At 44.5% G+C, this 288,358-nt stretch overlaps 2 protein-coding genes across 6 annotated transcripts; both read right to left on the reverse strand.

The window, feature by feature from the left end:
* Nucleotides 1-25,743: 25,743 nt before the first annotated feature.
* On the reverse strand, nt 25,744-156,179 carry Slc1a2 (solute carrier family 1 member 2). 5 transcript variants are annotated; one of them, XM_085696671.2, is made up of 11 exons: nt 156,079-156,179; nt 80,407-80,546; nt 78,715-78,867; nt 76,411-76,661; nt 72,458-72,623; nt 68,059-68,185; nt 61,751-61,984; nt 56,005-56,199; nt 50,244-50,378; nt 39,022-39,253; nt 25,744-34,996 (listed from the first exon to the last, which is right to left on the reverse strand). In XM_085696671.2, the coding sequence occupies exons 2-11, from the start codon at nt 80,534-80,536 to the stop codon at nt 34,925-34,927; spliced, it is 1,695 nt and encodes a 564-aa protein (XP_085552797.2). In that variant the 5' UTR covers nt 80,537-80,546; nt 156,079-156,179; the 3' UTR covers nt 25,744-34,924. The 5 variants fall into 5 exon arrangements, with proteins under 5 accessions (XP_085552797.2, XP_048299577.2, XP_085552798.2 ...); XM_048443620.3 differs by lacking the exon at nt 156,079-156,179 and adding an exon at nt 155,093-155,621; XM_085696672.2 differs by lacking the exon at nt 156,079-156,179 and adding an exon at nt 139,109-139,127.
* A 15,613-nt stretch (nt 156,180-171,792) lies between these two features.
* Nucleotides 171,793-265,153, reverse strand: Pamr1 (peptidase domain containing associated with muscle regeneration 1). Its single transcript, XM_048443617.3, has 11 exons — nt 264,909-265,153; nt 234,551-234,727; nt 227,416-227,544; nt 209,819-209,933; nt 207,958-208,175; nt 204,278-204,385; nt 184,605-184,817; nt 182,841-182,907; nt 176,301-176,533; nt 174,638-174,930; nt 171,793-172,857 (listed from the first exon to the last, which is right to left on the reverse strand). The coding sequence occupies exons 1-11, from the start codon at nt 264,982-264,984 to the stop codon at nt 172,321-172,323; spliced, it is 2,166 nt and encodes a 721-aa protein (XP_048299574.2). The 5' UTR covers nt 264,985-265,153; the 3' UTR covers nt 171,793-172,320.
* Between the last annotated feature and the right edge of the window lie 23,205 nt (nt 265,154-288,358).

The raw sequence follows: 288,358 nt of genomic DNA on the forward strand, positions 1-288,358 counted from the left end.
AGAGGCACTGAGGCTGTAGCTCAGTTGAGAGAGTACTTGCCTGACATACACATGGGCCTGGGTTCCATTCCCAGCAGTACTTATAGAGATGTAGTGGTATATGTCTGTAATCCTAGTGTTTGGAAGGTAGAGGCAGTGACATCAAAAGTTCAGGGCAATTCTTAGATACATAGCAAATGTTGGGCCAGATAGGACAGTATGGAGCTGAAGAACTGTTCTCAAGAGGAGTTTGGAAGAGGAAATGACACTAGCAATACTTAGAAACTGAAAAATGGTAATTAATTGGTAACTGGTTGAATAATTTGGGAGTGTTTAACCCTAAATTAATTCTGAAGAAGCTGAGAAATAACCAAGCTGTGGGCTGAGTGCCACAGAGGCTCAGAACTTGGCATTGGTAGCTATCCTGCAAATGATGAGGAAGGAGATGGGTTCAGAGTTCTTGTAAGAAGCTGTGGGAACCTCAGTCCCCTCCCCTCCCCTATGCAGTCTAGATTACTGTCCTTTCACAATGCCCACAGAGAAGCAGAATTATATTCTCCAGAGAGGGTAAAATAGCCAAGGGCAACAAGGGAGACGCAGTTGACAATATAAATCGCATGTGCTTGCATGTGTGCACGCGCATGCGTGCACACACACACACAGAAGCTCTACTGCGCATAGAAGTGCTTAAATTTCCTGTTCTTCTTCCTCTCCTTGGCTCCCAGAACACTGACAGAGTCTTGCTCCCTTCAAGAAGTTCCACCTTTCTAGGGAATTTTATAAGCCTGGAAAAAAGTCTAAAGATACTTATATGTTAGTGCCCTAGGGAAACAGGCAGGAGCTGTTGAGGAATCAAGTCTGTTAAGAATCAAGTCTCAGACTCTATCAGGCACCCAGCTTTCTATGCCTGGCTCAGCAAACTGAGAGCAGAGGTTCTAAGTCCTTGCAGAAAACACCTAGCATCAACACAAGGACCAAAGCAAATAAGATCAAGCCACTTGGAAGAGATAGAAACAGGTCATGGAGAAAAAATAAAGTAAACAAACAAACACCATCATTAGGAGCCTCAGTAAGAGAGGAGGCAAAGTATGAAAGGGGACAGAATGCTGGGTATGAAAGGACGCTCGCGTGCACCTCAGAATGGAGCTTTCAAAAAATTCAGTGTGAAAGAACACCATTTTAAAATAAGCCCAAGAAAAGGTTTGTAAGATAAAAGAAGAGAAACAGGATTCAAAGGCAATGACAAAGCAATGGAAATAGAGGGATACACATTTCAATAACTGAGCTCTGATAGGAAACCTAGTGGGCCAATCAGGAAAGACATCAAAAGGGAAAACAACAGCAGTGGAGAGGAGGAGAGATCACGCAAAAAAATAAAACAAGAAAATGTCTGAGAATTTATGAATACAAATATCTGATTAAGGACCAGAAGAATATTTAATAAAATAGAAAAAAAAACCAAAACTCCATCAAGTCATTGTCATAAAAAATCTCAACATTTTTGGGAAAGAAATGTTCCTGTATTTTCTAGGGAAAAGAAGTAGGCCTTATATATAGAACCAAGACTCAAACTAGGGCATGGGCAAGACACTGTAGAGTTGGCTAAGATATGTACAACCAGAAGTTTGAGTCCAAAGTAAATGAGAAGATCATAAGTCTGATAGGTCAACCTGGGCTCCATAGAAAGACCCTGGCTCTAAAATCAAACAAACAAACACAAGAGTCAGGGTAGAATTAGACTTCTCACTCGCCATTTTGGAAGAAAGAGAGACATGAGACATGGTGGAACCATAGCTTACTGCCCAGGGGAAGCCTCCCGGATGGGATGTGCCCCCAAAAGACCTTCCCAGAGACTTGGATATTTACAAAATAATCTGACCCTCAGACCACACTGAGCCTGGGTGAATAGGAAATATCTGTGTATCTGCAATACACCTGGATTTGTAAAAGTAATTGGAGGCCTTCAAGAATACAAAATTGGAAGTTTTCTCTTGAACTAAATGCACCTCAGGAAGGTGTTTTATTTAGCCTGGGCTAAATTAAACTCATTTAACTATACTTAAAGAAAATGTTGAGGGAATTGTTTCCAGGCTAGACGTGTGACTAAGCTGCATACAAATTAAAGGTAAGAACAGAATGGAGACATTTCAGCTATGCTCAGTATCCAAGCGCATTCACTCACTCTTAGGTGACTGCCAGGGATGCACTCTACCGAAAAAAACCGTAACCAAGAAAGGGAAATACATGAGGTTGGGAAAATATAGAGAATTCTTAAAATGGTGGCGGGAGATCCCAAGGGAATATGGTCCATCCAATCTAGAGGGAAATCAGACCAAATTAGGAACAGACTAAAAATGGAAATGCGTGTTTTGCCTCTGCTGACTCCTAATTAAAAAAGAATTCACATTTTGGTTGTATTGGCTAGCTGTTGATGCAGTAAAGACAAGCTCCAAAATTAGATGCTTAAAATAAATGCTTGCTTATTCTTCCCAAGTCTGCGAGTTGGTTCAGTGTGTCTGCCGATCGGGGCTGGCTCAGTTGACTCATTCATGTTTATGTTGTTGATAAAGTGCTCAGAGAAAAGCTGCCTGATCTAGTACAGCATCACCCTGGATGCCAAGAGTTTGTTTCCATATGCCTCCCACATGCTACCCGCTGGCTTGTGTAGGCCTGGCAGGGACCTCGGAAGAAAACGGATGCTTGCACAGCTCCTGGTGGCCAAAGCCTAGAGCTAGCTTTCGATGTTTCCACCATATTGTATTTGCCAAAGCCAAACCCAAGAGTAGCTCAGATTTAAAGAAAAAAAATGGATTCTATCTCCCAGTGGGAAGAGGAACAGAGACACCTTCCAAAGGAAGCTAGGAGACCAATTGCAAGTACTTTTAGTGTCGTCAGCCTACAGTAGGTATGTTGAAAGATTTCTATGGCTCAAAGGTATCTCTCATGTTTATGTTTAAGAAACGTTGGGCCGTGTTGGCAATAGCATGAGCATGGGAAACCATGAGTAATGTCATAAACGCCATGCCGTTGGATAGGAAGGAGCAGGCATGTGTGTTTGGGAGGATGCCCAGAGCGTTTAAAAGAACATGAGCCTTGGCATCGGTAATAAGTGTTGGGTTTTAATATTGATTCTCTCACCCACTTAATACAATCCTGCTCACATATCTTAAATAACTGGAGACTTAGTTTAACATTTGCAACGAAGGGGTGGACAGGAAAACTGTCAGAAGGTTACTCTTCTTAGACAAGGGACTTCAGTATTGCCGGCTCTGTTATAGGTCCTCCCCAGGGCTGGGGAGATGGCTGAGTCAGTAAAGCACTTGCTGCATAGGCCTGAGGACCCAATTCCTCATCTCCAGCATCCACATAGACAGTCAAGTGCGGTGGTGGCGCTAGCTCTGTAACCCCAGCACTGGCAGATCTCTGGAGCTCATTGGTCAGCCAATCTAGCTTAATAGACCAGTCCCAGATGCAGTGAAGGAGCCCGTCTCAAAATCAAAGATAACTAGGGATGTTAAGAACTTTTGACATCAATGGCTGGTCTGCACACAGAGGTACACACATTCATACATACATACACACACACACACACACACACACACACACACACACACACAAATTCCTATCTACCATGTCCACATATACATAGGTATTTAGTCTCTCCCTTTTCCATCTCCTCCAAGTTCCTGAACTCTGATCCCAACTGTGTGGTTATTAACTTGGGGTGATTGTATCCAGATGATTTCAGAATCCAAGGCACCCTGGGAGGGGAGCTCATTGATTTTCACAGAAGAGCTTTTGTTTTCAAAGCAAGACCCAAGAGCAAGGAGTCACCAAAGCAAACAGCTGGCATCCTTGATGTAATATTGGCTACCCAACATGTGGCTACACATTAACCAAAATTGGGTACCCACCCATGGCTTTGATGTCATCCTCAGGAAGTTGTCTCACCCCACCTCTTCTCAGAATGAGCACATTCGCCCTCCCTAGATGCACCTTGCCCTTGCCCACATGTTGCTGGTATAGTTCAACTCTATCAGCTCCTCCAACGATCTCCTCTACTATGGCAGACCTCATGAGAATAGGCTCTGTGTTTTGTACCTCCAAGTGGTAACAACAGTCCCAGCTCAATTATTACTCAAAATTTACTATTTACTCAAAATAGTTACTCAAAAGTAACTATTACTCAAATAGTTTTTTATTTTTTTTATTACTCAAATAAAAAGTAACTCAAAAGTTACTATTTACTACTGACCACTTATGGATGTCTGTGTTTATGCATTCAACTAGTGAGGAAGGAATTCTTATCCCATTTTTAATGGATGAGTCAGCTAGGAACACAGAGAAACACATTGTAGTCTCCAAACCACCCAACTAGAAAGTGCTATACTTAGAATGGGGCCCTGATTCCCTATGTCTTATTGCCTATCATCAAAAATGTGCCAAGTTGAATTTGTTGACATTAAGAGATCATCTCCAAACCTCGTGAGTCAGAGCAGCCCTCCGCAGCTCTCTGTGCCTAATGGGGTCAAAAGAATCCTTCAGGAGCTACTGGGAAGGGTTGGGAGTAAGTGAAAAGATGCACCGTGTAGGCTTTATTGACAAAGGAGTTTATTTAGAAACCCATAAAGGACCTCACAGATGCTGTATTTTCTGGAAGGAGAAGGATCAGACCATGCAGAAGTGTAGGGAGCCGGGCCATGACGGCCCACGCAAAGGGTCATGGAAGATGGAAGTCTGATCCAGCGCCCTAGCCTCCAGCTCCATTCCTTGCCTGTGCTGACATCTGGTCTTCAACACCAGTAGTCCGTTTGCTTGTTAGGGCTCCCCATCTCCCGCCCCCTCCAGGCCCCACCCCCAGGCTTCCAGACTGCTGACTTCATCTTGCGGTGACTGACTGCTGTTTTCCAACGTTCTCATCCAAACCACTTCCTCGTCCTTGCTCCTGGGAGAAACGCAAAACCTCCAGGAAAGGCGGCTAATATCCAGTTTGAACACCATAGGCTTTAAAATCAGACTCTCAGTTCAAACCCAACTTGGTATTCTTTTGTTTCCTTATGTTTATCTTGATTTATTTAGCAACAGAAAGACGTCTGGGAAATTCAGTGAAATACGATGATGGAATTTGGTGAACGCACAAGGCTTTTCTGCTTCTCCTCCTCATTCCCGACAGCTTCAACACCATTCTTGTGTGATACACAGTAGGAAGCTGGATAGATCATGAGTCACTACTAGAAGGGAAGTCAAAGAACCTCTCGTCAGGCCTTCTAAGAATGGAACTGTGAAACCCCAGCTCTTGCCTGCTATTCCAATAGACATCAGAGAGGAAAGAGGGACCCCTCCTGTTTGGAAGTTTTAAAGTAGGCAGATCTGTTACTGTTGGAGGATGGAATGGTACCCCTTTCCAGGGTCCTGCCTCTGCAGAGTCTAGGCAGATAACTTGGACCTCAGCTGTCCAGAAATGGAAAATAGATTTTGAACAGTGGCAGGCTAGTCAGAATTCTAGATAAGTCAGGGGAGTTCTGGAAGAGTTTCGCTTTCTACTTTCTCCTCTTGTCACTTGAAATCTGCTCAAGGACCAACGAGAGAATTGCCTGGCAAAGCTGTCAGAGAGGTAAAAATGAAAGCATCAAAAGAAGAGGGGACTTTAACAGTTATTTAGAACAAGTAGCTAACAGCTGTTTACTGTCTCATCTGAGAACACAGTAGCTAAATAAATAAAAATAGCTACAAAGCAATCCCACGAGTCGGGTTTACAATATGAATTTCCAGGGCAGGGTGGATTAGCCTCTCTTGACTTCTCTTCTAAATCTTTGAAGCCTGTGTGTGGGGACCACTGAGCAGAAATACAAAGTTGCGTCTGAGCTGCAATGCCATTGGCGATGCTGGGGTCTCTCTTAGTGTAACACAGAGCTGGCATCTCACTGAATGAGCGAGGAATCCCTGACACCTGCGGTCATGTACTTGATAGAAACTTGACTTTTTCTTTGTGGTTTTCAGCCATCTTGTTGGCTATCTTTGACCTGTTGATAACGCGCCCCCTAGTGGGCATCTCAGAAAGTTCTTTTTTTGCTCTATATGGAAGTTGAATTCTGCTCCCTGACTTTAATCTTTGACTCCTCAAGGCAAATCCAGAAAGAAAAAAAGAGGAGGACCATGGGGGTCCTTTCAATAAAGGCTTGTGTGGAGGAGTGGTGTTGCTGGGCAGTCTGGGTGGGAAAAGGTCAAAAGTACAGCTAGCGATCCATGTGCTGACTTAATCAGCAACTTGTGAAAAAGATTCACAGATCATGGGGAAAAAGCACATTGCAATGTGACTATCATTTGCCCAGTATTTGCTGAATTCTGAGCATTGTGCTGTCTATTTACACACACCCATAGCTGAAGGGTACAAATAATTGTAGTTAAGAGTTTTCTGAGGGGAATATATAGCAAGATTTTATGACTAATGACTCTGGTTATCTTAGACACGGTGTATGTTAACCTGAGTTATTCAACTTCTCTGGAGACTGATAGATCCAGATAACAGAATGTGACTTACGGACTGAGCAAAACTAACACACTGCTCCCCCTGAGTTCTCAGAATATCGCCCAGCGCAGAGCTCTCCATTGGTGCATGCTAAAATAAGAAAGCTGAAGTGAGACGCGGAGCACCTTTGTGAGATAGAGCTGCATTTGCCATCAGTTCCACAGAGAGGAAAACCAAGGTACACCAGGCATGGTCACTCCACTAGTCAGGGGCAGAGCTGAGCTCTGCATGAACAGTCTGGGCCAGAATATATTCCCCGAATGCCTACACCAGTCTGTTTCTACTTATACATACCAAAACCTTCCAGGGGGGGCTTCAGGTGTGTGTGGGTTGAGGCCAACCTTAGGTGTTCTTCCTCAGGATGCTATATAACCTTAGGTGTTCTTCCTCAGGATGCCATATAACCTTAGGTGTTCTTCCTCAGGATGCTATATAACCTTAGGTGTTCTTCCTCAGGATGCTATATAACCTTAGGTGTTCTTCCTCAGGATGCTATCTGCTTTGCTATCATTTTTTGATTGTTCTCACTGGCTTGGAGCTCAATGATGCAGCTAGGCTGGCTAGCTAACACACCCCAGTGATACGCCATGCTCTGCTTTTGGAAATTTTTAGTGTGGATTCTGGGGAGCAAAGGCAGGTCCTCGGGCTTACGTAGCAGCAAGCACTTTGAACCAACTGAAACTTCTCCCCACCCTTCTGTCATACCAGCCCTTTCAATGGGAATATTTTCATTACAGTTTCTAAAGAGGACTGGTGTCAACTCTGATAAACCATTAAACGAATTTGAAAATTATCCAAACAGATTGAAATTACTCTAAAACAAGATTTGCTGATGAGACACGCAGGTTGATTATAAAAGGTTTTCTAGTTCTATTCCCGGTGTGGTGGTAAAGCACCCATGCCTAAAACAGCTTAGGGGAGAAGTGATTTAGTTTGATTTACAAATCCAGGTTTCAGCCTATCATTGTAGGAAAAGTCAAGGAAGAAACTTCAAGCATCTAGAGACATCACATCTACAGTCAAGACAGAAATAAGTGATAAGTAAACGCGTGTATGCTTGATTGCTTGATTTCTCTATTCTCGTACAGTTTAGAATCCTCTGCCTAGGGAATGGCACCACCCACAGTGGGCTGGGTCTTCCCACAACAGTTGATTTAATGAAGATAATCCTTCACACAAATTCCCATCGACCCACCCAATGTGAACAATCCTTCACCGAATCTCTCTTCCCAGCATTTCTAGGCTGTGTCACGATGACTGTCAAAACAGGCACTCACGGTAGTACAGATTCGTGTTGATTTGTGTTTGAGGAGCTGATCAACACTGTGCTGTTCTTTAGTTCCGTGTTTTCATTTAGAATTATTCTTTTGGTAAGACAAATTTGCTATAACAAAATCTAGAACTAGTCAATAAAGATGATACAGCTTATTATTTCGACTTTTGTTAGGTTTTTTTAAAAGTTAACATTAAAAAGGTAAAAAAGTATTGGTTGACTTCATCTTAAGTGAGAAATAAATAGCTGACATCTGTCTTCTGGAAAATGCTTTATGTTCATGCACAAATGAGCATTAACAGGAGGCAACAGGTAGCAGGGGAAGCGACATCTAACTCACCAGTTACTTTAGATTTCCCAGGGATCTGAATGCCATGTCTGGTGGCCTCTGGTGCACACCATAGGAGATTTAATCTGGGGTAGTTCCTCAGACTAGCTGCCCAGAAACTTGCAGGAAGTCACTACATCACTGAGGATCTAACTTAAAATATGCTCAATGTGTTTTCTCAGCCGCAAACACATTTTAAGTATATTAGCAAATGTAATAGAGGATTTTACTTTAAATGGCATCAGTGTGGCTGGATGGACTGAGATTCTCCCCTATCTGCAGAATCTAAAGAAATGTGTCTTAGATGTGATATTCCTTATAGTCTAGTAACAGTAAGGTGTCTGATAAATTACCACAGGGGCAAGGTAGAGATACATATTTTTCTTTTGCTGAGCAAGTCTGGGTATTAATTCTGCTAAGAAGAGTATCAAAATGAGATGGCGCAATCGCACTTGTCTGGTCAGAACAGGGGCTTTCTGGGAGAAATTAATGGTAGAGGTGGTAAGACTGGTTGGGTTTTCAGTAACCCAGGGGAAATCCAACCATGAGCCAGGGTGGAAGCTCTTTCCCACCAGTGCCCAGGGGCACGCTTCAACCTGGAAAACCCAGAGGATGAAGAGTCACATCCTACCCTTCTCCATGGGGCATGACCACCACCAAGGAGAGAAAAGCAGCCAACACTCAGGGATGGAGGGCTGGGAAGCTGAGAAGCTGACATGGTGGATGTTTCAGTATGGCCATGGGAAGGAGTTTGGGGAATAGGGACAAGGGAGGCTTGGGGATGGTTGCTGGAATTAAAGGAAGAGAGATGAGGGGAGGAGCTAAGAAGAGGTGAGGAACAGCTCTTGAGGAGATGCCCTTCACACTGCCCACTTCAGAAGGAGCACACACAGCAGCCGAGCTCAGACATATATACTGAAACACATGCATGACATGGACACATGTGAGTGCATGAATATACACACATAGGCTTCTGTGACTTTGGGGTAAAAAGCTTACCCTTCCTCCATTCCACCATAAGGCTTTCAATCAACCAAGAGCTTAGATTCCACTAGTAAGTCAGCACCACGTTCTGTGTTATCCTCCCCTTCCTGGAAATGCCTGGGGCGTTAATGCGTACTCACTTAGGTTGAACAAACGCACAAATGGATGCTAGCCAGAAACACCCCAGGTATCAGGAACAGAGAAATCAACTCACCGGTTGCGTTTTACAGCTCTTCCAGGCCATCTGAATCTGAGTCATAACTAGAACGAAACTGCTATAGCTTCTGCAGGTTGGCGAGTACAGTGTCACCAGCATGTCAAGGTGGAGCTAGCTAGTGGAGCAATGACATGCATGCACTTCTAGGGAAGGGGTAGCTCACCCCTGGGCTGGTGCTGCTAGTCACAAAGGAGAACGTGCTGTGAATCCCACTCGAGCGTGAGTGGATGATTCAGATGTGAGGATACTCTTCCCTCCTTTTTCCTCCCCTTCATTTCTTTCCCTCTCCTCTTCTTCTTTATTTTACTTGATTGAGCCAAGGGCTCATGTCTATGTAATGAAAGATAAGCTTGAGCCTCCGATCCCCTAGGCTCTACCTCCACAGTGCTGGAATTATAATATGTGCCACAAGGCCCAGCTTTAGTGTGGCTGGGGATGTACTGAACCCACGTTTGATGAATTCTAGGCAAGCACTCTACCAGCTAGACTGCCTTCCCAGCCCCTTGTCTTCGACTTTCGGTTAACCTACACTAATTGGATATAGTCGCGTACATATTTCCCTAAAGAAAGCTCCCATCATGGAAATGTCTCAAAAGAACATGGTCGCACAAAGACAAAGACACTGGGAGAAGGGACACGAGAAGAGGAAGATGTGAGCAGAATTTGGAAGGCAGGGAAGGCAGAGGATGTCTGCTGGAGTCAGTGTGGGAAGCTACAACCTAAGGTGTGGGCTGAGTGAGGGGCTGAATGGATGGCCCAGCAGTTGGAGCACTTACTGCTCTTCCAGAGGAACTGGGTTCAGTTCCCAGTACCTGCTTCAGATAACTCATGATCACCTGTAACTCCAGTTCCAGAGTATCCAACATCCTCTTCTCACCTCTGTGGGCACTGCATGTATGTGGTGCACACAGACTCATGCAGGTACATGAACGTACACATGAAGTAGAAGGTAACAAATCATCATTTTGGGGGGTTTGTTGTTTGGATTTTTTTTTTTTTTACTTTTAAAAAGGACTGTCATATGTCCCAATGCAACCTGGGCACTTCTGTCCCAGAGACACCAAGGAGGCAGAGATGATGGGTTGTGGAGTGGATGAGGGACATGATACATCCTCTTCTAGGGGCTTAGAATCTGGAGCAAAAGGCAAAGCGTAAGTAGTAGTCGCCAGGGTTGTAAGGTTGAGGCTAGGTCCAGTAGCAGAGCTGGTGTATAGAAGCCATAGTGACTGCACCCTGCACAGTTAATCTGCCTCCCAGACTCCAAATTTCTGAGGTAAAAGATCCCTGGTCATCATTGCAGACATTATACCTAAGACATCTTACTTAATGCATTTCTTTACTTGTCAAAAGAAGCTAGGAAGATTCCTAGGCATTGAGTGTTTAAAAAATAGATTAATGACATCTATTTGCCTATCTATCTATCTATCATCTGTGATTTATTTCTGTCTATCATGTCTATTATCCATTTCTATGTATCATCTTTTTATCTACCTATCATCTATTTCTGCCTATCATCTATTTTTATCTACCATATATTTCTATCACTTACACACACACACATATATATATACATATATATATATATCCTCTATGAATCTCTCTATCTACCTACATAACACCAATCATTCATGTATCTCTACATTTATGTTTACACATAGTAACCTATGTATTTCCCGAAGCAAGATCCCAGCTGGAGAAATAAAACTTATATCTTCAGAGAATTGCCGTCCTGAGGAACTGGAAATAAAAATCTATTATAAGTTTATGGAAATTACAGAAATCAACCAATTTGTCATTGCTTGTCATAACGTGGCTGATTTCTGTTTTCATTTTTTGCATTATGTATTTTTTATTTTATTGTTGAGATAATAATATAGTTACAACATCTCTCCCTTCACTTTCCTCCCTCCAAGTCCTCCTTTTTACTGCTTCCCACTCTTCTTAAAACCTGTGGACTCTTTTTTCACTAATTGTTATTGTATTCTAAATATAAACCGACAGTTCTTGTGAGGTTGCTTGTCCACATGCCTGCAGGGCTGACCATTTGGCACTGGACAATCAGTTGCTATGCTCGTCCCTAGGGAGGATCCCCTCTACTATTTCCAGCTTTCCTTTGCTGCCTGTAGTACTTTCTGTAGGGTTGAGCCTTGGGAACTTTGTCTATCTATTTGGGCATGGCCATTGGTGTTGTCCTTGTTCAACATTTGGGCAGCCACGGTGCTGAGACTTTATGAGTTACTTTCAGTAAATTTTGGAGTTTTACTTTTAGTAACTTTTGGAGTTACTAGGAGACACAGTCTCTCAGCAGACTCCCTCATTTTCTGACTCTTACAATCTTTCTGGCCTCTATTCTGCAATGTTCCCTGAGCCTTTGGTGTAGGAGGGTTCTGTTGATATATTGAGACAGAATCTCTTTATATAGCCAAGGATGATTTTGAATCTCTGATCCTCCTGACTCCACATTCCAGATGCTGAGATTTCAGATGTGCAGAAATCCAGGACTGACTCTGCTCTACCAATTGAGCTACATCCTCAGCCTCAGGTCCATTATTTATTCTTTTTTCTTCACTGTTAGTGAGGGATTTATTTTTTATTGTGTTTATTGAGCTATAATATATTTTCTCCACTCTCCCCCTGTTTTGTCTCCTCCTCTTCTCCCCTCTCACATGATCACCATGCTCCAAATTTACTCAGGAGATCTTGTCTTTTTCTACTTCCTACATAGATTAGATCCATGTAGGTCTTTCTTAGAGTCCTCTTTGTTGTCTAGGTTCACTGGGATTGTGAATTGTAAGTTGGTTTTTATTTGTTTTATGTCTAAAAACCACTTATGAGTGAGTATATATGGTAATTGTCTTTCTGAGTCTGGGTTACCTCACTCAATATGATGTTTTATTGATCCATCCATTTGCCTGCAAATTTCAAGATATCATTATTTTTTCCTGCTGTGTAGTACTCCACTATATATATGTACCACATTTTCCTTATCCATTCTTCAGTTGAGGGGCATTTAGGTTGTTTCCTGGTTCTAGATATGACAAACAATGCTGCTTTGCACATAGTTGAGAACATGTCCTTGTAGTATGATTGAGCATCCTTTGGGTATATACCCAAAAGTGTTATTGCTGGGTCTTGAGGAAGGTTGTTTCCTAATTTTCTGAGAACTCACCATACTTGGTGTGGGTCTGTACCCTGTCAATTGCATTTTAATAAAACACCGATTGGCCAGTAGCCAAGCAGGAAGTATAGGCAGGGCGAGAACAGGAGAATTCTGGGAAGAGGAAAGGGCCGGTCTGTGGTCTGTCTCAAGAGGAATCAAGATAGCAAGGGATGTGACTGTCTCGTCAAAGAAGGGTGTTGAGCCATGTGGCTAACACAAACAAGAGTTGTGAGCTGATTTAGGTTGTGGGAGTTGGTGGGAGTCCTGAGCTAATACGCCAATCAGTTTGTGATTGGTGTGGACCTCTGTGTGTTTGTTTGTGACTGGACTGCTGTGGGACCTGCTGGGACAGAAACCTCTGTCAACACATACTGAATATCCAAAGGGGTTGTGCCAGTTTGCATTCCCACCAGCAATGCAGAAGTGTTCCCTTTACTCCACAACCTCTCCAGTATAAGTTGTCATCAGTGTTTTTGATCTTAGCCATTCTTACAGGTATAAGATGGAATCTCAGAGTTGTTTCGATTTGCATTTCTCTGATGACTAAGGATGCTGAGCATTTCCTTAAGTGTCTTTCAGCCATTTTAGATTCCTCTGTTGAGAGTTCTCTGTTTAGGTCTGTATTCCATTTTTTTATTACATTATTTGTACTTTTGATGACAAATTTCTTGAGTTCTTTGTATATTTTGGAGATCAGACCTCTGTCTGATGTAAGGTAGGTGAAGATCTTTTCCCATTCTGTAGGCTGTCATTTTGTCTTGTTGACCATGTCCTTTGCTTTACAGAAGCTTCTCAGTTTCAGGAGTTCCCATTTATTAATTATTTCTCTCAGTGTCTGTGCTACTGGGATAATATTTAGGAAATGGTCTCCTGTGCCAATGCATTCAAATGTACTTCCCACTATCTCTTTTATGAGGTTCAGTGTGGTTGGTTTTATGTTGAGGACTTTGGTTCATTTGGATTTGAGTTTTGTGCATGGCAATTGATATGGATCTATTTTCATTCTTCTACATGTTGATATCCAGTTATGCCAGCACCATTTGTTAAATATGCTTTCTTTTTTCCATTTGATATTTTTTGTTTCTTTGTCAAAAATTCGGTGTTCGGTGTTCGTAGCTATGTGGGTCTTTGATTCAGTTCCATTGGTCCTCCTGTCTGTTCTTACGCCAATACCAGGCTGTTTTCTATACTGTACCTCTATAGTAGAGTTTTAAGTCAGGGATTGTGATGCTTGCAGAAGTTCCTTTATTGTACAGGATTGTTTTGGCTATCTGGGGTATTTTGCATTTCCATATAAAGTTGAGTACCATTCTTTGGAGGTCTGTGAAGAATTTTGCTGGGATTTTGATGGGTATTGCATTGAATCTGTAGATTGCTTTTGGTAAGATTGCCATTTTTATTGTGTTAATTCTACCTACCCAAGAACATGGGAGATATTTCCATTTTCTAGTGTCTTATTAAATTTCTTTCTTCAACGATTTAAATTTCTTGTCATTCAGGTCTTCCACTTGCTTGGTTAGAGTTATTCCAATGTATTTTATGCTGTTTGTGGCTATTGTGAAGGGTGATGTTTCTCTGATTTCTTTCTCAGCCCATTTGTCATCTGTGTAAAGGATAACTTGATATTTTTCAAGTTATCCTGCTACATTACTGAAGGTGTTTATGAGTTGCAAACACTTGGTAGGATGTTGTACGAGGAGCGGGCCTGCTTTTCGTCCTGCTGCTTACACTCAAAACAATCACACAGAAATTTTATTAATTAAATTACTACCTGGCCCATTAATTCTAGCTTCTTAATGGTTAACTCTCACATATTAGTTTAACCCATCTCCATTAATGTGTATGGCCACTTGACTGTGGCTTACTGGCATGAGTCTAACCAGCATTCATCTTGGGCAGGAGAACCATGGTATCTGCCTGTCTCTGCTTTCTTCCTCCCAGAATTCTGTTCTGTCTTCCCCACCTACCTGAGTTCTGCTCTATCCACTAGGTCAAGGCAGTTTCTTTAATTACCAATGAAAGCAACACAAATACAGAAGGACCTCCTACACCAGTAGAATATTTGGGGTCACTTGTGTAAACTACTATATCATCAGCAAATAGTGAGAATTTGGCTTCTCTTTTTACAATTTGTATCCCCTTGATCTCATTTTGTTGCCTTATTTCTCTAGCTAGAACCTCAAGAACTACATTGAATAGATATGGAGAATAGGACAACCTTGTCTTATTCCTGATTTCAGTGGAATCAGTTTGATTTTCTCTCCATTTAGTTTGATGTTGGCTGTTGGCCTACTGTATATTGCCTTTATTATGTTTAGGTGTGTTCCTTGTATCTCTGCTGTCTCCAAGACTCTTATCATAAAAGGATATTGTATTTTGTCAAAGATTTTTTTCAGCATTTAATGAGATGATCATGTGAGGTTTTTTTAAATTTGTTTATATAGTGGATTACTTTGACAGATTTTTGTATGTTGAACCAATCCTGCATCTCTAGGATGAATCCAACTTATCATGGTGGATGACTTTTCTGATGTGTTCTTGGATTTGATTTACCAGTATTTTATTGAGCATTTTTGCATCATGTTCATGAGTGAGATTAGTCTATAATTCTCTTTATTGGTAATGTCTTTGTGTGGTTTGGGTATCAGGGTAATTGTAGCCTCATAAATTGTGTGGAACAATTTGAGGAGTATTGGTATTAATTCTTCTTTGAAAATCTAGCAGAATTCCATACTAAAAGCATCTAGTCCTGGGCTTTTTTTGGTTGGGAGGCTTTTGATGACTGTTTCTATTTCTTTAGCAGTTGTAGGCTTATTTAGTTATCTTATCTGGTCTGGATTTAATTTTGGTATGTGATATTTATCCCGAAAATTGTCCAATTCCTTTAAGTTTTCCAATTTTGTGAAGTACAGGTTTTTGAAACATGACCTAATTATTCTCTTGATTTCCTCCATATCTGTTGTTATGTCCCCTTTTTTATTTTTGATTTTGTTAATTTGAATTTTTTTCTCTCTGCTTTTTGGTTAGTTTTGGATAAAGGTTTGTCTATTTTGTTGATTTTCTTGAAGAACCAACTCTTTGACTCATTGATTCTTTTATTGTTTTCTTTGTTTCTCTTTTGTTGATTTCAGCTCTCAATTTGATTATTGCCTGCCATCTAGTCCTCCTGGGTGAGTTTGCTTCTTTTCGTTCTAGACTTTTTAGGTGTTCTGTTAACTCACTAATGTACAATTCTTCCAGTCTCTTTATATAGGCATTTAGCAATATGTACTTTCCTCTTAACACTGCTTTCATTGTGTCCCATAAATTTGGGTATGTTGTGTGGTCATTTTCACTGATTTTTTTTTAGGATGTCTTTAATTTCTTCCTTTATTTCTTCCTTGACCCATTGGTGATTCAGGTGAGCATTGTTTAATTTCCACGTATTTGTGGGCTTTCTGGAGTTAGTGCTACTGTTGAATTCTAATTTTAAGCCATGGTGATCCAATAAGATACATGAAGTTAATCCAATTTTTTGTATCTGTTGGTATTTGCTTTGTTACATAGTATGTGGTCAATTTTTGAGAAGGTTCCATGAGGTGCTAAAAAGAAGACATATCCTTTTTTTGTTTGGATGTAATGTTCTATAGATGTCTGTTAAGTCCATTTGAGTCATAACAACTGTTAGTTCCCTTATTTCTTTGTTAATTTTCTGTCTGGCAGACCTGTCCAGTGATGAGAGTGGGGTGTTGAAGTCTCCCACTATTAGTGTGTGGGTTTTAATGTCTGATTTAAGCTTTAGTGGTGTTTCTTTTACATATGAGGGTGCCCTTGTGTTTGGAACATTGATATTCATTATTGAGATTTCCTCTTGATGGATTTTTCCTGTGACTAATATGAAATGCCCTTCTTTGTCTCTTTTGATTGATTTTAGTTTGAATTCTATTTTGTTAGATATTAGGATAGCTACACCAGCTTGTTTCTTAGGTCCATTTGATTGGAATTTTTTCCCAAACCTTTACTCTGAGGCAATGTCTGTTGTTGAGGTTGAGGTATGTTTCTTCTATGCAGCAGTATGGATTCTGTTTTCATATCCAGTCTGTTAGCCTGTGTCTTTTTATAGGTGAGTTGAGTTTTATAGGTGAGTTTATATTAAGGGATATTAATTACCAGTGATTACTAGTTCCTGTTATTTTAGCTTTGGGTGATGTTATAGTGTGTGTTTTCTCCTTTTTTGGGATTTGCTGAAGTGAGATTTATCCATTATCTGCGTTTTTGTGGATGTAGATGTCCCTGACTTGGGCCTCCTCCTATAGAGGTCTCTGGCTTAGGCCTGGTCCCACAGAAGTCTCTGACTCAGGTGGGCCTTCCTCCTTCGGTGGTCACTCCCCTTGTACCTGCTCCGGTGGAGGTCCCTGGCTCAGCTTTATTTTTATTTTATTTGCATTGGTGTTTTGCCTGCATGGTGTCTGCATGAGGGTGACATGGCTGATTTTTTAATTGCTTGATGTTTTGTTGCTTTCTGGAAGTGGTTGTTTAGTTTGTGAATTATGTTTGTTTGTTTATTTGTTGTTCCTTTGAGACATGATCTCACTGGGTAGCACTGTCTGGCTTTGGAACTAGTTATGTCAACCAGGCTAGCTTCAAACTGACAGAGGGCCACCTGCTTCTGCCTCCTGAGTGCTGGGATTTAAGGGCATAACACCACCATGCCCAGGTTAACATGAATGCTTTTTAAAAAATAATCTTACTTTTAATTTGAAATTGAACCAGAAAAAAAAACTGTGTGTGAGATTCAGAAGCTTTTGGTAAACACCTGCAGATCTAATTATCTTAGAAGGGACTGTCTCTCCTGCCTTTCCCTTGGCCTGCTGTGCAAGGAAGGCTTCATTACTATCAAACACATTAGTTTCTTAAACATTGTTTGTTGCCAGTGCATAAGAAGTCTCTTATTTTGTTTTCTAATGAGCTGATGGCAGAGACGAAATATCTAAGCTGAATTACAAAATGTTCTTCATACAATAAAATTTGATCATGTATTTCCCCTCTCTCAACTCCTCCCAACCTCTCTACCCACCCATCTTCATGTCCTCCCCCCTCTCACCTGTGTGTTCTCTCTCCTGCTCTCACTATCAAAAATAAGATAAAATAAACCCAAATCAAAACAAACAAAAATACCGATTTGATAAAAAAAAAATCCCCAACAAAAAACCCACAGGGGAAAAAAACCCACGAAATTCATTTTCTGTTGGTCAGCTCCTCCGGGGCAGGAACACTGCCATGTAGTGTGTTTGGTAAACTCAGGGATAAAAACAAAAGCAAAAGTAACAAATAAGGAAACAAAACCCCCCGATTTTCCATTTGCCAGCGGGCATTATTTGCAAATGTCTCCTCGGTTAGGAGTAGACCCCCATGCCTTCTTTTCCTTCTAAGTGCTGGGACCCCACCTGGCTTGGACCCATGCAGGCCTTATGTGTCACCACACTGCCTGTGTGTTCACGTGTGTGTCAATTCTGCTGCATCTGGAAGGCAGTTTTCCTGGAGTCCACCTCCCCCGGTCCATAATCTTCTGAGTTGATGATCCTTGAGGGGGAAGGTTTGGTGAAGACATCTCATTTGGGACTGATGCTCCTAAGTCTCTACCTCTCTGTACGCTGTCCAGTTGTGGGAAGAGACGTGTTTTCAAAAGCCTGTGACCGTAGCTGTTAGCATATGAGGCTCTTTCATCCGAATACAGTAATGGGGACTGAAGAAAAGGCACTGGGGTTAAGGATACGTGTTGCCTTTTCAGAGGACCAAGTTTCAGTCCTCCACACCCACATGGTAGCTCACAACCATCAAAGATCCAGACTCCAGGGGATCCCATGCCTCTCTGGCTTCCACATGCATTTCACATACATATATCCAGGCAAAGCAGTCATACGCATAAAATAAAAATAAATAACATCTTTAATACCAGAGAAGATGTTAAGATATATAATTCTGGGATCAAGAGATGACTCAGTCAACCTAGTGCCTGCTGTGCAAGCATGAAGCCCTAAGTTTGGTTCTCAGCACTACATAAACAGCTGGATTTGGTGTGTGCACTTGTAATTCAAGCACTTGGGAAGCAGAGACAGTTGGATCTCAATGGGCAGCCAGTGTAAGTGAACTAGTGAGCCCCAGGTCCCAGTAAGAGAGGTTGTCTCAAAAAATAAGGTGGACTATACCTGTTCACATACATATGCAGACATACATTTAGATCTGTACATACACACATGTATATCTGCACATACACATGTACATACACACACAGCTATGTGCATACAAAAACACACTTACATTCGTATGCATGCACGCACACAGTCACACTCTCACACACATCCTGCCTCCCCACTCCAAAAGAAGCAATGTAATGCCAAAGAAACTCTCCCATGCTCTGGGGACATGCCACACATTCACAGACTCGCATGTACGCATGAACAGAAAACAATAAAAACTTTTGAAAATAATGTATTCATAATACTTCACAATTCATAAATAGCAGACTAAGACATGGAGGGGTCTAGATATTGCTGAGAACCTGAGACGGACATAAGCAACCGATGACCAAGATGCTCTCAGAAGTTTCTTACAAGCTCTGCTTTTTGGAGCTACTAGGAGAGAAGTGTGAACATCGTCTGTGCATGAACAGGATGCAAAGGAGAAAAGAATGAGAGAAAGGAAGCTACTGGGAAAAGACCCAGTCAAAGGAATTCTGAATGGCTCTGCTGGGTTGGGCACATTCCACAGAAATGATTTTTCTCATGACATTTGTCTCTGTGAGGACATGAACACGATTAGCTGGGGACTCCCCAGGGGACTCTCCAGTAAAGAAAAGAATTGTTTCATTTCTCAAAATTCCATTCCCATCTGGAGGGTGAGAAGTTCAAGACCCCATCCCAGGGAGCAGCTTCTTTGGCCAGGCTTTTTCCTGAAGAAACCCCGTGCCTAATCTCCTTGCTGAGCATAGAAGTTTGGTATGTAATGAAGGGTATCGCGAGGATCAGACAATGTGAGCCCAGGACAGCCATGGAACTTCTCTAGAATTAAGATGCATTACGGCTGACTAGTTCAGCAGAGGCCAAAGTCAGCAAAACTCAGGATTGGGGAAAGGCAGCTAAATTGTAAATCACACAGTAATGTCTGTGTGATGTAGATGGGGAAAGGACATTTAAAGTGAGAGGGGGTGCGGTCTCTTGCAACGTAGCCACTAAGAAGTTGGGATTGATAGCACAAAGTGGTGGTGATGATGGTGTTGATGTGCAGAAGAAGAAGAAGAAGAAGAAGAAGAAGAAGAAGAAGAAGAAGAAGAAGAAGAAGAAGAAGAAGAAGAAGAAGAAGAAGAAGAAGAAGAAGAAGAAGAAAGCTATCTTTAATTGAAGCCTTGCTGCCCTCCAAGTACAGTGCTAATATTTTAAGGATATTCTCCTATCAACTCCTCTTCGGGGCTAGGGAAGGAGATGAGTTGATAGAGCGCTTTCCATATAAACATGAGGGTCTGGGTTCAATCCAATCACCTACATAAAAAGCTAGACATGGTGTTTATAATCCCAGAATTTGGAAGGCAAAGGCAGGATGATAGGCTCATTGACCAGTCACCTAAGGCTAATCGGCAAACTCTATCACTGCCTCAAGAATCAAGGTGGATAGCTCTTGAGGATAAACACCCAGAGCTGACCTCTGCCTTCCACATGTTTGTGAACATGTGTGGTACTCATGTACTGCCCCCTACACCACCATTAAGATCAAATACATTTATCAGGTCCGCTCGACAGAGGAATAAGGCAAGAATTAGTGAGCAATCAAAGGCTCCACAGAAGTAAAAAGAAACAGTATGTAACCTTGGCAAATCTCCCCATTACCACTAGCTCATATAAACAGGGTGTCCTCATTTGCAAAAGACATAGGCTAACCTGAAAATACTCCATCTCCCTCAAGGTCCTTTCTCATCTCACAGTGGGGTATGATCTTTGTCTTCCTCTCTAAGATGAGAAGGAAATCTGGGATCAGGTGGGGAAGGCAGCTTATGTGACCAAAACAGAAAACAAAAAAACCCAAAAGAAACAAAACATCTTTCTGTCCTGCTGAGGCCAATGAGAAACTCCATGACTCTTCTGTGAGCATAATGGCGCCAGTGCCCGGAAGACTTCTGAGGACTGCCAGAAACCAGGGAGAAGCTCAATAAAGCCAGGTTTTGCAACCAAGAAGGCAGCCACTCTATGTTTGCATTTTCCCTTAACTGGAAGCTACTAGATTGTTTCCAGAAATATTTGGGAAATCAAAATCTCATCACCTTAAACAACAGAGGAAGATTTTGAGGTTTTGCATATTCCTTCTGACTCAGGGAAGCAGGAGGGAAGAGCAGTGGAAAAACATTGTATTTGTGTGCTTTGTGGCATACACCACTCTGCTTATAAATGTGCATGCCTGGAAGCATGAGTGTCTCTGTCATTTTCATATCACTTGGACAAGCTTCACAGACCATGACTTGGACTTTTACTAGGACAGGGAATCTATGGCCCCTCACTGCCAAGTGAGGGGATGAAGTAACTAAATTTTAAAAATTACCAGGAAAAAGTTGTAAAGCTAGAAGCATTTTCATTTTTGCCAGGGACTCCCCAGACTTCTATTTTTATGTGACATGTGTCAGCTCTGTAGGCAGCACCATCTCCCGGCCTTCTTACTGGGCTGAGATGTTCGATGAGATCTGAGCTAGCTGATCACTGTCTTCTGTGGTTCTGTTTTTGAGCGTGCAAAGACCTCAGTTCCTTATTTTATCACCGTGCTTAGAAGGGGATCCCTACAGGTTCACGCTGCAGGGGCAGCCACACCAGAGTGCATCTTCTTCAAGGCCACTTTATGGCTTTCCAACCTCCAGCCTCGGGATGGCAATAAGAAAGCAATAAACCCAGAGGTTGTGTTTTTCTCAAATCCTAACGGCCACATTGATGGCATTAGCGGGTGGGGCCTCTGGAAAATGATTAGGTCTTGAAGATAGGATCCCCACAAATGAGGTTAGTAACCTTGGTAAACGGACACCGTAGATCTATCTTGCCCTCTGTCTTCTATATAAAGACACAAAAGAAGATAGCAGCATTAAAGCTGGATGGGGATCCTCCCTAGAACCTATGTTGTTCTATGGACTCAGAGATCCAATCACTAGAATGCTAAATAATTTTCTGTAGTCTAGAAATAAATACCTAGTTTATAGTACTTTGTTGGAGTGAAGTGAGGGAACTATTGGTGGCTCTTGGGCGGGTAGAAGGATCTTTTGTGACTTCCTTTGTCAAACGGCAATCCACATCACAGGGGACAGCCTGCTGCTAACGGGCAGAGTTCATGGGGCCTCACACATTATTGCTCAACGAAGATGTCAAGGAGCAGGAAGGGCCTGTCCGGCCCTTTAACACATCTCATGAGTGCTCCCACTCAGTCTGAGGAAGGAGGACCTCATCTTTTAAATTTAGCCATCCTCCTGCTGATGTCTTTGCATGACTCAGGGTCCCTGATGGAGAATCCGACTCCCTAAAAGAGGCAGCGGTATTTGGATCCCCAGGTGAGTGACCTACAGCGGGCCCATGAGGAAGTCACTGAAAGTCTGGGTAAGAGCTCGTCAGTTACACATACATGTGTATTATCACCATCACCATTATTAGCATGTCTCAGGAGTGCACACTCCAAAGACTCCTGGGTACACACACAGGAAATACAGATGGATGTTCACATCAGAAAGAATTGCCTATAAATCAGGCAAATGTTCACTGGCAGGAAATCGAGTAGCAAAATGCAGCATACTTCATATGCTACCATATTACCATTTTGAAGATACACAAGTGCCAGGTATCTGAAACCACACGGATGGACTGAAAAACGCTGTGCTAAGCAGAGAGAAGGACCATGCTAAGAGAAGTGTGTGTTTCTGTGGGATAATCCTTCTGTATGCTGTATATGTGCATTACTCTTCTTCGTTGATAATAAAGTCGATTTGGTCTATAGCAAGGCTGAATAAAGCTCGGTGGGAAAGTCACACTGAAAATGCAGAGAGAAAGAAGGGCAGAGAGAGGGAAAGATGCGAGCCAGCAGCCAGATGAACGAGATGGGCTAGAGGACAGGTAAAGTCACGAATCATGTGGCAAAATGTAGATTAATAAAAATGCGTTAAGTTGTAAGAGCTAGTTAGTAATGAGCCTGAGTGATAGGCTGAGCATTTTGTAATTAATATAAGCTTTTGTGTGATTATTTGGGACCAGGCAGTTGGGACAGAAAAGCTCAACTCTGTTTACAACATGTGACCTGGATTCCTTTCTATAAGGACCAGAAGCTAGTTTAGGTGTTTAGGGTTGGTCAACAGGGTATGTATGCTTTTAAAGGAGATTGGGGGAGAGCTTGGCTCTTCCTCTTCTCACCTCAGTCAGGAAATCCTAATCTCTAATCTCTCTCTCTCTCTCTCTCTCTCTCTCTCTCTCTCTCTCTCTCTCTCTCTCATATGTGTACATGGCCAGAAGTCAATATCATGTCCTTTTTTTGGTTCTCTGCCTTATTTCTTGAAGCAGAGTCTCTGGCTGAGCCTGGAGGTCACTAATTCAGTTAGATGGCCTTGTAAATGAACCCCAGGCCCTTCCTATCTCAACTTCCCCAAACCGGCATTGTAGGTATATGCGATGACTGGCTCTTTGTGTAGGTGCTGGGATCTAAGCTCAGGTGCTCATGCATGCATGCTAGTATTTTACCCGCTGAGCCATCTCCCCAGCCCCAACCTCTTCTTTAAGAAGCAGAGGAATGATCAGCATCAAGGAAAGAGAGAATGGGCCAGTGAGGATGTGGGTAAGGGGATCATGAAGGCTTGCATTCCAAGTAGCATTATGGCTCAGATTTAGGTAACATTTGTCCTGTTATAATAAGAAGTTCTACATGTGTGTGTACACGTGTGTGCATGTGTGTATATGTGCTGTGTGTGTACGTGTATAGTTATCTTAGCTAACTTAAATAAAAGCATTTAAATTTCAATATTAAAACTGGGAGATTTTTTTAAAATCTAAACATATTATTTCAAATGTTCCAAAGACTTGATTACCACTAAAATTTAGGCTTGGAATGCTCCCCTAAAGACTCGTGTATTCAAGGCTTGGGACTAACGGACACCAGCGGAAACTCTGAAGAGTGGGTGTGCTAAGAGCCTTGCAACCTCTGGAAGTAAACTCTTGAAGGTGAGTGAGGGTGGGAGCCTGCCTCTCTCTCTCTCTCTCTCTCTCTCTCTCTCTCTCTCTCTCTCTCTCTTTCTCTCTTATTAGGGTCATAAAGTGGGGAGCTGTGGGCCCCATCAAGAGCTTCTTGACAGGTTTGTTACACTGACTCAGGCCCCAAAGCAATAGAATCAACTCACCTTGGCCTGTAAAACTCAGCCAAAGAAACCTTTTCTCTTTGTAGTTGGAGCCCTCCTGGGCATTTCCTCCAGGAACAGAAAGTCAACAGTCGTGTTTGTAGAAGTCTTCAGTGTCCTAACTCCCAGGCTACAATTGCTTCTCATATACTCACCCCAAATTGGTTTTCTTCTCTCCTTGCTTCTTTGTTAGTGGCAAAGCAACACTTGGCTCACACAAATGGATGCATTCCCACTTTTGACCCACGAGTGATGGGTTCATGGTCCTACTCAAGTTTCTCCTAGTCTGTGTCATCCTTGGATGGCCTGACTGACCCTGGTTGAGTTGTATCTATTCTAAACACTGAAATATTCACTTTGACTCTGGTTTTGAATATTTGCCATCTTAAAGAAAAACGGTAACCAGGAATGTACTGTTCGACATGCTTTCTGTAATTGAGATTTTGGTGACGTTATGGATGTGAATGGGACACACACTGAGCTTCAAGGGAAGAAAGCATCAAATGTTCATTTTCACCAACAATTTAAGTAAATTACCATCATTTAGTGGCAAGAATTATGCTGTGTCACATCTATGAATTTTGATTGTTCACTCTCAGATATGAGCTTCTTTCCTCTCCCAAGAATGAAAGAGAATTCAGCCCATCTATCAGTGGGGTACAGTGTGAAACGTGAGCCTGTCACTATCTGGGTGGATGTTCATTGCACAAGCACCTCAACATGTCTATAGCGATCCTTCCTTTGGAGACCTTGTGTTTAATTTCTTGAACATGAACTTTTAATGCTTGCCATGCAATACCTCAGGGATAATTGTTCTAATTCCCTTACAAGACTGAATCTGATTGCTCTGTTAGGATACTAAGAAACTGTCTGACTATGTCCTTTATGGACCATTTAAGGACTTCAAGTAATTTCATGTCCATTTTCTTGCCACGTATTTGACGAAGTTGAACTTTCTTGCCCCTTGAAGGTAGACAGAGTTGTGCCACTTGCTTTGGCCACTGAATCATGAGCACTGAGGGTGAGTATGGGTTCTGTTGTCTTTCTTTTTACCTGAATTGGTAAATACGGAGATGGTCTCCCTCCTACTTCCTGTTGTGGTTTGTATGTAGAGCTCTCCTACCCAAGGTTCATGTGCGGGAAGCTTGGTCCTAAGTGTGAACATGTTAGGGGAGACGGGACCTTTACGGGGTGGGATGCAGTGAGAAACGATTAGGTCATTCGAGGGACCGTGCTCAGAGACTGCTGTCTGCTTGTAGGCAGTGGCTTAGGTACCACATGACTTGACTGGTTACCTTGAGGATGGGTGGTTATTGTGCAAGCGGGTATCACATTCCTTGTGTTTGTCCTCTTCTACACACCACACTGACCGCTCTTGCTTTCATTTCTCTCACGGAATGTCACCTGCTTTGGCATTATGTGGCTCTTGCTGACTATAGTCACCTGAACTTGGACATTTCAACTTCCCAGAAAATGACCCCAAACAAACGTCCGTTCCTCCCAAGGTATTAAGTCAGATGTCCCAGAGAAGCCCCCAGTAGACTCAACACTTGCTGGATGAGGACAGTGAGGAGCAGTGTTTCTAGTTGAGTAGGGTTGATAGACTGCATGAACAGGGGTTTTAGGAGCCTCTGAGGTTAGGGGCTAACCTGTCATGGCTGGTTCACTAAAGATACATCCTAACACCCAACTCCGCTAGCTTTACTTCATTAGACACGACTATTGTATACTGAGGTTACCCCCACCCCCAAAAAAATGTTTATTTGTAAAACTATAGATCTCGGTCCATAATTTAGTGATTCTTTTATCACAGAGATCACCGAAAATGTAACTAACAGTCTGTAACTGAAAGAATAAAGTAAGGAATGAAGAAAAGACAACCACCAAGAGAAATCGGAATCCACATTTATTGATGAGATATATGTACACACACACAGAAGTTAAAACACTTAGTGAAGGATTGGATTCCCAGGTTATTTCCAGCAGATGAAGAGCATCCAGTTATTTTACACAGGAAATGTTACAGCCATCAGTCCACATCACACACAAAAAAGCGGAAAACAAACATGGGAGACCTCAGCTACCCAAGATGTGCTTTGTCAGCAAGGTGTTTCCTAGTACCACATAGAAGAAACAGTCTCCAAATTAGGTGAGTTTCTCATCTTTTTGCATTCATTAGTCTTTAAATACCACGTGCTATGATAGATACACTATGCTACATGACATCAGACCAACAGGGACTGTGAACTTGAGGGAAACCATTAATCTTAACTTCCACTCGAAGATAATCCTGCCTACAGTCTACTTTCCCTTCAGTACAGTTCTCATCCAGAATCTGAAGGACCCAGACACCACATTCCCTCACTCCACATATCTGGAGCAGCCCCTGGAAGTGAATGTACTTCACATCTTCATCAGCTCTGAAAGAAGGAGGGGCTACGGGAACGACAGAGCTCACAGCACGGTAATCAGTGAGAATGAGGAGGGATGTGGTTTGGGCCATCAGCACCAAACTCATTCTTGCCCACTTCACACAAGCAAGCAGAGCATACTGGGTAGGGAGATCAGACTCTTGTTACATACTTGGGATCAGTGCATCAGAGGTTGGTCCTCTGCCCCTGGCCTTGCTGTGCTTCTAGTATTCTGTTGTTTTCTGGCAAATGTGCAATGCTGCCAGGACTGTGCTTTTGGGGTGGGGGGCAGGGGTCGGGGGTTTCACCTGCACAGCAGCTAATCAGTAAATGCATCCCCGTATTCTGACTCAAGACGTCAAGGGGAACACAGCTCTTCAGAATCTTAAGTCATGAACATCATGTCAAGATGAAGATCTGACAACCAGGAGGTTGACCCTTCCCCAAAGACATGATTTGAGCATGCCAAGGAGCAGATGGAGCCCCCCTTCTTTTGTATCTTTAAGACCAGCTCTCTGGTGAGAGAGGACAGAAGATGAGTGTCCTCATTCTAAACCTCCCTCGGCCTGACAACCACAAGTTCCCCCATGCACTGAATGGGAAGGATGCAGGCATAGGACGACCTTTCACTGTGTGGCAAGACACACATTCAACCCTATCCCTGCTCAGAGTTGTATTTACAAAGGTGCTGAACACATAGATTTGCAAACAATCATCAGTACGGAGGCTTCATAGGTAAGTTCTTTACTCAGATTACATTGAGAAAGAGAAATAACCCCTCGAAAATACCTAAGATGGCAAAAAAAGTTTTCTAAACAGCACTCAACATATCTATTACATTTAGATAAACAGCAAGAACAACATTTAAATTAAATTACATCTATACACCATTTCACTGAAATTACACACACAAATTCCTACATTATCGCTACACAAAGTGCATAGGCACTGTCTTCATGCGTGAACCAAGTGTCAGCGTGTACACACAAGGATGTCATGCTCTGAAAGCTAGCTGTGCTTGGGAACAGATACAGTCTTAGCCAGTGGAGGACACATCTAATCTGCTCTCTTAATGAGGAGCAGGTTCAAATACATGCTAGTATGTGTTCTATGGAACAGACTACCCTTTCAAACACGGTAAAATACTAGCCCTGCCACCTCAGAGAGTGTGTTTGGTGGAGGAAAGACACGGCGTGTTTTCCGTGGCTACTGGCTTACCTTGAGGGAAGGTTACATAGTTTGATGTCTACCTGAGGATAATCTATTTGGGTTTATTCTAAATAAACTCAGTGTGACTCTGAATCCCACCTCCAGTCCCCCAGTGACACAGTATGGATTCTGAGCGGGTACTAAAAATATGTTATCTTTAAATTTCCTTTAAAAATATATGTTCAATTCATGCAACAGTGTGAGGTTTTGCTCTCGTTTTGCTTGGCAAGGCTCAAAACTGCACCTAACCTGTCCCTAATTCTTGTCTTACCACGCATCCTCCGTCTTTGCTACTCAACATTTTCCTAGGCCAATTTTCACATCAGCGTTTAGGAATGTATAGAAGATTCTGATATAGAAAAGATCCCACTGTTAGCACCAGCCTTTATCTTATGGGAAAGGAAAATTAGAACGGACGATTGAGGAAACAAGGTCCAGTGCCGGGAGAAGAGAAGTCTGCCCCTTTCCTTGGCACTGGAGGGTTAGCTGTCCAGATGCGCATCCTGAGTTCCTAAGGGGGTTGAGCAACTCCTTGTGCCTAGTTAGGTCATGTTCCTCATTGCATCGTCAAGGACTGAGTTCCTAAATTTCTCAAGTGTGGCTGTATGCTCAAGGGACAGCTGATAACCCTAAACTGCTACAGAAACTTGTGCTCAAATTAGCTACACTTCTATCTATGTGGTTGTATAGAAAATATCATAAGAAAATATCTGTCTGAAAAATTACAGATACTAAATACATTATTTCGGCCTATTCTGAGTCTTTACGATTTTTGAAGAATAGATATAAACATGCGTACTATTATTAAAGGCTAAATTAGGGTTAAACTTGTAATATCCAGGACTATAAATATTTCTCTTTATAAATAATAGCAAAGAACTTTGGGGATTCGTGTAAGAAAGAATGTAAGATGGGGCCAAAACAGCTTTGTAGACTTAGGGTGCAATACTGATCAGGGGGCAATATGCTGTCCCTAGCAACACAGGTTCTTCCCAGGAAGCTAAAATATATCTGCTGGCATCAAGATAAATTCACTTCACAGTTTGCCAGCTCTCTCCTCAAGCTGTAGAAAACAAATAGAAAAAGAATATACAAAAATTCTCCCAAAAGTAGGTTTGTTTTCATATATACAAATCTCTAGATGACCAGATGATCTAGTCTGTGATGTGTAGCGATCACAGAGGAAGGAAGAAGGGAGGGAGGGAGGGAGGGAGAGAAGGAGGGAGGGAGGGAGGAAGGAAGGAAGGAAGGAAGGGAGAGAGGGAGGAAGGGAGGAAGGAAGGGAGAGAGGGAGAGAGGGAGGGAGGGAGAGAGGGAGAGATGGAGGGAGAGAGGGAGAAAGGGAGAGAGGGAGTGAGAGAGGGAGAGAAGGAGAAGAGAGGGAAGGAGTAAGGAAGGGAAGAAGGGAGAAAGGGAGGGAGGGAGAGAGGGAGAGAGGGAGGGACGGAGGGAGGGAGGGAGGGAGGGACGGAGGGAGGGAGGGAGGAAAAAAGGGGAAAGGTTGAGATGAGCTGTAGAAGAATCTGGGTACCAAAGACTCTTAAGTCAGGAAGGGAAATACGAAGGAGTAAGCCACCATGGAGAGTTTCGGATTGTGTATCAGAGAATTTGCCCCAGGGTGGAGGAAACTTAGGGATATGTGTGACCAACGTCCTTGCCTTGTGAGTACATCTGTCCCGTAGGAAAGGCAGCCGGCTGTTTCCAGGCAGAGTAAATAGTTGCCATGAGGAGAAACAGAGCCCAGAAGCAGCAAAGCTCTGACTGCATCATGCCCACGTCCCAGAGGATAGTAACAAGGATAACAGTCGTTGTCAGGTTCCAAAGCTCATCCAGGGATCGGGGGTGTCTCCAGAGGAACCCACTGTCTAGGTCACGTGCTGACTCTGCAGAGGACAGGCCTGTTCCAACAGTAGATTTTGTTCTCAGCACAGAAACCCCTCAAAATACAACCAGAAAGACTTCTAAAAATACCCAAATAGGTAACTGGCTCACAGGATAAATAATAAAACAAGACTGGGAGATGGCATAGGAAAAAAAAATGCTGATGGGAAATGATTCTGGGTGGTAGTGTGAACCTTATTCCCCAGGAACCTTATCTCTCACTTTTCAACAGTGACCCCAAGTGGGTCAGTTAAGAAACATTTTCTTTATTATCTTTCTTCTCTACTCCTGGTCTTCTGCCACCACAAGGCGGGGGTGTGCGGGTTAGGGGGATGGGGAGTGGGACACGACACGGTGGGGGAGCACAAGGATGGACATGGGACACCCAACCACCATCACTACCACCTGCAAAAAGTAACCCTTTTAGAACTGGTTTTCCATCTTGCGCTTCCAAATCTGAAGAGCTGAAATCTTTTCCAGCAAGAACGATGTCCACCGCACGGGACATATCAACTCCACTCTGGCATAAATTTGGTCAGAGGGTAAACATGCAAGCTATGGCCTATTACAACAGAACCGGAGAGGGTAAGCAGCCTTGCAACATCCTAACTAGAGACTCTGTGGGCACAGGAAAGGGCTCGAGCAAACTGGAAAACTCCCCTCTTATAAGTGACAGTGTCTGTTCCTACGATGTTCTGTCCGTTATGCAAGCAAACCAAGAGGAAAACTTTAGAATGAAATCAATCAAATCCGCCTGCACATCCCTCTGGAGGAAAGGCGCGGCTCACCGGCTCAGGAATGGATGTACATGCCTCCACACATGTGGAGGGAAAGGTACGTAGGGACGGTTGCTGTGGTTGTGTGACTCTCGCACCAAATGTCAGGAGTGTTCAAGCTTGTTTGCCAGAGCCTCCCAAGCTCCCACACAGGTTTGGCAATTAGGGCTGTTTGGGGAAAATGGTGTGGGCTGAGTATTGGGAGTGGGCTCTGTTGCCACAGCAGGCGTGATGCAAGAGCCCAAGAGCATCTGTGAGGTGCCTGGTCCCTCACGGTGACTCGGCAGAGCATTTCCCTGGGCAGAACCGCCGCTCCTGTGAGAACAGTGAGTTCAGATTAAAGGAACCTTTCCAGAAGAAATTACTGTGGGTTAAACTATGGGTTAAAATGGCCGCTCTCCAAGCTTGTTGTACAGCATGGGATGAAAAGAGGCTTGAGCTAGAGTCGCCTAAAGGGAATGGGGGAAGAAAACCATCTAAACCGATTATTCATTATTGTGGGTTTTTACAACTTAAAATGCAGATAAGCCATGTTTTAGACCAGGAAGCCTCTGAGGATGGAAGTAAAGCAGACATCAGAAAAATGCATACCCAGAGCTAGAGGGAGACTTGAGTCATTTGGTCCAATCCCTTCCCTTCTCATACGGAAGCAGAAGCAAGAGAAGCGCGGACAGTGGCCTGTGTAAGCCGCCCAGCTACAAGGGGGCAGTGTCTAAATCAAATGTTTCCTCTCCCAAACCACGTTGTTTTTAAGCAACCCTGTGCCGTTGGCTAATTATGGTTTAGGCAGTGAGACTAGATATTACTCAGTTAAGATCTGCTGTCTCCTCCCCGACCAACCCCCGCATAACTACATGGCCATTTCCCACCCTGACTGTTGAGCAATGGGATGGAAGGAAGAGAGCAGTGAACTGGGAAGAGAGTTTTAGGGAAATTCCTAAACTGACTGGTGTTTTTGAGCAGATTTTATATCACTCCACCCACGGAAAGATAGCTGTCACCTTTGCCGCCTGGCTTGGTTGGCATGCAGTGACCCTTCTTTTGGGTTTAGCCAGAAATTTCTACAGATGCCAAGACCATGGATATTCAGTGACAACTTGATTTAGGAAACCCTCACTTGAGACATTTTATCTTCTTACGGTCCTTGGGCTCTGGGGTCCCGCAAGTATCCCAATACTGGAAAATCCCATCTGACCTTCTTCTCGGCTTATAATGAGTTGGGCCGGAAAATAAGCAAAAGTGTGAAGCCGAAGACAGAGAGCAGAAGCTGGGCGAGCTGCCCCTGGGGTGTAACTGCTGCAGTCTCCGTCATCAAAGGTCAGAGTTGCTCAGACTTGTCTACCCGAGTCACAAGTGTGGGAACTCCTGTTTGGATTTATGGCTCTGCTGCAGGAGAGAAATAGCGCAAAGGCAAGAGCCTGGATCCTGACAAAACTGAAAAATTACAGTAATTTGCTTTGGAGGACAAACGAGAGATTATTTGCAAAAACAAGGCAGGATTTTTTTTTCCTGAGGACCCTGGCGATAAGTTTCCCAATCTCTCAGTGAGAGAGGGCCTCTAGATAATTCTACCTGCATGTGGCATGATTTTCCAGCCACCACAGGTAATTACTCGAGACCTAGTCAGCTGACCGCTGAGATTCCCAGCATCCCTCGCAGAAATTGTCCCCCGCACTGAATCCTTCCTTCCCACTTCTCTACTTTCTTAGTTTTCCTCCAGGGACATTTCGGTAGCCTTCACTCTGACTGTCCAAGCCGACCAGAGAGAGAAAAAAGGCCATTTGTCTTTTATGGAGAATGAAAACTTCTACAGGCAATGAGGCCACACAGGCTTTTTGCTATACTGAACAGGAAGTAAAAAAACAGAATCTGGTTGTGACCGTGTGGTCCTAAAATCACCTCCAGGCCTTTCCTGGGGTTTTGTGTGCTTATATTCTGATGACTGTATATGGAGAGGCCACCCTCAGAAATCTAAGGTTAAGCATCACCTTCAAAACAACCATCTTATTCACTGACTAGATTGACTTTGCTGGGTTTTACTCAATAGCTGAATAATAATTCTTCTTGCTTCTCAAAGGGAAAGGATGAGAAATGCAAGGCTGAATGTCTGCTTGGTTGGTTTGCTTCTGAAATAATTTTGTTTCCTAAGAAGTAACAACTGAATCCATTTAAGTAATAGGGCCACCAAAGCCCCAAAATACAAATCTCCCTGGAGTTAGTGTACACACAGTGTCACATTCAGTATGTGTATGTGTGTGTGTGTGTGTGTGTGTGTGTGTGTGTGTGTGTGTTTGAGAGAAAAAGAGTGAGAGAGAGAGAGAGAGAGAGAGAGAGAGAGAGAGAGAGAGAGAGAGAACTACATATAAGAGATTGGACATTCAGATCTACAATTCTTGTGAGACCAGGTATGTAATCTGAAACCAGTAAAACCCGACTAGGGAAGCAGTGTCCCTTGGCTCTCCTAAAAACACTGCCCTCTGACAGAGGTTAATGGGACAGCTAGAGACAAGCTGAAGACAAAACAAACTAGAAAGGTTTTCAGGCAGACTATGAAGCAACAGCACACATTGTCATCATGTGACTGCTTTCGAGAAAAGGTCAATGTATAAGTAACGAGATGGCCTTCCATCTGGGAAGAACCATTGTATGGAAAGACCTCCTCCAACACACATAGCAAAACCCAGGATGCTCCTGGATGCCTTCCCTAGATACATCTACACAGATAGGAAAGTGTTTCCTACGGGAGTAGTGGGTGCCACTTTCAAGCTATCTAGAATAGTTCCACAGCTACACCAAAGACTGTCAGCTTGGTCCCTCTTGTCTTCTATAAGGGATTCATTGCCTGTCATGGCTACCCTGCTAGCTGTCCTTCAAATGAAGGCGAAAACAAACAGCACTCAGGAACCATCTGCCAGCAGAGACGCTGGTGCCCATCTATAATCTCAGAACTGAGGCTGAGCAGGAAGACTGTGAGTTTGAAGCTAGCCTGGGCTACATAGCAAGACCTTGTTTCAAAAGCCAAAAAACAAACCAAAAAATTATAATAATTCAGTTAATACTGCTCCATGGTGGTCCCTGTTTGAAAACAATTAAGGTTTATGAGATTAAAACAAAATAAAACAAAACAAAACCCAGGAATCTCTTGTCTTTTGTATGTTTTCAAGCTGTCTGATTTGAAGGACAGAAGTCACAAGAGAGACTCAAAGGAGAGGCAATGTCACAGCACCCTTTATCAGAGACACTGTATCCTACTATATTATTTATGAAAGTCTCCCCAGCTCTACTTGCCTAGGAAGACACATGTTCTCTGATCTATGGACCAGGTTCCATCAGCTCTTTAGAGTCAAATGTATTCTGTTTCTCAGTTACTCAAGTTCCCAGCTAACCCCTAAACCCAGGAATCTTAGGAAAATACTGTGGGTTATTCATCAGAAGATAATAGTGGAGACATTCAGAATTTTAGCTTGCACAACCGATCATTAAGGATTCATTGGCTGCATATCACAGGCAAACCACCATGCTGCGCCAATTATATTATTTCTTCCTTCAGACTTTCACAGCCCTTGGAAAGGATTCTATCTGGGAGGTTGTGTGAGTCATTCTTTGTCCCTACTTGATGGTTTGAGACTGCCTGCACTCTGTCATGGGAATATCACCTATAGGATTTTATAGAGAGGTTGGCTTGCTGTCCCTTTCTCACTGAAGAGGAAGAATGCTTTTGTGTCTTGGGATGGTTTTCAGGCCCTTTATAAAATGGAACACTTTCGACATATTATATATCAAAATGATATGAAAAGAGGCATAGTCAACATGTGTCCCTCTGTGCGAGGAAGCTAAAATGCTCAGCAATGTAGATGGATGAGAATGTGATGGAAGCAATTTGGATTTTGAAAATCTTTTTGTTAGGAACTCAAATGAGAATTTTATGTGTGGAACAATAGAAACAGATCAGACAATCACACAATGTCACTCTACTATCTGAATGCAAGTCAAACCAGTGTGCTTGAATATTTAAGTCTGGTTAAAAGTTAGATTGTTGACTATGTTCTTTTACTTTTCTCAAGGTATACAGTAGTTATATGCAGATAATTCCTAGTTCATTTTCAAATTTTAAATTCCCCATTTTTCATTTTCACATACACACACACACACACACACGAAAGGCAGAGCAGCTGTGATGGGCTCCATGATCAATCACCTGCCTTCCAAGAGTATGGGCACCCACTGAAACTCTGAAATATTTAACTTAGACAGTAAACAAATTGTAAGTCGTCAGAGTTCCCTACAACAGATGCTTCCGATCAACGCAGGTGCTGACTCTACAGGTTGGAGAGGAGGAATTTCTAGAAGCTTCTAGCAGAATCTTTAGTGCAGAACAAGGTGAGCCATGAACACTTTAAGGAATACCATACTGGGTGTGCTCACTGTCTCCAGTCCCTGGCGTATACCACACTGCCTTCGTCCTGTCTCCCTGGGGAAACAGCATACACAGGTCTGCATCGAGACACAGGGAAGCTTGCGAGAACGTGTCTTCTGTTCAAAGTGGTTTCTCCAGCAGCAACCATCCAGACATAACACAAGTAAGAAAATTAGACAGTTAGGAAGCATTATTTGGCAAAGACACAGCACGGTGCCTGTCATCACGGTGCACAACAACTCCTCTAAGCCTCGGCTAACAGATTAAGTAAACATAGAAATATATGCATTTTTCCTTTTGCAAAGGAAACCTGTTTAGAGCATCTTTTACCATAAGATACGCTGGGGAGTTTATTCAAGAATTGGCTGAGAGTCAGGTCATTATTTTTCACGTTTCCAAGGCTCTTCTTCAACACTGCAGTCAGCTGACTTTCCATTGGCCGCCAGAGTTACCTGAAAACAATTACCATCAACATCCAACTTACAGGCCACGAACCACAAGAAACACTGCCCATGGGTCATGTGGAGAAGCACCAGATCCAAGCTTACAGTGTATGCTGAAACTGTAGTTTTAAATGGTATTCCTTTAAAATTAGTTTTGAAGCCATCCTGGTGTTCAACAGTGGATAGAGAATTAAATTATATTTGCCTGGAGGGTATTGAGGGATTACAGATACTCAGCATTGCAGGGACAGCTTCAACAATATTTTTAGGGTTGTGGGGAATCTCAGTGCCCAGAGACTCATTACATATGACTGTAATCCTTAAATTACAGTGAGTGCCACGTGCTACTCCATACAACCATACAGAAAGAAATCCAGAATTAGGCAGCTACTTCTACTCATGCATGTGAAAGGTTCAGCCACAGTGAGGCCAGGTGAATTTCATACATGTTTAGTCTTAATTACTGAAATGATAATGTTTTGTCTCTACCGAATACATTATCTTGACTTTAGAAATGAAAAGGGGGGAAAGGTTTAAAAGCTGGAGATCAGTAGCAATGTATTCCAAATCATTTCAATGCAGACACCTAGGGACCTATAATTAACAAATCATACACATTTTTTTTTCTGGCCCAGAGCAAACTGAACCTTTATGCAGGAGGGAAGTCTTCCCATCCACTTCTAAGCAGGTTTCCTAGCTTACCTTCTGTCTGTCTGTCCTCAACGTCATGTGCAAACTTAAACCCAGGACTGATATTCCACATAATGAAGAGACTGGATTTATGGAAGCATTAGAATATGGAGACATGACAAATGCAGCAAAGTTTGAAAGAAGTCTGACCTCCTTTTTACCCAAGTGGAAATGAAATGCATGCATCTAGAGCATGCAGCATGCTAGAAACAGAGAACCAAGTGACCTTCGTGAACCATGCAATGAGAATAAAAAACTACCCGTTTTTTCAATTCCCATTAACACCCCAACCCCTCATCCCCCCCCCCACCATTGCTTAAAAAGCCCATGCAGTTAGCAGGGATGCCTCACATGCTGTTAGTCCGATGAAATGAATAGACTATTACATAGCTCCAAACTACCATTAGGAGGTGGAGACTGGCATGACATACCAACGCTTGAAATGTTTTGACCAGAGCTGCAGCAAACTGGTTTCCCCTTCAACAAACTGTCAATAAAGACTGCCAGAGACAGACTGGAGAAGCCTGCCCATTCCTGGTGACCTTGGATGTGATTGTTTGGCTCTCAGTGATCAATCAGATCAACAGCAGTACACAGTTATCCATCACAATGTGGCATCCTGGGAGAACCATACAACATGTGAGATGTGTTCCCTTTTCGTGTGTAATACTGGAACCTTTACTTCAGAAATAGCAGGAACAGTGGCTTTTCTGGCACTTGTCCCCATGCCGAACCAAAGAGAGCTGAAAGTCCTCTCCCTAATCCACCTACACTTGTCTTGATCAACCAAGGGTCGGGCCTTGGCAACAAGCATTGACACTCTTCCTGCTGGGCTCTACAAACTGGACCTAAAAAGTGGTGAAACCGAGAGTTGACTGGAAAGAAGTCAAAAAAATGAATGAATGCAATCTGGATATTTGTGGGAAGGATGTGCACCTGTGCACATAGCTCTGGCTGCCTTCTACATCAGGGACAATCAGGTAACTGACAGAGGGAGAAGACTGAGGATCTGCTCCTCTCCAAAGAGCTAAAGTCAATCACCTCACTAAAACTGCAAGCATCTGAGATACTTATGGAACCAGTACAGCCAGATACATTATCCTCAGGGCCTGCTCAGATTGAATATTGACACCATCTAAATGCTAATTATCCAAGACAGATGCAGGTGGTTGATAGGGTAGTCAATTTTATGGAGAGATTGAGCAACTCGCTGTACGATACTGTGCAATAAAAAGGCTATCTAAACACAACATGGAATCAAGATGCTGGTGGGGTTTATTTAGCAAATATGTATTGAGTGCCTACAACAGCCCAGGCACTGTTGGGCACAATAATGCTGGATGGAGACCATGTGCCACTATGTATGGGCTTGTTTTATAGCGACAGGATCAACTTATTCCCTTTATTCAACTTTGCAGTTTTCTTTAAAACATGTAGTAAAAAAAATACTCTTGCAATATTTTGCTTTGTTTTGTTTTGATTTTTGTTTTTCAAGACAGGGTTTCTTAGTACAGCTCTGGTTGTCGTGGACTCAATCTGTACACCAAGCTGGCCTTGAACTCAGAGATTCGCCTACCTCTGTCTTCCAAGTGCTGGAATTAAAAGCATGCACCATCACTTCCCAGCTTTTTGCAATCTTTAAGAAGAGGAAAGTGAGTCTGAAAAAGAAAGACGTTTCCACTCTACTCCTTATTTTTCAAAACACTTTCAGTACTGCGAAGCCCTTTGAGAAGCCGCGCCAAAGAGTCCCCGCATTAATTGGGATTCTTCTTCACATAACAGCGAAACAAAAAATACATAAGGTTATTCCACTTTATCTCATCCTATGTTTCCTTGAGTGAAAATCATCTGAGTTCAAATCTTCTTTCTTGTGTTCTATTATATGTTCTTGTTTGCATAGCCGCAGGACATAATTATTGCCTTACAGGTACAGGCACTCAGTAAACACTTGGTCAATGACAAAACATGCAATGTCATGGAGGAGGGGGACACACACCACTAAATCATACAAGGCACACAATAAATATTTGATAAATATAAGATAAAAATCATTTCATGAGAATACTGACCCTTTTTGATCCAAACTAATGTGTGTGTGTGTGTGTGTGTGTGTGTGTGTGTGTGTGTGTGTGTAGAAACTTAACATGTTTACTTGGATGTGAAAAACACTAACAGTGCAAGAAAATGGATTATTGACCTGAGGATCTGACTGAGATTTAAAAAATAGACATCACTTTTGTCTTGTCAAATGATCAATGTGTGGTCTCACTCCTCAGTTTGTAGCAGAGCCTTGGCTCACCTGCACGTGTACTTGATGTAGAGGGAACAAGCAAGGCTCTCTGGTCTACAAGTACTATGGAACCATCATCCAGCCTGGTAAACGGAATTGCTCCTGTTAGCCTTAGCTCTCTGGCAGAAACCATGGAGTTATCTGGAATAACTCAGGATTTGCCACAGTGAGAAAGATTAAGCAGAATCTTCCAGCAGGAGTCAAAAAGGCAGAAGGGCTCCCTGTTGACTCAAACCGGCCTCAGCCACACACTCAACCATTTCAGCAAGCCAGCCCTCCTCTCACCACCAGGGTCTCCAGATTTGCTTCGCTCTGGTCACAACAGTATACCTTTAACAATGTCAGGTTAGCTACAGTGAAGGCCAGCAAGGGACCCATCAAGCTTAAAGACTTGGCACCCAACAGCTTGGAGGAGAACCCAGAACACCCACAGTGCAGGAGAACTGGAGTGTGTGATACCTAGCATTTTAAAAAGACTCTGGGTAACTGTTTGGAAAGATGGTTATTCTTGGAACTGCATCCCTATTTGGGATGCAAAAAAAAAAAAAAGAAAAGAAAAGAAAAGAAAAGAAAAAAAGCCAGGCTAAAACTTACCCTTCCACCCAAAAATAAAAAAACTAAAAGGAAGATAGCCAATCAACTTTTTAAAAAAAGCAATTTATAATACAGAATAAAGAGGAATACTCATGCTACATAACGTCAATGATATTTGATCAACATTTTTCTTGATCCTTCCTTTGAGGAAGAGAATATATGAAGGCCATCAAAGTTCTAACAATCGCAAATTCTTGGCCCAACAAGTGAAGAAAATTGGCCAAATTAGAGGAGTGAGGTGAATGAGGGAATCTGTTGAAACAAGCAACTGCTTGGTTCTTTTGGTGTTAGATTTACTGATTTCTCCACCATGCAGAGTGGGATGATCTGGGCCTCATCCTTGGGTTACATGATTCCTTACAACAGCACGGTAAGAACGGGTGCAGGGTTTTGTGTTTGTAAGAAGTCCAGCATGCACTATTTATATGCAGGTCTCGATATCCAGGAATGGAAAAGGTACCTTGCACTCATCTATTATGACAGAGTTGTGTGCAGCATAGACACACTGATTAGAGTTGCTTTCCCTGTGGTTCTTCGTGTCGTCGTAAATGGACTGCGTCTTGGTCATTTCAATGTCTTCATGCATTCGGTGTTGGGAGTCGATGGTATCCAGCTCAGACTTGGAGAGGTGATGGACGATCCCAGCCCCAAAAGAATCACCCACAACGTTGACTGAAGTTCTCATCCTGTCCCTAGGGATGAAGCAAAGAAGTTCAGTGAGGAATTGCTCTTTCTATGAACCTAAGAAGAATATTTCACAGTGTTTCTGCAACCAGCAAGTATCTAGAATATCTTTCCTTGTGTCCTATGCTGCAAGTTATGATTTTTTTTAAAAAAAAAGTGGTTGTTGATGATATAAAAACTCACCTCAGGGATTCAGCACCAAATAGGCTCACAGAGTTCTTAAGAGTAATTGTGCTCACTCATCAGAAAGTACAAGCCAGCCAGTGTGAAGGAACTTTTGACTACATTTCCTACACTTCCAAGTCCTGTCAATGAAGGTGCTGGAAAGCTACTAAAGAGCTAAATAAATAAAGGTGAAAAAGGAAAGAAAGGAGACGAAGTAACGCTGTCGCGAGCATAGTCCTAGTTGACGACACTCACTTGACCTTCAGATTCTATGAGTACGATTAAGGGACAGGGAGAGTGGAAATTTGAACTTTAAATTTAAACAATGACAGTAAATAAATCCTAATTGCTGGGATGCAGTCTATCTGTTGTCAGGAAGTAGGAAAAATGAAGCTACACTCGGAGGAGCCTGGCATGGCTCCCTTGCAAGTCCAGCTGTCCTGATTTCAACCAGGCAGATCTGCCCACGGTGCTGGGGGTGCCTGTCAAGTGGTCAGCGCTGAACTTGAGTTCTTAGATGTGTCCCTGTCTTTGAATGTGCTGGTCCCTCTTCTGCTCTTGAGAATCTGGCTTAAGGGTGCTGGAGTCTGTATCTGAATGAAGATTTAGGCTTGAAGACACCCATGGGCACCTGAAGCTTCTGGTAAAGAAACCCCAGCCTACGTGTCCAAGAGGGAACACGGAACAGGAGTTGACAGGGCACTAGAGACAGTCAGATGAGAGTAAGAAACCCCACTGTGCTCTTGCATAACAGCAGAAATGCCCTGTACATTTCAAAGGCAAAAGAAGGATGTGGGCAGTTTTAGCATCAAGAAATTATTTCTTTGAGAAGACATATATGATATATGATAAGACATATATATTTAATTTGACAAAGATACTACCCCATCTATACATGCATCAAGATATTATGTGGTGCCTTATTAATATAAGTGTGTTTTACATTTTAAAACATAAAATTATATATATAATTTTTGTATACAGCAGAGAAAATAAATTGCTGGGATGCAGTTCAGAGACAAAGGGCTTACCTAGCGTGTACAGGGCTTTGGGTTTTATCATAGCACCATAAGAAAAGTCATATATTCCAGAGGTAACCTGGATTGGAGTCAGATGTGGTCTTTGTCCCTTACCTACTGGCAGCTCTGAGCATCTTATTATGTGTGGGCCTTTTCAAAACTGAAATAACGAGAGATGGCCAGTGCACAGAGTTGTTAGGGAGATAAAACAATAGAACCAAAATCCTTATCACAATTTCAGACACTTGCTAAAAATTATAAAAAGTTATTTAACCTGATGATGACATACATGGAATATATCACAACAAGTTTTACTTAGTCAATTCAAATGTATCTTGGCAGTTTCTAGGCAGCACATCCAAATACGACTGGTTAAGCTGCCATCTCCTCCTGAAAATAGTTACCGTACCTTTACCCCAACTCCTATAATAGGCAGGGTGTGGCAGACAATGCCAACTACACCCTTGAGTTCACAAAAGGGAGACGTGACTCTAGGTTTTAGTAACAAGGAGACTGTAATTGATCCACGGAGAGCAATCTATACGGACAGGAACTGGCTTTTACAAGTTGAGAGGAGGGGTGGGGACATTCCGTGTGTACACGCACCTTCTCCAAAGGTGGAGAAAGTGAAAGGAATGGTTGGTGAGAGAGGCAGAGAACATGGGTTGTTTGTATTTAGAAGCAGAATACTTGAAGTTGCTTAAACATTAAATGAAGCCCACTGAGATGGCGAGACTAAAGGGAAGGAGAAAAGGTGATGCTCTCTGGTGATGGGTACTGGATAGATTTAAGAGGATGGGATCCAAAGTGGAGACGCCAATTGTACCTTTTGGTAGAGGGACTCAACTTTATACTATGGAAGAAAAGGGACATAGGGCAAGTTCATGAAGATGGGTTCCTCAGGAAGACGGAAGGAGGTAAAGGATGTATGTCAGACAGCAAGATGCCAATTTAGATTAAGCCCCATCTTGCCAACTTCCCAGGATACCCAGCCAGGAGATCAATCATGGCTATTCTGTTTATATGTTTTTTTAATTAATTAATTTTAAAACCACCCTATCTTTTCTCATTTTACATATCAATCCCAGTTCCTACTCCCTCTCCTCCTATTTGTATGTTTTTTTTTCTCCTCCAATACTGCAGAGTCAAGCAACTTCCAAACCACCAGGGAAATGTCTTACTGACTCTAGAGAACTGTAACTCTGGCCCAAAAAAGAATATGAGAATTTTTGGTTCATACATGGAAAGTTTTCTACAAGCAAATAACTTTCATTTTCTGTCATGGTCACCACTGACCTCTTGGTAAAGTCTGTCTTCCATGTTGACCCCAGAAGTAGAGAGAGAAAAGAGGGAGAAGGGGGAGGAGAAGAAGAGAGGAAGAGAAAGAAGAGAAAGAGGAGAGGAGGAGAAAGAAAAGAGGGCAAAAGAAGAAAGGATTAAAAAAATAAAAGGAATAGAATTATTTATGCTACCTCTGTGATTCTGTCTGCCAGGAGGGCAAGAAAACAAAAGAGATGAGAACAGAATTTTGCATCTAATGAATTCACTACAAATGGCACAACTCTCCTTTCTGGGCAGGCAGGAACCAGAAACAAGAGGGGTCTGAACAGCCCTTCACACCAATCACTGGACCTGGCTTATTCGAAGAGAAATAATTGCCAAGGTACTCTGGTTCTTTTTTGTCTTGGTCCAAGTCCTCTGGCAGGAAGATGTGAGAATGTCTAAAGGTCCAAGTTCTCACAGGGAGTGCTGGGTCATCCAGCTCCTCTGGGCCTTTGTAATGTGTTGAATCCTGAGAAATGATTGTTGCTGTAGATGTAAAAGAACCCAATGCTGGAATCTCATAGAACTTCATCAAGGAGAAACAAAGCACAGTGTGGGCTCTTGGAAGACAAGGTGTTGAGGGACTGTCTTGGCCGGGGGGTCTCTGTGTGGCAGCAATAGGTCACATAGAGTTTCTGGCCAGACTGGCATTGGAGGGCTAAAGTCACTGGGGATCAGGAAGAAAGGTCACTCACCCAACTGTTAGATGAGATTGGATTCCATCCTGCAGAGCCATTCTGCTCTAACAGGTTTTTCCCATGCAGCTTTCTCATTTGTCCCAGTCAGAACAGGTATACTCATCAATGGGGAAAATAATAAATGCCAACACGCCATCTGAAAGGCTCCCCACAAGATCTCAGAGCAGGTATACCCACCAGCGGGGAAGACAATAACGCTGACATGCCTTCTCAGAGGCTCGCCACAAAATCCTTTGCATATGAAAGGCTGATATGGCACAAAATAAGTGTCATTCCATTAGCTGCTCATGATATTGCTATTATTAGCCAAGTGATGAGTTTATTTCCTCTTTAATCCCCACAAGTTGCATACTCCTCATTCTGCACCTAGTCCACTGTTGGGATTTCTTGAGCACACCACATCTGGTGGCTGTTTTGAAACATCTTACCAGAGTGTAAGTTCTTTGAGCACGGAGACCATGTTTTATAGTTTCTATGGAGGAACTGGTTTCAAGACCTCCCACGGATACCCAAATCCATAGATGCTCAAGTCCCTTACACCAAATGTCCTAACAGTTGCTTATAACCAATAGGCGTCTCCCCACATACACTGAACCACCTCCAGATCACTCACAATGCCCAATACAGTAGCAATGCCAAATAAGCACCTGTGTCATGTTGTTTTTAGAAGACTCAGAAGACAAAAACATCTGCACATGATCAGTTCAGATGCAATTTAAAACAAATAGTTTCTAGCTACACTTGAAGTCTGAGAACATAGAAAGCAGCGTTGTGAGCATTCAGTGTGGTCTGGGGCAGGGTGGGAGAGTTGGAAAGTAGCTAGGATCAGGAGGAAGAACAGAATGGATTGTTCATTTGGATTAGAAGCAGATGAATTTAAGAGAAAGAAAGGATTGTTTGTTGTTTAGCAAAACATCTGGCAGGATTTGCACAGTGAAAAGGGGCGATGCACGCATCATTCAAGAGAAGGAAAGTCACAGAAATCCAAACTGAAAGGGGTTGTCAACAAGCTGGGAAAGAGACAAAGAGAAGAACAAGAGGATTCAGCAAGAGAAACGATGGAAAACGGTCATCAAGGCAGGGGCAATCATGAGAGGTGTGGGGTGCTGAAGAGTTGTTTTTCTTAAGGAAAGAGATTCTCAATATTAAAGTTTTCATTGCTGCCACAGGCTCAGTCAGCAGTTTTGAGCCAGAACGGCTCTTGCAAAGAACCTGAGTCTGATTCCCAGCACATATATGAGGTAGATCACAACTGCTTGTAATTCCAGCTCCAGAAGTCCTGAAACCCTCCTCCGTCCCAGGAAACCCCACCCACATGCATATACTTACACACAGACACATACAGTACGTAAAGAAAAACAAAGCAAATCTCTTTTAAAATTTAATTCCTAAGCTGATACGTCATAATTGATACATCATAGGGTTCAGAGAACACTGAGATTCAACTGCAGGTGAAAGAGACTTTCCATTTTCATTTTCTTATTCTCCTTAGCTTTTGTGAGCTATCAAAACTGGTATCACTGTGCGGAGTTTTACGTGCAATCAGCCCCTGGATCTGTGATCACCCTGCCTTGAGTTAGAGACCCCTGGTTGGAAGGGGAGGCCTTGGTGGACCGTGGATCACATTCTAGAGTGAGGCTGACACAGATTAGAAATAAGGTAAAGAAAAGAAATGAGGAGAAATCTGTGTGCATGAAGAATGGAAGCCACAGACTGACATAAACATGGGTTTCTAGAATCTCCAAAGAGATGGGGGATGTAGGAGTTAGTGTTCTTTTCCATCAGGATAGGAGAGGAAGTTAAGTATGTTTTGTATGTAATAGTAGTAGTAGTAGTGTGTGCTCACGCACATGCGCTCATATGAGTACACACTTAAAATTATGTATATGGCTTAAATAAGGATCATAGAATTCATCTTCTCAGGCCCAGGCTACCCAAGAAACATCCATGTTGTCTGTATTTGAATGACAGCTTAGTCACTTAACAGCCACCAAACAGGATAAATTACATCTCTCAGTTACCTCAACTACATGGGGCATATACTACTAGATTCCTTAAAAATTGCTGTAACTTTTAAGTAAGCAACTGCTAAGTGATCAGAACAGTGACTAATACTTAATACATTGACAGTTTAATTTCGTTGAATGGATGCATAAACTGTCCACAGTCATTCGATATAGCATGCTTAGATACCCACAGTCAGGAAGATCCTGGCTGATCACAAATTCCCTCCCTCCTCTAGTTTGTTCTCCCAGACGTGAGAGCCCTGGACCCCATCATCAGCACTGCCTGGGAACTCAGAAGGCGTGTTCTTGAGCTCCATCCCATATCTCCTGAATCCACATCATATTGGGTGCAGACTCGGGTTGAGGACCAAAGCTCTGCTCCCTCCAGAAAGGGGTGGAAACACATGGAGTGTCCCACAGGGTGGGGACCATTTTAGGTAGCATTTCTAAATATCATCTCAGTCACACTTACCCTTGCTTAGTAAATATGAGTGTCTTATGAGAAAAGACCTCCCGAACCGAGTGTCTTATGAGACGTGGAGCACACATACATGTTGATGTCACTATATGTGGCTTTCCCTTTATAGCTCTTGCCAGGCCCAGGAACTGATGTTTGGTATTGGCTCAGTTTTCCCTTCATCTTCCATCTTTACCATCCTCTGACAGTTTCTTATAAATATCTGAATATCTTATAAATTTCTGATAAAAACCTTTGGATACAAAGGGTTTCTGGGTCCCAGGAGATGGTTCAAGTATTAACCAGGCCTGATTTTTTTCATACTTCACTACCAAGGCGTTTGGAAATGCTCTAGAACCTTGGTTTTCGCCATGACATTTACAGAGCAGCTAAGCTTGCCCACAGACAAGCGCTGGGGCCTAGTCAGCTGTAAGGAGGCTGGATCAACTCCAGCAATTGGCAAACACTGTGACACATTAAATGTCTCCACAGGCTCTGTTTGGTTTTAAATTGAAAGACTGCTAGTGGGGAGGGGGGGGAACTTACAGATTTTGTCTAGAGAAGGAAACACTTACCACCACCTCTTTTTCTCTGCTCTTCCTCCATCGACTACTTTTCTAAGGACCAGACAACCTCCTCTTACAACCCTATCTCAACCCAGCCCCCTGCTCCACTTAAACACCAGTGAGAAACATTCAAAGGATGGAGCCTAGCAAGTTCGGGCGCTTGTTTCCAGGATGATCTCTGGTAGAAAAGAATGTGGCATCAGGACTGATTGAAAGCAGATGTGACCCGACTAAAAGGCCCATCTTCCCAAGATCCTCCACTCTTCTGTCTTCTTTCCTTCTTGACCACATGGCCTCAGCCCGTCTGAGATTAGAGCCTTAGAACCAGAAAAGAGCTTTCCATTGGTGCACTGGTGCACTGGTGCACTGGGACATTGGTGCTTTTCTTTCCTGTTCCAGCTCGGGAAGGTTTGTTTGTTTGTTTGTTTGCTGCATGATTTTCTCAAGGAAATTAATCCAGATGGATCATCATTTTTGTTAGTGTTCAATCAACATCCTTCCTGCTGGCACACTGCAGGCATACAGTTAGGACACCATACCCTCCCACACAAGTGTGAGGATGTGGGCATCTGCATGGGGTGAGCAGAGAGGATCCAGTCCTCCTATTCCATTTGCTAACATTTAGGTCAGACATAGGCAGGGTCTTTAATATGTCATGAAGTGACTCTCAGACAACAGGCCTGAGAGCAGAGACTGTCAAGAACTTTAGGGCTCATGGTGGCAGACTTGATGGGACTGGAGAACCTGAACTGTAAGAGTAGCTAAGGTCTTGATCCTACGTCACTGTCCTACTTCATTAGGTTACTGGTTACAGTTTAATCATAGGAAGAAAAAAAGAGAAAACAGGGCAAACAAAAGGTTCTTGGGTTTTAGTACATAGACTCAAGAATGTCTTTGTCCATTTGTAGTACCATAAGAAAATACTTGAGACTGGGCCATTTATGAAGAACAGAAGTTGATTTTTCTTAGAGCTATAGAGCCTGATAAATCTTAGATGAAGGCACCAGAATCTGGTGTGACTATGCTCCTGTGCCATCGAATGCTAGAAGGTAACAGGACAAATCAAGAGGAAGAAGGGACTGAACTCATCATTGTATGGTGGCACCAGTGCCACTCTTCCTGGAGCAAGCAGATCTTAAAGTCCCATCTCTTAATTCTGTTCAAATGAAAGTAAAATGTCAATGTGAGTTTTTAAAGGGAAAAACAATAAAACCTGTGGGGAAGACCATGTAGGAGGCCCATCTTCTCCAGCTTTTCCCACTCCGGGCCTCTCTGCTCCCCTCTCCACTGACGGACTTTTTGGTGACAACTAAGAAACAACAGACATAAAGCAAAGAAAAATCACCCTACAAGTCACAATCCTGGAGAACCTAGACTACAGAGAGGACCCAAAGAGAGAGAGAGAGAAGAAGAAGAAGAAGAAGAAGAAGAAGAAGAAGAAGAAGAAGAAGAAGAAGAAGAAGAAGAAGAAGAAGAAGAAGAGGAGGAGAAAGAGGAGGAGGAGGAGGAGACAACAGAGAGTCATCTGATGGTCATACTAGCTCTAATGTGCCTTAGCAAGACACTGACCCTTGCGATTAGCAGTGTCCTTGTCTAAGACATCCTCTATAGAGCCGAGGGAGAGATGCTGCTGTACCTGCCAAACATGTGTGTCTCTCCCTCATTCCTGGTGATGTGACTGCTTACTCGCCACTCTAAGACCCTGGCGTGACAGGGGGACTGCTCCACCAGCACAAATGTTTAAGAGTTGAAATTGTGTGTGCATTCGTGTGCACGTGTGCAAGCACAAGTGTGATGGTTCCTGTGTATGCAAGTATACACGTGTATGGGAGACACGCCAGAAACCAACCCCAGCTCTCAATCACTTTCCATCACAGATCACCGGCCTTGTTTGTGAGTCAGGCCCTCCGGCCACTCACCAGCCCAGAACTCACTGATTTGGCTAGGATGTCTGGCCACAAATCTGCCTGTCTCTGCCTCCCCAATGTGGGGATTACAATGCATGCATCACTATAACCAGTTTACAATTTTTTAGTGTGTGCGTGCCGCAACGATGCATGTGTAGAAAACAGAGGACCACTTTGTGAAGTTGGTTCTCCCCTTCCACTTTACATGGGTTCCAGGTATGTAGTGCGGGTTTCCAGCTTGCACCGCAAGTGTGTCTTGTCTCACTGAGTCACCCTTATGGCCCACGCCTACTATTTTTATATGGATTTTGGAGATTGAACTCGGGTCCTCAGGCTTGCAAGGCAATTACTATGTGAGCCATTCCCTAGCCCTGAAAGATGAATTTTAATTGCGGATTTCCAGCTTCAGAAAAAAAAAATACAAGAAGAGATGAGGCAATGGAGTTGCAGCAAACAAGAGACTCCATAGAAGAAAGCGAGGAGGCTCGAGAGGGGAAAACTAGAAGAGAATGAAAGCAACGAGTGACGGGGAAGGGGGGCAGAATTGGATATCTGCTTTTGTCACGTTTTGTGTGGTTAAGGTTAGCAGACTCCTACTATGCCCTCTGTCCCCAAACACTGACTATGTCTTCCTTGTTCCTTGGTCCTTTTCCTCACCCATATCTCACCTCACACCTTTGTCTCCTTCATCTGACTCCCTCTCACCCTGGGCCACCACCGACTCAGGGCTGCCTCACTTGCATAGACACCACAGCCAACCCAGGGCACAGAAAAAAGGAAGTTGTCAGAGAAGGGCTCTCCACCAGAATATGAGAGGCTGGCAGGGGCAGACATGAGGTCCTAGTCAAGCCATCTCTACAACATACCTCTGATATGAAAGTGACATGGCTTCCCAGCAGCCCCATGGGATTGAACAGATTGTGTCCACCGAGCCTCTTCTCGCCCCAAGCCAATCCCTACTGTTCACACAAACATCAGGCACAAGTGTGAAGAGACCAGAGTTCCTTCTAGCCTTCCCCCATGTCCTTCAGTCTTTGCATTTCTGGAAGAGTGTGACTATGGAGGATACACACACTTAAGTCTATAAAATGTGGCTTCTTCGTCCTGAAAACTGAAAAGGAAGTGCAGGCATTTTGGCTTCTCATCTCTGCCAGCACTTGTCACAGTACACCTCCCATGTTAAGGCCGGTGACACTGTCCAGCACTCTGTCACTTAACTGCAAAAGCAGATGTGATACATTGGTATGATGTTCAATAAACAGCAGTGTCCTTTAAGGCCTTAGAGAGACTCTATCCCAATCTCCCTGCTTAGAGATGATCTAGCCAGGCTCGTCCACATTTATAAGTGGGCTATGAATCTTCTACACTAGTAAAATGATCTTCATCGGGAAATGCAGCCTGCCTAAATGCACACAGTCAGATTCAACCTCCCTGCATGGGCTTCAAGCGTGTTCTCCACCTTACCTCACCTTCCATCATGTAAGTCTCCACATTGTTTGTAGCCCCCGTGCCTTTGCACAGATAGCTTTGATAGGGATGTCCCGTTTCTCCTCCACCCAAGGAGCTCTGGGCTTCTTATCAGTATGACTGTGCATAGCTAGCCCTGCTTTCTGAAACTTGAATCTGACCAGGAACAAAAGTATGAGAATTTCAGAAGCAGGCAGGCCTAGGGTTAAATCTCTGTTCATTCTTGACTCCACGCCTCAGAGCTCTGACCTACGGTATGGCGATGATAACAGCAAACTTTCAGGACAGGCATAGCCTGTTCCACTGCTGATAGTCTCTATTTTGCCCTTCCATCTTAGATTGACATAGATAACTCTTTTCAACATCATGCCTTTAACTGTATGTTGTCCTAAATTATGCTTTATTTGGTTGTAACTTATGTACATTAAAATGCACCGACTTTTTTAAAGCACACAGTTCAACCAGTTGTGACAAATACAAGCACCTGTGAATATTGGATATTTCTATCATTCCTCAAAGTTTCCTGATGCCAGGGAACCAATGATGCCTTTTCACAGCTCTGGCTTATAGTGTCTCCCCTGGGAGTTTCATGTCAATGCAGTTACACAGTGCACATTCTTTTGTATATGGCTCCACTCACTCAGTAGAACGCCTTAAGATTCTTTGCATGTATCATTAGTTGGATCATTACTGATACATTTTCTTTTTGATACAGGGTCTCCCATAGCCCAGGCTAGCCTCAAGCCCCCTATGTAACCAAGAATAATCTTGACTTCCTGATCATCCAGCTGTGTTTGCCCTGTGCTGGTATTACAGCTATGAACCATGTTGCCTGGTGTATGCAGTTCGAAGCTAGGCACACACTCTGCCAACTGAGCTGTAGCCCAAGATCCTCTCATTGTTATATTTTATTGCTGTACTTCACTTTTATATTATGATTCATCTGACCCCCTTACACTAGACTACAGGCCCTCAAATTACTTTTTAATTCTTTAGACCTCCTGTGTAGATGATGTGGGAAGTACTGTATATGTGTTGCTTTTATTGGTTAATGAATAAAGAAGTTGTATTGGACTGTGATAGGGCAGAGTAGAGCTGGGAGGGGAGAACTAAACTGAATGCTGGGAGAAAGAAGGTGGAGTCAGTGAGACACCATGTAGCCTCCACAGGAGACAGATGCGCTGGAACCTTGCCGGTAAACCCCAAGCCTCGTGGTAAAATATAAAATAATGGAAATGTAGACATAGTAACTTTCATAGGAGAGGGAAGGGGGGGACACACAGAATTACCAAGGGACATTGGCTAAAGTCTTATTACAATCTTGTCACCTGTCTACTCCTAGAAGGCAGCACTCACAGTCCCCAGAAGAACCCAGCCCACAGGCACTTACAAGAGCCAGTCCACCGCCACCAGCAGACTGATATCCTCCGTTGGCAGGCCCACGGCTGTTAGGATGAGGAGCATGGTGACCAAGCCGGCACTGGGAATACTGGCTGCACCGATGCTCGCCAGGGTAGCTGTGAGGCTGCAAGGACAGAGAGAGCCAGATCAGGGGAAGAAAATGAGATTTGGCAAACTTACCTTTGGCAATCTTGCAGATAAGAAAAAAAAATCTTCCAATTTTCCTATGGTCATTAAAAATCTCTTTCTTTCTCCAAGGAACAAAGAAATGTGAAATACTACTCTCCAGGAACTGAGCTCAATAATAACGAAAGCTCATAAATTCATGGATTGGAGTCGTGTCCCCTTTGTGATGCCCAATTAGCCTACGGTATCCAGTATGAAGGCGGTTGAAGTTCTAAAACAGGCATGGAAATATTAACGATGAAGAAATAAATCACCCTCAGCCCTTCTGCAGGAACAAAACTGGATTCATTTCTGTTTATGCCTCCATGTGTCTGTGAGTGCCACAGCTCTTTGGACTACGTGGCAAGAGTCTAAGGAGATCATTGCCAATATTAACATGAGAGCGGAGGTTAGAAAATATTCAGAACCGCCTGAGTGGACATCAGGGGAAGCCATCAACATATTCCAGGAGACATTCAGCTTCACTTGCCTGGACATGTCCCCCAAGGCTGGAAAAGACATTATTCAGAAAGAGGGTGCCACATAACGATAATGGAATAAAAGGAAATTCCTCATACACTTTCCATCAACGTTTCAAGCAACATCAGGAGCATACCTGGCACCATTATGAACTCTTCTCAGAGTTCAGAGGTTAATCTTGGGTTCAAGCGTCCTGTCTACATATAAGAGGGTTTTTGAGGCTCACTAACTGGCAGTGACTTTTCGATTTTTGTACATGTCATTTTATAGAATCAACCGCTTCCTTCTTAATTGCCTAGGCGTGTGGGGGTGTACCTACTCCTGCTACTGTATACACACAAAGGTCAAAAGACAATCTTGGATGTCATCTTCAAGGACGTCACCAAGGATACCACCGTTCCCTTTGAGGCAGGGCTTCTCATTGTCTTAGAGCTCACTGGCTAGCCACTGTGTCCCAGGTACCTGCCTGCCTTCCAAGCTCCAACATTAGGATGAAACACACTTGTCACCATGCCTGGTGTTTTTATGTGGGCTTGGGGATTGAACTCAGGTCCCTGTGTTTATCAGGCAAGTCATCTCCTGGGACTTGGAGCTGCCCCTGCTTAACAGAATGTTGTTTCTTAAAATAAGCCTCCCCAGTGCGATTTTATGACTGCTGAAGAAAACGGGGGCTGCTTGCTTCGGAGTTAAAACGTTAGAATGTTTCTAGAACAGGTACTCAGGCCCCAAACCCCAGGCTCTCAGAAGGCTTTGACCAAGTCAGACCATCAATGTGACCAGGCCCAGAACCCCAAGACCTGTAACTGAGAGGGACGTGAAGGAGAGGAAAGCCCTTGGAGCGCCGGTGGGCTGGCATATTTGTTCATGGTGTGATCTACAGAACATGGCTGCGCCCTTTCCTTGTCACACCAACATGGAGTTGGTGTTGGGTTTTAGAGAACTACATGGCTGAATTCATTTGAGACAGCAGATGGTGTTTAATAACTTTTTTCTTTTCTTTCTTTTTTTTTTTTTAAATCCTAGGTTCAAATCCTAGCTCTACCACTTGTCAACCACATGACTTTGGGCAACTGCATCTCCTTGTACTTTGACTTCCACATCTGTGCAAAGGAGTGAGGAGGGAATCTCATTCATGAGGTAGCCAGCAACTTTTAGGATCCGGTAAGTGCAAAGGCACTTAAGAGAGGTTGGGCACATCACAACCCCCTAGCCAACAAAATGCCATTCTTATCAAGAGTTATGGGAGTGAAACTTCCCTGAAGCCCCGACAGATGGGAATTCTCAGACCTTCCCCAGTCAGGACAGAACAGAAGGGAAGAGGGGATTCCTGGGTTCCAGTCATCCTTAGCCTTGGTTGTTTGATTTACAGCATCGGTTGCTTTGGTCATGAGTCACTCTTACAAGTACTGTGGCCATTTTGATCTAACTAGTTCTTGGTTCTGTGAAACAAAGTCTTATATGTACATAAATTCTTGTTGGGAGTCAAATGTTAACAGTAACTTTGCCCTCCTACAGATAGTGTTCTAGAAAATTCCCAACCTGTCCCTGGTCCCTCAGCCTGTTCTGCTTTGTCTGATATTCCCCTTCCCTAACTGGTTTCTCCAGAGGCAAGTTCCTGGAGGCTGTGCCAAGTTCTATGTACACAACATCAAAGCAGAACCTCACAATAACCATACAAGGTACATAAGCATGTTATTTCACCATAAGACAACCAGGGATTGGATGGATGCGGTCACTTAGGGTCACTAAGATCCAACGTGGTCTTCTGGGATTTGAACACTCCTCTGCTTGATACTGTTGTATGCTGACTCTTGATGACCCTGGGAGGTCTGTGACTTAATAAATATATAGAGTTCTTGGCCATTGCTCTCATACATGAGGGAGAAGAGAAAATGAAAGATTTACACAACAGCACAACATAAAGCTAGACTTGGCTACTTTTCTCCCCAGACACATTGCAGGCAGAGAACTGCACATACGCCATGTGGGAGCCTGTAGAGGCAGAGCTTCCGATGTCTACAATTAAGGAGGATTTGACTTAACTTGCCCAGAGGCCAAGATTTAAACATATATGGCCAACCTTATCCAATTGCTCAGTGAAATTTTCCAACAGTAGCATTGTTAATATAAAATAAATCCCAAATAGATTAAATTATGTAATGCTGATGAAATTCCACTTAGTCGTTGCTCTAATTTTAATCTCACAGTGTGCACTGGAGGGTAGGCCTGGTTGCCGTCAAGGCTAAGAATGAAAGAACATGAAGCCATCATTGCTTGGCCATAGACTTCATTAAGGCAAGAAGCCCTTTCACCTAAGAGTTTTTAAGCATGGGAAGTTGGAAGGCTCAGGTGATATCTATTAGGACAAGATCCATGCTTGATACTCTGATCTGAAGCAGGCTTCCCATTGTTGTTAATTTGTGGTACTCATTGTGCCATAGCCACATTTTCACTTACTATGATAGGGTTACTGTTTGACTTTATTGATTGTCATTGATAGGGTGAAATGTGCTATGTATGATGCTCTCAACCACCTCGATTCTGTGACTGCTGCCTTTGTGGGATAGATGAGGATGATGGACGTTCTACTCTAGCATAAGTGTCTGTAAGGTCAGATAAATCAGCACACAAAGGCAGCCCAACAGTATATATATCCAGTTATAGCAGAAGCAGTGTGACTCACTTTGAGGTGGCCTGGGTTCAAGTCCTACTTCACCACTTAGAAACATGATCTTGGGAACGTGTTCTTTTCTTACTTCATGCTTTATTTTCACCAGCTGAGATACACAGACCCCATTACCCATTTTTCTAAAGTCACCCCAAAGGCCACAAATTAATTTTTAGTAAGCAGAAAAATATATCCAAATTTGGGAACTTGAATTTTAGCCATCCTTTGAATGACTAGAGTCTTTGAGTCTCAGGTTTCTCATCTGCCAGATGAGATGGCTTCACAAGCCATTATTTGTATTTCCAAATCATATGTTAAGCTTAGTAAGGCTTCATTTTGTTCTTACTTAGTTGTTCAGTCAAGATTTGATGTGTATGGAATGTTCATTAAAATATTCTGAAATGACTATAAGGAAATGAAAGAAACTAGTAACCCAACAAAAATAGCTCTAAATTGGCTAAAAGACTCCCAGATAGATAAATGAGGCAGGGCCCTGTGGTGGCAACTCTCTGGGGTGTCTGGGGTGTCAGCCCCTAATACACTGAGAATCTCAATTTCCAGTGCCTGAGCCTGACCTTTCAATAAGCTCAACATGGGGAGAATCAGATACAAATGACTCCCCTTCCCCGACTATTACGATTGTCACCTAAAGTGATCCTAAGACCACCAAAGGCCTCCTACAGAATGAGCTGCAGGCCAGACACCAGCTGTCATTCTAAAGTAGAGAAGGCCTTATTGTCAAGGGTTTGAAGGGCAGAAAGTCCACTGCGTGAATCTGGACACAAAGGGTGTGGCTTCTTCTTCATGTGCAATGGAGGCAACACCAACAGAACCATTATTCTAATGGCTGCATTTGAGTTAGGGAAAGGGAAGGGGTAGGGAGTGCCAAGAGGTTGCCTAAGGGGTCAACAATGGGGACAAAAGCCATCCTTCCTTTGCAGATTGCTGGAATGTCTGAGGCGGGATATGAAGAAGGCCATGACAAGACTAGAGTTCTCATTATAGAAGCTGAAAGTTATTTCCATGTCAGTCTAATCTTTTCTCAAAATGAATCTGTGGGGCTGTGGTTGTTACAGTTCTCTGGATTTTCCTTTACCTGCAAGTACATTAATTATACAGAATGTGATCCACCTAGCCGTTGCATTTACCAATCTCACAGAATCTGAGAGAGAAAGGGAACGTAATTCACAACATCCCAAAGTAATAACTTTAAAAGTCTTAAAGGGACAGGCACTGGTGGTAGGTGACAAGGCCAGGTCTGGGTGGTGAGGGCCAGGGGTGACCAGTAAATGGAAAACACCTGGCTGAACAGACACTAACATTCTAATTATTTTACAGCACATCACAGAACAAACAGCTAGGCTCCCAGCTGGCTTCAGCCCACCAACTGCCAACTCAACAGTCCTCAACTCCGAAAGCCTTCCTCATTTGTAGATGGGAATTCAAGACACTCTAAGAGGGAGTGGGACTAAGTGGGACCAGGAGGAAGCTCACTGGCTTTTTGTTGTGTTTTCTATTTTAACTAAAGCCGAGAACTGTCTCCTAATTTAACCGAAGTTCCTAATTGAAGTATCAGTGACGATGCTAAAATGATTTCATAGTACAATGTCAGCACAACATTGGACAGTTGGAAGGCTGAAGCCACTCTACCTACAAATAAGATCTCTGTTTATGGAGAAGCAGGGCATTTTAGATGACCTCTCGGGACCACGTTCTCAGTGTCAAAACAATAGTAAATACAGGCAATAAAGAAATGCATCAGTGAAAGCACAATTGTGTGCTACTTATTTACACTAACATGTCCTATGCCATACTGAGGAATCTCAGTAGCTCAGCATGGGTACCATCATGCCTTGGAACGTTAAAAAGGGCATATTTAAAATATTAATCTTGCATGTTTATGTGTGCAAACAGCACATGTCTGGAGATCAGAAGATTTGGTTGTCTCTTTTCATTATGTTGGGCCTGAGCATTGAAATCTGGTGGCAAGTACCTTTATCCACTGAGCTAGCTAACCTAGCCAGAAGGGAACATGTTTTAATGACAGGATAATTGACCCAGAATTAGTAAATGTCACCCCAGCCACAGCCATGCCAGCTCAGACGAGCTGTATAGCCTGAGACAAGCCACTGTCCTTCCAAGCCTAATTCTCCTTGTGTGTTGAATGAGCATACAACTAACTGGTCACATCACATCTGGTTGAAGGAACTAACTGGTCACATCACATCTAGGCTGTGACGTAAGTGGGCATGTGTAACATACCACTAGCCCCTCCCCTTCCTGTCACAGTCTTTTCGCTTTTGAAGTTTGCCAGTAATCCCTTCACTGTGCCTCACTGGAGCTGAAACTGGAGCAGCTTCTGTCAAGTGGAGTTCGCATGGAGTGAGAGCAAGGAAGACGGATGTTTCTCCGCTCCTTCTGTAGGCGCTTGGCTCACCTTACGGTCACAATCTGCCCTCCGTCCAGGACGACACCGTTCATCTGGGCTATGAAGATGGCGGCCACGGCTTCGTAAAGGGCTGTACCATCCATGTTAATGGTTGCTCCAACCGGGAGGACAAACCTGGTCACACGCTTATCAATCCCTAGATTTTCTTCCAAGCAACGGAAGGTGACAGGCAAAGTCCCAGCACTGGGGGCAGTGGAGAGAGAGAGAGAGAGAGAGAGAGAGAGAGAGAGAGAGAGAGAGAGAGAGAGAGAGAGAAAGACTCTGCTTTAGAGACAGGACAAAGCCCAAACCCGAATGACACTGCAAATTTTTCCTCTGTTTTCTAACCAGTATGACATGCCAAAAATAGTAACTAGAAACATTTTTTTAAAGCGAGTTGGGAGTTTAAATTCAATCTTAGTAAGCTGCTGATAGGCTATGCAATATTTAGTTGGTTCTGGTCCTCAGAGCTACTCAGTGCCTGCCAAGTCCTCTATTCTTCTGTTCCTATTTCCATCTTAGGACAAATCTTCGAGCACATCTGATTGTGCACATGAACTGGGCTGCAAAAGAATTATGTCAGAAAGCAATCATCTGTCAACAGCAAAACAGAATGAGGAATTTCTGAATGACCCATAACTTCATGCCAGAAATGCTGTTCCAACAAAATGACTGCCTGGACAACACTGAGCCCCTGGGAACTGTCCTGAGTGGGGCTTACTCATCTGGAGAACGCTGGGCAAACATGATGTGTATCCTTCATCACAAACTCAAGCTTTGAACAATCCACTGGGGAACTCAACATACAGTCAAACTCCCAGAGACAGGGCCACCAGCCAGCCCTGAGTCTCTACAGGGACAGAGCAGGAAATCATGTGATCTGTAGCCAAAGGCCACGAAGAGTGACTTCACTTTCACTCCTCCCAGGCATGGGCTGGTGATCCAACTACAGGATCTGCCCTTAGAGCTGAGAAGATCTGGCATAGTCCTACATCTTCTAAAATAGAACACCTAAGAGAATAAGGCTTCCTTGAGGCCAGAATATTACATAGTTTCAGATGGTAGTGCGAAGGAGATTGGGTGGACTCGTTCAAAGTTTAAATAATGTTGAAATCAAGCAGAAGGGCCAGACAGCATGGGACTGTGCTGGGATCTGTCTTGCTTTGATTGCTTTTGTCCTGTGTAAGTGAATTGAAAATTCTCCATCGCAGGCAGCATTTGGAGGTACTTTCAAGCCTTAGTCAGAGTTAAACCCTCATGCTAGTTAACAACTGGGGCTTCAACAAGACTGGACAAGTTCACAAAGGCCTCAGTTTCTCAGTGGGAGAGAAGGTCAGCTTAGGGACGTGCTGGTTCCAGGACCTACTCTGGACCAATAAATCTGAAAACTATAAAATAAGAGACACTGAAGTCCACACCTCAAGCTGATCCAGGAGTCATCTTAGCAGTCAAAACAGACCAGGGCTCTGCTGTGCTTCCTGCTGGTCTTGGGGTAGGAGAAGTCAGTTAACTGGGCCACGGGGTGTATGTGTCTCCTTTACAAAAGCTTATAAGCCCAAGGAAAAAGTGAGCCTTTGTTCTCATTTGCATGCAGGAAATACCATGTTCCTGGCCTGCTGCCTCAGCTACTGGAATTAGAAGCTGGTGTCCTTGTATTCCTCTCCCCATCTCCCCATTTCCTGGGACTGTTTCAAAGGTTTCCTAGATACCGTAACTGATCTAAAATGGCTACTCCGTCATTTTTAGTGTCTGGGATTCTGGACAGAGAGCCTGGGACAATGGTTTGCGAAGCATGAAAACAGTTCCTATGCTTCTGCTAGGAACTGTTTCTATTAATGTTTTCTATTTATATCCTCCAAATCCACATAACCCCAACTAATCCAAACTAGGACTTGAGATCTTCAGTGACTTCCTGTGCTAACAGACTGGCACTCCAGCATCGATTGTTCTCTGGCTCCCATCGGAGAGGTCCTAGGATGTTGCTAATAGTAATGTCTAATACTTGAGATTCTTCCCATGATTAACGGCATTCACTGAAGCCAGAGAACTTCTCTGATATCAGCCTCTGTGTCCATCAAGAAGCGGCAGTCAGCCACCCTCAGTGTTGCTATGGTTCTTGTGGTGGCCCTGTTTGGGGCGGTTTGGAACCTTTGGGAAGGAAGGCTTAGGTGGATGTCGACCAGCTGGGTGGATCTTGAGGCTTTTAGCCTTGGCTCTGCTTCTGGCCCCACTTCTGCTTTCTGATTGACACAAGGAGAAGGCATCATCATGAGCTCCTGCTGTTGTGAACAGCCCTCCTCCAACTTCCACCTCTTCTGCCACACAGTGAACTGTGTCTCCTTAAACCTTGAGCCAGCATAAACCTTTCTTCCTCATGTTGTTTCTGCCAGTGTTTCATTACAGAGATGTGAAAAGTAACTAGCCAGAGTCTGCCTTCAATAGAGCAAGGCAGAGCAGTATTTAATGGGCTGTTTAATGGATATTTTCCCCCTTGTGCCCATTATGGAAAGACACCATGACTCAATTCTTGGAATGTACATCTTGCCTGTTGCCTTTTAAGAAAGGGAAACTCCACATCCAGGCAAAAGCCATGTTTTAAGTGAAGATGAAAGCCATATTTTTCTCCCTATAATACAGAGTAGAGGAGGGGAATGGGTCTAACATTTGAGGGTTTCTTTAGATAACTCAAGCATTTGAGTTTGATTTAAATGCCAGAATATACCATCCATATCTCTTTAGGATTTGTCTTGCCTCTGAAAGTTACTAGGATAATGGCCTGACTATTCAAAAGAATAATAATAATAATTTTTAAAACAATTTAATGACAAAATTCACAAGAGCACTAGAAAAATGTGAAGCATTATGCTATAATTCATATAGAAAAAAACATTTTAGCAAAATTGAATTTCTAAATAAAAAAAGAGTATTTACAGTTTTGGATGTATACATATAAAAAACTTCCAGTATCAAACATCATTATTTATTTTCAAGACAAATGTCTAGTGGGGAGGCTCCTTAGCTGTCATGTGTGATGTAAGAGTTAATAATCTGCATGCATAAAGCGAGTCTGAAAGCCATCCAGGAAAGGATGAATATCCACAAAGGAAAACAACAAGCTGGCTCACACATGACTCAAGAGGCGAGGAATGGGGAGGAAAAGGCAATAGGAAATAAAAAGATGTTTTCCCTCATCTGTAATCAAATCCATGCAAATTTGCTGAGTAGCTTTCCTATCAATAAGACTGGAATGCATCAAAGCAACACAGAAGCGGACTATCCAGCTCTGAGTGGGTGGGGAAAGACTCTCTCTCAAACGCAGTCGGAGGGTACATTAAATTCTGGACCTTCTTCAGTGTGGACTGGTGATGCATCCCTAAACTACCAGTGTGCACTCTTTGACTCAGCAAGGCCAGGTCTAGACTATGTCCTGAGGGGACCATCAGGGAGCCTGACAGAGGTGTCTGCCGAAGCCCTGTTTAATGGGTGTGCTTTAGACCTCTGCACACGGAGTGCACTAGAGAACGGTGTTTTGTTAGTATTTCATGTTATTTTACATGCTTGAGTGCTTTGTCCACATGCATGTATGTGCATGCCTGGTACCTAGGGAAGACAAAAAAGCGTGAGTTGGATCCCTTGGTGGCTGTGAGCTGCCATTTGGGTGCTGCGAACCAAACCCAGATCCGCCAAAGCAAAAAAGATGCAGACTATCCAGCTCTGAATGGGTGGGTGGGGAGAGACTCTCTCAAACATAATCGGTTTGAGCAGCAAGAACTTTTAACTGGTAGGTCATCTCTCCAGCCTTTTATATCCTGTATACTATAATAAAGTTCACATATTAGCAAAGATCTATTATATTAATAGATAAGATTTTCATGATCTCTTGGCCCATGGAAAAGAATAGAAGTTTCTAGGGCAGCATATATACATAGTAAAACAAACAAACAAACAAAAAAACAAGGTGATTGCATACTGTTATTATCTGGAGACCTACTTTGTCTGGTGAGGCTCAGTGCCTTCCTCAAAATTTTATTCTCTGTCTGAACTTTGTCACTAAGGAGATATACCATATTTATGATCAAATAACAAAAATAAAGGTAAATAAGGTTGGTTTCTATTTGGGGGTAAATGGTTGCTTTTTCTCTGAAGAGAAGTGTTTCCATGGATACAGACATTTATCTACAGAGAATTTAAAGCATAAGGAAGTAAAAGGGAAGTTTTGAAGTGTTTCCCTTCATCTAGGGAAACAGGATGCTGAGTCTGGTCCCCAGTACTGTTCACATTTTAGCCTTTTCTGAAAGCTCACATTCTGTTCTTCTTGAATTCCCGCTGGCTTGCAATATGCAAATATAGTTTGGCTTCCCATGGGGCTCTTGGGTCACTTGAGGCGACTTTGACTGCCTGATCCTCCAGCCATGCTATGCCACTGAGTGGGGACCTCACTAGCAGGACACAGGCTCAGCAGCTGGCCCTGGTGGCCATCTCCTGCAGATTTTGGCATTTGCTAGACTCTCAGTTGTGATCTTGGGCTCAGCTTTATGATGCAAAGACAGATATCAGAAGTAAAACATCTATTTCAGTCTGGAGACTTTTTCAATCTTTGAAATTCTACAATTCTATATTTTTAAATTAGTTTTTGTTGTGTTTTTTTGCTAACTGGTACAAAACTATATTCAAAAACTTACTTTTTGTTGCCCAAATTTGAGGTCCCTATTGATTTCCTAGGCACTAGAAATAGATACTGGAGCAGGAGCTGACTTTCTATCGAGGTCACATCATTTAAGCTGGATCTGAGTAGGGAAAGTGAGGGTTGAATTGTCCAGTAAGAGGTTTATGCTAAAGTCGGCCAGGCAGTGGTGGCCCATGCCTTTAAATCCAGCACTCGGGAGGCAGAGACAGGCAGATCTTTGTGAGTTTGAGGCCAGCCTGGTCTACAAGAGCTAGTTCCAGGACAGGCTCCAAAGCTACAGAGAAACCCTGTCTCGAAAAACAAAACAAAACAAAACAAAAAAAAGAGGTTTATGCTAAAGTCAAAAAATTAGCTGGTTTCTGCTTGTTAGAAAGTGACTGCACACACACCCTCACCAACCCCCCCCCCCTACATACACAGAGCTCTCCGTAGTGCCTGGTGCCCTCAGAGGCCAGCACAGAGAGTTTTAAGCAGTTGTGTGCTGTTTGATGTGGGTGCTGAGAACCCAGGGCCTCTGCACAACTGTGGAGCTGTCTCACCAGCATCAGAAGGACCAACTCTCACAGGGTAAATGGTGATTTTTTTTTATTATTATTCCTTTCTAACAAACCAACCTCATATTAATTTTGGGTGGTTGCACGGTGTGAACTGCCTAATGTGCTACCGGAAGCACTAATGTAGCATAGCCTTTAATCTTATTCAGAGGTCATAGCATGATGTCGTTCACTTAACACACCACCTGTAATTTGGAAAATGTTATTATTTTTTTTAAAAAACAGCTCTTGAGGTTTTCATCCATAGTTTTTCAAATCAAGTTGATTCTCCCACATTTTGCACACCATCCAACCTCCCAAACTTAATATGAGGTTCTCTTTCTAGTGCGGATGCAGACCAGCCACAAGGCTAACCAGCACAAGCCCAAAGTTCAAGGTGTTTACCTTCTAGAAAATATATTCATATGACAAGGAAGGGGTTCTCACTGAATTTAGGGACGAGCTGGGGAGACAGGAAGTGGCCAATAGAACAAAAGAACCAACATGGAGAAAGGTGGTTTCTCCCGCCCTCTACCTGGAAGCTGTTCCCAGGGCCGTGATCCAGGCTTGGAAAATACCAGCAAAAAAGGAGAACGGGTTTTTTCTGGTCACTACAAAGTAAATCAAGGGGAGGAAAATGCCCCCGTGGATGATGAGGCCCACGATCACTGTGATCATGTACATCCCCAGTTGCCTAGCAACCACTTCTAAGTCCTTGATGGCGATGATCTTCCCACAGATCAGGCAGGCAATACCCAGCGGGGAGTACCTGAAAAACACAAAAGGAAACAATAGCGGTGAAGAGGTCGTTAAGCTAGCGATTCAGGACCTAAATCCCACCTGGGAGCTGCACCTGCTGAAAACCCTCCCTCTTTTTATTTTTTTGTTTGTTTGTTTTTCTGCACACACACACACACACACACACACACACACACACACACACACACACACACTGCTTTGCTGAGAATGAGCACAAGATTCAGTACTTTGAACTGACCGGCTTAACTGTTTTATGGACTGTGTGACGCATGTTCTGACAATTTAAGCGCCAAGGCAAACTTTATTGCTACGGTGAGCTTCAGGATAAAGGAGGCATGCCTTGCGCCTTTTAGCTTATCTTTCTGCAAACACTAAGTTGAAGGCTGAGAGAGATGAAATGTGCCTCTGGAAACTTGTTTCTTCAATGCCTTCCTAGAATTTGGGGACTAACTTGTGGAACTTTCTGGAAATGTACAAACTGGGATTTGTAAATGTCCATCTTTTTTTTTAAAAAAAAAATTGGATGTTAGAAAATATGTTTAAAATAATGGAGTAACCAGGAAAAAGGGAAGGAAAAAGAGAGATGCCAAAATAAAAGCCCCTGAACCAAGGAGTGCATTTAGAGAAACGTAGTTTGGTGACTTTTAAGCCTGAAAGCCTTTCTCCCCATATAATAGCAATAATGCTGGCACTGTTCGTTGTGTTTCAGTCACTATAGCAGGGCCTGCACACTCAGAACCTCACTTAACCTGACCACAACCCTAAAAGCTGCCCTTCAGTATTACCACTTAGAAATTAAGGAAACAGTCCTTTGGAAAAAACAATCACTAGTCCAAGCCCACAAAGCCAGGAGGAGAACCATTCCCGCGTACAAAAGTCCAGACCGTGGGGTTTTTCTGACCAAGCCAAACAGCTTCCCTTTAGTGCACCGTCCCAGTTCCTTGTAGCTAAGCGTACAATTGCCATATACCAATTTATGCCATATTGACATTTGTATGCTGTCGTTATCTTATAGAGGGGCTTAGAAACTGTTCTGTTCCTCTTCGTGGGAAAACTCACTCACCTTGACTTGGTTTTTGCTATTCTTTATTATAATTAATTATAATAAAAATCAGCATTAGTATTATTTAATAGAGGCATTGCTGGACGTGAAGTTCACACTCTCATAGTGTCCGATGAAATAAGATATTTGTAGGAAGATTTATAACTCATTAACAATTAAATTTAAATCTTTAATTGTTAACTTTTGAGAATAACTAAGAAGAAAATAAAATCCCCAGATAGGGATTCCAATGGGGAAGGCAGAGGTGAGACTCTCTCTCTCTCCTTCCTTCCTTCCTTCCTTCCTTCCTTCCTTCCTTCCTTCCTTCCTTCCTCCCTCCCTCTCTCCCTCCCTCTCTCCCTCCCTCCCTCTCTCCCCTCCTCCTTCCCTCCCTTCTTCCCTCCCTCCCTCCACCTCTCCTTTCCTCCTTTCCTTCCCACAATCAGGCCTGGCTCCATTCCTTTCCTAAGTTTAAGAAAGGCTGTGGAGAGCAGATGCAAGTCCTTAAATACAGAAAACATGGACTTAGTCAAACCTTTCACCCACTAAAGAACTTCATTTGGGGACATATTCTCATTTTTCCACCGTGGGCATCAGGGTTAGGGGGCTGACTCCACCATCACCAAGTAGCTGTGAAGCTCACCCACACATGTGCATCTATGTACACACTGCCGAATTCCCTCCCCCATCCTTCTCAGTTTGATTCCTGACTCTTGGAAACTTTCACAACAGCTTCTGATAGCACAAACTTGGGCAACAAGGCCTCTCCTGGGCCTTGCCTTTTCATCCAAGTCTGAGCTAATGAGGCTTTCTAAAACCTCTCACAGGCTGCCCAAGGGCAGATGGTCTTCTGAGCAAGCCTTGTTCAGAAAGAGCCAGGTTATGTCTGACAGCAACGGAGTAGAGGGTTAGTGTAGCTCTGCTCTTCCGGGTGGAACTTCCAGCCTGATCCTCACTGGCTCTCCCCTGGGGTGCAGGCTGGTCATGGCTGGGCACAGCTTCCCTAGACGTTAATAGGAGTGTGAAACAAGCATTCCGTCATGTCATTTAACCCTCCTGTTTCTTTCCATTTGATATTCTTCTGGTGTGCCCATTGTCACAACATCTCATAAATCAGCAATGGAGCCCCAGGGGTCAGCACTTTGTCGCTGAGACTGTAAATAACTGGAGAGAACCCCGAAGGGTTTATCTTCATGAACCAAGAGGTCAGTTCTTTTCCAAACACCAGTCACCCTTTCAAGCTGTCCAGAGAAGCAAAGATATGAACTGTCTGGGATGCTAGTCAGTTTTCTCTCACCCCGCTCCTCTCCCCAGGTCAAGTAATCTGCAGAATGGAGGAAACACGCTTTGAAGGCACTTCGCCACGGAAGATCAGCTGCAAAATTCCCCAGGGGCAGTACGTTTGAGCCATGGGCAGATGGGCTAGAGAGAGGCAAGGCAGGAGCACCCAGCAGGTGGAGTTTGGGCAGAGGGGGTAAACACCAGCTCCCATTCTAGATAGAGAATACTAACCAAATACCACAAGGTGAAGCGTAAGGGTTTGAGAATACAGAAGACAGAATATGGAGTAGCCCTTGCTACTCCAAACACTTGCCCGCCCCTAATTGGATGAATATTAATGGGGGTGTAAACGAGCCTTTGCCCTTGGACTTAGGCCGTTACTTCCCTATGCCTGACTTGAGCTGTATTCCTGGGCCTCCGCTATTAATGAATGAGCTCACTGTAGATGAGAGTCCATGGGAAAGAAAGGGGGAAATGCCCAAAGTCCAACGCTACCACTCAAAAAACGCCTGAGCTGAAGCGATGAAGACCGTAATTAAGTGCAAATAGAGGCTTCAGGCTCCACCCAACAGTTCTGAAGCCAGTGACACCCAGTAATTACTGGGTCCGCTTCCAACTCAAGACACAGTCATTAGGACAGAAGTAGGGAATGATTCCATGTAACCCACAGGTGGGTTGTTTTCTCAGCTCTGTGTTCTGTTTACAAGGGCACTGTGCCCCCCAAGCTTCCTGGCACAAATCAATGAAATCCAAGCCATGAGTGGTCCCCGGAGCCCCAGAGGCTCTGACTCCTGTCTGCCTCACCCCCTTCATTCACCATCACTTCCCTCATTCACCATTTTAGCCATTCTCACTCCAGTGGCTCCACAGCTTGGTTCTGATGCTCAAATGTCTTCCCCTCCAGGCTCCCTCTCCTCAGAGTTCACCTCTCAATTCACTGTGCTGTCTGTCAGGTCTGGACCGTGTCTTCTTCCCACACATCCTGGTCACTCAGGCCTACTTCCTTCACTCTTGACCCTGCACCCTGCTTTTGCTGTCCATGTCCCTAACTGAATTCGTGTTTGTTTCCTTTAGTCTGGTTCCCTTCCCGCCTTTCACTAGAATCTGAGGCCCACGGAGGCCGGAATCCTCTGTGGTATTCACTGTTACACCACACCACACCATCATCAATTTAGAAAGGATTGAGTGAAAGAACAAATGACAAATGGACTGAAAACAATTCTTTGCTTTACCAAACTTTAGATCCCTCCCTCATTAGGCTCTATTTGTCTCCTTCCTTTAAAACACTGTTTCCACAGAGACCCCCACCAACTCATTTAGGAAGCATCCCATCCTCAGCGTGGGGCGCTCCATCTCTGACCAGGCTCCTCATGGTCCACCATCCCCTATGTGGTATCTGGCTAACCTGGCCTGACTTCAACATGAATCCTGCTAGGCCCTTAGCAGAATCCCCCTGACTCGATTATAAATTCTCAGCTTCACAGTACAGTTGGGTCTGAGCCTAGCCGCTCTCCATCACTGTGAAAGTACATTGCTGCGGTCTCTATCCCCTTTGGGGCAGCCCTGCAGAAAGCTACCCTCCCTGGCTCTTTAACGGTATGGACAGTGGAGGACCAGCGGTCAAGCGGTAGAAATAAAGAAAGGGCAGACCCCTCTTTCTCTAGTAGAGGAAGACTGAGAAGTTTTGCTTCCTGTTTAAGTTTTTCAGGGTTTGGGGAAAAAATTTTAAAAATTTAAAAAATTTAATTTAAACTTAATTTTCAAAAAGTTAAGTTGTAGAGCATTCAGTAAAACCAGGGGGTTTTCAGACTTCTTAAGGACTTACTACACAGAGAGATGCAGGAGATAAGGTTAGATTGATGGTGATAATGGTCACCACAGAATAACCGCAGGCCTATTCGCAGAAAGGCTGTGATCCTTTGGGGACAGAACAGTTTCAATGACTGGGGTCACCATTTTACCTAATTCTCGAAGCAACTTCGTGACATGGATTTTACAATTATTTTCATTTACTAATCAGAATATTAGAATTTAAATGGGTCTAACGTGCTTAAGGCCGCATGGCTTGTCGCCAGAAGCTCTTAGATTTCATCTACTTCGGACACGGGAAGACACTGAGTTAGAGACAGCTGGGTAGCACAGCTTTGCAACCTTTGTGCTTAGTGTTGGCATCTGGGAAACGGGCTACTGAAAGCATCTATTTTGTTAGGTACTACTAGGATGAAAAAGGGTGAATGTGGAAAGTTAACAGATTAATACCAAGCATATTGAAAACTACCAGAAAGTCTAGCTATAATTTAGTGACGATAATTTTTTAATAAATTAGTTAATTAATAATATAATAATTGAAGTTGAACACAAGACAAGATAAAAGTCATTCTGGCTTACATTTTAATGATCATAATTTTTAAGCCAGATATGGAGGTGCATGCCAATACTCAGAGGGCGGATCAAGTAATAATCTTCCTTGGCTATACAGCAAGTTTAGCTGGTTAATACTAATAATACAAATTATATTATCTTCACAATGAGTTTTACACAAAATAAATACATAAAAATTTAGCATCACCTGAGGAGCTGAAGAGCCAGCACCACTACCAAAGGGAACTCCATATTTTATCACCATCCCCTAACCCCTTCTCATTTTAAAAGTTCAATGAGGTGAACACGGCAGAACTAATATTTTGTTATCTTATTGAGCTGAAACCTCAAAGCCTCCAGTTGGCCTCCCATTCCTCAAGTTTTAATGAGACTCAACCACAGACACATCACTACATTTGACTGTGGGGAGATAATGTGAATTTCTCTTAATTCTCAGGTTACGGAATGTTATTATCCTACTGATTTTGCGTTCCGTCACTTAGTTTTATTTTCTTAGCCATTTTGATGAACTGAATATATTGCCTCCCCCTTTTTAAACGTTTAAATCCTAATACTGGACACGTAGAAGTGGACCTTTCAGAGGTGATTGGACGGCAATTCCAATGAATGAGTAAGACTGGGGTCTACTGATGTTCTGTCCCCCAGATTCCTGTGTGTTGAGTCATAACCTCAGAACGGTGGTTTAGGAGACAGGTCACCTGGAGGTGAGCCCTCCTCAGTGAGATTAGTGTTTAATAGAAGAGCCGTGGTGAAGCCCATTCATTTCTCTCACCATGTGACGGCACACATAAAGAATCAACTACAAGGACCAGCCCCTCACCAGATACCAAGTTTGCCAATGACTGATTATGTACTTGCCAGTCCTCCGATCTGTGGTTTTAAAAAATCCTTTGTTTGTAATTTCACCTAGCCAGTGGTATGCGGCTCCAGCAGCAGAAGCAGACTAGAGCCATGCTCTCTAGGGAAGAGACCTGGGATGCTCCCTCTATCTCCCCTGGGCTGTTTCTTTCCCAATTAAGATGAATGTGTTCGGAGCTGATCACACAGACAGACACCTTGATCAGACTTCCAGTTTTCTGAGCTGGGAGAAATATCTGGGGTGCACAAGTACCTTAGTGTTAGCATGTCGTTACAGCAGCCAGAGCTGGGATGAACATGGCAAACAATAAAGCCCGTTCTCAAAGGAAAAACACATCAGATTTGGCCCAGTGACCACCACTGTGGAACAAAAGGGAAGCAAGAGGGAGTGGAGGAGAATTTCCACCTTCTCGGTATCATGCTGGTCCACACCCACTCTTTTCATCCTGGGAGGACGCCACTGTCCTCTGCGGACCAGGCTCTGCCCGGCACCATCAAAATGTCAGACCAAGCAGACTTACCACATGATCATGATCACTAACTTCATCACGATCTCATTGAGGATGTTGAAGAACTCCACCATCAGTTTGGCCTGCTCGCCCATCTTCCCCATGGCAATGCCGAAAGCAATGAAGAACCCTATCAGACCTGTGGACAAACGACAGATGAGTCAGGACAAACGTCAAAGTCTGTGCTTTCTTTCTCTTGCACTTCAGCATGAATGAAAGGGAGTCAATTCTGCCTACCAGTCACTGCTGAACAAATTAGGAATTAGAAGGAAAAAGCATTATATTTCACACTGAAAGCCACCCCACCCCTGCATCATGTAACTGTAGCTTTTCTTGAGATTTTTCACATGGGCAGACCAAACTCTAAGCAGTTCAAGTGTGAATTCTGTGAAGAAAATGAATTCATTTTCATTCCAAAATGAAAGGTGCCATCTTCTCTTCCTCCTCACTTAACAAATCCTGTGGGAACAGCTCCCATCATCACCCAGACCAACCGAGAGCAGCCTGTTGGGACTCGGGGATTGCCATGCAAACTCTGGAGCCACTGTTGGAACAGCAGAGACCAAACAGTCCATAAAGTTCTTGTTGAAGAAACGTGGAGACCATTTTGGTGTTGTTCTGAGATAACTCATGGGAGGACACTTCACCCTGGGACTACCCTCCAGCTACACAGCAAGGCAGAAGGAAGATAGATAAAACAGGGGACAAGAAACCCAAACTTGTGGGGAAACCCCAACTAATTGCCCTTTTAAAATTCAACTTGCCACGCTTTCCTTTCTCAATCTGTTTTAGGATGATAAAGCCAGAATGTAGGGCTGATTGTCAGATCTTGCCAATACCTACCCTCTCGGCCATCTTCTCTTTTTACTTGACAGCCTAGTTCAATCACACATCAGCCTCCAGGGTCAATCCTAACCCGAGGCAGGATGGATCTGAGGAACTCGCTCCCTGCTGCTCTCTCTTGATAGAAGCCTCATTTCACCACATCCTGAAGCAAATTCAACACACAATCCCAGGCCTTTTGCGTCTTCACCTGTCTAAGGACCTGGTAACCTGCCCTTGTTCTTTAGATCCTCAAAGGCCAAGCCTGGAGTCTATTTCCAGAGATTCACTCCCACCCCCCACTGCACCCCCAGTATCTCACCTCACACACTGGAGACTGAGCCCACTATGTGGCTATCAGTAGACTCAGTACTACTTGGGGACTGTCCAGTTGCTCGGCTGCAATCAACATGTGCCCCTGGACCCGTGACCCATCCCTATTCTTGGTGACGTAGCTCTGACTGCATGCATGGAGTGCAAATCACAGTTATTCTCCCAGCGACAGAACGTTGCTTGTTCATTTGGCTTATTCTCTGATTCTGGGGTACTGGCCATCTCCTAGTTCCTCTCTTTCCATCCTCTTCTTGACCCTGCCATGCCTCAGTTTAGCAGGGCCTAATTTCAAGTCTTTCCTGAATTTTGGTTTATGTTGGATCAATCACAGCATTATAATTAAATTCTCCTAGACATAAACTCCTTCTTTCTGAACCTCTGGCTTTACCTTCCCCCCCCCCCCCTCATCCCCCAATGCCACCCTTCTTCTCTACACCAAACCTTCATCAGCCTCGTTAACTATACTTGCTAGGATCCCATCTCTCTTTAGTGAAAATAATGCAGCCCTTGTATTCAGATGGCTAACATTTGAAATTTAATATCTTCCCTTCTTAGCTGTTGACCAGAGGGAATGATTAGTGACTTCACAATTGAGTTATTGACCCAGGGAATACGAGGCTCAACGAAGACTGAATGCAGGATAGAATGAGCTAATTTTGCAATAATATGGAAAACTGGGTCCCAGTTCTTCCTCCACCCATGCAGGGCAGCTTGCTGGGTATGATGACAAAGAGGCCATCTGTGGAAACTCAGGCTGAGAAGGCCAATTATTACTGAGTTAATACTGTTGATAATGTAATATGCAAAGTCTTAAAGTCCCAAAGAAAAAGAATGAAGACACTCTTCAGAGACAGCAGACACTTTAGTATCTATGACTTTATAGAAAACAAAACAAAACAAAACAAAAGGTTTTTAAAGGAGCAGTTGACGCTGGTTTAAGCAACTGGAGTTAAGTTAGGGATTCAGAATAGTTTTGGGAGTTCATCTATTTAGCTGATTTTTGAGACTAGTATTGATTTGTAACTCAAGTTGGTCTTTGACTAATCATCCTACTGTCTCAGTCTTCTAAATGCTGGAATAACAGGTGTGCTATACCACACATTGTAGCTCTTAGGAGAAAAACTCGTCCTTGAAGAAGTGGAAGACAGAGCCTGGGTTTTATCTTCATGTATTGCAAGGCTCAGTCCTTGGGACTTTCCAAAAATCAAAGAGCAGAAATACAGAAAAACAAAACAAAAAACAGAGTCACTGACTCTGCCCTTGCAAGGCCACGGAAAGAACCTTATTTCAGTTGTGACTGGCAAATGGGAAGTTTCTCAACAATCTAACTTCCCTTGGCTTCACAGTGCCTTGCTGTGCACTTGGATGGAATGCCGCCATCCAGCCTGCCATTTCCCCGGGTAAACATTGCCTAATTGAAATTGCTCACTGGAACAGGGGTGTTTCATGTGAACAAAGCCCTCTTAGACTTGGTCGTTGGGGTTGAGTGAGTTGCCAGTGTTTTGAAACTCCCAGGCACAGCCAAAGGTCACGTGACTTTCTAGAATTCATCAAGACTCTGGAAAAGACAAGGGCTAAATGATTCACTCCAAAATATCAGCCTGTTAGACCTTCAACCTTCTGGAGAGGAGGGCTTCCTTTGTCAAGGAGGTGGTATTGAAAGTTACGACCCACCAGAAGGAGCGCAAAGAGCTGAGAAGGCCCCGAGAAGCAATGTGGATCTCTTTCCAGTGGGGAGAGAGGTTGCTGGCATACCTGCAAAGCCTCCACCTCACAGGGCCTCCCACACTTCCTCCTCCTCCCTCCCTGGCCTCTCCCTGATTCACCTGTGCTTGCTGATCGCTGGTTGCCTGGTAACCCACTTAGTGTATCTCCTCCCTCACTCTCACCTATCCAACCTGCTTTCTTCCAGGTCAAACACACAAACATCACTTCAGCCCAGCAGTCACAGAACTGCCTGCTGCTCTGCCACCCACTCTCTACACGGATGTCCATGGCAAAGGACCACCAAGCACAGAAAAATCAGTCAAGCAGAACTCCCAATCATGTTCCGAATTCCAGATACATATGAACGTTTTTTTTTCTTTGTTTTAGAATAGCCCAGGTACTTGGGACATGCTTACACTAAATTACTGTTATTGCCCTAAAATTTAAGTTTACCTGATAACAGTCCAAGGAGATAAGGGCACTGATCTCTGAGATGACAAAGGGACAGGATCTCCGTGCTCACCCATCTAAACAGTTCTCGCCTGAGTCCCTAGAAACCTTGTTTGCAAGATCTTGCTTACAAATTCCTATCTCTCCATCTTCTGGATAAATGTCCCATTTTCCTGACATCATAGTATTGGTGAGTGGTGGAATCTGAGGTGTGTGGGCCCAGCCTGGAGCCCTACGGTGGTTGAGTGGGTAGTAGAACTGGGCACAATTGGAGCCGATCCCATGAGGGAAGCCTCACCCCCGCACTTGGTGAGATGTTTTCTGGTTGAGCTCTTCCTCGGTTCTTCATCTACTTTTCATAATGACCGGAGCGTGTCTGAACAGAACTTGGGGCATGTGCTGGTGTGCTCATTTCACAGCTACAACGGCCGGTCTGCGAAACCCATGTTCATGCCATTATCAACTTTCCTGCAGAGGCTCAAGAGGAACAACTTGCCTAGGAGGTAGCAAGCTAAACCCTAAACCCCACATTTGTCCAGCTGAAGAGAACCTTTGGATGGTGGGGAGAAGGCACCAAGCTTGAGGAGGGAGGTTCCTGAGGTCCTAGAAAGTTAAACACAATGCTCTACAGTGCCCCTTTGTTCCCCAATCTAATGCTGGCCAATACTGGTAACTTTGCTTTTTTTTTTCATAGATAGGAAGCTGGGATGGGGCAACCACCAAGGTGTTATTGCATAGCAACATCTAAAAAAAAATTCTTAATAAACCAAAGATAAGGATATCTTATTTCATAAACTGGTTGGTGCCATAAGGGGAGTTGACAGCACCAGACAGAGTCAAGGAACGCGCCTGACAAGTGTCAGCCCCTTCCTCTGTTCCCATTCCTCATCTCCGACTGCCATGTCCCTTTGGGGTCTCCCTTCTGCCCATCCTTCTGTCCATCTTCCTTCACCACTCAGCTCAGTCTCAATGATTCTCATTTGCTTCCCCAGACAGAGCCTCCTGCGCCACCTAGAGGTCATCAGAGTTACTGCGTCCTCTGAGAAGAAAGCTTGGGAAAAAGCTGAGGGAAGAAGGCAACAACAACCAGTTTACCTACCCAAGACATTCATCCCGTCTTTGAACTCCAGGCCCTTCTTTATAATGATCTTAGTTTCTTCGGGGGCCTCGGTCATGGTTTCATTCAACATGGAGATGACCGCCTTGGTTGTATTGGCCTCCTCGGCCTGAGGTGTCACCAGGACTTTCTTTGTCACAGTCTGAATCTAATGGAGCAGGGAGGAAAAAGCATACAAGTGAGGTGTGGTCTAAAAGGTCCAACAACGACCCAGCCAACCACATATCTTAGGGTTCCCAGTATGCTAACTACAACTACGAAATGCCAGAATGAGGCTAATAGAAGTGGGAAACAATTTATGTTTATGCTCAACAGAGTGTTAGCTCATTGTATATGCAGTAGGGTGCAACTGTCCTACTGACAAGGCTCTTAAATGATTTATGAAATTCGTTTGCAGTTGCTGAAGATGGGGGATAGGTGTCCCTCTTTTCCTCCCATGATAACACCTTGCTTGGGGGATGACAACATGTGTTCAACTCTGATGCTCCTCCAATCTGTGAGAGCCAGTTAGATAGTCCTTCTGCTGTACAGCGTCACCAGAAGCCTGTCCTGGGCCTTCAGTCTTTCCCAAACCAGGCTCTGTTGGAATCTGGACATCGGGGTGACAGCTGCCAATAATCCAGGGTCATGTGATTCATATGTAAGGTGGGAAAACATCCTCTTCTTTCAGGCAGTGAAGTCAGCTAACCCTTGCCCAACAATCCCCAAGTATCTCTCAGGCTATTCCTCGACATCCGTGGAAGTGGTTCTAATTTTAAAGGTGTCAGGCATCCTGCGTGCAAAGATTCACATCTTAGCCTCAAAAAATACCACTTTCGAGGGCACTAAAATAGAAACCATTCAACATCCTAGAATGTGGGTGCTGGCACACAGAGGTGACAGATGGCTGAACTTTGAAGAGATACAGAAAGGGATGCTTGGAGAAGTCAGCTGACGTTCCAGACGTCACAGTTGTCAGCAGAGCTGACACGTGAACTCAGCCGGCCTGACCACCACTGAGTTCCACCCACCTCCTGCACCCTATGCTAAGTTATGTGGACTTGATCCTTCTGTGGCTGGGTTTGACCGTTGGCCATGCAGAACTGGGATGACAAGGGCAGGAGAGAAGGATGAACAGGCTTCTATAGGAGGTGCTAGGGGTCTTCCATGTTAACCTGGCCACATGTGTACGGGGTAAGAGGACCCAAGTGGCTACACAAAGAGATGGTGACCCAAGTTCTGAGAAATAGCAGCGTGAAGAGAAAACACAGAAGTGGCCAGAAGGGACACTTCTGGATGCAGCTGCCAGGCTCTGAGCCACGAAGGTGGTGACTCATCCTGTGAGTGGTGAGGAAGCCAAAGCGAGGTTAATCTGAAGTGATTATCAAGGACTAGGTAAATCGTGACCGTCAGGATCAGGTAGGAGGCCGGGAGTTAAAGGCTTAGCATCAAGTATGTCCTATAAGTAACCCAAGGCTTGATTTTCAGTTAGTCAGTGAAGCTAGATTCAGCATGAATCATGTTTGACTCCAAAATCTGCTTTCAAACAGCACAGGAAGGGGCTTCAGTTGGAGCCGAGGAGAGAGGGACACGGACTGGCTCACTGGTCAGGTCTTCTGCCTGAGGTCTCACAGAGCCTGCTGTGGTTGGGCCATCTGAATACCTAGGACCTGAGCACAACTTCCCAGCATCCCTTACCTAAAAACTTGACGCATGCCTCCTAATTCACCTCCACACCTTCCTTCCGCCAGCCTCTCACATTCAGCTACCTGTAGCTTTTTCTGTACCCACAGCTGTTGCTCTGGGTATTTTTCAGTAGAAAACCAGTCATTCCTTGACACAATCTTCCTAAGAATAAGAATGTGAATTTGTCCTGGGTCCACTAGCAACTGCTTGAGCTGAGTTCAGCCTTCCTCCATATGACAGGAAACATGTGGAAACTTAGGTCCTCTCAGGCAGCCCTGAACAACAGGCAGGGGCCGCCTTGCTTTTACATACACAGGGACTGACTCGAGCAAGTAAGGATGACCAAAAACTGCCTGCAGTCTAGGAACTGGTCTCCTTCCTCTCCACATCTGTTTCTAATCTGGTCAGGAATTCCCCTTCACTCAAGACAGGCAATTTTAAAATACTCCCTGCCAGGCCACAGGAACCCAGAAAGGACTAGTGACACCCCTTCTCCTCACCTCTGTCAATGTTACTCTGTAAGAATGGTCGCCTCTGGTCAAGGCCCTTGGAGCCACGGTGAGGATCTATACCCACTCTCCCCTCAAGGTAGAGTACTATTCTTCCCCACACTGCCCCAACTCAAAGCGACCTTGACCCAGGCCTTAGCTGGGGGAAGCAAAGCTCAGTGAGCATAGGAAGAAGCAGGATGGTGGCAGGATGATCCTGATAAGGTCTTCTATCCCCTAGAGTTCAAATAGTACCCTTTGCCGTGGGGTAGAGATCATCACCACCCAGGAACGAGCCCAAATGTGAATGCAGCCAACACCACAGAAGCTGAACCCTATAAGAACAGAGCAATAACTCTGCATTATAGGGCTTTCTGGTCTTGTTTTCCAGGCTGAAATGAAGGTATCTGGGATGTGACCAGGCACAGGCAAGAGATCAGCTCTGTCGGATCTCTCATACATCCCCACCTGCCCTTTCTTAGCTAATTTCCCAGGATTCACAAAGTACAAAACTCACATCTCAAAATGTTCAAAATAGACTTGGCTGTCACTTGTACCTACCACTCCAAAACAAGCAGCTTTATCCTCCTAGGTGAGGCTAGCAAGCAGATGAACAGGGGACCCTCAGTATGGTTCCTTCCTCAGCCTGTAGTCACTCTACAGTCTACTTGCCTTGTCTGGAACAGTGTTCTTTAACATAGGTCCACATTGACTTAACTGTACATATTCATGGTGTATAATGGAATATTTACATACAAGAATAGACAGTGATAATGATCCAATCAAGGTGAGGAGTACAACTCTCATTTTAAATATTCATGTCTTTATCAAATGCCATTTGGAAATCAGAAAAACCCATCCCAGCCTGCTATGATGTGGGTTCAGTGGGAGTTGGCACTGCATATGGACGGCTGGAAATCTAGATTTTTTTCCTAAGCTGCCTGTCTCATAACTTCATTCTTCAGGGGTTCCCTGAGAAGGGCTGAGGGAGACATATGGGGTCCAGTTTAGTATTTTCATGAGTTAAGGGGAGTGATGTGTGTGCCCACCTAAGCTGGCCCTGAGGAAAGAAAGCAGGGCAGTGAGTGTAGCCTTGGCTGGTGGCGCCATAGCTTCACTTAACAGAATTACCTGTTTTTAAAAGAAATAAAAGCATGTGTGTGTGTGTGTGTGTGTGTGTGTGTGTGTGTGTGTGTGTGCATGTGTGCACGCCCTGGTATGGGTATGAAAGTGCATGTGGAGGTCAATAATTGATATGAGCATCTACCTTGGTCTTTCTCCCTCTTCTGCCTTGAGACAGGGTCTCCCAGTGAACCAGGAACTTTCAAATTCAGCTACCCTAAGGATCCTCCTGTCTCAGCCGCTCCAGGGCTAGGATTATAGATGCATGCTGTTTTCACAATTAAAAAGTTATCCTCGGTCCTCTGTTCATCATGAGGATGGATTACAGATTCTCATTTTGTAGGCTATGGAGTGCATAGAGCTTTGAGGTAGTGTTGAGAACCAGAGGGCAGTTCAGAGGCTTGTGAGTAAGACCGATAAGAATGTGCTCATGTGCAACTCGAAGGCGGGAACAAGAAGGGAAAAGGGAGGGGTGAGTCGCGGAGTGACAGGATGCAGAGAACCATGGTTCTGGAGCCACTTGACTCCAATGCTAGGATCCCTCCCCAGAGCACTTGGGCATGGCAGGGGTAAATAAAAATTAAGACAACTGCTCTTCAGAGTTGAAACTGTCTCTACGCTACCACGCACTAGGTGGGACACTGGACAGGGATGGGTTACCTGTTGGAAACATGCTTGCACCAGGTTCTCTGGGAAGAGATTTCTAATGAGATCCAGGAAGGCGTCCAGGCTAGACACCTCGTCATTCTTCTTCCCAGGCCCCAGCTGCTTCTTGAGTTTGGGATTACCAGGGTGGATGGCCAATACCAGGATGACTCCCAGCACAGCGGCAATGATGGTCGTGGACATGTAATATACCATGGCTCTCGTACCTAGGCGGCCGCTGGCTTTAGCATCCAGGCCTGACAACCCTGGGTTTAAAAGAAATTCAGAAAGATCAGTTCTGTTCTTTTCTACCCATGACCTCATCCCTACACATCTGCAACCCCTGGTTTTCTGTCATTCAGTTACATGTGGTCAACTAATACTCTTCCAACTAAATATGTAACCAATTCTACACTTTACAGTTCTATTTTCTAGTGATATTTTTTAGATTCTTTTTTTTTTTCCAAGACAGGGTTTCTCTGTGTAGCCATGGCTGTCCTAGAACTCACTCTGTAGGTCAGTCTGGTTTTGAACTCACAGAAATCTGCCTGCTTCTGCCTCCCAAGCTCTAGGATTAAAGACATGTGCCACCATCGCTTGGCACTTTTTGAGATTCTTGAGAGCTGGGGAGAGTTGGTGACAATTGGCTCATAGTTTACAGATAGCTATATGATGTACACACCATCAGTCAGTATCACATATATGAAAATATTGTTGAATAGTTTTCCATTTTTAAATCCAAGGTACTATATTTTCCATTTTTGTGACCTTAAGCATCTTCTCTGGAGTGATGGTCTAGCCTAGGCTAGTGTTTCACTTGTGTTACCATTGCTATTTATTGTCCTTACTTAGGAGAATCAAAAGCTGGTACATCAAGGTCGTGTTCACATGTCTTTAAAATATATTACTAGAGTCTTAAATGGAGAGTCAGCATGGCCCTCCCATCTCCCTGTGCTGAAACATGGTGGCCTCATGTGTAACCTCATGTGGCTATCGGAGAACACGTGTAAGAAGCAGCTGCCAGCAGCGTGTGTGGCATCTGTCCAGAGTGAGGTGAGAGGAAACCCCAAGTTAAGTCACACAGACCTCAGCCCAGTGGGTTTTTTCTCCAGATGCTTTCTCAGTGTGCCCACTTCCTAGTTTCAGTTCCTGCCTCTGCTGAGCAGAGAGATTGAGCCCCTTTCTGGGGATAGGCCCTTTATCACATGGGGGAGGAAGTTGGTGTGAATTTCTCTGAATCAATCTGACCCATGTATGACCCACATCTCTCTACAACCCAAAATCTAATTCTGGGCAAAGGAAGTCAGGTCTCTCCTAGCTGCCCTGTATGAGATTTGCTGAACAGGTCAGGAGAAGATTTTCTCTGGTTCTGAGAGATTCACTCAACCCAGGGTTTAATGATTGCAAACTCACTGGGTCCCTAAACACTTGAACCTGAGACCCGGTGTTTCTGGTGTGAGGCTGTGGGGCAACTGGCCCAGCATCTGCATCAGCTGAAGTTATTGAACCCTGCTTCTACAAGGGGGCTCAGCTCTCAAGGTCACCTGGCTCACCAATTCCTAGCTACAAACCAGCTTGGCACCTCTCACTCTTTTTCTCTGTTTCTCTGTAGCTTTGGAGCCTGTCCTGGAACTAGCTCTTGTAGACCAGGCGGGCCTCGAACTCACAGAGATCCACCTGTCTCTGCCTCCTGAGTGCTGGGATTAAAGGCGTGAACCATTACTGCCTGGCTGGCACCTCTCACTCTTAATTCCAAAGTAGTCACTAAGCAATGCAGCATACCCTGTTTCAATAATATTGTCTGGTGAGAAGAAAATTATCAACATGAGTTCAAACATAGGAAAAGCTCAAATCAATTAGTTCTTTTAGCGCAAAAGTTAGAAAGTATGTTTTCACATATTCAGGATATAATCTTTGAAAACCCCTCAGCTTTTATGCCTAGCATTTAATCTCTTCTCAATTCATATCTTCCCATATGCCCAAGTAAATAATAAAGGCGGTGTACTTTTTCAGTCCCTCCACCAGTTCCTGAATAAAATATATTTTTGGAAATAATAAAAATGAAACAACAAGATACCACCACTATTAATACATAGTTGTTCTTTTATAGCTTTGTCTGTTAGAAGGAAAGGCAGAGTGAATGACGGATGGTAACTTTTTCTTTTTTAGGATCAAAGATTCATATCTTAGAAACAGAAGGAAGTTCAGAAATGCAATGCCCACAACTGCTGACTCAGCCCAACAGAAGCTCTGCTTCCAGCCCAAAGCCCGGGCAGGGCTATGCTGCCCTTTGGGCAGGCACCAGGAAGGAGCGCTCACCTGTGATTAGACTGGAGATGATGAGGGGGAGGATGAGCATCTTCAGCATCCTCATGAGGATGTCCCCCGGGAAGGCTATCAACATGACCACATCAGGGTGGATGGGAGACGCCAGGCGGAGCAGCCCGCCACATACCGCCCCCAGGATGACACCTGGTGAAGAGGGGAGAATGGAAAGCTGATCTCAGGTTTTGTCCTCGTCAGGTGAACAACTCCACAGACTCCTCTCCCTGGTTTTCCTTCCCATATGTCCACCTAACGGACTATGAACACCACAACATAAAGACCCGATACATGGGGAACCGATTTTAATAACTAGCGCGATGCCTCTCGGTACAGCTTCAACTGTTCTAACACTAGGGGAGTCCAGGGAACATTTTCAGTACCCCACGGGGAGAAGTAAAGACTTGACTCCGAAATCTTTTGAGATATTGATTGCATGTAGCATCACAAATTCTCACAAGAACCAACTCCCAGCAGGCAGTGTCCTTTCTTCTCTCAGTCGGATCTGGCAACATGATCTGGCATTTGATGTGTATCTTCCTTCTTTACTGGAGGTCAGAGACAGACAGGGCTCTAATGATCTATAATCTGGGAGGAGCCAAGTTGAACGAAGATGCTGGCAGAGATGCTGTTTGCTGCACGGACTCCTACATTCCACAGAAAAAAATCTTAGACCATTGAAAATAAGCCACAAAAGCAAAAAACGAGAATCCAGGCCACAGCCCCCTTGGTGATGGGGAAAGAGTTGCCAGTCACATGGGTCAAGGAGTTAATTCTGGGGATGTACAGAGAACAGTGCAGCCAAGGCCGGATCTCTTTTCCTGGATCTACAGGTTAAAAAAAGTCATACTGTCAATCTTCTTCGAGTCCTATGATGAATGCGACTTGATTACACAGTGTGTGGGTCTTAAAATAATGTCTGTGGTTCCCTGTTTCTAAAGAACTAAGGCAATCCCCAGCTCTGATTCCAGTCCACTGGCAGCTGAGATGGCACAGGGCAAGGGTGGACAGGTGGGTGTGAGAGACGGGGAGGAGGCGGGAGGATGAACTTTAGTTGCTTCTCTGTAGCCTAAGTGAGAGCCGAGGAACAAGGAGAGAATCGAGAACAGAAACTGCGGCCGTCATTACAAGAAACTGCCATTTGCTCTGTTTTCAATACATCTTGTAGAAAACCCCAAAACGAGATCGTATTGACACCTCAGACCAAAGGATCACCCCAGAACGAGGTCTCTTCCATGCTCCCCTCGCCGGCTTTATCAGTTAATCCAAGTCGGGATGTTTCTGGCAAAGCCTGATGGGGTTTTCTGGCCCAGTGGTCCTTATCGTGAGGCAACTATTTCTCTAAATGTTGTCTTCTTCCTGTCTGCTCCGAGATCACTCAGGTTTGCAGCATTGCCGATTTCTTGGCCTTGCTCCTAACCGCTCAAAACATAGTCTTCACGAGTGTGGCGGGGAACCTGCACGTTCACACTCACGGGGAACATACACACACGTTATTGGGAATAATAGCACAGATTCCGGAGGACAGCAGATGCCTCGTCGGGATAAATTTGCCCCTGAGGCAGCAGGCTTCCTTTCCTGGCGGAAGCACTCTCTGAGAGGCTAGCTCCCCCACAAACCAGGCGAGCTTGGGAGGAAGGGATGGGGTGAACTCAGGAGAAAGGGGAGGAGAGACCGCGGGGCACCTACCAAACACCGTCAGAGAGAGCAGGAGGTTCTTCCCCAGCTTGTCGCACATGCGCAGGCCCAGGTTTCGGTGCTTAGGCTCCTCGGAGCTGAGGTGGCTGTCGTGCATGCGCACTTCCACCTGTTTGGGCATATTGTTGGCACTGCAACCGAAAGCAAGCTCATGATTAGTGACTCCCTGGGCTGAGGTAATGGGGGTCTCCTGCAGGCAAAGTAGGGGAACAAATTAGGAGTGGTGAGGGCACAACAGGATTCCAGTTGACCTGTAGACCAGATAGATACTTCTACCACCCCCGCCCCCACCACCCTGTATCCCCATCGTAAGAAAAAGAAGCCCCGTGGAAAATAGCAGGGTTTCCCAAGAGTCACTCCCGTGCGACTCCGGGATGGGAGTGTCTATTCCATTCTGTTGGGATAGACTTTAAAATCCACAGGACATTCAGCTTCAAATCCAGACATGTCAAGTTTCAAAATTTGAGCTCTTTCATTCTCTTAACGACAGGGGAAGCGGTATTTTTTTTCCAGGAAAGTTGCAAACTTGAAATACACCAAAATTAGAAAGCCCCCAAGTTCAAATTTTCCACATCCTACACGGGTGAAAGTCACACCTGCTGGTAACCCAAGCCTTCCCTCTGTCCTGGAAAAACCACTGTATATAGCTAAAAGAAAGTTCAGTCAACTGTGGTTTTAATTTTATTTTCGAGACAGGGTTCTCTATATAACAGTCCCGACTGTCCTGAAACTAGTTCTTGTAGTCCAGGCTAGCCTCGAACTCATAGAGATCAGCCTGTCTCTGCTTCCCGAGTGCTAGAATTAAAGGCATGCACCACCACCACCCAGCCTGTAGTTTTAAAACGTTTTAAATCAGAACTCTGCTAAATTGCCCATGAGTCAACGCCACTAACAGTCAAAGCAGTATGGCAGCATTTTGGCCACTATCGTCTTCAGATGAACACAAGCTAAGTGAACACAAGCTGTCTTGGGGAGTCTGCTCCACAGAACCCCTGCTGGGGAAGTGAGAACCTTGCTCCCTCACCCCACCCCCGGCTACATCACTTCCTAGGCCAGTAAGATTTTTAGAATGAAGCGTGCGCATTTCCACTTTGATAACCTGAGGACACATTTGGTAGTTTACGAACACCATCATTTGACGAGTGAAAACAAAACAGACGGAAAGACTGCAACACCCAGAAGGACACGTCACTGTAGGTGACATGACAGTGCCTTCCAAAGAAGGGTGCTACCCTTGCTATGGTACTCTCAAAGGAATGTCTGCTGGCAAAGCACAGGCCTGGCAGCGTTTGTGGTGGTAAAGGGAAGAGGTGGACATCAGGAGTCTAGTCCTTTCCAGCACCTGCTAGCTGTGTGATCTAGTGTGTGTCATTCTTTTTAACTGGAGGCCAGAGGCCAGGGCTCTAAAGATCTACAATGTGAGACAAGTCAGATTATATTATAATCCCCAGATTATAATATGGGAAGGAAGGCTCTGATACTCCTTCATGAAAATTCAGTAAAAAGGGAACTAGAAAAATGGCTCAGTAAAATATTTGCCCTGCAAGCAGGGAGACTTGAGTATGGTCTTTGGAACTCACTTTAAAAATCTGATTGTGGTGACATGCATTTATAGTGTTATTACTTGGGAGGCACAGACAAATAGATCCCTAGGTCTTGTTGGCTAGACAGTCTAGCCTATTAGTGAGCTCCAGACTGAATGTAAGGCCTTGCTTCAGAAAAGAGAGGTTGATGGATGGCACCTGGAGAATGGCCTTTCACCTCCACATGCACATATAGACATGTGCACACACATCTGCACATGCATGTACACCCATCCACCGGAACAACAATCATACGCACATAAACAAAATGTTCAGCAGAATACATGAGTGTGGTGCCTGCCCTAGGCAGTTTCTTTCTCCAGAGGGCAGGAGGAAGACACAAGACTCATCAAGCTCCTGGCAAAGATGCCAATACATGGAAGGACCTATCCAGCTGCCCCAGCATCCAACAAGATATTGAGAATTTAGCTCAGAGCTAAAACTTTGGACCTAAACACTACGGCTATTTTTTCATGACAAGTTGTTTAATGTATTTGATATCAAAATGTCTTAAAAATCAAGAATAATACTTCATAGTCTAGCAGGATACTCACATGAGAATAAGTATCCAAAACCTAAAAGGTTCCTAGTGGTCCTATATTCTATTTACTAAATTGATATTGTAGGCAACCTCTGACTTCCTGTCACATGTGGGCACTTAGAACCACTCTGACCACTCTAAAAAGAAACAGTATGGCTGTCTCCCAGTGTTCATAAGGACCAAGTGATTGGGGCCATTTTCTTCACCGCCAAGTGAAACAGACAGTCAGGGCTTCATGCAGCCAGCAGGAGAAAATGCCCAGAATGATCTCTTTAACAGAGAGACCACATTTCTAGGTGTGCATTGAGCTCTTTTTCTATTTTTAAACAATTCTCCAGACAGGACTCTAAAGTAAAATGAAGCCCAAAACTTAGAAAATGGCCAGTGAGGAACAGAGGCGGTATGAGCTCTGAGAGAGTGAGCACGCTCCCTCAGTCAGGACCTCCCTAAACTCTGGCATTCCCCCCACCCGCCCCACCCCGGGATCATCAACCCCCTTGCCTTCTACTCCAATTGTACCCTGCTGCCATCGACATTAGAATCAGACCCACTCTCTCTATTAAAATGAGTCTAACAAGTATTGAAAGCAAACATTCTGGCAAGTTCCACATGGTCTCAAGAAAGCGTTAGGCATCAAAACAGCCACGGCAAAGTGGAAACACGCAGATAGTAGGCTCACATTTGCACCCGGGCGCCTGCTGCACACATTTCTTTGCTATACAAAACTGCTGGTGCTTGCTTAATCGTCTGCTTTTTCGTCTGTGACAAAAATGTCCCGGGAGTCCTAAATCAAAACAGCCACATCAAAGGGGCAGCAGCAAGATGTCAAGGACCCACAAGTGTTTACTTAGAATGTTTCTGACATGCTTTCTTAGGATTAAGCAGATTCTACAGGCATGTGGGGAAAAAGTTTTAACATATAACTTTAATAATTTATCATCATTATTATTATTATTATTACTATAGGGGCATCACAGCACTCATATGGAAGCCAGAGGACACCAGTTGGGGGTCAGTTCTCATCTCCCACCGTGGGTACTGGGGGCTAATTTTCAGGTCACTGGGCTTGAACAGCAAGCCTTTTTACTCAGTGAGCCAGTTTGCCAACACAGAAAATAAATTTTAAAGTCAATTGGAACCTCAGTTGCAGTCAGGGACACAGGAAGCTTCCCAAACTACCTGCAAAAATTCTGCAACCAACTGTTGCGTTTCTCAGACCACAAGGGCAAAGGGGAAGATTCTAGAATATTACTATGAAATATTAATAGCAAAGATGATTATATACCATTGCGTAGAGCTGCTGTGGAGCCTACATACCTTTAGAATCTATACATATGCTGGTTACTTAGCAAGCACCCAAGTAACAGGCACGGATTCATTGGCTATTCTTCATGCGTCTCACACTATACTCAGTAGTGAGCGTCTTTGCCTGGAGAAGGGGAGGAAGTGGGTGGACAGTAATTATCTGCTTACATCTGTGCTATGATAGAACCCTGCATGGGTTGCTACTGGGAATCACAAGAGCTACACTAATCCAGGCTGGGAAGGCATAAGGGGTATTCAGGAAAGGTCTCTCGGAGGGGCGGGTTCCTGACCTGGATCTTTTTCAATCCCTGCATCCTTTACCAGTCTCTGAGCTGTGAGCAAGCAAGCCTGTGACATTCCATGGGGCACCGGCCAAAACAATTTGGGGGCTGGAAAGATGGCCTGCTTTCTCCTAGGAATGAAACCTTTCTACAGAGGCTGGCAGCGTGTTTCAGCACGCTCTTTCTATTCTTGCCTTTAGTCCTCGAATTTCTTCTGGAAACAGAGTGTAGCCCCTACTCTGTAAGAGCCACTGAAAATGGGGCCGTGAATAAAATAAACCCAGACCGAAAGAAAGCTCTCTTGGTGCGGACATGTAGTGAGTGGGAGAAGGGACAGATGGTGACGGCACCGGGCAGAAGTAGAGACGGGAGGAATAGATGATTTTATGTCACGTGGTCATGGCAGGTCTCATGAGTAAGGGACATGTGAACATCAGCCTGGAAGAAATGAGGAGCCTTTTTGAATTATTTCTGAAAGTTTTTCATAGCTTAGCAAGTAAAATAAATACAATATGACCGCAAGTACAGCTACCCTACAACCTAAAACTCCCACCAGATGTAAATCGTTATGTCTAAATGTTAGATTTTAGCACGGGCACTGATTCAGATTGATGTCAAATAAGTAATGCTAGGGCCTATTACCAACGTGAAAGTGGCAGGGTTTTAATGACCGTCCCAGCTCCTACTGGGATTCATGTCTACTAGAAGAAGGGAAGATGGACAGACAGGAGGCCTCAGGTCTCAATAGTGTAAGGGTTTCCTTCCAGAGGAACAGACAAACAAGGCAAAACCTGACCTATGTACTTGCCCTGGATGAACGCAGTGGCTTCATACGTCTGCGCTCATCTTTTCACTGGTGTCCACACACTGTGCAAATAGAGCAGGGCGACGAAGAGTTCAATCACCAAGGCAGGGAATTGGGGTACACCGACTCCATAGCGTTCTTCGCCACTCCTACCCCAACCCCTGAGCTGCAGCCACAGACACTATTGGTCACCTCTGTTCTTACTTGGGGGCATCCTGGATGAAGGAGCTGGCAATAATTTCTGAACATTTGAAGCCGGCTCAGCCAGACCTCTCCCGTGGCCTCCATTGGCCAACCAAGGAAGGCCACGTGACAAGAAAGCTAGGGTGGAAGATAACTAAACCTCGATGGTGAGCTTACAGTTTCTCTCAGCCCTAGTTTCTCCACCGTGTTATTTAAACAGGCTGTTAATTTTGCAATCGCTGCCCAGCCCCATCTCACCCATATGCACGCAAACCCCGTTTCAATGGCAAATTCAGCTTCTCTTGCAAATTGTGCTCCGTGACTCAAAGGGAATGCCTAATGGAAGCATGTTAGGTTTTCTCTGTGCCTGCTTTTCATTAGCGTCTAATATAGCAACAGTCTGACTTCCTGCTGCACACTCTCCTTTCACCTCGTGTGGCACCAATTCATTTTCTCCTTCCTCACTCCCCCAATGAAATGGCAGGAGAATGCCCCCCCACTCCACCCCAGGCCTGGAAGCTGGAATCAGCTGGTGCATTTTTCCTGGAAGTTGTGAGGTCTGCAAAGCATTCAGTCATCTGCCTCTTCAATGTCCACTGCCAGGCTTGAGGGCCCGGGAAGACACGGTCAGGGCAGAGATGTCCCCACATCACTTTTGCCCCATGAGACTTGGCTAAGTGGCATAGTGGGAGATGTTCATTGACCAAGAAGTCTCTCTCTGACAGTCGCTGTGTCTTCACAGACCCTGCACATACCACCTAAAGGATTCCAGACTCCAAGGCTCCTCCAGTCCCTTTTCCTGGTCCTTTTTCAACCCCTGTGTTCATTCATTGAACCACAGATACACTTCCTGGAAAGGTCCTGCTGAGTGTGGATTACTCCAGACTCCTCCAGGGGAACACTTCCTCTAAGCGGCCTGAGTATCTGAGGGATGAGGGGCTGGCTAGAGCATATCTTAGGCTGTCCCAAGTCAGGAGGCTAAGACCTTCCGGGAGACAGCATTTGGGAAGGCAACAGCAGAGTATGTGACACATAGTCAACACTGAATTTGCTTTCTTTTCTTTCACTTAAACGTCTCCACTGGCTCAAGGAAACCATTCCAAAATTTAGTCACATTTGAGTTTTAGGAAGCCCACTTGACTAGAAAGGAAGTGGGGCCCAAGCAGTTCCCCTAGTCTTTGGCCCTGTTTAAAGTGGAATGACTGCACAACCTCCTGGGGAACATCAGGAGAAACCGAAATCATTGCCCTAGCTTTCTTTCGCAGTGAGAAATGGTGACCTAAAAGCAGCATGGGAAGGAAAGGGTTTATTTCATTTCCACTCCCAGGTCACAGTCACTGAGGGAAGTCAGAGCAGGGACCAGGAAGCAGGACCATGGGAGGATGCTGCTTATTGGCTTGCTCCCTCTGGTGTTCAACCTGCTTTCTTATTCCGTCCCTGACCACTTGCCCAGGGCAGCATCACCATAGTCATCTGGGCCTTTCACATTAACCATCAAAAACCAAACCAAAACAAAACAAAACACCCTGCCCTACAAACTTGCATACATGCCAATCCTCCCAATGCATTTTTCTCAGTTCAGAGCCCTTTTTCCCAAATGACCCTATCTTGTGTCAATCTGGCATAAAAAAACAAACAAACAAACAAACTCAGCACAATCATGAAACCTCTATACTTTTGGGAAATCCTCTCAGGGAGAGACACCTAAGGTTATCTTGACCTCACACATCTGCCACTTCCATGAAGGCTTACTCACCACGGCACAGTAAGGAGTGTTTGACCGTTCCAAATTGGAAATCACTTCTAAAAATAAAGATGATGCCATGGCCTGGAAGCACGCTGGTCAGCCCAGTCCCCAAGCTCACACTTCCAGAGTAATTGCTGCCCACCTCTGGCTCGTGGAGCATGAGAATATGTCTGAAAACTTCACTTGGCTCCCACAAAGTTGGGAGACCACAGGGCACGTCCTGAGCCACAGGGTAGTTGCCCCATTTCCAGGTGGCTTTCAGCAAACTGTCTCCTCTGGATGAAATACCCTTTGAATTGCTCCATCCAGCCCAGCCTTCTTAAGCCAGCATCCACTTCACCTTCACAATCCAGGCATGCTCTTATCCAGAGGCATTCACTGAGTCCCAGGATCGAGGTTTAAATCCCCTCTCTGCAGGTTGCTCTGCAGGTGCTTTTAAGGCCTCTTTCATACTTTGTGGCTTATTTTTCCCCATGAGAAGATAAATGCTGGAATAAGACTCTCATATATTAGCTCTCTCTCTCCACATGTAGCATGATTTCTGGAAAAAATGTATGTCTAATAATTATTTGTTGAACAGATAGACAGATGGACATATGGCTAAACAGTTCTGTGCGATACTCAGTTTTGAGAAATAGAGTGGTCCAGAAGTCTGAGAAAGGGAGAGGAATGAGAGAAGTGTAGTTTCTATCCAAGTCCTGGGTATCTATGGATGGATTCTGGGACTTTTGAGGATAGCAAAATTTGAGGATACCAGAGTCCCTTATATAAAATTGCCTAGTATTTAACATGAAAGCCTACACACGTCTTCTCCTGAATCATGTATAACACTGTGAATATGCTATGGGGTTAAGAAATAATGACAAGTAGAGGGGTGGGGTCTTTACACATTCACTATAGGCATAATTTTTTATTTAAAATATTTTTGCCCACAGCTGGTTGAATTCATGGATATGAGATCAGCATTAGGTGAGGTGTATGGCTGCAAAAATTTGAGGGAGCAATGATTTAAGGGTGATGAAGTGATCTTGGAGATACCTGTGTGAGGAAGCAAGGGTAGGAATGACCTTCCGAGGTCAAACATGGAGTAAGAGGTTCCTCTTATGGTAAGGCTTCAGAATGACACGTAAACAAAGCATGAGAAAAGATGTCTGAAATCCCTTAGCCTACAAGTACAACAGAAGTCTCAGCTGGCATCTTAGGATGTTGTCAAGGGCAACAAGGGCTTTTAAATGTAGTAGGAGGTCATAGCATCACTTTGCTCGCACATCCTAAAGTTACTCTAACAGATCCACACACCAACAGCCCTGAAGTGGTTTTAAAAAAACCCACTATAATAGATCATCAACATTTGACTTCTAAGCATCCTAGTAGAAAGGTTTTCATTCCAAGTGTCCTAGAACAAAGATTTTTCTCCTGCTCAATTTTTATAACCTTCTATCTGGGGTGTGGCAAGGTTTCTTCATGTGTCAATGGCTTACCTGGTTGGCCCTTAAGCTATGGCACCCAAGCTAAGATCACATCTGTCTTACTGAGTCCTCTATATTACAGCGTGCACAATGTCAGGCATCTATTATTGGGTGCTTTAAAACAGGAAGATTGAATTAAACATTAGGACAAAATACAATAGTGAAGTTAAATGAGGACTGCAGTATTTCTTGAGAGGAGACCTCTGGGCTCAAATACAGAGCAGTCTTTGAGTTAAGACAGAAATGTCAGTCTTTTTGTGCCTTGTGCATTTTTTTCCTTTTTCCCCCACCCACGCTCTCCCAGTGTTTCTGAGGCTACATTCAGTGCACACTGAGCCTTTTGTACCTTATTTGAGAACAGACCCCCAACTCTGCAGTCCATTAATGAGAGTCTGGTTTTTATGGGGAGAAAGGAAAGAGGTTTATATCATACACAACTCAGAAAACTTCCATGATAAGTTTTCATTTGGAGCACTTTGGTTCTTTCCTTAGGCCATTGTGCCATGTTGGATGCAGTCAAGGGTGCCATGTTGGCCCCTGCATTATCAGCACTAGCCTCGTAAGTAACCAGGCTAAAGGCCTTTCATTCTAAGTGTTCTGAAAGAAAGTTTTGCTCCTTCTCGACTTACAAACCTTCAAGTTGAAGCAAGGTTTTGCTTTGAGTCAATGGCTCATCTGGTTGGCCCAAGGCTATTGCTTTTATATTTGAATTAACAACATACAAACACAGGTTGGTTTCATTTAAAAAAATCCAGATTTTACCTCTCTTAAAATGTGGAAAATAGAACCATTCTGTGGCACGCCTCTGAGTGGTTATCAGTTAGAAATGAGAAGTGAATATACTTGAGTCCACTACCACAGTACCCACCCATCTCTAGTGCCTTCTTAATAAAAAATGCTAAGTGTCCATTAACATTTGCCAGCAATCACCCTGTGGTGCTTTCCTAACAGAAGATAAATTGCCTCCTGCCTGCTTCCTCTCAAGTTGGGGGCTCTTTCCCTATTGAGTTCTGTCATTGCATGGGCGAGACCATTCTCAGCATGCTTAAACAAAATTCCTGCACACAAAGTAAGTATGTATTCAACAGGAGACAAAAGTTGTAACAGTGAATCATCTTGATTTTACAAGGATGCCACATAATTTATAACTCTGAGTACCTTCTCCGGGGACAAATGTGAAAACAGAAATGATCTCACCTTCAGGGCAGTGCAGAAAGACCAACTTGTAACTGGCAAGTTATAGGGAATGGAGGGGCCTCCATCTTCTCTGCCGGTCCCCTCGTTATCAATGATCCAAAATTAGATCTCTCCAGAGTAATGACTCAGTGTGCTAAGACACCCAGCCATGACATCAGCCTTTTCTTTACAAGTCTACAGTGGGGGTAGGTGCTAAAGATTGGGGGCTGGACCCACGACGTATAAGGGCTGGCTTGGCAGCAGGAATTTGTAGCAGCTCTTAAGACAGTTGGTTTGTACACTGGGATGAATGACTGTTAGTCATTTCATTGAAGAGGGGGCAGGGCTGACTAACTTCCTTGTTGTCAAGGAGCTGAGAAAGGGTAGAACTGGAGACAGCTCCGCTTTGTCTCCATCTAAGCCCAATTCTCTTCACTGTAGTATGGAGGTTTCAAGAACCTAGAACTTTAAGGTGAGAATAGTATGCACAGGTATCGCTTTAGTTACTGGATCACAGACTTGACCTCAATTATCTGTGTGTGTGTGTATGTGTGTGTGCACATAAATGTATGTAAAGAAGAAGTGCTTTGTTTTATTTTACTGCTCTCAAGCAAATTCTCATTCTCTGGTCTTACTAAGACACCCACTCTCACTATCACAGCTGTTAATTCACCATAAACATCCACAAAACTTATGAAAAGCAGCTCACCTATTTCTCACGATGATAGCCACTTGGGTGGCTTCAGGGCCAAGACAAGTGCTTTAGACCTAAACACAGCAACTGTGTTTGCACAGCTAGTACAGTTAGATGAAGTCACCGGGACTGTACCAGAGGGTCCCGGGCTACTCTGACCTGTAATCACCCCTCACCTTTGACTCTGAGGTGATGCTGGATGGCTTGGATCAGAAGGGCATTATAGTCAGCTTAACCCTTGCTAGGAGCAAAGTTCAGAGGATGGGTTCGAAAGTGCTATTTGCCTCTGAATGATGGAGACATCATGTTTTGGAGAAAGGATGACAACTCACCCTAACTTAGTCCCAGCATTCATTCTACAGCCATGCAAAAAAAATCCCTTCAGCCCTCGCCAGGTGACACTGATGACTGACTTCTTGGTGCTCTCAACACAGATCTCCCTGAAGGAGACTCAGATATATCAACTCATTAACATGCAGCCTCTTATTTAAATTTATTTCTAACAAGATACATAAACGCCTAAAAATCACTCAAATGACCATGTGATAATTGAATATGTGGACATATCGTGAAATGTGCAGACTGAGTTCAACACACCGATGTTCTCAAATATTTGTCATTCCTCTTTGGGGAAAGCATTTAAAAATCTTTCTCATAGGTTCTGAAAACACGTTGTACATTATTGCTTTTCTCTCTCTCATGAATAGATGTTCTCACTCAGTGGGTTAAGAGGTCCTGATGATGCTACCAGCATCTAGGGAGTTTGGGCGACAGTGCCTGTTTTCTGCTTCATCCCCAATAACAACAGCTTGGCAGGCAGGAAGGGCCAGGGGTGTGTCTCACTATTATAATCATCACTTATAAGGAGGAAACTGGTAACGTTTAACTTGCCAAAATGACCTACCAAATAGCAGACCAAGGAGAAACCTGGTCTCTCCAAATCTCAACTCAAAAAAATATCTCCAACTCAAAAGCTCAGGTTTTGATACTATACTCAAGTAACCGGGCAGCTGACTAGACCACACCTCTCTCTTCTGATCCTATATGTAAACCTTCTCATTTCTCAGCAGGAGCTGCAAATCATGGCTCGACATGTGTCTGCTGCCCCCGGCTTAGAGGAATGGCAAATCAAATCCTCAACGCCACCTAGTCCTCTACAGCACTTGGGGACCAGAAGATGCTAAAGTTTGTTTTCTTGACTCATGACTCGGTCTTTGCACTGGAGTTTGTAAGTAGATGTGAATGATAGCAGTAGGTATCACCTGAGAGGGGGAAAATACGAGCACAGGATTCATCCAGAGCCTGCAATCACTGCAGAGCATCCATTTAATCAAAATCCAGGCAGTTTTCCAGAGAAATCGAGAATTTGATGAGCAAATCTTGGGGCACACAAAAGCTCCCACGGGTCGCTCTCTGGCCATGGGGGAGGAGGGGAATCCTTACACCAGCATGCAACCAACCTGAAGACTAGCAATTTAGGCGTTTTCTGCCCACTAAACCAATCAAACAGGAGCAAACCGGGGAGTCAGCAAGTCGGTGATCAAGCAGCCGTTCAGTTCTTTGTTTTCAAATGCATTGAGGAGTATCTCATAGCCTTTGTGGGAGACACACATCTGCGTCATGTTAGCAGCAAGGAGTTCCCCGGACTCACGAAACAACCACCAATCCTGAATCAGCTCTTCCCCCGAGCTTGAAGACCTGTCAAGACTCTTACTAACACTATCACATTTCCCAGCCTGGATCCAGACATCAAGGACTCTCCATCTGTGCACACTTGTATCCAGAAATTTACTATGCAAACCAGATGCCTGAAAGGTGGAGTCCTTCGAGCCTGCAAGAGGGCTCGAGGAAACAGACACATACCCCAAAGCCACCCCCGATTTGTTATGTGAACTTGTCCATGCGACGCTTTTTATCTGAGCCTTGGGTTCATCTATTATTAAGAGGCGAGGGGGTGCATGCTATATGTGCTCACGTTCAGGTCAGGGGAGGATGCTGAATATCTTGCTCCATCTCTCTTCACTCGATTCTCCTGAGGCAGGGTCTCTCACCGAACCTGAATCTCATCATTTTTGCTCAGCTAAGTTGGCTGGTTAGTGGTCTCCAGTGATCGTTCTGTCTCCCCTCATGCCTTGTGCTGTGCTTACAGACCCGTGGATATGGGGATCTGAACCTCAGCCCTCCTGTTCACACAGCAAACGTTCTTACCACAGGGAGCCATCTGCCCAGCTCTTAGGGCTCACTTACAAGTGCAGTGTTTGTGTAGCCTACCTGGGCACTGACTTCCAGTTCTGTATGTTGTTTGTGGAGAGGAAGCTCAAGCAGCAATAAAAAGCATCCTAGCACACATGACTGACATACGGCTCATGCTTCACATGTCTAGTTGTTCAGTTAGTGCTAGTGTAATTACCACTGAAGTTAGTTTGTTGTTATCCTTACGGCATGAATAATGCTGATAGCCAGCATCCATTGAATGCTCTTTACATGCAGATGTGATGTGCTGAGGTTTCTAGATTATACGGGAGAAAAAGATTCTATGCACTTCATGGACCAAGGATCAGTAAACTACAGTCATGGGAAAATCTCAGCCCAGTGACTGTCTCCATAAACAAATGTTTACTAAACTCAGTCAAGACCAGTGTTTACCTACTGACTAGGGATTTTTTTATTCCATGAGCATAACTATGTAATTAAAAAATATTAAAATAGGTGCTAACTGGCCCTTTATAGAAAAATACTTTGACTTTATATTACAAACCCATTCCTTTGACCTGTCTAGGGCCTGATGCTGCTCCTTTGTATCTAGCTTCTCGAGCCTCCTTCCTCAACTCCTGCTCTTGTGGCTTGGGAGAAGCTGAGACTATGCCCATCTTGGGCAGGGTAAATCAGAAAGTTCCAGTTAGGACCACAAAGATGCACAGGTAGTGCTTAGGTAGGGTTACTATGGCTGTGATGAAATACCATGGCCAAAATCAACTTCAGGAGGCTTATTCCCCTCATAGGTCCATATAACACTTCATCATCAACAGCAAAGAAGGCATAAACTCACTCAGGGCCAGAACCTGGAGGTCGGAGCTGATGCAGAGGCCACAGAGGGATGCTGCTTACTTGTCTGTTCCCCGTGGCTTGCTCAGCCTGCTTTCCTATATAACTCAGGACCACCAGCTCAGAAATGGCACCACCCACAACAAATTGAGCCATCCCCATTGAACACTAAGTAAGTAAATGCCTTAATTTTCTTATGGAGACATTTTCTCCTATCTGATGACCCTAGCTTGGGTCAAGCTAACATGAAACTAGCCAGTATAGGTCAGGGCTGAGATCAAGTTAATCCAGCAAGATTCAGTCCTAAAATACTTTTTAACATAAAAAGTGGGGATGAGAAGCTCTTGTTTGATGAGTTTTCTGAGCTGCTAGAATGTAAAAGCAGGTATTTCAGAACATCTAGAAGCCCATGTGAAAGTCACCCCCTTGTATTTGAAGACAGAGAGGCATAGCAGAGAAGGCTCTGATGATGAGATTTAGCCTCTGGACCTAACAGAGTCTGAAGTTACCTCTAGAATCTCCAGCTAACAACCTAAAGCAGCCTCCTTCATCTAAGTCCCATCAGGCTAGGCATCTGCCACAACTAAAGAAAACAATATCTTGAGAGAAATGGTCTTATATAATTATTTCCTCCACTAAGATTTAACTATTAAAAGTCAAAGCTAGTAAGGCACAGAGGCTAGAACCCACTACCAAAGGGGCCAGTGTCCAGAGCTCTCTGGAAGAGCTGGCTTGGATCAGGGACAGATCCAACCGGTTATTTTCATGACTTTGAAGAGGAAGCCTTGCAAAAACACAGAACTACCACACTCCAGCAATGTACTGGCTTCTCATGGGTCAATTTAGAGTAAGTTTTAATAAAGAGTGTGGTCGTGCCGCTTAACTGGGGAAAAAATTATGAGGACAAAGTTGACTGCCTTCTGGTGGAGTGCTTGGCTATCCAGCAGGTTGTCTTATGTAATCATATGGAGATCAGCGTTGTAAGTAGACACCCTTCTGTGGTAAGGAATGAGTTAGGGCGGACTTCCGGAAGCCCAGGTTCCATGGACTGGCACCCAGCTGGAACCATCCTTGCCAAAGGGTATCTTCTTATATGTTACACTGAAGAAACACGATCCAGGAGATGAACAGTGTAGTTTATGAAAACAAAGCCATCAGAGACATCTTTGGTGTACAGGTCGGTGTTACTCATTCCTAGCTGAAGGACTTTATAATGACGTCTGGGTCCCAGATGGGATGGGTATCCCAGAAGCTCACAAGGCCCTTGGGTAGGAGTGTGCTGGTCCTGGCATGACCCCCAACAAGAGATTAAGCTCAAGCATTTTTGCTTATTTTCAGACACAATGAATTAGTCTTAAGAAGAATTGATAGCTGGCTGCCTGAATGGATAGATGCAAAAGAAATAGACGATGGGTAAGTGTAAACATATTTATTGTGCATACAAAGATTAAAATCAGGATTAATCATAGCACAATTGATAGTGGTGCCTCCCGGGAAGAGCTCCAGGGGTGTGGCATGTGAAGAGAGGGTCTCACCCATCACGACTTACACTTTTACATGCGTCTGACATTTTACCATGCAAGATTACTACTTTGTAACGTCATGATTAAAAAGTCATGGGTGACACGAATATATTCAATGACACGCCCTCTTCGTGGGGATTAGCCATCCCTCAATGGTCTGGAATGTTGCATAACCTTAACACCATTGTCTCAGATTACCTGGGTAGGCTTTTTTTCCCTTTTAAGTTTGCTGTTGTAGGCAGTCACATTGGTGAGAATTCTCTGCCCGCGTGTTATTTCCCCAAGCAGAGAGAAGGAACCACGAGACCCAGCTCCTGCCAGGCACATGTTGCATGTGACCTGCTCTTTTGGAAACTACCCCAACTCAGTGCCAAGCCACAGCAAAGGAGGAAAGAAGGACATTAGGGAGTCCAAAAGTCCAGGCACAAAGACCCCCCTCCCAGTCCATCTGGGCACATCAGGGCCAGGACAGAGCATCCTTGGCACAGAGATCAAAGCACTGGCCACTGTATGGCCTTTGGTGCACCTGCAATCCTCAGAAAGGCCCAAGCTCCATGTTGCTATGCTGAAAAAAGTGGACAAGGTTTAGACTTCAAGAGTATGGGACATGAAACTTGCTAGCTATATGAACTTCAGCAAATCACTCAATCCACAAAGGGCATTTCCTCCTCTGTCCCAGCAGTGGGGGAGTCGGTTGAGCGGGTATGTTAGTAGATAAGTGTGTGCTGTACAGTAGCCATCAGCCCTGTCCTTCCTTCTCTTTTCCTCCCCCATGGGTAGCTCTGAATTAAGGGGAAATTCTATGAAAAGTCACTGATGAAAAGAGACAACATAAAACCCTGTTCAGAGGAATGCTCAGACTTCCTAGAAAACACCAGCAACTCCGAAGCGGCGCTCTGGACTCTTACAAAACAAGTGGCATAAAGGTCATCTCAGTGTCCATGTGCCTTCTTGAATTAAAGTGTGGCACCCATGGGCACACACAATCCTAGAACATTAGCAAACACGGACAAGAGCAGCTCAAGCAATTGGTGAGTTAGAAGGCGTCAGTGAATGGCTTAGAAGTTAGGAACCACTAAGCGAGATGCACGCTGGGTATCTGGTGGAGAGAGGGAAAACGGATTGTGGGAATAATTCCGAATTTAAATAACATCAGGTTGTCAAATTCTCTGGATGGAGGTGGGACTCAATCTAGAACACGGTCTGGCAGATCCTCTGAAGTGCCGTACATTAGCCCCAGACAGCTGACCAGGGGAGGTCTGCAAGCCCAGGCCACAGAAGTAGAGGACAGGGTAGAGATCCTGAGGCTTGAGACAGACAAGGAGGGGCAGAGGTGAGCCTTGGATGGGGGATGTCAGTGACAAGCTGACTATTAACTACCAACCGCAATAAATGAAAGTATGCTGGGACGACTATCCGCATGCCAGCCCCGGAGGAGAGGCCCTTCTGGAATAGTCCCTTTAATGTTTGAAATTACATTGAAAAATCCACCAGTACAGAGTAGCATGAACAACATGCAGAAACTTCCATCACATTAGAACTCAGGGCCAAGCAAGCTCAAGCCCCAGCCTTTACATATTCAATTGAGAGAACATTTTCAAAAGCTAATAACGGGAGGCAGGGAAACAGGGAAAATGGGAGGGAGTAAGAGTGGTTGATATGGAAGCTTGAGGATCTGAGTGTGAATCCCTGCCCCATGCCAAGATCTTGGTATGGCTGTGGTACCAGTAACTCCTACATTGATGGGGGCAGTAACAGACAGATCCAGAGAGATGGCCGACTATCCAACTTTAATTAACTCAAACAGTGAACTTCTACTTCCCCGAGAGACTCTGTCTCAAGGCAATAAGGTAGAGACAGATAGAGGGAGTAATGTCTGAATGGACCCATGTACTCACACAGTCATGTGCGTGCACCACACATGCACACCATGCACATACACACACACACACACTAAGAGAGAGAGAGAGAGAGAGAGAGAGAGAGAGAGAGAGAGAGAAGGGTGATAAGGTCAGGCCTGGGGAGATGTTTAGAAGACTAAGTGCTTGCCATACAAGATGAGGACTCAAATCTGGAGTCACAGGCTGGAAAGCTGAGCACAGTGGAATGCGTCTGTAACTCCCATACTGGTATGGGGAGAGTTAGGCAGATCAGTGAGGCTCATTGACCAGTCAGCCTGGCTGGACTGATGAGCCTCAATTTCAGTGAGAGATTCTGCCTCAAAAAAATAAAGGTGGAAGGAAATGGAGGAAATATATGTGGCCTACCTCTGGTCTTTATACACACGCACAAACATGTACATGCACATGTGCAACCTTATACTAACAAGTGCATGCAACACACAACCACACGAGTGCATACACAGATAAGAACATCTATGATGAGCAAAAATCTAGATGCTTAAAGTGGAAGTCCTAACAGGTACAGGGACTGGAAATCTTTTCAAGGTTTCTATCAAAACATCAAGTATGCATTTGTTACATAAAAATACTCTCCTTACAATTATAGAGAAACGTATGTGTTCATAAAGTGTCTATTCTTTGAAGAAATGTTTTCACGGTAAAAACTGGGGAATAAGCTGAAGTTGGACAGTGTGGATGGTTGAATACACTCTGAATATGTGAGTGAAGCAAAGACTAAGGCCCCTTAAAAAGATCAGTGAGCTGGTATGGAAAAGTACCCGAGATGCACTTTACATAGAGACTGAACCTGTGCGTGTATATGAACAATTGTATACATGGAAAGAAATTCTGGAAAGGAAAGTTTAAAAACAAAAAAACATTGGCAGGGTTGCCTCTGAGAGCAGAAGATGATTCTGGAAGAAGCTATGCGAAGAGAATTGTTGCACATTTTCTGGGGTTTTAAGTAGAATTGCATTGTGTTTTTCTTTGCTTAGTTTCGAGACAGGCTTTGTTAGGGAACACTGGGTGACCTGGGACTCACTGTGTGGACCTGGTTGGCTTCAGCCATCCTGCCTCTGTCTCCAGAGGGCTGGGATTTCAGGTGTTCACCACCACACCCATCTGGGCGTTTTCTTTGGAAACAACGTTGTTTCTGCATTGTGCGGCATAGTCAAGACTTCTGTCGAGAATTGTTAATTCTAGAAAGGAAGAGGACTTCCATTTTGAAAAAGAGAAGCCTGTATAGCTACCTGTACAAAGGCAGAGGCTGGCAAACCCTGGCTGATGGAGGCCCTCCTCCCTCCGGCTCACTAGGTCCAGATATTGACCAAAGATAACCTTCTGCCCCAACAATCCAGAGTTTGTGTGTTTGAGACTGAGAGCAAGCAATGTGTCTCAGGGAGACAGAGGGTATTTTGTGACATACCCTAGGCAGTGTGTGCAACCTCTTTATTCTCCACGTTCAGGAGGAAGTGTAGTATGCTCGGTTTTTTTTTCATTGACTCCTTTTATATTAGAGAAACTGAAAAATCGTTTTTTTTTTTTCCCAGCTCAATTCCACTGCTCCTTAGCCAGCAGAGCTAACAACACCTGCCCATATGGAAGCCCCAGCATCAAAGGATGCTTGCCCCAGGCTGGTTCTGTACACCCTTGTTCAACCACAGCACAATTTCTGAACAGGTAATAATGACTCTAGAGTGTGATGGAGTTCGCAGTGGGACTCCTATCCGTGTCCTGCTCTGCACTCATCATGCAGCCTCAGACAAGTCACCAAAACGGCCACGTTCATCGTGTCTGTGTATCGGTGATGGCAGCATCCGAGCTGCAAACTAAGACAACCTGTTGTCTTCAGGACCTAGCCTTTCATCTACACACACACACACACGCACACGCACACACACACACAGGCGGTGGCAGTGGGGAGAACTCTCCAAGTTACCTTGTGTATTAAGGACTGAAGAGATTCCCAAACACTGTGAAATCTCTCTTGAAGGCAGCTATGCACAGATGGCCAGGCGATCACTTCCTAGCAGTGAAAATGTTTGGGACAGCAGGAATATAACTGAGAAGTGGTCCTGAAAAGAATTCTGACCTTCTTTGTCAACCCATAGAAGAGTGTGAAACCCAGATATGATGAAAACTGCATTAACCAACATTATAATAATTTCTGCATTCATGGGCCCACTCAACAGATATCATGGGTGTCTGCTATGAGTCTGGCCCTGTTTGGCATGCCACAGAGAACACCAGAAAGGCATACATGTTAAGGACAGATGATAAGCCCCGAATGCCCCATGGGAGTAAATACCACAAAGAACACTAGATGAATGGTGAGTAAAGTCAATGGTTATGAGATTATGAGGAAGCTGGGATGAAATTTAAGGCACGACATGAAGTTACCGTGCAGCATCTAGGAGAAAAGTAACAGGAAGTGCAAAGACCCAACATGGGAGCAGACTTGGAAAGATCTGCAGCGGCCAGGGAGAGCGCAGGCCAATGGGACCACTTCTTTGCTACGTTTCTTAATCCACCCCTCATGAGGCAAAAGCAAAACAAAAGGAAAGGGCCAAACTCCTTCTGCAGACCAACTGGCAGGATTCCCTGAGAACACAAGATCCTTCCTGCTGTCTAGGCTAGAGGCTAACCCAGGGTAGTGAAGATTCCTGTCCTAGGCCAGCCCACTGTTCTCCTCTGTAACAGGAGAGGTGTCTGGAGAGCTGACCTCTGTGATAGCAGGGTCAGAATCCACTGCACTGAGATGCAAGTGACCCAGAGTCACTTGCTGCCTCTGGAAGGAAATGAGAGAATTGGACCATCTCGTTGGGCTTAGCGGCTCTGCTTAGAGCAAATAATTGACCTATAATTTTACTTCCTAAGTAGAGTGAATACTGCAAGAGTAAGGACGATGAGGAGGAGGAGGATGGGGATGAGGAGGAGGCTCATTCACCACGCTGTTCAGTGGGAGAGCTGGGATTTGTATGATAGCTACATTATGACGTTCATATTTGCATGAAGTATCATGCATTCACGACTTCAAACATCATGCTGAATCTAAACACCATCCGGTACACACTCCAGTGACATACAGCTGTTCCTCATGCCAGTGTCATGGACGGCTCCAGGTGCCTGGTGATAAGCCTATCCCACCTCATAACTCTCACTAAGTCCCAGGGTTCCAATAACAGCTTCCCTGTAAAATACCCGATAAACGGTGCTTGCCTTGCTGCTGTTCTCACGCACACAGCCACGCTTCCCTCTCTACCCCCTCTAAGCCAATCACAACATTATTTGGAAGGGTTGGTGCCCCCACTGGCTGGCAGGCGAGCATGAAGAGGCAGGGATGCAGCAGGAGACCATGAAGAGGCAGGGATGCAGCAGGCGACCATAAAGAGGCAGGGATGCAGCAGGCGACCATAAAGAGGCAGGGATGCAGCAGGAGACCATGAAGAGGCAGGGATGCTGAGGACTGGGAGTAAAGACCTCCTCCCTAAACTAAAGACATCTGAAATACCAACAATGGGCAAAGAAGGAAGCTGGTAGGGTCAAAAATGTACCGCTTTCCAACCAGACTCTGTCCCCACTTCAAAAACAGAAAATAATTGTTCATTATGTGGTCCTCAAGATCTACAGATCATGTGCATTTTTCCCTACAGAAAGCTGTACACGTGAAAGTGGAAATCACTCCTCAATCCCATTTGCCAGGAAAATTTAAGTCACAGTCAAAGTTTGTACCAATGAGTTACAATGTTCTGAACTCATTTAAATTCATTCATTCTTTTAAATCTCACAGCCAGTTTAGAGGCTGGGGTTGTTTTAAGACCCAATTTTCAGACAAGCATGCTAAGATACAGATTGTAACGTAAGGCTTCCAGCAACGGAGCTGAAGCATAAATCTAAACCATGTTCTTAATGCATCTTAGCTCCCTGCTTTCTGCTTGAGGCACCCACCCTCCACCCCATCTCCTGCTGCCAGAGGTCCAGCATTGCAAAGAGGACCTCCAGCCTCAAGGGAGCCTTTCTAAGAACAGTGTATTGTAGAATGAATGGTTGTCCAGACAGGAGGAAAAGCCACTTTCCAGTCAACTTCAGGGATATACACAGACCCGAGGGGATTGGATGGTGTGTAGGCAGCCCTGACCACAATGGGTCTGGCGTGGTGGCAGAGGAATGCACTTAAACAAGAGGACAACAGAAGCTGTGGTCAGAGTCTCGGCTCGATTGGGACCTGATTGTCTCATTGTCAGCAGGGGCTCATAAGATGCACTTCCTAACCACTGAGTGGCTATGGGAGAGAAAGAACCATGGGTGGTGGCACGCACTCCTTCTGAAAGGCATAAAGGAGATAGAATGGCTTTCTCAGTGAATGATAATGAGACTCGTGGGCTAGACTCATGTGATTAAACAAAGTGAAGAAAAGATAGTGACAGCATTACTCCAGTGGCCATTAACTGACACACCAGGCAGCTAGGACCCCAGCAGAGTAAGGCCATGTGTTTTAAGCAGGCTGAGGAGAGAGAGCTATGAAGGTAAGTAGGCACGAATGGTAGAAATTACCCATGGCCAGAAGGAGTTTTGACTTTGGAAACTCAGTTGCTGGTCTGGACTGGGGAGTCAGTGCCATTGGCCTCTAGTTAAAAAGCTGAAACAGCCTGGACAGGAAGCTATCAAAGCGAGCTTTTGAAAGTTGTGGTAAGGATGCTGAAATGTCGTTCTCCACAACTGATGGTTTCTGGTGGGGATGCGGGTGGGGAAGGACTCCGTTTTCTTTAAGAGAGGAGAGGAGAGGAGAGGAGAGGAGAGGAGAGGAGAGGAGAGGAGAGGAGAGGAGAGGAGAGGAGAGAAGAGAAGAGAAGAGAAGAGAAGAGAAGAGAAGAGAAGAGAAGAGAAGAGAAGAGAAGAGAAGAGAAGAGAAGTCTTGGGGCTCAGGAAACTTAGAGGCAAGCATATAAAAAGGTTGTTCCTGTCCATTTCATACTTATCTCTTCCAGCCAGTGTCAGAAGTCACACGTTGGAGTGGTTGCAAATATGAACTTCATAATGTAACTATCGCACAAACCCCAGCTCTCCCACTGAACAGAACTGTGAGTGAACTGTTCCGTATCTCTGACTCTGTTTTGCTCCCTGTGAAATGAGAGCACTGGATGGTGTCGCCTGCTCCAGGGGCTGAGTATTAAGCCTTGTGCCTCATAACCAGTGTCTGAGATAAATCAGGAAATTCTGGCAGCTCATGCCTGTTTTCACTAAGGCAGATTGATGGTCAGATCACCAGAGAACATGCCCAGGTCCTAGGGACTGAAGAGGCTCTGTGTTTAATTCTGACTTCAGTTTGTTTTTCACACACGAAGGGCCTAAGCGACTCTCCTGCCCTGCCTTGTTATCTTGTATGTGTGGGACACAGGCAGGCATCACCTTCATCAACTGTGTGCCCCAAAAGCAGCATGATGCCATGTGCTTCCAAGCCTTCTTTTAAGTCCTCACCCCAAGATATATAGGTTTACTCCAGGTTAACTGAGAGGATAGGGAGGCTGGCGTTGTGAAACTTGTTCAAGGTCAAATTGCAGAACTGGGTTGCAACCCTGGAATTCTTGGGCTGCCCCATGGTCTGTCCTGGCTTCTGATTTGAGCTAGACATGGGCCTCAGGCCTCAAGCACCTGGGGATCTTGGCAGAGATACACGCTGTGATAAGATTGCACAACTCAGAAAACTTGGCTTGGGCAACAAATCCTTTGATGATCGACTCCAATAGACCTGGATGACTGGCCAAGCCTGATTAGAAGATGCCTGGGCTGAGACTCGAACTTCCCTTGTGTCTGAACCTACCAGCCACTGAAGCCATCAACTCTTAACCAGAAAATGTTAAATAAGGAACTGAAGGTTCCACTATTTCAGCCACAGCAATCTTCACCCTCCCACCCTTCTGACCACAGACGTAAACCAGCTAACAGAGCTTTGCTTTTGTTTTTTAGGATTCAGAGAAAAAAAATCTCTATCAATGCCATTTAATTAATTCTTTAAAAATTTCATACAAGCACGCAATGCGTTTTAATTGCAGTTGCTCTCCCGTTCTTCCCTAACTTCTTCCAGATCTACCCACTGAGCCCCACACCCAATTTCATGTCTTTTTTTTTAAAAAAAAATAAAAATAAGCTACCAAGTCCAATAAATGCTGCCTATATATTCATAGATGTGGAGCCATTCCCTAGAGCATGGTGCACCTTCTCTTAAATAAAGCTGACTTTTTCCCTCCCTTGGAAGCCATAAACTACCAATAGTTCTTCTTCTTGGGATGGGAGCTCATGAACACCTTTCCCTCTGCTAGATAGAAGTTTACATCTAAGTGTGGATCTTGAACAAAGAACCGATCTGCCTACTGTCCTAATCCAGCTGAAAGCAATCTGCCAACTCAGTCTTCTGAGCGAGGAATAACAGCGTGTTAATGACAGCTACCACTTATGTGGATCTGGCATTACCTCCAAAAACTCAGCAAAATAATTCCTATCACCAGCGCCACTTTCCAGACAAGACCTCTGAGGCTCTGGAAATTGAGTGTGTTACTTGTGATCCGGTAATTAGTGAGGGGCAGAAACAGAACCCATTCCAGAGACCCTGGCTGCGAGTTGGTGCTCCACGGTCTCTGTGGTGCCATCCCTAGGAAGGTTGGGGGGATATTTCCATTCCTTCTCCATTTCCCAGGGTGATCAGAGTGCTTTTAGTTTCCCTGATGGGGCCTCAGTTTCTCCAGAGGTTGTGGAGTCTGTTTGAAGAACATGCCAAACCACAGAATTTTGATAACAATATAAACTTTTGTTCCCCCAGCCCTTTCAACCTACTCAGCCCTGGTTCCAACCAAATTTTAAGCTAAAAGTTGTTCTGATGTGCAAACAATATTTAGTGAACCCATGAGATGGAGTGCCTTGGGAAGGATGTTAAATGTGCATTTAAGAGACAAGATAGGAAGCTGTACATGTCCCATGAAAAGATGCTTCAAGGACTAGGAAAACCAGACAGGGGCAGACATTTGCAACCAGGGTGCACTGTGTACAGTTAACTTGGAATTTTAACTGTTTTTTCTTTGTTCGTTTTTACATTTAACGCTTCTAAAACTTTGGTTCGTATAGATTCAAACACCATAATCATCTACTGTGGTGATTATTCTTATTCCTCAAAAATAAATTCAATTTCAAGTACACCTTACACACAGGGCAGTGAAGCTGAAGAGCCTTCTGCCTGCCGGGCAGGTGAGGTGGCCCTGCTTGACTTTCTCCTTTCCTGTCACCTTGATGATGCAGGTAGCAAAGCTGCAGACATCCAAAGAAATCCTGGCAAGCAACGCACCACATTCTCCCTTCTCCACGAAGGCCCCTGCTTGTCCTTCTTCCCAGGGGTTCAGAACTGACTCCTCTTAGAAGCCCCCCTGACCTGACTGCAGGTGTAACTCCCCTGTCTCTGTGACTGATTCCTATTGTCCCCGCTAGACAACACTGCCTGTGAGGATAAACTTATATCTTCCCCATTACCACACAGAGCTATGGAACAAGCATTTGATTCCCACCTTAAATGAGCAGAAGTTTCTTTCAGTAGCCTCGCAAACATCAAATAAAAGGCCAAGGCACAAATCCATCATTAGGTGACAAAGATGTGTCCTTTGAGTGACCTCCTAGAATGGCTAGCAAGAGCCTAAGTCCAAGAGTATTTTATCAGTCATCTTTTCAGAAGTTTCTCTTCTGCCCTAAAACTGGCTCTCATCCAGGTGCAGTTTTATGAACTGACCCAGCTAGGGGAAGAGATGCTATGGTGTTTACTGGCCAGGAACACTGCTAATCATAGCTGCCTCGCAACTGAGACTATCAGTAGGGCCCGAGGGCAAATAGCGCCAAGCAAAGAGAGCCTACTGGGCAGAAATCGGGAGGCAGAAAACATAATGGGCCCTACAGAACTCCTCAGACTCTCCCCTCATCTCATCACTGACCCCCAATAATACATCTGTAACTCAGCACCATCTACTGAGGTACTTTGCCGTCTTCCATACGGACACAACTAGGTCCGTTGTAGACCAGACTGGTCTGGTATCACTGGAAACACCAGATATCTTCAGAGAATAGTTTTTGATTCTAAGATACATACTTTCCTCTCGGTTAAACATTTCTGAAAATGGAATGCATCTTATAATTTATGTGATTTTCCTGAAAAGAACTGCTGGTATGAGACTTATGGAAACTCTTATAAATAATTATACATTAGGATCCAAGAAACATGTTGCGGAAGACACACAGACATAGATATAAATACAAATCAGTGATGGAGTGTGGTGTAACATTTCCAAGAATCAAACAAACACAAGGCTTCAAAGAAAGTTCCCTCTCTGTTGGCTGCTTTGGCCAGTGTGAGTTCACATCCTCTACTCGGTTGGTAGAAGGGCTTAAAGGGCAGACGTTGCCTTCGGGATGAAAGAGACCTATGACCAGAGGACTGTGGGTGGCACTGACCATGGCAGGCTTACTGTCAGGACTGCAGTGCCATTGAGCCCTAATCTCGCTCCCCCTGTATTCCCACCCAGTCACCCCAACCCTCCTTTGTCTGTTTTCTCCCATAACTAGCACCAATCCAGGTGGTCAGCCCATGGGCAGAATGTGCGCCCCTGGAAGACATGCACCCGTGAGTTCTGTCTGCCTGTTGTTTCCTACAGTGCAAACAGCAGTGGTCCCGACTCGGTTTCAGAGTGCGGCTGGTAACAGGCACAGACTTGCACACCAGCTGATTTGTTTCCTTGGTCAAGTAGGTCACAACGGGAAGTCACTGTCTCATGTTATGTAGAAAGTGGGAACACTGACCATTCTGGGTTGTGTGTTTCTTTGCTTTTTAAGTAAAATATGGTATTTTTTTTACTAAAAATAGTAAGCATTGCTTAATTTCTTAGCAAGCTTGATAAACATTTATTTAAGCCAATCTAATTAACTTACTTTTAAGTCCCTAGTAAGACAACAAGTGGCTTAAACAATTCAAGAGTGTAGCTTCCTGCAAGCAGGCACATTTGAGACTGTGGGTAGCAAGTCTAACTGGACTTGCACTCTCTGGAAATTGGTAGAGAGTATTTTAAATTGCATCCGCGGGCCTAGGAACACAAGGCTTATTTTGCAAATACGGTACATGCATATACCAAAAATGGCATACAAACAAAGACAAGCGTTTTCAAGGCTAGCTATACGTCAAGAAGACTAGGGAACCACCCAGTTCAGTCACTGAGAAAAGGCGAAGCAGGTGACATGGGAAGAGTGAAGCACAAAGTCATAAGGACAGCATCTGTTATCCATGTTTCCATGTGGTGACTCTAGTGTGTTTAAAACTCCGAGCACGGAGCACATCTAGTACACTGTCTACCCGATTTAAGAGCAGTCATAAGAATAAGGCCCAAGGCTAGCATGGAGTTTAGGATAAGGCTATCTAGCAAAATGGTCTAAGTTCATTTTCATTAAAATAAAATGCGAGACAACCTTAAAAGCGGGCATGAGAGCAAAACTGGAGAACACAGCCCCAACTGTCTGCTTGCATATTAGGACTAGAAGAGAACACGGCTGGAGGTTTAGAATCGCATCGTCCCCAACCAAATCTACGATACAACCCTTGCTCAGAATCCGTGTGGTTCTTCCTGGTTTCCTGAGCCACTGCTGTCAGCGGTTTCTGTCTCATCGATGCCTTTTTTTTAAAAAACCACTTCCTTGGACTTCTGAAGCTATAAACCAACATGTTTTAAAAAAGGACAAGGTATTAAAATGTTGTCCTAATTACAGTGACCGCCCCCCAAAACTGTGCCAAGAACCTAGCAGAGATGTGTGGCAGAAGCGGGGAAGCCCAGCCATTTTCTTTGTGCATCTGGAAAAGGAGGGGTAACCTGAAAAGGAGCTGAGGGACTAAGGTGGGCTGCTGATTCTTGGAACATCCACACTGTGTTGTAGGCAGTTAAAGATGCACATTCTACAAGGTTCCAAAGATACCATCGGACAAGATACTTCATGGATTTGGCAACGCTAGGAAGATACCTTTTCACCACCAAAACCATACCTTTTTCCTGTTTGCCAGAACAGGGAGTCCCTCAAACTTGGCATCAATTTTCGGCCTGGAAGAAAGGTTAACTGACAGTAAAATCCAGCACCATCCCTTGCTTTACCCTATCCCTGCAGCAGAAATAGAGCTATCACGGGACAGACAGACAAGACGGCAGATACTGGATGCATATATCTTCATCGGACCCAGTTCTTCAGTAGTGACTGCTGAAGATGTTCACCTTCTAATCTCAACAAAGAATCCAGGGTTCAACTCAGCACCCATCACCACACCCCTGCATGCTGAAGTGTTAGATGAGAAAGCCACGGGGGGGGGGCGGTTTGGTCAAAGAGCCAGCTTTCCCAACTCACCACGGAGCATCTCATAGGCATGCGAGTTAGGAGTCTCCCTTAAAGAGGGAGAGCTCCAGGTGGAAAGATGAATCAGTAGACAAGATTCAGACCCAAAAGACAAACGTTATTGAGAAGTGTGCCGTGAGATGCCTGGCCCATCGTGGCGCACAAAGGTTTGGGGACTTCCATGTCTGACGCACCATCCAGAGACGTTTTGGAGGCACAGATTGTGCAGCCCCCTGCCATCCTTTCATTCACAGAGCCTCTCCATTAATAAGCAAGGTCTGCTTGGCTGTAGGAGGCAGATGTTGGCAAGGGCCAGCATTGGCTCTCACACATCTGTAATAGCACACCCTCCTTCCCATCCCTCTTCTTCCCCTTCCTTCTATCCACCCTCCCTTCCATCCTTCCTTCTTGTCGTGTCTCTTTCTTGGGTGTGCACTCCTTCTTCTCTTCTCATTCCCACTCACAGCCCACCCACCCACAGCCCACCCGTGCCACGCTCACCCCAGCTCTCTGACCTGACTACTTTCTCAGCTGCAGGAGTCCACTGGCTACCAAGTTCCAGGATGAACTCAGCTGTCCATCCCCAGGGTGAAAATGGGTATTTTAAAGCTTACCTAGCCAGTGCTTTGATGTCAAAGAAGTCACATGCTGTCCTATTGATGGCTATCGTTTGGCTCCAGCCCCCAAGGTTGCTAGGTGTTTGTTTGTATATTGCATAACATACAAGAATTGAAGTCCTCATGGGGACCAGTTGGGGCCTTTGATGTCCCTCTCTGCTCTGTGAGAAAGAGTCAAAACGATCTCCTTTGTAGATTCTGTGAGTTTCCATGGGCTAGCCCACAGTTCGGCAGCCAGCTTCTGAGTCCAGCAGAGTCACGTAAGCTCTAGCCTTGCCACCACATGCTTTATTTCTTCAACGTATTCCTTCTTAGTAGCATCATGAACTAGGCAAGGCCCCAAAGCTGTGCTCGCTTGACTTTTGCCCCTGACCTAGAATCTCCACATCAGTGCCGAGGACTACTCCAGCATCGGAACCTCCCTGTAGGCTTCCATTCTCAGTGGTCCAGGCTTTCATTTACTCAGTAGATTTTGCCCTCGTAAGCACCTTCCGTATCCTCCTCTGGTAAGAGCACCTTTCCCAGACTGTGTCCCTCTGAGTCCTACTAGCACCTTCAAGTGTCCCTTGGTCTAAAGAAGGGGCCTCTGAAAGGCTGGAAAGAGATGTGATAATGTGAAACTGGGAATCAAATGTTCTGGAAAGATCCACTGTGAAGAAACTCATCCAGGAGCTGGGGAGGAGGCCCAAGGGGTGTGTAGCGCTCACCACACAAGTGCAGGGATCTGAGACTAGCTCTCATGTATCCATACAGAGCTGGATGCGGTGGTGCCCATCTTAATCAGAGTGTTCCTATGGTGAGATGGGAGGTAAGTACAGTAGGGTCCCCAGAAGCTCTAGGGCTAGCTACCTGGTAAATGTATTGCCAAACAAGAGGCCCTGCCTCAAACAAGAAGGGTTTCCATATGGGTACTGTGGTATATTAGTGCACATATGCACACACACAAAAATATAAAAAGAAAGAGAGAGGGGGAAGGAGGAAAGGAATGGAGAGGGTGAGTGGGGGAGTGGAAGGGAGAAAGCAAGGGACAGAGACTCTTTCAGCTTCACCTCATTTGGCTCCCAAAGTCATGGAGACCTGGAGTCCACCTACTTTCTTTATGAAAGAACTGAACGTATCCTATGCATAATGGGCCGAGGAGCACACTCTCTAACATGGCACATGGCTGGCCTCCTGAGCCACAAAAGAACACCTCTTGGCATTGCTCCCATAATCTCTGGCAAGCATTCGAAACTGTACTGGGGCAATGTTTCAGGTTCAGAGAGAAGCCACTGCAATGAGCTACATAGTGGAATGTAGTCTTATCACCGAGAAGATGCTGGAAGGCTTTGTCAGAAGGGGGCAGGAGTCCACCTGCCACAGATGGCTCTGATGTGGCACAGAGAACAGAGCCTCTGTTTCTGTCTAGAGGTACCCAAGCTGGAGATATCTGCCCCAGGATGTAGACGGCGTGGATACTTCACAGATGAGCTGAGGTGGCTGTCCCCCATACCAGGCAAAGCCTCCAAAGGGTCCCCTGAGGTCCCCGTCTCACAGCTAGTCCTTGGATATGTGTGAGTGTTCCATGGTGTATGTCCGGCCTCCCCGTGGGCCATTTCAGTCCCAATCCAAAAATTCCACAGGCGATATTGTGTCTGAGAAAGAAAGGTGCTGAGCTTGTCTCCCAGTCACCACTATAAATAGACATGGCAGGATAATCTGAATTAGTGCACATGGTGACGTCTGTTGGTGTGCCTCCCAAGACTCATTCAGCTCTCCCTTTGACACTCGTGAGCTGCATGAGCTTGGGCAAACTGTCTTAAGAACACTGAATCTCAAGCGCCTCATTCACACAAGGAGTATTTCTGGTAATAATAATAACACATGGTACTGTGGTAGAAACATAATCAGAAATATATACAGATTATATATATGTATATATATTATATGCTATATGCTATATATATATATATATATATATATATATATATATATATATATATATATATAATCTGGAAGAGAACACGGGACACACTGTGACCACTACCACCACATCTAGTATGGATTTGATCATTTCATAGATATTTCTTGGACAAGTATATTCCCATTCTATTGTAAACCCTTAATTCCCATTGAGCATTTAGCTTCTGAGGATTGCTATTGGAAGCACAGCAGGGGCATGACAGACTGAACTTTCTGCTCCAGGCCTCTTGGAGGCTTGACTCCACCCACATCTAGCCACAGCCTCTCCATTCTCTTTAGCTGACATTCATCACTTTGGGCCATTGATGCTAGCTGACCGTCATGGAAGGCTTTCTATGTGCTAGACACACTGAAAATACTTTTCAGGTATCTGACTTCTTTAAGTCTTTTCACCCCTGTAAGTGGGGACTACGATATTCCCATTTACAGAAAAAAAGAAAAAGAAAAGGCCCGGAGAGGCTGAGTAACTCTGCAAGTTTGTAGTAGGCCAGTGGAGACTCTGATCCTGACTGTTTAGCTTGTGTTGAGCTGTCACAACCCTTCCCTTATTGGGAAGGTGTGCTGCCTCCTTAGACAAGGGTGCAGGTGTAGCATGAGTAAGAAGAAAACATGGACGGTGGAGGAGGCAAGAGTGGGAAGGCGAGGGAGGGAAAAGAAGTCGTCTCTGGGAATGTGCAGAGATGACAGCTGGTTGAGGGATTAGTCAGGCATCACCCAAACAGAACTGAGTAGCACTCAGATTCTGCCCTGGAGGACAGAGTCAGCCTGCTCCCACCATGCAGGTCTTAGCGGGAGGCGGTCAGCAATCTGACAATGAGAGAGACAGGGACAGGGAACACCTGGAACTTGGACAAGTTGCTAAGGGCAACCCACTCACAGCAAAAGAGACTGTAGTGTGCACAGTTCATCAGAGATACTCTTGAGACTGGGAGACAGGTTATGGACCCCTCCAAGTGATGGGCTTCTAGGATATGGGTTCCTTGGGGATTCTGCTAACTAATCTGGCCATCGAAAGTGGATGCTTTATAAGAATTGCTCACAATGCACAGAAAGAAAGGGACTTGCCCCAAACATACTTTGCTTGTAGGGTTTCAAGTCAGGGTTGGAGCTGAAGCAGGAAGAAAATCACGTACTTACTGAACAGACGTCTCCACCTGCCATTTGTTCTTCTCTTCCCATCCCAAGCTATGGAAGGAGCAGGGCTGCAAGGCTGCACAAGGCCAGCAAGTCCATGGGGCCTAGGAGCTGTGTTTCTCTTCCTTGAAAGAAGAGAGTCTCCAAGACTGAAGGTTAGCAAAGGATGGGTCAGGCAGGAGGGCATCCTTAACCAGGGGACCTTGTGTGGCTTGCCACTGCCATTTTGACAGTTGCTACACTGGATTTGATGCTAAACCCTTGGCATTCTTTTAGAGGTGAGTGGAACGCTGGGCATCACACAATCTAGGCACATGGAGACAGTGACTGAAGTCTGAGTGCCATTCACTAGCCCAGCATTTTGGCAAGTGGCTAGATTCACTCATGCCTCTGATTCTCCTATGTAAAACACCTCCTGTCCTCTTGAATTAGTACACTCAGATCCAAGGGCAGTGTCTGGAACACTATTATATGCCTTCCACAAAGGACCAGTTCCATGACTGTTATCTCTCTCTCTCTCTCTCTCTCTCTCTCTCTCTCTCTCTCTCTCTCTCTCTGTGTGTGTGTGTGTGTGTGTGTGTGTGTGTGTGTCTGTCTGTCTGTCTGTCTGTCTGTCTGTCTGTCTGTCTGTCTTCCTCTCTATGTCTCTGTCTGTTTCTCTTTCTCCTTACTTTCTTTGCTCCCTCTCTCCTTTTTTCTTCTCTTTCCCCCACCATTCCCTGAGTATGGCCAGTGTGGACCTAAAGGTATGTGGGCTTTGCAACCCTCAGTCCTTGAAAGAGCCCTTTGAGGAGGACATCACAGAGAGCTGTTGAGACCAAGCCCATCCCAAGACACTGCCAGGGTGGTATAGTCTCATCATGCAGGTACAATAAAACTGATGCCAGCACCTGATGTGGAAAGTCCTTCTGTATATGTGTTGCTCTTATTAGTTAACAAATGAAGAAACTACCTTAGCCTGTGATAGGGTAGAGTAGAGGTAGGTGGGGAAAACTAAACTGAATGCTTGCGAGAAAGAAGGCGGAGTCACAGAAGTCATGTAGCCAAAACCACAGACAGATCTGCCAGAACCTTGCCAGTAAGCCACAGCCTTGTGGTGATACACAGAATAACAGAGACGGTTAGGTCAGGATATAAGAGCTAGCTAGAAATACGCTTAAACTATTGGGCAAACAGTGTTGAAATTAATATAATTTCTGTGTGATTATTTCGGCTCTGAGTTGCTAGGGATGAACAAGCAACCTCCTACAAAAATTGGCATGCCAATGTGGCCAGCTACATCCACGTAAAACCTGAGAAAGCTTAAAAAGGAATTCTAGATACAAAAGAACAGAGTTAAGCATGACTTTGGTAGCAACATTTTCTTGGGTGGGCTCTGTTTGCTAGAAGCAAGCAGATAGATGCATGGTTTTTTAAAGAGACAGCTTCCCGACTCAGTAGTAGCAGCAAAAACCATGTGGCTCCTTTAAGAAGGTTTCCTGGTTCGCCAGCACAAATGTCTCTGACTCATTCAGGAGGGTCAGGTATGAAGCATTTAAATGGGTTTTGTGAGCAGAGTGCTATAACTTGCTTAATGGCAACATAGACCTGCTGTATGCCTAAAAATGGGGCAATGTACATGGCTCTCAGAGGCAGCAAACATGCCTCCACCATGTTGGATTGGGCAGAGCAAGCAGGCAAGGCCATGTTCGCCCTAGCCACACTCACATAGCATTAAAAAACAAAAGGTGCTTCTGGTCAGAAAATAATTACAGATACACAATAGAGACAGATTCAGATAAAGACCTCTAAATGGGTCATGGTGTTGGATAAATGTACACAGGCATGAGAGAGAGAGGAAAAAGAACATAAACAGTTATAAAAAGAAGTAAATAGTTTTAAGAAAGGATAAAGTCTTTCTAGAGACAGAGTACAGATAGTCATAGATTAAAGGAGTACAGAAAAATAAGCCAAATAAAGATGGAATATATACAGAGAGTTTGGATTATATATACTATTATGTTTTCTTTAAAATATTTAACTGTGAGAAATAAGAACAGAGAGACATTTCACTGTATAGGCTGCTAAGCTAAGCCAACATATATAGTTTAAAGGTATCTTCACTTCAATCTTTAGGTCTAAGGATTTGTTGCTTTGGAAAATGGGTTTTTCTTTTGTTCCTACAGAGGATGAGAACCTATGGAATTCTTTCAGACTAATGTGGTTTGATGGACCAAGACCCCCCATGAAAGGTCACCATGAACACCCCCAAAAATTACTTCACCTAACAAAAAGCAGGAAGCAGTTTTGAGAGAACTGCACTCAAATTCCCTAATATTGTTTATAAATGTTTGTTTACATTTAAAAGGGAATATACTATAGAAATGGATACTTTGCACTGGTATGGATCTTGATCTATTGATACAAATTTAAGGTCAATTTTGCTATACTATATACATGTATTCCTGCTCTTGATTAAGATATTGTGTTCATGCAGCTCATTTAAAAATGTAATGTATATTTAAGAAATCCAGGTTAATAGATAGTCATCTATAATAGTCAAGCTTGTAGTCATGTTAGGTTTTCTAGATATATAGAGAGATATTTCAGTTAGAACGAACAAGTGGCCTCCTATAACAAGCAGCAACAAGAAAAATTTATGATCTCTATTTCACAGGTGACATCACTGAGGCAGAGACCTGTGGAACCAGGGAGCATATCCTGTTCCCTTTGCACACTACAAACATTGGTGAGACAGAAAACAATACCCATAAGGGTCATTTTCCTTGATTCCCTTAGAAATCATGGGGCAAAGACACACTTGACCTCTTGGGCTGGGATCTGGCAGAACCTCTAACCCTAAGCACCTCCAAGCCCTTGACATTTCTCCTACTCTATTATTCGGAAGACAGCATAGCAAGGTTACAGACAGCCCTATAGTCAGAGAGTTTGTGTATAGGAAGGCTAAGGCAGCACAACCCACACCAGTTGCTGTAGTATCTCAAGTCTCCCACCACCAAGATTGCATTAAACTTCCCATAGATTTCTGGGCCTTGGTTGTTATAGAGAGAAGTATTCAGAAGTATCAGAGGCAAGGAATGCCACTAAGCATCATGCAAAGCATAGACAAGCCCCACCCCTAAGTCTACATGGCCACTCCCTCTGCCCTCTGAAGAGGTCTCAGCACTTAGCACCTCAGAGTTCATGCTATCTGAAGAAACTGCCTTTGGGTTCACATGTTTTCTCTATCTCTATGGAAGGATCATATGTCCCTAAGCACATGTTTTGCCAATGAAATGTCCACAGTCTCAAGCCTTCAGTGTTTCCGCCATATTGCACCAATGACCTCAGGTCAGCAGTCACCTGTTGGCATCTCTAACTGACTTCACCAAAGGCCCATCAGAAATGAGAAGGCCAGTTTTCCCGTGTTCGCACAACCTGATGCACTGCAGAATTGGCATCCCCCAAACAGCCTCAGCATTAACCAGCAAGCCTAGACTAGTCAACACAAAGCCCAGGGTGATCCAGAGCTCTGTGGCCCATCTGTCTCAGCTGCTGGTCCTTCTCTGGCTCACTCCCCACTTCATTACTGGAGTTTCCTGCAAATAAGTTAAGTGAGTTCAGATTCTTGTCCTAGAACCTTCTAGGAACTCAAATAAACACAGAAGTCACACCTGTCTACTGCCAAGCAGAAGCGTTAAGAGTCTTCCCATAGTTCTGTCTTCTCTCTTCGGTCCTCTATTATAAGAGGCACCCAGGCAGGAGCTACTTCTTGGTATGGATCCCATTACTAGAATGCACAGTTAAAACCTGAAGTTCACATTCCAATTGCTGGGAACCAATGAAATTGGGGGAAGTTTGTTCCCGCAGCATAGCCCAGTAGAAGCTGATTGATACAGGACCTCTTAGTCTTTCAGAACCTGTCTAGCTGGCTCTAGTAGACCCAGGCTGCTTATCTTCCAAGTGACACTCTTTACAGCGAGCATTGGAAAGCACAGCCCTGTTTGAAATGGGGCTTTGGAGACAGCCATCTCCCCTCTGTATTTGGGTACTCTTTCTGTAACTCATGGTGTCCCGTGCAATGGCGAGGCACTGGAGAACTGTCTGCAGGCTGGGCAATCTGACTTTGAGCCAGCACGTCTACTGTGACTCAGTTTATACTTCACAGCATGATAATGCGGTCCACTTACTACTATGGAAAGAGACTACAATGCTTGAGGCTAGGGTAGAAGGAGCAGAGGAAGCCACCCCAAGACTGTCCTCAGCACTGTCATCATGGGCAAGTCCCTACCTCCCCACAGTCCCGAGGCAGGCTCTGACCCCAGAGCCCATCCCAGCGGCATGACTCAGACTCTGTGGTTCAGTGAGGACAGAAATGAATGTCCACTTCTCGTGTCCCTGCTTGAGCCATCAGCTTTCAGAACAAGCTTGACTAACACAGTTTCAGGGGAACGGTTAGCTTGTCTCGTCCACAAATGGCTCACTTCTTTGAACAAACGAGAACTGAGAGTGACATTGTTGGCTCCCCATGACCTTGACATGAGCTGAGTGTGAACCACGAATTCTGCACCGACTGGGAGCCTCCAAAGGCCATCTTTCACACAAGGGCAGCCTTTCCAAACCTCGTGTCGTAGTTAGTGTCAGAGCCACCTTAGCTGCTACTTCCTCCAGCGGGGACGGCACAAACTGCGTTCGGAGGGACAGCTCTGTCATGAAAAGCCAGTACGTCCCGCCATGACTACAACACGAAAACAAAGATAACAGGAAATATTTGTGTTGAGACTGGCTACATATTCTTATTTGCTGGACATGCTAATAGCATGTTAGCAGGGTTTGATCTTTTCGTGATCAGAAAGATCAAGAGAAACAAAAGGCAAGCGCTCTCAGCATGCGATAGGACTTTGAAAGTTCCTCACAAGGGCACCTCAGCTTTCTTGTGTTCTGATATGAGCTGTCACTCACCGGGGCAGCTCTTTCACACTCAGGGCGGTGGCACTGTGTCCATAGATCCTTAAACAAGGATGACTGAGAAACCGACAGCACCAGCCTTACAGCCTGCCCCTTGCAGAACTCCATCCTGTTCTCCAACCTTCCACCTGTGTGACGTTGTCAAAGTCACTAAGCCTCTCTGAGCATTTTCCTCACCTGCAAAACAGGGATGACTATGGCACCCAGTTATCATGTGAAGGCCTTCAGAAAGTTCTTGGCCAACAGTCCTATTTAGTCAGTTATGGTTGTCATTACTATTTAGTACTATCAAGTGCTTTTGGTGTGTATGTGTTTCTATCCATGTATATGTGTGTGTGTGTGTGGTTGCATGTGCACACATGCAATGCATGCCTATGGAGGGCAGAATCAACATGTCTTCTATCACTCTGCACCTCATTTTTTGAGTCAGGATCTCTCATTGAACCTGCAGCTTATTGATTGGCTAGACTAGTCAGCTAGTGAGCCCCGGGAATCCTTTTGTCTCTGCCTGCTCAGCCCTGGGATTGCAAGGGCGAATGGCCTTACCAGGACTTCTACATGGGTGCTGGAAATCCAAAGTAATGTCCTCACACTTCTGCAGCAAGGACTTCCATCACCAATGAGCCATCTCATCAGCCCCATGCTGAGTATGACATCACCCAGTCTATAGCTGACCAATGAGAAAGTCAATTAAGCCATCTGTCCAAATAATGTCGTCTCACTTCTCCACTAGCCTACTCCACTAGGCTACTTCCTTAAGTGGCAGCAAAGGTTGCCACTGACATGTTAAGTTGGGTATTGTTATTCAGTCCTGCATCTTTCCTAACTCTTCGTGCCTACTTCCCTATGCCACACTACGGCACAAAGGATACTGGCGCATGGCTGCAGGCAAGCCATCTGGGTAGGTTCAGGCACAGTTGGGCTGTACGTGCTATGCCTTTGGTCCCATCGTGGGCAGGCTGTCCTGTAAACTGCAGACCTGTGGAGGAAGTGAGAGAGGGCAGTGGCCCCTGGACCACGTGGAGAAGGACCAGAGCCCTGCTGTGCATCTCACAGTAGAATGGATGCAAACAGAGCCGGTGCCTCATGCCTTTATTTTTAATGTTCCCACCTACGGCTGGCCAGCTGCAGCAAACACATTAAAAACCACAGTGTAGCATGCTACAGCTACTTGCTCACGCTCCTTTCAGCATTTCTCTTCCAAGGCAGGGCAGCAACTTTCTCACCTTACTCCGTGACTCTGCCATCTACAGTGTTCACAATTAAGAAGCAGGCAGTTGAGTTAGAACAAGAAAAAAATGGTTAAAAAAAATAAACAAACAAAAACTCATAATATTTTAAGTTCATTTGCTATGTCATACGGGGCTGCATCCATAGCTCTCCTGGGGTGCATGTGGCACACAGGCGACGGGAGGGACACACGGACGACAAGGTGTGCTCTGGACTGGAAGTTCTTGACCAGAAGTGTCAGTGAGGGCACTTAGCTGTGCTCAGTGGGAAGCCACAGGGTTGGCCCAAGACCTTTCGATGTCTACAGAAGATGCTGTTGGAGAAAAGCTGGGTCAGGGGCTGGGAAGATGGCTCAGCATGGGAAAGGGACTTGCTACACAGTATGAGGACATGAATTCAGAACCGCAGGACCCATGGAAAAGCTGGGAATGGCAGTGAGTGTCTATAACTTAAATACTTGGGGTCGGGGCAGAGATAAGTGGATTCTACAAGCAATCTGACATAACCTAAGTGAGCTTCCGGTTCTGAGAGATATCCTCTCTCTTCTCTCTCTCTCTCTCTCTCTCTCTCTCTCTCTCACACACACACACACACACACACACGCACACGCACACACACACACACACACACACACACACACACACACACACACACACACGTGCGCGCACGCATGCGCAGTGGAACACCACAAAGGGAGACATCCAACCTTGACCTCTTGGTACACATACAACCAGAATAGGAGAAAAATGGCAATTCTTTGGTATGTCTAAAATGAGCTCAAAATAAAATAATTAAGTGTTTAAAAACATAGATGCCAAAAGACAGCAAGAACCAAACCACTGCTGTTGTCAATTTAGGAACTTAGATGTTTATCTTTGAATTTATAAACAAATTCTATTTCTTCCACTTACATAAGTGTGCATCTTGATTTAACTTTAAGTCTGTTTTAATTTGCGAATGATATTCTTGGAAGCTGGCAGCACTTACGCTGAGCCAGTCGGATCTGCCTCAGCAGGACAGATCCTCTCACATGCTTCATGGTGCAGTTCCAGAAAACCCATGTAACTGCTAGAGGTAGATGGAGCTGTGAGGAAAGGCAGGAGAAAGGTCACTTATAGGCAGAGAGAGGCTTCGAGTATAAATACTGGAACAGGTGAATGGAGACACCAATATCCTAATGAGGCCAGGAAAGCTGAGATGCGGAAGGCCAAGGGAATAGAGGGGGCATCACTGTTTACACTCTAGTGTGACATGAGACATGGTGGAGGAGTTAGTTAGCCCATGAGTTCATTCATCACAGCCCCAGGAGAAAGGGGAATCTTCATCATTCTTACACCACATACCAGGCTGCACAACCAGTCAGCAACAGAGCCCAGGTACAGCACAGACACTGTAAATTTCTTCAACTTACTCTTTTGGTTTTTTTTACCAACATAATACTCAATACTTCTGTCATTCATCCTCTGAGATGTCTTCAAGGCTGAGAGTGGGTTGAGAGTGAAGCAGGCTAGGACCACAGAGCACACAGTAGGTGGCAGAAGGAGCACGCAGTAGGCGTCAGACAGAGGACACAGTGGGCTTCAGACAGAGCACACAGTGGGTGTCAGACAGATCACACAGTGGGTATCAGACAGAGCACAGAGTAGGCGTCAGACAGAGCACACAGTATGTGTCAGACAGAGCACACAGTAGGCGTCAGACAGAGCACACACTGGGTGTCAGACAGAGTACACAGTAGATGTCAGACAGAGCACACACTGGGTGTCAGACAGAGCACACAGTGGGTATAAGACAGAGCACACAGTAGGTGTCGGACAGAGCACACAGTGGGTGTCAGACAGAGCACACAGTAGGTGTCAGACAGAGCGCATAGTGGGTATAAGACAGAGCACACAGTAGGCGTCAGACAGAGCACACAGTGGGTATCAGACAGAGCACACAGTGGGTATCAGACAGAGCACACAGTGGGTGTCAGACAGAGCACACAGTAGGCGTCAGACAGAGCACACAGTGGGTGTCAGACAGAGCACACAGTGGGTACCAGACAGAGGACACAGTAGGCGTCAGACAGAGCACACAGTGGGTGTCAGACAGAGCACACAGTAGGCGTCAGACAGAGCACACAGTGGGTGTCAGACAGAGCACACAGTGGGTGTCAGACAGAGCATACAGGGGTGTCAGATGTTCAGCATGCACTGGGTCGTGACAAAGAGGAGGTGAAGAGATGAGCACGGAGTCCCTGAGGCTCAGAAGGGCCTCACCTGGAGCTACACTCACTGCTAAGTGGCCAGTGCTCGACACTGCCACTCTTCTGATGACACCATCTGTGTGTCTCCCTCAGAAGGTCAGAGCCACAAGCTGTAAAGACCATCACACAGGGACCAGGACCTGAACCAGGACCTGAACCTCCAACAGCCCCTGGGGAGGAACCCTCCACGCAGGCCTGTGGGCACACAGAGGTATGGATTGTCCACTGCCCAGGTCGTGCTGCCTGCCCAGTTTGTCATTCAGTTCAGACTGTAAACAAGCAGAAGGGCTTTCTTTACTTGACTCTCTTCTGGCCCTGAGTCACCCATCTGAGATACCTACATGTTCTAACTTTTCAGGTGCGGGGAGGGAGGGGCGCTGTAAACACCCATTTCTTTCTTTCTAGTGTGAGTTTTCTTTAAGAAGATCTCTGATCAGTTTCTGTAATCGGCCACTGCTAAATGTGGAACACATGTATGTGCACATGAAAGGCAAGCAGAACGAGCATTGTACCGAATGTGAATGCTCGTTTATACATTTTAGACAGAGTAAAGGCACACTAAACCAGACAGGTGCCCATTAGTTCAAATTCAAGCCTTCACCTGACTTTATATTTGAAGATATGATCAGTAACACCACAGCCTCCCATTCCAAAAGCCCATTCTCAGCTCAGAACTCCAAATTTTCAATAGTCACACAATGCACAACAGATGTAGGAAAAGGCAGAACCCCAGGTCCTGTGAGGCAGGCTCACGCCTGTGGCTGGATGCCTCCACAAGGCTTCCCCTTAGGGAGCCGTTACTCTGGAACGTTGTTTGGGTGACGGCTCCCAGAACAGCGGGGGACCTTGGCTCCTGGGATGTCTTTTACTCTGCTGCCCCACCAGAGACAGAAGAAAGCCCAAGAGAACGTGGCTGCAGGCCATTCCAACCAGAAGCAACTGGGCTTGAGGCTCTAAAACCCAGCCCTCCCAGAGAATTCACCCTTTGCCCTGACATCAGCAGTCCAAGTGTCTGAGAAACGCTGGGCATCTGGTGCCCCTCCTTTTCATGAAAACTGAGATCAACCAACACAAAATTAAACCATTTCTAATGCGCTGACGCAAGGGTCAGAAGACTAGCAATTCTATTCCTCTTTAACGTATAACAGAATCTCTCCAATGATTAAATCTCGGGCCTCACGCTTAGGTCTCCTCAAAGAACTAAGAACAAGAGAGGAGGTTGTCTCCAAACGCACAACCCATGGCTGTCTTCAATTAAACTCTATTAAAAGCCAAGTCTGGATGAGTGCATTGAAATGGGCACTCAGCCAACCGACCTGATTTTAGCTCGGAGAAGGAGAAGGCAAACAGAAAAGTGTGACTACGAAACCTACTGTCTGTGGGTTAAATGCGCTAAAATGAACACTGCACAGAGAAGCAACCAGGCATGCGGGAAGTGCTTTGTAAAGGCTAGTCCCTTCTATTGCTGTTGTTGTCACTGTTATGATGAGGTAAAAGCTAGACCCTTCTGTTGCTGCTGCTGTCACTGTTATGATGAGGTAAAGGCTAGACCCTTCTGTTGCTGTTGCTGTCCCTGTTATGATGAGGTAAAGGCTAGACCCTTCTGCTGCTGTCACTGTTCTAGACCCTTCTGTGGCTGTCCCTGTTATAATGAGGTAAAGGCTAGACCCTTCTGTTGCTGTTACTGTTATGATGAAGTAAAGGCTAGACCCTTCTTTTGCTGTTGCTATAACTTACAATGAGGTAAAGGCTAGACCCATCTCTTGCTGTCACTGTTATGATGAAGTAAAGGCTAGACCCTTCTGTTACTGTTGCTGTCACTGTTATGATGAAGTAAAGGCTAGACCCTTCTGTTACTGTTGCTGTCACTGTTATGATGCGGTTGTCCTAATTCACAAACTTTCTAAATTCTTTGCCACATTTAGGCAATGAAGATTAAATAGACAATACACTGCTGCTCTTTCTTTCTTTCTTTCTTTCTTTCTTTCTTTCTTTCTTTCTTTCTTTCTTTCTTTCTTTCTTATTTTCTTTCTTTCTTTCATAGTCATAAGCTCCTAAGAAAGAAACTCCCACCCACAAAGAGACACACACCCCTGCCTCTGCGCTACTCCCTGAGAGCGACCACCTAGCAATTTGGAAGTTCAGATGACTTCACTTGAGGCTTGAAAAGATGCCAAAGGCTCTCCATGAGAACAAGCCTAGGGAGACAGCCCGAGTTTTCCAATGAGAAGCATATGTCCAGGGTACACACATACTCTTCCCCTCACGTATGGAAGGACACAACACAAAGTACATCTTGTCCCAAGGACTGACTCATGCTTATCCTCTGAGACTTAGCTTTCTCATTTAAATCCCGGGGTCCTGCCATCAACAGGCCAGGGAAAAGACTGTTCTGGGAAAAACTTCTGGGCGATCTATTAATCAAGTGGCAATTACCAATGGAAGGCATGGAAGTTAGGTGAAGCCCAGGCATCCTCGGACTCGGTAAGAAGTCATTGCCTCTGTTTCTCCTGTCTCTGACCATCTCTCTAGCAACATCAAGTCAGTTCCATTCAATCAGCCAAAGCCATGACCTGCATGCTCTCACCAGGAGGGTTCATTATATTGTGATTCCAGACAGTCTAGGAAAGATCAGATCTATTATGAGTCACATATTTCCATAACCTAGCTGGTCATATCATGCAATCCCTTGGCTAGCTCTTGAAAACCCCAAGAGCTCACGGTCTTGATAAGACAACCCACAGCAAGCAGCCTCTCTGACTAGCTGTTTAGCACAGGATGCCAATACATGGACCTCTTCAGACACAGAAGAGAGGCACACGCTTGAGTTAGGAAGAGCCTGGCTCCTTGTGTGGTTCAATTCTACTGGGTTCTACAGAACGACTCTTGGATTTTTCTTGGTTTTGGAAGAATAACGCTGGGTCGTGGGCCTGGTTGGCATGCACACTAACCTTCTCTGAATGCTGTGGTCCTTGGGCCTCTTCATGAACACATGCAGGAGGGTTTGTCTAGGTGATTTCTTGGTAAGGAGTTTTAGTTTAAATCCCAGCTAATCTGTGCGGCTGCTCTGATCTCTTGACACATCTTTGTTCACGTCTACAGAGAGCAGCAAGTCAGGGCAAATGAATAGTTATCAGTTTCCCTCATTTCCTCTCTTCCACCAGCCGCCCCCTTGTCTCCTGTGTCAACGGAGTCCTAGCAGAATCCAAAACCCAACCCAGGGAGGAGGTGGATGAGCCTGTCGCTGTCCCTGCAGAGCCAGCGCCAAAGCGGCTTAGTGGCTGAGTGTCCGTCCCCAACGCCGGCACGCCCTGCTTGTTTTCAGTGCTCTGGGTATTTTTAGCATCTGTAGGGAAAAGCTAAGCCACACTAATGACACCCTGAGCTCCAAGTACCAGCAGTACCTGCAAGCGCTGAGGCTTCAGGTGTGAGAAAACAACACTTCATTGAAAAACCACACCCACGAGGAGGTGGAGGAGAAAAAGGAGCTGATAAATTCAGCTGGAATGAGCTCTGGTGAGAGTTACCTATGAGAATTTTCAAGATTGTAGTAGCCACACATATTTCTCCTCTTCCTCTCTTTTGTCCTTCCTTCCTTCCTTCCTTCCTTCCTTCCTTCCTTCCTTCCTTCTTCCTTCCTTCCTTCCTTCCTTTCTTCCTTCCTTTCTTTCTTTCTATTCCTTTCCCTTTCTTTCCCTTTTGACTTCTCCACACCTCTTTGCAGAACCACCTATCTCTATGTGCTTCACAAAAGTACATACAATAATTGACATCTAGCCAATCAGAGTGAGCTTTTCCTCACTGGCCACACCAGGAACACATGGAATTGGAGTTCTCCAATGAGACTCCTCCCTGGGGCCCCTTCTGGAAGCATCAGGAAAGGGGCAGTTTTTATTGCTGGGATTGACTGTGAAGGCGCCAGATGCCTTGAACTGTCAGGACCGATCACTGCCTGAAACACAGATGACTCAGAAGCAAGCCCAGCTAAGAGACTCAGTAACCCATATCAGCCCCCGGGACCTGCTGTATCTAATCCGGCAGAATCCCTGGACACCTCAGTTACATCAGGATAAGGTTTCCTCCTCTTTCCTTTAGGAGTGCCACCGAGAATACTTGAAGAAAACTGTGCAGGGCTGTCATTAAATGTCGACTTTTAAAAACTTTAGAGCAGAGAAACTATAAGTAACCCACAAACCTGATCACTGACACCCACTGTGTTGTGTCAGGGGACCCCAAATTTCTTTATCTCCCAGAGGAAGTAGGCGACTCTATAATCTCCTCCTTTGCACTTCCTCATAGCTGTCTTTCCAAGAGAAGCTAAGCATCCCTGCCGGCCTTTAGGTGCTGTGTACAGTGAATGAACACGGGACTCTTCACGGAGGAGAGATGCTGATGATGACGAGAATAACGGTATAACTGACGACAGGGGCCTGCACCCAGCAGCCCACAAACTCAAGTCCTCAAGGTTAAAAATGCTCACCACACTCTTATGAAGCATGCATCTCAATGGGCCCATTTCACAGATGGAGACACTGGAGCTCAGGACTGACCGACTTGGGCAAGATGACAGCAACTGAGATGTGAATCGAGCTTCAAATGCAGCCATTTGTACCACAAATCAGGTGTTCAGCCACAGCTCTGATCTTTCTACTGTGTCACCTGCCACTCGTGGGTCTTTCTTGCTGTCATTTCACATTGCCCGCCTGACCTGCGCAACCGTTAACGTCCTCACCACAACAGAGCATCAACTTCTCATGAAACGTGTACTTATTGTTTGTGAAAGTACAAAGCATGCACCTTAACATTTATCCTAACGCATGGGTGAGTGGTTAAGATCTGCCTCAAACACTTGAGATACTTGTTTCTGGTGATGCACCTTGAGGTCCGGTACAGGGGGTTGGACTCCACACACCCCAGGGCAAACACTTGCCCCTCCATTCAGCTATATTCCCCATCCTTCAATGTTCCCTCTGAGTCTTAGTCTTCGGTCTGACTCAACTTTTGCCACCAGGACACCATACAAGCTAAACATCTACAGCTAAGGAAACCATCAAACACATAGAGGAAAATTGTGTGCTAAGAGATTTATCACAGTGCTGCACATAATGATGAAGTCTTAAAAATAATATAAATGCCCAACAATAGGGGACTTATTAAGTCAATTGCATGTTGGAGATATAATTTAAAAATACATAAATTAATTGAGTTATTAATAGTGACACCAAGGAAGAATGCAATAAAAAAGATATCTGGTTATTCCTAAATAAAAATAGCACACTTCAAAGAGTACGCATAGATTTTTGTTGTTTTTTTTTTTTGGTTTAATTTGGTTTGGTTTGGTTTGGTTTGGTTTGGTTTGGTTTGGGGTGAGGTGATATTTTGACACCTCATTGGGAGGTTCAAGCATGTCTAGAACTTTCTAGTAATTGTGATGGTTAAGACTTTTTTGTTGTTGTTGTTTGTTTCTATAACATAAACTAGAGTCATCTGAAAAGGAGGAAGTGCAGTTGAGAAAATATTTCTATCAGACTGGCCTGTAGGCAAGTCTATGCAGCATTTTCTTGATCGACGGTCAGTGTGGGCGGGCCCAGCCCAGCCTCAGTAATGCACCCCTGGGCAGGTGGTCCTGAGTGGTATAAGAAAACAGACTGAGAAATCCATGGTAAACAAGCCAATAAACAGTAGCTCCTCCATGGTTCTGCTTCAGTTCCTGCTTCCAGGTTCCTGCTTTGAGGTCCTGTCTTGACTTCTCTTGGTGATGGACTTTGACCCAATGTGTAAGTGAAATAAGCCCTTTCCTCCCTACATTGCCTGTAGTGATATGTTGTTTGTGATCTAACAAATAAAGCTTGCCTGAAGATCAGAGTGCAGAGCCAAACCACTAGATAACCATAGAGGCCAGGCGGTGGTGGCACACACACCTTTAATCCCAGCACTTGGGAGGCAGAGGCAGATGGATCTCTGAGAGTTCAAGGCCACCTTGGGCTACACTAGATTGATCCAGTCTCAAAGAAAAACAGAGCCAGGAGGTGGTGGCTCACACCTTTAATCTCAGTACTTGGGAGTCACACGCTTTTAATCCCAAAACTAGGGAGGTGGAGACAGGAAGGGATATGGACGGGCAGAGAGAGAAATATAAGGCAGGAGGACACAGGAGACATAACATTTAGTCTAAGGACTTGTAGAGACAGGATACCCCATTCAGCCTGAGGATTTCGGAGAGGTAACAACTGGTGACTGGCTGCTCTGCTTTTCTGATCATTCAACTTTTACCCCCTACTATCTGACTCCAGGTTTTTAATTATTAAGAACAATTAGAATTGCTAAAGTTGCTTTTTGTCAGGGTTCTATCCTAGCAATGGAAAAGCAAATTGGGACAATAGTCAGGCCAGCCTCCAACTCTCAGTCACCCTCCCATCCACCCCAAGCACGGAGGTTACAGGGATGAGTTGGTGATCATGCAAACCAATGTATTTGATGTATTTTAAGCAATCCCTGACACAGAGTAAGCTCTGCTTAAGTCACAGTTACCATTCTGCTGCAAACTCCTCAAGATGAGCACAATCAATTACTTATCTCTGAATGCCCATTGCCTACTAACAGATTTGAGTCTCAGTAGGGGTCTAATCAGTGTGGTTTGGTGTCCAGTAGCCTGTTCAAGATAATGCTGAGGCTCTAAAGAACAGCGACCATGATACACCTCCTAGCAGGCACACTATATACCCCATCTCCTGACAGATCCTGTCTGTAGGCTCTCTAGAGCTGAAGGGACGTGTGTGGGGCCTTCACAGTCAATTGGATGGAAGGGGCCACTGACAAACAATTGTCACAGCACAGCAGACTTCAGCCAAGGCCTGTCCTTTCCTCGTCTGTTCTAGTCAACACTTCCGCAGTTGCCTGAAGAAGAAACACACACCCGCGTAAAGGAGAGTGTAGTGTCACTAAGCACAACTCTCTCATGGAATCTCATGGACATAAAACAAAACAGTAACAGAAGCTCTCTTGTCAAGTGTGATTTGCATCTGTGGTTAGGTTATAATCAACAGAGCCAGTTAGAGCTGAGAGTGATTTTTTAATGATACTATAATTTTATAGATATTTGAGCTGTACAAAAAACCATTCATGTGTCAAACTGTGATAAATTTAGATGTCACAGGGGACTCGGAAAATAACCATCCTCTTGGCTGATCTAAGTTCTGATCTCATCCTTGAGCCCCAAGATTCTCTGAGAAGGAATGTATAGATAATGAACGTGTGCCTCCACCCTCCCGAATAACACAGACCCACATCTGCACAACACATGGCCGTAAATCAAAACAGCAAGTGGACCCAGGAGCCTTAAAGGATCTCAGAGCGTCAGCTTTCTGGCCTGTGGATTAAGGATATCAGATCATCAAGTCATCGAAGATGCTTGTCAGCTGACTGGAGAGGCCTAGCCTCTTACCGAGGTGGTCACTTCAGCCCCATCCTCATTTCCAAGTCTCAAGAAAGGGAAGAAATACCATCATGGAAGTTTGGTCCCTTATTTATTTTTTCTACTGCACAGCTACACAGAGACTTTCAGCTACAGAACCGGAGAACTTAAGAGGATTTTAAAAATCCAAGTCTTACCCTCCCAAAGCCTAGAGGAGAAGAGGAGGTAGTTGTTGTTGGTGGTGGTGGTGATGATGGTGATGATGATGGTGGTGTTGGTGGTGACGGTGGTAATGATGGCAGTGGTGGTGGTGGTGGTGATGATGATGGTGATGGTGTCGGTGGTGATGGTGGTGGTGGTGATGGTGATGGTGGTGATGGTGGTGGTGATGGTGGTGATGGTGATGGTGGTGATGATGATGGTGATGGTGGTGGTGGTGGTGGTGAGAAAGTGAAAAAGAAATCTCTTTGTTCCTTTCTAAGTTGAAAATTAGAAAGGTCAATCTTCCAATCAAATTGGGAAAACTGACAGCTTTTCCAGAACATAGACCGGAAGTAACAGGTGTTACCAACCTCAGATTCCATAGCATGACAAATATATGTCACATAAGTTCCCATTTCATCCTCCAGACAACCCTGCAAGGAAACACGTATTGTTTACTCTTCCAGTTGGGCAAATGGAGGTTCAGAAAGGTTGAACGGGTGAACAATCTGCCCAAGGTTCAGCTCTTGTGCCTTCAGCTCTACATAGAGAGTTAAAGGCCAGCCTGAGAAACAGTGAGACCCTGTCTCAAACCCCTGCCTCAAAACATAGATGTATCATGAGAGATTTCAGGAGATCAACACTAGAGGAATGTTGAAGGATGGTTCAGAGATAAATCAACTTTGCAGCAATGATTGGAACACAGACGAGCTTATGGGAATTGATTGGTAAAGTTCTTAACCACTGAAATAAATTTTTAAATTTAAACCCATCTTACATATGTGAAAACTGAGGCTTGGAAAGCTTAAGTAAATTGTCTTACAATTCTCTCCAGGAAACTTACCCTTCGCTAAACTCCAATTCTTTGTATTGTTAAATAAAATGAGAAGCTGGAACTTATAACTCGATACATCACAACCCAGCTTCTTTCTTCTTCCATTGTCTATCAGAACTAATGTATGAACTTGTTTCTGGTCAGCTAATAACTGAAGATGACGGCCTTAATCTGTGGGAGAGGGTTATCTAAGCAGAGGTGAATCAAGTCCTTCCGAAGGACAGAGGAAAGTAGGGGGTAAGGGGAAGGGACTGTTTCAAACATCCTACTTCTGGAAACATGATTCAGGGCACCAACTTTTTATGCAACTCCCAAATGCCAGGGGAACAGAGTCCCTAACCAGCAGAAAGGACCCAAGGGCTATGCCTGGCCCCTGTTGATCTTTCCCCACCAGATGGAACAGCAAGAAATAATGGCCACTTTCCTGAGCAGTGGCTACGATTTACCTCGTCCGGAAAACACTGGCTGTGCTTATTAATTCCATACTAGACACAACTCATTAATAATTCACTTCAGAATGACTGACAGGAGAGTGCCTGGCTGCCATGGTAACAACAGCAAGGCTTGTTCGTTTGCTTGCTTGCTTTAAAGCACAGTTGTGTGGTATATCTGAGATGCTTTTCATGAATGTTGAATTCCTGGAGACACTGCGTGTGTCTGAATGAACGTGATTAAGTGCATAAGAGATGTCTCTAAAATGCAGTTTACGGGCCACTAAATGGCAGGACATTACAGCAGGGGAAGCAAAAATGTCTTTCTCGGCTGCATACTGCACCCTTCTGGGAGGAAAAGGAAATAACAGAAATGCATCCTATTACTGGATGCAATTAGCTGTTATTCTGAAACTTTAACCATATCAAAAATTCTATGGAAAGTATACTTAATCTTTTTCTTACATTACTTAATATTTACATATTTTTAATGATATAAATTGGGGGGGGGGGGGGCAAATGAGCATCGATGATGGAAGCCAGAGGCGTCAGATGCCCTGGAGTTGGAGTTACAGGCAGTTGTGAACCCCCTGAGAAGGATACTGGGAACCAAACTGAAAATATTCTAGCCACTTCTGATTTTATCTTTTATGGACCTACACAACGACATTAAAAGCTTGTCTTTGCCTCACTCTGAGTCCCTCTGACCTCCGTCTATAGAAACACAGATGCCGTCTTCAAGGTGAGCTGATAGCACATGGACCTGTGCCTCTCTGTCTGTGTGTCCCAGCAGCCCCATGCTTGACACTCAGCCCGTGTTTCCCAGTACATGACTCTCCAAAGATGCTCAGAAGTGTTCCTGGAAGGAGTACATGAGAGAATCTGGGCAAAGCAGTATCTCTTCAGTCTTGGCTCCCTCTGTTCAAACATTTCAGGTCTCAGGAGTTCATGAATCTAAGTCACCAGCTGACTCAGTTTCCCGTTGGGATGTCTAAAAGAGAATAAAATATACACGGAAGGGCTCTTCTCCTGGCCGGGAACGTGGGTTCCTCATCCTCCTAAAGTTTCTCCCTGGGGTTTGGGTCTTTCTTAGGCCATCAGCTGTCCAGGCTTCACTTTGTGTTCTGTCGAATGAGAATTTTCTTTTCAGACAGTGACATTCGCAGCTTGTGATGCTGATTTGTAATTTGAAATGGCCACCGCGACTTTCAGTAACTGGTTTGGCTAGTCGTACACATTCATTTGGTCAGTAGATGACTTTGGCCCTGCCCCAGCAGAGCCCAAGGGGGAAGATGAGAAGCAACTCGGGCAGACGTAAAATTCAGAAAACAAACAAAGGGACAGTTAACACTGAATTTCAAACTTTTGGCCACAGTTCACAGGAAGAATATTTGTGTTCACCTTTTCACTGTGGTCCAGACATATACATGCACGCACAGAAATGCACACTTGAGCGTGCACACATCGGCCTGCAGAAGCAACCCCTGGCCTTTCCACATATGGTGTACGCTTGGTATATACTGCCAGTTCAGATATGTGGTGGTCTTTATGTTCAAGCATATCACTGGCAAAATTTAATTTCCCAGTTACACACACCAAAATAACAAACGATAAAATAGAACAAACAGAACAACACATGTACTGTAATAAAATGGTCATCATCACCCCCAAACACACATCTGGGAACAACTGTACTCTAATCATTTCTATTCTCTGCCATTTTGTCTTTAGAGTTTGTTTCTGAGGTTTTTGTTTTGTTTTTTGTTTTTTGTTTTTATTTTTGTTGGTTTTTGTTTTTCAGGTCAAGCACACTGCGCAGCACAATTTTGGGGCCCGCACTTTGAGAAGCACTAGTCGGAGCCGTGCTCCCCCACTGCACCCATGTGATGAAATGAAACACGATAGAGGCTGAAAGCACACAGCAGATTTCGGAAATAATAGCAAGACTATGTAAGGGCCTGGGGAGCCGGCTTGGTGGGTGGGGCGATCGCTGTGCAAGCGTGAGGACCGGATTTTGGATCCCCAAGAATACACACAAACGTCAGGCAGGTGCGACAATCATCCTGTAGCCCAGCTCTGGGGACAGAGACAGGGAACCACCAAGCAGGAGCAGTCGGACTGACCAGACTATCCAAAGCCAGCTCCACGCTCAGGGAGAGGAAGGTGTGCACACCTGCACACATGTGTGCTGAAGCACAAACAAGCACTCACCCTCAAAAAGTAAAGCAAATGAAAAATGAAAATTAAAAGAGACTCATCGATGGTTCCTCATATCTGCTGCACAATGGAGCAACGGAAGTTTCCGTGCCCTGAGATAAACAAAATACTCTTTCATTACTAAGTTCCTCTCTTTCTTTATTACTGTGGTTCTGATAAAAATCAGCATTATATATGTGACTCTGTTTTATTTCTATTGGACAGAAATAATGTTTTAAATCTTTTGTATATTTTATGCACAGAGTCCTCGTTTACATATTTTTATGCACACACATATTTTATGTTGGGTATATTCCCCATAGGCCCTTCTGTCCCCCTTTTCATCCCCACCCCTCCTACTAGTTCCCTCTGTTCCCCTAGGTAGTTTTATTTCTACTTTTATGATGTCATATAGACAGGCATGATTTTATGGGTCTCTATAAAATCTAGAAGCCAACCACACTTGAGAGAACACACTAGATCTATCTTTCTGAGACGGATTTAATTTGCTTAGCATGATTATTTCCAGTTGCATCCACAGTATCATCTTACCATGACCCAATGGTCCGATATAGCCTGTCAACTGCTTATACAAATAAAGTTTTATTGAAACACATTCACAGTCATTTATCGGCATAGTGTCCATGGCTGTCATTCATACTGAAGTGGCAGAGTTGAATAGCAACAGCATGAATGGTACTGCCATGCACAGGCCCTAAAATATTCACTAGTTCTTTGAGGGAAAAAGTCAGCCCCTAAACAGAACGCTAGCTCTGCAGGGCACTGGCTCCCGGATCTCCCATGAATGCCACATCATTTGTAGAGCTAGTCACCTACCACCCACCTGAGCACCCAGAAGGAAAGGGAGACAGGATTGGGTGGCCCCAGGCATCTTTCAGGGAACTAAAGAGTTTAAATGGCATTTCCAGGTAAAAGTTCTTGCCTCTTCCCCCTCAGCATGCCAGCAAGCGCTGAGTTTCATGCCACACTTTCGACGGTCAGATTGGAAGCTGTCTACACCTGTCCACGCTCACATCAAGGGCTTTCCTTTTTCAGCCCTCAGATCTCAGGGCTTCAGTCTCAGCTATCTCAACTATCCAAAGTCACTTTGAAAACAGTGGGTGGAATAGGTTTCCTGGGCTGGTTTTGAGGGAAAATGCAAGCAATGTAACTGTTTGCAGAGTGAGACCTAATCTCAGTAATCAGGTAGCGATCACTCTTAACCATCCCCGGGTGTGCCTGCACACGCATGTATTGATCACAGTTGTCAGAGGGTGAATGGGAGTCTTTTTCCTTATATCTACTTTAAAATTTTCCTCTTGTGAAAAGTCAATTGCTTGTGCAGTTTTGTGCTCCTGGTTGAAAAGAGCACATTTGTCTGTGTGGGATTTTGAGCACAATGTTAGCCTCCTACTGACTCCTATAGGAAGGCGCACAACACGACCTCAGGCTAGTACAGGCTAGACCGAGGATAGTTTGAGGGTCAGATGGAGAGACTAGCCAGCCGACTTTGAACAAAATAGAGGCTGCAGCGCCCCCTTGTGTCAGGGCAGCGCAAGACCCAGGCAGAAAAAGAAGGCTGGCTTCTTGGCGTCTCTGGAGGGCAGGCCCTATGGGATAATCCTGTGAAGACTGGAATTTACAGAGTCAAGAAGCAGTTAAAGCCTTCTTGAGTTTGTTGTTCATATTTCCTTTACAGAGTCAAGAAGCAGTTAAAGCCTTCTTGAGTTTGTTGTTCATATTTTCTCTTGACAAGTCAGATATGTGAAGTGTCCAAGACCTGTTCTGTGACCGCTCAGAGAAGGGTCCAGCGTTCCCACACTCATTTTTCCCAAGGAATCTTAGGGTCTTGGGAAAGCCTACTGAAGGGGTTGTCCTGGTCCCTTCAGTGTCTGGTTGGCCATGGCATCCTCAAAACCTCCTTTTCTGGAAAATTCAGAATCAGTGAGGTGCACACATTTGCTTGGAGAGGATAATAAAAGTGTCACTGGCAGGTGTTGAAGGTATTGACTTTGGAGGGCCCAATTCTGTGTGTTTTGGGGAAATATAAGCATCATTGGGCTTAAGTGGTAAGAGGTGAAAAGCTAAATCAGCTACCTTTTCCAAGCACTTACATGCTCCAGCACAAGACGAAATGGCAAGAGACGGTTATTTCATCCTCCAAGGCAGCTGTGGTTATACCTAGTCTATAATAACTCTGGCTAAGGAGCCTGAATTTCCAGAAGACCGAATAGCATGTCCAGAAAATAGCCTGCACTGGATTCAAACATCTTGAGACTCCTCATTGGTGCCAAGTACCCTACACTGAGGTTCAGGCCAGAGTGTCAGGTCATGTAGCAGAAACCCAGGATTCCTTTTCTGAGCACACAGGTTGCTATGCTCTGTGTGGCTGGCAGGGGTTGAGTAGCTGACTGCAGTCCAGAAGGCCTTCCTAGCACCTAGCAGAGGCTGGTCGATCTACAAGCATCTGCTGAATGACTGGCAGATGCCACATTGTATTGCCACCTAAGGGATCCGTGTGTTACAGTTCAGAGGGGCTCTCTGTGTTTACAATTAAGGCATGGGTAGTTACTGATCTCCCTCCAGTGCTAACAGCGGGGTTCCTTCCCTTATCCCTTCAAAGACAGCTGGTTGAAAGTGGTCTCCGGCACACACAACCCATCGAAAAGACTCTGGTACCCCAGCACCTTCAGCCCTTTCTGCTGCCTTGTTGGTCCAGACAGTGACGACAAATCAACTCCAAAACCCAAGTCCATGATGCAGTCTTGAATTAAACTGGGATTTGTCAATAAGCAAGGGGCATCCAGACAATACATGAAAGGATTTAGAAATATGGGGGGGAGCCACCCACCACTTTCCCCTCCCAATTTGAAAACTCCCTTCTGGATTTTGTGATTCTCCAGAAACATAACCAAATGAAATTTATGAATAAAGTCAAAAAGATATTATAGGTGCTCCAGGACTTCTAGTGGGGTTATTGCCCAATTTACACTCAATAAATTAAAAAACCTGTCATTTGAACATTCACTTAATAGGTCTGACACCTGCACATCACAGCTAAAACAAACCTATTGTAAACGTGCTGGGAATAGTACACTGGCCTACAGTTGGACAAACTCATCCGAAATGGGGCCTATTCTAAGGTAGTGTTGACTGTCTTGCACAGTGCCCTGTCTGCTGTACTGACAGGGAAGAGCAGAATCCAAGTACGAGTGTGTTCTCACCATCATGATGTCAGGACATCTTAAATCAGGGACTACTGTCTACCTAAAAGGGAGCAAGCCCCCTCCCGTTCACTTGAGTGTGAACCTGCTGTGTTTAGCTGAGTGCTACCCCTTTAGTACCATCCCGTCTCTCTTTGCAGTTCCCCTTCTTGACCCTATTGAACACTTCCTTTCCAAGGTCAGAAAACTTTGCCAAAAAGGCAGAGTTTCTCACTCTGCCTGCTCAGGTAGTCCTGTTATCCTGGTTTTCCTGGGACATTGCAGCACACGTATTAGGTGGCTCCCTGTCCCTGATGTGGCGTCCTCTGCTCTAAGGCACCACACGGAGCAGGCTTCTGGATGTGCAGATAAGAAAACTGGAACTTGAACCTGCTGGAGTGGAAAGGTACCTTACACGTACATGAACGTTCAAATAGCTAATTGAATTATCCTGATTGAGAACAACAACAAAAGCTATCTTCAGTTCGAAGAGTGTGAACTTTGTCCTATTAACAATGTCTGGATGATCCAGCAATAACTGGCCAGAAGGGCAGACGCCGGCTCATCTCTGGAAAGAGCACTCTATTATCTCACTATTATCTCACCTTTCCTCATTTCCATAGACGCTGCGAGGTTGCCAGTCAACTGGCCACGGGCAAGTTGGAAACCCAAGTGAACTGAAAGCTGGAGACGGCATCATTTCTATTAGGAGTGACCAGAGCCATTTGTTCTCTCTGGGGATCGGAGAGGCCCCGTACTGCATGTCAGTTCTGTTACACAAGAAGCCGTTGGTAAAGGAGGGAAGGGCTTTGCACAAATGCATGGGTCCTCCTTACGATGTCGGAGTAACTCAGACGCAAGCTACATTGTCTGAGAGAGGTATTTCTCCGTTGAGGGCTTGGAGGCTACCCGGCTCCTGAGGATCACCCTCAGAACCTGGGCACCCTGTGGTAAGTGATGGTTTCAGACAGCCGGTAAAGAAAAGCTCCCACAGGAACCAGGGACAGCCCGAGCTGCTGGCTGGCTCCCTGAAAATGATTAGCCTTGGCTTCCCCGGCAGCCCAAACTAGACAAGCATAGGCCATTTCTGAGCAGTTAGGAAGCTGAGGAGCATGTCAGAGGTCACGGAAGCTCCTACTGGACAAACAAGAAGAGAGGGGCAGCCCTGTGAGGAGGACAGAGCTCAAGTCAGATGCACAGACTGAGTTATCTCTCTGGAGACTCCCATAGAATGTTTCCAAGGTTTAAAAAAAAAAAACACCGAAATCAGCTAGCTACTTTTATAATTGCCATTACTTTATTTCATTTGCCTTCAGTAGGATCTGTACATTGGCACCATCCTTATATGCCCGGGAAACAAAAGGTTAGGGAAGCAAAGTGAACTTGAACTTTCTCATCTCACTCCATCACTAAGACATTCCAAGGAGCAGGCACCTAGCCTAGAAAGAGGCCCCAGCCTCACACACACAGAAGGGGTGGCCTGAGGTGAAACAAGAACACAAATCAATCAGGAGATCTTCAAAAGCGTGTGTACTTGGCAGAAAGACGGAAGCCTCAGGGCTATCTGAAACACAGCTGGGAGTTCTGGGCACAATCGTGTGAGCTTGTGTGTATGACCCTCCAGAGTCTACCTGCTGAAATCCTAATTGCTAAAGAGGTAGGATCAGGTAGTGGGTCACTGAGAAGTGGGTAGCTCACAAGGATGATGCCCTCACAAATAGGATTAGCGCCCTAACAAAAGAAGCAGAGGGAGCTCATTCTCCCCTTTCTGTGGGCACAGGGGAGAAATGCCATCTATGAAAAAAGGTTAGGCCTCACCAGATACCTGCCTCCATCTTGGACTTGGACTTCCCAGCCTTCAGAAGCACAGAAAAGAAATGTCTATTATTTATGAGCCACTCGGTTTATGGAAATTTGTGAAAGCAACCAAAACAAATTAAGACATGAAGGGACCTCATTGTCTTCTTTTGCCCAGTCTCTAAAGTTCAGAAGGCATATTGTGGTATAGATTGGAACTCTTTCTGGTCCAGCAGCCAGTGAGCACCAGGATCAAAACACTAGCCTTTCCACTGTCTTTCATCATGAGTTTCAGGATAATGAAGAAGCAGGCCAAATGTTTGGAATATTCTGAGTCCATGTTGACCACCATTAGAAACACCGTACTATCTCCAAGAGTTCTATAAGTCAATTTGGCCTCTGCTTCCAGCTTTTACAGGCACGGAGCACTCACAATTTTGCAAAGGCTGAGACGAGATGGCACACCGGTCCAAGGACACACAGCCTAAACTCAGAGTGTCATCCACAGCAAGCATGCCCCTTCCGAAGGTTTACTGTTAAGTCGGCAGCAGCTTCTCATTCTGCTAACTGAAGGCTGCTTCAATAGGCCTGTCAGGGTCTCAAGTTTAACCTATACTGTGAGTAACCCCACTGTCTGACTGTATCTGGGAGGTGATGTGATGTGAATTGCCTGATCCCTCTGTGTGCACGAGTGTGTGTGTGTGTGTGTGTGTGTGTGTGTGTGTGTGTACGCCAGAGGACAATCTCAGCATCATTCCTCAAGCACTATCCACCTTATTTAGTAAGATGGGATCTTTCTCTCACTGTCCTGGAACTCATCAGATAGGCTAAGTTGGCAGGTCAGCGAACCCCAGGTCTGTCTGCATGTCTCTGCCTCTCTAACTCGGGGGATTACAAGTATACACAACCATTTCCAGTTTTTGACTAGAGTGCTGGGTCCTTGTGTAAGGCAGACACTTTGCTGATAAAATCATCTCCCCAGCTGTGCCTTATTTTAGGGGTGTTGGGGTGAGATGAAGTCTCCTCCCACACACACACAGCAGCAGGCTTAAGCCACTTAGTCAACTCCCAGCCCCATGAATGTAAGAAGAGGGTCTTTTAGAAGAGTCACCCAACAGCCTCCTGGGTGGGAGGGACACCTGCCTAGCCCTGAAGCATCTGCCGGCACCTGATCCACCTTGCTCTAGGAGACACACCGTTTAGCTGAGTGTATTTCCATCAGCCTAGAAGTTGCTTCCAAAATATAAATGGTTGGCTTGCAATCTGTTCCTCTAGTGTGGAAAGGGCAGGCCACCCACATTTGCCTTTAGCTCGTCCTTACGTTCCCTCTTCTCCTTCTCCTGCCCCTCATCCTGCCATCTGACCAGTTTCATCTCCCTTTATCCTTAAGAAAGCCAACAGCTGACGTTTAACAGACTCGGGTTTCCTACAAATACTTCCTAAGTCATAAGGGGAACTAAAGTAAGTACTTTTAATTATTCAGTCCAATTACTTTGCCTTTGATTTACCCAAACTACTGAACCACACTGCACTCTTTCCTCTCATTATTGGGAAGATTTAAGTCTTCACCTGACTTTGTTACATAAATGTTACTACCAAAGAGTCTCATACAAAATCTAGACGGCCGTCACAGGAGGCAGTGGGGTGTCTGTGGAGGGGTAGAGCCAGGTCATAAGACATGATGGCTGTGGTTGGGTGACTGTGGCTGTACCTTGGAAGGGACAGTTCCTTCTGACCACATGTTACCTCCAATAATGATGGATGGATGGATGGATGGATGGATGGATGGATGGATAGATGGATAGATGGATGGATGATGGATGGATGTGGAGTTGGGAACTCCTTGCTTGAAGAGACTCTGATATTACAGGAAGAGTATATAATAAAAAATAAATACTTGATTTTTGTCTTGGGTTCCAGGTACACAGTACTAAAATCTTTAAAATCCCATTGGAGTTCTAAGAGTGTTCCTACTTTGGATCTGCTGGGTATCTGTGTATGCTAAGGAGATAGCTGGTGGCTGAGGGGGCCCTAGATAGCTTCAGGTAGGGCTGCTCACCAGAAAGATCCAGGATTGGAACTTTCAGTACCATCCCAAGTTGCCCAGGGGAGACTGGAGGTTAGACAACAAGGGTCGATGATTCAGTCAGGGGTTTTATACTGGTGAACCCAATAAGTTGTGGACACTCTGAATCCTACTCCTGTATCCAGCCTATGCACCCTTGTGTGGCTGTTCAGAGTTGTATCCTTTACCACAAACCAATAATTTGAATTCTGTCCATTCTCTGACCTGTTCTAGTTATGAACCACACAGGAGAGCCTTGGGATCCACCTCGATTTACAGCATCTATGGTAGGGGTGGACCCTTATCTCTGATCAGGATGAAACTGTCTGTAGAATTCCCTTTAGGTGCTGAGAAAGATGCTGTGCATTTGGAATAAGGTGTGTAGCAAGTTAAACAAGTAAAAGGCTGAAAACATAGAGGAGGGGGGCTCTTCCAGCAGCCCACAAGCACCAGCATTCCACTCACACCATCAAAGACACCCGGGTTACTTTTCTAATCTTATCGTCAATGGCTTCATGGGAAAGACTTAGCAAACATACTTGTGGGTGCACATCACATGTTACCAAGTAGTCTGTAAAGTCAGAAGGCTGGTGAAAACCCACGCTGAGTGCAGCAGGCTGCAGGTAATCAGAGTTATAATTCCAGGAACAACGACAGTGACCATTACCGGGAGTCACCCATATCCTAGGCACTATGCCCAAATCGCTTCACACAGACCTTGTGTGCCAAACCCTGTTGAGTAAGTGGCATTGCCCCTTACTTGAAGAGGCTCTTTAACTTGCCTGAAGTCTGAAGGGAAAGAATGAAGAGACAAGAGGTTTGTCTTGGGTTTGATGAGAGATTCAAACTTCATAACCATGTAGCGTTGGCTCCTCGAAGCTATTTCATGCCAAGTATTTCATGGCCGCCTACTCTAGTTTATAGCAAAATAGCAAGTGTTCTCGAGGTCTTCTCTGGTCCCTTTCCTTGTTCACTGCCACCGGAAGGAGCCTTTCATGTAAGCTTGTTCCTGCATGACTCCCTGTTAGAGCTGGCCACATAATTTGCAGGGGACAGTGCAAACTAACAAGTTGAACTCACTTTTTTCTAAAACGTTCTGCCAAGCACTCTGCCATACGCCCGTGAAGCTGGCTGGCCTTGCTTCGCTGTGTATGTTTGCTCCCCAGGAATCTGAGGTGCTCTCGACGGAGAAATCGGACGTTCTTACAAGTAAGACTTCTCCAACGAGCTTCCCTCCAAAGACTCTCACTCGTTTATTCATTCAACAAACATCCTGTGAGCCGATGACAGAAGAACCCCAAAGCTTCACTTCAAACGCCCTCCGTGAAACATTAAAGCCATAGCTTCCCTGCTTTCTGAAGATGTGGGCAAGTTGCCCCCTCACTGACTTGCCTCTGTAGCGTAGCCACAGGCAAAGGGGAAGCCCTTTAGAGGACATATGGACCGGGGAACAGTCTGGGGTTCGTAAGGGAATGTATCCTTTAACTAAAAGAGTGTTTGCATGCCTCCTTTAATTTTGTTGCCAACTGGCTTGAAACACAAGCTAGTCCTTTGGGGTGCCTAGTTAGTCATTTTGAAAAGAATATCTGCTTTCAGGACTCCATTCTTGAGCTGTTGACTCTGGCGTTTCTCCAACCTTTCAAATGTTCTCAGGTACCTTTCCGTTCAGCCTTAGAGCACACGCCTGTTCTAATCGATACTTGCCCCTTCATCTTAAAGAAGTCTGTCAATAACCCAGACAGAAACAGTTTGCACATACCTGAATCCAGAAACAGGGATCTTTCTCAAACGTTGCTGAGGAGAATCCAGGAGGCTGAGAACAAGGTGATAAAGAGGATCCAGGGCCAGGGTAGGCAATGAAAACCAAGACTGCCAGCTTCCTTGCAGCCCCAAGGCGATCAGTTGGGTGTAGCCCCCAAAGAACTATCGATCTCTGACTAACTTGACAACTCGGGGTGACTTGAAATGTATAAAGTCAAAACATCAGGGCTTCCTTTCGTTAAAATCCAGGCAACAGCTGGTGCTGGCCTGGGAAAGGACGATTTGCCCTCTGGCTTGCTTCAGAGTGGCAGGAAGATGGCCATTGCCCAATCTGTGGCCATACAGCTCCATTGCGCCCCCTGCTGGGAGAAATGCTTGGGCCGCTTTGGTGAACAATGGTACATGCGTTGATACACTTTGATATCTGGAGCTGACTCAAAATGTGTTAAGAGTCTTCTGACAGAGGAAGACAGTGAATGGGGGAGTGCCTGGTTCTCAGAATTCACAATGACTTCTGTAGCAGAGAAAACTAGAAAATGCAGAATGTATGATTTGATTGTATTTTCACATCAAAATCTGCAACCTTGGATCTGAATCTAGCAGCATTCACCCCACCGATAAGAGAGGGTGGCTGCAGCTAAAGAGCTGGCTTATAACTGACTTCTTGTCCTGTCGAAGGTTCTAAGAATGGTTTTTGTCCTCTTATTCCAACAAAACGCAAATACCATCAAACACAGCGAAGAACCAGAAAACTGAAGCAAAGGAGTCCACTACAGGGCATGCTGGGGGATACATATGTATGCATGCATGCATGTATGTATGTGTAAACATTCTTGCTCAGGTTAGCAGCAAATGCACATACTACAGATGTCATTTCTCTCCCTGTAGGAAGTCACAGTAAGGGAACTCCGCTGGGAATGACTAAATGCTCCTTAGCAATCAAAGGCAACAATTTAACCACATCACCGGCAGCTTCTGGTAACTGTTCTTCTAAATCAGCTTTATAAGCAGTTAAGCTGTCAAGCCTCGAGTTTTATGCACTGACGGGATTTAAATACCAACTTTGACTCAGACCCCTTCTTTGCATCTGAATGTCTAATTCATTCTAGCTTCTTGTTTCCCTTTGCAAAGAACAAGCAAAGAGAATAGACAAGATTCTGAAGGGAGGCAGGCGATCTCAGGAAGCCAGAGACCTCAGAGATGCTCATCTGACCGGAACCCACTGTGTTCTGAAAGAGGTCCAGAGAAGGGAGTTTATAGTCTTTCCCAGGCAGCGGAGCAGGGACACAGTGGATCACGGTAAATCAGTTTTTGGCTTCAAGAGATGAGTTGCTGCCCAAATGACGGCATTTGTAATCTACTTGAACCCTGATAACTTTTAGCCATCAAAAGGCTGGTTATTGACTGTTGGGCAGGGAAATTTCACTGACCAATACCCTATAAAGATGGCCAACTCCCAAAGAACCAAAAGACATCTTTTCCTAACCCCAGCTCTATTGCTGGCTTAAGCCTATTTCTTCTCTCTTCTATATGCCCTTGTGAGTCTCTTTCCCAAAGCAGACAATTCAATTACACCAACACTCACTGGGATGAAGATAGTAAGTGGAGGTGAAAATAAATTAAGATAGTCCCGATCCTTGGAGAGGTCTGAAGGACAGGCAGACCGGGAAACGCTTGGTACAGTCTGATCTAATGATCTAATGAAGTGCTGAGAGAAGTCTGAGCAAGGCAGAGCGGGACAACCTCCCTGGAGGAAGCTCAACTCAAATGCCACCCCTTTAAAAACCTACTCTTATTTTCCCCAGACCGAGAGGGCCATCTATTTACTCACTGGATGCACTCACTATCTTAGGATCTAGGAAGATGCAAAACCAACTGGTCCTCAATATTCTAACAACCCATGAGAGCCAAACGAGGAAGAGGGTAAATAAGCAAGGCATCTGAAAGCTATGATTGCTGCAGCGAAGGAAGAAAACTGTGAGGCCTGAGATAGAGCTAAGAAAGAGAGAATTGTTCCTAATGGTGTAGGGAGCGGGGAGAAGGCCCTTCTAAGAAATGGCATTGAAGCTGATCACCAAAGAAGGCATAGCCAGCTTGGGATGATGGGAGAACAACGGAGAGAAGCGGTCTGGGAAGGAAAATGGGTGTGCAAGATGCAGGTAAGATTGCAGGAACAGGAAGATCTGGAAGGTTGGAAGCTATGCACCTCCTAGAAAGCACTGGCTGTTGCCCGGGCTAAAGTGATACCTGTGGCTGTGGAGAGAAAGGGTCAGACTTAAGGAACCTTCTGGAGAGAAGGACATCAGTAAGCCTGTGTAGCAGAACTGAGAGAAGAGAACAGGACAAGGACGAAGTGGGTATTAATGACTTCAGTGCCTAGATGTGTGGCCGCACGGCTGGCTGAGGTGGGGTGACTTGGAAGGGAGCAGGTGCGAATCTGCAGAGGAAATACCAACAGTTCCACTGTAGCACACTCATCCCCGTGCACCCATGCATTTGTGCAATGCATGGGTGCATGGGAACACCAAGTAGGCCATGTGATCTGACAGCCTTGGGGTAGGAAAGGACCTGAAATAGTACCGTTCTTCTGAAGGTATCAAAAGGACAGTAGTATGGAAATGTTCCAGAAAGGATCCAAAGAGAATGCAGAGCCCAAAACATGACTAAAATAATATTGAATCCAGGGCATATAGAGATAGCTCGGTGATTAAATTGTTCACTACACAAGCCTGAGGAACAGTGCTCAGAACCCCAACATCCACATAAACAGTCAAGTGTACCAGCATTTCTGTAATCCTTGCACTGAAATGAGCAGGGAGGGAGAGACAGAGGATCCTGGGACTTGTTAGACAGGCAGTCTAGTAAATTGATGAGCTTTGGGTTCAGCGAGAGACTCTGCCTCCAAAAATAAGGTGAGGACTGGCAGAGAAAGATGTCTGATACCAACTTCTGGCCTCTACACACACACAGGGATGCAAGCATTTATGTGTGCTACATCACACACACACACACACACACACACACACACACACACCACTGAGTCCAAGAAAGTCTACACAGACATTACATAATGACCTGGATTTAAGGGGAGAAAAAGAACAACTCCAGCAAAGAAGACATAAGAAGGCTTATAAAAGGTGGCTGTAGAGAAAAATGGTACCCACTGCCCAGCAAGGCCATCCTAGCCAGCTGCTAACAACAGTGCCACACAGGCAAGACAAACTGACTGCCCACACCCTCAGGTCATTATGAGTGATGATAGGAATTTGCCCATCTGGGCAGGGAGTGTTTTCCTTTTCTCTGCTGTGAGTCATCCTCCCTACGTGCGCTGGCTAAGTCTATGTCAACTTCACATGAACTAGAGTTATCTGGAGGGAAGGAACGTCAATTGAGAAGTCCGTTCGACCCAGCTGTAAGGCATTTTCTTAACTTGTGATTGACAGGGGAGGACCCAGGCCTTTGTAAGTGATACCACCTCTGGGCCAGTGGTCGTGGGTTCTATAAGAAAGCAGACTGATCAAGCCATGAGGAGCAAGCCAGTAGGCAGTACCCTTCCACGGGTTTTTTCCACCAGCTCCTGCCTTCAGGCTGCTACCCTGTTTGAGTTCCTGTCCTGATTTCCTTTCTGTACAGATATGGAAGTGCAAACTGAACAAGACCCCTCCTCTCCAACTTGCCTTTTGTTCATGATGTTTGGTCACGGCAACAGAAACCCTAACCAACACACTGTGTCGTTGGTTAAACATGGATCGGTTGAACACGCTGTAGGAAGCCTCAACCAAGAATTCCCAGAGACACCCTGCGCTCCCTGCAGGAAGCCAAAGCAAACAATAAGCTGACTCCAGCTCTGATTCTTGTCTTAGATACAATCTTGCAAGAAGATGAGTCTGAATGCCTTCACTGACCCAGGATTTCCCTCAGAATACACACACATGCTGCACTCACACACCCTCAAACTAAGACAGAGGACCCAAGGTTCACTCTGCTGCCCTGTGTATCAAATTCCCTATTCACCACTTCTTCTTGATTACCACTCAGAATTACAGTAACAACAATAATAATACTAATAACTTCAGGGTGGAGGGATGTCTCGGACAGTAAGAGTATTTGATGAACTTTCAGAGGATCCATATTCAGTTCCCAGCACCCATATCTGGCAGTTCACAACCACCTGTAACTTGAGCACGTACACACACACACACACACACACACACAAATAAAATTAAAACAAACCTTCACTTTCTCTCTACCTGTTTACAGCCTACACCAGCAGCACTACAGAGCCATCACTGCTGATTCTGGACTGGCAAAGGTGGCCTTGAAACTGATTCATTTAACGTCCGCTTTGCAGAACTTGGCATTCCAGGCATGTCTGTGACAGGCGACATTGTCAGCCACTCTGAGGCACCGGGTCCCTTCTGATCCCTCTCCTTACATCTCGGCATGGCACAGATTTAATTACACTCATCTCCAACCTTTACAGACATCACGGCTCACCAGGATCCTGTCTCAGCCCCATTTTTAATTCCTTTCATGATCAGCCGGGGTGAATTTACCTCTACCATTAGAGTAGCATTCCATAGAGACCCAGATTGTCACGTGAGAGTATCTACCTGGTGTCGCACACATGCAAAAATTTTAACCCAGCACGTGAGATAAATTCCTTATCTTCTTCTTCCTTTAAGGATTCATTCCTTCCCTAAATTTTTTCTCTGAACTCATCTGTCCCCTACTTGCTTAAACTAGAAATCTGAGAGCTGGCTTTACGCTCATCTTGCCTCCATGGGCACTTGGTCACTGAGCAGTCCTAACAGGGCCAGAGTCCACTCCACGCCCTAAGTCTTTCCTCTCTCTCCTTAACTTGTCCACCTCAGTTATCACTGTAATCTTCTCATTGGTCTCGATGACCATGTCTCATATGCTTACTCACCCACAGGCCACCAACGTTATTATAATAAAGGCTCGGCAATAGCCCACATGTCTAAAAGAGACTGGTTAAATGGATTTTTATATACCCATTCTGTGATCTATTATTAAGTATTGAAATACCTGTTTTATATATAGCATGTATCGCACGTAAGTACACCTATACCTACCACAAACTCATACAACCAAAAGTATTGGGTGAACAAACAACTAGCTACAACAGTGTGCACAGGATGTCCCAGTTTGCGTACTAAGATTAATATATTTATGTATGCATAGAAACTGTTACAATCATGACGATTTCAAGGGTACAGGATCAGAGTGGGAGACATGCTCTGCCTTCACACCCTCCTATAATATGTGAGGCGTATATGTTCGTTTTTAAGAATGCCTATAATTTGTCTTATGGGGGGAATGGTAAAATTTTTGTTGAAAACTGTTTTGACAATGACTTACTACCAAGTCCTTCAGACCTACATGTTATTTCAATACGTAAAATGAACTAAGTGTAGCTTGAATTTAATCCGTGACCTCTTTACTGAAATGCTGGAAATATGCACTGCATCTAACTTCCATGGCAAATAGTGGGTGCTATTTATTTAAGGAGATGTGGAAAAGGAAGGAAAGCAACCTGGAATGACACTGGCTGGCTTGCTTTAGTTTCTGCTGCCCTGCAGTTGTGCCCCCTTGAACCGAGTTGGACTGCTGAAAACACAAACATGGGGGCCACCAGTGTCACAGACTCAGAGCACAGCTGAGGGACCTAAGGAAATAAAGGGACACACAGACCGACCATCTCTAGGACTTGGATTGTACACAAAAGTGTTCTTCTAGCTCAGGAAACATCTTAACATTCAGGACTGGACAGAGTTGACAATGCACATGGCTCTGTAGATGCTGGAAAACGCCCGGCGTGGGTCCCTAGCACAGCGGAGCAGATATTCCAGAAGGGGCTCCCAGCTTAGTGTTCACTCTCCTCAGGATGAGGACTCCAGGATGCCACAGGTAGGTAGAGACAAGCAGCCGCGGTCAACCCCCTGCTTTTCCATAGCAGCTAGTTACACTCCGGTCTTACGGATTACGGTTGCTTCAGGCCCATCCCATTAAGTTCACTACTCAAGAGGGCAGTCAGACAAACGGAACCAGAACTGATTTCTCTCTCCGGGACATTTCAGATAGTGTCTTCCACTGGACCAGGCTTGGACCTGAGAGGATGACTGTGTGGGTCATAACTAAAACTAAGGAGGATGACAGCTTCTAATATTTTCTATTCCCTCCAGAAGGATTCACTTCCCCTCCCATTTCCCCACACAACACCCTGCTTTTAAGGTATGATTTGATGGACTGATTGAATTACTTTTAACTGTAATTAACAAACAGCTCTATGTACTTATTATGTATATATGTATATATTATTATATATGTATGTATTATTAAATGACTAACTCAAGTTACTTAGCACACTTATTACCTTGCATTTTTTAGTAGTAACAAGACTTAGACTATAGACCTAGCAATTTTTAAATAAACAGTACATTGTTATCAGCTGTGATCCCCTGTGCTGTGATCTGGGAACTTATGATAGGGAGATGGCTTAGCAAGTAAAGTGCTTACCACACACACATGGGGACATGAGTCTGGACCCCTAGCACACACGCTAATGCAGAGCAGGGCAGGTGTAGCAGCTCCTTGCAATCCCAGCACTTGGTGGACCTAGTCAGGGATCCTTGAAGTAAAGGATTCAGCCAAATTGGTGAGTTCTGGGTCCAAGTGGGAGATCCTGCTTCACTAGATAATGTGGACAGCAATTGAGAAAGACACCCAGCATCAACCTTGGGACAGCATACACATTTAAACATCCATAAACACATGTGCACACACACACACACACACACACACACACACACACACACCTTTGAACTTATTTATCCTATCTACCTGAAATTTTAGAATGTTTTTATTTGTTAACTGGCGTAGCATATCCTTTTGCTACAGATGATAGACAGCATGGCGGAGGCTGTCCTCCACTTCAGCGCACAGACTGAAGGCAACTGAAGTGGCTATGTTGTCATTTCCCAAACACTTAACACGAGAAGGGAAGCGGCTACCGCAGTGCACTGCCCAGACGCCCAGGCCTTTGACTTCAGGAAAGGGTTCACTGGCTTAGCTGTTAGGAGGGTTGGACTGACAACTCCTGGGTACGGCTCTTTCCAAACCCTTACATTTCACCCATATAGAGCTCTGCTCCTGCCCTATCTCAGTTACGCTAAATGACTGGTTAATTCAGGGTAGAAAACACGTATCTTTCTTCAATCAGGTCATCCCAGCGTTAGGATGAGGCCTTGGCTGAGTTTCCACCTCTCCACCTGCCCACCCTTGTTTCCTTTACTCCACCTAGGGAATTTTAGCCAACTGCACAGGCTTCCAATGAACTGCACACTTGTCAGCCTCCAGCTCAGACTCTGCCCCTGCACCAGGTCTTCAAATCCAACATGTCAAGGCTCATGGAAAAAAAAAAAAAAAAAAAAAAAGAAAGTCCAGATCTAAAAGGGTTAGCTTGGATAAACTCCCACAGTTATCAGTGTTTCATTTGAAATGTCAGCAATTAATCTAGATGACCATAGCACCTGATCTCATCTGAAATGCTTATGGCCATGGTCTTAAAACTGATAACTCAATGTTATGATTCCACGGTAGTTCCAAAATGTTGGCTAATGAATGACTTTGAATTCCAAGAAAACACTGGGAATTAGATCCGGACTATATAATTCCATTACTCTCAAATTCATTCTTAGAAGTTAGTCCAATTTTTATTCTTGACACTTCTTTTCTAGACCACATGTTGCATATAAATATAGACAACACCACCTGAGGTGTACAGTCAGCTGATACCCATCCATTTCAGCCTGAAGTAAGTGCATCATTCAGAACGGCTTCCCCCACTTTTCTATAAAATCTGGCCATCAAATCCCAACTGGCCATTTTAGTAAGACTGAGATAAAAACAAGCAAATAAAACATCATTACGGCTTGGGAGCTTGACTTCCCCTGGCATTAATAGGGGTGCTTTCCTTCCTCCCTGTGTCATGTTTCCTTATCTCCCCTCAGCACCGCTGCCCCTGTTTGCAATGCCTCTGGTTTGATGTCTACAAACCGCAATGCGACAATAGTTCGCCATGACCTAAACTTCCTCTTACGTCATTTTACAGTGCCATTTTCTCTGCAACATCCTTATCCAAAGATAAGCTAATTTCTTCCTTCTTGTGCATAACCTATGGCATGTCTCACGATCTCGTTTCTTCGGGGGAGGGTGCTTGCTTCCTCTTCTCAAAATGACTGGAGACACACACTCACAAAAATGGAATAAAAAGAAAGGGAAGGAAGGCTTACCAAAGTTGGAGGAAATGTGGGGTAATTGTGAAATGTTGAAAATGCTACATTAGATGACAAAGGGGGAGGGGACTAGGAACCCAGTGACGGCATTTAACCAGAGCTTCCCTAAGTTTCAGTGTCTCTCTATATCTAAAACGAGCATAATATTATGAACTATTCCAAAGATTAAATTAAGTCACAGACATGCAGTCACATGTAGTTGGAATAAAACTAAGTGAACGTTCCTACTTAAATCTGTCTAGGGTGACAGTTTCCACCACTTCAATATATGACAATTATCTCATTACTATCAGACTATGTGTGTGATAGGGAAACATTATTTAATCAAAAAGGAATGAGGTGCTGTGTTGTGCTGTGCTGTACTGTTGGACCTCAGATTTCCTAGGGGTGAAAGGGTTTCCAAAGGGAGTCACATTTCCACAGACGTTAACTGCTCTCACTGACCCCTGTTGGGTGATCAACAAACTCCGTTCTCTTTAAAAGGGGGGTTGGGGAGCAAGGAACTAGAAAGATGGCATAGTGGATAAGAGCGTTTGTTGTTCTTCCAGAGGACCAGAGTTCAGATTCTAGCACCCATGCTGGGCAGCTCACAACAGCTTAACTCCATCTCCAAGAAATCCAGTGCCCTCTTCTGACCTTCTCCAGCATGGGCACACATGTGGCAGATACCCGAACACACAGAGTTACAGATAAATAAAAGTAAATCTTGAAAACATGTCACACAGACACAGCCTCGGAGTTCTTGCCAATTCAGAAGGTGTCCTGAGGGTCATCACTATTTGCACCAGGCAAAATAAACGACATCAAGAAACCGAGTAATTTAAGTCACGGCCCTTTGTTGACTGCTCAGCTGCATCTGCCACCAAAAAGCACAGAACCTAGCCTAGCCATTGACCCACACAATCACAAAGGCACTGTATAGAGATGAGGCAATGCCATTAGCTTTGTAGAAATCAATAATTATGGAGGAACCCTGTTAAGAGCAACTCAGGGCAAAGTTAAAGGAAATAACAAGAAGTGGTTAGGGGAAGAAGTGGTTGTGGGTTAAAAAGAAAAAAGTTGGTGGTGAGGAGAGAGTGTAGAGGTTTCTCTTCTTGCAGTGAACCTGAGTTCTGCTCCCAGCACCTACATGGCCACTCATCCATCTCTATTTCCAGTTCCAGGCTATCCAATGACCTCTTCTGACTTTCGTAGGCACCAAGCACACCTCTCTCTCTCTCTCTCTCTCTCTCTCTCTCTCTCTCTCTCTCTCACACACACACACACACACACACACACACACACACACACTCACACAAACACACACACACACATACACACACAGGCAGGCATTATTACACATAAAATAAGAATAAACAAATCATTTAAAGTGTCTTGAATTGCGTGGCATTCTGACAAAGTCTTCCAAGGTCAAACTGTAGAAGAACTTAGGCATGGTGTGTGTATATATACCATATATATGTATATAGACAATCATATATGGTAATAGTGTGTGTTCCAAGTTGAACCCTCTGTTGCTGCCCAGAGAGGCAATGAATTGTGCATGGAAAATAAGTAGCATGGCCTCCCAACAATGGTACTCACCCTGAGTGACATGTGCTCTGTCTCAGGATTCTGTCACTCCTCAGCTTCAGTTAACCACTGCCACAGAGAGAAAGGAATGTGGCCCACTAGTTAAAGGCACGACTCCATGACCCAGGATCATTGAATTTAAGGTCTAAGAAATTTGGATCAAATTACTAAATGATTTTATGCTGCAGTTGCTATATCTGGAAAGGCAGGACTAATAACAATGCTTGCTATATCGTACATTGTAGAAGTTGAGTAAATGTGTAGACACAAAGTGCTTTAAGAATTCTTAAAGCTGTGTCACAGGCCTGTAGTCCCAGTTTCTAGAGAAGCTAAGGCGGGGCTATAAGTGAGTTCAAGGCTAGCCTGCACAACCTAGTGAAAATTTATCTAAAAATGGGGAAAAAATTTTAAAAAAAGGTGAATAGAGAATATAATATAGCTCAAAGGTAGAATGCTTGCCTATCAGGTGCAATCTCTAATGCCAAACACATGCTCATGCATGCAGCAATGTAAACATACATACACACACACACACACACACACACACACAAGATAGTAGCTTATAACCACACAACAAATGTGTCAAGGCAGAAACATGAGTTCTCTGTCAACAGATTTCTAATATTCCAAAGAGGCTAGAGTCAGGAATTTGGGACTGGAGAGACAGCTCAACAGTTAAAAGCTTTGGTTGCTCCTCCAGAGGTTCCAGGTTCGATTCCAAGCACCCACATAGCAACTCACAGCCAACCGTAACTGCAGTTCCAGGGCCTCTAACACACTCTTCCTGCTTCCATGAGCACCAGGCATGCACGAAGAACACATACATGCTGCAAGCAAAACACCCAAACACATAAAGGAAAAGGAAAGATTCGAAATTGGGAATTGTTTTTCAAGTAGGCAAATAACTCAAACATTTTCAAAATCCACTTAGAAACAAAACAAGACCACAGTTCTGGGTTACATGAGGCCTGCAGTGTCAAGCCCCTCAATTCAAAGTTGTGCAAAAAGCAAAACCAAGGCAAATAGAGGTTCTGACTCTGTCTCAAGTTCCATGATTCTGAGAGAGAGAGCAGAAGCTGGGGACCAGGAGTGGGAGCATATGATTCAAAGTTCCGTGCCAGATTAGGAACAGCAAAATGACAGATGGCCATCCTGACCAATGCAACAAAGCAAAGTCCCGCCTGCCATTTAAATGGCTCCTTTAATATACATGACACCCAGAGACAATACCGACGCCTTTGTCCCCAGGGACCTCATGCAAGGTCTTTGCCATCATCCATCCTAGAGGGGACTGGAGTTGACGCAGATCAAGTCCAGCTGCCCAAGTGGGGTTCATTCCCTTCATGCTCTTTTCAAAGGCCAGTCCTTGCTCAATGAGTCTATAATCCAAGGCAGCTGGCGACATCACCAGAAACTCCAGCTGACAGTGGAGCAGACAGTGACCATGTCTGCTTGTCTAAGTGAGACAGTTAAGTAAACAAATGAAAGAAAATAGCAGTGCCTTTGAGAAACAATCTTGAAAATGCAACAAAGCTATGCAAAAAATAAATAAATAAAATAAAGGTATATCCTTTGAAAGGTTAAGGCAGCTTTCGCTCGCTGTCAGTGTAGCTGGGGCCCAGGGTCTTCTCTGATGCTATTTGAAGCCAACCAGACAGGTACATAGTGAACAGCAGTGGCCCCTCTCTTCTGCTGACAAACATGCAGCCCATCTGCCTCCAGTCAATAACAGAGCACGTGGAGATGGAGCCATGAGATATTTTTAAACACTCCCCCTAATTAATTCATTCTAAGGACTTGACGCTGCAGGGTGAGGGGCGGGCAGAGGGAGGAGAAAGCAATCCCACAGCCCTGGCAAATAAAGAGATTTGCTGTAATCTGGATTCCAAACCCTTTCTACGAAGCATGCCTCCTGCCCCACACCACGCAGTGGGGAGGGGCGACTGTGGGCCAGCAGGCACTGACTGACATTTGTGAGGTATATTGTTCAAACTGTGAGGACACGTTTTCGAAATGCAAACCTAAATAAGTCTTTTTATCCTGAGATCTGTGCTTCTGCCTACTAATGCTAGGGGATTTTAAGTTATCTCTGCTTCATTAGATTAAAATAATGATAGCAGGCAACTGAAATGAAGATTCAGCTCATTCCAAGAGACAAGGCAACCCAGGGGGGCGAACAATTCAGTCTAGGAAACAATTTAGCTCGCCTTTAAAGGGAGGCAATTCAGACATCATTACAGCTGATACAGTCATGGGGGAAGGTGCACAGGGAATTGCCAAGAAATTAACCTGTGTTTGAGCTTCAAATTGTGAAGATGCCAGGCATATCTGGAATTGAAGGACCTCAGCACACTGACCCAGAGTGTTGTGTGAATATTGCTTGTTTGTGTGGTGAGAGTCTCATCTTTGAGGGACTCGGCCAGGCCTGACATATCCCTAAGTGCAGAAGCCAAAGGAGAGGATGCCTCACTGTACAACGAAAAGGGGAAACAGCATGACCCTTGGGTCTGAGGCTCAGCCCTGCCATGTGGTTTGTAATAAGCTGCCATTCCCACTTTGCAAGTCTCATTTGGATTTAGAAATTGTTTCTGGAGAATTAAGTTTTCAACTACTCACAAGAGACTGCCTCGGTAAACATGGGACGGCTTTATCATAGCTCCGTTCATACCCACTTCACCTCGTTTCCATATTCTTGAAAGTGAGGAATGAGTTCCAGTGCAGCCTGAGACATACATATGCAAGCCCTCATAGACCCCATCGCCCCGGCCCTCCACGCACCCCATAATAAGCAGGAGCTCATCCTCCTGCTCCCTTCCATTTCATTTTCAGAGGCGGGCGGTGGGGGGAGGGGAGGAGGATAAGGCAGTCGCTATGTTTAGCATCGTGGGTTGGGACTCATAAATTCAGGGGTCTCCCCTGGCGGGGCTTTTTTGCTGTCAGCAGTTTTCTGTTTCACTTGCTCTCTAAGACAGACTGAAACCCTAGCCCTCCTGATTGGTGCAACCCTGACCCCTTGGCTCCTGGGAGCTGATCAGAAGATAGATGGCCAGGAGTCTCTGATATATGTACAGACTCCATCCCTGGCCTTAGAAACATATTTCTAAAATGGTTGTCTCTTCAGCATCTGGCCACTCCACTTTGACCCAGTCAATAACAGACACTAGCCTGCCTGTCACCAGCGACTTATAATCTCTTTCCAATTTGGGTCAGGAACCTAAAAGCCATCTCAGTAATTCCAGCCTAGGACTAGGGAACAGCAGCAGCAGCAGCAGCAGCAGCAGCAGCAACAACAACAACAACAAAAGACATGCCACTGTTAAGTTGAACCTTGCTTTTGCAGGAAAACACTTATCAGACCCTGGAAACTACAAGAGCTACTGCTGAATTTTATTAAAAAACCACGCTGATATTCCCAGTACAACATAATCAGAAACTTCAGATTTTTATAACAACGTTTGTTATGGTCTATAAAAGGACAAGGATCAAACACATGAAGTATAAAAGTATTCTAAAAGACAACTTTCCACAAATGTATACAAAGATTTTAAGGAAATCCGCTGACAATAGGCACAAGCCATGCTTCACACGCTCGTTACTGACAAGTGACATTTCCAGATGCTACCCCAAAGCTCTGTCAAATCCCACAGTCTTCCTGGAAAGATGGCACTATGTTGTACCATCACAACGGTATATTTTTCTGAGCCTTCAAGTCTATTTTCATTAGATTGCCTACTGCGCAGAGCTATAAGAAAAGTGAATATAAATATATATAAATATGCTTTAAAGCAAGCGCTAAACAAATATATTTGCTGCCTCTAATAATTCTATAATGAGTAGCAATTTGCATATGCTCTCGAAGGCACCTTGATCACCAAATAAACACTCAGCAGATCGATGGGTTTAATATACCACTCCACTCCCCCAGCATTCATGAATAAAGTTGAACATGTATAAACTGAAAGCATGTAATTACAGTGCTATTTCAGCATCCTTCCAAGCAATGTATATTTCAGAAAAACAGCTTCAATATTGTCAGAAGACAAAGACTGACAAAGAGACTAGCAAGGGGACTCTTCCTGAATTTCCTTTTCAAGGTGCATTACCCAAAGATATCAGAAGGGGCAAATGAATCTCACCAGTGCATGAGAACAATCTGGAAATAAAAGCCCTCCCCCGAGAAAACCTTCTGAAAGTCATCTCCAAGGCGAGCTGTGTCTCTTTATCTCCACTAGAGAGCTAGCAGGTGCATTCTACCCAACAAAGATTCTGCAAAGGCTTCTGGGAGAAAAGAAGGGTTTTGAGAATGTCTCCTTCTGACCAATTACTGCTCTTAAATAATAACATATTTTTCTACATTTGTTTTCCAGTTTTTAGATTTTTTTTTCAGTTTTCATCTCTTAAATGCAAATTTCTTTGGCAATCATTCCCTAACCTTGCACAGTGCACAAGATGGCACGAATTGAACTAGAATTGGTTTTCAGTCTTGAAAATCACATCTGTTTTACCTTAAATGTCACACCATTTGGTAGCTCTCACTTAGGAGGAAGGAAAAAGCACATTTGAGGAGTTTTTGCTATCGTCTCTCCTGTCTCTCCTCTGACCATCAGAGTAGAGAGTAAGTTGGATGTAGTGTTTGAAAAACAATAATTTCCAAAGAGATTTTCCAACTAAGACTCTGAAGACTGAAGTAATTCTAGAAGATTCCTATAGGTAGCCAGAAATACCTTTATACCCGTTATAAGATGAAAGTCTTTTAAATCAAACACAGAGTAGCGCTGTGGAGTCTTAATATTTAACTCTAGAGATGTGTTTGAACACTAGAGACCACATGTACCAATCTGGAGTACCAATCTGGAGCATCTCTTTTGTTAAGTAATCATTTCAAAGGTCCACACTGGTAAATAGGGCAATGTGAGGAAATTTCATTCTAGACAAGATGTCAGACACCTCCGGCAGGACTCGTGGGAAGAGAGACATAGATAGATGGGTTCTTTCTCTTGGATACAGGTTTAGAATATTTTCCTTGTCTGAGTTTGGAATCGAGAAGTCTGACTTTGAACATCATCTCTCCACTCCTGCTTAGAGTCCTTCCACCCACCACCTCACGGAAAGCTGGCGATTTCTATTTAAAAAGCTCCAGAAAATACCAGAACCAAGGTCTCAGTGTAGAGTCCCGAGAAGCCCCCATACTTGCTTTGGACACCACATGTGGGTCCAGGGATCTCTTGCAAGCAGCTAGTGCCATTTTTTGTGAAATAACCGAAAAGCTGGGGTCCCCAAACGTTCTTTGGGTTCCCTTCTAGGCTCCGGAAAGTCTGAAAAGTTTTTGTAGGAGACAGAACCAGACTGCCTTGCAGTCTTCAAGGGACTCTCTTGCCCTTGCATTCCCCATGTCCCCCTTACTAAATACAGTTGTCCTTCTATTTCACAGAAGTGATCACCATGCCAATTGCAGCCTCAAGAGGGGAACCCAAGGCCACAGGCAAAATAAAGGAGCCAGTGATATTCCCAATAGAGTCTGGAAACTCCTGCCCTGCTCCAAGCTACAGGTTTTCTCCCCTTCTTTCGGGAAGCACCCAAATCTCTTCCACCCTTTTTTGCTGCTGGCTAGGGAGATTCCAACGCCTAAGAGCAAAGATCTCTTGGGTCGGGGTTAGCCCCCGCCTCCCACCCGCGCCCAAAGCTAGAGTTCAAGGCCGCGTGCTGCTCCTTGCCCCGCCCGGGCTCAGATCCTGGCTCATTCATTCCTCGAGGTCCCCACCTTGCAGCCCAGACAGTGTCTCCTGGCACCAGGGACAATCTTTTATTGTCTTTAAATCTCTGAAACGACCTCCAAAGGGTTTCTTTTTACACTTTTTCACATCCCATGGTACTTCGTCCCTTACATTAGAACCAAGACTCTGTCTCCCGCATCCTCAAAGGACAGCTAATCCATCACAGAAATTAGTCCCCTTCCCCACCACCTCCAGCTGTCGTCCTGTCGCGGTTTCAAAGGTCCAGAATCACAGTTCTCTGTTCCCTTCTGGGATAGGGCAGCATCACCCCGCGCGTGGCTCCCGCTTCCCGGCAGGTACCCAGAAAAGCCCTCTCACCCTTCCGTTGATGCCATGGCGTGGGGAACGCCCCCTCCTCCCGGGCACGGTCTGGCAACGGTGGCGGCGAGCTGGGTGAGCCTGGAGTGCGGCGGGGAGCGGTATTTAACGGGCAGCCTCTCCCCGCCCTCGCACCCCCCTCCTGGGTAAGCCCTTTAGCGCCTCGGCGCGCGCGAGAGGCTGCTGCGGGCGCTAATCCACGACGCGCGGTCCGCGTTCCCGTGAGCGGCTCGCGGCCAGTGCTCCGAGAGGCTCTGCGGGGATCCTACACTGGCTCCTACTGGAGCACCTCGGCTGCAGAGCTGCAGGAACGCGTTCCCTGCCTCCCGGCCGCCACCTGTGTGTGCTTCACCGCGGAGCAAACTGGTGCGGCGAGCGGCCGGCACCTGGGACACCCGGGAAGACCGGGAGTGCGGGGGAGTGTGTGCGTGCGTGCGCGTGTGCTGGTGTGTGCGCCCTGGGGGAGGCGGTGGAGGCCGCTGTGCCCTGGCTCGGCGCCGGCCCGGGAGGGATTGCAAGGTTTAGCCCCGCCGGAGCTGGGGATTTGCAGGCGATCCCTCTCTATTTTTGTCCAGAGCTGACATCACCCGCGCCGCAGCCTGGGGCGACTTCTTTAACCGTCGCCCCTGCCCCACATCTTCAGACGCTGTCCTGCTGTCCTTCCTCTGTTTTCCTCCCTCCCCCCATCAGCTTCCAGTCATAAATTAGCCAAAAAAAAAAAAAAAAAAAAAAAAAAAAAAAGGCCCTCCGGTAGTCCGGGAACGCTTTGGACAGCCGGTGGGTGGCAGGAGCCCAGGATCTAAGGAGTCTCTATTGTTTCCTCTCAAGTCTGAGTGGCCCCGGGTCACCCTTTGCTGGGCCAAGTGCTGAGACCCGGGATGCCCCTCCGTCCCCAATCCTTGGAGAAGCCTTGGCTCTCCCCATCACTCTCTCGACACCTGCTCCGGCTCACATCGTACAGGCGGGCACACCCACCCTCATCGTACCACTTTTGGGATCGGGATCACCACAGAATCCTAGCCGCAGTAACCCTCAGGTGGCAGGATGGAACCGCGACCCAGCTGCGGGTCCTCCTTCGTCAAGGCCCGAATAAATCTCGGGCATTCAATTATTTATCTAGATTAATATTAATGTGATTCCCCGGAGGCGGGCGGGGTGTGACGAGGCCGTAATTTCAGGGGGTTTGTTTTTTAATCCGAAAGAGATCTGCCTGGAGGGCTCGGGCTAGAAAGGCTCAGAGAAATTGTCAGGGCCAAGGTCTGGGGGCGCATCTCCACCCACACGACTCAGTTCACGAAGCCCTCTGAGTCTGGGGGGGCGGCGCGCAAAGACAGATGGGCTTCTGCACGGAAGAGTCCAAGCCTCCTGCCCAGCTTTGCATAATAATGACTAGTTCGCGCAGCTTTTATTATCTTGGCCACTGGGACACAGCAGACACCTACAGCTCCGCCACCTGCTGACCCTGTGGCTACCAGAAAGGCAAAGCCTTCCTTTCCTCAGCTGGACAATGGGACTCAAAACAACCCCTTTTGCAGGGCCGTGATGAGAATTAAACAGACTATTTTGAGAGGTTTGTGAAGTGTAAACAAGAGCCCATCACTTGGGGCTTGCCAGCGGAATCTAAGAACCCTAGTGTTCCTATTTCTTTTCTCCTCATGGTCCCCTCCAGGATCCCAGCCCCGAGGAGCCTTTCTCTTCCACCTGCGTTTCTTTCTATCAGAGGCAAACCGGTGGTACTACCTTAATCGCACCTTGCAAAGGTAAGTAATAGAATGAAAGACATTTTTTAAAAAAAAAAATGTTCTGCTAAACCAGGCATGGTGATGTATGCCTGTAATCCCAGCGCTCAGGCTGAGGTAGGAAGTTCTCAGGTTCAAGACCAACCTGAGCTACAGAGTAAGCCCCTGTCTCAGAAACAAACAAAACAAAATAAAACAAAGCAAAAGGTTCAGTTAATTTCAAGGAGCCTTAGAGGTTGTTTCCTGGGCAAAAGATTCAAAAACGACTAGGCAAATGAGAGAAATAAGGAGGAAAAGAACATTGGGAGAAGCTAACAGAAGTTAGCGCTTCTGTTTTTTTGCCTGCCAATTACCTTGACCAGATCTAAAGACTGACTCCGGCTTGAAGAGATAGCTCTTGCAGCAAGCCTAGGTTAGATTCCTAGCACCAGCAACATCTCATAACTGTCTGTAACTTCCGCTCCTGCCGCTCTGACGCCCTCTTCTGGCCTCCACTGGTTTCTACAAGCTCTCAGTGCACAGACACATTAATACATAAAAATTAAAAATGTTTTGATGAATAAAAATTATTTTAACCTGTACTTTCTTTAAGGAATAAATTCTTTGAATGTCCCGTCATACTTCATACAAAAAAAAAATTAAAGCATGTGCGCAAAACTGGTATCCGGAAACTCAGCAGTGCACTTGACCTTGCCTGCTCAGAAGCCCTGTAAACCGGGGCTTTGTGTCTGAGGCCATCACTTACTAGTTAGAGATTGTCCTTGCTTTTCTGCGGAGGTGGCAGCTGAAGAACAAAGCCACAAGAACCCCTCCCTGGCTGGATATTAAGAACCCCAGAAAACCTCTACTACCCAGAATCCCTTGTAACCAGAGACTAAATGACCTGCAGTATAATGGTCACCCCTCAGCATCCACATAGCCCCAGAGGGCTCAACTGCACCATTCTCTGGAACTCTGTTCCCAGCAGGCTCCTGATGCCCCCAAACACAGAACAAGTTAAAAGATGGGGAAAGGAAAGCAATGAAATTGTTTCTATTGAAAAAAATAATTTTACTGAAAATCATCCTTAATTACGTTTTCCATGGTGAGGACCTTAGAGGATTCAGGTGAGGGAGTCCTTAGGCACGCAGGATTAGATGGGTATAGTCATTCTGGCTTCCCACCTTCCCTGTAAATGGCCATACCTGTGTGCCCTGACATCACTTCCTGCGTTAAAGAGACATTTGCATTCAGCTGCCTAGGGAGTTAGATCTACTAATCATGTGGACTATACCACAGATGATTCGGGCTCAGGAGAAGTTGATTCTCTGTCAATACCCCCCAAGGACCCTGTGGACACTGGGGGTAAAATAAGATATGCTGGTAGAGATTTAATTTGGTTTGGTTTGGTTTGAACTAGTAATATTTAGACTGCTTTCTTGAGACTTTGGTACTGTCTATTTAAAACTGATTGGTATCCCCCTCACCACAGGTAAAAACTATTCACACATACAAGAGTAAATCGGGATCTCTATTTCTCGCCTCATTCAAACCCACTCAAAATGGACCAGAGACATTTAGTGCGAAACCTGAACGTGTGAAATTTGCCAGAGGAAAACACTTCAGATCTCAGCATATGCATGTGCTTCTGAAAAAAATCCTAACATCTCAGGAAGTAATAAAACCTGGAAAATAGGACTACATGAAATCAAAATGCTGTACAAAGTGAAGAAAAGCCTACAGATTGGAAGAAAATCTTTGCCAATAACACATCTGGCAGGGGAATATCTAGAATTGATAAAAAAAAAACTAAAAAAAAAATTAAACACCAAAAGGTCATTCAATGGGCAAGTGATTTGGATGATTTTCCAAAGAAGTGCAGATAGCCAATAAATCTGTGAAAATATTTTTGACATATTACCCATTAAGAAAACTCAAGAGTCGGGTGGTAGTGGTGGCGCACGCCTTTAATCCCAGCACTCGGGAGGCAGAGGCAGGTGGATATCTGTGAATTCGAGGCCAGCCTGGTCCACAAAAGCTAGTTCCAGGATAGGCTCCAAAGTTATAGAGAAACGCTATCTCAAAAAACAAAAACAAAGAAAACTCAAAACGCCATTGAAATTCTGTATGACCCTCACGTCAGAATGGCTATCATGAAGAACACACATGATAATCAATGCTGCTGGAGATGTGGGAAGAGAGAAACACACACAACTAAAGTGAATGCCAATCAGTGTAATCAGTATAGAGATCAGTATGGAAGTCCCTGAAAATAAGTAAAAATAGAAAAACCAAAGGATTCCACTGTATCAGTCTTGGATACACATACATACATACATGCACGCATGCACACATGCAATGAAATTGTAAACCAACATACCAAAGAGATAACACACATCTATGTGTATTGGTGCACTATTCAAAATAGCCAAGCTATGGAACCAACACAGATGTCAATCAACAGAGGAATGGATAAAGGAAAGGGTGGCATATATTCAAAATAGAATTTTATTCAGCCATAAAAAGAAAAAAATACATAGTTGTCAGGGAAATGATATAACCGGAGATCATCATGTAAAGCAAAATAAGCCAGACCCAGAAAGATAAATATTAGATGATTGCTTTCGTATACAGATCTAGAAGATATATCTGACTCATCATGGGTATAACCTTCTCAGTAATCCACTTTTCCAGCCAGGCTCTACCACGGGAATGCTCCAGTCTCCAAGGCAAGGGACTTCGTATGCATGGACATAAGCCCATGAGAAACATTGTAGATTCAAACCACAGCAGCAGCAATGGTCATCTCAGGGTGGTCATGAGGATTAGACAGGATAACACGTAGAATGAGCTCGGCCTCATACATCAAGAAGTCTCCCAGACACACGCACACAGGTAAACATACTGAGCTGCATTTACTAATTTTACCTCACCTGTGAAGCCAGTCTCTTCAATCCAAAATATAGCCTGTTGTCTCTTTTATCCCTCACGGCCATCCCTAAGTCCCCAGGAAGCAGCAGGTGGATGGAGCCTTGATTCTGAGAATGAGACAGGGCCACCCCGACAAGTATTGGGGACATGGTTTAGTGTTGCCTTGGTCTGTCTCCTCAGGGTTCCACACTGCGAACGAGATAGAATGTTCTGACATTTGCACATAGATTTGTCTTCTTAAGTCAAGCTTGTGTATTCTCCAATATCAACGTAGAAACTATTCTCAGAACTGAATAAGAAAAATCAAATGTATGCGCTCTCTGATAGGTGACTTGACAGACTATTTTTTAAGAAAGGGGATTTTTCTTTTCTTCTTGTTTTATTGATTTGTGACGTAAAACCTAACCCAAGTTGAAGGAAGTGACTTAGAGTTGCATTAAGGTAGTATTTGAGCACCCTTCTGCTAGTCCTAGCTTCACCATAACATTTACCGAGGGCTTACAATGCACGGAAGGCCCCGTATCCAAAGCTTTGTTTTCTTCTCGAGATAACCTTCTATGGAAGACATTAAAGCTGTCTCCAGTTCACAGAGAAAAAAAACGCGAGGCCAAGGAGATCAAGGGGGTTGCTTACGGTTACAAAACTGTTGGTTGTCTCGCTCTGGATCCTAGCTGGAGAATGCTGACACATTCAAATAAATAAGGTTGAGTTTGGTTAAGAGACCATGTTGAAGGGCACTTCAGACTAAGTGGGAAACTCTCCAGGCTAAGACAGATCCGTGCTAGTAACCGTATGGCACCATTATCCATTCAGAGCCTGAGAAAAGGTTACCTGTAGCTAGTTCTTGTTGGATTTTCTTGGACTGCCAGCCAGCCCACAAATAATGACCCAGAGGCTTTTTATTAATTATGGAAGCTTGGCCTGAGCTTGGGCTTTCCCCCCAACTAGCTCTTATCACTTAATTAACTCATATTTTTTTCATTTTTTATTTTATTGATTTTTATTGAGCTCTGTATTTTTCTCTGCTCCCCTCCCTGCCTCTCCCCTCCCCTTCAGCCCTCCCCCGAGGTCCCATGCTCCCAATTTATTCAGGAGAGCTTGTTTTTTTCTACTTCCCATGTAGATTAATCCATATCTTTAATCTACGCTCTGCCCCGTGACTTGGTTGACTCTTCTTAGCACAGCACATCTGATTTGCTCCAAATCTGCAGGTGAGATCCATGGCTCTAGATTCCTCCTCCTTGTCACTCTCTCTGCCTGGAAGTTTCACCTATTCTTTCCTGCCTAGCTATTGGCCATTAGCTCTTGAGTAAACCAATCAGAAAGCACCGTAGGCAGAGACATGTCTTTATAGTGTAAACAAATATTCCACAATAGTTATCTACTAGTTACTAGGACCCCAAAGAGCATCCAATGTAGACAGGGCCACCTGACAGAGGCCTTGGGGCTGTGGCAATCAAATGGAAGAGATCCGGGGCTGAACATTTCTAAGCCCCTTCTTTTCCATCCTTCAGTCCCCACAGGGCTCCTGAGTGACTAGAATTTGGAGGGTGAGGCCTGGCAACAAATCTTTGTATTTCCTCTTCCCAGAAAACAAGGGAGGAAGAGGCAAGTGCAGAGGAATCTCCATAGTAACAAAAGATGCTGGAGTTTGAGTGCCAGCTCTCTTCTTGAAGAACCTTGTTTTGCCCCTCTCTGACGTGATATTTATTGTGCCATCAGTGGAATGGGTAAGGGAGAAATGCCCTCCATCACTCCTTGCCATGTGTGGCAGGTGGGAGAGCTGGCCTCAGGGGCATGGGAGCAGGAAAGCTGGTCCTGCCCTCACCAGCTACAGCACTCAGGAGAGTGGGTCCTGCACCTCACCTGGGCAACACAGTAGATTTGGCCTGGAGGTGTGGGTGCAGGTGAGATGGCCCTGAGGGTGTGAAAGCTGAGCTGGCCCTGCCCTTTGCTGCCTGTAGCACTGGGTGAGCTAGCACGGGCAAGGCTGGACCACTCGCCCTGGTGGTGAAGATACAGAGAGCTGGCGGGCTGACCAACTCAGCTACCACCCAGATCCAGATCCAGGGCTATGAGTTGGCCCACGCCAACATACACCCCATCTATGAACTGATGGAGCATGTGAAGGGGCTGGTCCTGCAGATTCAAAGCTGCAGGATCTCCGGGACACAGGGCAGCAACAGGAGAAGTCCCAAAGAGGAGCCAGTATTGATAGTGTAGCAGAAGCCAGAGGCCTCCACAAGACCAACAACTCATTGCAATGAACATTTGTAAGAAATGGTATGTACAAAAGGGTGTACTGTGTGACTCACAGTGACACAGTACAGCTTCCACAACAAGAATTTTTTTTTCAATTTTATTTTATTTTGGGGAAGAGGTTGCAAGGGCAGAGAGCAGATATGAAGGTACAGGGAGATAGGTGAGATCAGAGTGAATGATGTGAAATCCACAATGAATCAATAAATAGTTTAAAAAAAACTGTGCTCAAAGCTGAGCAGGGTGGCACACTCATATAATCTCAACACTCAGGAGGCTGAGGCAGGAGGCTTGCCAGACTGAGTCATGTAGCGAGATCCTTGTCTCAAAGCAACCAAAAAGTTAAAAACTAAACTGCCAAGCCATCACTAAAGCTGTAAGTCTAGACATTTGAAAGTTTTTAAAAATTAATAAAACATAAGTTCCTTTCATAAATGAGTAGAAGTACAAAGATCAGTGTAGGGTTTCTATTTTTGAGTAAGAACATATTTAAACTCTTCTCTACATTAGCTCAGAAGCCAAGAGCGCTCAAGACAGGAGATGCCTGAAACTGAAAGGACTTAGAAAGCAAAGGGAGGCTGAAGTGATAAAAGGCAAGAGAGGGGTTTCCGCTGGTGGTACCTGCTCACTCCAAGAAAGAGCATGAGAAGTGGGTACGGAAGCTGGAGTACGATCTTCAGAATTCAAGCACCCGTCCTTGCCAAGCACGTTTGGAGCCCTGAGAGTTTCGAGTTGATTTCATCATCTTCTCTTTCCATTTTGAATGACTGTAAAGTCACTGACGTAACCCTCTGGCCATCCATGAGCGTAGTAATGAATAGGATCTGTCACCAAAAGCCCTTGGCACCGCTCCAGGCACACGGCAGTGACAATTATCACCTCTATGATGCCAGCTTCCCGGCTGTCACTAGTTTGTCACTCAGAAAATCAGCAGTAGAGCTTTGAATTGAGCCACACAGCACCACTAGCAACGCGCCAGCCTGCAGCTTTGTCTTCCCACTGTGGCTATTGAAAAGAAAGGCAGTTATCCTGTCATGGATGTGGGGGAACTTTGAGATACAATTTGAGTTCATTCACTTTTCCTCGTGAGCACACATTAGCAGACGACAAATGAAGACTTTCTATTCTTGTCTCACTCTCTAAGCTAATGAGAAAAGAGATGTTTCTTCATTGTAGCTTCAATTCAGACTGATAGTTGGGTCTAAATATAATCTCCATGGGCATAAACCCTCTCATTAAGTACCCAGAAGGTTGAAACATTCCGCAGCTACGCTTATTGCCTAATGAATTCTTGTAGAAAGAATGAATTCATTCTTGCTTAGTATAGATGGGGTTAGCGAGAAGACGAAGCAAAAAGGAATTGTGAGGTCTCTGCCTACCGTTCCCAAATCAATCTGTCTAGCACAAGATCTCTTGCGACTCAGTGTCAAGGTTAGCTCAGATTCGTTTGTGTGTGCCATAAAAACCACAGTGCTTTGAATCAGAGTGACTGTCTCCTTCTCGGTAGGCTGATATTCTACAAAGTGGGGAGACTTTGAGAGTGATTAGTGATATTGGAATATCTATACCCAGTTTCTCCCCAATCTTGGCAAAAGTGGCCTGTTTCTTCTGCTGGGACAGTGATCAATAGTGATGTCTTCCCACACAGCAAAGAGAAAAGAGAAATGCATTGTCTTCCATACGGTTGGTTTCTTTGCTTTGCACCAGTTCATTGCGGTTAAATGCTGTGTCAAGCAGGAAAAGGACTGGACCAAGGACCTAGGCCTGGTTCTGGTGCCTCCAAAAATCACAAAGATAGTCTGCTCTCTCTATTTACTTCTTAGAAAAACCCTTAATAATCATGAGAGAGGCTGTGTAGCAAACCCTAAAACATTTTCTCTTAAAAGATGGTCTGCATTAAAGAAAGAGCTAGTTCTTCAGTATGATTCTAGATTCACAGATAATATTTTTCCACTGGAGGCTAAAGACCAGCACTCCAGAGAGCTCCCTAGTTCACTTCAATATTCCATCATCCCCACCTGGAGACTGTCTTGGTTATGACACCATTTCCCCCGCAACTGCAAGTAAACTTCCTGAGTCCAATTAGTAGCATTCTTCTCTCTCCTGTGTTAAATTACATTTCTAGAAACCGTAAGTACAAGAACATAACCGGGTGTTTGTTTTCCTCAACGATTGCCATCTGGAATTTTAGTCCTCATATGAGAATACTGTTCTAGTTTTGTTTGCTTGGTTGACAAAGGTCTCTCTCCCAAGCCTAGAGCAAGCCTCTGGATAAACACTGAGTGAACTGGGTTACAAACGTGAAGTGAGCCCTTAAAAATGCAGCCATTGAGACTGTCTTCTTAAAATGCTGGGCCTCGACTGCACATCCGGGCAGAGCCCTGCCAGGGAAAGCTAGGGCCACTGCCAAGAAAAGCAGAGAGAGACCACAATTTGCCACCAAACCACTCCCAAATGTTCTCCTCTCTTCAACAGTGCAGAAAATATCAATTTCCCCAAGACCCAGGGATCCAAAGCATTTCAGTCGGAATTATACCAGGATCCAAAGACGGTGAATCCGGTGGGAGTGACAGCGCCGGCCTTGCCCTTTCACCTGTCCGAGCTGCCATTTTTCCCTTTGAACTCATCTCTCGTGTACGAGAATTCGGTCTCAGTACAGTGCAGGGCTGTGTCAGTGCTTAGTCTTAGGTTTTCGTTCACACCCAGGCTAAAAAACAGAAAAATCCCAAGTCACAGCCAAGAGATAGGCCTGCTTTAAGGCCTCTTGACTAACTAGAGCGCGTGATAGGAGTCCCTGGGTGCAGTGGGGCCCAGGAGTGCACTCTGACCTGACCCTCTGAGCTTCTGCCACCCCCTGTATCAAGTAACTTTGTTTCCAGCCTTATGTCTACCGCTCTGCTTGCCATACTTTCTTCTGCAGACTTGCTGGTTTTCTGTTCTACAAATATGCCAGGAGCCCACCTAGAGATTCTGCACGTCTTCCCCTCCTGACAGGTCTTCCTCGCCTCCCACCCTCATTCCCGCACTTTCATCAGCAACTCAGCTTCTAGAAGGCAAAACCATTTTCCCCAGCCCTTCTAGATTAAATAAGGACCCAACCCCAAACTAGACATCCTTAAAGCATGCTGCCTTTTCCTCCCTAGCGCTAACCATTCTCTCTCTCTCTTTCTCTCTCTCTCTCTCTCTTTCTCTCTCTCTCTCTCTCTCCCTCCCTCCCTCCCTCCCTCCCTCCCTCCCTCCCTCCCCTCTCTCTCACTTATTGACTTAATTTTTTTCATCCAATGTTTTTGGATCCTGTTCTTTCTCCTCTCCCAACTCCTAAGATCACCCTCACTTCCCTATCTAACCAACTTCGTGTCTTTTCTCTTTCAAAATAAAAAATCAAAACAAACAAACAAACAAAAAGATGAACAAAACCATCAAATCAAAAGAAACAAACAAAAAGTAAGCAAAATTAGGGTGTTCATTTTCTGTTGACCAAAAACGTACGGGCATTTGGCCTGCCCTGGAGTGTGGTTGATATACCCAGTGTCACTACACTGGAGAGAACTAATTTTCCTTCTCCCAACAGGCATTATTTTCAAATAGCTTCTTGGTTAGGGGTAGAACTTTATGCCACATTTCCTTCTCTGTGCCGGTGCTTCTGTCTGACTTGAACATGTGTAGGCCCTGTGTGTGATCCACAGTCTCTGGGAGTTCATATCTGACCATGCTTTGTATTTCTGCATGTATGTCTCAGTTGATAGGCCTGTTTTTCCACCATCAGTGTTGCCCAAGTCCATGCCATATAGGAACCATAAATAGATTTTTTGGTTGAGTAATGAATGAAAGATAGGTATAAAATAGATTGACTCATAATCTTTGGTGGAATTCAAGATGGAAGAAATTTTATAGAGTAATATCCTTATATAGACAGTGAATGCAGACAGTCCATTGAGTTTTTAGTAGATGATTTGACAATTCAAGACCCATTGTTATGACTGCAGAGGAAAGTGGGTATTGTACTGTAAAGAAGAGGGCTGGTGACAGCAAACTCCGACTGGGCAGCTGTGCCTAGTCCCCTTCAATAAGTCCAGCGTGTAGCACTCTCCCCACCCCCTTCTGCACAGAGAGAAACCCACTTTAAAAGTCCCTTCCAGCCCTGGCTCCTTGTCTCAGAAATGTGTCTAGATGACTCTTGCCTTCTAGGGTCTTTTGATGCTTGACCTCACAGGTTCCCACTCATCCTTTCTCACGGTTGACCCCACTCCACTTACTTCCACATGCGCAGACCCCAGCCACATCTAACACTTCCTGGTCTCTGCAGCCCCCACCACGCCTCTACATTTCTCATAAATTGCTTCTTGAACTCTAATCTTTTCCTCCTGGGGAACAGAAGTCAAACAGCCACTGCTCTAATAACAGAGAATCCTTTCAGAGTGCAATAGGCCAGGTACTGTTCACATCCTTAGCCTTTAGACGCATCATCTCCATGACTTAAAATAATCATTCGCATTTGTTGGGGAGATCCTGCTGCACTAGCTAAAGACTACACTCTGCTCAAGGTCACATCATGCCAATGACAGAGGCAGGACTGTCTCTGGCTGGGTGTTCTAACCTCAGTCTACTAACACCTTTTCAGAGCATTGCCTCTATCTGTCTGCTCTCCTGACAACTGCACACTAGGAATATGAAGCACATTATTGGAGGACATGGGTCATGAGTATAGTGCCTGCCTTGGAAGTAGAGTGACCCAAGTTCACCTCATCCCAGAGGCCCACCTCAAAAGCCGAGCAGCAGGTGGGGGCAGGAGAATACCTGGAGCTCACAGGCCAGCCAGTCTTTCTTCACTGTGAGTTCCAGATGAAGTCAGAAACCTTCATCAAAACACAAGGTGGAGAAGGTGAAAAGAGTGGCCCATGGCTTTAATCCCAGCACTCCAGAGACAGAGGGAGGTGGATCTCTATAAGTATGAGGCCAGCCTCTTCTATCTCCCCAAGATAGCCTCAGTTGAGAGCGACTTTCTCCGTTTCAGATCTGTTGAAGAAGAAGAGGAGAAGAAAGAGGAACAGGAAGGAGGAGAGGAGGAGGAGGGAAAGGAGGGGAAGAAGAGGAGGAGGAGAAGAGCTGACATGATAGAAGACACCCGGTGAAACATCTGCTATTACATGAGATGTGGAATGTTATTGCTTGTATCTTAATCCACCACAGTTGCAGAATGATCCTCATGTTAATGTCATTCTTCAATATGATTTGTCTTTAAGAGGATAACACCACAGCCTTGCCGGTAATGCCCAATCAACCCCTATAAGCAGAAACTCCGTCAAGAGGATATTGAATATTAGGGGTTACGAATGTATATGAGGACCAAAACCAAACCTGTGAGAGGGCTCAATACAGGAAGGCACTTGCTGCTAAGCCTGACAACTTGAATTCAGTTGCTGGACCCACAGGATGGAAGGAGATAACGGACTCCTGAAGGTTGTCCTCTGACCTTCACATGCATGTGACATGTGTGTAGCATGTGTGCATGCATGCACACATCCAATAATAAATAAAAATAAATGTTTTACAAGGCAAGTTAAAAAAAAAAACAGAAGCCACTACTGCAAAAGAAACGAGGACCACACCATTGTAGATAAACGGAGGTCATGTTGGCCTCTCCCCACGTTATCCCCAGGTGAGAGCCACTTTCTCAACAGCAGTGTTCCAGGATTTACACTGTGTCAACATCAGGAAAGTGGAACTATGCTGCAGAGCTCCTTGCCTTGTACAGGGTGGGGTTAGAGTGGGCCTAAGTAAAACATGAGCTTTGGAAAGAAGAAAGTGAGAGCTAACTTCACACTCTGATAGCTGATAGAGTCCATGAGACACTGTGGCAGTTCACAGTGGCAGATCACACCCGCTGCCTCTTTAAGTTCACCTTGCAGCCAACTGTGGGAAAGTACCCAGGCCCCAGATCCTCCGGAATCTATTGTAAACCTTCTTCTGGCTTCCGTGACTCCTGGACCATGGGAGAGGGACTGGATTCTTCAGTAGGCCACTCACCTTAGAGGCTAGGTCTCCATAAAACCCAGTATGTCTCTACTCTGCCAACTTCTCATCATTTTCCTTCCCAAGAGACATAGCTAGCCCCTCAAAGAGGACAATAGATAGTTTGTTCTTAAGTCAAACATGAGTGACTATGTCTGAGCACATGGATTAAGGTTACCCCCAAAGACATCTTCCTTTGTGAAAATTATTATGAGATATTTCAGTATTTATGGAACAGGAAAGTTATAAATATAAGGCACTTCCCAACTATGCAGATGGGTTCACCAAGAGGTGGGTCATAGCAAAGCAGAGAAACTCTGCTCTAAGTTTCAGGCGCCATCTAATGACATACTTAGTGTTGGGATTGGTGGGACACAGTTGTTTGCTAAAAATACATTGTAAAGGTTACTTTAGTCACAAGGATGTCAGGTCAAACACAGAGGTGAGAGTAAATGGCTTTTGAAGGGACTAAAAATAGCCCAAGATCATTGGCTTTGGCCTGTAACAGTTCAACTCTATGATTGGGTTTTTCACTCATCTGGCCTTGTAGAATATTTAATTCATATTTTTCCTCTTTTATTCTGGAAACTTCAGTTTACAATGTGAATGAGGACTTAAGCCTTTAGGAGCAGTGCCAGGTAGAGAGGTCTGTGGGTGGCCACTGCAGGAGACGCCTGCGGTCATGAAGCTAGGAATCAAGCACCTTGGAGTAGAGTTTTGTGACTTCCAGGAAGATATGAACAAGTGTCTGTTCACCTCAGACAGGGCACTGATAGCAAACAAAAGAAACTATTCCACACTGCGTTGCCTAGTAAAGCAGTGAGTTTGCTGAGCTACTTATCAGAGCATGGGTACGGGGTTACTAACATGAACATAGGTGAATCACAGGCAGCCACCTTAACAGACAGCCCACCCCAACACTGGTGCTGATTCTGGAACTCACAGAACAACTTATTGGAGGCTCTGTGGGTCACATATTTCCCCTTCCCAGCAATTGTTGCTGCTTTTCCAACCTGGGGTAGCATGAGAGAAGGATGTATTCCAGATCTTGTAAATTTCAGGAGCTTTCTGGGTCTTGTAAGCTTCACTTACTTCCTAAACCTTGCAAATGACACTATGGGTAAAGGGGATATAGAGAACATGAAGAAAATGGTAGTCTAGGTTGGTTGGGGGTTGGGGTCAGGTCAGGAATCAAAACAGACAGGTAATAGACATTTTGAAATGAGTAGTGTGAAATGCCCATCGAGGCAGACATGGAGACCTTGTGAAGCAGTGCCCAGAGGAGCTACTTCAGCACTGCCCAGTATAACGGGCACCAAATAATATGGCATCTATTCAGTCAGCTTTCCTGTGCCATGACAAAATTTCTGAGATGAATAACTTGGAGAAATTACTTATTTTAGCTCATGGTGCCAGAGGGTTCAATCCATGGTCATTTGGTCCTGTCACTTTGAGCCTAGAATGGTACAGTGTATCATGGAAGGAGCACACAGGGGGTGGGGGGGGCAAAAGTGGCTCCTCGTGATGGAAGCTGGAGGGGGGGAGATAGCAGAGTTCACATAGTTCCTTCAGGGTAAATCCTCCAATAATCTAAGTTGTACTGGACTATGAGCTAAAGGTTCTACAACCTGCCAATAGTGCCAGAGGTTAGCTAACAAGAGTTTAACACTTAGGCCAGAGGGAGAACATTTAATAACTGTGTATGATTTTGTCACCTTATGCATCGTGGTTGTCACAGACCACAAAGCTATCACGTGATCTTCTTATGACCACTTAGCACATGTCGAGCTGATGTAGAAAAGTTAAGTGACTTGCTTGGCACCGATCATAAGGAAATGAAAAACAAGACCTGAGTCCAGATCTCCCTGACCTAACTCACACCAAACTTTTTGTGGTCCTAGCTTTCTTAAAACACAGTTTTTGAATCACTTCATAACTATCTGAAGAATTAATCCTCCATGAGAATAAATGGGTCTGCTTTTAAATCACATGTTAGGTAGCCTGCAGTAATTAATTAATCCATTGCCCCTTGATTAAGCCATGAGGACAAGAAGGGCTGTGTGATGGGAGGAAATGACTCACGGAAAGCCCCAGGAATGTCTGATAAAAGAGAAAGTAGATGTCACTCTTCTGACTCAAAGAAATGTGTAAAGGACCGAAGGTGAGGAAGCAAGCTGGATTAAAAACACACCTTCACCTCCTGTCTCAGGGTTGAAGCCACCAAGGTTAAAGTTCTCTGACTCAAGTAGTGGAAGAAGAAAGTTCCTGTTTGGATGGATAGGAAGCTAAGGTCTTCCGGGATGGTCTGTAACAGGCATGGATTCTCCTTTCTTGTAAGGGACAGAAAAGACTTAGGAATCCCCACAAGCTTCCAAAGTAAAGAGAGAGTATGTAGCTGGGCAGTCTAGAGACGCTGTCACTGTGGACAGTATGTTGAGTGACCAAGACCAGGGTCAAATAATAATCAACACCAGATCCAAGAATGCCAGTCCCCACAAGAGCTGAGGAGAAACCTGGTCAACAGGAAGGGCCACATGGAAACCAGACAGACCTTACACTAAACATTAGGAAAACACCAAGGAATTGGAAAGACCCATCACACACACACCCAATAAACAACATGAACTCAGGAGTTCCCCCCTATTGTCTCAGTGCTCATAAGGCACTATCTTGTGGACAGGAAAACTCGTGATGAGAAAACAGGGGAGATATTAGAAGCATTTGTCAAACCCCAAGAGAGAAGGTACTGGAAAGATCATAGAATTTATCAGTCTGAATTTACTTTTTCTTCCATTCTAATGGGAAGTGAGAAGGGGCTTCCAAGGACACTCACACACATTGTGATAAACCACCAAGCAGATCAAATTTGATGTAAGCAAACATGTGATTCTTTTTCAACTGCTTTGGAAACATAGACCTGTGGAGGGGCAGACTGGTTCCATGGCTCCCTATGTAACCATATTTGCCACCATGCCTGATGATTTGAGTTTGAATCCTGGGCCCACATGGTGACAGGAGAGAACTAACCCTAAAATCTGTCCTCTGGCCTCCACACTTGCATGATGGCAAGCACTCAGTTCACACACACACACACACACACACACACGCACGCACGCACGCACGCACTCACACACTAAATGTTTAACTGTAATATTTTTAAAGAAGATTTGTGGGGGCTCAAGGCAGTTTTATACTGAGCCTAAAACATAGAATCAGGTAGAGACTTGGAATCGGTACTACACATTAAACTTTCTTGTTCTTGTGACCCAAAAGGAATAACTGAAGAAGAGAAAGATTCTGCTCATGGTCTCAGAGGGGTCACTTCATCATAATGGGAAGGGTATGGAGGAGGGAAATTGCATCACGGCAGTCAGCAGAGAGAAAATGCCTGCACTGGCTGGCTTTCTCCCTTTCCCCTTTGTTACACCTGAGCCCCCAGCTAACAGGATGGAATGTGGGAAGCTTCCCACATTCAGGGTAAGTCTTCTCTTCTGAACTAATCCTCCCTGGAAATAGCCTCACAGGCATCCAGACACACTTTACTAACCTAGGCAGCCCTCCATGCAACTGAGTGTGCAGTCAAGATCAACCAGCAACATCACTCATGCTGTCTTCTCGGTCTTATCAGACCTGCCTGTCCCATGTCCCTTCCTCCAGACTCCAATGACTGCTTAGCCTCTGACAGACACATTGGGAAATTATATCCCTTGGCTCTATGTTAAAAAAACCCTCACCAAACTCTTGGCTCAAATCCACGTAACTCAAAAACGAGAGCAGCACTTTCACTTTGTAGGTCAGAAGTCAACCCTCGTTTTATTGAAATGTGTACAGAAGATTGAAAAGAAACAGGATCAGAAAATCTTGTGACAGTGTACACCAACATCCAAACTCCTTTGCCAAGGGCTGTCATGCAGGCTGTTCTTTGGAACGTTGTCTGAAGCTTGGTACAGCCCAGAGTCTCCCCACCCCACCCCAGGTCAACCCTTTCAACCAGAACTGACTGTGCCATTCACATCACTGTGAGGTGGACAAGGTCTGGAAGATTTTCTTCTATTCATGTGGTTTTCTTTGATGAAATTCAGTTCTTGCAAGTCCTGATATCTTTTAGATGGTTTCCAAGCAGTCAGGAAGACAGTTCCCTGCCAGAAAGCAAAACACTACTCACCCTCTACTGAGGTATATCCATGAAATCAGAGACCTTTCTGAAGCCAAGGTCATGGGCAAAATCATAGTTCAGGTCCACACTGAGCCATATACCATCTATACAGATGCGTGCTAGGAAAGCTTCTCAGTGGCCTTGCGGCTGGTTCATTTCATGTTCCTCTCAATCCAGTCTTTGAACGGCAGCACCTTGGTGAAGGCTGTGGATAGGCCATTGCTACACGTCTTGTCATAGCTCCAGCTGACCAGCCCCACCAGATGCCAACGTGGCTCAGGGGATGCTCGGCCTGGGAAGGACAAAGCAGCAATGCCCCCTGTCTCCGCAGTGCAGATACTGGAAGGAGTGCCGGGGTCTTGGCTGGCACAGAACATGTGATCGGTGACACTAACTGGAATGCCATGGTCTTCGTGTTGTTCTTCACAGAGCAGTGAATCTACCACCCTGACCATTCCAGAATGCAGTGTGTCATTCTTAAAACCAGGGCTCCTCACATCTGCCAGGATGTTCCACCCAGCCACAGTGATGAGAGACTCCTGAAAGGAGGCGCTGAGGTCCCGAGTGGTAGCCAAGCAGATAGGCTGGACACGGGTGCTGATGCGGGCCTTGTCTAGGAGCTTCAGAATGGCGATGTCAGCGTCCAGCAGGATGGGGTCATAGTTGGGATGGAGAATGATAGCAGAAATCTACAAAAGCAAGGAAGAGAGAGAGAGCGGGGGTAAACAGCCTGCTCCCGTGTGGATAAGAAGAGGGCCAGTTAGGAGCCAAGTTATTGAAACTGTCTGAGTGGCAGCTACAAGATTTGAAGATACATTGCTCAATGAATCACAAAAAACAACTGTTGTATTTTCAGAGTTGTCAACTCAAATGCCTACTGGAGCCTGGAATGTGGTATTAAATAAGTAGAGTCTACAAGTAAGGCCATAGAAGTGGGTGTTCATGAACCATCTAATGTGGGCAGATGATGCTTTGTTACAGGTGATCTCTGCTGTACAAAGATGTGATAAGCGTTCTGATTTTTACCAAAGAATGGACTCCAAGTCTTTCTTTGGAACACCTCAGTCATTTAACGTTCAATGAGCTGATTAAGAGATTATATGTTAGCACTACCCATGTATAAGCCCTACATGTTAGCACTATCCTTCCATAAGCCCTACATGTTAGCACCATTCGTATATAAACCCTACATGTTAGCACTATCCTTGTATGAGCCCTACATGTTAATGCTTTACAACCTATTGCCTACTGTTAGCATTTCATGTACCTTCAAGCCAATAAAATAGAGCTATATTTCCTAACAGCAGTCCCTAAGACTTTTCCACAAGAATATTCCCAGAATACACTATAAAATTTTCCACAGGATAGTTGCTAAATATTTTATGCATTCCTAGTCAATCTTTTTGCAGGAGCTTCTAAAAACCCATATTCCTAGCTTTCAATTTTTAAATGTATAGTTCTATTACTTGGTCCTATTTCCTTGGTGACTTATCTTGCAAAATACTGTTCATTACATACTGATCTGTCCCTTCCCTCAAACTAGAGAAAATAGTCATTTTATTCCTCTCTCTATATTTTCCATGGATAATGTGTTGTAGGGGCTCAATGATAGAGAGATAGATAGATAGATAGATAGATAGATAGATAGATAGATGATAGACAGACAGACAGATAGATGATAGATAGATAGATAGATAGATAGATAGATAGATAGATAGATAGATAGATAGATAGACGAACGGACAGACAGACAGACAAATAGATAGATAGATAGATAGATAGATAGATAGATAGATAGATAGATAGATAGACAGATAAACTGAGGCACAGACAGATGGGCAGGTGAAAAGAAGTATAGGCTAGGATAGATGGACAGATGGATGAATGGAAGGAGGGAGGGTACAGGACAATTGAGAATTATGGCAGTTAGGAGTATCCTGGATAACACTGTGTCCTCAAAGCCTGCTTGTGATAATTCCCAAACCCAAATATGAGAGGCAATTAGTTCTCTTCTTTTTTATTCAAGAAACACCCATTAGTTTACCTTGATCTGGGCGGTCAGAGCACCGTAACAAGTCCCACCATCCCTGGAACAAGTCATTTCCAACAGAGATACCATGAAACAAACAGCTTCATCAATGCTTGAAGTACTATAATTTACAGCATGTGCTACTAGATAAAGTCCACGTATATCTTACCATAGTGTGCATGACTTTCAAGGACTGCAGTAATAGGGGATACCTGGCTCTACCTTGTTTTCAAAACAAGCAAATGTATGGAGGACAGCTGCATGGTTTGCTAACTTTCCTGTCCAGAGTCTGTCAGTCTGAAACCCTGAGCCCCGGCTGCATGCTAGGCTTTGGATTGGATACTGACATGCCGAAGTGAAGGGGCTGACACGGGCCCTGCTCCCCTGTGCTCACAGCTGGTTAGGTCAAAGCTCCAGTTTCCCAGAAAGCCCTCTCTCACCCGTAAGTTCTGGATGGTCTTTTCATCCCGCTCATCGTCCCTGAAGAATTTTCCCAAGACAACCTTGAGGTCTGCTGTCTTGATGGTGGTGACCTTCCCCAGGTCAGTCACGCAGTGGGCAGCCACAACCACCGTGCGCTCATTCACCAGGGCGCCGCTGCAGACCAAGAACCATGCGCCTTTGTGCAGCCCACCCTCGTGCACGCCGCTGGTCCTCCGGTAGATGGCTGCCTGCCACGGCCAGCGGCTCCCTTCGGTCTTTGACGAAGCAACACTCTCGATTTTTCCACAGACTGTAGAGAAAAGCATTAGTTTAATCAGATCAATCCAGACCATTCCATCTGACAGCAAACGGGTCACTCCACCATGACAGCACAAATCTGAAAGAAAGGGCCTGATGGAGCTGAGAAGCAATGAGTGAACCGACCTGGTTATGTCTTCCTTTTCATTTAATTCTATGTACTGATATACTCATACATATGTGTTTATGTATATATGTATGTGCTAGCACACAGACACACATGTGCATATATTGTGAAGATTAATAGTGAATGTCAGGTATTAAACCTTATTGATTTCTCTCCACATTACTCTTTGAGACAGGGTCTCTCCCTGAACCTGGACTTCAGCAATCTGGTCCAGCTGGATAGCCAGCAAACCCCAGGAATCTTTCTGTCTCTGCTGCTCAGAACTTGGGTCATAGGTGCATGCCACTGTGCCCAGACAAACTCATGTCCGTAAGGCTTGCACAGCAATTACTTGCCAGCCATGCTGTCGCTCTAGTCCCCTTCCCGTTGGTATTAACCAACTATCTGACATATAGTTGGCCATAAAGTCTAGAGTTAAAAGTGGAGAGTTTATAGTTCAATGAAACAATAGGACTTTGGACAAATTGTTAGACCCTTAGATCCATATATATACATATACATATACAAAAATATATATACATATATATATGTGTGTGTATATATATACATATATATATGTATATATATATATATATATATATATATATATATATAGAGAGAGAGAGAGAGAGAGAGAGAGAGAGAGAGAGAAAGAAATAACTATGACTTTAGGGGCTCTCTGAGAAGACCGAATTAGATGATAAGACAGACATGATGCTACTGTCTCCATAAGCATGACCACAACCAACTCAGCCATGCTACTCTTTTCACACAGAGGGGGACAGTGATAGCTAAGAATGTGCAGGGTCTACTCTGGAACTTCTGCATTTTATCTCACATTATCTACTATCAACTCGTCATTTCATTAATGGCAATTCCTGAAAATCATTGGATAATGAGTGTGAAGATGGAGTCTTAGCAAGGTAGTCCAGAAGACCAAGGCAGAGGTCCTCTCCCAGCTATTTCTATCCCCATTGATATTTAATTGTGACTCTTTCATTTTTCTAGATAGGATAGCATCTAAATAATATTTTCTCTACAAGAAAATATTCCTCTAAGAGTCAATGAGTCAATTTCTCCTGAATAGTAGTTTAAGGCCAAAGAAAGGCACTCTTCTTGTGGAATTCCAGAGGTCACCAAACTCGAGAAAGCAATGGAAGACCATCCCTTGCTCAGTTCAACTTTCCAAAAAAGTCTTTAGCAATATCAACAATTTTTCATAAAAGGCTCAAACTCAAAGATGAGCCTTGACTCACTTGGGATACAGGATGGGGCACGGCCACTCCACTTGCCAGTTCTCAGGCATGTCCTCCTGCTGCTTCCCAGGCGGCGGTAGAAGGGTGAAATACACTCATACTGGAGCTGGGTATGCAGATGCTGATACCCGGGCGGCAGCTCTCCAAACGGAAGGAATGGCTTCTTGGTAGAGGCGTCCTGCAGTTTCTGCTTGCTGAAGGCTGTGGAATAAAGCTGGTGTAATGGTGTCTCCCTGGATCAAGGCACACGGGATCAGAGAAAGAAGAAGAGCAAGACTTTAGCATCCACCTCCCATGCTGCTATTGGTTACCGAAGAAAACATCTCCCATTTCCCGTTTTCTGTCTTTGTCCTTTCCTTTGTCTACCCACTTCCTCTTCCTCTTCCCTCCTGCTTCTTCTTGCTCTCTTGCTCTCCCTCTCTCCTTTTCTCCCTTCTTCCATCCCTTCCTCGCTCTCTCTCCTTTTGCTATGGAACATATCCTCTTCTGTCACTCAATATTGTATTCCTTTGTTCTTGGAATTCTTCCAAGTACTTGGGGTTTCAATCAAACAGAGTAAAGTCTGACATAATATTGCTATCCAAAGGTATACTCTGTGTGTGTGTGTGTGTGTGTGTGTGTGTGTGTGTGTGTGTGTGTGTGAGAGAGAGAGAGAGAGAGAGAGAGAGAGAGAGAGACAGAGAGAGACAGAGAGACAGAGAGACAGAGAGAAAGGTGGGGCGGAGGGAAGGAGAGAACACACATTTAACTGCAAAATTAGATAGGAAAAAGAGTTAATTTCAATGAGAGAAAGGCAGGCACATTTTTTTTTCTCTAACCATTATCATAATGGGGCAATATTAGGAACTGACTTGAACTAAACTGTGTTGATACAGTAACTTGATTTGGCAATTAGTAAATGTAATTAGTTCACCTCAGAGACTTGAACTTTCTCTGAGGCAACACTGCTTGGGAGAAATACAAAAACTTGCATGTAAATGTGAAAAGGGACATTAAATGAGCCCTGAAGTTGAGGTCCCTAGAGACACTCTCCGGGAGAGACGCTCGTATCCTGCAGCTTGTGATGGCTTTACATTGGGGTAGAATGGCTGTCAGTCGGCAAGGGAGAATCCTTCGGGAACTGTTGTCTTCATTCTGTGTTCTTCATTCTGCTGTCTTCAGAGCTACGGCGGGGCTGGGGTGCTTTTGAGACTCGGTGAAGGAAGATGACACCCAAGACACCATTTAGCAGTCACCATTTTCTCCCTTGATACTTCCACCATATCAATCTGATATTGTTTAAAATGAAATCTATTTCTTGTGTCTCTATGGTGCTGGGCTCAGGAAACATTCAATCCACACTGACTTCATTCAACAAATATCCATTCTATGTTTATAGCCAGGTCTGGGAGCTTCTGAATGTGCAGGCTTTCCTTTTTGGTCACCAAAGCTACTATTTGCTTCAGGAGGCTGCAGAAAGGAAAAATACCCGCTACTTCAGTAGCTCGCCTCCCAGAGACATTTAACTAAATTTTACACTTGCTTTCTCAATTGCAGGAGTCGCCTAGCACCTTCTCCCCAATCTACTGTTAAAATTGCTGTAACAGTAGGAAGCCCTGTTGTCTCTTGTGCTCAGGATCCCTATACAGGCGTCATCACCGAAGCAAGGTGTCTTCATGGGAGCCAGTGATTGCACTCAGCAGAGTGCCGCCCCCGGAGAACCAGGGAAAGAACAGAAATGAGGCCTTCTACATTCTACTGCCTTTGTTCCCAAGGGAACGCCTTGCTTGGAGAAAGACAAACATGGATTGATAGCCTGACAGGGCGATCTGTGAATGACGACCTTCACCCAGGAAAACGCCAAGTGGTTCTGCTTTAAAGAGACATCTTGTTTGCACCTTTGAGTAAGTTACTTAACATCTCTAAACCTCAGTTTCCACACACGCAAGGAAACATTGGTAGGATACGATGCAAGTAATAATAAAAATGCCCAGCTTCACAGGTTACCGGGAGAACTACACAAATTAGCCTATGTAACGTGACAGGAGTAACAGCAGGCACACGGCAAGCATGATGTCAACGTCAGCTGTCAGTGTGTTTTTTTTTTTTTTTTTTTTTTTTTTTTTTTTTGCTTTTCTGGAATTCTTTGTTGTTATTTTTTTCTTTTTTTTTTAAAAAAAAAAATTTCTTTTGCTTCCCAACCACAATTCCTCTCCCTCCTCTCCCCTCCCATTTCCACCCCCATCTCTTTTCTAACCCCTCCCCATCCACACCTCAGAAAGGGAAAGGCCTCTCTTGGGAGTCAACAAAGCCTGGTATGTCAAGTTGAGGCAGAACCAAGTTCCTACCCTCAGCAACGAAGCTGAGCAAGGCATCCCACCATAGGAAATAGGTTCCAAAAGCCAGCTAAGGCACCAGGGGCAGATCCTGGACCCACTCCTAGGGGGTCCCACAAACATGCTAAACTATACAACTGCCACCCACATGCAGAATGTCTGGGTCGATCCCATGCAGGCTGCCGAGATGTTGGTCCAGAGTCCGTGAGCTTCCATGAGCACGGGTCAGCTGTCTCTGTGGGTTTCTCTGTCATGATCTTGATTACCCTCTCTTGCTCATATAATCCCTTCTCCCTCTCTTCGACTGGACTCCCGGAGCTCAGCCGAGTGCTTGGCGATGGGTCCCTGCATCTACATCCTGCTTCCATCAGTTACTGGATGAAGGTTCTATGACGATTAGTGTAGTCACCAATCTGGTTACAGGAGAAAGCCATTTTGGGCACCCTCTCTACTATTGCTAGGTCTTAGTTGGGGTCATCTTTGGAGACTTCTGTGATATTCCCTGGCATCAGATTTCCTAACACTATAAAAGCCCCCTCTATCAAGATATCTCTTTCATTGCTCTCCCTCTCTGTCCTTCCCCCAACTCAATAACCCCGCTCTCTTTTGTTCCCATTCCCCATCCCCTCCTACTCCCCCGCCCCGTCCAATTTACTCAAGAGATTTCATCTATTTCCCTTTCCCAGGTGATCCATGCGCCCCTCTTAGGGTCCTCCTTGTTACCTAGTTTTTCTGGGACTGTGGATTGTAACCTGGTTATCTTTTGCTTTATATCTGTGTTTGTCTTTCTAGGTCTGGGTTACCTCACTCAGAAAGATTTTTTTCTAGTTCCATTGATTTGCCTGCAAATTTCATGATGTCATTTTTTTAATCACTGAGTAATACTCCATTGTGTAAATGGACCACATTTTCTTTATCCATTCTTCAATTGAGGGGCATCTAGGTTGTTCCCAGGTTCTGATTATTACAAATAATACAGCTATAAACATAGTTAAGTAAGTGTCCTTGTGGTATGATTGATCATCCATTGGTTATATGCTCAGGAGTGATATTGCTGGGTCCTGAGGTAGCTTGATTCCCAATTTACTGAGAAACCACCATACCGATTTCCAAAGTTAGTGTACAAGTTTGTACTTCCACCAACAGTGGAGAAGTGTTTGATTCACATCCTTTGCTCCACATCCTCTTCAATGTGCGCTGTTATTAGTGTTTTTTGATCTTAGCTACTCTGACAGATATAAGATGGTATCTCAGAGTCATTTTGATTTGCATTTCCCTGATAGCTAAGAATGTTAAACAATTCTTTAATTGTTTTATTGGGCCATTTCAGATTCCCCTGTTGAGAGGTGCCCCATTTTTTAAATTAAATTATTTGGCATTTTGATCTCTAGCTTTATGAGTTCTTTATATATTTTGGAGATCGGTCCTCTGTCTGATGTAGGACTGGTGAAGATCTGGAATGGGAAACATTCTGTAGGCTGTCGTTTTGTCTTGTTGACCATGTCCTTTTCCTGACAGAAGCTTTTCAGTTTCAGGAGGTCCCATTTACTAATTGTCTGTGCTATTGGTGTTATATTCAGGAAACAGTCTTCTGTGCCAACTCATTGAAGGCTACTTCCCACTTTCATTTCTATCAGGTTCAGTCTAACTAGATTTATGTTGAAATCTTTGAACCACTTGGACTTGAGTTTTGTGCAGGGTTATAGATGTGGATCTATTTACATTCTACCTCTTGCCATCCAGTTATGCATCATTTGTTGAAGATGCTTTCTTTTTTTCATTGCATATTTTTGGCTTCTTTGTCAAAAAGCAGGTGTTCATAGGTGTGTGGATTAATGTCAGGATCGTTGATTCGATTCCATTGATCAACCTGTCTATTTTCATGCCAGTACCAGACTGTTTTTATTACTATAGCTCTATAGTAGAGTTTGAAGTCAGGGTCGGTGATGTCTCCAGAAGTTCCCTTATTGTACAGCACTGTTTTAACTATCCTGGTTTTTTTGTTGCTGTTGTTTTTGTTTCTGTTTTTCCATATGGAGCTAAATATTATTCTTTCAAGAACTGTGAAGAATTTTACTGGGATTTTGAATGAGAATTGCATTGACTCTGTAGATTTCTTTTGGTAAGACTTCCATTTTTACTATGTTAATCCTACTTATCCAAGAGCATGGGAGATATTTCCAATTTTCTGATGTCTTCTTCAGTTTCTTTCTTCAAAGACTTAAAGTTCCTGTCATATAGGTCTTTCATTTGTTTTGTTACAGCTACCCCAAGGTATTTTACATTATTTGTGGTTACTGTAAAGGGTGTTGTTTCTCTGATTTCTTCCTCAGCTTATCTATTATTTGTATATAGGAGGAATATTGATTTTTTTAGCTAATTTTGTATCCAACCATATTACTGAAGGTGTCTATCAGCTGTAGGAGTTCCATGGTAGAATTTTTGGAGTCACTTATGCATATTATCAAATCATCTGCAAATAGCAAAAGTTTGACATCTTCCTTTCGAATTCATATTCCCTTGATCTCCTTTTGTTGTCTTATTGCTCTAGCTAGAACATCAAGTATTATTGAATAGATATGGAGAGACTAGATAGCCTAGTCTTGCTCCTGATTTTAGTGGAATCATTTTTAGTTCCTCTCCATTTAATTTGATGTTGACTGTTGGCTTGCTGTATATTGCCTTTATTATGTTTAGGTATGTTCCTTGTATTCCAGATCTTTCCAACACCTTTATTGTGAATGAGGGTTGGATTTTGTCAGCATCTAATGAGATGATCATGTGGTTTTTTTTCTTTCAGATTGTTTAAATGGCGGATTACATTGACAGATTTTCATATGTTGAATCATCCCTGCATCTCTGGGATGAGATCACAGTGGAGGTTTTTTTTTAATGTGTTCTTGGATTCAGTTTGCCATTGTGGCTTTTATCCTTACAGCAATCCTCCGGGATTATTATTAATTACCTCTGGTTATTAAAAGAGAAAATGAAGGCCCAGTAACTTCAGGAAGTTGCTTAAACATAACTAAGATTAAAGAGAGGCAAGAGCATATTTGGAACCTGTGACTGTCAATCAAATTTATTCATTCAAGAGCTATGAACTAAATGACTTCTATGTGGCAGAGGTGTATCAAGCAAGAAAACTTGAGCATGAACAAAGCGAACAGTATTCCTTTACTTGTAAGTTGTATAGTTGAAGTGGAAGGAGGGAAGGGGGAAGGGAGGGAGGAAAGGAGAGAGAGCGAGAGAAGGAGAAGAAAGGGATTCTAAAATGAAATAAGAATCATGGCAAAGGACAGAGAATACAGGCGGCAATGGAAGCAGCCTGATGTGGCATCAGGACACACATGTTGCTGCTCGTTTCCTTGAGACGACAGCACAGGGCTGGGGATGTGGTAGTAAAGTATCTACCTAGCATGTATCAAGCTCTGGGTGCATTCCTCAATACCATAATATATTTTTAAAATAATCATAACAGGACAGTTAGAGATGATATCTCTCCTAGGTGAAAACAAGCAGAGAACTGAAAGATGTGTGTGGGGAGGGCTAAGCTTCTGTGATACCCGGTAGGAGCAGTTTCCAGACTGAACAAGCAACAAGTTTGATGTTTCTGATGCAGAATTGTGCTCGGACTGGTAGAAGAACACCAAAGATGTCTGTGCAACTTCAGCAAAGAGAATAACAAGAGGACAAAGCAAGAGAGTAGATCTTTCTGGCCACCTCCTCTACCTTCCCGAGAGAAGCATCGGGGATACACAGGAGTTCATATCTTTCATTTGGATTGGTCGTTTATCTTTAGCTCCTGGGCTCTATCAATTTGCCTCATCTGGTTGGTCATGATGAAGCTTGTGTCCCTAACCCCTAGCTGGCTGCAGTATTGGGCAGGATTGCCAGCTCCTAGAAGCTGCCATAATAAAGAAGCAGTGGTTTCGGGAAGACAAAAGTACTGAACTCCAACTCCTCAAAGATCATCAGGGAAGCGCGGCTCTGCCCATCAGCCTTCTGCTTTCCCACGATCCAGTAAAACTTGTACCTCTTCCAGTAGTAGCTACCTCTTGGCCAAAAGCAGCTGGCTAATGAGCCTCCATCTAACAAGCCCCATTCTTTCATGACCCGTTAGTACTAAATGTCCCTAAGAAATGCCAGGCTGCCTTTGGCCGAACACAAGTGGAGAAGGGAAGATAGTCATTAGCCCTGAAAGTAGAGTTCAGGGGCTTGGTCTCACCTTGACTGAACCTGCATCGAGAGGACTCTCCGTCTCACCAGGTCTGAGATCTTCGGTTCCCGGCAGGCTAGAAACAGATAAGCCATGCTGTGTGATTCTTTATCATCCTCACTGTTAACCACATGGCATCCAGAATAATACCCGACTCCCACCCTTCTAGACACCATGCATCCATTCCCCGGTCTCTGAGGCTGGATGCACTAGAAAAAATGTCAACAGTGCACTTAGCAAGATTTCAGCTGCTTTTCACCTAGGCTGACAGCTGCCTTTGAAGAATCCAGTAGTCCCTTCTGGAAAAAACAAAAAACAAAAAACTGTTCTGCCGAGGTGACTTGAGACAGCGGCACTTCATAGATTAGGGCCATCTGTTCATGGGAATGGTGTTAGCAAACTAGATCATAATGGGATCAAACTCAAAGTGAAGGCGCCAAAATACAGCCCACAGAGGGAATTAAGAAGTCCTTGTTTAAAACCAGACCACAGGGCCAATTATAAATAAGTCCCGAGTAACCAACCATTCCTTGTCCTGTCTCTGCAATGAAGGTCCCTCGCAGTCACCAGAGGACAACTCGGAGCCCAGTTTCAATTCACTGAAATCTTTCTCTTTTTTTTCTTCCAGGGCAAAGGAATCCTTCCCACCTCACTTTCCCAATCCAGCAGCCAACATTTGTCTAATTAGCAACTTAGAGTACTTTGGTTGTATTAATTTGTAAGAGAAAAGTTGACAAGAACCTCCAAGGACATATGCAACACCGTTCCCATACTTAATGAAATCAAACATCAGGCTCTGCGCCTGGAGGGGGAGTGTCGCTCCTGGCGAAAGTCTAAAGTGATTTATCCCTTTCATATTTATCCCTTTTTCTCTTTTATCCCTTTCCCCGTGATCCGGGTTGTTGACAAACACCCAGCAGAGAGAGTGGAGGGGGGGGCAATGGTTTTTGACAATCTAGGACATGAACCCAATTTTCTTCTCAGTTAAGGCAGCATCAGCCCAGAACAACTAATGGGTAAAGTCAGGGAGAAACTGCATCTCGACTATGATGGTGGGGGTGGGCGCCGGCATCCCTACACAACGGTCCAGGATTTTCTGTTCCCAGTCTATATTTTAAATGTTACTTCCTAGACTGGCTTGCTTTGAGCATGCCATAAGACAGACGCTTTCACTTCCATCTACGCCCACTTCTCCCGTCGTTCATCCAGAGTGCTATCCCAGCTCTTCTTAGTGTCCTTAAATCCCTCTTGACTGCTATGGATCCTACCGTGCCATCTCTCAATTTCAGGACTACTGATCTCTCTCTCTCTCTCTCTCTCTCTCTCTCTCTCTTCTGAACTCTTCATTTGTTCTTCTAACTGCCCGCTAGATGTTTCGAGGTTTGCTGTCTTTGTTTCTAGCCATCTACATCTGCAGCCTTCCCAGCAACACGTGCTTGTTGACTCTTTTATTAGAGACACAACAAAAGCAGCTAGGCAAAGGTTTACAAATTCCATCTTTGGATTTACGTATCTACAACTCGGCCTGGTCATCTTTCCCAACCCGTTCTTCTCCATTACCTTAGAAGAGATGAGAGCGGGGTCTTCTTGGAACCCAGAGAAAAAGAAGCAAAAGTTTGAAAGGATACTCTCCAAGATAAGAGTTGTAAATGATTTTCAGGGGAGCCTACAAGAAGATCTTATTCCAGGGACTTAAAAGCGGGCATAGGAGCTGTCAAAGAATTACATCATCTCTGTACACGTCTTCAGAATCCAGAAACATCCCTGAGTTACCTTTTATGCAAATGGGCTGCTTCCCCGACCACTCTCCATCCTGCTGGCAAGTTCTTTTCTCATTGCCACTGAGAACGTACGAGCCATTGCAAAAGAATGACACGACCGTGCCGATTTTCACGTGGTCCCCATCGAGGAGCCCAGGCCCTCCTGTGATCTTCTTGTACCCATTGGCGGGGCCTCTGAGGTCTGAGCAGTTCTTTTCTTCAAGGACTGGAAGAAGAAGAAGAAGGAGGAGAAGGAGGAGGCGAAAGAGGAGGAGAAGGAGGAGGAGGAGGAGGAGGAGGAGGAGGAGGAGGAGGAGGAGGAGGAAGAAGAAGAAGAAGAAGAAGAAGAAGAAGAAGAAGAAGAAGAAGAAGAAGAAGAAGAAGAAGAAGAAAGAACTGTTGAAAGTCTGAGTCATCCGGTTTTAGAATAGAGTCCTCACACATTTCATTGAATTAAAAATACAGTGGCAGAGCGCCTGCTAACAGCACTGCTTAGAAGGAACTCCGAGAGGAACGTCAGCCCAGAGAAGCATGTGGAAAGCGTGTCTTTGGCTTGTTTTATGGCTTATTCCTAAATCAAGAAATCATTCATTCTAAATATAAATCAGTTAGACACTAAATCTCGGCCTTACATGATATTGTTCCTTTTAGTCTCAAGCTGTGGAAGTTAGGAAAGCTGGACAATGTAAATATGTCACCTAGACTTTTCAATCAATATAGCATGGTCATTGTTTTTTGGGCGAATTGCCTTATATGTTTTACTTTCTAACACCTAGGCAACTAAACCAGACTCCACCAGTTTCCTACTTACTCCGTGTACTCAGAAAGTAAACTGACCTGAAACGAGAGTGCTTATCTAAAATGGATTTAGGCTTTAGTTTTCATCTCCAGGAAGAAAACAGTATGCTGAAACTTTTTGTTTTGTTTAAAAAAAAAAAAACAGGTTGTTGGGGGAGTACTGGAAAGATAGCTCAGCAACTGGGAGCACCAGTTGCTCTTCCAAAAGACCAGGGTCGATTCCCAGCATCCATAGAGTAGCTCACAACTGTCTATAACCCCAATTCCAGGAGGTCTGTCTTCCAGCCTTCAGGCATCAGGCATGTAAGTGGTTCACTGACACAGACGCAGGCAAAACACCCATACATACAAAATAACGCTATATAATATAATTGCAGATCCAGCAGACTTCCCTGATCTCCAAACGGAACTTTCCATCTGCACAGTGAGCATTCATTAGGAAGAAATCTCTCTTCTTTCATTCCTGTCGGACAGAGACTTAAAGTCAAAAATGACATCAGCAGCTATTCTGGGCCTTTCCAGCCATAGCCTGGACATGTTCTATTGGGTACAGAGCAGAACTGCCTGGAACAGACTAGGACATGGTAATGAATACGGAAAGACGGTGAGTCTCCTGAAGAATCCAACTTGCAATTACTGAATTTGGGATTAATGACTTTATCAGCTTCCCTTGTTTCTTTTTTCAATATTTATTGTATTTTATGTATATGAGTGTTTGCTTGCATATATATATATACACACATATATATGTGTGTGTGTGTATATATATATATATATATATGTATATATATTTGTGGGCTACATGTGTGCTGGGTGTGTGCAGAGATCAGAAGAGGAGATTCCTATGCCTTGATTGTTGTGACCCACCAGGTTCTGGGGATGTAATCTGGGTTCTCCACAAGAGCAACAAGTAAGCCCTCTCTCCAGTGCCATCTCTGACTTCTTTTCAGTCATTTCTTCCCAGGCACAGACTCATTCCCCTGGAACAGTCCCCAAGTAATGCGATTGCACCTTCTGCAGGCCTTTCTTCCTGTAACTCACTGCCCCAACTACCTTCCCAGGAATTAATTTACTTGCCCCCAGGCAGGAAAAGAATTTCCATTCAGACAATACCTCTAAAATACTCAAAAATTAAAAAGAAATAAATATTGTTCCTATGTACCACTTGGGAAAATTGCTAGAACCAGCCAAATGAGTAGCTTGTCTCTACTCGGAGACTGTCGAGGCCATATGGCAATAGATCAATCGTAATCTGTGTGCCTGGCGGTTATGTAATATAAGCAGCCCCTCTGGCGAGTGAATCCTAAGCTCCTGTTTTAAGTGTAAGAAAGGGGGCCTCATGGAGCAAGTGGCTCAGAAATCCTCAGATGGCATAACAAGGCACTCCACTTCAGATGGACTCAGAAAACCTCAGTGTTAATGTTTTCAGGAATGCCTCTCCTATGGGAGAAACAGGTAGAGGAAGTGCCCAGTGCTGCTCCCTTCATCCAGTACAGACACATTCAGTTCTGAACACACAGCCAAAAGACATCTGCTGGAACCTGGAGACTATAATAAAAAACACGGTGTGTCCCACCTGCATGTTAAAAACTGTGCAACTAGACACAGCACAGTCACGAGGAAGCTTTAAGTCAAGTTACTGGTCCTTCACGCGATTCAGGACTGAAATCCCTGGATTCGTTCTCCCATAAAATAACCATCAACTGGAGTTTGGAGTCGATAAGCAGCCCGTTGCCTACATGAGGCAGAGTTACTCACTTCGCCATGACCCACAACCAGATTGCCTAGCTCGGGCTTTTATTTAAATCTATGGCAAATTAGTTAGTCTAAGAGCTGAAGTTTGTATAATACAAGCGTTGTTCTTCCTCCACTTGGACCTTTGCTCATGGCCAGGAGAGGCTGGGTGGCATTTAAGGCCAGTCCTAAAACAGTGAAAACCGAAGAACTGAACTGTAGCCACAGCAGCTTCAGCAGACAATAAGAAATCCTTCCTGCTGATGTTTGGGACAGGGAAGCCTGAGAGCCAGCTTTCTCTTTCCTTGGAGGGTGTCACTTTCAGAATATGATAGACTCGATGATTTAGCATGGGCTAGACCCTCAGGAATCGTACATATGTTACATTTACTGTGGGTTTGAACACTGAGGAATTCTTGAACCTTCAAGTCATTCATTTCTCTCACTGGGAAAGCTTTAAAATAAGAATGAAAGAGATGCTAATTTAGAATACATTGCCATCTCTACCCAAGCTGTGAGGATATGACTCTTCACAATGTTTCAGTGTGTACACTTCACAACACGACATTTGTCAAATCAGGTCATATGTATACTTTTCATATAGTGCATCTTACTTCTGAGCTAAAAAAAAGCCTCAGCTAAATCAACAGAGAATTCTGAGAGCACTTACTGGTTTAGGTTATTGCATATATAATGTCACTAGGATAGATCCAAGCATACTGTTAAGTGAAGATCCAATGGACTATTCAGTGGAGTGAATACTCATGTCTCCCTCAAAATCCTTGTGTTGAAATCCTAACTACTCCCGATAAAGTGGCATTCACAGGTAAAGTGTTTAGGAAGAAATTAAACCATGAAGATAGAGCACTCGTGAATGGTATCATTGTCTTTATAAAATGGAATCCAGACAGTTCTCTCTCCTGCCTTCCTGACACCTACGAACTGGGAAGTAGGTCTTCACTAGACAAATCATCTTCTAGTGTCTTGAGGACTTCCTAGCCTCTGTAACTGTGGGAAATAAAATGTTAAATCACTTGATTGGTGCCATTCTGTTGTAGTAACCACAACTGACCTAGAAGGAAGACAAGAACACATTATTGAGTATCAAGAGCGACAGACCATAGGGGCTTCATTAAAGACCTAGAAAATGCAGTTTTATGATACCACTTTAAAAAGTAACTGTGCTGAATACAGTCAAGGAAATCAAAGACAAGATTGATAACTTTATCAGGAAACTTTAAGCCTTGAAATATAACCACAGGGAAAATCCAAAATGGAAAAGTACAATGACAAAATAAAAAATTCAGTGGATAATTTAATAGGAAATCTAATGGGGCTGAAGAGTATTAATAAGCTGAAAGAACACTTTCAAGAAATCATAACTCAGCCTAAATGGCCAAGAGATGAAAATGTATAGAAAAATAAATATGTATAGAAAAATGAATAAATATGTATGTAAATTGATGTTCATGGATGAGAGGCGAGGGAGGAACAGGAACAATGTGCTAAGAGAGAATAGCTAAAAACAAGGACCGATTCATAGTCTCAAATCATCCACAATATGAAGAAACTCACATGTAAATGTACATATATTTACAAAGCAGTGGGAGGGGGAATGAGGAAATAAATTTTAAACTAATCATTATCTATGGCTTATAACACGAAGAATAGCTTTTTCTTTTTTATATTTTGTTTTCAAAATTTGCAGTCCTAAAATATCAACAGACAAGTTTCTTGTTTATTACTGTTAATGGTATTTCTATTGTTAGGTCATGTAAGACAGCCTGGGCCCTCTCTGTTAAGTATCTAAAGTCAACATTTGCTGCTCTGTGCCTTTTGTCAAATGTCCCATAGGCTCTCCATCCCAAGAAAAGTCTCCTTAATATTATGCATGATCATTGACAAAGTTTTTCTTTGAAATCTCTTCAGCCACTAGGCACTGGTAGAAAACAGTGCCTTCTAGCATAAGAGTTCAAATAATCACAATTAACCTAAGAGGTAGATTTGATTCATTCATCCTTCTACTGAATGAACAATGATTGGGAATTAATGTCTCAAAATGTTATTTTTCTTGTGCATAAAGCAGGACTATAACATGTATGTGTTTAGAATGAAAACATAAAAAAAGTTTATTTTTCGGTATTTGCAATTGTTTACAAAGTAGTCAACTACTTTTAAAAGCCGTCTTTCCAAATTGAGAACGCATTACAAAACATCCCAATGAGGGGCCATTATTGGAACTATTAGAGCAGCGGTTCTCAACCTGTGGGTCGTAACTGCTTTGGCAAACCTCAATCTCCAAAATTATTTACATTGCTATTCATCACAGTAGCAAAATCACAGTTATTAAATAGGAAGAAAAATAATTTTCTGGCTGCGGGGTCACCTCAGCGTGAGGAATGGCATTAAAGGGTCACAGCATTAGGAAGGTTGAGAACCACCGCTCTAGAGCTTAATGTAGTATTCCTCTCCATTTTCTTAGCAATGACAATCTTCCAAATTCAAATTCAAGTCTGCCCACTCAGACTTCTGGGCACCAAGTGCAGTGTCTTACTTTCACATTTTAAATCCTACATACTAAAACCTTAAAGCCTTACTCCTACAGCAAACAGCCCCTGGACAGAACTGTCTCTTCTCTGCATTCTCTGGGTCTTCCCAAGCTGCACACCCGCTTACCATGCTCTTGAAGGGAAGTCTAAAACTTGGTCTACCCACCGTTGTCCCTCCTCGTTAGATAGCTCCCTGGGGGTATACAGACCGTCCACATCTCATCAGAGGTCCTTCTCACAGACTTCAAAGCAACCTCCAATCCTCCATGTGTTCTCTTTTTGGAAACCTTTGTATCTCAACATTGGACAGATTCATGATTCTTTTCTCTTTGATTTTTTTCAAGGTCTTTATGTCTCATTTCACCTCAGTGGAATGGATATTTCAGACACAGCCAATAGAGAATTTAAAATATCTCTATCTCTGGATTAAAGGAACTAGAGCCCCTACTTTTATCAGTAGAACATACCATGATGGATAATAAATAGCACATTGCCTTTTGATACTCAGTCTGGGTACACAAACACATCAAATTCAGCACGCCCTTATATACTAGTGCATGAACAAAATAGTCACCAGAAGGGCATTTTTCTAAAAGATTGTTTCAGATGAACAGTTAAAGGCCATCCATATCCTTAGTCCCTTCCTCCCTGAAGGGCACTATATGAGGTGGTTCGTTATGACTTTATTTTACAGGCACACATGGGATAACTTCAAACTGTTCTTGTCTTGGATTCTCCAGGATCCTCCACCAGGTTCCTGCTATCCCTATACCAACCCAAGAGAGCTGCCTTCTACTTCTCCAACTGTGTCTTGCTGCTGAGTGCTGGCACCTGCGTCCTACAGACTGTCTTTGGATATGGAAACTACCTTGCCCAACTTAAGAGAGTGGAAAATTGCCTTGATTTTGTTTCAACCTTTTTCCAACCAAGAGTTACCAATGGGATGGGCATGTTTTGTGAGCTGTAATTCACACTTTGCAGAAGCCTGTGGGATCCGACTGCATTTGGGAATTCAGCAGAAAACACTCTTGACTGATTTCCTCCCCTTTCTCATCTCCTCCAGCTCCTGTACTGTCTGATCCTAGGAGTACTTGCTTTAGCAAAAGCCTGGTGCTTGATCCAGGAGAAAGTAGCCTACGATAGCTCTGCTGTTTCTTAGCCTGAGGCACCAGAATCCTCACACCTTCCCTTCTTGACTCTGTAGACAGTGATGGGAACCTACTGAGGCAATTGTCCCAGAGCCATGAACATGACTGGGTAATGAATTCTTGAAGGAAGGTGAACAGGACGTTAGAGGATAAGCCCTTAGAGAAGGGCTTCCAGCTTCCATAAGTACTCTCATGCTCCAAGGCAGAGATGCATCCCAGCCAAGCTATTGTACCCGAACTGCTCAGGTAGTGTAGAAAACCGGATTTCCCAAGATGAAGAAAAAAGACTTGCCCAGGATTCTCCTTGGTGATTTAATGCTGTCTACATAACATGATTCTATACAGCCTGTGGCATGAAGAAGACCCCTGCGATGGCCAATACTGAATTCCCAATTATAGATCTGAGAGCTGGGTTTAAGTTGATTTAGAGCAAATAAAGTTATATTGTTTTTCTTCCCTCTGATTGGCACAGTAAGAACCACTAATGACAGCTGAGGTGACCAGAAAGCAGTGGACACGAAGATGGCAGCATTAGACAATACGTCAGGACCTTGTGACATTGTCTTCAAGAAGACTGGTCATTGGTTCACACCAATAACACCACTTCCTGCACTCAAATAAGTCACGCTGACTGTGACGGAAGGAAGTTCCTGCTGGAGTTGCCTCGCCCATTCCCTGATGGTTAGCAGGCCCTGGGGCAGAGCCCAGTCATGGAAAACCAACCTGCTCCCTCTTCCCTTCTTTCATTATCCATATAATATTCCTGTCCACAAAAGAAGTATATTTTATGAATGAATCTAGAATTTTAATGTGCTACACTAATCTTCTATAAATATTTATCTTTTTTTTTTCTTTTGCTTAGCTCTCCAGACTCGAAGTTCAGATTTGTAGACAAGAGTGGTGGTTACAAAGCTTTCTGGGAACAAAGAACCAACTTACTTTGTCTTTCTAAAATCTACTGGTCACTTGTTGGAGGACTAGAGAAATACTAATCAATCACTACATATTTAATAAGTGACCCTCACCCATGCCAAGAAGAAAAAGGCATGGACAGGTGCTTTTCTATATCTTTTAAAAACATTTTTATTGTTTAAGAAATACATACATAAATACAATGCATTTTGATGAAGTCTACTCCCTAGTCTCTCATCTCCAATTCCTTCCCTATCCCTCCCCACCACCACCTCCCCCCCACTCTCTCTCTCTCAAACCTGGTTTAGTGTTGCCTGCATGTGTACGGATATGGAACTATCTACTGGAACATGGGGACTTTCAGAGACTGCAACCCTGAAGAAAACTTATTTTCCTCTTCCCAGCAGCCATCAATTGCAGGAGCTTCTCAGCTAGGGGTGGGACTGCATGAGCCCTTCCCCCACCCATGCTGGAACTAGCTGGCTGGAAAGGCTCAAGCAGTTGCGAGAGTTCATGTTTGCAGACAGAGTGGTTTTTCCAAATCAAAACCAGAAACACAAGCAATGTTAGTTGTGACTTATCCTACTAAGGCTTGTGTGCAAACCCCTCCTCGGCCTCACGAACGCACTTACAAATGAAAAGGACCCATCAAGTTGTTTATTCTTTGGGTCTGATTTCTACCAAGCAAAATATTTCTCAATGAAGAAACCCCCTTAGCCAGGGGCGGTGGCACAGACCTGTTACCCCAGGGACTCAGGAAACGGAGGAGGGGATTGCTGCAAGTTCAATACCAGCCTGTGCTACAGCGTGGGCTCAGTATCAGCCCAACTCATCCGGGCCCTGTCTCAAAGTAAAATGTGGCAAGAGGCCTGAGGATATGACCCGATAGCAGGGCACTTCCCAAGCAAATGTGACATCCTACATGTCAGCCTCCACCCTACAAAACTAAAGAAAAAGAAGAATCTTCATAGTTTGAATTGCTAACGGTTGTCACTATAAAAAACTCAGTTTAGTTTCTTTAGGCCGACTGACTCAACTTCTTCTGATAGAGAAAAAGAAGACACCACAAGTAAAGGCATGGGAATAAATACACACACCTTTTCCTGTTAGCATCAGCTTGCCTGTGACTAATGCCTTCGTTCTAAGATCATGTCAAAACATAGCAGGCTAAGGAATAAGTAAGGCAGCCATGGAGGCTGTCAGTGATTTGTGCAGGGTGTGAGGACCTCAGCAAACACCAGCTGACAGCAGAAGTTGGCTCTAGTATGGATGGCAGCACCGATCCCGTGAGGCAAAGCTGCTGCAACTGCCCTAATACCACTTAGCCAGGGGTGTGGCCTGAGAGAAAGCTTCCTGATTTACAGGTAGGACGCCAAGTGAAATAGACCGAGATTCTAATTTAGATGTTCTGCCCAGGGTAACTACTGGAGACTTGGAATTAGAGTTCCCAGTTTTATCACATTTGTGCCATCTCTAAGCTACTAGACAGTGATTGCTACTTAGCCAGGGCACTTGTCGTAGTCAGTGGAGTGCGGCCGGCATATCAGGCCTGAGTCCATACGTTATAGCGGAGGAGACATTGAGAACAGACTCAGAAATGCCTCCTCGTGACAGGAGCAGCTGTGTGCCACACTGTCTGGAAATGCTAGGTAGCAGTTTGAATAAATCTTTAAGAAGGTCCCAAATCCCTTCAGAGACAGCATTGCCTCGCTCCATGAGTACTGCTGTGGCGTCTACTCATTTCCATGGCCTTACCCAGGGACTGAAGAAGAACATAAGAGTAAGCATGTCTGTCTATCTGTCCTTCTATCCATCCATCCATCCGTGTGTGTACATATGCACGTGTGCACTCACACCAAACATAAAGTCTCCAGTTTGACAGTTTATAAAGCAACAACATAGATGTTTCAGATTACGAGTACCCTTCAAAAAATCAAGTGCAAACAGATGGTGATCTAATTGCCTAGCCAGCACAAGCCCATCCCTTGCCAACTTGAGGCCTAAACACATGACTTTTAAAACATACCTTGCCCTCCTGCCCCTACAAGGTTCTTATCCATTTCACAACGCAAAACGAGTTCAATACATTCCTTAAATCTCAGTAATCTTCATTTTCTCACTACTGCTCAAAAACTCAAAGGATTTTTTGAGACTCAAGACAAACTCTGGGACATATGAGCCGCTGTGAAATTTAAAAAAAAAATCCATACTTCTAATATTGGCACAGAGTAAACATTCCCAAAGAAAAGAGAGATGAGAGCAAGCCAGCCCAAAATGCAGCACAAAGTCATACATGGTAGTTTCATGACCAGTATCTGGGGAAATGCTGTCCTTCATGAGCTCCAAGAAGCTTGGAAAGCCCTGGCCCTCTAGCCTTCTGTTTGCCCAGCTACATCAATGGCTCTCTGACCTTCAAACTTCATACCAGATTTTCTGGGTCTCCACTTTACAGAGAGCAGATGATGGGGTTTCTCAGTCTCATAGTCATATAGGCAGTGTGTATCTATGTGTATGCATGTATGGATTACACACACACACACACACACACACACACACACAAAGGATATAGAGAAGAAAGGAGTCTGGGTCAGAATAAAATAAATTTTTTCACCCCTAGATAACCTGTGGTGATCTTTGTCTAATCTCCTCAACACCTGCTATTTTTTATTATTCTTATTATGTTTCTTCTTATTTTTTAAATAATTAATTATTATTATTATTTATATCATTCTTGATTTCACAAATGGTCTATAATGAAGACAAAATGATGAATGAAGAAGTATATTTGCTTTTTGGCAAATTTTAGTCATGAAATACTCGTGAGAGCCGAGTTACCTACTGAGCAAAAGTTGGGGTTGGGATTCTCCCCCTATGAGAGTATCTGAGCCATGTAACAAAGGACATGGGTTTGACGTCAGTCCGAGTTGTCACCCTATGATCTAGCTGCTGTAGGAGTTGGAATGGAAGGTATTAGTTTCAATTCTTAGCATACTCTTTATATCCACCCAACCTCACCAAAATCAAGGAAAGAGCCTGTAACAGTTCGGTCTTTGTTTGGACAAAGCATTAGCCTCCTCTCTAAGGATATTCTAAAACCTGACTCAGCGCGAAGCCAGTGCTCAGAGACAAGCAGACTATGGCCTATTTCCTCTTCCACACTTTTCTTGTTGTTGGGTTCATGCTTGAATTTGGTACTTCGGGACTAAAACAAGTGTGTTTTACTCTCTTGAAGGTCCTCACTGAACAGAAATAATAACACTATTTGATGACACAACCTTCACCCAAATCTCTTTTTATCCCCTTCCAGCCAGTAGAATTCTGCTTCCCTGATGTTTTCCAGCCTTCTGTGGGTGTGAATGAGGTGTTACCATGTGAAGCTGGCTTGGATGACACACACTGCTATTTATTCATCCGGCAGCAATTTGGAGACTGGGCCTTAATTGGCTATTTGATCTTAATCAGTATTATCTTGGGCCTCTGGTACACTGTGTCTTTCAAATCCTACTTTCCGGTGCTTGGATGGCCTATTTAAAACTGCCCGTGTCCAAGAGACGGTCAACACTGACAAATTTTCAGAAAGCCTTAGCTGTTTAATTTTCTTTGTTGTTCAAATCAACCTGGAATATTACTGTGATAAAGTAAGTGGGTCACTTTTGTGATATGAGATGCTTGATAGATCTGCTTCTGGATCTGCTTGGATATAACAGTCTTCTTTGGCTTTTCCCAAAATTTCAGGAGCTTTTTTTGAGTCACTGTCAAGGTGGATACAGGACTGGAAAGCTCAGGAAGGAAAGTGTTTGCCACACAAACATGAGAACCTGAGTTCGAGGCCCAGAACCCACATGGAAAAAGTGTATGGAATGAGCTTGCAATTCCAGCATTGGAGAAGAAGAGACAGGAGGAACCCTGCGTCTTTCTAGCCAGGCAGGCTAGCTGAATGGGAAAACTCCAGGTCAGGGAGAGATGCTGTTGAATAGTCAGATAGATGGCCTCTGAGAAAGATGCCTAGCTGACTCTGGCTTCTACATGCACATCTGGAAATGTGTGTATATGCGCGCACACACACACACACACACACACACACACACACGAGGAGCTGGGCACAATGGCCATTGCTGGAATCTCAGGACTTGGAGATTAAGGCAGGAGGACTGCAACCTTGAGGTCAACCTGGGTGACAAGAGTAAGACCCTGCCTTAAGAAAAAACTTATTTTTTAGCACGTGGATGCCAACAAGAATGCCTTGGAATTTACAAAGAAGACATTTTCAACTTTTGAAGTTGGTAGAAACCAGGTAAAGAATGTTCCCCAAGGCAGGTCTTTAAGAAAGATGGAAGTTTCGTGGCCTATGCTTGGGGCTGGAGTTCCTGTGGGACTGTGGTCCCAGGAATGCTTGTTTCCATTTTACAGTATTTTTTTTTAATTTGGTTTCTCTGTATAACAGTCCTGGCTGCACTGGAACTTGCTTTGTAGAACAGGCTGGCCTTGAACTCACTGAGATGCGCCTGCTTCTGCCTCCAGAGTGCTGGGATTGAAGTTGTGTGCTACCTCCACCTGGCCCATTTCAGGTTAATTCTTTGGTCCCCCTACTCTCTGTGGGCACACCCCATTCCAGCTCTAATGAATTACCTCTTAACCCAAGACCTACATAAGATCTGCCTCCTGCATTAAGTACTGCCTCAGTGACTTCATCTGCCAAAACAAAAGCCAAGAGGACAGGGACAAGGAGCAGGCAGATGGACCCAGAGCCTGAGAAGCCCAACAGTAGGTGGCCCTTACCACGCAGTCGGCTCCATCCCATGTTTGTGGGAGCAGTTCAGCGAGTGAGTAATTTCTACATCTTTACCTGTTTCTCCTATTTGGGGGAGGGGGGCACTGTTTGCTGAGCTCTGACGAGGAAACCACTCCCCCCACCCATTACACACCCTACATGAAGCAAGAGACAGAGGGAGGAGGAAGAGGGCTGGAGGGCAGATGGCCATGATCAATGAGTGCTATAGGTATGGATAGAAATATCACATAAAACTCCATTAACTATACAGCAGGAGCGAGGAGTGGAGGGAGGAGAAAATGTGGTTGGGATGTATCGTATGAGAGAAGAATCTATTTTCAATAAAAGTTCAAATTTTTTTAGCTATGTAGGAAAGAAGAAAATGGATTTAAAAATTAGTTTATGAATGAAATTAGACTACTATAAAATTTAAAAAAGAAAGGTAAAATATATGGTCATTTTTTTCTTTCATGTACCATGTCTTAATGAGATTCTATCCTAATGTGTCATTTTCATTACTGTCATTAGTCATTATTATAAATAATATGGAATATTTTAGTGATTTATTCACTGGAACTTTATAATAAATTTTAAATGACATTTTATTTAAAAGAGGCATTTATAATAATAATTTTTAAATAATGGCTCCTAATGCTCAACTCGGTCTTGCATAGATCACTAAACTTCATCCACACAGATGCCATAGAAGCGACCTGGTATTATTTTTCTGAAATTTCTAATTTGGAATATGGAGGCTCATACACATTAAACTATTCATTCAAGGCTGGCAGGTGGGGAAACACAAACTCATAGTCAACCCAAAGTCATCCAGCCTTGAATTCCAAGGCCTCCATGCAGGCATGCACCACCTCCCTTTAGACAAAGATGTACCCATCTTCCACATGCTCAGGGTGAGAGGCCTTTGGAACTGAGAAAAAGGGTGGTGGGTCTGTGTGTGTGTGTGTGTGTGTGTGTGTGTGTGTGTGTGTGTGTGTGTGTGTGTGTGTGTGCCTCACCTGCCAGACCTCAAGACAGTTCAAATCAACCCCACGCCATTTGGTTAACCCATCTAAGATGAGACAAGGCTGCTGCCCACTAGGGTCTCCTACAGTCCCTTCGCATCAGCATTGGGGTTTCCACAGACCCTCCCAAAGTTCACAGTGGCTCGTTTGGATGAGAAACTCCGGCTGTTGCTTTGAAGCTGGAGAAGAAAGTGCATCTCTTATCCTGCTCTCTCTCCTTGGTCCTTGGGACAGACCAGTGGGAAACCTCCTGAGACTCCAAAAGCCCAGTGAGTCCAGATCCACCGTTTTACTTTAATTGGTGAGGACTGGTTTGCTTTGTTCCGAGGAGCGTCAGAGCCTGCAGTGTGAACATTGCGACTGAAGATTTAGCCCATTTCATCGGCCTTCATTAGGATGCAGAGGGAAAGCCCAGCTCTGTCAACTGGGCCAGAGGAACAAAGGCAACATGGAAATTGGAGCAGGCGATGAATCTCTCACTCTCCACTCTTTCAAAACAAGCTTCAGACCATTTACTAGAAGACTTGCTTTCTCCTTGTGCTCCACACAATGAAACAGGAACCCTCAGAGGAAAGAAAGGCCCCGTTTTCTCACATGGTGGCCCGGGGATCCTGGAGGTCGCTGAGGGTGTTGGCAGGAGATGAGCTGAGTCTGAGGGATAAGGAGGGGCCATTCCCCTTAGTTAGGTTTCCGAGGTCACTCAAGAGCAGGGGAAAGGTTTCCACCTTGGGAAAGGTCTCAGGGAAGGTGAGGCTGAGAGCTCACATCTATGGGCTGTTTTATCAGGGGCTTTGACATCCTCCTGGCCACAGGAATGAAGTCAAATTCCATACATCTAAACCAGGAATTTCCTCTTCGGACTGAGGGTTCCTTTGAGTAGAAGCTCGCTTCCAGATTGTTGAGAATAGCCCCTAGTTTCTGAAATACAGTTCTCATTTTGAAGAGCAGCAGTTATATTAAGCATCATCCTGTAGATTTGACACAATGGTGGTAAGGTCCATTAAGGGAAAATTGGTTCCTTTCTGGTCAAGAGAAAAATCAGACTCTGCCATTTTAAGCTACCCCAAGTATAAAGGAATTAGCCCAGACAGCCCACTCAATCATCTGGCCAAGGGACCATCCTCGGAAGGCAGGAGCACTGCTGGAGGCAGGCTCACTTCAGACCATGCTAAAAGACCCTTTTAAAGAGTGTCAATACCTTCCCTTCCCAGAATTCCTGCCCAGCATACTCTGTTGCAGAGCGAAGTCTATCCACTTTCCCAAATCACTCAGGAAAGTCTAACTTTTTCTTTTCTTCTATGCCATTCCCAGCGATGCTTTCCCCAACACGCAGGGCTTCGTCCTTCCTCTACAGCCCACTCCTCAACCATCTGTCTGCCTCCACACGGCTGCCCTCCATGCTGGCTCAATTCAAATGATATGGGCTCCCCCTACCCTTCCCTTCTCCATTATTGTCCTTCGCACAGCTGCTAAGATTTAGTGCTTCCCTGACGGGGATTTTTTTTTCTTTTAAACTCTAATAAACTTGTTCTTTTTGAATAAACATTGACTCTCCAGGTTTTCCTGCCTTTTTAATCCTTTTGTCAGCAGGGAAAAAAAAAAAAAGAACCCATCCCTGCAACCCTAGATAGTATCAGATTGGTTAAAAACAAATATTCTAGTGCCTCTTCAGCAATGGCTCTCAAAAATATAAGCATGTATGCCCTATGAACAAAGAGTCCTCTTCATAATAACAAAATATTTCAAACAATAACAAGTCCATCTCAAGGGCTTAGATTAGTGCACATTTTCACATTCACCATAGAATAGTCAGCAATCATTTTGTCCGATAAAAAGTCTATGCCACGAACATTGACAACACATTGAAAATTTCTAAGTGTGCTTTCATCTACTTTTGTTTAAAACAGAGTCTCCCAGCTTCTTCCTGCTGGCACCGGGGCTGAATTCCAGTCTCAGAGCCTGCCCTGTGTCTTGAAGGACGTTCAGCAGCATCCCTCAGCCCACAGGATGCATTTGCGCCCAATTTGCATCCAAATCATCTTTCAATATTGCCAAATGTCATCTTTGCATGGAGATGGAGGACAAAGTCACCCCAGTTGAGAATCCCTGATTTAAAGTATGATTTCAATAACTAACTTAACTTTGCATATCTTAGAAAAAATCTGAGAAACATAGACCTAGCGATCCTCAAAGTGGTTCCTCTGAGAATAAAGATGGGTCAGGAAAAATAATACTTCACTTTTATTTTATATACCTGATGCTGCTCGAGCTCTTAAAAATAATTGTGTGTGATGTACGTGTGTGTGTGTGTGTGTGTGTGTGTGTGTATGCATTTGTATATGTGAATGTTGGCATGCACAGGTCATGGCACATATATGGAAAACAGAGGACAACCTCCAGCATTGGTTCCTGTCTTCCACCTTTGAATCAGGGATTCTCCACCCCTGCCCACACACACTGCATACACTAGGACCATCACTAGGAATTCTTCTGCCTCTGCATTTCATTTTCCCATTGGAGCACAGAGATTGCTGATGTGCACAGTAACACATCTGGCTATATGTGAGCCCTGGGGGTTTAACCTCAGGTCCTCACACTGTGTAGCAAACATTTTACCCATGGAGTGACCTCTCAGATCCCTATTTGACTTTTTTTAAAATATATGCTTCTTCGGGAATGAAGTAGAAAAATCTATTCCTATTCTACTCCCATTCACAGGCATGAGAAATGAGAGCATCTAATGTCAGGACCATGTCTGGAATGGAGGAGCAGATGCACCTTACCTGGCAGAAAGGACTCTGGTAAGCAGAGGCCATCAGTCACCTGGACTCTTACCACACTAGGTAGTATCTGCATCTGAGCTATCACAAGCTGTGTGAGAAATGTGTGATTGTGACTCCCAACTCTGAATTTGCTGGGGACCAGGCTTAAAGGCACATCCATAAAGGGCTGGACTCTTGTCCGTCCTGGCTTTGTTATTCTTGAAGCTGCCTTTAAAAACAAGTGCCAGGTCCAATTAGGGTATTTTGGAGTTTGGAGATTCTCCAAATGTTTGCTTGCATTTCTTGCTAATTTTGAAAGAATTCCCTTTGGAAATATTGCTCCAGTCCATTGATATCCTCAGAAGGAAAACAGGAGTACACACACATACACACACACACCCCATACAACATACATACACACACACCATACACACATGCACACACACCACACACACATACACACACACCATACACACATGCACACACACCACATACATATACATACATGCACACATACCATACACACATACACACACACCACACACATATACACACACACCACACACCACACACACATACACACGCCACACACATATATACACTAACACACACACACACACACACACACAAACACCTGCTCTGTTTTACTCTCCTCATGGACAGACTGCCAGGAACAATGGCTAAGATCTCTTCTGAAATAGCAAGGTCAACTGCCTGTCTGAATTTTGGGGATGTTTTGCCAACTGATTGAGTTAGAATTTACCCCAAACTTCCAATCAGGAAAATTAGACCTGGACCTTACATAAAATAAGAAAATTTTAATTTCCCAGACTGCTGGTAGCAAGTGACAGGTCAGATGTCCACACTCAACCCCTCACCCAGCTGTAACTATAGTACTGGGGGTTACAGTTTCTGAACTGCATTTTGAAAACTAAAAATGGAGAATTAAATCCCTTGACCATCTCCCTAAGGGGTCGTGGTGGTTGTTTGTTTGCAGTTTTCATTTGTTGGTGACTTTTTGTTGTTTGCAGTGCTGGGAATCTATGGCCAGGCCTTGCACGTGCTATGCACGCACTCCATCACAAAGCTACATCCCAACCTCCTTGGTATTTAAAGGGATTTGAGACAATTTATGAATCAAGCTACCATCCACGTGCCTTATGCTACATTCTTTTTTCATGATGCTTGTTTTTCTTTTGATAGAATAACTTTACAGGAAAAACAAATCCACTTTTGACTTGCAAGCCACTTATGCATAGCTTAGTCATAGCATCTGGAGCAATTTGCTTTTCTCTCCTGATTTGAAACAGCTCTTAAACGTGTCTGGCTTATGTGGCCATGCTTGGCTTTTTTCTAGTGTTACCTCTGTCTATCAAAACTGTAGCTAGTCATTCAGAAATCAAACCTTCCTTCTCTTCATTTCCCTTCTGAGTCTCAGAGTTTGCACTGTCGAAACTCTAGACCATATATACAAATCCTTGAAATAAGGAGGAAACAACACTGCTCTCATTCACCTTACATATTACACTGAAGCCTCAACTAAGGGAGTGTCCATGAATCTCAGCATCATCTTCTAAGCCTCTTACACAGTGACACTCGGGTCAGCTGTGCCAAACCAGAGATTTTAGCAGAACACAGTGACGTCCTCAGAGACCCACTGTTGAAACAGCACTGCTTGTAAGAAATGCTAGAAAACATTCACCTGAAAAGCACAGCACTTTCCCAGAGGGCTCTCAGACAGCAGCAGAGCACAGAACATGTGTGCACTGGGTAGGAATGACTGGAGAAGACACAGTTGGTGCTCTGCCATTGAAGCCCTTTCTCCTGCTCCTGGGTTCTCCTTTCCCTCCCCCATTGAATCGTGTGGCCTATATGATCCTCTCTGGGTTCCTGGAACCACACGGAGCATCTGCTCAGGAAGCCAGGCATATGTTCTAGCTTCCTTTCTGTTGCTAAGATAAAACACTCGGACCCAAAATAACTTAGGGAGGAAAGGGTTTATCGCTTTTACACTTCCAGGTCACAGTGCACCATTGAGAAAAGTCAAGACAAGAACTCAAGTCAGGAGCCTGAAAGCCGGGCCCCTTGCATTACCTCCAAGCAGGGAACTTGCTACTGCCCAAGGAAGTGCAACAGAAACAATCCAAGAAGGCTGTTCTCTGTCTCATTTGTAGGCTCAGGCTTAGCAAGGTTTCTTCCAGAGCCCAGGAACACAAGCCCAGAGAATGGTGCCAAGCTGGGCCCTGCTACGATTGATTAACATAGAAGACATCCCCCCACAGGCAGGCCTGTGCCTGTCTGATCTGGACAAGCCCTGAGCTGAGACTCCCTTCTCAGGTGACTCTAGGTGGCATCAAGTTGACAGTGAAGCTAACTAAGACAGCATGCCTGAGTCCACATTTCCCCTCTCCCCTAGGGCAGTCTTGGCTAGTGACCAACTGCTCTGCGGATAGAAGAACCCAATACCGTGCCTCCACTTCCCTGGCATTCCATATTTCACTACTACCAAGCAAGCAGTGGGCCTGGGATTTTTCTTGAAATTGCGTTTTGCTTGACTTTGTTCCATCTCCAGTCAGTTCTCCCAAGCCGTAAGAGCTGGTCCTTCCGGCCTTACTGGCGCACGCCCCAGCTCTGGATCTATGTTGAGGAGCGCTGCTCAGGACATTCTCTTCCTCCACTTGTCCCCAAACCTTCACTCTTGCTCTGCACATCTCATTGAAGACTGATAGCTGTTGACAATGGCACTAAGTTTAGGTCTCAAATTTCCGTGAGGACACGCATTATACATAGGATCTTGGCTACCAGGCACCATAATAAATGATTTCTGGACGAGATAATGAAGTTTCTCTTTGCCAATGGCATGATCCTCGGTACCACATGGAGAGTTGGAAGTTGTGATGTCTTGATACACATACCCCTCAAGGCCAAAGGCTATGCCCTGTGATATGTATAATTAAATTCAATAAGCTAGAGTTTCTCCCTCTGACAAAAGCTCAAAACTACTATCAGAAAAGAATCGTTTCCTGCCTTTTCAGGGACATAATTTAAAAATTCCTGCTGCTTTGGCGTGAGTCATTTGTTTGAGTTGGTTTCTCCTGGTTTCCATTTTTTTTGAGGGCCCCAGGTTACTGAGGGCTGCTATCACTCTGCTTTCGACTGTCCATAAGAACCAAAGAGCTAGAGATTTAATGAGAGAGTTAATCCATGATACAAGGAATAAAGCCGTAGTTCAGAGGAAAGATGTGTGTTTAGCATGAATGAAATCCTGGGTTCGGTACCTAGCACCCAAACCAAGAAAGAGACATGAGGAAGGAAGGAAGGAAGGAAGGAAGGAAGGAAGGAAGGAAGGAAGGAAGGAAGGAGAAAGGGAGGGAGGGAGGGAGGGAAGGAAGAAGGAAAGAAGGAAGGAAGGAAGGGAGGGAGGGAGGGAGGGAGGAAGGAAGGAAGGAAGGAAGAAGGAAGGAGGAAGAAGAGAGGGAGGGACAGAGAGGGGATGGAGGGTGGGGGAAGGGAGGGAGGGAAGGAAGGAAAGCAGGAAGGAAGGAAGGAAGGAAGGAAGAGGATATGGTTTAGGACACTGGGGAGATGGCTCAGTGGGTAAACTGCTCGCTGTGAAGGCATGATGGCCTAAGGCTGGATTCCTAGGATCCATTTTCTTGAAAATCATTATAACAGGACACATCCACAGTCTCGATGCTGTGAGAAGCAAAGAGGAAGACGGCCTTGCTATCTGAACAGACTAGCCGATTAATGAGTTCCACATTCAGTAGAGAAAAATAAGAAGGAGAACAATAAAGGAAAATACCCAACATCAAACTCTAGCCTCCATAGGCACACACACATCAGGATGACAACGATGTCAACAACTATGACTCGGGTGCCCATATGATGTGCCATCTCAGACATACCACTGGAGACGACAAGAAACCCAAGTGCTGTGAGCCCCCAGATCCCTTTGCATGCCCCACTAACACCCAGACTCACACTTACAGTTTTCACAGCGCTGCCCAGTGTAGCCAGCCAGGCAGGCACACTTGTAAGACCCAGTTGTGTCAAGGAGGCACGTGCCATCGTGGAAACAAGGGGACGAGGAACAGGCTGAAAGAGAAAGGCATCCGTCAGCGTCACCTCCGATAGTGAGTACACCTCCCCAAACCTGTAATCTGAACCAATGTGTTTTCCCCAACTTCTTACAATGTTATTGTTCATCTTACTGAATTCATGACATTGTGATTTAAGAATGTAGAAAATACACAGATATTAAGTGCCAAATGATGCGGATGCTGTTTAATATGTATGAAACACTTAAAAGTGTGTCCAAGGTATCACATATTGCTTAATACTATTTTAAGGTGTGTTATATTTGTTTATGCTATGGAAAATTTACTTAATGATGCGAACATGTGTTGCATTCTTTTATGTTGCATTTGTTTAACTCTGTGAAGCTGTGTTACTTTGCCTGACTGAAAGACCTGATTGATCTAACAAAGAGCTGAACAGCCAATAGCAAGGCAGGAGAAAGGATAGGCACAGCTGGCAGGCAGACAGAATAAATAGAAGGAGAAAAAGAGAGAAATGAGGTTGAGGAGCAAGAGAACAAGAAGAGGAGGATGCCAGGGGCTAGCCACTCAGCCACACAGCCAGCTGTGATGTAATAGTGAAATAAGATATTCAGAGGTAAGAAGGGAAAAGACCAAAGGCAAAAGTAGATGGGATAATTTAAGTTAAGGAACACTGGCTAGAAATAAGCCAAGATAAGACTGGGCATTTATAAGTAAGAATAAGTCTTCATATGGATTTATTTGGGAGCTGGGTGGTAGCCCTCAAAGAGTCAAAGAGTAAAAACAACCAAAAACACCCACACACAGAATGCAAACCACAGAGCATTACACAGTGAAACAGCACCGTGCATGCATTCTCTCTCCCACAGGGACTGAGCAGGTTCTTCCTCCAGGTTTTACAACCAGAGAACAAACAAATGCTGGATAAAGAAGAATCTTCCCCGGTGTAGCTGTCTGCAACTGCACAGGCAACTCTGGTGATGCAGCCTTCGGGGACCGTCACCAAGCGGGGGTACGCTTCCTGAGTGAGTGGGTTCCTGAGCGGCTTCCTGGGTGGCACATTTCCTGTAAGGATCCCTCACCAAGTTCCTGCAAGAAACCCTAAAAAGTTCACTATTTCACTAAACCAGAACTGAATGGTTTTGGGATCTTGGGGTTTTATGGAAGCTTTTTTTGTTTTGTTTTGTTTGTCTGTTTTGGTTTTTGTTATTTTTTTTCCAAGACAGAGTTTCTCTGTGTACCTCTGGCTGTCCTGGAACTCACTCTGTAGACTAAGCTGACCTCAAACTCACAGAGATCCATCTGCCCTTGAATGGGTTTTTTTTTTTAGACTCCCCAAGAAGTGTTACTCAAGGTAATGGATCAGATCTCTTTACTGCAGTGGCCTAATGTGGTTGTGAAGTTTCAAGAACACACATAGTATCAGTCTTTTCAAATCTTACCACAGCTCAGAACCTGTGGCTTACTGAGCACCTAAGGGACTTTCTTTTCCTGCAAATGTCAATGAGAAACATTGATGTATGTGTTAGCCCTCATTTCTACACTCATGTATGCTGATGTAGGAGAACTGTGTCCCTTGGCTCAGATCAAGGAAACAGTAGTAAGAGCCCTGGAGAGCTACAGAGACACAGAGGACTTCCTGTTTACTGGATCAGGGCTGTGTAAAGGAGGGTGTACAATGCCTAGCATCTGAAGCACAATGCAGTTGGTTTATAGTGGACAAAAGAAGTGCTACAGGGTAGCCAACAAAAGAGCAAAGCCATAGTTCAATGGCAAAAGAGAAAGGGAGCAGAGAAGAGGGAATGTGGACAGGGCCCGCTGGACAGATTTCAAAGCACAAGTTTGGGACGGGTGACCTTAGCCAGAGGGAATAACTCAAGAGTAAGTCAACAGTTGGGAGTGCTTGAGGGACAAGAGGTGGTACTGCCTGCTGTCAGCCGGTGCTCCTCAGAGGGGGAAGAGGCTTCTTCATGCACAAGGACACAAATAACAAGCTACTGCTGTCACCCTGGCTACCTGGACAGCCAGCTCTGGCTACGTGTTCCAAACATCCACTGACGCTTCTCATGGTATCTCCTCAGTCTTTTCTGCAGGGTGCCATTATAGAATGAGGGCACAGCCAGAGACGGAGCACACGCCACTCCAGCAGCCAAGCAGCTTTCCCTGCATTGCACCATGGGACACAGCAGGAGAAGGAACCAGACACTTGGCCAATAAGGAACAACTGTGCAGAGCTACTGCGAGCACCATCTTCAAGGCAGGGAACGGTGGGCAGTCAGGATGCTGGTCTTGGCAGAGGGTACAGTTGAAGGGACCCTGATTCTGTGACCTCTTATCTCCTCCTTCCCGGAGACTCTCCCATTAGACCGTCCTCCCACAGCCTTCTGAGAGACAGCTGGTCACTGCACATTGGCTCTTTTCCTCATTCCTCTTACTTGGTAGCTTTAAAATTTGGCTTTAAAGCAGAATCTTCTCATGTCAACCATGGGAAATCCAGACTCACAATAAGGAGAGCTGAAGTGATTCCTTAGAATTCAGTATTTTGTCCAGATGGTCCATTCTTCCTCTAGATATGAGCAAATATGACCAGGTAGGGCCGGATTGAAGTGAACGTGGAAGTAGTCAAGTAAATAGCATTTAAGTTTGAGATTTTAAAAAATATATTTCTGGGCCTGAAGAAATGACTTGGAGGTTAAAAGCATTGAACCTGGGTCTTCCAGAGAACCCAGGTTCAAGTTCCAGCACCCACATGACAGTTCATAGCTGTCTGTAACTCCAGTCCCAGGTGGTCTGATGTCTTCTTCTGGTCCCTGTGGGCACCAGGCATGCACATTTTACACAGACTTACATGCAGACCAAACACCCATACACACAAACAAGTATTTTTTAATTCTAATTTTTAATGAATATTGTGCATTTTGATCATTTTTCTAACCTCTCTCAGCCTTTCCTGCCCCCTCCTAAATCCCTTCTTGCTTTCCTATCTCTCTTGGTTTTGCATGTTTATTTTTGTGACCCACCGAGTTTAATTGGGGGTTGCTGGTCTGGGAGTTATTACTGGAGCATGGGCTCCACCTAAGACTGGCCACGTTCATTTCCAGGCTCCTGGCTTAGGCGGTTCAGAGTGCTTGGACCGTGCAAGCTTCTTCTTCCAGAGTGTCTTTAAGGATCTTCCCACCTTTTCTTCCTTTTATTATTTCTTAGAAAACTGAGGCCCAGAGAGGCAGAAGAGATTTTCCAAAGTCACACAGCTTGGTCACAGGCTCTTCATCATGAGTAGCCGGCCTCTTCACATAGTTGCTGAAGTCAAAAGCTCTGATACAAATCCCAGACTCCACCCTCATACCTACATAACACTGCCCCTGCTATGTATGCCTTGTGTGACCTCCTCTGGATGTGGGAGGCATAATTTCTCATTCCACTTTTGGGTGAGCTTTGCCGAAGGGAGAAAAGAAAAGCCCTCATCCTTCCTCTTTTTTCTCATTACATACATAGGCTGCTTCTGAGAGCTGGGCATCCTAATTTTGGATAAAGATGAGCAAGGAGACCTAGAAAGGTGCTGTTAGGGAGCAAGGCATCCTTCGCTACAATTATCACTGGACTTTTTACCTGTGATCTCCTCAAAGACGGCATGGAATCCATCGAAGTTCTTGGAGCCATCTGAGCGGAAAAGGACGTGGAGGGAAGAGCCTGTGCTCCTAATGGGAGCTGGCCGCTCGTTGCCACAGAAACGCTTGATGATGGGGCTGTCACTGTTGTCCCCATCACGAATCTCAACATAGTCATACTGGCACATGTAGTCAAACTCCAGGCTCAGCATGCCAAACCTGCATGGGGAGAGGGTGACAGAAGGAGCAGGTGGGCCCAGGTCTGTCCTGAGATCCAGCGGGGGGGTGGGGGGGTAGGGGGGTGGATTCAAGGTCAGATGATGACGTCATGGAGACAAACTCTAATACAGAAAACAGATAATGAAGAATGAGACCTGGGACAGGTGCAGAATAAACCAATAAGATTAGAAATTAACTCAGATGGAGGAAAAAAGGTTACTATTAGGTAAGGCCTATCTGAAAGCCTAAGTCCAAGCAAGATTTAAGCAATGCAATGGAGTCAGACTTGTGAAGGTCTTGGGTAAGAGTCACGTAGGGAGGAGAATCTGTAAGTGCAGAAGCCCTAGTAGCCGCAATGAGTGTGGCATGTATGAGCACCTGGAAGAAAACCAAGGCCGCTGCAAAGCTGTGAGTGAAAGAGGAACAGAGAGCGAGGCTGGGAGTGGAGGAGGAACTGAGAGCTAAGGCCAAGCAGGAGAGCCAGAGTTTCTTCACCCTGCGTTCCCAGGGGTTCAGATTTCATTATACGTTCAGTAGGCAGCGGGTGACAGGTTTCAACAACGGGATGATGGTTGGATCATTCTGAGAGGAGGAAATGGTAGCATTGCTCACAGTGGAAGCAGGGAGGCGAGGAAGGATCCACGACCTGTCTCAGGGAGAACTGGTGACCCCTGCAGTAAAACTGTGACAGTGGGCGAAAGGGGATGCAGATGGCTTGGGGGTCATTTTCCAGGCAGGGAAACAGATTTGCACAGCAGCATGGATGTGGTAGGTGCCGTAAATGGAGCACTGGGATTGACCACTGAGCTTTGGAGAAATATTCTACATATGCCTCCCAACGTCCCCACCATTTCAGCTGTCCCTGGCCAGAAGGCCCGTAGTTAAGTAAGTGGCATAAATCCCCTGTTTCTGTGCTTCTCCGGGACTCTCAAATAGCTGACATGTTTCTTCCATTTTATTTTAGGAGAGGTTTATTTTTGTGCCCTGAGTCCTAGAGACACTTTCAGAGGTTCTGAAATAACCATTTGTCTTGGTGCCTGAACTCCTGAAATATTAACTTGTTATATTTAACATCTGATTTCTCATCCCCACAAACCCAGCCCAGAGTTCATTAAGCAGAAGACCAAGGCCCCTCACTGACTCCTTAGATCAGTTTTTGTCTAGAAAAACCAACCATCGAGTTTCATTCCCAAGTCTAGGTCCTCGGTGTGTGGGGACCAGATATCAAGTCCGGTTTGGCTAAGGAGGATTTAAGAAGCGGTCTAGATTGCTTCTCCTGGTCAGTTTTGATGCCATGTTGCTCCTTTCGAAGGGCAGGAAGCCATTTAAGAAGCCAGTGGCATGTGGCAATATTGGCGTGAATTGGTTCACTAAGGAAATACTTACCGAAGGTTCATAACTCAGAGAACCAGGGGTTTTAATCACCTGGGTCTCATCACTAGCTAGAGAAGAACAATATTCCCAGAAGTTATATGAGCGACGGGATCATTCCATCCCTTGAAAGGATGAGAACTACTTCCAGGAGGCAAAACTACCGGGAGAAGAATGGTGCCAATGTCTCACCCCTGGTCACCGAGACACAGGACCCCTCCATCCCACCCCAGTTTCTCATAGGCTCATCATTTCTGGATCCGGCACCTTACCTCAACTGAATGATAAACCCAGGTCGGGCATGAATGGTCCATTCACAGTGAGCATTTAAGGGGTAGCTCTCCAACAGAATCTGACCCTTCGAAGCTCGAAGAACCTGGCCACATCCTGAAAAGAGAAGAAAAGATCCAGACACGGACAATGAGGTCAACAGAAGAGATGCGGGAGAAATTCTGACAGGGACTTAGTGCTTTAGTTACATCCTCAAGAACACAATAAAAGCAGAAAAGGAAGAAGAATGCTAATATTTCTTAATCTTAAGAATTTGCATAACTTAATTCTTTTATTCCACTCAGTCATGTGGGACAGAGTGGTATCATCCCAGTTTTCCAGTATTGTCACTGAGAGACCAAGGCCATGCCTGATGTAAAGCCCATGACACCTGCCGTCTGCCTCTCTATGACTTCATTCTTCCTCCTGCTACCTCCTACAGAAGGCTCGGACTCTCCCGCATCGCTCCTCTCTCCTTCCCACCCCGTTAGACAATGTATGTAGTAATCTGTTCTGTGATCAGTTGTGGGATTTGTTCCATGACAAACTATATAATAAAGGCTTCCTCAATGTACAACACTAGAAAAGATGAATGATCTTCCCTGGGTGAGCTAGATTAATGGTTTTCACTTTTTCTCTTACCCCCAAGTCCCCTTGTTCAAGATCTCATTAGGTCTGTCAACCAAAAATGCAAACTTTGGGTAAAAGACAAGCAGAAGCAAGAGCCAGAAGCAAACCCTGCTTCCCTGATCCCATAAACGGTTTCCAAAGACAACCCTAAGACTTGGAAGTCCCTAAAGGGAAGTTCTTCAAATTGTGCATTTACTCACAGTAATGTACACCCCATTTTTGTTAAAGGGTTTGTAGTAAACATTTTCAGGTGATTTTATAGAAAAACAATTCATTTGAGTAATGTAAAAAAAAATGGCTTTCTTTACCTGATCTTGGCAAATTATGACCCAAAGAGCCAAACGAAGCCTATTCCTATTGCTATAAATGAGGTTTCACTGGTCTGGGTTTGGCGATGCGCCCAACACCCGGGAAGGCCGAGGCAGGGGGATTGTAATCCAGGTTACAGAACAAGACATTATTAAACAACAACAACAACAACCAAGTTTTCTTGCCCACAGCTGTGCCCACCCACCAGGATACTATCTGACTCTTCAGCACAGTAGCAGCAGAGTTGAGAAGTCATGGAGACAGTCGGGTCTCAGCAAATGCAAATATCTACTACCTAGAGCATCATAGGGGAAACTGATCTACTCTGGGTCTATGCAGAGGTCAAGATAGCATAAACTCTAGAGACATAGTTGTTCCATCCCAGAGCCAGCCCTCAGGAAAGCTAATCTCAAAGCTAAAAAGAAAATAGTAAAATCCGTAGGTGCTCGCCCATGGCAATATGGTAGTAGAGATGTGAATATGGTCTTAGGGAAAGAGCCTAAACCCTATTTTTGACAAGGGTGAAACCCAAGTCTTTTTATACTGACCAGGATGTTTAATTTGTCTCTTCACTGAGATGGGTGACAGCTGCCCTGCTCTGCCATGAGAAGTGTCACTTGCTGCCGTCCACTGTGGACCCCTGTGATGGCCCAGCCTCCTCCAAGCTACCTTGCATACATGGTTAGCACTCAGCATTCTATTCTCCACACAGATCCCAGACCTGTTCTGATTTACCTTAAATGAATAAATCAATCAGATAGTATCACTCTCGATTTAAGTTCACCAAAGGTCACCCCCTGTGTGATCCCCTTTCCATGTGTTGTATAGCTATTTCTTTCATATTGAAACATTCCTTCCAGAGAGAAGAGCAAGTTGGTAAGACTAATGAAGTAAAGGAAGCTTGCAAGATGCAAGAAGTTAATGAAGCCTACAAGACTGAGGATGCTCCAGAAACTTACAGGGCTCACGAGGCCCCTGCCCAATATGTTAAAAGTAGCAACAATTGCTGGGGAGAGGAGACTCTCTGGTGGGTGAAGCAGCCTGTAATTTGTGCTGTGCGTGGCCGTCTATTCTAGGAAATGTATTTATTTGCTTGACTATTGTGGTGCAACTGTCTTTGAGCCAGCCACGTTCCTATAAATAGCTCCGCACATGTACTCTTCACGTAAGTAATCCAGGTAAACTCAGCGATTCGCCAAGCTAGACATCAGTGTCCTGTCTAGAGGGCACAGACATTCGTTCACCTCTCCCCAGAGGAAGTCACACAACACAGTGACATTCACAGCCTTGCCTTATAGACCATGTCACATTGACTCTTAATCCCCTTCTGCCTGTGCACTCTGCTCCAGCCATACCAGCCTTCATGACACCAGGCCTTGAACTTGTGCCTACTTCAGCCTAGGAAGCTCATGGTCTTTTTCCCTCTGGTGACTAACCTCAGCTGCCCCTTTCTCAAAGACCCTTCCTTGAGCATCCTTGGAACTGCCTGCCCCCATTCTAGTTGAACTTCATCTTATTTTGTATTCTTTATAACACACACACACACACACACACACTCACACACACACTTACACAGAAACACACACACACACAGCTAAAATCATTTGACTTTTCTTCCTTCTTACTTCAATAGAGCTGGGACCTTAGCTAGCTTGTAGTTAGAATAGTATCAGGAATGTTTCTCAAATGAAGGAAGGAAAGCACTAAGTCAGACTCTGGCTTGAAGCTGTACCAGGCTTTTTTCGTGGAACTCTCATAATAAACCCAGGGGAAATAATGTTCCCTTTCTCACTGCCTGGATGCCGAACACTGGGAAGAAGAATGTGATGCTCCCAAGCTCAGATGGCCAACAGAAGACCCTGTTCATCTCTCCGAGCCTCGTTACGTTAGGACAGACTTCAAAGTCTGTCCTCTGAGGTTTGGCTTCAGGCTCACAGCTGTGCCACTTTGGATAAGTTACTTCACCTCTTTAAACCTCAAACCTCAATCAACCCGGTCAGATGTGAATGAAGCAGCCCCTAGGTCATTATGGTTTGTGAGGCTGCAAACAGATTAGGCATGGAAGTGGTAACAAAAATCAATGATCATCAGCTGTTGCTGCTGGGTGGCCAAGCGGGGATTTGCGTGTGTCTAGTTTGGGTAGTGGGTCTTGCTTGAATAATACACTGTACTGCCTTAAGGACATTCTGATCTAAGCCTCTCACTCTGCACTAGGAAGCCGCAAGAATTTTTCTCCTCTTTCAGCACACTACCCGCGAAGTGCCCCCTCCACCGGAAGCACACATTCTTTCTTCCTGCACACCTCACTCTTCTTCTCGCCCACATCTGCCCATCTGCTGCAAGGCTAAGGAAGTGCTACGTGCTGCACTGGGTGTGAGAGACAGAAAAAGCAGCCTCCCCGCACAGCCTCAGCCCTCCAGAGCCTGGCAGCTTCCCAGCCTGCAAGGTGTTAGATCCCCGCACCCCCTACAAATCTCCTGCTGGGAGCCCCAAGTTAGAAGCAGCTTGAAGGCTGCCAGCCTACTTCCGGTTTCTTCCCTCCTCTCCCTGTGGAAACTGGAATCAGACAGCCTGCCTCTGTGGTGAAGCTAGGACAGCTCCAGGCTTTCGTGCAGTCTCTGGACGGCTTGGAGCCCCCAGTCCCACCTAGGGGAGGCTGGACCGTTTATTCCTGCCTCAGAACTGTCCCCAGAGGAAGTCAGGCTTCCAAAGCAGATGCAGAGGCCGAACCCCTTCATCATGTTGTTCCCTCTCCCTCTGAAGGGGAGGGAATATTTGGCTCCAGGAGGAGGAACAACTTCCAGCCAACCAAAGACAAAGAGGCTACTTTCTGGAAACGTGCTTGGAGAGTGGACAATGGGCAGAAGGGAAGAGAAGGAACCCCACTCCCTCCCACATTAGGGGCTTCCTCAGCTCTCTTCCCTATTCTGCCTCTCCTCTGGAATTGGTTGGTCTGGGTGCAGAGACAAGCTAATACACCTCTCTGTCCAGAACAGAACAGTGAACATAGCCAGAGTCCCTGCCGAGGAAGTGCCACTGGCCAGCCAGGCAGGTGGTCCTGCGTTAAAGGACCAGAGCAGGCTCAGGGCCCAGAAGACATGCTCAAGTTCCCTAATTATGTCTTACTGTGCACAAGCATGCTCGTGTGTGTGTGTGTGTGTGTGTGTGTGTGTGTGTGTGTGTGTGTATGTGTGTGTATCCAGACCATCTCCAAGACTTCCAAACCCTGGACTCATCCCTGTTCTTGCTCACTACTACCGCTCAACATGGATGGGATAGGTAGACAGACCTGCTTCTAGTTCACATAATTGAAAAGAAGTCTTCCTTAATTTCCAAACTAGTAAGAGGACCGGAAGGTTCCCATAGCACACCCCAGCTTTCACCAAAGCTCACCATCTCCAGCACTGGGTGTGGGCAGTGAGTGGCAAGAGAGACACAGCACACCTCTGAGAAGTGATTTCATTTTGTTTTTAGTTAATCTTCTGTCTTAGGGCAGGTGAAGGACTTGGAGAAACTGCCCAGACAGTGAGACGCTGGCGTGTCTCTTCTCTTTCAAAGATAGCTCAAGAGGTGGGCCTCAGTCCATGAAAACAGCTTGGGTTTGAACCCTAGTTCAGTATTGTCTGAGCTGGTGTGTCCCATTTGGAGGTGAGATAATAGTAATGCCTGTCATTGTGGCTTTTCTTATTTTCTTGTTTGAGTAAATCTGATTCTTCCTTTCTTCCTTCCTTTCTTTCTTTTTCTTTTTTGAAATAGGGTCTTGTGTAACCCATGCTCATGTTGAATTTGCTCGCCGAGGTTGAAGCTGACCTTGAACTTCTGATTCTTCTCTCTCCACCTGTCACATGAGCATGTTCCACAGGTACATCTCAACACCTATTTCATGTGCTGCTGGGGATCAAACCTAGGTCCACTTGTGCTGGGCTGGTTTTCAACACGGTAACTGGTCCCTACAACTGCTCTGTAAATGGCAATCATTTTATTCTTTCTATTGAGTACTTTCTGGATCAGAGATGCCATCTTAGCATCAGATTCCCAGAGAGAGCCCAGGTTCTGCCCTGTAGTCTAGATCATGAGAGCCACGTGGTGACACTGGCTAGAACCCGGTGAACACACAGCTGGCAGAACTGAGGCCTAATGGTGGTATGTTAACCTGCCAGTGCACTAGGCCGGGGTCAGAAAAGAAGCCTGAACCTTGTGTGTGACTCCAGGTCTGCTACCATCACCTTTTAGGTCCTCAGACTCTCGGATCCATGACCTCTGCTGCCCCTGTTCTACAGGGATAGTTCGGGGGAGGAGATGGAGGACAGGCTCTGGTACCAAGTTTCTGGATTCATATCTTGGCCCAGACACTTACAGCTGTGATAACACCCCCACTACTCCATCCCATCCCTGACTTGGGAGCATTAGCATCCTTATCTATAAAATAGCTCTGATGAGGGTTGCCGTGAAGGCTAAATGAGTCTGTGCATGAAGGTGTTTAGAACAATGCCTAGTTCACAGGAAGTGCTGGGCGAAGGCTTTGCTTTGATGGGGACTCTTGTCTTCATCAGGATCACTAGGGGTCCAAGCTGTGATTTGGCCTAAAACCCCACTCAGCCTTTGTAAAGACTGCTGATTGAATTATATTTTTTGTACTTTATAGTACAATTGGGCGAGAGCAGGGACAATGTCTTTTTCACCTCTTTATGAGTATCAAGCTGGTGCCCAGTGAATTGTTAATCAAATGGGTGACCATACCAAATAATTCAATAGCTCCCTGCACAATCAAAGCATTTCAGAGTCCCTTCTTCCGCGACCACATGTGTCATGCCTTCCATTAAAATGACTGTTTAACATCAAAAATACGTACCACTCTGAGGCAGGAGACATTTCCTCCCCTAAGCCGCCTGAATCCTTTTACATTAAGTCAACTTTTCCAATCCAACCAAAAATATAGGAACTGGAGGAGGGTAGAAAAGAAAACCGGACTGGTTGTATCCAGCCCCCATTACCCTCCTCTGTGCCCCACCCAATTCCTCCCCCAATCCACTTCTTTTTGCATGTGTTAAAATATCACAATGAAGTCCAGGGTTTTATACAATTAATAGGCACTAATAAAAAAAATAACATTGAGGACTCTGTGTGTCTTGTCCTGACATCAGTTTGACTGATTTTTGTTGGCCTATCTTTAATTCTCTATCTTCCTTCTCCTTGGTCCCCTTCAACTAATGTTTTTGTTATTCTTTATTCAAATACTGTATTTATAATTCTTGAATGTTCCACTTTGTTCTTTTATTTTTCTGTCACCTGACATTTCTCATGTTAGTCCTTAAGAGACCTATTTTCCTATAGATCCTTCAATATAATTTATTTAAAAGTTACTCAAAGTTCTGGTCTGAAAGTTCCACTATTTATTTGATCATCTAGAAACTTTTTTTTGGCTAATTGTTCTCTTTACTGCAGTTCTTTCTTCCTTTCTTTCCAACAGGAAGCAGCTCATTGCTTCTTTTGACTAGAAATGTGCTCTCCTCTCTTAAGCCAGTGAGATAAAACCTGGTCAGTTTGGTTCAGTCAGATCAGGAGTAGCAACTGGAACATTCTAGCTAGAACTAGGACATTCTAAGGTTCTTAGAACCCTATCACAAATGACTTGAAACCCAAGCACCAGGAGCCCTCTGCAATCTTTCTTTGACTTTTCGAGTCCTCCTTCTTCTGACTTCTGCCACTTTCCATTCTACAAGACTAAGATACTGCACTGAACTGAGCTCCCAAGTTCAGTCTAAGAGTGGGAGGAGTGTGAATATGAGCAAAGAGGTCAAGACTATGATGGCACACCCACTGAAACAGTCTACCTGAGCTAATGGGAGCTCACCAACTCTAGCCGGACAGGAAAGAAACCAGCATAGGTCCAAACTAGTCCCTCTGAATGTGGGTGACAGTTGTATGGCTGGGGCAGACTGAGGGGCCACTAGCAGTGGCAGCAGAATTTATCCCTATTGCTTGTACTGGCTTTTTGGGAATCTATTCTCTTTGGATGGATACCTTGCTCAGCCTAGATATAGTAGGGAAGGCCTTGAACCTTCCCCAAAGAAATGTATGTGCCTTATCCTCTCTGAGGGGTGGATGGAGGACAGGGGTGGGGTATATGGAGGGGATGGGAGGAGGGGAGGGAGTGGGAACTGGGAACAGTATGTAAAATAAAAAAGATAGCTTGTTTTCTTTTTTTTTAAAAAAAGATAAAATGTAAAAAAAAAAAAACCCACTAAAACACTGTAGTTTTCTGAGGCTGTGAGGCCCGAGACCGCAGGTTTATGAATCTGTAATGACACCCCCTGTAATGATACCCCTGTAGAGATCTTCTGTCTAAACCTTACCCTGATGAATTAACAAAACTTCATTTTAGAAAATACTAGGTGGAGATTGTCTTCGCTTTAGGTTTCTGCACAACAAGCTGGCTCATAAGATCTCCAACAGCCTCGCTTCTTTTTCTCTGACAGACACAGTCTTCATGGGTACCCTGCCTTCTACCTGCTTCAGCAGCCAGCCCCCAGGAACCAAGCATCCTTGAACCTTGTTCATCTGGGAAAGAAACTGAAGCCCTGCTTCTGGAGGCTGAAGTCTTATAGGTTCTATATTCACAGATACCTAATGGTCTTAAAAAAAAAATTCTGATTGAATTCTGCTAACCTAGTTATTTGTTACTGTTGGAGAAGGGGTCTTTTGTGCCTTCTCCTCCTTCCCAGACACTGGGCTTCAGCTGACCAGTCATGGGCAGCTGTCTGCAGCCATCTAAACATTAACTACCTGGTGTCAAGAAACTTCTCAGACAGAAAACATGAAGTGCTATTTACCACAGAACACTTACCCTGGCAGAACTACTTCCTCCTTTCTTTTTCCCCTCTTAAATTTTTTTTTGCAGTATACTTCTTTTATATTAATTTCTGCCCAAACACACATACATACACACAGACATATATGTGTGTGCTCACAAACAAACAAAAATAAATAAATAGATAAATAAACAAACAAATCTAAGTTCATGATTCTGGGTTGGAGCAGGAGGTCCTTCTGTCTTTGTGTTGCTTTCATTGGTTAGTGAATAAAGAAACTGCTTGGCCTGATAGGGCAGAATTTAGGTAGGCAGAGAAGACAGAACTGAATTCTGGGAGGAAGAAAGCAGAGTTAGGGAGAGAAGTCACGGATCCTCCACCTGAGATGGATACCAGTTAGAATTTTACCAAGTAAGCCACTGCCACTTGACGATACACAGATTAATAGAAATGGGTTAAATTAAGATGTAAGAATTAGCCAATAAGAAATAAGAGCTAATGGATCAGGCAGTGTTTTAATGAATACAATTTCTATGTGATCATTTCAGGGCTAAGTTAGTTGAGTGGCAGGGACGAACAAGCAGGCCCTCCCCTTTCAACACTGGATTAGTAATAAGAATAGGATTGTTCTGGTTTCATTTTTATTACTATGATAAATCACCCCGTCGAAAAGCAACTTATGGGAGAATAGATTACATTCATCACATCAGGAAAGTCACAGTGGCAGAAATTTGGGGCAGCTATTCGCTTTCATAGACCAGAGTAGAGAAAAGGGATGCTTGCATGCACATTTGCTTACTTGCTGGCTCTCTCCTCTCTGATACCGTTCAAGACCCACTGTCTAGGGAATGGTGCCGTCCACAGTGGGCTGGGTTTCCTGTACCACTTGCCTGTATTCCCTACAGATGTGCCTATAGGCCAACCTTATCTAGATAAGTTCTTGTTAAGACTTGGTTCCTAAGTGATTCTAGGTTGTGTGAAGTTGACAGTAGAAACGCACCAGCACACACATTAATTATTTATTGAGTAGTTACTATTTCTCAGAATAAGGAACTTATAGGCAGCACTTGACTTAACTCTCACAAGAATTAATACATACATACATGCATACATATGCACATACATACATACAAACAAGCAAACACTCTCTAAAGACCAAGGACCACTGTTGTCTCTATTCATAAAAAAGAAACCATGATTAGTAAATTTCTCTTCCAGGTTCTGACTGCTAACCACTACATGGTACCATGGCACCCTCCTCATAGTAGACCCAATTGTTCATTGCTCTTTCCCTAGAAAAATCAGGACTTGCCACAGAAAGCTGTGACAAGGTGATCCAATTTTCAGTGAATGATCTCTGCTGTCCCCCAATCCCCACACCACCCTTTCATTCCTTTAATCTTTCCCCTCCCAAATTTTCTCTTATCCATTTCTGGATATAACCTTGCACAAATCATCTCACATTTCCTAGCCTTCAGGCGTTTGGGGGCATGACTCACATACCATTCCTCTGCTCCTCTGCCTCTGTCCAAAATATAAGAAGATAAACGAATTAGTGGGCCATAATCTCTCCCCGTAAATCCTCTCATCTTGGTTGGTTTCCTAACCTTCTTAGATCCCCAATATCCTTCAGAGGTTGAATTGTTGGGATCGCTGTAATATTGACCTCCAGTGTGACATCGTCAAGGCTTCCGGCCCTCTTGCTGTCCATATGTACAGGTGAACGAGAAAGCAGTCTGAGGGTCAAGTTAAATAAATACCATTCTAAGGTGAAACTAGATACCTATCTCTCATCCTGTAGAAAAATCAACTCCAAATGGATCTAAGATCTCAATATAAGACCTGAAACTCTGGACCTATTAAGGAAATTGGGGAAATTATTCGAGATAAGGAACAGTCAAAAGACTTCCCGAATAACAGCTATGTCACTCAGGAAATAATAACAACATCTGACAAAGAGGACCTTGTGAAATTAAAAACGTTCCTGCACAGAAAAAGAATTTGTTAATCAACTAGGGAAAAAGTCTACAAGAACTGCAGGAAAATCTTCACTAGCTGTATGTTCGAGAGAGGATTAATATCGAGAATATACAAAGGACTAGAAAACTAAACAATAAGAAATCAAACAACCCAATCAATAAATGGACTAATGAAACAGACAATTTTCAGAAGATAATTACAAATAGTCAATAAACACATGAAAAAGGTTCAAGTTTATCATTGTAAGAGAAATATAATTTGAAACTACGTTAGGATTCCATAGCACCCCAGTTAGAATGGTGGTCACTAAGAAAATAAATCACATGTACTGGTAAGGATGTGGACAAAGGAGAAGCCTTATGCACTGCTGAAGAGAAATGTCCAGTTACTATGAAGTTTTCTCAAAAAGACTAAAGCTAGAACCACATGATCCAGTTCTCACTCCTGGGCATCCACCTGAAGGACTCCAAGCCAACACAGCGCAACAGAGACACACGGACATTGACACTTATTGCAGCATTATTCGGTGTCTAAAATATGGAACCAACGTAGGTGTCCGACAGCACGGAAATGGATAAAGAAACATGGCCTATATATACATGGAATTTTTCAGCCTTAGAGAAGAACAAAGTTGTCATTCACAAAAAAAAAAATGGAGATGATCATATTAAGCAAATTATCCCAGTCTTAGAAAGATGAATATTATGTGCTGTCTCTAAAACGTGGTCCCTAAATTTTATATAAATATATGAAAATCGCATATGTGTACATGACATGAGAGTTGAAGAGAAAGGGGACTGACAGGAGGTGAGGGGTCAGGAAAGGGGGTGGGGCTATGGAGGGAACATGTGCAGTGTACAGTTCATATTGTGGAAGTTGCCCTTAGGTGACATGATGCCATATACAATGAATATATGCCATGAAAATTAAATTCAAAGAAAGAACAAAACATCCCATTTCCACATACACACAAATAAATAAATAATCCTAGCCCAGAAGCCAGTCCTGGAGGTCAGTAGGTGATTCTACCCAAGAAGTTGACTTTCCTGTCTAAGAAGTTTTGAAGACAGCCTTCCTCTTAGCTTAGATACAAGCACTTCAACCAGCTAGCACTTAGTGACAACCCTGAGTACCGCTCCCCTTGACAGGAACCCAGAGGCACAGAAGAATGACCATTTCAGGACCCAGAGGAGAAGTGCAAGAGAACCTGAAATGCTTATGAGGACTGAGAAGGGGAGGGGGTGCTCAGAACCAATGAGCAGAGACGGTGTAGAGGATCTTCGGTGGCCAGATTTGAGGCTCAGAAAGAAATGTTGGCTAGGCATCATGTCACTCCAGCTCTCGGAAGGACGACGCAGGAAGACAGACTTCCAGGCCATCCTGGGCTACATCCTGAGACCCTGTCCAAAAAGAAAGTGAAAGAAGAAAAGGTTGTGCTAGTGTTATAAGACACAAAACACTCAAGTTTGTAGTATAGAAAAAGAGAAGTCATGTCACACACTGAGAAATGATCATAGCTGAGTCTAGACAGACAATAGAAACACAGAGAGTTCTTTAAACTCCATAGACTTGAAATTATTCTAATTTAAAAGTCGAGAGAAAGAACAAAGAAGCATCTTTCCTTTAGTAATATAGCACCCTGGCTCCTAGCATGGATAGTTAGAGAACACCAAACTGTCTTTCTTGAGCAGGAAGGTGAAAATGAGTAAACTCTCTGGGCCCTGGAATCAAACATTCTCCTAGAAGCTAGAATCTGTCTGTAGCAATGGATGAAACAGTCACATACCAAGTTTAAGACAGAAGGCAGGTTAATATTATCATCCATATGGACTGTTAACAAGTTAAGGTACTGTTCCATCTCGCCAGTGACAAACACTCTAATGCTTTAATAGAACCCGGAGTTTTTCAAGTGTTTACTAGCCTTTCCCCTTTCCTGCTAAGTGGAAGTACATAATACTCACAGAGGGAAATTGCCGGAGCCCTCCAAATGGTACCCTGCAGGAAAGAAGCCGGGCTTCAAGACAGACCGAAAGGATTGTTTGGGCGCCATCTACTGGCAAAATTCTGGTACTGTCTTGTAGCTCCTGCACTGTGCCTCAGCCAGGACAGGGCCACTCAAGTATCCAGTCGCCTCTTCACAGAAGGCAGCTTAATTAATGTCCAGCTGCAGACAGGCATTCAGCACACAGACATAAGACTCATTTCCTCCCTTGGATTTGTTTAGAATTTATGCAGTGACAGAATGAAGTGTAGGTGATAAGAATCTAATAACACATAAAGGTGGTGTCTTCTTGGGGTTGATCTTTTCCTACAGATGGAATTTACCCTCCTTGGGGGCTCACTGTATTCTGTGACAGCCAGCCCAGGCTTCCATAATAAACACTGCATGTGTGCTTGCAACTGTGATGACATAGACTGTGTGTGGAACGAAGCTTTCAAAACAGGCAGAACGCAATCACGCCGTCCCATGTGTCCAAGACAGAATCAGACACAGAGAGAAATCTGGCCCTTAGTCTGCTTGTTTACTTCACAAGTAACTGTTTTCCTTGTTTGTTTTCTCTCTTTATTATTGTTTTTACCTCCCTTGGCTGATCTGCACCTCTACAACAGAAGAAACCATATCTGTTTGCTGGTCGTCCTGTGTCCAGCACCCGGCGTGCATTCTTTTGAATGAATCTACAAACTGAATAACACCACAAGCTTCCTACTTGACCTAGTGAGATCTCTGTCTACCCTGAGGCGGCTCTGTTGCCCTTCAGAGTGTCTGGCTCCTGAAGTGTTACCATCAGCAACCTAACCAACCGGACTCTGCAGCCAGCTCTCACATCAGCAACCCAACCAACCACTCACGCTGAGGCTCAACCCAAGACCCAACCGGCAGAGACTTTAGGAAAGGCCATGCGTGGGATATCTCTGGGTACCCCCTCTCCTGTAACTATGCCTTATCAATCTCCTAAATGCAAATATTCTTTCCCTCCACTCTACCCCATACATGAGTAATCGCATGAGGTAAGAGGAATGTGTGTCCCCTTGGCATCAAGAGCACGAGCCTACTGGCTGATTTGTAACAGCTGTGTGGCTTATTTTTTGCTGGCGGGATGTTAGTGAATCGCTGTGAGCAGAAGCCTCAAGTGTGTCTCTGTGCCCAAACGGAGTTCCAAATGACTTCCGCCTTCTGCTTGAGGCTGCACCCAGAGCTCTATCCAGGCCCACACTGAGGGTTTCATTGTCACCACCCCAAGAACATGCAGTTAGAAATCCTGTTCTCGGCCTGACACCTCTGCTGTCTATGATGCTCCATGGTTCAGCCTGACACCTCGGCCATCTACGATGCTCCATGGCTTTACTGCCATTAGACCAGATTTCTAGTCCAACAGTTCTCAACCTGTGGAGCATGACCCCTTTGGGGACCAAATGATTCTTTCACGGGGGTACCTAAGACCATTGGAAAACACAGATACTTACAATACGATTCGTAATGGTAGCAAGATTACAGTTATGAAGTAGTAACCAAGGGAGTCATCACAACATGAGGAACTGTATTAAAGGGTCACGGCATTAGAAAAGCTGAGAACCACTGTTACTGCTCATGAGTGTCCCCAGTCCCCCTTCTGCCTCCACCAGTCTCTTTCTACATCACACCCTTTCCAATCCGAGGCCGTTTCGGCTCCCATGCAGCAGGATAGGATCTCTCAGCATCCCTAACTGACCATGTCACCTTCGTAGCAGCTTCATCTGCCACTGCATCTCAGGATATTTGTGCATGCCTTCCGCATCGCTCGGGGTCCCTTTCCTGCTTCCGACGAGGCAGTTTTAAACATTTGAGGCTCTCAAGCCCCAGCCTGACTCCACTCTGCTCTCAGCAGAGGGCACACTCCCTACTTGCTCTGAAACAACAGACCTATTAGACAGATTAGACAGGAATTCTCTACTAGCAAGCAGGATACTAGTGTAATGTGTGTGTGTGAGCGAGAGACAGAGAGACAGAGAGAGACACAGAGTGAAACACAGAGAGGGAGAGAAAGAGAGAGAGAGAGAGAGAGAGAGAGAGAGAGAGAGAGAGAGAGAAGCAAAAGAATCTGTAGTTGGAGCCGCCAGAGCAATATAATACAGCAGGTCCCTATTGAAAGGTAGAGACCAGTTGTGCCTCAGTGCATGAGCACAGGTAAATGCTAACACCTGTATGGAATGGCTCACACATCTGGAGTACTTTGAGTTCCAGAAACCTATGACCCATACAGTCTCTTACTGATGCGCAAACTTCCCCTGACCTCAAGCTGAGCCCCAGCTCACCAATACTCCCTGCTGCAGCTGCTCGGAGTGGGAATTAAACTTGAGGCTCCTCACCTATCTACCAAAGTGCCAGTGAGTGGCATCTTGAACTTTAAACCCTTCCTTCTCACGACTTTTTCTTTCCTCCTCACCAAAGTCACTAAGTTAGAATTTCTAACTACGACCATTGCCCACGGTGCTAACTCTGCTCCAATGGGCCCTCAATATGCTGCTGGAATCACCTCTCAGATGTCACTTTTCTGGCTTTGTGGGTTAGTTTTTATCAGCTTGACACAATCAGAAGTCACTTGGGAAGAGGGAATGTCGGTTGAGGAACTGCCTCCCTCGAACTGGCCTGTGGGCCTATCAGTGGGGAAAATTCTTGATTTCTTACTGCTGTGGGAAAGCTCAGCCCACTGTGGGTGGTAGGTGGCCCTGGGATGTAGAGGAAGGCAGTTGAGTACCCGGGGGCAGCAAGCCAGTAGGCTGTGTTCTTCCACGGTCACGCTTTAGTTCCTGCCTTGGCTTCCCTCATGATGTGTCAAAGGGTTGTGATGTTTTTCACAGCAACAGAAAGGAGATTAATATACCTATCAGACCATCAATACACACCAAGGATCCTCCTCCAAACCATCAGAATCCGAGCTCCAGCTCACACAGGTCTCTAGAGCCTGGTCTCACCTACCTTTCCAGTCGCTCCCCGGTACCGTCACACTGACCCAGCCACACCTGGTCTCAGCCTACCTTTCCAGTTGCTCCCCAGTACCATCACACTGACCCAGCCACACCACACGCAGGTCTCTAGAGCCTGGTCTCACCTACCTTTCCAGTCGCTCCCCGGTACCGCCACACTGACCCAGCCACACCTGGCATCCCCTGCCTGAAGACACACTGCAGTTTATACCGTGATCCTTCCATTCCCTCTGCCCTTTGCAGCCCCTGAGTAAAGTCATCACACAACCATCACCCGTTAGAAAAGCTCCCTACCTCTGCAGCAGACAGGCGTCACTACACAGAGACACACCCAATCGGAATGCAGAATTGTCGAGCTTACTTCCAGCAGATAAATCGACAGAGCACTCCTACACCTAAAGCCCAGGAACACTATGGAAGAGGAGGCAAATGGCATCTCAGTGCATCTGAATGGCCTCTAAACTCCTCAGGGCCGCACAAGATTGTAAAAGCCAGAGAATCAGGGGGCTTGCTCCAAAACTATGTCTCCCAGCAATGTCAGATGATACATCCACCAAGTCTCACCAACATGACAGCTCAACCCTGAGCTAAACAAGGACAACACCAAGGAACACACTAAATGATAGAGAAAAGCCCATGAAGCCCCAACCATACACAAAGAGCTGTAGACAACCAAAGAAAGCTGGGCGTGGGAGAGGAGGGTTCCCTGGGAAAGAGTACACCAACTGATTGTCTAACGCCAAATGCTCAGCCCTGAAAACATACAAACAAGTAACATTATGTGGACTGAACAGGAAGAATATAGATGCAGAAACATATCTGTATGCAATAATAATTAGTTTTTAAAAAAGAAAAAGAAAAAAAAGAGGCCACAGATTTGAACAAGAGCAGGGAGGAGTGTATGAGAGGGTTTGGAGAGAAAAGGGGGAAAGGAGAAATATTGTAATCAGATCATAATTTCAAAAAGATTCCTATATGACTCTTTATATCTGTAATAATTGTTCACTTAACTGTGTTCTCAGAACACTTAGTTCAACCCGAGTTCGTATCTCATTGTGTTCATATCTCATCCTTGGCTTCCCAAGGCACCTGAATAGCGTCTAAACTCCACAGGCCCGCCGCATGTGATTGAATCTCTATTCAGTATGTCACCTCCACACAGTCCCAATATAACCTAAAGCAAGTGAAAACCCTAAAGTTATCTTATTTACAATACAGTCATACATTATAATGATGTTTCATTCTTTCTGTGGGTATCCACGTGGTGTGTGTGTGTGTGTGTATGTGTGTGTGGTGTGTTCATGCTCTGTATTTGCATATGTGTGGAGATCAGACGACCTTGGGTGTCATTTCTCAGATACTCTCCATGTCTTTTATCTTTGATTGGCCTAACACTCACTAGATTAAGTTTGGCCATCTGCAATATCCAAAGATTCACCTGTCTCTGCCTCCCCAATATCGCCATGCCTGGTTTTTCATACAAGTGCTAGAGATCAAACCCGAGTCCTAATGCTTACACGACAAGTACTTTCCTGACTGAGCTGCCTTTCCAGGATTTTTCTTAATTTGTTACTGAAAGTAGTTTAGTATTAGGACTTCTTGCTATCTTATTAAATAGAGGTATACAGAACATATTCAAAATATCACATGCGTATATGGCGTTGGGCTTTCACTATCTCTAAGCAAAGCACTAAATGCCCCATGTGTATTTAATTCATTTAATCAGCTTTATAAGGTAAGCAGCATTCTTCCCTATTTTAAAGAAAAGAAAGCAACTGTCATCGAGGCTAAATGACTTGCCCAAAGTCATATGGAGTTACAGGCAGTCATTGCTTTAGCCCAGGTCTGTGTCATAGCAGAGTTTGTATCCTGATCATTGTCCTCCCGCGCTGTCTCCTAGAACAGCTGCCAAGGTGAAGAGTGGGTTATACCCTATGGCTGACCTACCTGGAAAAAATCTACACATCCCAAAATTCAATTTCTTAGAACCCAATTAAAGTGGCATGGAAGCTTCAGTAGAGACCAGCACCTTAAAATGTACCCACCTTCTAGAACTGTTAGGTTCACGCTGGACTACAGACAAACCCGGCTCCTCCCCTGGCTATGCTGGAGTCTCCAACTACAACTGTTTGGTCTCACATTGGGACCAATGGTTGGGTCAACATCACTCCAAAACATCCTTGTAAACTGGGAATGTTGTTCATAGAACTGAAGCTGATGGTCCTAACTGCTTCTGATTCCGCTAAAAAGCAAACAAAGCAGCTGAAGTCACACCACTTGGGCATTGCTGTGGATGCAGGCTCTCAGAGGACCTCAAGGCCAGCCGTCCTGGGGCCAGCCAGGAGGCCTTTCCTCTTCTGAGAGGGGTGTTAGCTTTCTATTCTACTTTCTAAGATCTTTGAAGCTCAGAGAAGAATAACAAAGACTAATCCTCCCAGATCAAGTACTTTCCTGAAATTCCCTTCCTGGGTAAAGTGGCGTGCTGGCAGTTTGCTGTGGTTTCAAGAATTTAACCCAGGAGTTAAGCAATTTATCAAAGGAATTCCGATTTTAAATGCACTACAGACAGCAACAGTAGAGTCTATTTTGCTGACTCCTGACCAAAGCCACCTCTCAAGTTCTCCTGGCACGGACACTGGGCGCATAGTGTATGGAACAATTCGGCTTCACTTGAGCAAAAGGCGAACTTGATAAGGAAGCTTCTGGAAACAACAATCCCAAATGCATGTTCACTATCTACCCTCCATAGATGAAAGCACATCTTTGATTTGACAGTCTTACCTACAAGGCCCTCTGGCTACAAGCTTTCCAAACTCAGAGTCCACCAAGATAAACTTGGATTGTGTTGCAAGCTGGACCAAGCAAAGCTGGAATTGCTGAGTGTGTGTAGGGTGTCTACTTACGCATGCAGTCTCCTCCGTACCAGCCTGCTCTGCACTCTGCACAGTAGAACCCCTTCACATAGAAGTCATCCAGAGTTCCGCCCCATGAGCCATTCCGGCAGCTCTTGCAGTTTTCAAAGATGGTACAACCTGAAACATCCCATAATATTAGTCTATAGTCTACACGTTTGCAGATTCTGAGGGTTCTCGGGAAGCAAACTCTCTCTCTCTCTTTCTCTCTCTCTCTCTCTCTCTCTCTCTCTCTCTCTCTCTCTCACACACACACACACACACACACACACACACACACACACTCACACAGCCCCATCTCTGCCTGAGGCATCTGAACCTGGAAAGACGCCAAAGATCTTAGGTGAACCTGCTCCTCCCAAGGAACAGGAGAGTCACCAGGATTCAGGCAAGGAGTGTGGGAGGGAATTTGAGCATCTCCCTGATTAGCGGTTGTTGTTTTATAGAAAGTAATACAAAACAGCTTGTAGTACAGGATGGAATCAGCTAGTGTGGCACTAGTTTTTGCTCTTTGCAAATGTTTATCATATAATAGAAAATTCAGATGAACAAAAGAATTTATTGATGGAAAAGAAAGAAACACCCAAAACAGTATCATCTGGAAAGTTCTGCTAACTCTTTCTTATACCTAGTGGCTAGGAATATAATCCAGACCTAAATTCAATCCCAGAATCCAGGTTAAAAAATTAAAAAAACAAAAAACTGGGTATGATGGTGTGAAGTTGTAACCCCAGTTTTGTGAAGGCATAGACAAGCAGATACCTGGGGCTCACTGGTGAGCCCACCTAAACTATTTTGTAGTGATATCTTGTTTGTGCTCTAACAAATAAAGCTTACCTGGACAACAGAGCCAGCCACTAGCTAGCCATGGAGGCCAGGCATTGGTGGCACACACCTTTAATCGCAGTACTTGGGATTTCATGCCTTTGAGCCCAGTACTTGAGAGGCACACACCTTTAATCCCAGCACTAGGGACGAAGAAACAGGAAGTGCTATGACTGGGCAGAAAGAGGACTATGAGGCAGGTGGAGACAGGAGCTCGCTCGCCTTTCAGGCTGAAGAGTTGGTAAGGTTAGAAGGAGCTGGTGCTTGCTCCTTTGTCTCTCTGATCTTTCAGTATTTACCCCTCTATCTGACTCCGGGATTTTGTTGTTAAGACCAATTTGAATTCATGCTACACTATTTGGCAAGTTCCAGACCACTGAGAGACCATGTCTCAAAAACCAAGATGGGTCATATCTGAGGAATGACAGCCAATGTTGTCCTCTGGCCTTTGAACACATAAACGTATATATGCTTATAAATATACATATACTTGAATAGTTACACACACACAAAATTAGGCTTCTTCTATGTATTAAGCATTTTGTCTTAATAATTCATTTTTATTTACAAATGGTAAGTACCTTTCTATTAAATATTCATCTATGTAATGCACTTTTATAACAAAATTACAGTATGAAATCAGCCCCGATGACTAGCTACAGTCTTGCCCTAGAAAGGTCAGGCAGGCAGCCCCAACAGACAAAGCACATTAGAGGGAGCTGAGGGTTGTTCAGATGTGGTTTGCCTCTAAAGCAAGGTCTCTTGAAGGGTTGAGGGAGCGTGAGAAAAGGTAGAAATAATTTTTTCTATTTATCAAAACACAGACCTAAGTCCTGCCTTAATGCCCTCGCCTGTCAAAATGTGATTAAATGGTATCTACCTCTCAGAATTGTTTAAAAATACATTCCCATGTGTAAAGTGTTCGACACATAATAGTAAGTACACTGAGATTATGAACTCTTATTATTCTGCTTTCTTATAATTTCATCTGACTTATCCTTCTCATTGTACACTCCACACCTAATGTTACCTGCTTATTGCCATTCTCCTAGTGCAGACTCAAGTGAAGGGATAGAGCTTGATCTGCATTAAATCCCCAGAACCCAGTTTGGTGCTGAACAAAAATTATCCCAGAGAATGAATGACTAGTGAACTATTGGAGATGGCCAGTGTTGGCTTGGATTGACAACATGGTTTTTCACTTCGTGTGTGTGTGTGTGTGTGTGCGCATATGTGTGTATATGCGTATGTGTCTATGTTTATGTATGTGTGTGTGTGTGTGTGTGTGTGTGTATGGGTGTGGGTATGAGTGCTCTATATTCAGTGGGACTCAGAGTCCTCTCGCCATTTCCTCCTGACTTTTCTTTCTCTTTTACCAGAGAAGCCAAGTTGCTGATCTGATTAATGTGGTTGACGCATCCTCTGCCTCAAAGCTGAGACCCAGTGGGCTCCCTGAACCTTCCAAGCTCACTCATATGTCACTAGGAGGCAAATGCACTCAGAACCTGTACTCAACAGCCCCACTAGCTCTGTTCCTTAGTATAGCTACATATTAGGGTTTTTAGGTTCCAGCCACAAAACCCAGCCTGGAGATGGAGGTAAGCCAGGCTCTGCAAGAAACACACTAGGATGCTCATGGGTTGTCAAAGGAGCTATTGCAGAGCTGCACAGCCCAATGTCAACAAGCTATAGTAATTCACACAATGTAGTCTTATGCAACCGAAGAAATGAAAAGGATGGATCTTTCTGATGTGAGATATCTCCAGCACATATTGTTATGAAAAAATACTACAAGACAGTTTGCAATGTTTATGCTATGTTGTCTTTTGTGTGGAATCAGGGAAGAGAAATAAAAGCATGTGCCTATTCCCTTGTGTTTTCAGATACAGAAAACAAATAACCTATCTAGATATCAGATAGGTGGCATAACACCAAAAAGGAAGCCACATCTCTTGATTTTACAGTACAGCATTTCGATTATACACATCTACCGGCATGCACTCTAAAGTCAAGAGTAACCATAAAGAATCATAACTGTATGAAGTGGGGTTATGGGTGGTATAGATAATGCTATTGTTATTTTTCACATTTATAGTATGCTATAAGATGAGGCAAATAAGGAATTACTTTAATATTTATAGGAAATGACTTTTCATCATGGGAAAAAAAGTAAATAGTCTTGTACTGTTATGTATGGACTTGAGCATTTGCATGCTTCCTATTATTTCTTTGAAAAGAATAGGTATAGGATAGATAATAGAGGGATTAGAGATAGAGGATAGATAGATAGATAGATAGATAGATAGATAGATAGATAGATTGATTGATTTATAGTTTGATGGATGGTAGATATACAGACTGACCACATCTTTAATCCCAGTACTCAAGAGCTGAATTTTGTTTAAGAAGACCTGAGCTACATAGAGTGATCCTCTCTTAAAAGCATTGGGGTCTGGGCACGTAACACAATGGTAACATGCTGGGCACTCTGGGCATGATTCCCATCACTGCAAGCGTGTGTGTGTGTGTGTGTGTGTGTGTGTGTGTGTGTGTGCGCGCGCGCGCGCACGCTCTAACAAATATCACACAAAGAAAGAAGCTAGAAGCTGATTACCTATTGTCTTGGTTAGGGTTTCTATTGCTGTGAAGAGACACCATTACCACAGCAACTCTTATAGTGGAAAACATTTCATGAGGGCTGACTTTTAGTTTCAAAGGTTTAGTTCATTATCATCATGGCAGGAAGTATGGTGGTGAGCAGAGAGATTTGGTACTGGATAGTGGATACTGGAGAAGGACCCGCTACATCTTGATCCACAGGCCAACAGGAAGTAGACTGAGATACTGGGCATGACTTAAGCATCCTGAAAACCTGCCTCCACAGTGACACACCTCCTCCAACAAGGCCACACCTCCCAGTAGTGCCATTCCCTTTGAGTTTATGGGGCCCAATTACATTAAAACTACCACATTGATCAGCAATGACAATCCAAAATTCAGAAATACCCACAGTACCAAGACAGTGCTCTTGGGATAAGAATTTCTTGGAGAAACAACTGAATACAGATCTGGGTTGGAATAGATAGATAGATAGATAGACAGACAGACAGACAGACAGACAGACAGACAGACAGATAAATATAGATATAGATATATAAAATCTGAAAAACTTGTTCATGGTAGAAACCCAAGAAGCTTCTAACGCCAGGGCCCATGTCTGAAAGACAAGGAGTAAAGACTAAAGGAACTCAGTACCCTAAATATGGGGTCATATGTATGCTAAAGGAGGTAATGACTGAAGCTGATAGACTACGGATATAAACAAGCTGCAGTTCCCAACTGAGGCTTCTTGGACCCCAATGGTGGCTTCTCAGGGCTCGGAAAAGGAGTTTCAAAGCAGCCTTCTTCCTTTGCCTTGCCTACCCTTCAGGGTAGCAGAGTGATTTTTGTGGGACAATCCTCCACTCTCCAGAGCCAGTGGTCACTCCCAGGACCTCCGAAGGAGAGACTGCAGATTTTGCATGCTGCCTATAGGTTGTACCTTTCTTGCCTGTCACATGGCTGACTGACACCCATATCACCTTATAATAGCTGAGGCTACCCTGTGGTTACCCAAACTCAAACTACTGAAAATCGTGCAGACCGTGGCTAGTGTCCCATAATAGAGGAATCTTGAGGCATCACTCAGTCATTTCTCTACAGACCCATCTTGCCAGCCAGGAAGTTGGGGTGGTTAAGTTGTCTTTCTGAAATCAAAATTTCAGTGCCACCAAAGTTAGTTCTGCTTTGTTTTCAAAACTACCCCCTGTCTTTAAAAGAAGGGGGAAGACAAAAATGAAAGAAATTCCACCAGCACAATTTTGATCTTTCATTCCTTCGCCTTCAGAAAGATCACTGGACAGTCTCTGTGTCCCCTTCTTTCTGACCTGTCCCGGAGGTTCAAGGTAAGCCTCCTGGGTTGGGGGCGGAGTGGGAGTCAGAATATAAGGGAGTAATAGCCCCTTGTTTCCATGCTGGTAAATGTCCAGAGTCAGCCACAGTGGAAACACAGTGAGAGGCTCAGCCTCCATCGTCCTTGCTTTCTGCGCTTCCCGCCCAATTCCACTCCCGATGACTCTCAGCCCTTTACCTAACTCTATCCAGCAGCCTTCTGACCTTCACTGCAGCGCCCATTAATTCCCTCCTGCCCTTTGTTCTGCCCTCCTTCAGATCTTTCCCCCATCTATAGCTAAAGAGAAATTGCTTTTAACCTTTCGCCAAAAGATCTCCAGCAGCCTGGATCTCACGGCAGGGCTTTGGAAAAGGCTCTTTTTTATTCCGCTCCTGCTCCTCCTTTCAAATTGCTCTCCCTTAATATCTTCTTGCCTGTCTCCCTTTCCACACATCTCCCAGCACCAACTTGCTTTCCTTGACAGAGTGAGCTCCTTGGAATTCTCAAAAGCTCATGCTTCCTCCTGAGGCAGGTCCCTTGCACATTCTGGCAACAGTTGAACCCCTCTAGCTTCCTTCTGAGGCAGGTCCCTTGCACACTCTTGTCAACAGCTGAACCCCCCTCTAGTCCCCTAGATCCTCTTGAGACTGCCGCCTCCATCTTCAGTGTACACATCACTGATGCGGGAGAATTGTCTGTATTCTGTCAATCATATTTTAATAAAACGCTGATTGGCCAGGCAGGCAGTATAGGCAGGAAAACCAGACAGGGAGTAGAGGTGATGCAATGAGAACAGGAGAATTCTGGGAAGCAGAGCTTCTTCAGCCACTCCTGTACAGACCACCGAAGAGGCATCATGTAACTTGCCCAGCAGAGAAAGGTACGGAGCCATTATGGCTAACATAGATGAGAATAATGGGTTAATATAAGTTATAAGAACTAACAAGAAGCCTGACCTAATGGACCAATCAGTTTATAACCTTATAGAGATCTCTGTGTGATTGATTTTCTCTTTGGGGCATGTCGGCGTGGGGTACCGGGCGGGACAGATACCCCAACAAGCCAGCCCCCTCATGTTACATATGGCGCCCAACGTGGGGCTCGAACCCACGACCCTGAGATTAAGAGTCTCATGCTCTCAGATAACATTATTTCCCTTCTCAGATCTTTGATGGGATTGAAGATTATATAAATGTAGTTACTTTCCTTTCATGACTTGGCCAAGTTATTTGTTATACAAGACTTAAGCTAGTTAGAATAGGATATTTGTATTTATTGTATATAATTTCGTAGGTTTGTACTTATTGTATATAATTGCGTAGTAGGCTTAGAACTCTCTTACTTAAACAAAAGGGGGAGATGCTGTGGGAGTTCCTTCAGCCAATCGCCGCTGAGTTACCAGCCCATTGGGGCGTGGTCTCTCTCCCTTTAAAAAAAGCAGCGGCTGTCCTCCACTCTGTCTTTGTCTTCCGGCTCCGTTTCCGGCCCCTGGACTCCTTTCCTGTTCGCGTGGAGGGGCTGTTGTCTGGGACGGTAATCTGTAAGTTTTTTCCCCTTTGAATAAATAACCATTCTATTAATCATAATTCCAAACTGGTGTGGGATTGTCTGTGACTTACGCCTTCACATCACATCACCTTGCTTAATAAGTCTTCATTGATCTTTCCTCTGCCTCATCCCATTCTCATCCCTGTTACCATGGTACCCTGTGCATCTCTACCACAGTCCTTACATAGCAGCAATCATAGCTCCCTGTTCCCCACCTTCCCTATCAGGCTGTGAGCTCTGGCAATGTTGGGAATGTGTCTTTAAACAAAATGGCCAGATAGATGACTTAGTGTTTAAGAATGTATACTGCTTTTGCTAAGCTCAGTTCTGGCACCCATGTCAAAGCTGCCTGTAACTCTGACTCCAGTGGATATGACATCCTCTTCTGACCTCTAATGGGAATACGCACCCACGCGCGCGCGCACACACACACACACACACACACACACACACACACACACACACAGTTAAATAAAAATTTAAAATCTAAAAAAAAAAAAAAAAGCAAAACAACAAAATCATCTCAAATTGTCATCTCCCTAACTGCCTAAGAGCTACTCTTAGGTCTGCTTGCTAAGTGAACGGATGAGTGGACAAACTCTCAGATGTACAACTAGATGACGGAAAAGAATACCGATTGTATAGATAACAGATAGATTCTTTTCCCTGCAGTCAGACTTAGCTGAGCTGTGTCACCCTTTGTAACCATTGCATCACAGCCCTGGATGGCCGGCTGCCTGCTAGAATCCAGACGTCCGCTCTCTGCCGGTCCATGACCCAGATAATGTGACGATAACTTGTGGTGTCCCATTGCACACTCACCTGGGTGAATCAAGCAGGAGTCACATTCATTGTCCTCATTCCTGCAACACGGGATGGTGTAACCCACCACTTCCTTCTTCCCTGGACAGACGCACTCAATCTGGTCATATTCACAGCACTCCCTACACATGATGTTCCACTCAGCTCCAGGGCAGGCTTCATTAATGACTGTGTACTCTGCAATGGAAAACAAGCAGGTGAGGCTAGGGGCTAGCAGGCATGGGAAGACCCACAAACGTTCCACCGTTAGGAGCAGCCTTGCCCTACCAGGGTGTCACTTGTCTGAACAAGAGGCACTGGTGTAACCTCTTACCAGGTCAGTGTCTCCAAAGTGAGATGACTTACCCCACGGGTAGTCAAAGCCATTCCTTGGAATACTGTTTTTCATCTTATTTTAATCTTTAAAGAATCATGCTTCAGAGGCTGTAGATGCAACCCACTTAGTAGAGTGCCTGCCTATCTAGTATACATAAAGCCATGGTGTTGATCCCCAGCACCACAAAAATGGATGTGGTGGCTCATATCTGTAATCTCCAGTGTTTGAGATGTGGAGGCAGTAGGATTATGAATTCTGGGCCATCCTTGATCTACACAGTGAGTTCTAGGCTAGGCCAGCCTGAACTACAGGAGAACTTTTCTCAAATAAAATTTAAAAGTGTGCTTCAGCAAATACCAGTATACAAGCAGTAAAATGTCTTTATAATCAATACGCCAATACAAATTCCTTAGGTTTTGAATTTGTTTTAGCTGTGTTGAAAATTGAAACTAAAGCACTAATTGCCAAACTGCGGTTCCTCCTGAGTCCTCATTTCTGTTTTTCTTGAGATATATCTGGCTACTGCTTATAGACACATGTGTTGCTCACTGCACAACACGAAGAGAGATGACCATTCAACTGCACAGTTGCATAGGACAACCCGGCAATGGGGCCCATCAGAAAAACCCAGAGACCACTATCTAGATGGGGCCATTCAAATACAAGACTAGTGACCAAGTGGAAACTATGTCATTGCTTCCAGACTTGATTCTTCCATGATGCAGGATACCATAGCCATAGTATCTTCAAATATAAAACCAATAAAGACAACAAGTATCCTCATTAGAATGTTTGAGAGAATGTCAAGGCTGAATTCTTTAGCCTACCTTAGTACAACCAAGCATTCTTTCCCCGGACAAAAAGTATTTGTTTGTGGATGGGATATTTTTCCTTTCATTTTTTTTCATTTCTTTTTATATATGTAAAAATAAACCTTAAATAAAAAAGAAAACCATCTGGCAAAATCTATAAGAGGGATCAGTTGGAAGCTGTACAGAGCAACTCGGGCTAAAAAACAGACCTGCTAGCTCGTATTTAGTCTTCTTGTTTTTCTTTTTCTCCACTTTCCATTTCCAAAACTGTTACATAAAATAATTAAAGCAGAAGTGGGTCAGGTATTTGAGGAAGAAAGTATATCTGTCTGGGCAAGGTCCCATGGAGCTTTCCCTAGAAACTGCCTGCAGGGATCCCCAGCATGCACTCTCCCTAGCAGCTGCTCTGGCTTCCAGACCTTTGAATTTCATAGTTTAGCTCTGTCTTTTTTTCCTCCACATTTGAAAATTCTCGAGGTTATGTCTGGCTTAACCTTGTCTTGTACACGATGTCATAGTCTCTGCAAACTCATGTGCACTTGTCCTGTGGTATCTGTTCTTACAGTCTTTCCGACCCCTCTGACATGGATCCCAGTACATGGATCCCTGTGCACTGAGTGAGGGCCGTGAGAAAGACATCCCATTCAGGGCTGAGTACTCCAAATTCTCCCATTGTCTACACTTTGTCCAGTTATGGGTCTTTGTGTTTACCATCTACTGCAAGAAAAAGCTTCTCTGATGATGGTTGGAGAATGTACTGATCTATGTGTATAGCAATACATCATTAGGAGGGTTTTTGGTGTAAAACAATTATTATTTACATAATTTTATATACAGAATATAACCGCTTTTTTAGAACAGGAAAATTTACAGATGAAGGATATTGCTATTCTTTTGTCAATAACTTCTTCAAGTAAGAAGTTGGTCACTTGGGCTGGAGAGATGGCTCAGAGGTTAAGAGCACTGACTGCTCTTCCAGAGGTCCTGAGTTCAATTCCCAGCAACCACATGGTGGCTCACAGCCATCTATAATGAGATCTGGTGCACTCTTCTGGCATGTATGGAAGGAACATTGTATACATAATAAATAAATAAATTAAAAAAAAGAAGTTGGTCACTTTCATCATAATATGGTGGTAAACAGAGAATATTAATATTTATATCTGTGCCTTCATTGTTTATCAGCAATTAGACTTTTGAACCATGATTGGCCATTTGCTAAGATATAAGTGATCTGAATGGAAAAAAATCAAGAAAAAGAAAGACCTTTAATCACATCTTCTTAAAGATGCATAAAACAAATACCCTGTAACATATTTATATCATAGATCTTTCCACCTTCTAAGCTAAACACCCTGATTATGTTACTTTTTCCCAATATTTGTTTTGAAGCTATAATAGTAGGACAATTTGTTGACTAATTTGATTCTCTATATAATGAATGTCCTTGTGTTCTTTATACAATAAATTACATCTTGCCAAAAAAATATTTTATTACAGAATAACAAGAGACAGGGGTTAAAAATATAATACTATACAGGAATAAATTATAGTTTACTAAGTCACAGTAATCTAACCCAAGTAACATTAAGAATAAAAGTCTTCACAGAACATAAAATTTTTTAAATTTACAAAAATAGCGTTGAAATTGCAATATGAATTACTCCCATAGTTTTGCGACGTTACTCACATGAAATAAATGTACACTTTTGAGAATTTCCTTCTAATTTATAGATCTTCCTTCATTACAAAAATGTTAAACCATAAATTTGACTCTAAGCCACAGAGTGGGAAATGCACTCAGAGCAAGTTTCAGCGAATTAGCACCACTCTGAGACTCACTGAGTCCTATCCTCTTTTGCTTAGGAACATGAAAACTGGCCACCATTTTATCAATGTACAAACATAAAAATTACCTAAATATAAAAATATTTTTCTAGCTAAAATACATTCAAAATGGTGATAAGAGAGAAGTTCATAGCACTAAGCACTTACATTAGAGAGAGCTCATGAATATCTCTTGTCATTTTTAATTGTTTTTACTGAATTATATCTTTTTCTCTGCTCCCCTCCCTTCCTTTTCTCCCCCCTTCTGCCCTCTCCCATGTTCCCCTTGCTCCCAATTTACTCAGGAGATCTTGTCTTTTTCTACTCCCCATGTCCATTAAATCCATGTATATCTCTCTTAGGATCCTCTTTGTTGTCTAGGTTCTCTGGGGTTGTGATATATAGGCAGTTTTTCTCTGCTTTATGTCTAAAAGCCACTTATGAGTGAATACATGTGATAATTGTCTTTCTGGATCTGGGTTACCTCACTCAATATAATGTTTTCTAGATACATCCATTTGCCTGCAAATTTCAAGATGTTATTTTTTTCTGCTGTGTAGTACTCCATTGTGTAAATGTACCACATTTTCCTTATCCATTCTTCAGTCGAGAGACATTTAGGTTGTTTCCAGGGTCTGGCTATGGCAAACAATGCTGATATGAACATAGTTGAGCACATGTCCTTATGATACAATTGAGCATCCTTTGGGTATATACCCCAAAGTAGTATTCCTGGGTCTTGAGGTAGGTTGTTCCCTACTTTTCTAAGAAATCGCCATACCAATATCCAAAGCAGCTGTACCAGTTTGCACTCCCACCAGCAATGCAGGAGTGTTCCCTTTACCCCATAACCTCTCCAGCATAAGTTGTCATCAGTGTTTTTGATGTGGAAGATGCAATCTTAGAATTGTTTCTGATTTGCATTTCTCTGATGGCTAGGGATATTGAGCATTTCCTTAAATATCTTTCAGCCATTTTAGATTCCTTCATTGAGAGTTCTCTGTTTAGGTCTGTACCCCCATTTTTTAATTGGATTATGTGTTCTTTTGATGACCAGTTTCTTGAGTTCTTTGTATATTTTGGAGATCAGACCTCTGTCCAATGTGGAGTGGGTGATGATCTTTTTCCTTTCTGTAGGCTGACATTTTGTCTTGTTGATCGTGTCCTTCGTTTTACAGAAGCTTCTCAGTTTCAGGAGGTCCCATTTATTAATTGTTTCTCTCAGTGTCTGTGCTGCTGGGGTTATATTTAGGAAATGGTCTCCCGTGCCAATGCGTTCAAGGGTCACTAACATCCTAACAGCACACCTAAAATCTCTAGAAGAAAAACAAGGAAGCACACCCAAGAGGAGAAGACTGTAAAAAATAACCAAACTGAGGGCTGAAATCAATAAATAGAAACAAAGAGAATAATACAAAGAATCGATGAAACAAAGAGTTAGTTCTTTGAGAAAACCAACAAGATAGACAAACTCTTATCCAAACTAACTGGAAGGCACAGAGAGAATATCCAAATGAACAAAATCAGAAGTAAAAAGGGGAACATAATAACAGGCACTGAGGAAATCCAGAGACTCGTAAGGATTACTTTAAAAACCTGGACTCCACAAAGTTGGAAAATCTAAGAGATAAATAATTTTCTTGATATTTACCACTTACCAAAGTTAAATCGAGATCAGGTAAGCAATTTAAAATAGACCTATATAACTCCTAGTGAAGTAGAAGCAGTCATTAAAAATCTCCCAACCAGAGGGCAGTGGTGGTGCATGCCTGTAATGCCAGCACTCAGAGGCAGGCAGATCTCTGTGAATTCAAGGCCAGCCTGGTCCATAGCATGAGTTCCAGGACAAGCCAGAACTTCTTTACAGAGAAACCCTCTCTCAGAACCACCCCCAACAAAGAAAACTAGGGCCAGATAGTTTTAGCATAGAATTCTACAAAACTTTCAAAGAAGAGTTGCCACCAATACTCCTCAAATTATTCCACACAATAGAAACAAAAAGAATATTGTCAAATTCATTTTATGAGGCCACAATTACCCTGATATCCAAACCACATAAAGACCCAACAAAAAAATAGAATTACAGATCAATTTCTCTTATGAGCATAGATATAAAAATACTCTATAAAATACTTGCAAATTGAATACAAAAACACCATGACAAGTAGTCTTCAACCCAGAGATGGAGGGATGGTTCAATATATGAAAACCAGTAAATGTAATCCACCTTATAAACAAACAGAAAGAAAAATCCCACATGATCATCTCACTAGATGAAGAAAGGTCCTTTGACAAAATCAAATACCCATTCATGATAAAAGTCCTGAAGAGTTTAAGGATACAAGAGACACACTTAAACATATTAAAGGAAATTTATAGCAAGCCTATAGCCAATATCAAATTAAATGGAAAGAATCTCAAAGCAAGAGGCTGGAGAGATGGCTCAGCGGTTAAGAGCATTTCCTGCTCTTCCAAAAGTCCTGAGTTTCCCAGCAACCACATGGTGGCTCACAACCATCTGATATGAGATCTGATGCCCTCTTCTGGCCTGCAAGCAGACACACAGACAAGAATATTGTATACATAATAAATAAATAAATATTAAAAAAAAGAATCTCAAAGCAATTCTACTACAATCAGGAACAAAGCAAGGTTGACTATTCTCTCTATACCTACTCAATACAGTAGCTCTATAGCTACAGCATTAAGTCAACTGAAGGAGATCAAGGGTATACAAACTGGAAAGGAAGAAGTCAAAATATCTTTATTTTCACATGATAATATACATAAATGATCAAAAAATTTCACCAGGGAACTTCTACAGCTAACAAACCCTTTCAACAAAGAGGCTGGATATAACATTGACTTTAAAAAATCAATAGCCCTCCTAAACCTAAATACAACTGACAAATGGACTGAGAAAGAAATCAAGGAAACAACATCTTTTTTAATAGCCTCAAATATTATAAAATATCTTGGGGTAACTCTAACCAAGTGAAAGACTTGAATTATAAAAACTTCAAGTCTTTAAAGAAAGAAATTGAAGATGCCAGAAGATAGAGAGATTACCCATGCTCATGGAACAGTAGGATTAATGTAGTAAAAAAAATAAAAATAAAAGACATCCCACCTAAATCAATCTACAGATTCAATGCAATCTTCACCAAAATGTCAACACTGTTCTTTACAAATCTTAGAAGGACAATTTTCAACTTCATATGGAAAAACAAAGTTTCAGGACAACTAAAACAATCCTGAACAATAAAAGACCTGCTGGAGGCATCACCATCCCTGATTTCAGGTTGTACTGTAGAGCTATGGTAATAAAAACCACATGGTACTAGCATAAAAGCAGACATATTGAACAACAAACTCAAATTGAAGACCCAGACATTAATCGAAATACATTTTTGACAAAGAAGTGAGAAATACACCCTGAAAACAGACAGCATCTTCAACAATGGTCCTGGTCAAACTGGATATCTGCATGTCAAAGAATATATGACAATGCAAATAGATCCATATTTATCACCTTGCACAAAACTCATGTCCAAGTGGACCAAAGACCTCAAAATAAAACCAGATACACCGAGTTTAATAAACGAGAAAGTAGGGAATATCCTTGAATTCCCCGACATAAGAGACAACCTCTTGAGCAGAACACTGATAGCACAGGCACTGAGATCAACAACTCATAAATGGGACCTCATGAAACTGGAGAGTTTCAGTACAGCAAAGGACACCATCATTCAAACAAAGCAATAGCCTACAAAGTGGGAAGAGATTTCTACCAACTCCAAATCCAATAGAGGACTACAATCCAAAATGTATAAGGAACTCAAGAAACTAGATATTTTTAAAAAATCAAATAATCCAATTAAAAAATATTTTAATTTTTAATTAAAATTAATTTAAAAATATCCAATTTTTAATCCAATTAAAAATTAAAAATGGGATACAGATCTAAACAGAGAATTTTCAACAAGGAATCTCAAATGCCTGAGAAATACTTAAAGAAATGTTCAACATTCTTAGCCATTGGGGAAATTCAAATTAAAACTACTTTGAAATTTTATCTTACACCTGTTAGAATGGCTAAGATCGGTAACACAAGTGACAGCCGGTGCTGGCAAGGATGTGAAATAAGATAAACAACTCATCTGTAGCCAGTGGGAGTGCAAACTTGTACAACCACTATGGAAATCAATATGACAGCTCCTCAGAAAGTTGGGAATCGATCTACCTCAAGACTCAGCTGTACCACTCTCGGGCACATACCCAAAGGACATTTCATCTCACCACCAGGACACTTGTTCAGTCATTGCTCTTCCTTGCTGCTGTATTCACAATAGCAGAAACAAACGAAATGTTCCTCAACAAAAGAATGGACGAAGAAAGGTATATGGACACAACACAGTATCACTCAGATGCTTAGAAAATGACATTGTGAAATTTTCAGGCAAATGGATGGAACTAGGAAAAAAAAACAGCCCTGAGAGAGGCAACCCAGACCCAGAAATATGCTATTATTCACTTGTATGTGGGCATTAACCATTAAACAAATGATAATCAGCCTACCCTGGCCATAGACCTAGAGACATTATGTATAAAAAAAGGTACAGGGAGGGCACGTGGATCTCCTTGGGAGAGTGAAATAAAATAGATATTGAGGGTGAAGTGGGGGGAGGTGGGGATGAGAACAGGAAGATAAGGTGAGGACGGGGAGGGGAGTTAGGGTTGAGGGAAGGAATTCGGGGAGAGCCATTTGAGGGATGATACAGAAACCTAGTGCAGTGGAAACTGCCTAATATATATGAAGGCGATCCTAATGAGGTCTCCTAATAATGGAGGTTATGGAGTCACAGCTGGCCGTCTCATATCACCAAATAAGGCTTCTAGTATCATGACTGGGTGGCAGCTGGTTGAATTGTCAGCCAAGGGGATCCTATGGAAATCCCCCAAATAATCGAGGCTGTTGCTCAAACAATAGTTTCTTCAAAAAACTGCCAGCAGAGCCCCATTGCTGAGGACAAACACAATTCATAGAACATGGAGAAGTAAAACTGGTGCCTAAATGGAGCCTTCACCCCTACATTCTAATGTCTATGGTTCAGAAAGGCGCTCTACAGGCTACCAAGAGAGAAACATAAACACCGATCCAGCTACAAAACCTTTGACCTACAATCTATTCTGCCTGCAAAATAGGCTAGGACAGTGGTGGCACAGAACCTGTAGAGTAGTCCACCAGTGTCTGATTAGACGCGAGGCCCCTCCACAAGACTGAACCCATACCCAACACTGCTTGGGTGACCAAGAACGGGAGACGAGATAGCCCAGTGACCTAATGTAAAGTCAAATACTACTAATCTTTAAAAAAAAAGTATTAACTCCTAATGATAGTTTGCTGCACTCACAGATAGAGCCTTATCCAATCATCCTCAGAGTGGCTTCCTCCTACAGCAGAAGGGAGCAGATGCGGAGACCCACAGCCACGTATTACACAGAGAGAGCGAGTCCTTGAGACACGCAGCTCTCAACAGGGCGACTCCGTCAGATCGCTCTCCTCCACGCTCAGGGAACCCGAGGAGGCAGAAAGAGTGCAAGGCCAGAGGGGACGGAGGACTCCAGGAGAACAAGGGCTCTGTATTAACTATGAGAGGCTGCTATGAACTCACAGGGGATGAAGCAGCAAGCACAGGGCCCACATGGGTCTGCACCAGGTCCTCTGCGTATGTATCGCGGCTCTCAGCTCAGATCTTTATGGGACTTCTGAGTGTGAGAACGAGTGTGTCTCCGACTCTTCTGCCTGCTCTTGGGATTCTTTTCCTCCTGTTCTGTTGCCTTTTCCAGCTTTACTATGATGGTTTTGTTCAATCTTATACCACTTTATTTTAACCTGTCTGGTTGTTATCTCTTGGGCCTATTCTTTTAAAATGAGAAACAGAAAGGGAATGGATCTAGAAGGGAGGGAAAGTGAGAGGAACTGGAAGGAGTAGAGGGAGGGGAAACTGTAGTCAGGATATATTGTATGAGAAAAGAATCTATTTCAATCGTATGGTTTAAAAAAAGAGAAAAAAAAGGAAGGAAGGAAGGAAAAGAGAGAGAGAAAGAAAGGAAAAGAAAAAGGAAACACAAATAATGGTCAAGAAGACAACACAAAACTCTGCTGTGTCCACAGAGCTGTGAAGAGCCCGGTTCCTGGCCCCTCTCCTTGCCTTACCCTGCTGTCTGTCTGCGACCACTGTTTCTCATCTTTTCTCAGTTGCTCTGAACGCTCCTCCCCGAGCTCTTGCCCACCGCAGGACCTTCCTCTGGACTTTTCCCATGGCCTTTATCCAGCTCTGCATCGCCCCTGTTTGGGAGGCCTCTCTGGCCTTCTCCTCAGAAACACATGCCACACACATCCCACTACGGTGTCTCCACCACACACTGCATCGCTTCAGCACACAGCTCTGCTTTTATTCTTTCTGTTTCTACTACAGCCAGCCCTCCTCACCTACGGGCACGGCACCCCCACCGCCAGCCCTCCTCACCTACGGGCACGGCACCCCCACCGCCAGCCCTCCTCACCTATGGGCTTGGCACCCCCACCGCCAGCCCTCCTCACCTACGGGCACGGCACCCCCACAGCCAGCCTTCCTCACCTATGGGCTTGGCACCCCCAGATTCAAACAGCTTCTAGTCAAATTTTGTAAGAACAAATTTCCCTATATTAAACATGCGTAGAGACTTCTTGAAAATAAGTTTTGTTGTGTTCCATTGCCAGTGCCATTTTAACTTTTTTAAAATTCCTTTTTGATAAATGAACTCGAACTCCGAAACTCAGATCCGGAATGTTAGAGTTTGATGCAGCCAACAACAGCGGACAGGCTGCCTGGCAGGGTTAGTCTTTTGTCTTTTCAAGTGATTTTCCTATTAAAAACAAAGGGGGGGTGAATATCATACAAAGAATAAAATCATTATTTAAAGAATATGTCAGCTATTTCTACCGTGGTACTCTGTAACTCTGATAAGCTAGGAATGAATGCTTCTGAGCATACAGGAGAATGTGCCAGGTGTTACACAAAGACTGATTTTACCTGAGATACTTGAGCATACATGGACTTTGCATAACCACAGGGGAGCTGGAACCAAACTTCTTGGATACCATTGTGGGGTGACTCCCACAATGCAACTCCTTTGCATTATCTCCTGTTCCTTTTGCATGACCCAAATGCAACTAACTCAGTTACAGCTGCCAGGAAGGCTGTGCCAGAAAGTGCAGAGAAAGCGAGCATTGATCAGAGCTCATCAAACCCTAGAGCTAGCTTCCCGTTACCAGTTAAATCCATAGGATCCATCTTGGACCTCTGAGTCAGGAGTCAGCTTTGCCCATTGGATGATATCAAAACGGGAACTTGTTCTTCCCCTGGAGGGAGTGTCTAGAACAGCAAGCCCAGGTTTTCTCCACTATGGGTCTGTCTTCCTCCAATCCAGCCCCTGTCCCCATGTTTTCTGCCCTTTCTGAACAGTAAATAGCAAGGTGTGGGCTCGTCTTAACCCTCCCCATCCCTCCACCCTGGAGCACCATCGCCTCCCAGGTTTCCTAAAATTTCTAGATCCTGGAAACTTCTTGTGGCAGCTCACCGCACAGTTGAGACTTGTGATCTAGCTGCCCTCACTCCCCCTGACCGGCAAGGGAACTTCCTTGTGGTCTGTAATTGACAAGGATGTTTGTGTTCTTTCTGGCCAGTGGGTCTCCACAGAAGGAGTAAAGGTATAAAAGATTGCTGGGCAAATAAAACTTGTTGTTCTTCCACCTGAAAAGAAGCCTCCGTGTCTCAATCCCGGGACCCCACTCCCCCACACATCCCCACACCCCCACCCGCCGCCAGTCTTGGCCATCCAGGCTGCGCTGGCTGCAGCAGAGACTCATTTGCAAATTTTAGGAATTACCTCTAAGACTTCGTATTCTGACGTGGAAGGCCAAATGAGGTTTGTTCTGCTTGGCCACATCCTGTTCGCCAAGCAGCAGATTGGTTCACTTCCAGTCTGGGTGCCTCCATTTTATCCAAGAATTAATTCCCTGAAGTAATTTCACTAGCATGTCTCTACTTCAGTGAGCAAGCCCAGCTCTGCCCTGCTAGCCTATTCTATTAATAGAGCCGTTTCAGCCCCAGATAATGACCTCAGGGGAACCTGGTGGAAAGGATTTGGCAGATGCAACTGATTAAGGTGTCCTGGGATGAGAGAAGGGTGCTAGATAGCCCAGATGGGACCAGTGAAACCACAGGAGGGTGTAAGAAGGAAGTAAGAGGGTGAGAGTCAGAAAAGGAGGTGTGCAGGTACGAGTAGAGTTTGAGGAGAAAAGGACTTTGACAACAGAGGAGGAGGGGGTCAGGTGGGGAGTGAGAAGGAGTTCTGGAAACTAGAAAGGAGAAAGCGAAGGTTTGAACAGTTCGGTTTTGCCTGGATGATTCATTTCAGATTTAGCTGACTTCCAAAGTAGAAGGTGATCAGTGTGGGCTATTCAAAGTCATTAAGTCTGTAGTTATAGACTGGAAAATCAATAGGGGATTAACACACAGGGTCCACTCAGACAGGCTAAGCCACAGCAAGTCACATGGCCACTCTATGCCTCATTTCCCTCCTAGGCTGAGCACCAAGACCTTGGGTGAACTGATGAATTAGCTCTCTCATTCCACAAGCAACTATTGAGTATCAGGTATGTCTTAGGAAGGATGACTATTGAATAAACAGAGAGCAAGCATACCATTTCTGACCTCAAGGAAATCACAGTTTGGTAGAGGGATAGAGGATCAGATGAGCCCATGGGATCATAAACTGTGATAGGAGAGACTTATGAAAGTAATTAGTCAAGAAAAGATCTTTAAATAAAATGGGCTGGGGTCATTTAAATAAAGTCATAGAAAGAAACTGATCTATTTGTAAAGATGAGACCATTCCAGGAAGACAGGAAGAGGTCATTGTTTCAAAGGGTCATACAAAGCTCTTTTTCTCACGGTCTAAGTCCATGGTCCTTCTTATTCTGTCAGCTTGAAAGATTCAGCAATGTGGCCTCTGAAATGGACTTGTAGTAAGCAAACAGAGAGGTGTTGATGGGGTTTCCTGTCCCGCCTGGTTTCTGTCCTTCCACCAGGTACCACAGCCGTTTAACCCCAAAGAAAATCACACAGAGGTCTACATAAGTTATAAACTGATTGGCCCATTTGCTCAGGCTTCTTATTAACTCTTAAAACTTATATTTGCCCATTATTCTAGTATATGTTAGCTACATAGCTCATTACCTTTTTTGGCAGGGCAGGTCACATCTTCCTTCTTCCGTGTCTGGACAGGACTGCAGAGAGAACTTCCCTCTTCCCAGAATTCTCCTGTCCTCTTTGACCCGCCTCTACTTCTTTCCTGTCTGGTTGTCCTGCCTATACTTCCTTCTGCCTGGCTACTGGTCAATCAGCATTTATTTAAAACATACAGAATATAGACCATTGTCCTGCACCAGATAGAGACTGGAGATGTAGTCCATCAGTTAAGATCACCTGCTGCTCTTGCATAGAACATGAGTTAAATTCCCATCACCCACAATGAGGGACTCACAACCTCCTGTAACTCTAGCTTCAGGAGATGCAATACTTCTCCCAGCTTCTACACATGTGCACATGTCCCCATGCAGATGCACACACTCACACCTGAAAACAAAATACATTTTAAAAATAGACACATGAAATACCGTAGGATAGCTTGAGCTAACCTGCTAAGGAGATTTGAGGTGTCTATAATCAGCAGCCAAGAGCAGTGCCTTGGAAGTCTTCTCCATTTGTTGGAACTACGTTTGTGGGAAGAGCACACTGAGTGAGGACTTGACTTCAGCTATACAAATTCAAGGAGTTTCAGGATAGAACTGAGGTCCAGTTTCAGGGCCTAAGACTGACAGAAACAACAGCAGCAGTAGGCATTTCGTCTGTTTTCTCTATGTATGCTGAGTGTCTTAGGGTTTCTGTTCCTGTGAAGAGACACTATGACCAAGGCAACACTTATAAATAAAGCATTTAATTGGGATGGCTCGATTACAGTTTCAGAGATTCACTCTATTTTCATTGTGGCAGGAAGCATGGCGGTGTGCAGGCAGACTTGGTGCTGGAGAAGTAGCTGAGATTCAGTCCCACATCTTGCAGGCATCAGGAAGTCGAACTGAGACACTGGGCAGTTTCCTGAAACCTAGGAAACCTCAAATCCCACCCCCACAGTGACACACCTCCTCTAACAAGGCCACACCTCCTCTGACAAGGCCACACCTCCTAATAGTGCCACTCCCTGTGGGCTTATGGGGATCAATTACATTCAAACTACCACACTGAGGTGTATTAGCATTTCCCTCGCTTTGAAGGCACTTCTATATTCTTTATGTAGTCTTCTTCAAAGTGAGCCAGGGAGGGTCATAGTGTACTTTCTTTTAAGTCAGAACCATTTGCTCTAGCCTTCATTTTACCAGGGAGGATAGGCTATGGGGGGACCTTAGTTACCTTATTAATGGAAGCACAGAGAAGCATGTTGTGGTTTGAATAAGTAGGCAGCATCCCTCCATGGCATTTGTATCGGCTCCTGCCTCCAGGTTACTGTCCTGCTTGAGGTCCTGTCCTGACTTCCTTTGATAATGAGCAGCAATGTGGAAGTGTAAGCTGAATAAACCTTTCCTCCCCAACTTGCTTTTTGGTCGTGGTGTTTCTTTGCCGCAATAGAAACCCTAAGAGAAATTGGTACCAGGGACTGGGGTATGTTGTGATAGGCCATGTCTTTGCCTGGACTTTGGACACTTTAAGTGATGTTTAATGGGCCATACTAGTAGGATCAAGGAAGACAGTGGTACTGAGGGTGACTTTAATTGTGGGAACCTGGCTCAAGAGATTTCAGAGGAGAAGACTATTAATATGTGGTGTAGAGACCATTCTTGTGATATTTTGGCAAAGAATGTAGTTATTTTTTGCCCTTGTCTGAAGTGTCTGTCTGAGGCTAAATTGAATAGTTTTGGATTAATTGCTTTGGCAGAGGAAATCTCAAAACAACGTAATAATGACTCTAGCATGTAGTTATTACTGTTCACGTTTATGCAGCTATATAACAAAAATCAGTAACTGAACAAGGAAAACTACGCGGCTTGAGGGACAGGGGCAACAAGGAAGTGGAACTGAGCTAAGTCTTGTCTTCAAAGAGATAAACAGATTTTTAAAAAGCTTGCTGTTAAATGGAATAAAGGCAGTGGTGAGCTCAAGGCAAGATCCCACCCAACTAAGCTTTCAACTTGTAAAAAAAAAAAAAAATTAAAGAAAAGCTAAGGGCCAGGTATAGTGGTACATGTGTGCCTTTAATTCCAGCACTCAGAGGGCAGAGGTGGGTAGATTTGGGAGTTCAAGGCCAGCCTGGTCTACAGAGCAAGTTCCAGGACAGTCAAGCTTAGTTAGTGGAGGAAACCGTGAAAACAGAAAGCTGGTGAAAATGTATTTGAACGAGGGGGTATTGTGGGAGTAACTTCCGCTGCCTCAACCAATAGTCGCTGAAATACGAGCCCACAGTGCAGCGGGGAGCGACTTCCGCTCCGTCAGCCAATAGCTGCTGAAATACCAGCCCACTGGGGCGTGGTATATTTCTCTTTTAAAAAGAGAAGCAGATCCGGATCAGGCCCTCTTGGTTCCGGCTCTTGGTTCCGGTGCTTGCTCCTGGCTCCTGCTCCCGGCTCCTGCGACTTGGCTCACTTCCTGACGGTTTATGGTGTATGTAAGTTTTACCTCCCAAAATAAATAACCCCTTAAAACATAACTGGTGTGGGATTGATTCGCTGATAAGGGGGTCATGTTCTAGTCTCAAGACTGATGAGACTTGGCAGCATTGGCCACGTGATTCTGTCTTTAGAGTCAAGAACAGAAGAAAGGGGTTATGGATTCTCCCTCTGCAGGTACAAGAAGTCACTGAGACCAGGTATATGTCAGGGATGTCCCTGCATGGAGGCCTATAGGGGCCATTGAGTAAAGCTGTGAAGGTGAAGCCTGGATTGAGTTGGAAATTCAAAGATGCTGGAAATGCCAGAGTCGTGGGATATTTACGAATAGGGAATGGAACCAGACCAAGACAAAGAAGTGTACTACAGTGAATAACGCTGAAAGGAGTTGGAGAAGGGAGGAGCATTTTGATACCAGATACGGAGATGCAGGGTCCGGAGTTTGCCAAGCTGGCTTTGGTCTTGCTTTGCCCAGTATTTCCTCATTAAGTTCCCTTGCCTCTCTTTTGGAACAGTAATGTGTATCCTGTGCCATTATGTTGAAAGGGTGTTATCTGCTTTTTCATTTTGACTTTGCAGGGATTGCAGTTAAGAGATGGCCATGACTCTCAGAAGAGACTCTGGATTTTTAAACAAGTTTGAAACTGTTATAGACTATGGGACTTTTGAAACTGAACCAAATGCATCTTGCATTTATGATATGGCTATAAGCCTATGGGGGCAGGGAACAGGATGTGATGGTTTGAATAAAAAAGGTTCCCATAGAAAGTGGCACTATTAGGAGGTGTGGCACTGTTGGAGTAGGTGTGACCTTGTTGGAGGAAGTGTGTCACTAGAGGGCTGGCTTTCAGGTCTCAGAAGCTTAAGCTCGGCTTGTCTGTTTGTCTGTCTCTTCCTGCTCTCTGCGGATCAAGATGTAGAACTCTCAGCTCCTTCTCCAGCACCATGTCTGACGGCACACACCACACTCTGGCCATGATGATAATGAACTAAATTCTAGAAATTGTAATCCAGTCCCAATTAAATGTTTTCATGTATAAGAGTTGCAGAGAGAGAGAGAGAGAGAGAGAGAGAGAGAGAGAGAGAGAGAGAGAGAGAGAGAGAAAGAGAGAGAGAGAGAGGAGAGAGCATTGCCATGGTCATGGTGTGTCTTCACAGCAATGGAAACCCTAACTAAGACACACCCAAGCATCTTTTCTAAGAAATTCATTCTAAAAAGAAAGGAAATTCCAGGGTTAGAAGAAAGTGAACAAGTTTGCTACTTAGTGGAAACAAGCTCCTAGGATGGGACCAACTTTATTTTCTCTGTGTTTCATGGCTAAAACTAATCTTCTCAAACCTCAGGTGTATTTATGTAAGAGAAAGGTATGCATGTGTGGTGCCTAACATAACTGTGTGGGTGTGACGATCCATGGGCCCTCACAGGGAAGTCGGAGGAAAAAGACAAGTATCTTGATCTATCTCTGACTACCTTATTGCCTTGAGAAAGGAGCTGCCACGAAACCAGAAGTTCAGCGTTTTGTATGGGCTAACTGGCCAGAAAACTCTGGAGGGGACCATTGTCTCTGCCCTCCTCAGTGTTGGGGTTACAGGCATGCATAGCCTTGCTTGACTTTACATGTGTATTCAGCTTGCCAAACAAGCACTCCACAGTGCATCATCTCCCCAGCTCCTGAGCTCTCTGTATGTACTTTCATCACTTGCTTTTTCTTTGGATAAGATAATTTTTATTCCAAATTCCTTTTTAAGATGCCATTTTCTGTTCATAGTAAGATTCAGGGGGTAGTTATAGAGACTGGCCATCCATGCCTGCGTGGCGTCTCTTACTGACAGCGTCCCTCTCCAGAGTGATAATTTGTTACAGTCCACTAATTATCATCCAGTCCATTTTTAATATCCAGTTCTCTTCTTGTTACGTACATCTCTTCCTCATTCACCCACAAAATAACACCTGTTTCAGTACAAAATAAAGAGGGGGATATCCTTGTGAAAGCTTGAGAGGTTAAGAAAATCATCGATAAAGCATAATAAATATTTAGAAATAGCCTCAACATTTCGGTGACTACCTTTCACGTCATACTTTTAGTACACATAAATACCCACAAGTTGGCGTAACCGTACAGTATTCTGACCTCTCGAAATTGATGGCCTACTTTCATTCAGAGAGTTTCATTTTTACTTCTACCCTGAACTTTTTATTTTGACATGAAAATCTCAATGGTTATTTTAAATTGCTGCATAATTAATTATTCTATATGTGTAAGGGCTTCTCTATGCCCCATTTATTTTAAAAAAATAAAAACAAGGTTAACCAATATCAGGAGTTGCTTAACGTCTTAGTTCTGCCTTACAGAGGGAATACCAAGGCAATCAACACAAGGCTGCTCAATCAGCACAGCTGCCATGCAGTTGGTGAAACAAATAAGTAAGACAAGAAAGACAGCTGGCTGCTGTCATCATTGTCACCATCATTATTTTGCACTCACTTTCACTGTCCTGGAATGTGCTGGCAGTTTGCTTTAGGGTTATCTGGCCCTGGTCTCCTTCTATTGCCAATGAACTGGAGAAACAATTCCTTCAGCAGTGAGTACTTATGGAGGCAGATGGTGAGGAGGAATCCCTTTCTCTTAGCAGAACCTTAAAGTGCAAAGCTTTCACCATTATTAAAGATATACGTGGGCATGATGGCCCCTAAGGTCGATCTGAAGACTGGGGACTCTATATGGAAACAGGAATCCATCTATTTCACATCCTATTGAACTATTGAACAACCACATCACTTGTTACAACAGAGGTCCTAGCCTCTCAAACTGTGATTCAGGCTTTCTTTCTTTCGGTTCCCCTTTTGTTAGTAAGATAATGACAACTGCAAAGTCAGGTCCTTTATTACCACACTTTGCAAGCCGTGATGTTGAATGAATTCTTTAGAAATCTGATATTTGAATTCCTGTATGTTTGGGAAGGAAGGAGAGTAAGAATTAAAGTCATTACTTGCTCTTCCTCTTCACTTTCTTACCACGGGGCTGCTCAGTCCCCGTTTACATCCCGCCGCACACTAGGGCTGGCTCTCAAGTCTTTGAAACTCATCAGTCCACACAGCCACCATTCAAAGTGTGTGTTGTTGTCTTCATTTAAAAGGGAAGAACACAGACAGCAAATAGATGCCTCATATTGTACATCTTTGAAGAAAAAAAAAAACAACAGATAGACAGATCAGAACCCAACTCTTACAGGGACCAACACTTCTATCTTGCCAATGTGGTATATTAGTTCTCCAGAGTCTCAACCTCTAAGTTTACCATTTAAAAAGAAAGGAGCAGGACTGGGGAGAGGAATCAGTAAAGTAAATACTTGACATGCAAGTGTGAGGATCAGAGTTCTGATCCCCCAGGCCCCGCATAGAAGCCACCTGAAATCCTAGCACTTGGAGAGCAGAGACAGTGGATCCCTAGGGCACCCTAGTAGCTAGACTAGCCTAATCTATGAGCTCCAGGGTCAAAAAGAAAGCCTACCTTAGTAAATAAAGTGGAGGGTGTTCAAGGACACCTGACATCAACCTTTGACTTGAACACATACCGATACATATGAAGCCATACACATGCAAACATGTATAGAAACAGGCATACCAGTCACACATTATGAATAACTTCAGAAGAAACACCCCATTTTACAGTCTATAGTCAAGACATCCAGCATCACAAAAATAGTACATATCAGAGACAGAGTGCATATACAGGTGGCCTGTTTCTGTCTGGCTCACAGACTATTCCTGATTCTGAAGGGCCGCAAGAGACTTAACAACTATTAGAGCTTGTTCTAAGGGTAGACTGTTTCCTTGTGTTTCCATGTGTTAATTAATTCTCAATGACATGATGGTCTCACATTCTATAGTTGAAGAAATAGAGGCAACAAAAGGTTAGGAATCTTGACCAAAGATACATGGTACTTGGCAGAGCTGAGACTCTGTCCGTAGACTGTTAGAAGGTAGCATTCTCATCTACACCAGCATCTGTGCTGAATATACCAGGATGTCTGGACCCCAATTCAGGCCCATTTGTTACCACCACTAGAGACAGAATCTAGATTTCTGCTTTTCAAACGAAACAAACACTTCTTTTCGAATTACATCATTATTGTGTTGCTTTAGCCAGCCTTCTTTCAGTCCATGAAAAGTTAGACTTATATGGTTCTCCCTTCCCACTAGTCTAAAGATCCAGGATGATGTCCCTGACTCCTTAGTGAAGAAATAAATCCTTAAAAGGAATCCCACACTCCAAGCCTGCATCCAAAGAACCCATTCTTTTGTACTGATAGACAGGACATCTTGCCCCAGCTTTTTCTCAAAGTCCCAAAGAGATGGGGTTAAAGATGTTATTACACTCAAAGATGACAATGACCATGAAGGACTTTGAAAGGAGAATTGCACAATTTTCAGTCTTCACCATTATCCACTGTATAATTTTCTTTTTCAAATAACATCTTTGCTTAAATCACAGAGAATGAAGAGGGAGAGAAATGGTGTGTCCTACACAGGTTCACACATACCCGTATTTCAAGCAATTTCTTCCTGTTTCTCTGACCCACTCTTGGTTCTTCCCACCTGCCTTTGGACCTTATTCTCTTTCCTCTAACGCCTCCTGTCTAAGTTGGTTATTCTTGTTGTTGCTGCTACTGTAACAAAACTCACAAGGCTGGATAATTTATAGAGTATAGTTTGTTATAGTGTATAGCCTGGTTCTGGATGCTGGGAAGTCTGAAACCACACTATTGGAACTTTCTCAACTTCTGGTGAGGGTCCTCTTTCTACATAATATTAGGTAGAGGGTTTTGTCAACTTAGACAGTGCAAACAAGGTTTCACTTTTATATAACAAAGCTACTTTCTCCAAAACCCAAGGGCTAGTCCATTCATGAACAGACCTAAGCTTCTTCCAAAAGTCCTACCTCTACTTCACATATGAACTCGGGGATTAACTTTCCTACATATAAAACTGAAGAACATATTCAAACTATAGTGCTTCTCATTTGAGTAGCTTTTGAAAAGGCATGTATCACCTCCTGCTTCCTTGCTTTAGAAATAGAAATTCCACATACATAGCCAAAGGAAACCCAAAGCTTAGGGTCTTGGAGAAACTCCTCAATTGTCTTTATCCTCAACAACTGTGGTGCAAACGTTCTTCAAGGACAGCTGTTCTGCGCTATTTTGAATTTGAGAATATAAGATGGACAGATTTTCTTCTTTTTTTTAATTAACATTGGTCACTAGGAAAAAATGTTGTAGGCTAGAGAGATGGCTCAGAGGTTAGGAGCACTTGCTGGTCTTCCAAAGGACGGTTTCCAACACCCAATTAACAAAGGTCTGTTGCTCCATCTCTAGGGGATCTGATACCTCTCATGTCTGTGGGCATCTTCACTCATGTGCACATACACACATGCAGACACGGACACCTACACATAATTGAAAGTAATAAAAAGAAATTGTAAAAACAGTTGGCAATAGAATCCAATAAAAAATTGTATCAGCCGAAGAATTCCAATGACTTTGTTAAAAATGATGAAATTTAAGAAATGCCTTTAGCATCCAATCTGTAGTTCTGTAGACCCAGGCATTCTACAAACCACTTCCCTGTTCCTAATCGTACACTTCAGTCTTCTGAAGGTTACCATGGGTATCTTGGTCTTCCACAGACTACAATCAGGTATGTCCAATCCACTGTCTACAAAAAGATAGCTATGAATGCAATCTAACACAAAACCACAAGAGTACTCAAAACACTATGTTTGGGCTATTTTTTAGTGACTCTATAGAGTCATTCTTAGGTGAATTCTGTATTTCAATGTCAAATGGTTGGACATGCCTAGACCCACTACATCACTGCCAAGCACTCATAAAGTTAGTGTTACTGTTTTCATAATTATGTCCACCAATGCCAATGCAAGTCAGATCCTCCTTCTATTAAAGGCAGATGACTCATAATAGATATTAAGTGCAGATAGTTTACAATTGTAATGCTGAGTCCCAACAGGTTGACCTCTGATGTTCATGGCAACTCAGGTAATCTAGCCCTTGCTAGAATAACCTCCTCCAGCTCTGTAAGCTAGAACAAGATGAAGGGAACTTCTCACTGAGATGTCTGCATAGTCCACAGTGGATAGCCACTGGCAACATCTCATCTTCGTACTATTAAGGGAACCTCAGTGTTTGTGCTGCAACAAAACTGCCCCAGAATCACTTCTTCTAAGTCCCTGTAAATTCCTGCCATGGGCCCCTTTTCAAATAAGCAGACTTTAAGGCACAGAATATGAAAGCATGTCCCCTAAGGCTCGAGAAAGCATTGATGGTAAAAGCAAAGGAAGAGAGTATGTTTCTAAGACAAATATATGTGGAATGTTTAGGGATTTTCCTTTCTGACAGGAGCACAGATGAACAGAATGGGACTAATCGTGGATAAAGGGAGCCTCAAGAAGACCGTGTAAGTCCCTTTCTACTGCAGATGAAGAAGCCTGCTACTGCTGCTTCTCCATTCTCCACTGTGAAATTTCTGCCACCGAGACAAGCAAGACTGGATAGATTGAAGGGCCATGAAACTCCATTCTCTAGGCTCAACACAGTCATTGCTATCATTAACTCACACAATTGTGGTTACTGACACTGGGTCCTCAGGAAACCAGCCCAGCCAACAATCAATTAAGGAAGAGGAGGGCTCCCAGGACTACTGGCTGTTAGAAGAATCAGGAGAGGGAAAATCACTGTCTTTTGTGTACCCTCTGCTGAATCGAGCAGACTCCAATGGATCGTTCAAACCTGTGTCACACAGATGGCTTTGGCTAACCTTAATGGATCACAAAACAAAAGGAATTGACATGAGTATGAGGGGAAGATCTGTGGGGAGGTGGATGAGGGGTCGGGGAGGAGGGCAGTGAGAATGGTCAGAATGCTTCACAGACGTGATTATTTCTAAAAGAAAGGAGTGGGTAGAAGGCTTTAATCTCCTGAATATTCCCCGTCTTCCAGGCAATGTGTGAACTACATTAAATTGTTCCATTTAAAACTTTCAATAAACCTGAACAGTAGCCATCATTATTCTTGGTCTATAGATTGGAAGGTGATGTGATCACCCAAGAGAGATAAAGTAAGTAAAGAGGAATGTAGGGATAAATATGACATGTCTGAGATTTGATCCCAGCTTGTGTTTTAAATCATAACACACTAGGTCCCATGTAGACATTATTATAACATCTATACATGAATATATAAGCATTCAGACCTAGGCTTTTGTTTTTCTGTGTACATGCACAAATAATTGTGAATATACTCATACCAAGACATTCACGTCAAAGATGAGCCTCATATACATGGTGAGTGGGAGCTGAATCTCTGCAATCTCGTGTTCCCAAGTCCACTTAGACAAGATGCCTTTTATAGGAACAGCTGTTTTTGTTCCTCACCCACGGCCACTGTTATTGCATCTGAAACAAGTTTGGGCAGAGAGGAGGCAGGCAGTATGAAGGCCAACACAGAAAACATGTTGCATGACAACAAGAACAATATTTTGTAAAGAAATAGCAAAGCAAGGCTCAATGAACAACTGAAATGCATGTGCTGTCTCCACGGAATATGTCCCAACTGCAAACAGCCGCGTTACTTCCGAGCTGTACAAATCTGGTATTGTATGTGTGAACTATTCCAGAAGTACTGGGGAAATAACACGAGACTAGACTGGGGACAAGGGGGATATGAGTGGATCTTGTCAGGGGGAGGGGAGGCGTAGGCCTTGGAACCAGTGCTCTTAAGAATTCAAAGGATGCTCAATTAATTATTCCTGCTGCACTTGAAGGAGAGATGCATCTAGTCGGGGAGCCAAGTCACAAGTCCTCTCGCTCCTCAGAACCATCACATCACTGTGAGTGCTCATCAGTCAGCTTCACAGCCCAGAATGCCCAACGATCCCAAGCCAATCACATTGCAACCTGACTGCAGGAAATGAATTTTCTCGGTGAGTCACGCAGCTGAACGCTAGCCAGAATTTTCTTCCAGTACCGTGGATGCATCACCCGCTGTAGGATCTTCTCAGTATCTTGGCAAGTGCTAGTAGCAACAATGTTGGCTTCTGCTCACAATTAAAAGAAAAGAATCAGAAAAAGAGAAGCCCACACGTTTTTGGACTTTAAAGGCCCTTTTTTACCCTTTCCTCTGTAGTGGTAAAATTACTCTTCAATGTTTTACTTGTTGTGAGTGAGAGACTAGATTTTACAACTGTGCCCCATGAGACACTGGTTCTACCGAGCAGTATAAGATGCGTGCCAAGAAAGGCTCTAGGGCCAAACAACTTTGTGATATACTAGTGATGGCTTTCCTTGCGGTTGGGCCCTTCAAACCTATAATGAACTTTGTATATTATCAATGCCCAGGCTTATATGACCATAGCCGCCCAGATCCTCTCCTTTGTTATTAAACATCAACCTAGACTTGCAATTGGGGAAATTCACATTGGGAGGGAGTTGCAAGGATGAACCCAAATTCCCTCAACGGCTGCAAATGTTGTTAAGAAAAGGATTTTGTCTTATTTATCATGATATCCCAGCACCTAGAAACATTCTTGGTGCCTGATAGGTGCTTGTTAAACATTGCTGGATAGATACATGACTTTGGACAAAAGAGGCAGGCGTAATCTCTGAAGTGAAGGCTATTCGTGACAAAGACAAATGCTAGACTCTTCTCCAGCTCCGATATTTCCATCTTGATTGTGGCGTCTGGAGATCCATCATATCCCTCCAGCTGGGCATTTCTGTCTATTAACGCTTGTGTCACATCTCTATACGGCTTCAGACACTTACTCTTCTGTTGACACGTGAGCCGAGGAAGCCAAGCTTACCCAGAGGAGATGCTGGGGCACCATTTGGAAGAGAGCAGTACACCCCCTAGAGGCAGAAAGACAGGTCAAAGCGTCCTAGACAAGATACTCTGCTCCCAATTCTATCTTTCCTTGTGCTTAAATTCAGACAAGACAGAGGTATGTTGGAAATATGAGAGAATTTCCCAGCCATAATTCAAGCTCACGTGCCATGTCTTAGGACACATAAGACATTCCCATCTTTGTTGGTAACTCTGGAAGAGGGATCATATGATCAAGGGAGTTCACTGGTTGTCTTTTGTGAAATCTCCTGAAATAATAGGAAGGGAAAGTGGGTTTGAAAATACTAGCATTTACTCCTCATAGTCTCAAACAATTTAATCAATAGACATAGATTGGACTGAGACCTCCTCTCCACTCAAGGGTTTTTTTTTTTTTATTAAAAAGGCTGGTATTTTTTTAAAACCAAATTAAGGTATGAAGAAAATCACTGAATTTCCCTGTAAGCTACAGTTGGCTAAGTATGTTCCTTGCTCCATTTTGGCAACAGCAGTAGCCATGGTTTTCCAATCACAAAACCAACTGACCAGACATCTACTTATGTAGACACGCTGCCAGACCACTAACTCGGCCCTCTGAGACAGCCAGAGCCTCTGTGAGCGCCGCGATGAAGACGCCAAGCCTGAAGCAGTAAAGTGTTTATCCAAGTGTGGAGCCTGCAGGGTGACAGAAATAGGGGCCTTTGCTCTCTGTGGCACAAACCCCGGGATGATGGTGTCTGTCAGGCACTGCATTCTCCAGATTGAAATGACTTGGTTCAAAGGCATCCAGCTATTTATAGTGAAGGACCAAGTCTCCATCTTCTGCAATATCCATCAACTGTGTTATGCCAAAAGGGAAAGGAAAAGGAGCCTACAGGCCGACTCCCCCTACCCCATGGCTTACAAGCATTCAACTGATGAACCTGACAGAACAAATCCATAAGAAAACAGGAAGACATAGAGTCAGGGACAAACCTGAAATTCGTCTCATGTTCAGTCCCCATCCTGCAAACACAGACATGATTCAGATTGCAAAATCTGACCAAGGGACAATTCCCATGCCTGCATCCCATGTCTAATCAAAGTGGCTTGCAGGACACTGTGAACCGCCATCCCTGAACCTGGTTGGGTTTTGAGTCTGTTTAGCAGTTGTTTCCTCTGTGGAATGACTCCTCTCAGAATCCGTACGGTTCACTGAAGCTGATTTTTCTGCTGTTCTCCATCCCTGCCTCCACAGAGGAGAGCACGTGCTTTCATTTGGGTCAGGCCGAGCACTTGCAACAGGCGCAGGATAGCCAGACATTTCGTCCTGTTGGACCTAGAGCTTACTGCAGTACTGTTTGCAACAATACAGTCCCTACTTCATGTAGACAGACTGTCTGCACTCGGGACAGGCGCTCAACCTTCACCCCTGGTGGAAACGTTGTCTGAGTTCTTCCACATGTGAACTGAGGCTCACAATCCTGTTTTTTTCCTATGTTTATTGCAAGGATTAAATATATATCCCTGTAGTCATCAGAAAGAGTCAGTTGTTTAGGTAACCAAACTTGGTAAGGTATAATATGATAGAAGCCTCTTCAAAGTTGCCTCCACCTTTGATAGTTCATCAACACTAAAGAATTTGATGTGGAACCCTTCTTACTCAGTTCTCAACCTATAAGAGCTGAGTCTACTCACAGGTCATTGCAACCCAGAAAAATGACAGGAGTGTGGTAAACAGAGATGGTAAATGTTTCAGAGCCTGAAACTTTCCAGCCAGCTTTAATTTTCTACCTTCCTTGAAGGCTGCTGTTTATACATAATGAGATTTAGCTTGTCGTACTTAAAAAACAATACTTCTTCTTCTTTGTTATAAACAGATCTTACGATTGCTGACCAATTTCAGCAGGGATCAGCTTAGAATCTGGTGGACTTCCTCTGCTGATCCAGAAGCTTTGGGTGCTCTAATTGGCCTCTGAGGGCTTTATTCTGGAATTTGGGGACTGAAACACACATGTAAGAACTTCATTTCACTTCCATTGTAAAGGTAAGAAGAAGAGAGGAGGCCGAGCGCTTGTAACTCTAAAATAGCCATGGAGTGCGGCTGCCAGTTCCTTCCCCACACGGAGGACGAGATCACCTCCTTCCTCATTTATCATGGAAAGGGCACCTTCTCCAACAAGCACACAGCTCACCTCAGTTGCAGTGTCTAGGGCTGACCTTAAGGGAGGCCAGTGGAGACGTTTTCTTTTATATCGGGACTTTCTGGTCCCTAACTGGGCAGATGGAAATAATTTTCTAACTTGAGGCTAGTCATAGGTCCCTCAGACACCATGCCTCTGCCAGTCCTGTCTCTCCGTTGTAACCCAGATGCAGGCAAGATTGAATCAAATTCTCATTCTATGCCAGTGACATTAAAAGGCTCTGAGTGTTCACAAGGGCCTTACATGCTCTGTGACTTCCGCTTCTGAAATTCTAGTTTCGAAGTATTTCACCCACAGTTTATGACCAGGCATAGACCCAGCCTCACCCTCGGTTTCCAACAAAGCTCAGGAAGCTTAAGGGTATTCCTGGGAGCTCATACTGTGCCAAGGGGTAAGGAGGTCACAGAGAGAAGCAAGACCAGGCCCTATGAGACTTGTGGGTTGGAACATGGCTGAGGGTTATATAGATATAGAGCAGGAACTTGTAGAAGTCCTGTTAGCCAGAGGGCAGTGGTTGGTACATGCCTTTAATCCCAGCACTCAGGGAGGCTGAGGCAGGAAGATCTCTGTCAGTTCGAGGCCAGCCTGGAAGTGAGTTCCAGGTCAGTCAGAGATACACAGAGAAACCCTGTCTCAAAAAAAAAAAAAAAAGTTCTGTTAGCCAATCGTCAGTCCGTAGCAGTTTTATACACTTGTTCATCCTTCCGCGTCTTTCTCAGAAACTCAAGTGTTGGTAGCCAGTATCAGATATGAGAAGATGTACCAGCTGCGGAGAGGAGCCAGCCTCCCTCAACACAGTCAGGGTCAAATGTTTCTAACCCTTGTGTCTCACTAGATACTTCAGGTCACGCGGCCTCTGGGTGACCAGTGTGCAGTCCTTTCCTCTGTGGCCTCTCTCAGCACCCCAGCTACCCAAGGCCAAGCACTAAGGCCCTGAGAACAAGGATGGCAAGGGCTCCCTCCTCTGTCTTGTGTGCCCTAAACTTTACCAAGATTAGATGGGCTAGATAAAAGGTTACAAGTAATGTGATTTTGAAAATTATGCGGCCAAAGTTTACCTAAGGTTCCACTAATTTGTGTCTTCAGATATTTTTATCTATTTATTTATTTTTGGGAAGGGGAGTCTCATGATGTAGCCTAGGTTAGCCTCAAACTTACAGTTCTAGGATTATAGGCATGAACCACTTGCCTTGTTCTGAAAGTGATTTTTTTTATTGTAGGAGAATATATACAACATGATTACCTTTATAACACACTGGCTGCACTTGCGCGCGCATACACACACACACACATACAATAGTTCATTGGCATCAATATTCACTTTGTTGATGCCATACAGTGACCAACATTTATTGCCAAACCTTTTCATCATATCAAGACACAGCTCAGTATTCATTAAACACTAACTTCCAATTACTTCCTGCAGGCCCTGGCAATTGACACCCTAACTTTCATCTTAATGACTTTCGCTGTGCTTCATTGTGGTGGTTTGAAAATGACAATGGCTCCCTGAGGCTCATTCCTTTGAATAGTTGGTCTCCAGTTGGTAGAAGTGCTGTTGGAGGAAGTATGTCTCTGGGAGAGGGCTTTGAGGTTACAAAAGACTAACACCATTCCTGTTCTTTCCTCTCTGCCTGCTGCTTGTGGTCCATGATGTGAGCGCTCAGTTACTGCTCCAGCTACCTGCTTGATGCTCTTCCTCTGTCACCATGAACACTAACCCTCTGGAACTATAAGTCCAATTAAACTGTTTCTCCTATTAGTTGCCTGGCTCATGGTACTTTATCACAGCAATAGAAAAGTAACTATGACACTCAAATGCAACCACACATTGTTTTCCCTCTTGCTGAACAGGTCTTAAGTATAGTTAGAGAACTGTTGGTTACCACCGAGGTATCTGTGCCACTACCGCACCTTTAGGATTATTGCACTGCGCTGGTTGTTGTAGCTCACAGGCATCACAGGTGGGTGGGACTACAGGTTGTTTCCCTCCTTTGGAAGCTTGCATGGTGCCTTATGGTGCCCTCAGGGAGGAAGCTTTGGGGTCAGATTCAGCTCAGGGGCCTCAGGGGCCTGTGGTGCAAGTACATCCCCCATGAAATTATTTCCCTGTTGGGATGGCAGGCAGTCTCAGAGTAGATGTTAGGGGAACACCCTCTTCATGCTCCTCACACAACTCCACCCCTGCCAAGGAGGCCAATTTCCATAGTTCTCCTTGGAATGTGCTAACGTATCCTCTATAAAGAACCTCTAAATTTTTTCTGACGGCTCCTCCCTTGCTTACTCTCAACATTCCCATTCTCAGCTGGCTGCTCCTGCTCACTGATGCTTCCAATCATCTTCCCCACTCACATTTGTGTCCACTCCCTACAAGCTAACGTCTGTTGGAAGCGACAGTTGTGAAGTGATCCGTATTGAGATTCCATTTCCCGAGAGCCCCATATTTTCAATGAGGTTTTCCTCTTAGGCAGAGTCCCCGCTGGCAGCGCCGCTGCTGCTGTCTGGTGGAGTCAGCGGAGTTAGGTTTCCCCTCACACTCTGTTTAATGTTAGGTTTATCACTTGGCCCCGTGTTTAGATTCTCCTCCTCCAATGTGAATCACATGTCCGTGAACAACAACTTCCCGGACCAACCCACGGGTTGTTTACATACCAGATACTCTTTTTAGAAAAGCAATTAAAGGAAATGTCCTTCCAAGCTTCCCTTGGTGGGCCCAGGGAGTAGACTCCTTCCCTGCAGGAAGAAATGCTTCCCTTCTCCACACTGCCTTCCGCCTTACCCAGACAACGGGTAATCCTGCTAAACACACGAAGCTGATGCTTGGTTCAGCCAGCGGCTTGGCTGACAGTTCACCTCACACCCTCCTCGGAACTTTTCCATAGTAGAAGGTAGGAGAGAGTCTTAGGTCAACAATAAATGAGTTTTTCAGCCCCTGGGCAATTTGAGCTGTGTTTCCTAACTTGTAAAGGGTGGTGCTGTCTCACTTGTCACAGCACAGGAACTAAGCAGAGGAATGTTAGTGCCACCCTAGGGGTCTGGGGCACTGAGCTCTGGAACTTAGAGGAAGCAGAACCCCCTGGAGTGGGTCTGGGCCACCCAGCACACCCTAGAGATTTGCATTCGAAAGGCAGCAATGAAGTGGGGGTGGGTCTTAATTCTGCATCCTCAAGTGTTTAGGCATTATGAGCCCTGCTTACAGGGCTCCTTCCTTCCTTCAGAACTGTATCTCGGCTGCACAAGATGTTAGTGAGGTGAAATCTGGATGAGACAAGCAAGCCACCTTCAGGCGAACTCCATGTCACTGAGATATACACCCAGACAAACAGCTCCCACCATTTGGGCAATAAATCATTAAGGAAGATTTAGCTGAACACAGGCAGACTCCTGTACATGGAAGTTATTAACCAAACATGGCAAGGGAAGTCTCGTGTTTCTGGGCTTTGTGTTGACACTAAGGGAAGCTTCTGAAGGCTGTGTTCTCTTTCTCTGCAGCCAGCCACTGCATTCAGCACCATCCACTTCTGTGTTTCTCTCGGGACCTTGCCAGTCACCTGCTGGAGCAGAGTACCCTCCCTTTTTGGGGAGCGCAGGGTAGAGCCAGCCAACACAGAAAGACTACCAAAGGGCTCACAGGTGCCCCCCCCCCCAGGGAAGTTTCCCCTCCTAGGCAAATCCCAGCTGTGCTCCTCTGGTGGGCTCTTACCCTCCTGACCCCTCACTACTCCAGCTCCACACTTCGGCCCTCCAAGCAACCCACTAGCAAGGAAGTGTCCTTGCGCCTCCACCTTTCTGCCAGGTGTCTCAGCTCTCCTCACACCTCAGCCTTCAGGCTTCCTCTACCCTCTAACCTCACCTCCTCACACCTCAGCCTTCCAGCCTCCCAAGACAGAAGCAGACAGAGTCCCTGCTTCCCTCTTCTGAGACCTGCCGTTCTCTGACTTCTGGTGCGTGATCTGTCAAGGGCTGCCATAAACCCTGTGATCCCAGCCCCTTATGCCCCTAGAAGCCCATCTCCTGGGAACTGTGGCAACAAATAAGACATATGAGTAACAAAGGAGCCAGGACTCTTTCAAACCAAGCCCTGCACCCCCGGAAACAGCTTGCCCATTTTCTCCAAGCTTCTGCTTCATACTTCCCAGGATGTAGGGTGTTTAATGAGTGAGCACAGCTCCTATCCTGGAGATCTGCTAAGCAGAGTTCCCACCTTGAGACTTTACCAAGCAAGGTTCGTTAATGATATACCCACCCCATCCCTGCTCTCCCAGGAAACTTTGATTTTGCAGATCAGAACCACAAACTCACAAATAATGGACTTCCCGGGGGCAATGTGGTACTTTAAGGAAATAGGCAGACAGACAGACAGAGAGGTTGCATAGGAGCTCTCTTCTTTCGGGACAGTTCCTCGATTAGGGATAAAACATTAGCCAGTTCTTAGGGAGGACAGCAGGAGCATTAGAGTCACCAGCGAACACCCCAAATTATCACTGCCAACAGCTCCCAGCCTGGTACAGCCCCCTCATGAGCCCCCAGGAGGGCTCCCAGTCACTAACAGTACCTCTTGGCAAGGATGAAATGAGAAGGAGCTGCAGGAAAGCGAGCCCCAACTGCGCCCAGCGGTCCAGCTCCATCATTCCTGCTGCTGCGCCGCCGGTGGTGCCTGAGTAGCTGGAGTGACGCTTGGGCGAGAGCAGGGCAGCAGGCTCAGTGCTTGCCGGGACCTCCCCAAGTCCCAGCTGAGCTGGAGCTCGGGTTTCAGCCCGCAGGGCTCTTCCACCCTCCGCGAGAGGGGAACCACCTTCAACCAGAGCGACGTCAGCCCAAAGCTCTCCTCTTAACCCTTGAGAAGCCCGGGGAAACGTGGCCGCGCCTAGAGGCTGGTACACCGCGACCCACGGGGAAGTTGCGGGACACCACGGCCAGTTCGGTCCCGCAGCACTTCCGTTGTCGATCTCTGGTGAGGGTGAGGGTAGCGGTGTGTGGCAGGCAGCACCTGGCTGGAAACAGAAGATAGGAATGGTTCTGGGACCTCTCTGTTTTATGAGCTTAGAACGACGCTGGCTCAAACATCCCACACCACCGCATACCCTGAGCTAGAAAGCTAAACTGAGAAGCTAGGGTTGAAGGCTGGGATAGGAGGCTGGGATGGAGCTGGGATAGGAGGTTAGGATGGGGCTGGGATGGGAGGCTGAGAGGACAGGATGGCAGGCTGATGGAAGTGACTGAGAAAGAGGGCTTGGAAGGCTGGAATGGGAGACTGGGAAAGGTGTTGGTTGTATATTCCCTGAGTCGGTCAGGCAGGGGGTCAGATTAGAAGAGTAACCTGGGGGCCAGTGGGTGGCAGAACTTTTTTACTGTTTACTGTTCAAGTGCTAGGACCTGAGCTTAATCCCTGAAAGCCAGGAAGGAGAGATTCTCCTCCAACCGTGTACCCTCCTCCCCTAATAGGTGATGGGCAGATGTAGGAAAAGCTCCACCCTCAACACTCTACCCCCAAGCTCTCTTTCCCCTTTTCTGGTCCGAGCAATTAAAGTTTAGAAACCAGGCACTTTGAATAAGCAGGCTACTGGGGAAATCCTGACTTCCCACAAATAGCCCTGACTGTGAGTTCATCAGCACAAAGCACTTCCCAGTGCATACAGGAAGGACCCTGGTGCCGCTTTCCCACAAACAGGGAAAGGAGCCGTTGCAAGTTAACTCATCTAAGGTCACACAAGTAAGGGGCACAAGCTAGAGTTTGAGCCTGTGGCTCTCAGACCTACAGGCTGTAGACCTAATATGCTGTGCTATATGGCTTCAAAGGTAAAACTCACATAAAAGCAAGTTTTAATCATTATAGTCAAGACATACAATCAATAGCATTTTCTAAAGATTCTGGAAACAGATAGATTCAGATTTTGAGCAACTTGAATAAGATCACTGGACTATGATATACTCAAGTCTAATGTTGACTGGGAGCTCTGGGCTATGGCAATACTGTGATATCAGATTAAAACACAAAGTTAAGAGAAATGGGTGATTCTTCCAGGCTAAAACTCGTGAGAAAAGTAAAATCACCATCCATGGATGATAGCAGTGAGAATTTTCTAGAAGGAAAACTAAACCCGGACAGTGCCGTTGGGAATAATGTGTGTTTATAAGTTGATCTCAAACCTAGACAACAAAGAAGGCCCTAAGAGATACACACATGGGAAGTAAAAAAAGACAAGATCTCCTGAGTAAATTGGGAGTATGGGGATGATGGGAAAGGGTAGAAGGTGAGGGGAAGAAGGAAAGGGAGAAGAGAAAAATATATGGCTCAATAAAAACAATTTTGAAAAATAAAAATAAATGAGAAAAAAGTTAATCTCAAAACATGCATATGTTCACTATGGTAGCTTGAATGAAAATGGCTCCCCTAGGCCCATAGTGGGTGGTTCTATTAGAAGGTGTGGCCTTGTTGAAGCAGACATGACTTTGTTGGTGTAAATGTATCACTGAGGGTGGATTTTGAGATCTCAGATGCTCAAGCCAGGCCAAGTGTCTCTGTCTCTGTCTGTCTCTCTCTCGCTCTCTTCCTGCTGTCTGCCAGTCTGGATGTAGAACCTTTGGCTCCTTCTCCAGCACCATGTCTGCCTGTGTGCCACCATGCTTCCTGACATGATAATATGGTCTAAACCTATGAACTATATGCAGCCCCAGTTAAATGTTTTCATTTATAAGAGTTGCCATGGTCACAGCATCTCTTTACAGCAATAGAAACCCTAACAAAGACATTCATTTCCTCCAAAGTATCTATAGCAAAGTTAACCAATAAAATGCACTTTAAATGGCTTAGATACATGACAAAGGGATTGATGGATGAATGAATGGATGGATGGATGGATAAATAGGTAGACCAACAAATAAGTGACAGATGACAGATACATAGTAAGCGGGTAGATAAATGATTGATAGATAGATTGATAGATACATACATACATACATAGAGTGATGATAGATAATTGATGGACAGATATACATATAGAGAGAGGGAGGTTAAATAACAGAACCCGCTGACGAGGATGAGTGTGGGGTTTGGATATGGCAATGAACAAGAACAAAGTGTGAGTGTGGCAAGGTGTCTAAATTTTATCCTCCAGTTGTTGGGGCCTTGATAATTTAGCACTGGTCACCAAGCAAAGAAGACAATCACGCCGGACTGCCCATAAGGGCCTGAAACAAGGAGCAAACCATAGAATTGGAAGGGAAAATATGACAGAAACAACTTAAAGGATGGGTGAACACCAGAAATCGGTACAGTTTGGAAAGACAAGAGCCATGCCACAGGGCTCCACTTTCTCCACTCAGGGAGATATGGTGATCACTGTAGCCCAGGGCTAGTGAGAAGAGCAGGTTCTCCATCCATGCATGGGAGTAGGCAGGAGCAATGAAGAGTCTGGAAGAACTCAGCATTCAATGACCCATGTCCAAATCCTTGCTTCATGATTTTATTTTATTTTATTTTATTTTGAGACAAGGTTTCTTTGTGTAGCTCTGGGTGTCCTGGAACTAGCTCTCTGTAGACCAGGCTGGCTTCAAACTCACAGAGATCCGCCTGTTTACACCTCCTGAGTGCTAGGATTGAAGGTGTGCCCCGCCCACCTTGCTTCACCTTCTGACTATATGACATGGAGTGAGCTAGCCCAACTCTCTCAACTTGTCTTCAGTATACAGTGAGTGCGATGGTCAAACCTGTCTTGGAGACTCTTGGAAAATGGAATGAGGTTATACATGCAAGGGTACTGCATGATCAAGCACACACTTACTGTTACAAATAAATGTTAGGCCTTGTCATTGTCTATCCTGAGACTGACCTTGAAACACACGGTGTGGGCTTTCTTCCTCATTATCAGCGTCTTTGTCCAGGATACATTTGCATAAAGGAGCATCAAGAGTGGCATTAAAGAGAAGAAAAGATGACAAAAAGCAAAATGGCTATCTGAAAGAGTGCAAGGCAGAGATTAGAGAAAGGAAGTCTGTTCTGTTGTTGGCCAACCATTCCTGGTCCTTCCGTAATGGCAATGGGACAGAGGTAGCACTGCTTCTAAACACCTGTGGCTATTAGGACCTCTCAAGTCTGCTAACAGTTGACTGGACCATTTTTTTCTTTCCTCTGCCTCCATCACCCAAGCCTCTTTCCCACAAACAGGGAAATGAGTCCTTGAGCGTTAATTCACCTAAAGTCACACAAGTAAGGGGCACAGCTGGGGTTTGAGCCTCTTGCTCTTAGATGTACAGGCTGTAGCCCTACCCACTATGCTATATGGCTTCAAAGGTAAAGCTGCACCAAGCCCCAGCAGCCTCCTCCCTATGGCAGCTGTACCCTAGACAGGTTGGGTTCTGGATGATGAACCTGAAGAGCCACCCAAATATGCCACTCCTACAATAGACTGCACTGAAGCTAACTGAGGAGGCGCTAATGTGAGAAGAACTTAGTGCTCCTTCCATTTGGAAAACCCCACTTATAAAGGAGTCCCCATTTGCTGTCTATATAGGAAAAGCACAAGCTAGTCTTTATAACCCTTATAGGCCTGGATGAACTGATATACAAACCCTACTATCGAGTGCTTGTCTCCCAATAGGTTCTTTATATATTCAATATATTTATGGTTTCTCACAATTGTAGCCCTGAAAACCCATCATCCTTGTCCTTGAAACCTCACAAATGTTTTGTTCTGCTAAGATGCTCTATAAACACTAGGTGTAGTGATGCATTCCTGTAATACAACCCCTGGAAGACCTCCCTGGTCTGTTGGCCAATCAGTCTAGCCTAATGGGTGAGCTCCTAGCCAGTGTCTCAAAGGAGGTGGACAGCATTTCTGAGGATAGCCCGAGCCTGTCCTCTTTATACATGCATGCATACATACTGTACACACATGTGCCATGAGCACGTTAAAACATGCATACACATGTATACTCCCAGGTATATGGATTGTGCATATATTTAGTTTTCCTTTTGTTAATCTGTCTTCTACTGTCCAATTGACAGGACTCCAATCAATGATCACAAAATGGTTAGGGGGGGGAAGGATATTCCCCCTCCTTTCTAAGTCTTATTGACTACATCCTAAGAAAGTCCCGGGTTGCAGTTCTTGGCTTCTATGGAGTGAAGAACTGAAAACACTTCCTCTTCTGTTTCTGGATTCCCCACAAGAGTCTGCACTCTAGTTTGAGCCATTAATTTGAGTTTGCAGGTTTCCTTGGGCAAGGGAACTTGGAAATCATTTTGAAAAAGAAAAAAGAAACCCTCTGTGTACAAAGGCTTGTGAACATTTGTGTGGATAATTGGAAGCAGCAGCCATCAGATAATGCTCTGCTAAACTTCCAAGGAGCCGCTGGGCTGCCGTGACGCTGACTGGGAAAGTCAGTTTATCTGAGGCTGCACAGCGTTACTGAAATCTGTTTTCCAATGAGAGTGTAGATTCCTGTGCTCCCATTAATATCAGCACAACAGAGAGTTGAGTGTTGTTCTAAATCAGATCTTTTAGACAGGGAGTCTCACACCTTCAATCCCAGGACACGGGGAGACAGAGGCAGACAGATCTCTGTGAGTTCAAGGCTACCCTGGACTACACAATATGGATCCAGAAACAGATCCAGGTGGTGGTGGCTCACACCTTTAATCCCACTGTTTGGTAGTCACACACCTTTAATCCCAGCACTAGGAAGGTGGAGACAGACTCAATATGGCTGGGTAGAGAAAGGGATATAAAGGGGAAGAGACAGGAAGTCTCTGGAGTGTGGAGTCTGAGGTTTGGTGAAGTCAGTGCGGTCTAGGCAGTCTGAGGATCGCCCCTTTGATCTGAGCATTGGTAGAGGTAAAAGGTCTCACTAGTTGCTGACTGCTCTGCTTCTCTGATCTTCAACTTTAACCCCTAAAAAAACAAAACAAACAAACAAAAACAGAGAGTCTCATGGAAAAAGGGGACTTAAGAGGGCCTTTGAAAGTTTCAAAATGCAAGTATTTTTGTCCACCACTCTTGAAGAAATAGGAAGCCATAGCCTTCTTTCAAATGTCATCTACAAACTTTCATGAACATTGATCTTGATGAGATTTTTTTAAAAAAACTTGATTAAATATTATTTTTTAAATTTAGGAAAAAAGAGTTCTGTACAGCTAAGCAATTGTTGAGTTCAGGCCATAAACAAGATGTATGCAAGGTCTGTACCCCACCTTTAAAAGAGAGTATTCCTGGAGATGTAGAGATGGGTTGGGGTTAAGAGTACTTGTTGATGTTGCAAAGGATCCGAGTTCCAATCCCAGCACAAATGTAAGGGGTCTCACAACTACCTGTAACCCCAGATCCAGGGGATCCAACACCCTCTCCTCTATGGGCACCTATGCACAGCATGTTCACAGACATACTCATAGATAAAAATAAAATTTTCAAGAAAATAGTATTCTTGACTTAGAACTCACCCTGGATCATGCTCCCTAGTGTTGACTGACCCCTGATGATCTATGGGCTTATGATGTTCTTACTTCCTCCATTTGTCAAGTGGGAAAAATAATGGTATCAGCTCCCATAGGACTGGAACAAAGCGCTCAGAACAGTACCTAAAATCTAACACTTACTTGGTGTATAATAGTGGCATTCATGATTCTTTTTTAATTTTTTGCAGTTATTCATCTATTTATTTGTGCATATGCGTGTGTGTGTGTGTGTGTGTGTGTGTGTGTGTGTGTGTGTGTGTGTAAGTCAGAGGACAACTTCTAGAAGTTGGTTCTCTCCTTCCACCATGTCGCTTCTGACACTCAACCTGAAGTCCATTCAATGTTTTCCTCTATAAGAGTTACTGTGGTCTTGGTGTCTCTTCCTAGCAATAGAAACCCGAAAGCCTTGGCAGCAGTGCCTCTACCCACCAAACCATCTTGCCCACTAGACACCTATGCTTCTTATCCATTTTTACTTGAGAGTAAAAATCCCAAGTAAGAGGTTAAGTATGAAAAAGGCAGAATCATACTCCAGGAAGTAGAAATGACAGACAGGACGAAGAATTATATCCTGCCTAGATGTGGTGATATATACCTTTAATCCCAGTACTCAGTAGGCAGATGTAGGAGGATCTCTGTAAATTCAAGACCAGCTTAGTCTACATAGTGAGTTCCTGGACAGCCAGAGCTACATACATGGAGAGATTCTTTCTCAAAAAAGTGGGGGTGATGGGGAGGAAAGAAAAAACACAAAAGTATTATCTCCTTATAACCAGTACTCAGAATTGAACAATGGGCTGTAGTAGAACGGAGTCAAATCACTCTTAATAGCCACTAACTTTTACATGAGAGGATGAGATGCCTCAATAAAATCTGTCCCACCCCACCCCTGTTGGCACCTCCAGTCCACACATGTACTATACACAGGCAACACCAACATATAAAGACAGTTGGCTGTCTTTACGAATGCCAGAAGTTCCCCATTCTTTAGCCTGTAAGCCTCTGCAGTCCACCTCCACACAGGAGAATCCAGAGGGAAAAACACAGGGTAGAGTGGTCTGTGAAGGGAGTGGGGTAAGTAAGGTTGGTTTCCATCAGCATCGCAAAAACCCGCTTTCAAGTCAACCAGGACAGGAGAAAGAAAAGGGAGCTCTATGGAAAGGAAACGGATCTTCCACTGGAGCCTGCTATGACTGGCCCCACCATGGAATTGTCCAGACTTAATAATTGCCTGCTGTTCTCCTAAACAGCAAACAGCCATGTTTCTGCCTCTGCTCCTCTCCCTTCCTGCTGGGAGTCAGGCTAGGAGAAGGTGCCTCTGTGGTCCTTCTCTGGCCGCATTCTTCTGGCCCTATGTCATGCATGCGAACTGCTGAAAGCCAGCAAGCCTCTCTGCTTCAGAGTCCATGTGCTCCTGCAGCAGCTGGAGAGCCGTGGTCTTGACTTCCACATGTGTATTTATGAACTTCAACTGAAAATAATAGGTGCCTGCTAAACACAGCTTTACAAAAACACTGGCGAATGTCTGGCCATGATCCAAGTGGCTAGCTGATGTGTTTCAAGTAGCTGAACCATTTGAGGTGCGAACACAAAATAAAATCATTTCGTGAGAAGGCAGCAGAGGGTGGAGTTAGATACGACCTCAGTGCACAAAGCGGGCATTGTATGCAGCAGACCCCATACGCACCAAGGAGCTACTGCTCTGACTTTTCTGCCTTGACCCTCTGGGTCTCAGTTTCTATATCTTTAAAGCAAAACAGGACTGGTTGAGACGGCGCCGCGGATAGAGAGACACTTGCAGCCAAGCCCGATAACCTGAGTAGGATCCCTGAGACCCTCATGTTGGAAGGAAAACTGACTTCCACACGTTGTCCTCTGACCTTCATGACATTCGTGTGTGCACGTGCACATGTGTGCACAAACACACACATGATAAACAAATAATTGATAAAATTTAAATGAAATGGTAACAACCTTATAAGTTTGCTTAGAATTTTCAAATGAGTCTGGTAATATCTTACAAAATTGCCAATATCTACCATTACTGTGCCTATATAAAATCCCACTGCAGCTCTTTCCAAAACAATAATCCATTCAAATTGTTAGCTGAAATTAAAAAGTGGGTACTATTTTCCTCGAGTCTATAATTTAAGCTACATTATATTGCTATTGGTTCAAGGCAACAGCACATTTTAAAAGTGTATTTTTTTATACAATTATGCTTTTAGCTGGAGGTCTAGAGGTAGAATATGCATTCGGTGGAAGACAGAAGAGGCTTATTCTAATTGGACCCTGCCCAGGTCCCAGACACACCCCTGCACTGCCAGAAGCCTAGCTTTGAATATCTGGTTCAATCTCACCACATTGTTTACTAGGTTGAGAAGGCTTGTATATAAATCAAGCTGATTCTCTCTGTGGAAGAAAATAAATGATATAAAGCAAATACTAGATAAGCAGTCCCCACTCAGTCATTCAACACAATATTGTATGTTACGTTCATCATTGTAGATCCTAGCAGTATGGCTGTGAGGGAAACCTGCGTGAGTTCCCCCATTCAAGATATACAAAACACACAGGGATAAACTCCTGAGCAATGTGCTAAGTACAACAAGCAAAGACAGAATATCCCTGATGTCAATAACAAGGAGCTCAATCTCCCCTTTGGGTCAGAAACCCTTTCAGAGGAAGAGACATTGTAAAAGACCTAGAAAAAAAAGAGCCAAGGATAGAGAATCAGAATGGACTATTTAATAAGGTGACAAGACCTTGAAAACAATGAACTTTATTCCAAGGACAATGAGAAACAATTGAAAACCAAACAGTTGCTGGGTCATATTGAGCCTCAGAACAGCTCTTTGTGCCGTGCATTCGATTGGGTGCAGAGAAGTGACTTGATGGAAGAGGCGATAAGGAGGTCAGAAAGATGGGACCCATGATTGATGGCGCGTGGAGGATTGAGAGAGGAGCCACGGGCGCTTCTCTGCTTGAGGGCTGTGTGGCTATTACCTTGTGCATGGTAGAGCGCAAAAGGACCCCCTCTATTCAAAGAGAGAGGAGAAAAAGGAGAGAGGGAGAGGAAAAGGAGGAGGAGGGGAGGGAAGAGGCAGCCACCATCAGTTGCCCTGTTGTGTGAGTCAACCTCCCAAGCACAGCCAGTAAGGATGGGTGGTGGGTGTTGCTGCCATATTCAGGGGTGGCCCTGAAAGAGAGAAAGCCGTCTCTACAGATAGAGCTTGCGTGTCACTACTGGTCCTCTGCAGTGAGGGAGGAAAAATCGTCTGATGCCAGCATACACATACAGGCCTAGGGTCCTGCGGGCTGATCGGGAGCCTGAATGGCTGGAGAGGTCCAGAGTGAGGCGCGCAGACAGGTATATGGTCAGGGCACTGAGTGGGACTGTTAAGTATGGCAATAGTGGATGAGAATTCAGTCACCCAGAATAGGCATTGGCCGGTCAAGTGTAGACAGTCCTGAGTCACAATGGATCAACTTAAGGTTGTTTTACTTTATGATGATGTTGAAGTGATGCTGAGTGGGATATTTCTCCTAGGCTAGGGATGAACTATATGATATTACAAGAGATGCTGGCAGAATCAGTGAGCGATAGCTCCTAAGAGGCCACAGGGTCACAAGGGGTGACAACAGACACCTGTGCTGTGATGCTAAACTACGGTGTGCAAGAGGTTGGCTGTGCAAACATGTTTTCCATTATCAGCTTTTAATGGGGTTATCAGGAGCTCTCCCATAGTAAGTCAGAGAAGATCTACAGACAAACTGTGGAACCAGTTAACAATAGCCAGAGATGGGCATCAGCCACTGACACCTGACATGCATGCATGAAGACATGGCCCTGGTGGCTGAGATGGAGGCTAACCAAGGCACAACACCCTGGCCTATAGCTTACAGAAGCCAATCTGACTAATAGTCTGCACATGCCAGAGGGCCCAGAGCTGAGTTCCCACGAGGCGCTTTCAGATCCAGCAGGGCTGAGACAGAGACCAGAGATGTCGTGTTTCTAATAAGGTCCTAAATGATTCCAGTGTGACATCGGTCCTTGAACTGCCACTTGCATAGCGGGGACTGAGATGGACAGATGTCGCCTTCCCTAAGGTCACAGAGGAAAACTCTTCTCATGGGCTCTAAAGGAGTCATGAGCAGGTCAGCAGGGATTGCACTCTCCTCTGGGTAAAACGGGAAAGCAGCAGCCAGAGAGCCTGACCCTTGGGAGCTGGCACCGCACACTGAGTCTGGATGGATTAGGATGGTTTCCAGGCATGCTTTTGGGAATGAAGCCAGGTAGCTTACCAAGGAACAATCATGAACTGGGTTTCCTCTTAAAAGATTCAGGACTGGTGTTCTCTCTTTTTCTCTTCCTCTCCCTCCCCCGCCTCTGTCTCTGTGGTGTGTGTGTCTTTGTGTGTGTGTGTGTGTGTGTGTGTGTGTGTGTGTAGGTGCATGTATGTGGATGGAGGCTAGAAGACATCACTTAACTGCTTCTCCATTTTGGTTTCTGATGGGCTCTCTTACTCACCTGGAACCCCCCAAACAAGCTAAGCTGCCTGACCAGCAAGTCCCAGGGATCCTCCTGACACCCTGCCTCTCAAGTGGGATTCCAAAATTACAACAAGTGGGATTCCAAAATTACAACACCATGCCTGGTTTACCTGGCTCTCTTTAACATGCGTTCTGGGAACTGAACTTAGGTCTCAGCCTTCTCTGCAGCCCAGCATTCATGCAGTCTCTTTTCCTCCACCCTGCTGGCCTGACCATGGACATTAAACCTTCAGTCTTGACTTTCTGTGACCTGGAGCAGAATTCCCACGTGGGGAAGGATGCTGCCCTCCAGAAGCCTTAGAGGTCAGGGGGCATCTGGCAGGGGCCCTGGTAAATCCCAATCTGTCCACACCTTCCTTGTTCTCAGCAAATCTTCTCTCCTCTCCCCCTTCTGCTTCACAGTGGGCCTCCCACAAGCCTCAAGACAACCATCCCTCAGGCTGGACCAGGGCCATGTCACCAGGCTCTGCTGGAATGTCCCTCTGCTAAGCTAGGTCCATTTACCTGTGATTTGGCTCTGGACAGTTTTTCTTATCATGTTTCACTGGAAAATCTGATCTCATTTGAGGTTACTTTCCAGCTCTGTTTCTGGACCAGTAACCAGTGGAAGGCAGCCAGAGAAATGTAAACAGGTAATGAAATGTAACAGGGCCCGCACTTTCATGGCTCTTCCATGCCTCCAGCAAGGCTAGCTTCCTTCGCTGTATGGCCTGTGTCTGTTCTCCCTCACCATGGCAAGTGCTTCAGAGAAACTGCAGTCATTAGACAGTCAAGTGCACCTGCTGGACCAAGTTCCGGAAGGAGGGCACGTCAGGGTCAGCCTAGAGGTGGTAGATGGGGTGAAAGTCTGGCCAGAAGCCCAGAGGGGCCCATAAATCACACAGGTTTCCAGAGGCCAGGCACACTCTTGGGTGTCAGGTGAGACCCCACCTGCAGCTGAACCACAAGATGCTATTAAACAGTGGCCCCATGGGGCTTCTACAAGTGCGCTGGGTTTCTTATACCCTGGAAACAATTTACTGCCCTTGTCTGTTCTTTCTCATTGAGGTTCTCTGCAAAGCCTCTCTTTTTTTCACACTCGCTTCGGTTTCTCATTTTCTTGCGCCCACGTCTTTCTGCCCTTCCTCTATCCTCTCTGCTTCCCGTTTGCTTTTCTCCTTTTCTTTTTGCTCCTGATCACTTCTCTCTCCTTCTCCTTCCTACAGGAAGGCAAGGCCTAAATACGAGGCCATACTGGAACATTCTCGACTGGGAGGGGTTTTGTAAGCAGAACTGATACCCTGCAGAGCGTTTAGAACCAGTGAGTTCCGTCATTGTTCTCCGCTTCTATTATTTCCTTCCCTTTAGCTTCTGCTCACCTCTCCTGACACCACCCCCAGAGACCACCCCTACAAGCCTCACCCAGTCCTGCTACAGCTCAGATCTGAAGGCATCCCTGCTTGTGCTGCAGCCATTGACTGGCACCTCACAGGCTCTCACAGGCTCGCACGAGGAATCCGGATCCTCCAGGGTTGTCTGTCGTCACTGGGAAAACTGTTCCACTGAAATCATCATTGCTGGAGCCAGGGAGATGGCTCAGTGGGTAACACACATGCTAGGTAAGCATGGGACTGGAGGTTGGATCCCTAGCACCCACATAAATTCTCAGCAGTCATAGCCATCTATCTCTGTAATCCTAGCTCTGCAGAGGACAGGAGACCCCCATAGCAATCTGGCTACCTAGAATACTAAATTAATGAGCTCTGTGTTCAAGTGAGAGGCCTGTTTCATTATATAAGGTGGAAAACCATCAAGAGAGATACCTAATGACGACTTTCAGGCCTCTACATACATGCATACATACATACACACACACACACAGAGAGAGAGAGAGAGAGAGAGAGAGAGAGAGAGAGAGAGAGAGAGAGAGAGAGAGTTTTAGAGAGAAAGAAAGTCCTATTGGAGCATGCCATCTGGGAGGCACCTGAGTTTGGTTGGCTTTCTTCCATTGTAGTCACACTGTTGGGAGTCACACAACCTGGTACCCCGCTTGTATATTAACATATGTCCACTCTCCAGGTCTCAGTGGTCTGAAGGAAACATCAGCATGCCTAGAGTTCAGATCTCTGTCCTAGCTGTCTGTACTGGGGAAAGTAGCCTCTCTGTGTCAGATTCAGCATCCTCCCAGTACAGTGAGGGATTGGGTGACTCACCTGCAAAGTCTTGCGAGCCTCTCCCACCAGTGAACTTGCTCTGTATATGAGCCTGTGCTTCACAGTTCTCTGTGGCCTGTGGATAGAAACCTGCCCCTTCTTACAGCCATTCCACATATTCCTGGCTCTTTCACGGGGGCCTACAGAATACCAGTACCTTGTAACTTCTCAGTCTCTGTCTCCTGGCATTCCAGGAGGGGTCTTCCAGGTGCTTGCCATCTAGTCAGTCACCACAGACACAAAGCAGTTACTTGGTTTGTATCTTCTCCTACTCCACTTTTGCTGGCCACATCTAAAGTCCCCAAGCACTCTCAGTGTGTACGCCCAGCCGCAGTGAAGGGGCTGCCCACTCATCCACACAGCTACTGGGTCTCCAGACGCCAATGAGCTCATCTGCTCAGAAGGGAGGAGATTGTCTCTCTTCACAACATAGGATCACCCAGACCTGCAAACAGCCCTGCTGTGTCTGCAAGTGTTACTGGGGCGGAAGGAGGGGGTCTATGGTCTAATACATACACTTTATCAATTCTAATCCTTATGCACCTCCTCTCTAAGCGCTCAAAATGCAAGGTATGGACTGCAAAAATGGGCTCCTCTCCATCCCTTATTCCTTCCAGCTTTGGGTGGGAGAGCCTGCCTACAAATCACCTCCTGAGGCCCCCCACCACTTTTGCAGATGTGAATTCCATTGTAAGCTAAAGTTAAGACTTAACAAACACACACCTGCACTTCACATCATTGCAGCAAGTAACCAGTTGAGTGAATGGTGTGTGTGTGTGTGTGTGTGTGAGAGAGAGAGAGAGAGAGAGAGAGAGAGAGAGAGAGAGAGTTCAGAGGAAGAAAAGAGGACTATGCAGCTTAGGGAAGTAGCATAATTGGCAGCTGGACTCATCAGTTGGGGATACTGACATGGTCACTGTAGATTCCATCCCTGGTACTGCATAAAATTAATGTCTATGACCCATAATCCTGACATTTCAATGGTAGAGGCAGGAAGATAAGAAATTCAAGGTCATCTATGGCTACATAGCAAGTTGGAGGACAGCCTGGAATACATGAGACGCTGTCTCAAAAATTGAAGGAGAGAGCATGGTGTGGGGGTGGGAGTGGGGAAGGAGGGGGAAGGAAACAAATACGGGGAGGCTGCTGTGAAAAGAGCACTCTAAGCAGCTCACTCATTTATGCCAAACCATAGAATGCAGTAAAACCAAGAATTCTTTCTTCCAGTTTTTTCACCCCATGTATTCTGGCAGCAGGTCTTAATCTCCAAAGCAAACCTGCGACATGCAGGGCTGTTGGTGATGTTTAATAGCCTGTATTCACTGACAAAAAAGTCACATTGGTAAGGAACTACAATGATATACTGTAAAGAAAGTGCTTTCTTTCTGATGGTCAATGTAAGAAACTGGAAAGCAAAACTACAGGCTGGATGCTCGGTTTGGAAAATATGCATGATTCTATTTTTAGGACTAATGAAAAGAGCTTTATATAAGAACAAGGCACAATAACATCTATTCTTCTCCCTCTAGGAATGAGGAGTAAAAAGTGGTTACCAGCTTGTACCCAGAATTCACCTGGAATCTGAGGCTATGCTCTCTGCTCTGTGCTGGGGAACGGGAATAATAAGTCAGACTGTAGAGGTCTCGAAGGGAAATGTGCATATGATGGCTGACTATGATAATCTTATTAATACCACACATGGAACTAGAAAAGAAGGCTTAACTTTCAGGAATCAGGAAAGCTTCCTTGAGGACCTGCTGGCAGAGCCAGTCTTATAGGAAGAAGAACTGACAAGACCATGGAGTGACATAGAAATGTCCCAGACCAGGAGTGAGGGAGACGGTAGGCCTGGAAGGCGGCTGGAGAAGAACCTGGCGGATACAAAAACCTGGAAACAGAGCAATGTGACCTGAAGCATGAGATCTTTGGGGAGCCACGGGTGTGGGCAGCCTGAGGAGGTGGGCAGGACTCTGGACGTGCTGGGAGCGTGTCTTTGCATAAGAGAGTGCATCCACTGACCTCCTCGGTGGGATTCCATGATTTCTACATCCTGCCACTCATGAAGTTGCATGGCTCCCCATCACCGTGTAGGAGAGTAAGTCTGTGTGACTCTACCTGTCGTCTTTCTTGTTGCCATGAAGGACTCCAAAGGAGGAAAGTCTACTTTGCCCATGGTTACAGGAGTCTCAATCCATGATGATGGAGAAGGGATGGAGGAGCAGTGCCTATTGTGGTGGACAGGAAACAGTCCAGCCACCACAGGAAGGGACTGGGGCAAGAAATTGTCCCCAACAACATGACCCCAGTGACATCCTTCCTCCTATCCCACCTTCCTCAAATCTACCGCATCCCAACACTCCATTGGTTCAGCCCTTCGTTAGATCAGAATGCTCATGATCTAATCAGCTCTGAAACATCCCCACCCTGAGGTGTGCTTTCCTAATCTCTAAATCTCCCAATCTGGTCAAGATGACAGGATTAACCACCTGGGAGTCGGAAAACAGCTGAGAGAAGTAAAACCATGGTGCCTCTCAGATTCAGCTGTGATGATGGCTTCCATTCCTCGCTTCCCAGACTGCTCTCCAAGGGACATCTGCCTGAGTGGAGACACTCAGGGGAGAGGAGCCACTTCCTGAAAACAGCTGAGAGAGTAGCCCAGAGCGGGAAACAATGGTTCTTCCAGAGTTAGGTTAATTTGCTGGTGCCCTACAGAGTTCAATAGAGATATGAACAAGAGAAAACCCAGAGGAGGGTGATGTGTGCATGCAGCAAATGTCAATAGACCCAGCTGCGAGGCACCCACAGAGGTGATAGGATGTCGACTTGTAGAGCATCTGAACAGAAGCCCAGTGTGTTGTAGAGAATCGGTGAGACCAAGGGCAGAGACCAAGGGCAGAGACCAAGGGCAGGGACTTTTAGCTTACAGGGGCTGCAAATTGGGAAGGCCAGTGGGAGATAAGGGTCAGTTAGTGAGATTTGCTGAGTCAGCTCCTCTGGGGTTGTCCGTAGGGAGTAGATTCTCTCTCCTGGCAGGGAGGAGGGAGGTATCTTTGTGGATTTGCATCCTGCTTTAGGGAAGCAGGCACAGGGGAAAGACTGTTCCGTGCTTCTGTTTCTTCTCAGCCAGTCCTTTGCTGTCAACAGCCTCCATGCCGGACTGTATCCTTCAGAGTCATTCAGGTCCTCAGAAACCACAGCCTTGGGCAGCCTTGAGTGAACATTCAAGAAAGACTTTGAAAAAGAATTTTACATGTAAGCCATTACCCTCCTCTCCGCATCCCTGACCCTCACATCCCTTGAAAAAAAAAAAAAAGATTGTTATTTTAACACGCTCTGCTTTCCAGGGTGGTTCGTCACACAGCAATAGATAGCTAACATATAAAATCAACAAAGAATTAAACTGAACTGTGTGAATTCAAACAAGCCACTCAACCTCCCTCCCCTCCCCCTCTTTTTTCCTTCAACCCCTCCCTCCCTCCCTCTTTCCCTCCCTCCCTCCCCCCTTCTTTCTTTCCTCTGAGACAGGATTTCTCTGTGAAGCAGTCCTGGCTGTCCTGGAACTCACTCTGTAGATCAGGCAAGCCTCTGGAATTAAAGGTGTGCACCTCCACCACCCGGTGCCACTCAACCTCTCTGACAATCCGTTTTCTGAAACAGGAGGAATGGGCCTAGGCAATAACCCAGGGAGGAATTTAATGGGGGCCTTAGTGGGACACAAATCCCTGAAGGAAGAATGCATTCTGGGTGAAACAGACCCAGAATGGAAGTAGCTGGGAGCAAGGCTAAGAAAGCAAGACGCTGTCATTAGTGATCACTTTCCTGTGACCGACACCATGTATACACTTGTACATGGGATTCTCCCATTTTAACTAAGTTAGACACTAGATTGTCCCGAATTCACAGAAGTGAATAAGAGGGCCAGAGACTTTCAGTCCAGGACAGTCCTGCCCCATTATGCTTCTGAAAGATTGTTTAGGTCCAGAGATGACTTCTACAAAAGGCGAGGTCGAAATCCTTTGCTTTTTTATCTTGTCATTTTCCTCCTCACGCTGCCCCCACTCACCGCCATCTAAAAACCCCACAAAAGACTCCAGGCACCAACTGGGTACAAATCCTAAGTTTGTAAGCCCATTACACCTAGGAGTTTGGAAGTAGAGACCAGAAATACCAATAGGATTTGGTAATGTGGCAGAAGAGGCCAAACAGCAGTCTGCAAAGTGCCTTCCAAGCACGCACTTCCGGACAAAACCCTAGCCATGTAACCACCAAATGCTCCTCCGGTTTTATGGGAAGGCGGGATCTCCTTTCTTGTGTCTGGAAGCTCTCTGACTCCTTATTCTAGGACATGGTCTATGACAACACCTGTAGCCTTCATCCTTTATTTTTTGGGACACAAGCACAGCTAACTAACTACTTCTTCATTTTTCAGTTCCAAAGCCTCAATTTTCAGAGATGCTAAATCAACTGTAAAAGTATGCTATGAAAACCAACTTGGCAAGCCAGGTCTCCAGGAAAGGAGCAGGGGTGGCTTTATTTTCCATTATCTCAGGGTAAAACAAACAGCTTTAGCCTCGGATGATGTTCTTGTAAGGTCACCAGGAGCGCAGTCATTTAAAGCACGGCCTTGGGCTGGCTCAAGTGCTGAGCATGACCTAATCAGGCCTCAAATTCTCAAAGAAGAAATGAAGAAAGAAGAGCGGGGAAACTGGCCTAGATCTGAGGATTTCAAAGTTATCTCAGTGCCGGGAAGTTTGCCTTTTCTACTGAAGCCTCCTGGGGATCTTCCGAAGGTTGCTGATCCTGAGCATCCTCTAAGTCTCCTTTTGTTCTGTGCAATAGGCGAGCCCTTTTCTTTTCTTCATCCTTCTCCTGACAAGCTCAGACCTTTCCATGCCGGATGATGTGCCCTGAGTGGTAACTGCTCCATGCCCACAGACAAAGCAGGGCATCGGCTGTCCAGTGTGCAGGAGGACACAGGAGGCCATCATTGACAGTGAGCACAGGCTATGAGGAAGACAATGTGGCCAGAATTGAGCTCTGCACTCCAGTACTCAGCCTAAAGGTCTCTGCTGAAGACTCGTAACGAAAAAAATTTTTTTTAAGTATTCTGTCGTTCTTAAGAAAGTCAAACAAGGTAAGTGATGTGAAGTGACTTGCGCATTGCCAGGTACATCCTACTGAGCCATTCCAGAGAAAGGCAGTTGAGTGATCAAGAGTACAGGTGCCACCGTTGGAAATGGCATGTTTAAATCTTCCCTCCATCACTTACTAGCTATAGGCAAGTTATCCAATAACTCAAAGTCATTGTATTTTTCATCTTCAAAGTACGTGCCAATGATTTGTGCCTTGCGCCTTACAGAGCTGTTAGGAGAATGTCACGAGCTTATGCTTAGAATGTGCTCCAGACATAAAAGCCTTGTAGCACATAAAAGATGGTAGTGCTTTGAAAGTGACAATAACAATCATAGCTGTTTTTTACTGCTACGTGCAAGTATTGTTGAAAGTTCCTAGGTTACTAAGGAGAGCACACAACCTTTGTATCACTTTAGAGAAAGAGAAAGAAAGGGACACTTTGAGTGTGTCTGAGATTGATAGCATAATCAGAGGATGAGCTGAACGGCTACACTGCTCCCAATAGCAGGGAAGCCAAGACATATCAGTGATGGGAAGGAAGGATGTTATCATCAGCATGTTGCTATCAGGACAAATTACCTACACCTGGGTACCAACTTGGAGTCTCTATTCAGAGGAAGGTGCATGCTTTGACATATAAACAAGCTCAGATCCAAGGGGAAGAGTGGTGTAGTAAAACGAGCACTGGGGCTTCCCGCCGCCCAGCTAGCTTAACCCCGAAATAATTACACAGAAACTGTATTCATTTAAACCCTGCCTGACCCATTAGTTCTAGTCTCTTTTTGGCTAAGTCTCACATCTTGATTCAACCCATTTCTAATCATCTGTACGTCACCACAATGCCATGGCTTACCAGGAAAGATTCAGCATGTCTGACCTGGCAGCTTCATGGCGGGCGGCTCTCTGTCTCTGCCTTCTTTCTCCCACCATTCTGTTCTGTCTACTCTGCCTATCTAAGCTGCTGTCCTATCAAAAGGCCAAGGCAGTCTCTTTATTTAACCAATGAAAGCAACACATACAAAGAAGACCCTCCAACAGAGTGGTTATCTGAAGGAAAATGTAACTGTTAGCAAAGGCAGGGGGCTTTGCAAGCAAAAGCAATTGACATCAACAATAACCACCACTAAAGCATCTAGTATTAATAATTATACGACTGGTGAGGTGTCATAGTCAGGAAAGTACCTAACCTGCCACACATTCAGCAAGACCCAAGTTCAATCCCCAGATCCATGTATAGGGCCAGCAATTTGGTTTTTTTATCTTTAAGTTGAATATTTTATTTTTTTAGTTCATTTTTAATTTTTTTAAAAAAATCTTTTTTCATTTTTCATACCAATCCCAATTCCCACTCTCCCCTTCTCCCACTCCCTCCACCTTCCTTCCAACCCCACCCACATCCACTCCTCATGGGAGTCACCAAAGTCACTTCAAAGCACATTGCTTTGAGGCAGGACCAAGGCCCTCCTCACTATATCTAGGCTGAGCAAGGTATCCCTCCAAAGAGAATGGGTTCCAAAAAGCCAGTACAAGCAGTAGGGATAAATCCTGGTTTCACTGTCAGCGGCCCTACAGGCTGCCCCAAACACAAAACTGTGACCCACATTCAGAGGGCCTAGTTTAGTCCTATGCTGGTTCCCCTGTTGTCAGGCTGGAATCGGTGAGCTCCCATTAGCTATTTAAGTGGGTGTCCCCATCATGGTCTTGACTCCTTTGCTCATATTATTGCTCCTCCCTCTCTTCAACTGGACTTTGGGAGCTCAGCCCAGTGCTCCACTGTGGATCTCTGCATTTGTTACCATCAGTTGTTGGATGAAGGTTTTATGATGACATTTAAGAGAGTCATCAATCTGACTACAGGGCATGGCCAGTTTGGGCACTGCCTCCACAATGGCTTAGGGTCTTCGCTGGGGTCATCCTTACAAATTCCTAGGAATTTCTCTAGTGCCAGGTTTCTTGCTAGCCCTGTAATAGCTCCCTCAATCAAGTTATCACTTTCCTTGCTCTTGTTCTCTGTTCTTCCCCCCCGCCATTTGACCATCCCATTCTCTCAAGTTCTTCTCCCCCTCCCCTTCTCTCCTTCTCCCCTGTCACCCTTCCTTCTTGCCCCTCCTCCACACTCCCCAATTTTCTCAGATCTTGTCTATTTTCCCTTCCCAGGGGATCCATGTATGTTTGTTTCTTAGGGTTCTCCTTGTTACCTAGCTTCTCTGAGGTCATGGACTATAGGCTGGTTATCCTTTGTTTTACATCTAATATCCACTTATGATTGAGTACAAATCGTGCTCGTCTTTCTGGGTCTGAGTTATCTCGCTCAGGATGGTTTTTTTTTTCTAGTTTGCTTACAAATTTGATGATGTCATTGTTTTTCACCACTGAGTAGAATTCCATTGTGTTCTTTACTCATTCTTCAGTTGAGGGGCATCTAGGTTGCTTCCATGTTCTGGCTATTATGAATAATACTGCTATGAACACAGCTGAGCAAATGTCCTTATAGTATGATTGAGCATCCTTTAGGTATATGCCCAAGAGAGGTATTGCTAGGTCTTGAGGTAGGTTGAGTCCCAATTTTCTGAGACAGCACCATACTGATTTCTAAAGATGGGGCCACCAATTTGTAATCCCAGAACTGGGAAGGCAGGGGCAGGGAGATAGTAGGGCTTGCTGGCCAGCCAGCCAACTGGATTGGTGAGCTTTGGGTCAACCTATGAGAGACTCTGTCTCAAAATCCAGGGTGGACAGCAACTAAGGAATGACACCCGAGGTTGACTTCTGGCCTCAACAAGCATGTGCACACATGTACATGTTTATGCACAGGAATACACCCACATACACACAAAAAATAGAAGTACAAGTTATAGCTGTTAATAGTAATGATGTTGTTCATTCAAGAAAGGACTAAACCAACCAAAAGTACCAGTGTCAGCAGATACGGTGCTCACACCTGTAATCGTGGCAGTAGAGAGACTGAGACAGGAAGAGGGAATAGCAGCATGGGATACATAGAAACCTCAAGACCAGAGTGGGCTGCATATTTAGGCCAAACAAAAACTCAGTCTCCATCAGTATCAAAATGTGGACTCCATGGTTATTGGCATAACCGAAAGGATGGTCAGTGGGCTTGCACCATCCTTAACCTCTCTTTGGAAAATTTTCTGGTTTTTTTTTTCTCCCAATATCTTTGCCTTTGGGGAGAATTACGATTTCACCATTATAATATAAAGACCATCATGTCTTCGCTGCTTTCTCAGTGGGTTGTGTTTTTTTTTTTGACACTGTGTTAAGCACTTGACATCTTTTGCTTCACTCATTGTATTACTGCCAGGTTGGGTCAGAAGAAATGATTAGCCACCATTAAATAAAGTTTAATGGAAACAATAAAATTAATGTTGAAGTCATAATATTTTTATAATTGTTAATAATTAATACCAAGCTCTTACAGTTTTTTTTCATTTGGCAGTAAACCTTCTTTATATAGTGAATTGCTCATTCAGCTCACCAGAACACACTGCTAAATCCATGCAGCTATTTTCCCCAGCTGATTCGTGCTACATAAAGTTGCCTGTGTGAGAAGCATTCAATCTCCAATCAAGGCGTACAGTTTGGAGGGCCTGCCCTGTAACATACTAGTGGTTAGAAGCATAAATAGATGTTGATTAAGACCACTGATGTTTGCTGAACTGAGTGACTCAATGCATAGAATTTCCAGGTGCTCCCACAGTATGTTAAAGCCTGCGGATAATTGTACTGTGTGTTTGAATGGTGTTCATGTTGAGAAATGGAGTTGCTGTCAGGCTCATTGCCATTCCACATTCATTGCTCATATTTGATGTGGCTGTTTGTGTTTCATCTCAGTGGGAAGCTGGTCTCTAGGAAAAGGTGATGGGAGAGCCTTCGGGTTGGAACAGCATCATCACTGAGGTGAGAGCTCAGGCGTCTCCCATCATGGCTGGGTTCTTGGGGCCCCTCTGCGGACTGTGTTCCAGCCTGTTTTTTTAACTCCTTTGAGAGAGACACATCATTCTTTTCATTTTGAAGAGTGTTTGGTGAGCTCTTTTTCCTTGAGTGGGAATGTTTGGGCCAGCTTTTTATCCTCTGATGGTGTATCCTCTCTGCCCTGCATACCAGAATGGGAGACAGAGAGCTAATGGTGACCGGGAGGACTATGTCCTGGCCATGGATGTCATCAGCCTGTTTACTCACATTCACAAGAGGTAAGGAGAGCGCTGGTGATGAGATGATTTTGCAGACAAAGACCACCCAAGGCCTCTAGGAATATTGTGCTGCCAAAAAACAAAGAACGCACACAGAGGGGGCGCTATGGAAAATCTTACTGCATAATGGCATTGAAGATAGTTATGAGAGGAAAATTTTCTGGACTAATTCTGCCCCCATCTGCCTAGACCACCTGCTTGGTCCTACAGCACTCTGGCTGGCCTCAAATCCTACCTGTAAAAAAAGAACTTGGGGAAAGAAAATCGAAGTGGGGGCCCTGGACACCTGATTCTATTTCATCATCTTGTTAAAATTTTAGTCGAGTACCTTTCTCCCGATACCATGTCTCTCCAGATGGTCTAACTCACACTAAAGTAAGCTTCATTTCAAAGGGAGAGAGAGAGGGCAGTTAATAAGCTTTCTGTTACTGTCATAGACACTCATGATAATCAGCTTATAAAGGAACAAGGTCTGCTTTGGTCCATGACTTCAGAGGCTTCACCCTGTGTGTCTTAGGCTCCTGTCTGTTGCTAGGATAAGAGTGTGATGAGAAGAACTTAAGGGGGAAAGGTGTGTTCCAGCCCACAGTTTAAGGTAACAGTCCACCATGGGCAAGAAGCCAGGGTACAGGAGCCTGAAGGAGCTGGTCACATTCCATCATCAAGACAGCAGAGGGTGAGGAACACAAGGGTAATGCGGCCCAGGTCCCTTTATACAGTAGTTCAGGATTACAGTCAGAAAATGGTTGGCTGCATCTCCCACCTCACCTACGTTAATTAAGATAATCTCTCACAGACTTGACTTGAGGCCCTTCTAGATTGTGTGGAGTTGACAATTATCACTAGCCATTACACCAAGGTCACTTGGCCCCATTGCACCTCTACAAGTGGTAGGGGGAACCCTTCTCTTACCTAGGAACAAAAGGAGAGGGGGTGGGGCTGCGGGGGGTTCCACTACACCCTCTAAAGGCATGCCCCCATGACCCTAAACCTCTCACTCATCCTCTAATTAGGATCGGACGGACTTTTTAACACATAAGCCTATGAGGGATGTTAGCAAGCGTCATACACCTGGCCCATCAGCCACCTCCAGCAGTGGTGCTGCAAACTTCCTGGCTTTCCCAAGGAGAAAATAAATGAGGCTCCAATGAGCTCTGACTTGTCCAAAGGAATCCTGACAAAGCCTGCCAGAGCCGAGGCCCTTTGCCAGCTTCTCCGAGGCCTGATGCTAACAGAGCTGAGGTGGAAACTGTGGCAGTACATCCAACCACTAGGGCAACTCTTAAAATCATGGAGGCCTAGATCTTCCCTGCGGCAATTAAATAAAAGTTTTTGGTGACAGGAGCAAGCACGAGAATCCTCATCCGCATTGTAATCATCTTTCATCACGATCTTCCTCCTCCTCATCATTCTGCCAATAGCTGACAAGATGGCTCAGTGGTTAAAGACACCTGCCCCCTCC

This window comes from Myodes glareolus, chromosome 10 (genome assembly GCF_982192425.1).
Source record: "Myodes glareolus chromosome 10, mMyoGla1.1, whole genome shotgun sequence".
NCBI lineage: Eukaryota > Metazoa > Chordata > Mammalia > Rodentia > Cricetidae > Myodes > Myodes glareolus.

Excerpts from the sequence above, each read along its gene's own strand:
- Slc1a2 (XM_048443620.3), bottom strand. Across the intron at positions 68,186-72,457 it reads AGACGGGATGAATGTCTTGG|GTCTGATAGGGTTCTTCATT; the intron begins GTAGGTAAACTG and ends GTTTGTCCACAG. Across the intron at positions 39,254-50,243 it reads GTGGCGGTGGACTGGCTCTT|GGACAGGATGAGAACTTCAG; the intron begins GTAAGTGCCTGT and ends CTTCATCCCTAG.
- Pamr1 (XM_048443617.3), bottom strand. The coding sequence starts at position 264,984 with ATGATGGAGCTGGACCGCTGGGCGCAGTTGGGGCTCGCTTTCCTGCAG. Across the intron at positions 227,545-234,550 it reads CTCCTGCTTGATTCACCCAG|GTTGTACCATCTTTGAAAAC; the intron begins GTGAGTGTGCAA and ends GGGATGTTTCAG. Across the intron at positions 209,934-227,415 it reads GTACGGAGGAGACTGCATGC|GATGTGGCCAGGTTCTTCGA; the intron begins GTAAGTAGACAC and ends TTCTCTTTTCAG.